General features: G+C 38.0%; 12 protein-coding genes across 17 annotated transcripts; 7 read left to right on the forward strand and 5 right to left on the reverse strand.

The window, feature by feature from the left end:
• Positions 1-386: 386 nt before the first annotated feature.
• On the forward strand, positions 387-49,091 carry itga1 (integrin, alpha 1). The gene is made up of 30 exons (XM_079861422.1): positions 387-661; positions 15,090-15,210; positions 17,673-17,785; positions 20,076-20,167; positions 20,669-20,783; positions 23,115-23,236; positions 24,757-24,905; positions 25,283-25,433; positions 25,579-25,753; positions 26,324-26,397; positions 27,510-27,654; positions 28,348-28,490; positions 34,430-34,573; positions 35,198-35,458; positions 36,427-36,557; positions 37,201-37,364; positions 37,446-37,582; positions 39,395-39,505; positions 41,983-42,059; positions 42,428-42,554; positions 42,701-42,781; positions 42,862-42,938; positions 43,067-43,156; positions 43,332-43,440; positions 44,011-44,127; positions 44,209-44,313; positions 44,396-44,506; positions 44,611-44,706; positions 47,214-47,327; positions 47,448-49,091. Exons 1-30 carry the CDS (start codon positions 619-621, stop codon positions 47,508-47,510), a joined length of 3,558 nt encoding a protein of 1,185 aa, XP_079717548.1. The 5' UTR covers positions 387-618; the 3' UTR covers positions 47,511-49,091.
• A 2,061-nt stretch (positions 49,092-51,152) lies between these two features.
• Positions 51,153-95,801, forward strand: LOC307152662 (uncharacterized protein). Its single transcript, XM_079861486.1, has 59 exons — positions 51,153-51,317; positions 52,255-52,381; positions 52,717-52,823; positions 53,928-54,019; positions 54,131-54,245; positions 54,348-54,475; positions 54,561-54,709; positions 54,842-54,992; positions 56,608-56,761; positions 56,877-56,950; positions 57,048-57,186; positions 57,808-57,953; positions 58,036-58,179; positions 58,279-58,482; positions 59,521-59,651; positions 59,734-59,897; positions 59,985-60,133; positions 60,261-60,371; positions 60,477-60,559; positions 61,486-61,627; positions 61,721-61,807; positions 62,139-62,215; positions 62,307-62,390; positions 62,505-62,607; positions 62,719-62,829; positions 62,949-63,059; positions 63,422-63,535; positions 63,625-63,714; positions 64,047-64,163; positions 65,576-65,646; positions 69,089-69,177; positions 76,885-77,008; positions 81,214-81,323; positions 81,504-81,598; positions 82,572-82,686; positions 82,802-82,947; positions 83,017-83,165; positions 84,217-84,367; positions 84,461-84,626; positions 84,764-84,843; positions 84,928-85,066; positions 85,209-85,354; positions 85,437-85,580; positions 86,685-86,882; positions 86,966-87,096; positions 87,427-87,590; positions 87,689-87,948; positions 88,294-88,376; positions 88,744-88,885; positions 89,129-89,221; positions 89,298-89,374; positions 89,493-89,576; positions 90,602-90,704; positions 90,839-90,949; positions 91,063-91,173; positions 91,438-91,551; positions 93,935-94,024; positions 94,131-94,247; positions 94,338-95,801. The coding sequence occupies exons 1-59, from the start codon at positions 51,221-51,223 to the stop codon at positions 94,431-94,433; spliced, it is 7,200 nt and encodes a 2,399-aa protein (XP_079717612.1). The 5' UTR covers positions 51,153-51,220; the 3' UTR covers positions 94,434-95,801.
• Positions 95,601-100,142, reverse strand: LOC307152621 (molybdopterin synthase catalytic subunit). Its single transcript, XM_079861423.1, has 5 exons — positions 100,004-100,142; positions 99,757-99,873; positions 98,088-98,241; positions 97,870-97,993; positions 95,601-96,792 (listed from the first exon to the last, which is right to left on the reverse strand). Exons 2-5 carry the CDS (start codon positions 99,869-99,871, stop codon positions 96,706-96,708), a joined length of 480 nt encoding a protein of 159 aa, XP_079717549.1. The 5' UTR covers positions 99,872-99,873; positions 100,004-100,142; the 3' UTR covers positions 95,601-96,705.
• A 4,974-nt stretch (positions 100,143-105,116) lies between these two features.
• Positions 105,117-111,702, forward strand: fstb (follistatin b). The gene is given in 7 exon segments (XM_079861856.1): positions 105,117-105,338; positions 105,340-105,428; positions 106,204-106,395; positions 106,623-106,841; positions 107,769-107,993; positions 108,267-108,500; positions 110,829-111,702. Coding segments are annotated over 7 exon segments (1,212 nt in total). The 5' UTR covers positions 105,117-105,168; the 3' UTR covers positions 110,912-111,702.
• A 9,018-nt stretch (positions 111,703-120,720) lies between these two features.
• arl15b (ADP-ribosylation factor-like 15b) lies at positions 120,721-166,038 on the reverse strand. The gene is made up of 5 exons (XM_079861449.1): positions 165,425-166,038; positions 147,682-147,826; positions 147,388-147,447; positions 141,602-141,810; positions 120,721-122,009 (listed from the first exon to the last, which is right to left on the reverse strand). The coding sequence occupies exons 1-5, from the start codon at positions 165,434-165,436 to the stop codon at positions 121,857-121,859; spliced, it is 579 nt and encodes a 192-aa protein (XP_079717575.1). The 5' UTR covers positions 165,437-166,038; the 3' UTR covers positions 120,721-121,856.
• Positions 166,039-167,096: 1,058 nt separating this feature from the next.
• Positions 167,097-171,766, forward strand: snx18b (sorting nexin 18b). The gene is made up of 2 exons (XM_079861113.1): positions 167,097-168,871; positions 170,562-171,766. Exons 1-2 carry the CDS (start codon positions 167,428-167,430, stop codon positions 170,807-170,809), a joined length of 1,692 nt encoding a protein of 563 aa, XP_079717239.1. The 5' UTR covers positions 167,097-167,427; the 3' UTR covers positions 170,810-171,766.
• A 4,651-nt stretch (positions 171,767-176,417) lies between these two features.
• Positions 176,418-188,386, reverse strand: LOC307153013 (chondroitin sulfate proteoglycan 4-like). The gene is made up of 10 exons (XM_079862077.1): positions 188,193-188,386; positions 186,518-186,681; positions 182,123-185,641; positions 181,511-181,984; positions 181,143-181,319; positions 180,399-180,597; positions 180,166-180,297; positions 179,706-179,881; positions 178,693-178,870; positions 176,418-178,594 (listed from the first exon to the last, which is right to left on the reverse strand). Exons 1-10 carry the CDS (start codon positions 188,275-188,277, stop codon positions 176,502-176,504), a joined length of 7,197 nt encoding a protein of 2,398 aa, XP_079718203.1. The 5' UTR covers positions 188,278-188,386; the 3' UTR covers positions 176,418-176,501.
• A 22,270-nt stretch (positions 188,387-210,656) lies between these two features.
• On the forward strand, positions 210,657-222,953 carry rasgef1bb (RasGEF domain family, member 1Bb). 2 transcript variants are annotated; one of them, XM_079861114.1, is made up of 14 exons: positions 210,657-210,967; positions 214,620-214,800; positions 214,905-215,027; positions 217,627-217,764; positions 218,118-218,339; positions 218,467-218,541; positions 219,151-219,243; positions 219,514-219,616; positions 219,711-219,790; positions 220,788-220,883; positions 220,969-221,064; positions 221,148-221,271; positions 222,343-222,415; positions 222,540-222,953. In XM_079861114.1, the coding sequence occupies exons 2-14, from the start codon at positions 214,627-214,629 to the stop codon at positions 222,559-222,561; spliced, it is 1,419 nt and encodes a 472-aa protein (XP_079717240.1). In that variant the 5' UTR covers positions 210,657-210,967; positions 214,620-214,626; the 3' UTR covers positions 222,562-222,953. The 2 variants fall into 2 exon arrangements, with proteins under 2 accessions (XP_079717240.1, XP_079717241.1); XM_079861115.1 differs by lacking the exon at positions 210,657-210,967 and adding an exon at positions 211,793-211,819.
• A 185-nt stretch (positions 222,954-223,138) lies between these two features.
• On the reverse strand, positions 223,139-227,795 carry prdm8a (PR/SET domain 8a). Its single transcript, XM_079862279.1, has 4 exons — positions 227,726-227,795; positions 227,454-227,648; positions 225,495-225,702; positions 223,139-225,171 (listed from the first exon to the last, which is right to left on the reverse strand). The coding sequence occupies exons 1-4, from the start codon at positions 227,726-227,728 to the stop codon at positions 224,183-224,185; spliced, it is 1,395 nt and encodes a 464-aa protein (XP_079718405.1). The 5' UTR covers positions 227,729-227,795; the 3' UTR covers positions 223,139-224,182.
• Positions 227,796-230,485: 2,690 nt separating this feature from the next.
• antxr2b (ANTXR cell adhesion molecule 2b) lies at positions 230,486-239,728 on the forward strand. 2 transcript variants are annotated; one of them, XM_079861425.1, is made up of 18 exons: positions 230,488-230,948; positions 231,221-231,292; positions 231,883-231,954; positions 232,053-232,134; positions 232,209-232,313; positions 232,523-232,591; positions 233,969-234,049; positions 234,138-234,198; positions 234,287-234,385; positions 234,666-234,735; positions 235,171-235,249; positions 235,975-236,070; positions 236,161-236,211; positions 236,290-236,385; positions 236,468-236,641; positions 237,545-237,625; positions 239,086-239,145; positions 239,224-239,634. In XM_079861425.1, exons 1-17 carry the CDS (start codon positions 230,686-230,688, stop codon positions 239,122-239,124), a joined length of 1,590 nt encoding a protein of 529 aa, XP_079717551.1. In that variant the 5' UTR covers positions 230,488-230,685; the 3' UTR covers positions 239,125-239,145; positions 239,224-239,634. The 2 variants fall into 2 exon arrangements, with proteins under 2 accessions (XP_079717550.1, XP_079717551.1); XM_079861424.1 differs by having other exon boundaries at positions 230,486-230,948; positions 239,086-239,728.
• Positions 239,729-240,290: 562 nt separating this feature from the next.
• Positions 240,291-245,096, forward strand: paqr3b (progestin and adipoQ receptor family member IIIb). Its single transcript, XM_079861426.1, has 7 exons — positions 240,291-240,487; positions 240,978-241,176; positions 241,250-241,412; positions 241,809-241,964; positions 243,173-243,370; positions 244,067-244,157; positions 244,280-245,096. Exons 2-7 carry the CDS (start codon positions 240,992-240,994, stop codon positions 244,408-244,410), a joined length of 924 nt encoding a protein of 307 aa, XP_079717552.1. The 5' UTR covers positions 240,291-240,487; positions 240,978-240,991; the 3' UTR covers positions 244,411-245,096.
• Positions 245,097-246,437: 1,341 nt separating this feature from the next.
• anxa3b (annexin A3b) lies at positions 246,438-254,741 on the reverse strand. 4 transcript variants are annotated; one of them, XR_013820095.1, is made up of 15 exons: positions 254,611-254,741; positions 254,115-254,159; positions 253,958-254,005; positions 253,775-253,862; positions 253,520-253,614; positions 253,317-253,430; positions 252,606-252,696; positions 252,434-252,513; positions 252,274-252,330; positions 252,020-252,113; positions 251,714-251,809; positions 251,237-251,295; positions 250,989-251,111; positions 246,665-246,963; positions 246,438-246,611 (listed from the first exon to the last, which is right to left on the reverse strand). XR_013820095.1 is itself a non-coding variant. In XM_079861992.1 (14 exons), the coding sequence occupies exons 2-14, from the start codon at positions 254,127-254,129 to the stop codon at positions 246,901-246,903; spliced, it is 1,023 nt and encodes a 340-aa protein (XP_079718118.1). In that variant the 5' UTR covers positions 254,130-254,159; positions 254,611-254,741; the 3' UTR covers positions 246,561-246,900. The 4 variants fall into 4 exon arrangements, 2 of the variants coding, with proteins under 2 accessions (XP_079718118.1, XP_079718119.1); XR_013820096.1 differs by having other exon boundaries at positions 246,561-246,611; positions 254,603-254,681; XM_079861992.1 differs by having other exon boundaries at positions 246,561-246,963.
• Between the last annotated feature and the right edge of the window lie 6,404 nt (positions 254,742-261,145).

Consider the following 261,145-nt stretch of genomic DNA (forward strand, 5'->3'; position numbering starts at 1 on the left):
ACTGGCTAATGACCAGCGAATTATCAGGTTGGATCAGCTAATGACCAGACCAGCTAATGGCTAGTTCAGACTAATGACTAGTTTAGACCATCTTAAATCAGCTAATAATAGTTTAGACCAGTTAATGTCCACCTCAGACCAGCTAAAGACCAGTTTAGACCAGTCAGATATACACAGTTGTAACTATAATAATAAATATAAATCATTGTTTTTATTATTATTTATTGATATTTTTGAATTGTGTATACGTTTGAAAAATGCACATAGGCTAGCTAATGCCTAAGACTTTGTTTCTTCTATACTAATTCAGCTACTTGAATCTGAGTAAGGAAGAATCCTCCCCTCTAATGCCCAGCTAAACCCTCCCTCACCGTCCGTCACCCATCATGCTCTCAAATACGCATTGCAAACTCAAACAAGAAGTTAAGACATAAGGTGTGACATCTGTAGACTTGCACTGAGACATTGGCTTTGCAGCAGAGGAAATGCCCTCTAGCTCAGTCTGAGAGTAATTGAATCGAGTCTTTGCCTCCAGAGAGTCGGTCTGCTGCTCAGTTGAGTGTTTGCTCTTCCAAGGGAAGGAGCCTCGTATCCAGGCTCTGACAGGGAACCGGGAAGATGCTTTCTGGAGTCTATCATTTCACGCTTGCGGCGCTTCTGGGTAAGTTTTTATTTTATTGTGTCTTATTTTATGTGGTGACTGTTACATGAGTGGTATTGTGTAAAAAACCCGTGAGCGAAACTGTGCGCGTTATTTATTCGGTGTATCATTCCATATGAGGACCATAGGCATATCATCTATTATTGACGATCTGGTTTAAGGCTATATCGACTTTTCCCTAATGCGGTCTGTTAAGATATTCTGAACATAATTCATTGTTATGTATTTTGTAGACATAGATAGCATTACTTAAGCGCTTATTTACGCGGCGTTTTTGCGCTTCACACCACGTCCATGCTTGTACAGTGTGTATATAAAATGTTTCCCTCACAATGCACTTATACTAGTCTCACGTTTAGAGCAAGTGGACATATCTCTTGGTTACTTACATTTTGAAATTGCTTTTCTATATCATTATCATCATTACACTGCATACTGCATTCTGAGTTACAGTGAACTTTAAAAGTGCACTCTGTAAAAAATTGTAAACACTAAGAAATGAATATAATTTTTGAAAAAAACAAAAAACAAACAAAAAAAAAAACCTGAATTATAAAGACTCCAGTTACATCAGTCTTCTAGAAAAAGCTGTTTTATTCTATAAAGCAGGTTTATGCCAGCTGCCCTGTTGGGATCACACCTGCTGTCTTGTGCAATTAAAGAAGTTATTAGTTATTATATTATAACATTATTATGTTTAATTTATATGGCACTTTCAGCCAGAGTGTAAACAAACTTCATACATCCAAGTCAATAGGTGTCAGTATAAAGTCCATTCAACTATTGGAATGAATTAAAGCAATCTAAACAAAAACAAACAAAAAAACTTACAGAGGGAACCTTTAAATATAAATCAACATTTTGGCTGTTGTTCATGAAGCTGCATATTGACAACTTCTTAATCACCTTTCCTGTAAAATGTAATTAATGTTATTAAATGGCAACTTTTTATGAGGAATAGTAATCAGTGTTCCCTCACTGTTTAACCAAATGAAGAGAGCTCCTCAGATGTGTCCTTGGGTTCAGAGTCTTAGGAATGCATGTGATGCAGGCGCGTGACGTGCGTTAAGGAATTAAGTTGTGGATGCAGCTGCAGATAGCGGTTCACATTGACTCACATTAGGTGCATGCTCATCACACACTGTTGCTTCATTAATACACTTAACTCTAGTCAAGTCCCTATATTGGTTAGCACACTTGGTGGTCCTGTATAAATAACATTGAATATGCTTAGATGGTACTGAGAAGCATTCAATTCACCATGATACCTTTTGGTGGTCTTATGTTAGTATACTGTAGGTCTTGTCCTTCACCTGTGCTTAGATCCTGCTAGTTTAGAGATCAGCACCCTTGTGGACAACAGGGAAAATCCATGTTCGGCTATGAGAGCGTCTCTTCCAGATCCCCAAAGACCCTGATGTGGTTATTGCTGTGGCGACATTTAAGCCGTGTGAATTCCTAATGGAGATGAACGTGCAAGTGTTTTTGGTTTGAGACCAGAAAATGCATCTGTTTTCAGTCAGCAGTGTATATGGATGTGTGGGACATCAAAGACATATCACATACATGTCTAAAGGGTGTGGAACATGGTATAAAAAGCTGTATTGTGTATATAGATTGGGTAATTTCTTTATAAATCATTTTTTCAGAATATCTTTAGGTGTGGCTGTTAAGTCAGTGGAGATGTGAAATTTGTATTATATTTGTTATAATTAGCTTGCTTACAGTACTGTTTTCTAAATTGGATAAGAACGTAAAATTTAATAAACAAAAAACGTAAAATTTAAAAACAGTTTTTTATTTGTATTTTTAGATCATGACTTTTCTGATAAATGGTGCACACAATGACTTAAAACTCCCTTAAAATTCTAAAATATTTTTTTTCTAATATTTATTACAATAGCCTACTGTGGATATATATACCGCCTATATTTTACAACTAATGTTTGTATATTTTACTTATATTACTAATATTTACTATATTGTAGACTAATGCATACATTAAAGTTCATTTTGTGAATGTTAAGATTTTTTTCCATGGATTAGCGGTGTGTCCGGTTTATCTCCAGGCTTTGATAGGAATGCATTCCTTCTGCGTGTGCTTTATGTACAAAATGCCTGCACTGTCTCAGATAAATAATGAATTCATCGAATGCTTAACAGATTCATAACAACGGAACGGTTTGTTTATGAATTTAAAGACATAGTTCAACCCAATATGAAAATGTCATCGTTTACTCACCCTCATTTATTTCTTCCGTGTAACACAAAATAAGATATTTTGAAAAATGTGAAACTTTGTTTTGGACCCCATTGACTTTTACTGTAAGGACAAAACCATTTATAAAAATATATTATTTTATGTTTCGCAGAATAAAGAAATGAGGGTGAGTAAATGATGGCAGAATTTTATTATTTTTGGATCAACTATCCCTTAACACATCTTCAGCGCAGACTCATTAACCTCGTTTCACTTCATTGAGTGATTTGTTTTTTGGCCTGCGCATCTAAAATGACTAACTGTAGATTCATTTCAGCCCTTTTCGTCTAATTTAATAATGTGCACCAAAAATAGAGTCATTAGGAGATGAATGGTCAAGTGTAGAGTGAGGCGGGCTGAAGTTAGCCATCTACCACTCCCCTCTCGCTGGCATTAAGAAGATCTCCACAGTTATAAATCTAGAGGACTTCCTGGCAAGGGCTTCAAATCTCCCAGAAGACCTTGCTTTGAACTGTCTTCTTCCATACTTGGAAACATCGAAATGGCATTCCATTACATGCAGACAAGCCCCAGTCCTCTCAAAGGAAACACTCTTGACTCATAATTATAGCAGAAGATGGTTGTCGACAGTGGACATGGTTCATACTGCACTGCTCCTGAGAGAAATAATATCCAGACCTGGCAAATTTGGAGTTGATGGTACCCAAAGAAGAGTTCATGAGCAGGTTGTTCATGGAAAATATCATAGTGGCATCAATAAAAACGTTTTTCTGAGAACTGGCACAGATTGGGCAGTTCAGTTTAAATGATTATAATAGATATAATTACTTTGCTTTGGTGAGCCTCCAACTTAAACAACTATTCAAACAGCTACTGTGAAAACATTCACATTGAATATGATAGATGATATGCGATCTGGAACGTTTCTTATTAATTGTTGAGATAAGGCTCGTTTTCTTGCTATTATGACATGATCACAGGAAGTATTCCGTGTTCCAGGGTATTTTAAACATTCTTGCTTGCTGGGAAAACTGCTCCTGTCATATGCTTTGTGCCAGTAGGCTGTCAAGAGCTGGAAAAGTACTGCTGGTTGTTTGGGCGAGTGAACCGGAGGCTGGCACATCTCTCTCTCTGCTGCTCCATTCCTCTGATCCATCAGATATGCCAGTGACTGAAGTTTATAATCCCATCTGCACATACTTAGCTTCCAGAGCTTCAAAAACATCTCCAAATTTGACCTACAAGTGACTTTGAAAGGAAAATCATGTCTTTCGTTTCTAGTTGGTCAAAAAACAAATGCGCTTATAGAATGACATAAGGTTTATAGTTATCTTCTACAATTAGGGGTAGTTCACCAAAAAATACAAAGTCATGAAACTCTAGATGGCACAGTGGGCTGATTGGTCCTTAACTCAATCTGTTTGCAATCACAACATTCTCTATAGGGCACAGCTGATTGGTTCCTGCTGTATCAGTAGCCAATGAGCTGTTCAACCTTTAAATCAGGGTTTCTCAAACTCGGTCCTGGAGGGCCACTGTCTTGCACAGTTTAGCTCCAACCCTGATCAAACACACCTGAGAAAGCTAATCAGTGTCTTCAGGATCACTAGAAACTCACAGCTAGGTGTGTTTGATCAGGGTTGGAGCTAAACTGTGCAGGACAGTGGCCCTCCAGGACCGAGTTTGAGAAACCCTGCTTTAAATGGTCATCATTTGCTGTAGCAGTTTGCAGCGTGCTTTCAGAAACCCTCCACCTTCCCCAGCTCCACCTGTATAGATCTGCCATGGGTAATTCATGTATACTATTGTTAAACAGCAGCAGCATGTCTTATTTGCTCACAACAGCGTGCCATGTGTGTATTAGCAGTAGCAATAACCAACAGCAGCAGCAGCGTAGCATATCTATTCCGCCAAGACCAAACACATCAATACTGTCATATCCATTACCATGCCACACACTCCAAGAGTTGTAAAGACAGAAATAAAAATTCTGTCATAACTTACTCACCCTTATGTCGTTTCAAACCTATATGACTTTCTTTCTAACAAACGTATTTTGAAGAATGTTGTGATTTTGTCCATACAATGAAAGTCAATGGGGTCCAAAAAAACATTGGACTCCATTGATGTTAATTTTATGGACAGTTTTTTTTTTTTTTTTTTTTTTTTTTTCAATAGAAGAAAGTCATAATGGTTTGGAACAACATGAACTGAACTTTTGTTATGAATAGTGCATCTGGCTTCAGAGCTTATTTTTTTTTAGTTTCTTATCTAACAGTTTCTTACATGTTTGAAACACACAACTGTGATCTCGTATTACTTCAAAAAGGATACATAGGAAGTAACACTTCTTAGACCGGAAAACTATCATTGTTAGCGTTTAAATCTGCTGAGGTCTTTGCACTTCTTTGTAAGAACTGCAAGGGAAACTCTGCAGTAGATCTCATTTTCCTGTTCTGATTTCTGCTAGTGCAAAATTAATGTATTCACAGTTTTTTTCTCAATTGCTTAGACACATTTTACTGAAATTTATATAGTTTCTCAAAACTGTAACATAATACGTCAGTAATCTACTTAAATTATATTTATGCTAGTAAATAGAAGACTATCACATTTTTAAAACAATTCTTTAAAATAGTTTTTTTTTTTTTTTTTTAGCTTACATTACTGGGTAAATTAAGCATCATTTAAGGAAAAATAGCTTTGCAACTATCAGTTTGTAGTGCATGAACGTCACAACTTCCTGAATACATTAATGTGATGAAAACTGTAAAAAAGCATATTGTTGAAACAAAATACTGTAAATTATATTTCTTAAATATTCATCCGTAGTTTGAGACACAGTTTATATGACAAATATGCAATTACGTTTATTCCGAATCAGCATATTGTCTCTTGCCAGGAGACAAGTTACTATACTGTATCTCTCTTGTTTCTGTCATATACCTTCTAGCTTTCCATAGAAAAGGTCAACTACAGTAGCACAGATCACATCAGACACAAATGTTTGGGTGTTACATACCAGGAAGGAGCCAGGGTCGGGGGTGAGAAGTGAGAGGTATTTGTGATGTCAGATTTGTGATGCCGTTTCAGAAGCGCTTGTTCTTTTTAAAGCAGCATTCCTCAAAATGAGTTCTGTAGTAATAAAACATTACAGGGTAAACCCCTGTTCTCCCATTAAATGTTCAACATAACCAGCCAGACATTTTGAAGCATCTTTAAAACATAACCCGAGGGACACAACCTGGTGACCTCTCTCTCAAAGGCCATAAGCACAGCATAAAAATAATAAGAGGGAACTGATTCTATACATGTGCTATTTCACCCTTGTGTCGCTGTTTATGAGCTGGCTGGGAAACTGTGAACATCGTAGTATAGGAGTATCAGATTCAGGACAGTTGACAGAACTGTCAAATTCCATGTTGCGTGTTTTTGCTGTCACTACGACTTGCATTTTTTGATCATGTTTTTATGCAAATTGTAAACTTTTGTTTTTCTGTTATGTTTTGAACACCACTATTTATTGATTGATTTTTGTTTTTTCAATGTAAATGTAAGCAGTGAAACATTATTTAGCTGATATAGTGTGGGGGATTTTTCGGCGTCTCTGTGAGTCATTGAATCATTCATTCAACCGATTCGTTAAAAACTGCTGATTCATGGTAGGCTGCATCCGAATGCTCATACATTTCGTACTATAAAAAACAGTAATTAATAGAATTCATAAAACAGTTTGTGAAAAGTAAATGACCTATTACTTCCGGAGAAATTCTGAAGTGCGTGATAGACACTTTACTATCTTATGAGGCCACGGGAGAAGAGTTGTGAAGTAGCAGTGAAGTAACGCAACTAATGTAGGTAGGTCAGATGACAGTGACAACATTCATACTACACACCTTTATCCTATATAGAATGTACTTTTTTAATGTTCATGAAGGAATTACTTTTATTAATTATTCAAAAGAAGTACATATTTGAAAGCAATGCGGTTTCGGACGCAGTTTTTAAGAATAAGTCATTGAATCATTCATTCAACCAGTTTGTTCAAAACCACTGATTCATTCTGTATTCATTCACTGCTGTGTCACTCTTTCACTACAGCTGCTGTTTGGAATTGCTTTTGTTGGCAGACAAAGTAACTCTCAATATTGTGTCTAAAATCAAAATGTAAGTAACTCAATGTTGTTAACTTCTTGTTTATTGAACTGATGAAAAAAGAGAAAAAGAGAATCCAGATACTTATTCCCTAATTCCCTAATAATTCACGTGTATTTCCCCTTTAAATAATGTAACAACATTTTTGCTTATACCTTTATATATATATATATATATATATATATATATTTATATATAAAATCTTTTTATATAAAGACACGTTACTAAAATAAAATATAGTGGGCTGTATTTAGGAGTACAGGGCAAGAGAAAGCTAAACAATGTTCATCTTTATGAGCCTTTTTTATCTGTCATGTGACTGAACTTCACAGGGTGTTTGCGAAGAAAAGGCAAGAATGCCCCTATTATGATCGCATTATCTCCACTTAAGCGCTACAACAAATAGCATATCTCTTCTAGACGCAGAAAAGTAAATATTTTAGCCTATTAATAATGTTGACGTGCTGCACGACAACACAGAGCTCTTATTTTATCAAGCCGCTAAGGCGCACTAAATAGAAACATCATAATTCTCTTGCCATATCAATGGTTTTTGCTACTGTGTCTGTATAATGATATCTGAAATGTGTGCTTATACCATATATTTGCATTTGCTGCCAGTCTATAAAATACTGCAGTTTTTTTTCCCCATCTCACCATAATATTTAGCTTGAACTTTGCCCTCTACAGAGACTTCATCCCCAAACTCACATGAATCAAGTACCATCCGGGACAACTAGGCAAGCTTTGAGTTCAACGGCCACTCCAGCTGTGAGACATAAGTCAGTCCATGTACATGATGTAGGACTGTTAATTTCAGCAGCATGTAAAACGGCAGTCTCAGGGAATGTTGGCATTCAGCACAGCTCCAGGAAGTGAACTGGATAATGTCTGCTGTAGTGAATCGAACTCCCCTCCAGCGGGACAGCAGAACAAGCTAACTGTTTCCAGAGCCGTGCTATAGCACATGTGACATTCTGTGATTAGCCACTTAGCCACGGGGGATGTTTCAATTTAATCTGATGCTGCAGATAGACAGACTAACCTTTTCCTTTTGGAAGGAGGGCAGCACTATTTATTTGACCTAATTTGCAATAATTGCTAAAACATCTATTTTGTCGCTTATTTTGCTTTCTGATTGGAGGGGATCTCAGAATCTGAATATGTCAATGTCCTGGATAATAAAACACAGATTTTTTTTTGTCTGGTCAGAAAATATATTTATATAGTTGTTCAGTCTAGAAAAGAGGGCGCAGGGCAGGCTAATAGGTCCTTTACATGCCATCTGCGCGAAATTACATCATTACCGCATGACACAAGCTGATTGGCCTCTGGTGATCCTGCAGCCAATGAGATTGCTTCCTCAACATTTAAATTGTCTGGTTCAGTGTTTGCTGTAAGCTAGTGCTGCAGCACTCAGAAGTCCTCTGACACCTTCCACCTCCCCCAGCTCCACCTGTCTAGATCTGCTATGGGATTTACAGTATGGATGTCTATTTATGCAGCAGCAGCATATCTTACATGCTCACAGAAGTGTGTCTGTGTATCTATTAGCAGAAGCAAGTCCATATTTGTTTTGCAGCAGATATAATCCACCAAGAGCAAATACATTAACGTTGCCGTATACAATAACATGCTAAAACTATTCCGAAAGTTGTCATGATTGAATAAACAAATGTAAATATATGTATTTATGCAAATATATTTAAAACTTAGCAATACATTTTATATTTGATACATTTTATATTAGCAATATATTTGGCCCATTATTTGTATATTATATATATATATATATATTGTCAAATGGGATGTCATAACATCAATAGGTTACCTTAAATTGTTTCCTGACTGTATGTGATAGTGATTCTCTGGCCATTCTTTTTTGGTTGAGATGCAGGAAGTGACCCGCTTCGCCCCGCGATATGTATTTTTAGTCTCATAACATTTCTGTGTGATGTTTGAGCAAGCCTGGGTTCCTGGCCCATCTGTGCTCCGTGTGGCTGGACTGTGTGTGGGAACCACAGTTTTCGGGGAGTGTATGGGTGTGTTTGTGCGTGAGTGTTTGCACAGGGTGGGCGCTTGACAGAACATGATCAGGGGTCTCTCTCTCCCTGCTAGTGCGGAGGAGACTGGAATAAAAGCTTCTGTAATCAGCAGGGAGCATTATGTCATTCTGTGGGCGTACTTTTTCATGGCCAGTAAAACGCTGGTCCTCCAGAGGACACATCTGAAGGCAGAGTATTCAGGAACAGTATATTGGGCCTGTGTGGTGAATTCACTAAAGAGTTCTGCCACTTTCACATGCATTTCAGGCATTTTTACTAATCCCCCGCAATACAACTTAGCAAGGTGCTACATGTGCTCAAATGAAATTATTTTATTTAAAATGGATAAAATGTTGTTATTTTCGAAGCGAACGCAAATTCTATGTGCAAATTGCGTTTACCACTACATTTGTGGGAATGGTTGCGTTTGAATAAAACAAGTGAATTTGTTGTAGAGCCTAATGTTTACTAATGTTTATTTAATAACCAGTTAATCTGCTGTTTTCTTTTTATTAATTAATTGGGTAAAAAAGACATTTAATTTTCTGTATTTTATGTTATTCCACATTTCACCCAATGTTGTCCTTCAAACAATGCGCAAATAACAAAGATAGTAAATGTATCCATGTTGGCTATGCTTTACATTATGTGCAAAAAAAACCAACCGTTTTTTTCCCGATCAAAGTAACACATTAATGGTGCATTGTGTAATATTTAGAAGGATCTTTTTGGCAGAAATGCAATATCATATACATAACTATGTTTTCAGTGCATATAAAGACCTTACTTAATGAACCGTAATGTTTTTATTACCTTAGAATGAGCCATTTCTATCTACATACACCACGGGTCCCCTTACATTGAAATGCGCCGATACAGTAGCCCTAAACGGACAAATGCGTTTCGTCACTATGTTGTTCTTAGGGCAAAGAAGCTAGCTAAAGTCAGCGAATAAAACACTGACACAATGATGAACAAGTAACAATAATATTTGCAATAACAACGTTTTACTGAATAATAATTTATTTCTTAATTTATCTTTGTAAAGAAACCTCTTGCTTAACTGGCTACTCTTTGCTCTCTCAGACGACGTCATCTTTCCTGTCGGCCACCGTAACTTCTGTTGGTTGCAATTCGCAACCTCACCACTAAATGACACTAAAAATTACACAGTGCACCTTTAATGTCATATGTTTATCTATTGAATGTACTTTTTTCGACTGTGCTTTAGTTGTTGATCTATCATCTAGCATGAACACCCTCAAACCATCCAGAATACCCTCGAAACCACATAGCAACACCCTAGCAACTCGCCCAAGTACCCCAGAAACCATATAGCAACACCCTATACCACATGAAATACCCTAGCAACCGCATATGACAATTTGTCTGAGAGACTTAAAACCTTAAAACTTAAAGCTTTTAAAACTGCTTCAACCTTAAAACCTTTAAGCTTTTTAAACTCTCTCTCTCTAAACTATTTCACACAAGCTTTTACAATTACTTCAAACTTTCAGGCTTTCTCAAGCCAACATCAAAGTTTGTTCACAAACTTTACTCGTCTAGTTACTATTATATTATTATTGTAACTCTATAAAAACGAAGAAATACAAATTACTGTTGTAAATTACAATTGTCTATTTAAAAAAAGAATATTCGATAATTATATGTCTAATAACTATGTTATTTTACACTGAAAGTTACAATACTAATATTTATGTCTTAAATTCTTCACCAAGGGTTTGCAAACACACGTTTGGGAAACCCTAATTTAACAAAATAAACAAAATATACAATTAATTAATTAGCACATTTGTAATGGCCAGATTTTGTTAGGACATACTATAATACATACTGGTTATAATATAAATAGTTGTTAATGTCTTTTTATTCTATATTGTTGTTTTAGTGAACTTAATAAACCAAGTGTATCCTACATTGTGTACATGTCAGTACTCCGATTCATACAGATATATCAGCCCTTTTGTCCAGGAAAGAAAGCGACAAGGAGTGTGTGCATGAGGACACATTTACTTGATTATCTTGAGATCTGCTTTGTCATGAAAGAGCATGTGTGAGCCAGACAAGGCCTCGACCCAGGCCTCGTTTCTCAATCACACGGCTCTCCTGCTGCCAAATGGGCTGATTTAAAAGTCTTGACACAGAGAAATCCAACACATTGCCATTGGATGACTACATTTTACAGCGTTATACAATTAATCACATTTTGGCACTAAACATATGACACATGATCAAGCCTGAAGGGGTAAGACAGCGTCATTTAACGTGCTTTGACCTTGTCTGCAATCTAAGCTTGGAGCTTTACCACTTTAAAGAGCTTGTAGCGATCCAAAATGTGTTCCCAGTTTTCTTGTCACATGTCCACCATAAACATTTGGGTGTGATGATAATATTGTGATGATGTCACTATGATGTCATTGTGAAGTGTCATCCAGCTATGTTAGTAATAAAAGTTTGGCAAAGTTTTCAGAAATGAAAGCATAAAAGGTCATGCATGCTTTCTGAAAACTTTGGAAGAAAGATCAAAACATGCCTACGATTCTTTAGTATTGTCTGCATATTGTTTTTGTCCATTTGTGGATGTGTGTAGGCTACCTTTTTTTTCACACTTTAAAACTGCATGTAAAGGATGTCCTGTTAAATAGAAATGCAAATGAAACATTTAGCAGATGCTCAGTTGTGACTTGCAGGAAGTGCTTTTGATCCATGTGTGAGACTTTTGATACTTTTGATATTTGATAAATATCAAGACAAAAAAAGAGGCATAGACAGAAGAGTTGCTTTCTGTATTGAATATGAATAATAAAAAGACTGTGTACTAAAAAGAATGGCAGGAAATGTGTTTCTGTTGAGTTGTCCTTACAAGCTGCACGCACAAACATACAATGCAGCCAATGTAATCAAACGCAAATTTAAATATATACCCAAATTAATTGGAATTGATATTGTGACAGTTTTTCACATATTTGACATTGTTGCAGCACCTCTCTTCCCAGTCTGGCAGTAATGCTCTGTTTAGTTCCCTTCTCTATGAAGCCCCTCCTATTGAAAAGCTCAATGTGCTCTGATTGGTCGGCTGGACCAGTGTGTTGTGATTGGTCAAACACTTTGCGTACACTTTGCGTAAATATCCCGCCCCTTAACCATAACTGCGAGTTTTTTTTATTTTGCTGATGCCTTGGGCGGGAATTGTTTAAATGAGGAATATTGTGATGTTCATTCCTGGAAGAAAACTCAAGGCTACAATGGAGGCGTTTCAGGGAGTTCAGAAACAAACATTGCACACTTATATTTGTGCTTTGTAACTTTGCAGACCTTTTTCATTCTCAAAGTGCAACATTACACACTAAAGAAAGTTGAAAATGTATAAAAATGCATAAGTCCTCTTTAAGAGTGAGATGGCTGAATCTTGACTGTAAATATTGATGTTGTAGAGCCGTGATCCATGCGTCTGGGCATCTCTTCTCCATTTGTGATCAATGCAAAGGGCCTCTTTGGCTGGTGGCCATCTTGAATCACCTAATTGACTTAGTATTTTCTCTATACTGTAGCGGGTTGAAATCAATCAAGTCTATTGAGAGAATGGATGAAACTTTTCCATTGACCATTATCATGAATCCAGCAGAAATGACTGAAATCTAATGCAAGAGTGTTTTTAAGGGTGTATTCCCAAGGTTTCAGAGATTTGTGTGTGTCGTTGTGTTTGCATAAGCGCTGTGTGTGTATGATTTGTAGCGTGTTTGCAAAGCACTAGCTCACTGTGTGCTGCGAGCGCGTCCTGCATTAAACCTCAGCAGGAAGTCTTGTCTTTCCTTTCGTTACACTTTACAAACACCCACTTCATTAAGAGAGAAGTCTATATTCTCCTGGTTTAGAGGATGGTGTGTTCGTCTGTGAGGAGATAGACGTAGTCGAGGAGGAAACCAGCTGTCCGGTTGCCTTTGGCTCTCTATGTCTTTGTTTACAGAGTCAGTGGATTGCAGAGGAAATTCATTCTGTTTATCTAACTTGCAAATCCGACCCAAAACAAAACAGCTGCCCCTCAGGATAAGAAAGGCCCATGTGCTGGCACATATCTTCTTCTTCTTCTTCTTCTTCTTCTTCCTGTTCTGCTGCTTCTTCTTAAGTGTCGTCTCTGTCTATCTTCTTCTTCTGTCTCTTTGTCATACTTTTGTTGCTCTTCTTGCTTCTCCAAAAACATCAAAAACATGCTTGAGAACATTTGTTGTTTATCTAACTTGCGAATGTTCTTCTTCAGGTTCTTCATTGTGTTTTTCTTTAGATTTTCCATTGAGGCTTTTTTCATCATCATCAACATCTTCTTCCAAATTCTTTTTCTTCTTCATTCAACTTCTTCCTCGTATTATTCTTTGTAGGTTATTCATCATCTTTTTCATGTTTCATTGTCTTCATCTACTTCAGCTTCCTCTTTGCCTTCTTCACCGTCATCTTTCTGTTCTTCTTTTACCAAACACATTGATTAGTGTGCAAAAGAAATTTGTTCTGTTGCACATTTTCTTCAGATTCTTCAGTGTTTTTTATGTTCTCCTTCTGTATCTTATTTGTCATAGTCTTCTTGGCCTACTTGAGCTTCAACAGCTTCTTTTAAGAGTTCCTTTTCAAACTCTTCTTCTTTCTTTTCGTTTTACATCATTTTTATCGGCTTTTATCAGCTTTGTCTTCATATTCAGATTGTTCTTCAGCTTCATCATGTTCATCAGCTCTGTGTTAGTCTTCTACACCTTCATATTCTTTAGCATCTTCATGTTTATCTTCAGCTTTAACAAAACACATTAGGTCTAGATTGCGGAGGAAATTCATTCTGCTTATCTAACTTGCAAATCTCACTAAAAACAAAGTGGCAGTTCCTCAGGCCAAGAAAGAATCAGCGCGTCTCAAATGAACATGTTTCTTCTTCTACAGCTTATTTTTATTCTGCTTGCTTCTCCAAAACACTTTGGTTTTGTCTTGCTCGTCATATGTATAAATGGTCTTTGGTCTGGTTTTTCAGATGTTCACCCATCATGCACATCCTCCTCAGAAGTAAGACTCAATGGAAACCGGGTTTGGAGGCATAGCTGGAAATCTTAATTCCTGTTGAGTGGGCATTCACATGAGGCGTGCCCACGGACATACACTGCCTCTCTGTTCCCTCACTGAGTCATGACATTAGCAGTGAGCCCAAAGTACCAAAGCCCTACATATTATTCAACATTCATTAGCTCAGAACATGACTGTTATCAACAACAGACATTAGGGAATACGTACAACTGGCTTTCTGTCTCTTCGTGTTCTCACCCAGATCCAGGAACCTACTCAACACCACAGTGATTTGTTAATCTTCACAATTCCTTTCCAAATCCAGGAATTGAATAAATCATGACAGGAATTTCATGTCACACAACATGTGAAAAGGCTCTCTGTGGCCTCTGCACAATGAAGCATTTAAACACTATATTTAGCTCTCCTTTTATATACAGTACTAAAAGACAGATTTTGGTTGTCTTCATGAAGAGGACATTGTCCAAGAGGTCAGGACGGCCGCTCCACATTGCTCTGTGAAATTCCTCTGCCTACTGTGCGTGTATTGCTCCCTGTAGGATTCGCATGTTTCATTCCCACACAACTGGGCATGCACAACTGGGACCATTTTCTCTCTCTAAACAAAAAAAGGGAAATGGAAAGTTTTTGGGTTTATTTATTGATGTAAATTATTATGCATAATAAATATTTAGCAATTAATAAACAGCTGAATAATTGCATTCACTTGCTGTGTTCCTTTCGTCTTGTTTTGGCAATGGAACAAATTTGGAATTGGAGAGATTACGTTAGTTATCAAATAAATACTATCATTATTAGGGCCTTTATCTGCTCATTGGAAATACTTCTTTAAATGGACAAACTCGTCTTATGTAGAAGATAAAGTGAGATACATTACTGTATGTTATATGTTGTCTTGTATGTTTATTGTGTCTTTTCTTGATAGTTCTCCTGCCGTGGTTGTCATGTTTCAATGTGGACGAGAAGAACAGGATGTCATTCAGTGGACCAGTGGAGGACTTGTTCGGATACACCATCCAACAATTCGAGAACAGTGAGGGAAAGTGGTAAGCTACATATTATTTCTAGAAATGCTTACACCGTGACTGTTGATGTGTCGCATTGTGCCGCGCTGCAACAGCTATAAGCTGTCTATATTTATCCTTCCTATGAGAAGTATCGCGAGTGCTTGAAATGCATCAATAATAGTACAAGGCATCAGTGTCAGGGATTTGTCGTGTTGCATTGACCCGCATCCAATGTAAACACTATCACTGATTATAATGGGGTATATTGTCTTTTGTCGCACCGTTCACCGTTCAAGACGCCTTCACCGTTCACAAATTTATATAAATTTACACAGGGGTGTCCAAACTCAGTCCTGGAGGGCCACTGTCCAGCAGAGTTTAGCTCTAGCCTGCCTCAACACACCTTCCTGGAAGTTTCTAGAATGCCTAGTAAGACCTTGATTATCTGGTTCAGGTGTGTTTAATTGGGGTTGGAGCTAAACTCTGCAGGACAGTGGCCCTCCAGGAGCAGGATTGGACATCCCTGAGTTAGAATATTCACCATTCAAAATCGAACTGACAGCAATGTCATTGTTTGTATTTTATTTACATACTGAATTATGATTGGTCTTTGATTTCTTGCCTCTGTTTACCATTGTGCACACTCAACTAAAACCAAGCACATGTGTAAGCGTCATGACGCTGGCAGATGGTTTTGATGCAGAATTTCATTTACATCACATTCAAAATATACTCTGAACAATTCCATAATAATGCTAGAATTGTCATGGTAAACCTATGAGCACCACTGATGTAGTCTGCTTTTGTAATGGCTCTTGTTTTTTTCTAATAAAGACATCAAGCTAATGCACTCAGGCCTGCTAACTCCATTAAGCATATAAATAAATGGAAAGGATTCCCTATTGTAGGAAATAGTTCCACTCAGGAAAACCTTAGTGAATTCAGACATCTGTAGCCCCTTAAAAATTGGTCCAGGTTTTAGCTTTGCTTGTAAAGGTTAACTTTCTACCTCCAGAGAAACACCTCAGCTGGTGTGAAAAGCCCAGGACAGCTTTACGTAAACCTCTCACAGGTGGCCTTGACTGAGGTGGAAAGCTTGCCAATAATCTGTTCAGGGTCGTTAGATTATTTGACAGGATTGATTTGGATAGACTTTTACAGAATACAAGAGGTTTTTTGATGATCAAAATAACAGCAAAGTTGAAACAGCAAAATTTGATTAATGGAACGCTTGAAAAACATCCATCCATCCATCCATCCTCTTGCTGCTCATTTTCATACATTGACCAAGAATGACGAAGCTCAGTTGTTGAACTCTGAAAGTGGTCAAAAAACATTGAATTATCCTAGAAGTGATCAACGACATCATGTAAAATCACTGGTTCTTGAATGTCTTGTGGCCACGTGGATTCATGCATCACATTTTAGAGTTTTTTTCTGCGAATGTGACTTAAATTCCAGTTTGTTTCCCACACAAAGCTGTCATATGACATCAGAAGACTTGGAATAGTTGTGTGGATAAACTCCATGGTGATTTTTTGGTGCCATTTTGTCTTTTTTTTTTTTCTTCTTCTTTTACTTTACAGCCTCTGTCCCCATTCACCTTCATTGTATGGAAAAGAGCAGCCAGGACATTATGCTAAATTTCTCCCTGTGTGTTCTACGGACGCAAACCACCACATAACTTTTTTTTTTCTCTCTTGTAATTGCGAGCTTATATCTCACAATTCGGACTTTATAACTTGAAATAGCAAATTTCTCTCTCAGAATTCAGAAAAAAAGTCAAAATTGTGAGATAAAATGTCGAATTACCTTTTTAATTTTTTATTCCATGGCGGCAACAAGCTTCCAATGATTTGGAATAACATAAAGGATATTAAAAAATAAATATTCCTAAAATATATTGTTGTAGACTATAAGGTGACTGGTGCCTGTTGTAACCAGTGAAGATTGTGTTTACCACTGCTGTGTCAAGGCCCATTTGTGCACAGGAATGTTAATGACTTGACTTGTTTACATGCTTACACAAGGATGTCTACTTTTAGCACTGTTGTCAAAAACCACCATTAGAAATCTGAGGAACACGGCGAATGTTCTTAATTCAGCTAAGTGCACTCAGATGTACCACAGAACGTAATGAAACGTAAACAGCCTTACGTTATCTCACGGTAAAGCACATAAATCACAGTGGGGCTCAAGGGTAAACCATCACATATCCGTCAATATCGTAGTCAAACTCTCTCTAACTCTTATTGTGACGAAAAAAGAAACTCTTTGCTCCCCGTCGTACTGACATTTCACATATGTTCCATTTGAAAGTAATATTTAAAAATAAGCATGCGCATATTTATGTTATGCTTTTCTTTCCCACTGGAAAACTGGCGAATCAATCAACTGCACTTTGGCTCTGTGGGCTTCCACTTTCTCACAAATCCCAAATGTTTTTTTGTGGTCAGGGATTAATGACCCCATTCTGTACTTCCTGCTCTTCTTTTCTGAAGGGTTCTGATTGGTTCTCCTCTTAACGGACAGCCGGTTAACCGGTCCGGAGACGTCTACAGGTGCCCCGTGGGACAAAACAAAAGCACTGGATGTGAAAAATTCAGTTTGTCAGGTGAGAGGTGTCCTTCCTGTAAGCGGTAATGCCATCGTGTTTTTCCATGGACTATTTTTGTTCATTACTGTGTACTCTCTGTCTGTATTCCCTGTGTTTATACAAGAAAAACATGTTACAGGGTAACAGACATTACCTCAGTTGCCCTGAAATTGTCATAGTTTCTAAACTGGCACTTTGACTGTCTCAGACATTACTGCATGACTCAAGGGTACTAGTGGATTTCAGAAGAGATGTATGCCATGCACCAACATGGCACTTTGGTTCATGAGTTTATTTCAGGATGTACAAAATCCTCCAGATTTGAAAAACAGGTTGTGAAATCATCTTCCCTTTTCTTCAATTTCCAAAATAACACACCCAGGGAGGGAAAATGGTGCCCACTTCCTCAGTGCATTTCCTACAGTCAACATGAAACACGGTTTATTTTTCGAAATGCACGTACTTGGTTCATTAATCATTAGATCTTTTTGATCAATCCTTTAAATTTAGTCTATTTATTTGTCATATTGATTCGTTTTAGTCAGTGTTACTTTTTATTAACAGTACGAACGCCCACAATCCTGAATTTCTTTTTTTATTGCAGTTTCCACAAGATTAATAAGCATCACAAAATAAGAAATGTTTCTTGTGCATCAAATCATCATATTAGACTGATTTCTGAAGGATCATGTGACACTGAAGACTCGGGTAATGATGCTGAAAATTTAGCTTTGAGCACAGGAATAAATTACAGTTATTTTAAATTATAATAATATTTCACAATATTAATGTTGTTAGTGTATTTGTAATATCCGTTAATGCAGCCGTGGTGAGCATAAGAGACTTCTTACAAAAACTTTTCAAAATCTTACCGACCCCAAACTATTGAACAGTACGTCACATGACAGAAGTACACTGGGTTGCAAATGAAATCTTATGTTGACAGTTTAGATACAAGTTGCTTTGTCCTTATTACCAGTCACCAAAGTGCATTCCACATATTTAGTTGCTTTGAGGAAAGCAAAGGAATTAAGATGAACTGGTATGATCATGAAACCTTCACACACAGTTGAATGAGTTTTGACTTGGCAGTGACTACCGTGAATACCATTTCATTGTATCCTTTAACAGATGCACTGAGAAAACCGCACAGTTTCCCCTTTCTAGAGGTGTTACTCTGAGAATAGAAGAGGAAAAGAAGAGTGCATACTGATGGCCAGAGAGACTTTGACCTTGACTCATGCGCCATTTACATTACATTTACATTTATTTAGCAGATGCTTTTATCTGAAGCTTCTTACAAATGAGGAATGATACAATCCAAGCGATTCACTACAAGTGAAAATAACAAGCTAGTACAGAGGACCTGAACACATTTTCATTATTGAGTTAGTAAATAATAAAAAATAGTAAACGAGACTCAGTGTGCTCAACCCATTTTACTTCAGTAATGTGACATATTTCTGAGTAAAACAAATGTCTGACTGGAATTCATTTTAGCTGAAATATTTATAATAAAAAAAAACATGCACCAATGAATCGAAAGATAGGTTAAAAGTGGTTGTTTACACCGTCAGCTTTTGGGATTGACAACCGTATGTGCATACACAGGTGTGAGTCTCGAAATGTCCCGTTCGCACAGCATCTTACAGTAGCGTCTTGAATACTGAATGTGCAATGGGAGTCAAGCATGTATTCTCTTAAGAGATGCTAATTTTAAGTGAGCATTTTTGCATCACTGCACATTTTGATCGATGATATAATGTGTGTGTTGTTTGTAAGACTCATTAGCCTGTAGTGTTGCTCTGTTTGTGTGTTTGAATGCTAACCTCTGCTTGAATGTCTGACTCTCAGAGGAGGCCTAGACAGGAAGTGATCCAAAAAACATTTTAATATCTAAACTGAACATAATTACACAATCTTTCACCAGATTTCTCAATGTTGCATGTCGCCTTTCTTCGGGGATCTACCTTAATATGAGACACTTCCAAGAGGAACTGATGTCAGAACAGATAGCACTTGAATCCCTCAGTCATTTCACTTTTTTCTTTTCATGACAGACCCTGTGGCTTACATTGTTTTCACATGATTTGTTTAAGCAGGAAAGGACAAAAACACTGCAAAAATGTGCTTTCCCCCCCCATTAAGCCCCACATAAAGGACACCAGCAATGAATTTAGTTTTTTAAAAGGCAAATAGAAGGAAAAAAGCGTACGATCTGACTATGGGAAAATGCAGTGTTTTTGTCTAGATATTCTTTTCACAGGACTTAACACTGAGAGTGCATATTTGTCTATTTTTCTTACAGAAAACACAACAATTCCGAACATAAATGAAGTCAAGGAAAACATGACTATGGGGACGACGCTGGTGGTTAACCCAGACGGCAGTGGGTTTCTGGTAGGGAACATCTGCAGATGTGTCTTACACTGTTACTTTAGCCACTGCTTATTAATAGTGCCTGATCACAGACGTTTTAAATCATTACATAAGAAAAAACTTTATGGAAACACTCTTTTTTTACTTCCAGTTAATGTTTATAATTATAGAACAGCCAATGACATGCTGGCCGTATGTCTGCGTTTGGTTTTTTTTATGACTGGACAAATTGTCTGCAATCTGTGATTGCAGTTCACAAAAAATACTGATTTTCGGAATCCTCTATGAATCAAATGTAATCTGATTGGGTAAACTGACATTCTGAACAAAAACAATGGAAAAGTAGGAATTTCATTTTATCCTGTAGGATCTTTTTTTTTAACCCATTAGGATTGGGTCCCAATTATGATAAACATTCCAGGAGTCTTCTTTTAGGATTTTTGAATGAAGTATATAACGGAACTCTGTATAGACCTCTCTCTCTCTCTCTCTCTCTCTCTCTCTCTCGTTCCCTCTGGACAGGCCTGTGGTCCCCAGTATGGCTACATGTGTGGAAAGCAGCAGTACATCACTGGGATCTGCACGAACGTCAGTTCCTCCTTCAAAGTCCTCAACTCCATCGCTCCAACTGTACAAGGTACGACACACACGTGTTGTGAGTGTACATTAGCGCATTCCAGCCATGTAAACCACAGCCGGTCCCCCTTGCCTCGCATGTCCATGTTAGGACAGAGTTTAGGAAAGCTGACATCTACCAACGCAACATGGAGCCAGTGACTCATTATAAACACACACATACATACTGTATGAAGTATCATAGCAACTTCTAGCTCATCTCCAAGCACAGGAAAGACAGTTGCATCATTTCATGTTTAAATTCAAATTCTCAATTTGATTCTGAGGCAAATAGCTCTGTTGAGCATTCAGACTTGCAGGCTAAGCCTTTATTTGCATGGTATAGATATATGGGCCATTCTACTGAATTGGTTCAAAGTCAGAGTTGGAAACGTTTTGAAAATGTTTTGTCTTTTTCCACAAATTTTGTATGTATGCAAACTGTATAATATCCAAGGTACACATTTCTAGTAACTGTGCAGTTAATTATCATATTGTATTTTCAGAAAGTTTTGGAATATTTTTCCTCGCCCCAAATTTGTCACTACCGAAACACAATAATACATAATTTTATAAGAAGGCTTATATTGACCTATTAATATTTTGTTTACATCTACCTTCTAAATATATTTTTTGCTATTTAAAAAAAAAAAAGTTTTTACAGGTAAATCAATAACAATTACAATTTTAACAATATTTCAAGTGTAATTTATAAGATTTGTTGTATTGTGAATCCAATCTTTCTTTGTAAAAGGCATCAAATTAATCATACTGATTCAAAGTTAAGGATTCATTAGTTTGAATTTACATAGAACCAAACTCTATAATATCATCTTAGTTGATAATTCAATATACTTTATTTTAGACAAAACATGGATGTTTCAGTCGTGACGGCACATTTTCGGTAATGACAGTAATGCTTTGATAGCGACCACATCACATTACAGAATTACAGAACACTACTAAAACATACTAAGATACTAATGATTTGCATAACTGTACTAACATTTTGTTTATTTCCTCCAAATAAATGATTATGTGTTCCCTCTTGTCACTACCAAAAAAATTATGACATGTTTCGGTCATGAATTTTTCGGTAGTGACAATTTAAGATACTTTTGAGCCTTACTCAAAAATGCTAATCAGCACATGATTAACTAGCACAGTTCTGAACAGTTGTACACACACAAAAACTCAATTTTGTCTATAACACTCAAAAAAACATGATGTCACAAGAAATTGTTACTACCGAAACAGTCACTACCAAAACTTGGTGAAGTTTCGGTAGTGACTGTTTCGGTAGTGACAATTTCAGATACTTTTGAGCCTAGATCAAAGATGATAACCAGCCTATGGTTACCTAGCACAGTTCTGAACAGTTGTACATACATAAAACAAAATTTTATGGAATAACACCCAAAAAAGTTTGCTTAATTGCAAAAAAAAAAAAAAAGGTGTTTGGTAGTGACGTTCCTTAAAGTTACACACAGATTTTCAGACTTTTGAACACATGTCCCTCAAAATGATGATACCTATCTATAATGAAAAAGAGGCTTTGAGAGAGAGGCACACAGGAATATTTCCTGATCAAAAATGTAGGGGTGTGGTTCAAATCAGTCTCAGCCAATGGACTAAAACACACACTGTTTCGGTAGTGACATGAAAATGCGGGACACATTTTTTTTACATAGTTTCATGATTTAAAAATAAATGTTTTTTTTTTTTTTTACTTCACTTTTTAAAAGAAATCAAAAAGATAATATAATAAAATATTTTTAAAAACAACAATGGAAAACATTTCAATATAATTTTCACAAGCTGAAATTTAGGGGTTAGGGTTCGGGACAGCCACATCCCAATTGAAAGTACCCAATAAATGATGATTTTATATATATTAAGCTTAATGATATTTTAAATATTATTGTAAACATCTAAGATTTGAATACTTAAATTCTTTTTAAATGTGTTTTTTGGTTGTTGGACAGCAGTTTGCACCAATTCTGTAGAATGGTCCATACACAGACTATATTGAGTTTCTGATGAAAGGTCACATCTAAGCTGTGGTTAATCATCACATTCACAACGAGGTCACTGTCAAATCCAATTTCATTGCTCAATATGTTTTATACTTTTTTTTTATGTACTATAAGTGTGCTAGTGTGCTATGTAATGTAAACCCACCAGTGGCTGATGACCTTCAGCTGCCTCTCTGTAATTTAAACGAAAGCAATGTGATATTTATTTCTCTTTCTCACTGGTGTAATTGTAATGAAGAGCACCTTCATTACAATTACACCAGTAAACCAGTACATTACGTTTGTTTGCGTACATTACGTTTGTTTGCTTGTTTCAGAGTGCAAGCAGGATATGGACATTGTCATAGTGTTGGATGGTTCCAACAGCATCTACCCCTGGCAACCCATCACTGACTTCCTGAAAAAATTCCTCCAGAGCATTGAAATCGGACCAGCCCGGGTGAGATTTTTTGGATTATAGTGCTGTCGAACAACCTTGTAGTCTTGCTTTGAAATACCTTTGAAATCACACCAGTTTAAAATAAAATATCCACTTACTGCGTCAATGGATGTTTAACATAGTAACAAAGTATTTTACTTTCCAATTACCTCATCAGAGTATTTCTATTTTGGGAAACTTTCACTTTATTTCTTTCCAAAGCATAATATCATACTTTTTTTTTTCTCTACTACATTTCATAAAAACAAATTGTTCCACATTATTTCGAGCTGAAGAAATTGCAACGCAAGAGAGATGACCGATTCGTGAACGAGTCATCAAGTTATGCATTATCATGGTTAGACATGGCTCTCAAAAGTGTGGGAGAAAAAAATATTTTACAAAAGAAAACTTGTAAATTGAAATTTTTTCAACATTAATCTGTCCATTTTTAATTTTTGTTTATAAAGATGCAAAAACTTAGTTTTTTTATATTTCTGTTTAGTTTTATTTTTTATAAATTTTAGTACTTCCAATTAAAGGGTTAGTTCACCCAAAAATGAAATTTCTGTCATTAATTACTCACCCTCATGTCATTGAAAGGTGTCGGCCAATAATGAGCCGGCGTTCTGATGTAGAACCAGGAAGCGCTGCACTGTGTTTACTATGCGAACAGCATCAGAGACTGACATGGAAGAGAACAAATTATTGAATAAAGTCGTTATTTTTGGGGGGTTTTGCACACAAAAAGTATTCTCGTCACTTTATAACATTTAAGGTTAAACCACTGGAGTCACATGGACTATTTTAACGATGTCTTTACTACCTTTTTGGGCCTTGAAAGTGGTAATAACGTAGCTGTCTATGGCTGATTCAGAAACCTCTCAGATTTCATCAAAAATATCTTCATTTGTGTTCCTAAGATGAACAATGGTCTTACAGGTTTGAGTCAACACAAGGGTGAGAAATTAATGACAGAAATTTCATTTATATATATATATATATATCTTTTTTTTTAACAACACTGTTTTGGAAAGACATCTATACATAATGTCATCATTCTTGGGTGAACTCTGCCTTTAAATGAGATTTTAAATGATTGGATTTGTTTTCCAAAGAGTGTACTTGTTGAAAACCAAAGCCATTTATTTTTGTCAAAGTTGTGTTCCTCTACGGTCATCATCTTATACTAACATCATTACAAGGGGTATTACATAAAGACTTTCCATGGAGAAGCTACTGGGTGGTTTGATTCTAGGGAAATAAAGGCTTTCTTGAGCACGCCGCTGGAAAATACGGCCCCGGAACGCTGAGCTGGGGGAAGACCACATATTCCATGGCTAAATAAATGGCCAGAGTTTTTTTTTGAGAGGATTACATCACATTTGAGTCAGCACAGACAGACATTTAGACATGAGACAGACAGAGAGTGTCTGGGGACCACCCAAACTGTCCATGTTTGGTAGCACCACCTGAACTTTGTGTGTGTGTGTGTGTGTGTGTGTGCGTGTGTGTTTTTGTCCGGGCTTTTGCTTCTCCAGGTGGGCATCGTGTCGTATGGGGATGATGTCGGCCATGTCTTCAATCTCAGCCAGTTCAGTAACACTGCAGACCTTGTTGCTGAAGCCGGCAATATACCTCAAAGAACCGGCCACAAAACCATGACCGCTCTCGGCATTGATATAGCAAGGTGCTGCGCTTACCGTTCAGTCCCAAAGTCTGAGGCCACAGTGAAAATATGATTCAAAATCTACTTTTATAGTTGGAAGTTAGCTAAAAATGTAAAGTTTTATAATAAACTGTGTGCTGAATAACAAAAGGGGAACTAAGAAATACAAATTCATGTTTAATACAAGTTACGCTGATAATATAATTTGTAATGAAAACAGTTGTATTAAATCATGTTAAATAAAAACAATTTTCACTGGTTAGTCTCAGACTTTTGGACCCTGATGTATTTCAGAAAAATCATCTAATAATAATAATCATTTTTAAAGTGTCTATTCGGACAAATGAAGTCATAAACATTGTGCAGAATCTTGACCTGATGTTGTTTGTTTTCTAAAGGAAAGAGGCCTTTACAGCGGAGAGAGGAGCAAGACCAGGGGTCAAAAAAGTCATGGTGATCGTCACAGATGGGGAGTCACATGACCACTACAACTTGAAAAATGTCATTAATGAGTGTGAAACAGATGGTATTGAGAGGTTTGCCATTGCTGTAAGTACATTCATCCATGTATAATAATAAAAAACAAATAACAAATACTGTGCTGCATGAATTCAGTGGTTTCAGTAGGAAAAAATAGAACCAATAGACTGTTAGTAGACTTTTTAATGTGGCACATGTCATTTTTCTTTCATAGGTCCTTGGCGACTATAATCGGCAGAATAAAACCACTGAAGAGGTGATGAAGTTTATTGACGAAATTGAATCCCTTGCTAGCGAGCTCAAAAGCGATCATTTCTTCAATGTGTCTGATGAACTTGCTTTAGTGACCATCGTCGATGCCTTAGGAAGCAAGATCTTTGCCTTGGAGGGTAACGTACCTAATGCATCACGATAAAACATTTTTTAGATCCCTAACCTTAAGTAAGTGGACATACGATTTTCACATGGTAGATGATGAATCTGGTAAAAAAAAAAAAAAAAAAAAATCCCCTAGACTGGACCTGAGTCATATTTAACAGTGGCAGGTTGCATAAACTGCTAAGACTAGTCTTATAGTTTAGTCATCTAATTTTTTTCTTCAAGACTGGTTAATCTTTTTAAAGTCAGTTTCCTAAAAATGATTCTGTTTTGAATCTGAAAAGTAAGAATGATTAGCCCTAACTAACTGCTAGTTCCCTTTCGTTCGGGAACTCCTACGTCTCGTTGGAGGAGTTTCCAACGAATTGGGATCCCAATTCGTTGGAAACTCCTCCGACGAGACGTAGGAGTTCCCTACTCAGGGAACGAGGGTTACCATACGTAACCGAGACGTTTTTTTCCCAAAAATAGTCTAGTTATGAATATGAAAATGTTTTTTGTAATGTTAAATGTTGTAGTAACCACAACTTTCTTCATTAAATCTGTGTAAAAAATGTAAAAATGGCCTTTATATCTAACAGCCACATCTGGGAAGCACACCTCCTCCTTTGAGATGGAAATGTCTCAGTCTGGATTCAGCGCTCACACGTCTAAAGTAAGTGTTCAAACAGTCTGCTCTCGTGAACCTGGTGATGTAGATCAGATTACATCAGACGCAGTTGTCTTATTTACCTCGTTCAGACATCCTGCTGCTGGACTCTCACGCGTAGCGACAGAGGAAACACGCACACGGCTCAGTGCTTGGCTATGAATCAGAAAGGGAAGAGCTCTCTGAGTGTGTCAGTGTGTCACATCCTTTCTCAATTTTACTGAGACGACAGTGTTACTTTAGTAAGACATTTTCAAATGCATTGCTGAGAAATCTCTAAACACATTGGGCCTCAGTCATAAAATGCGAACTGAACAAATTTTGTGTAAATTGTTTGTAGAAACATTTTTATATACTGTAAATGATCTCATTCAGGTTTGCATATTGAATGGTGAAGGTTATTTCTTTGAAAATGCAAAAATGGAGGTTGGGGTAAGGCAATTACAATGTGAATGGGGCAAAATGTTTGAGGTTTTAAAAGCAGAAATGTGAAGCTGATCATTTTATAAAAACACTGAATTAATTCTTCAGTTTAAACGTCTGTATTATTTGAGCTGTTTAAATCATAATTTTTACAGTCGTTTTAGGCAATGCATTGTCATGGATTTTAATATTTATGAATTGGCTTCATTCACTTCCATTGCAAGTGTCTCATTGTAACCCAGATTTTTCTTTTTTCTTTTAAATAAAAGGAGGGACAAGTGGAAATGCTGTGGATTTAGTGATGTTCTGTGACGTTCTGTCATTTACTCACCCTCATGTCGTTCCAAACCCATAAGACTTTCATAATTCTCAAATCAAGATATTTTTAATAAAATCTGAGAGATTTCTATCTCTCCATTGAAAGTCTATTCCAACAAAACTTTGACGCTTCAAAAAGTTAATAAAGACATTGTAAAAGATATCCATATGATTGGAGTGGTTTAATCCAAGTCTTTTGAAGAGGCATGATTGATTTATATGATGAACACATTTCATTTAGGCTTTTATTCACTTATAAATTTTGATCAACACGCATATGTAGAGCTGATCAAATATCGTAAGCTGAAGCTCAAACGTGCTTGCTTGACTTACATATTGATCTTGTCATATTCCTGTAATATATGTCTTTCTGACAGGCAGGAGTCATGCTGGGAGCCGTGGGTGCTTTCGACTGGAATGGGACTGTAGTGATGCAAGTTGGGAACGAGTTTGTCGTTCCAAAAAAAAACACCTTCCACGACCCTGAGGTGCAGAGGTACGAAGGCATGGCGGGATACGTAGGTAAGAAATCAACATTTAACCAGTTCTTTTGGGTATTTTGCCACTTTTATTGATAGTAAGAGTAGAGAGTGGAGAGAAAATGATTGTTTGAGATTGGCTTTGTCACAGCATTGGTAACTAGCTACACTTCTGAACTTCATACCTAGTTAAGGCATGTTAAGTGTTAGGCCAAGGCCATGAATGATTATACTTTTTGGGTACCAATAGTCAACAATAAAAATGCTTTATGTGCATATCAGGGATGTTAAATGCTTCATAATATTCATCTCAGAGAGGCAGGGAAGCTTATTATAGAAGACAGTATTGTGGTAGTCTAAACACATTGTCACAATCTTCTGCCATCCCATAAACACTCACACGGTAAGTGCAAATGCTCACACTCTCTGCACATCCCCTTTTAAGGATGTCGCTCCAGAGTGAAACAATGAAATGACTCTGCCTGATAAACGTGTTTGGAGAACGAGCTGCGTGGAAGCGCCGTTTCGCAAATGCTGATTTGAGGAAAAAGATTTACAATCAGTCACGTTGGTTTATTCTAACATTACTCCCAACGATGTCTGTGTCTTCGGTTATTAAACCGTTTATGATTTCAGCCCCAGCTGTTTCATATTAAGCATGCAGACTGCTGTAAATTGTTTTAGAGATTGGGTTGGTTGTGTGGTAGTAAAGGTTGCAGTGTGGTTTTGCTTGCAGGTTATGATGTGCAGTCAGCGTACACACCCAATGGAGTGCTGTACATCACAGGAGCACCACGGTTTAACCACAGCGGGCGTGTCATGGTGTACCGCTTCGACGGAGAGAATTTCACCATAACACAGACGTTGAATGGAGAGCAGGTAAATATTCATTATCAAATCTCAAGCAATTTTGGGTGGATCTCAACATTTCACCCCTAAATCAAAAGGAAATAAAGAAATTAAATGTTATAAATAAATAAATGCTAAATTAATTTTAAAACCCCAACATCAAAATAAAATAGACATTTAAAAAATAAACATAAGTAAATATTTTAAAACACATTCTTATAACATTTCTACAGAGCCTCTGAGGGGACCTTTGCAAAAATAAAAAATATACAGACTTTCGCGTGCGCACGAGAAAACTATTGCGTGCTCATGCGTTACAATTTCCAGTTTGCGTTATAGTGTCATTACTACAAATGTGGGAAAAGGGATGAGATGAGAGTGTATGGATACAGTTGAATGCATAAAAGCCACTAGAAGACAAACCTGCAACCTTCAGCCAAAAAAAGGAAAGTAAAAGTTCGCCCCAGGCGAACTGGAGCCTTTCGCGAACCGGCTGCATGTTTCCACAGACTTGAAGAACATTGACTTGACGTAATGCTACTATGTGTTGTTAACCTGTCTATAACCAGTCTAAAAAAAAACATTGCAAATATGGTGTTTGTGCAGGAAGTGTGGCACTTCTGTTTTGCTGTACACAGTTCCAGGAGTGATTCTGGTGGTACTCTCATCTGTCCTTTTCGTAGAAAAACTGAAACATTGATTCACTCGCTCTCACGCACACTGGGTTCGAGACCAGTACGTTTTTAGGGCTGGAGTTGAACCGATCCTTCTGGCCCGGGATTCGAGAATGGACAAAGGCTGGGAAACCGCACCGGAACTGTGTCGCTGGAAAAGGGGTATCAGAGAAGCTTGTGAAAAGTTGGGGGAGATCTCTGACTGTAGCCTTAAGGATACAGCATCCTTTAAGAACACCAGTGAGGAGCTGGAGGGATGGCTGAAAGAAGGTGATCAGTCAGGTCTTCCCAGAAGACTTAAAGGAGAACTCCGGTCAATTTTAACATTGAGCTCATTTTTTTGTAAATTTGGAGTGCTGTCAATACAGAGAACAACGACAAAAATTGGTGTTGCCTGCACCCTGTTGACTTCAATGGGGCAAGTTTTAAACCTGCTTTTAGCCTCTTAACATCCTTGATGTGTCATTACAAGTGCTCAGCCATGTGAGTGATTCCTTTAGAGTGAACACGGTGAATCTGACTGCAGTAGATGTGAAAGATATAAATAAAAGTGATCAGCCAGCATTCATACCTGTATTTACTTCCTGTTTTCGGCTGAAGTCCACAGTAGTCGATTTTCGAGTTCGGGCGCATGATCGTAAGTACTAAACCTATGTGCGTGAACTCGACAATCGACTACTGTGGACTTCAGCCGAAAACAGGATGTAAATACAGGTATGAATGCTGGCTGATCACTTTTATTTATATCTTTCACATCTACTGCAGTCAGATTCACTGTGTTCACTCTAAAGGAATCACTCACATGGCTGAGCACTTGTAATGACACATCAAGGATGTTAAGAGGCTAAAAGCAGGTTTAAAACTTGCCCCATTGAAGTCAACAGGGTGCAAATTTTAAAAAGAGGATAACACGGTGTAGGCAACACCGATTTTTGTCGTTGTTCTCTGTACTGACAGCACTCCAAATTTACAAAAAAATGAGCTCAATGTTAAAGGGATACTCCACCGTTTTTTCATATTAAACTATGTTATTCCCTTAACTAAGACGAGTTGATACATACCTCTCTCGTCTCAGTGCGTGCACTAAATCGTTCTAGCGCGCGGCGACACTTTGATAGCACTTAGCTTAGCCCAGTTAATTCAATATGGGCCAAGCAGAGAAGCTACCAAACACCTCCACGTTTTCCCTATTTAAATACAGTTACTCGCGTAGTGTAACTCGACCTAGGACGGTGACACAAAACAAAACGTTGCGCTTTTCTAAGCGTGTAAAATGGATAACTATATTGTATGGCGGAATACCATAGCAAGTGCTTGGAAGCACTTCGACTTGGCGCAGTAATATCTTCACTCGTGAAAAATCCTCTCACCGGCCCCCGCTCCCTCCAGTGAAGATATTACTGCGCCAAGTCGAAGTGCTTCCAAGCACTTGCTATGGTATTCCGCCATACAATATAGTTATCCATTTTACACGCTTAGAAAAGCGCAACGTTTTGTTTTGTGTCACCGTCCTAGGTCGAGTTACACTACGCGAGTAACTGTATTTAAATAGGGAAAACGTGGAGGTGTTTGGTAGCTTCTCTGCTTGGCCCATATTGAATGAACTGGGCTAAGCTAAGTGCTATCAAAGTGTCGCCGCGCGCCAGAGCGATTTAGTGCACGCACTGAGACGAGAGAGGTATGTATCAACTCGTCTTAGTTAAGGGAATAACATAGTTTAATATGAAAAAACTGTGGAGTATCCCTTTAAAATTGACCGGAGTTCTCCTTTAAGACGTGGATTTACCAACATAGGATTCTACCAAGGATCCCATGTTGGCCAACACCCCATTATGGCCACTGCCTCTCTTTGGGCCCAATTTTAATGATCTGAAACCCAAGTATCAAGCGCGAAACGCAAGTAACTGTGTGGGCGGGTCTTGCGCCCAACGCAAATCTAAAATGGGTTGGTCTGAAGTAGCTTCATTATTCATAGGTGTGGTTTGGGCGTAACGTGAAATTAACCAATCAGAGCGTCATCTCACATTCCCTTTAAGAGCAGACGCGCTTGTTCTATAGCGGATTCCTATCATAACGGCGGATTTGCCAGGCGCACGCCAGGAGCGGTTCACAGCCGAGGAGACCGACGTTCTCGTCAGGGACGTAAAACACAGAGAAGTTACATTGGGGATGGAGAAACACACCCAAATTAACTTCGGTTAAACAGGCGTATCATAATTTGGGTAAATGTGTAAGCTAGATGTATGCTTTTATAATAAACTGTCTATCTATCTATCTACTATTGCAATAATGTATGATTTGCAAAAATGAAAACTGCTGCTTCTGTGTAGATGAGAGAATCAAAGTGTATGTGCGTTGTGCACACGCTACATTGATTATGGCCAAGCATGCACCCTTAAAATAGCATATGAATAACATGCGCAACGCGCCACTGACTTTAAACTAGATTTTTTCGGTCAGTGGCGGAATTGTTTTCTAAACCTGCAAAATAGCATGAGGGAACGTTTGCGCCGGAACACGCCTCCTCTTTGTGCTGAACCGCCCCCCGGGAGCGCAAGTGTATTTCTTAGTTAACCGACGTGCGTCTGTGGAGGGAAAAGTCTGCTGTGCGCGGGTGCAAAATAGGAATGATACATGCATCGCTGTACAAACTCAATTGCGCTGGGTGCAAGATAGGGCCCTTTGAGTTCCTGATCTCCACCATTTCAGATCTGGAGAGGAGAATTAGTTGTGACTTGATGGGATGGATAGGTCTGCTGAGGAGCTTAAGGTGCATTGCTCTCTTTGAAATAGGCTCAGGTTTTCAAAAAAAAAATTCAATTAAATAAATTAAAATACATTTCAAAACAAGCTTAGATCACATTTCACCCCTAAATTAAAAAAAAAATTGACATAAAGAAATTATATTGTATTTTATTTTACAAGAAAATCAATAGAAAAAAAATCTGAATTTATAATTATAATTACTCTTTTGAGTGTTTTGTCATTACCATTGTAGATGGACATTGTACCTGTGTTACAGTAAAAAATACATTTGATTTTTGTTTAAATGATTTTATATATACGAAGTTCTGTCATGAAACTTTAGATGGGGCAGGCTAATTGGTCCTGTTCTCTGTACAGGTCTCTGTACAGATCTCATTGTTATCTATAGGGCACAGCTGATTGGTTCGTGCTGTATCAGTAGCCAATGAGCTCGCTGCTCAACTTTCAAATAATTGGGTAGCATTTGCCTTAGCAGTGCAGCGCGCTTTCAGAAACCCTCCACCTTTCCCAGCTCCACCTGTACAGATCTGCTACGGGTAATTAATGTACGCTATATTGTACAGCAACAGCATGTCTTACTTGCTCACATCAGCGTGTTGTGTATGTATTGGCGGTAGCAAGTCCTGTATTTGCTCTGCAGCAACAGCAATAACCAACAGCACAGCAGCAATAAAAGCAGCAGCAGCGAAGCAGATCTATTCCGCCAAGACCAAATATATCAACATTGTCATACGCACAGAGGTGGAAGTAACGAATTACAACTACTCACGTTACTGTAATTAAGTCGTTTTTTTGGGTACTTGTACTTTTTTGAGTATATTTTTAAATCTGTAATTTTACTTGTACTCAAGTACATATTAAACTAAGTAATCTACTTCGCTACTTGTAAAATCACATTTCGTTACTGAGTACAATTTGAATTGATATTCAAATCTTTGACCGGCATTTCGGTAGCCAATAAAAATATTCGATCGTAAATGGACCAATAAAACCCCTGATATTTGGACTGAATTAAAGCCGCCGCAGTCGCAGCAGGTTTTGAAGAGCTTATCATAAGTGAAGGAGGCGAGGAGCTCAGAGTGATTAATGGCTGGACTGAAAGTTTGGAGAAACTACAATCTACATAGTAGTATTGTCAAAATATCTATATTTTGATACATATCAATACTGAAATATCTGTCAATACTCATTTTGGCTTATACACCGATACGAAACCAGCTACGCGTTCTCATTCTCTCATCTCAACGACAGCGAGAGCGAGTTTGACACACCCGCCTCCTCTCAGCGCGGGATTGCAGGTAGGCCTATTACGCATAATTTTATTAATACCTGCAAGTTTCTATGGCATATTTTAATGGCAAATGTCACGAGTGCAATATTATAACGCGAGGGCACATTCATGTAATCGCAAAAAAACTGGACGCGAGCTCTCAAATATACGAATGAACTGGACTCGGATATTGAGTGTGCGCTCTCGGACTGTGTCATATCCATAGACTGTAAAAAAATGTCATATCATGTGCAATCGCGATTGGCGAATCTCTCCAAGTGGTTCTCACTGCAGACTCAAATGACGTCCAGCTCCAATCTCTCCATGCTCTTGAATTAAACGTTGTCAAAAGTTATGAAAAATCTAGTCTTTTTTGCTAATTAAATTCAGTTTGAAATCAAGCTTCCTTGTGCTGTGTGTGAGCTATTGCAACAGTTAACATTACCCTATTGTAAAGACAAATACACTGAGTGAGTAAATATTTAAGTTAGATTATTGTAATGGTTATTGATCAATGTTTAAATATGTAAACAAAAGCCTAAATTAAAATCTCACTGTATAAAGTGGACGTGTCTCTTCAGAATACTTGAATTAAACTTTTCCATTCAAATAGATTACTGTTACAATGAGTGTTGTGCTTTCGATGCTTGAAAATAATGATTGCCTTGACAAAATGGATGGACAAAAATGTCGATATTAAAATATTTAGTATGTGGTAGTTTTCCCGATGGTATTAAAAATTATAGGCTAGGCCTACTGAATACTGACATATTTCAAGGTGTCATATATTGAAGTTAGAAATTCCAGTATCATGACCACTAATTAATGTCCTTCAACAATAAGGTAAAAGCGTGTTAAAAGTAGCTATTTTCTACATAAATCTATGATTTGGTTGAATATTTATTGGTAATACATTAACTATCGCCAGCTAAAAAGTAACGAGTAACTAGTACTCAGAGTAGTTTTTGAGAAGAGTAATTTGTACTTCTACTTAAGTACTTTTTTGACACCAGTACTTTTACTTGTACTTGAGTATTATTTCAGCAATGTAACAGTACTTGTACTTGAGTACAAATTTTCAGTACTCTTTCCACCTCTGCATACGCATTACCATGCCAATACACTCCGAGAGTTGTCATGAAATATATATGCTATGAAGTATATTTCTGTTTCATATTGTGATTCATCTTTTTGAATTTTTTTTAAATTGCAGTTTCATTCTCAATGGTATTTGTTTTTTTCTGTCATGCTTTTCTTAGATCGGCTCGTATTTCGGCAGCGTCCTCCAGACGCATGACATTGACCGTGACAATTACACTGACATCCTTCTGGTCGGAGCTCCCATGTATATGGGTCCAGAGAGAGACGAACAAGGTCAAGTCTACGTCTACAAACTCAATGAGGTGTGTGTCTTTAATCTGTGTGTGATGTGCCTCATTCCACATACTGAAAACATGTGTAGGGGAGTGTAGTACCTTCATTCCAGCCCGGGAGCATGTGGTAGCTGTAAATTTGGATCTGTCTTCAGGGAGTGTGTGTTGCGTTGGTGTTCAGCCTGAGATAAGTGGTCCCAGAGCAGGGGAAGGGTTGGAATGAGAGCTTGGCATCATGGGAATGGAAATCGAATGAAACTGTAATATCTCCAGCAAAATACCAGCCTCTGTGGAGCACCTGCTCTCAAGAGCTTCCAAATAATGATGTAAATGGAGCAATTTCTATCGGTTTTGCCCGTTGGTCAGTGTTTCTTTGTGAAGCATTTTAGTGTTACATGGCAGCACTGTATAGAGGCCACATATTATTTGTTTTGCTTAGTTTTTTTCTCCAAATCACTGAATTTACAGACTTTTATTTGCATATTGAATTTAACTCCATCTGTTTAATCATCTTTATAACAATTTTATATTTTCTTGAAATTTCCATTGGAACCTACATTTCTTTTTACCTATATCTTCAACCACGAGACTGTAGGCCACACTGAGAGCTGCAGTATCTCAGGCATTCACTCTGTGTCTGATTGTTACCCTCAGGATGGGCTGTTTGAGCATGAGATGACGCTGAAGCCGGTCAATCAGACCTGTTGTACTGCTAACTCTCGGAGCAACTGTAAAATCTTCAGCAAGAACGAGCCCTGCGGCTCACGCTTCGGCACTGCAATCGCTGCCGTTCCTGACCTCAACCTGGACGGCTTTAATGACATAGTGATCGGATCGCCTTTGGAGAACGACCACAGAGGGGCGGTGTATATTTACCACGGTTCTCAGAAATCAATAAAAGAGAAGTATGTTCAGGTAAGGAATCTTGACAGCATATCATCAAGTGCTCTTTAACGTTTTGGTGGTAAGAAAGACAGACCCCCTGTATAAACATGTTGCTTTTTAACATGTGAACAGTAACATTAATATTTAATGTTTACATTGTATTTGTGATAAACTGCAGAGCTATTCAAATATGAATTATTGATGTACAGAGTCACTTGTATATCCTTTCACCCATTCTTCAAACTACTTGTGTCATGTGGGGTCGCAGGGATACTGGAGCCTATATACTTGTACATTATATTTTAACTTTACTTGATACATTTAAATAAGGTTGGGCAATGAAACATGTAGCTAAACTGAGCTTTTTTTTTACTTTAGGTGGGCTAGAAGTGTAATTATAATATTATAATATATTAATATATATTAATATAATAAATATTGTATTCTTGGTTAATTCATATAATGCAATATTTATTGTATTAATATAAAATGTATTAATAAAATATTGTATTTATGTTTAATTCATATAATGAAGTAATTATTATATACATTTATATAAACTTTAATAATAAAATAAATATTGTGTTTGTTAGTAAGGTGCAGACAGACAGATGATGATCAGGAATAAAGTTCAAATGCAGAGTTTAATAACAATTCAACTGGTAATACATACAGTACATAGAAGCAAATGCGAAAGTAGACTGGACAAATGAGAACTGAAACAGAGTAACTTGTTTACAGATGGTAATGGCGTGAACAGAGCTGAAACAAATGACAAATATTTGGTAACCATGACTACAAACAAGGAGCAGGAACTATACAAAGGAAGACAGGAACTAATGAATACTAACTAAAAATCCTAGAAAGTCAAACTAAGAACAAACATAACATAACCCTGACTGTGTTATTGTTAAATGCCATCTTTATAAAATGAATGTTAGTAATATAATGACTATAATAATAAAATAAAGATGGTATTTGTGTTTGTTTGTGTTTAGCGAATTGCTGCTGGAGGAGATGGAGAGAGCATGAAGTTCTTTGGCCAATCAATTCACGGCATCATGGATTTGAATGGCGATGGCATCATTGACGTCACTATCGGAGGAATAGGAGGGGCCGCACTTTATTGGTGAGTGTGTTTGACTTAAAGTGTCATTTTTATGTGAGTGAATCTATTCTGTAGTGCAACATTTTAAATTCCCACTAATGTCTGGATCTAAAAAAGCCATGGGTATGAAACATGAACTCGCTACCCTCTGTCTTCCTGGTTCCCACCCACAGCAGCTGTCTCAAATCTGGACCTGAGCCTAAACATCCCACATTGTAGAGGCTTGTCCGTCAGGGGTTATGTCCCTCCACTACGACCCATTTCTGTTGGGCTCCGAATCTGTGTGAGAGTGCCTCCAAGCACGAAATAAACTCTTGGCAGCGTTTCCTTTCTTAGATCCCCCTGTAGAGATCACAGATTCCAGAGTGGCCACAAAATGACCCCAAATGCTGAGACTCTACGACTGTAGAGCAAAGCCATGGAGTCTAGTGACCTCTGCCATCTTCACTCCCCAAGCTGCACCTCCCAGCCTTTTAGGAGCTCTCCGTTCGCCTGTAATTGACCACATATGATATTTTTGGAGACCATCTGAAGTGTTTAGTTGGACTGAAATCAGTCTATGATCTGCGAACCAGCTGTTGTACGGAATGAAAATGACACACCTAGTAATCCTCCAAATGCTGCTCCATTCACACAAACATCGTGTTGAATTTGTTTAATCCAGGTCTCGGGATGTTGCAGAGCTTCATGCCGATATGACCTTCGACCCAAGCAAGATCAATCTGCAGCAGACCTGTCAGATCCACGGGAGGACCACAGTATGTGTGAAGACCAATGTGTGTTTCAGATATCGAATGAAGTCTGACAAAGACACAATCACAGGAACTCGTGAGTCACTGATGCTCTTTCTTTATGTTTTGTCAATCAAGTCTTTAATGTTCTGTGTTTTTAAATGCCGTTTCCCTCCAGTCATCAGGTACAATTTAACGCTGGACTCGCTGAGAGCGATTGCCAGAGGACGGTTTAACGAAACGGAGGACAGGAGATTGCAGAAGAATGAGTTGATTGATAACAAGCTTTGCAGAGAGCACATCTTCTACACGTCGGCAAGTAAATCAGTTTTTCATAACAAGTATAGACCTTAGTTATGTTAGACGCCATATTGAATTGAACTCTTACAGTCTTTACAATGCAATGCTCTGTATAAAGGTTCTGGATCACATCATTTTAAAACTGTTTCATGGAGTTTCACGCACTGTATTCTGTCCCTCACAGCTTTGTTTTCATTCCTGTCAAAACTTAAATATGGCGCTACCCTGACTGAGGTCTCTTAGGGCTGCACAAACTTCTGTCTTGTGATTTTTAGTTTATCTTTGTGTACATTATGGTGTTTGTGTGCATGTATTTTTGGCAAAAACCATAAGGGTAAAATCGAAATCAAAAATCAATTACGATTAATCGCACTGCTCTACATGACAGTAACTTAATAGTGTAGCTTTTCCAGTAACAAGTTACTTTTTCAAACAAGTAACAATGTAGCGCTTAAAAAAGTCAAGCAAATAAGGCGATAATCAAAATAGATGTTTATAGATGTAGATGTAAAGATGTAAAAGATGTTTATAGTTATATTCGACGCATTATCATCCTAGGGCGTCATATACTGACGCTTTTGACATTTCGTCTACTTCCAATGCACATGGCACCCTTTAGCGTCAATATGACACGCACAGAGCTTTGTTCGGTTATGGGTAGGTTTAGGTCTGGGGTAGGGTTAGGGTTAGACCGCTAGGAGGCGCCTTCTGGCCCATATCTATCTGCATCTCATATTGACGCTAAAGGGTGCCATGTGCGTTGGATGTAGACGAAATGTCAAAAGCGTCAGTATATGACGCCCTAGGATGAGAACGGGCTGTTGTTTATTTATTTCAAATGATATTCATGCATACAATTACTTGAATAGACATCTTCTGTGATGAATTTTTGAATTTGAATTTTGATATTTTTCAGGGGTGTGAAGTGAAAAATGTCAGGTTGGTGCAACCGTCCTGATGTCATAATGAAGAAAAAATACCTCATTATCACAATCTTTAATTATTATTATTATTATTATTTCATTTTGGCATAATCTTTAATTATTATTTCTTTGAAAAGAAAAAGCATTGAATAATTGTTGTTAAAATATTATAAACTTTTTAAAAACGTTGTCCGTCATGCGGTGCTACCAATGGAAAAAAACACAAAACAGGAAATGATATCATTGGTCAATAAGCCTCTTACAGTACCAGATAATTCGACATTTTCAGAGTATAAGATGTATTAAATATGTTCAAATGTCGTCTTGAATGTAATGTGTTTTGCTTTGAATAAACGTATCTGCCAAATCTATAAATGTAAAGCAGTGGTAGCTTGCGACGCAGACTGTACACTCCCTCCTTGTGTGTGCAGACTGGCTTCTTATAAAACCAGCCCCCGTTCTTCTCTGAAACCATTAACTGTGTATCTGTTTGCCTCTGATCTAGCTTATGTTACGTTTAACGTCTCTCAGTAGATAAAGAGCTTAAAACTAAGCGTTTGAAAGTAGAGGACTTGAGTTTAATAAAAGCCAGAGGTTCTCTGATCAAAGGCCTGAGTCACTCCCAGCCTCCGTTGAGAGACTACAGCACGTCCGCTTCAGTGCATACTTGTCCTCTGAGCTCTAGAGGAAGTATGCTATACGAAAAGAACGTGCTGTAAGAGGCGACGCCCCCTTGTGTTAATGATGGACGACTGCAATACTGCATGATCAATATCAGAATATGACCTACAAACCAATAATACAGCGTTGATAATAGACTGCTAGCGAATTTGAAACCATTTCTGAGTTGTCTGACTGACGTTAAGCTGAAAAAATTTGCAACATCCTTTATTATCCCCCACAGGATAAACTGGATTTCAGAGACCCCATTATGGTCACGCTGGAATTCGGTTTAGTGGATGAAGACAAGGGTCCAGTCCTAGATGGGGAATTACCGACGTCACTCAACAAGACTGTAAGTTCTCATTCTCATTCCTGTTGCCGAATCTGATCTGAGGTTTATATGTGTAGGTCATAGAGTGTAACATTCACTGCTCCAGTAACCGCTCCACTTATAACGCCCATTAAAAGAAGGAGTAAATGTGGGTGGCAGCTGTAAGTTAGTCTAATGAAGTCTCTCTAATTTTACAAGCGCTGAGAGATTTTCTCCATGTTTGCTCTCTCACACGCAGTTATAATGAGATTTTGATTAACAGAAACAGGGATGGGCTGGCATAGGGAATGCCAAGACTTTTCCCAATGGCCAAATTTATTTGATGACTTGATTATAAAAACATACTGTACATTTTTTGTTTTTGTCATCATTCATATTTGTATGAATCTGCACAATTGTACTTTTCAACTACTTGTACATTAGATTCTGTTGATGGTTTTTGTTGTAATTTAGTTGCTCTAGCTTTTTTTATAAGAAAAATGTCCAGTGTGATATTTTAAAGACAATGTTGTTTACACATTAAATATATTTTTATTTATTTGTATATAATATATATAAGATTCATTTAGAAATCACAAATGAAAACCCAGCACACTGCTTTATTTGCTCCCATGAAACTTTAATAAAGTGAAATGTTTCGACCAAATAAGGACCATGTTTGGCTTTAAACAAGTCTCTCGGGAGCACATACAGCAGTGTGCCTGTTGTTTTAAATTTCTTTGATTTTTGACTTTTTGACCAATTTTGGATGTGCATATAATAGTGATGGGAGATACTAAGCTTTTCAAAGCTTTGAATCAATTGAACCAATTGCTTTGCGAAATGATTCACTGTTTCAAAGAGCTTAAAATGCCACACGCTGGTGAACCCTGCTGAACTCAGCCCAAACATGCATAAAAACACCTTCTACAAACCAATAGCAAATGTTTGATTCAAGGTGTAATCTATTAAATGCAATTAACAAATCATCCAATACCAATAAATATGAAATGTCTTTGTAATACAGGTATGTCTTATTTTATTAAATTTCTAGGACTTGTTTTGTTTGTTTCATAGAGAGCATGGTTAATCTGACCAATAACTAACTCTACCTTTTTATTATACAAATGTGTCATTAAATGTCTAAAAATGTATCAAATTGATCAGAGATCAGGAAAAGGTCATATAGACACTGGCTCATGTGTTCACAGAGATTGCCATTGAAATTCGAACCAATGAAATTTAGAAACTTTTCGAAGCAGTTATGACGTAAAGAAGCCTTGTTTAATGAAATCACATGACTTTTGTGGTGTGTTTGACTTGAAGTGGCGCTACGCAGACCGATCGGTGTATGACATCAAAGTACAGCGAGACCAGGCGGCTCCGTTTCCACCGCGGGAACTTTCCCCAGGATCTAGGGACTTTGGGAATTTCCGGGTAAAAATTTGCCCCCCAGAAAGTCCCTTTTTCAAAGTCCAGGAACTTTCGGGGGTGGGACTTGGGCACTGAACATGCTGATTGGTTGAGTTCATGCAGCATTTTCAACCACCATTTTTAAAAGTCTGTTGCGGTCCGTGCAGTAAAGGTTGCTTGCTATTCAAGTTTGATGGGCACTCTGAATCAATGGTTCGAAACAAATGATTCGCAAAGGTTTCAAAGCTTCACAAAGCGTGTTTCGAAAGCACCCATCACTAGTGTAGGCTATACTGCTTTGAATTGATGCATTTAGAAATAGTCCGAAAACATTTTTTTTATGCTAAATAAGATAATCATGATTAATCTCATAAATTCTGAGCAGTCTTTAGAAAGCAGAATGTATTATCAAATTTGGTGAACAAGTGAAAAACTAAAATATTTATATTAAGTGTTAAATATTTAAATAGACATGATAACTTTGACAGCTTTAAATGTATTATAAATATATTTTGTGAATTTTTTCTCCAATTTGGAATGGAATCTCCTTGCGGTTCACTAGTTTAACCAGTTTAAAAAACATTCAGTAGACAATAGTGGGGGATTAAACGTGTTGGGTTGTGATAAGTCCTCTTTTTACTCCCAGTCCATCAGGAATGGGGTTTCTTATATAACTCAATGTTTTATATTATTCTTAACTTTCGTTATCTCTCTGCACACACTCTAATTCCCAAGCAGACAGCTTTGCCAGCTCACGAGATAAGATTATCAGGAGGAAGAGCCGCTTTTTCTGGAGACATCACTAGTGTTTGCCAGTGCTACTCCCTGAAGTTCTGTTGTTCTTGTCCTCCCTTCAGAAAAAGCACTCAAACAAGAAAACAATTCCTGGCACAAATATTTGCGGGAAACTGCTTGTAATTAAATTACATCGTTGGAAAAGAGTGTAAAACGAAATCTGGCAGGAAAACTATTTAGAAATGTTTTGGCAAACATTGTTTAGCAAACTTAAAGGGATGAAGATGTTTTGAAGTGTGTTTTAGGACCATTCAAGCATGTCAGAATAAATCTTCCTTTATTACTTTACTTTGTATTTTCTTTCGCTCTAGATCGCGTTAGTAGACTGCGGGAATGATGACAAGTGTGTTGCTAATCTACACCTTACAGCCACTGCAAACATCTCAAGGTATTAATAGGAACATTTCAAATGTGATCAGTCTTCATGTTATTTTCCTAAAATGTCTTTCTGATTCTTCTGTCTTCAATATAATAATTGTTGTAGATTGACAATGCAGATATGACAGGACTATGTCATTGTGGCTGTTTTATTCATATTGTAAAAATGTTTTCTGGTGTATTCCAATGTATTTAGTCAATTCCTGTCGTCTGCTGCCCCCTTCTGTTGACTTTTGAAAGAATAAACATTCCCTGTCGGGTTGTCCTGTCATTTTCATCAGCCTCAGATTTGTCCACTAGACATGAAACAGGATAACAGAAGCAAGAGCACTGGATGCAAACTGACTTTGTCTATCTCTTATTTCTGTATATTTATAGTCTCCTCATAAAAAGCAACCAAGAGAAGTTTGATGTCAACATCAACGTCCACAACAGTGGAGACAATGCTTATAATACCAGGGTTACGCTGAGCCACACGGAAAATATCAACTATGTGAAAGTCGAGGTAAGTCAACTGTAATGGCATCATGCAAATAACACTTGGTTTTAGAGACTGAAGATCAGCTGGTCTAACAAATCAGTGAATGTTCAAGTCATTTATTACATTTTTTTTTGTGTGTGAAAAAAAGTTTTTGTGTGTGTTTTTTGCAGCCTAAAGAGAAGGACTGTGAAACGAATAATACCAGAATAGTATGTGCAGTTGGATATCCTTTCCTTAAAACTGATAAAACGGTGAGATTTGCCTCTGCAATCAAATTGCAATAGCATATTTATATTTCATTCTCTTTACACTGTTTATTTCAATCCAACAGGAAAACTTCAAAATCCAATTTGAGCCCAATCCCTCTCATATTCGTAAGGACATTGTGATTAATGTTACTGCAACAACGTAAGAATTACGTTCATGACTGCTCCTTTGAAAGTTACCAATGATATATTATTTTTACTGTGTTTGACTCACTTGATCAAATAGAGAATAAGGATATATTGATGTATATAATTAATTTTTCACCACAGTGATAGTGAGGGGTCAGACTCAGCGCTGAAAGACTACTTTGTGAGTATTGTCATCCCTGTGAAGCATGAAGCCAACCTGCGATTCATTTCGTAAGTGCCTTATTTAAACCAACCAATCAGCTTTGCCAAAACCAAAAGAATTGAACTCAACTGATGTTAACTCTAGATTTAACAAAAGCAGTTTGCACTATTTGTATGGGTTTTTTTATATTAAAAATCATATTTTGTGTACTGGTCAGATTGTCATTTCATGTTTTTATTGTAGTAACAAGTACATGAAGGAGGACCACATCATACTGAAAGAGAAGGAGACAATCCCCAATTTTTTCAACCACACTAGTGTGATCGGAGACGAGGTGAAAATCAGCTACACGGTAAGACTCAACACCTCGACCTGGAGTTTGAATCACTTCCTTCAGGCCCTCGAGAGACTATCATGTGGTCAAGAGAAAAAAAAACAAATGAGGAACTGTGAAGGAGAACTATGTCTATGTCATAGTAGTTCATATAAAACATTGACGTAAACTTATGTCATCAAGGAGTCATCTTGGAGTCAAATGGAGTCTGATGCCAATGTGAAATTGTCTTGTTTTGGGTGGGGACATGATCCAGATTCATTTAAACTGGTTTGAGTGTGAATGCTTCGTTGATCCAGAAATTTAGTTTTGACAAACCGATTTGGCTTAGTGCAATTATGAAATCACAAAGCCTGTGATTATTATTTTTTTATGCACGGCTTGTCAGTAAAGCACGGATGAATAGTAAACGCTGCTCCTTCTGAAAGCACTGCGAGTTTGAGTCGCTTATTGAGTCACACACTGCATTTGAAATGGAGCATTTACTGCTGATCACAGATCTGTGCTGCACTGACAAGCTGCGCATGAAATTTAATTTCGATTAATCGTGCCGCCCGATTCTGACTGATTTCTGATTGTGTTGAACAGATTGAGAGAGAACCTGAAATGCCGAGTCCTCCACTGCTGCTCACGATAATGTTCCCCCATCAAACATCTGCCAAAAAAAACTTTCTGCTGTACCTCACAGATCTCACGCACACAACAGTAGGTGCTCAGATTCCTCAAGTGGCCCTATCTACATGACTGGCTCAGAAATATCTCAACTGCCTCATTTTGTTCTTATAGAATATCAGCTGTGATGCCAAAAAATTGATTAACCCTTTACACATCAAGCCTGACAACCCTCATGCAGTGAATCCTAAAAAAGAGTCCTTGAGCATCTATCTTTTGGTGAGTAAGCATCGCTTTTCTTATGAATATGTGAATTTGAAAAGGGTATCTGATCGCATCTCAATTTTCCTCTGTCTCCCAGAGTTGTAAAGAAGAAAGAAATCCCTGTGTGTCCTTTAGCTGCTCCATCCCTCCTGGAGACTTCAACCAGATCAACACCACTTTCAGAGTGTGGCGACCCACCTTCATCAAAGTACGCTCTTCCGCTTGATTGTTAACTTTCACGTTCTGCTATGTATGATCTGTCAGAATGCTGTAGTAATATACCTTGCCGTCTGAAAAATGTATCATTTATAGGGAGAATTTTCCAGCATTTATATGGGTGTCCATGCCATGCTGGAGAACAAGAACACGGACCTGTTTGTGTTAAATGATAACGTCAAGGCCAGAGAGGTATGAAAACAAGCCAGCCCTGGATTCTGCACTTATATCAATATAAGCAGCATTTTACATTAAATTCATGACCATTAAGATGAAAAATTGCATCAGGCTCAGTCTATATTTAAAAGTGCTGTAAGGGATTTTTTTTGATACCGCACATAAACTGTTCCTGGTACCAGCCAATTACCTGATCCTTAAATGTCATGTGAATAATCCACCTGGAATCACCCTAAAATTTTGTCACGGCAATGCTGCCAAACCCGTCACTAGTCACTTTTCTGAGCTGTAGGCAGCAGGGAGGGAAAACCATAAAAAAACAAAAAAAGCTTATTTCGACCCCTCATTCTAGTGAACTGCTCTGTTTACACATGTCCATATCAGTTGTTCAGACATGTCCAAGTCTGAACTGTTTCAGTGTACTGGTGACTCAAGAACTCGAGAGGGAACTGCTATCATTTTACTGCTGTTGCCTCGAGAACTACTGCCATCGATTAGATCACTGTTATATTTCCAATAGTTTTTATTTGTTATACTTTATGCTTTTTTTTTTTTTAGCAAAAGACATCAAAAACACATTTTGCCCCGTTTATGAAACCCTTGGCACTCACTTCTCAGCAAATCGGGCTGCGGGCATGTCCTGTTCTCAGTTCAGTGTGTAAAAACCGGCATCATAGGATCATATACTCATGGTGATTGTCAGGCATGTCAGAAAGTGAGTTTGATTGAGTAACTTGTAGATCTGGGGCCGTATTCACCAAGAATTTTAAGGCTAAAAGTAGCTCCTAACTGGCGAATTTACGAGCAACTCCTAAAAATAATGGGCGTGTCACTCGTAACTTTAGGACTCCTAATTTTTTTGACTAAGAGTAATTCACGAAGCATTTTAGCCCTAAAAGTAGCACCTAAGCCTGGGACAACTTAAAAGAAGTCGAGAGGACTCCTAACTCACTAAGACCTTCACAAACCGCTTTTTGTGGCATTTCACGTTGTGATGTTTTGAAATGCGTATGCGGCTTCAGGAGCTTCCAATCGCGAGGGAACAATTGTGCATTGTAGGCATAACTAGGGATGCAATAACGCCACCAACAACAACCAAAACTAGGCTACTCATTGCATGTAAACTAATTGTAACGTTTCATTGTGAATCAAATTAAAATGTTCTTCTCTTTGCAAACGTAGGCAGAGGCATATAGTGACAGATTAATTCAATAATGTTGCAAAGATATTGCATCAATCCATATGTTTCATTAGGCTACTAGGCTATTTGTTTTGCCTTACTCTTTATTCATTTAGGCTATTTATTCAGTTATTCATCATCTTCCGTCCTTCGCACTGCTTGTGTAGTGCACGCATTCTCAGACCTGTCACCTGTCACTCATCATCGTAGGGGAGGTGCTTGGAATCATTCCCGCGTTACAATCATCAGCCAATCAATGTGGTCACTTCAGTCAAGCTCGTGCATGAGTAATGACGTCATCCATAGCAACGAAGACTCACTCTTAGTTTAGGAGTTGTCATTTTTCTTTACTAAGAGTAGGTCTGAAAGGCGTTGTGAATAACTTTTAAGAGAAAACTCCTAGCTAAAATCTTTTAGTGCGATTTAGGAGTACTCCTAGTGATAAGATAAAATGCTTTGTGAATACGGCCCCAGAGCTGACTCGAGCCTAAGACTGTTTCGGAGAGTTCAGTATAATTTAGTGAAGTGGTTTAACCAGGTCACTAAAAAGAACCGGTTCAAAGAACGATTCGTTGGACATAACTACATTACAACCGATGGATTGAACCAAGTCCAGCCCTACGTCGTTTTCTTTTTTGATAATCCATTTCACTCAGATCTACTTCAAAATTTGGAAGATCTATCACTACTTTTGTTTCATTGCTACTTTAAAGGTGTGTTCACGCTTGGCATGTCTGGTGCAACCAAACAAGCAGACCGAGACGCTGAAGGGATGAGTCTCGCTCCGCTTCCAAACGAACTCTGGTGCGGTTCGACTGAAATATGATATTACAAGATGCGACCCTAAAAAAGGACAGAATGCTCAAGCATACCTGTTTTTTTCTCGTCATGTTGCACATCACTGTTCGGTACAGGCATCAGAACCGCGTCTCCTCACTGTAGATTGTTTGCCTCACTGCTGTTTTGACTCTTCACAAGTTCTTAGCCGGTCAAAATACCATCATATGTAGGCTATGCACATATAACGAGAGCATTAGCCCAGACCAAACGAACCAAGCTAACCAAACTACAAGTGTGAACACACCCTAGTCTCTAAAACAAATCAGACACTAATAAAAAAAATATATATATATTTACAATTTATATGTATTTTGTCAGGTTGTACGGTTACTTTTAAAGGAGAAAGATTCATTTTGCCCTCAGAATGTAGTCACATCTACCATCACTACCATAACTAGCTAATTTATCAAAATGGCTGAAATCTCTTACAGCACCTTTAAATTAGAAATTAGTATTCCATGTTAGCTTTTAAAATGTGACTAATGTTACATCTTTACTGCAGGTGAAGATTCAAGTCACCAAAGACATACAAAGCGGAATCCCACTATGGATTATTATCCTCAGTATTCTTATAGGACTTTTAATACTGGCACTTGTTATCTTCGCTTTATGGAAGGTAAGCATCACTATTTTGCTTATGTTAGCTCACCTCTGCACATCCTATGCTGAACATCTTCAGTGCAAGCATGCTATGGCTCAGTGATGTTGAATGTTGACTCTGTTTGTTCTCCTCCAGGCTGGATTCTTCAAGAGAAAATCAGTTAAAGAAATGGAGGAAGATATGAAGGAGTCTGATTGAAGCCTGCGGTTCTGTAGCCTCCATCCCTCAGGTCAACACATACGACACCTCTAGCCAAGGTCACTGAGATCACACAGCAGGACCATCTCTAGGAACATTCAGAAATATGAAGATCGGAGTCTGGGTTCACCAAAGAGAACCCAGCGCTTTGCTTGACACTTTGATTCATCTTCATGTGTTCACTGTAAAATTCGACTGAATGTGAACTCTAGTGAACCTCTGAGACGTCACAAGATTGGTGGACATTTTGCCAAACCATTAGAGTCAAGCTTTGAACAGCAAAGCATCAAAGGTTCATCTATAGCCTGAACTCAACATCCCACCAGCCACGGACCCTCATCTGTAACCCCCCTACGGCATTCATCATCAGCATAGCAAGGCTCAGGAACCTGTCCTGGAAACGTCTAGAGTTATCTACAGTCCTGTAATCAGAACCATACACTCTTATTGGCAGCAGGTTTATATATGGAGGTCTATTCCAATAACTCACTTTTAGAGCTTGTTTTCGATGAAGCGGTGTACAGTTTTCAGTTCAAAGCATTTGTTTTGATAGGCTATGAATATTGGCACATTCCTTTTTGTTCACGAAGCAACTTTTTGGCACTGATGTTTTTCACGCTTTTTGTCTTCAGGAATGAAGAGGAAAAGGCCTGTACTGTAAATGTAAAGCTTAAAGTGTATATAAAGTTACGTTTGCAATATCGCTTTAATAATGCAATAATGGCTTTATCAAAATAATTGCATTATCCATGTTCAGTCTGATACCTGCCATGTTTTCTGAGGTAGAAAGTGTCTTGATGCCCTCAGTGTTTCTCAGGTATTCCAGATGGTTTGCAGACTCAGTGAATGTCTGGAATCATAAAATTGGACCGCCATCAACTTTTTTTTTGTTTTTCATTTTGTTTTTGCCATATGTAAATATTAGAAAAACAATTACTTGACTAAATGTTAAAGCTAAAGTGTGTAATTTATGCACCACTAGCACCACCAAACTGAACAATGACTGTTTTCAAACAGGTTTTCCAAACGCTCTCCTATTGGACGACAGCCCCGCCTTAAACTCACACCATTGGTTGAGTACATTTTGCTGTTGTCGGGCTGGCTGGGAAGGTCCAGGAAACAGAGCAATGTTTTGAGATTGCCACTGAAACTGTGTTCATAACTTCTAAGGAAATTCACTGACTTACAGATGCCTGTTCATATTAAGCCAGAGTAGGAGAAATATTTTAACAGAAAATTACACATATATACGTGTGTGTGTGTGTGTGTGTGTGTGTGTGTGTATACCGATCACTAAAAGGAAATAGTCATAATAGAAACATCAGAAATAGTCAAACCCACAGTGCGCACCACTTGACATATATAGTGCAGTTAAATTATGCAAAATGCAAAACATGAGACTGAATTACATATTGCAAAGGATGAAATCAAACATAGTGTACATATGCATTTCACTGACTCTCTGAATGGAAAGAAGACATCTTTCTTTGCTTTTTACATTTGTTAATTTTGCATTAAGCCAATGACTGTTAAAAAAAAAAAATTGAGTCTGCCACAACCTCAAAGTAGTATAGAAACCTCAAAACCAGTTATTTCATTCCCATTTTCATTTTTCTTTGTAAAAACCATGTGCAACATGTGAAACTTACATTGCAAGCTTTTCCTACTGTACGCATGTTGCCATTGTTTGGCATCACTGAAAAGATATTTTGTTTTCAATATATTTTGTTTTTAATGCTCCCGTTTTTGCCACAAACATGAAAGTGCCGGATGCTAGATGTGGCAGAGATGCTGGAAATTTTGCTCGACCCTCAAGTGTGAATATTTATCACATTCAGCGAGAATGAGCAGTTTTCTCAACTCTGTTTTAGAATATGAGTACTAAATATAATTAAATTATTTTTATTTAATTTAGTTAAATTAGTGGTTTGATTGAACACTCGTTCATTGGTAAAGATGGTTTTAGGAAGTTTCAGAACAAGGGCTTCTTTTCGTATTCATGTGGTACTGGCTTATGATCTAGCCTATACAGCTTATCATACAATTGTCATTTCAACACACAATTTTTGTTATTTTAGGTTGGCATGAAAAGAGTTATTGCTGTGTGGTTCAAAATGTTGTTAACATCCTCCATTTTATATTTGCCACTGTAACTTTAACATTAACTGTCATATATTTGTATCATCTAGTCACATCTGTTTTTTTCTTGCACATTGAATGAGATGCCAACCATGATTCTATTGTATATAATATCACAATCTATTCATGTATTCATGTTTCAAACACATAAAAAGTGTTTAAATATAAGTTGTTTAAAACATGCAGGATAATCGAGCCTCACTCTCAGATGGAGACCAAGCGGTCTTGGGCACATGTGAGACACTCTGCTGTGAAGTTTCTATGTAATGCACTGGTTTGTCATATTGTACATACTTTTCAGCACGGATTTTAAAAAGCCTTGCACATGCTGTCAAGAAAATGTGCGGGGGGGGGGGGGGGGGGGGGGGGAATAAATGCTTATTTTGTAATTTAGACACTTCAAGAGACATATTTGTGTGTTTTTATTTACTGAAATGCATTGCAGAAAATGAGCATATAATTACATATGCATCCTTCAAGTTAAATAGGCTCGTTCCAAGTGAAGAAAAGGCAGAATTAGGCTACCTTTCGCCTCTGTGCAGATAAAGTTGTGTTGTGTTCCGTTAGTGAATGAATCATCACTCATAAAAATTGTCAACTGTCGCCGCCAACTGGCGCAAGGATGTAACGATCAATTAAACAAATTTAACGACTGGAAGTCTGGAACCAATTGTTGTGTAAGTATAGCTTAAGTTAATTATTGGTAAGTGTTCCTTGATCACATCAATGTCTAGTCAAAAAAAAAAAAACATTTATCATGTTTATAGTTTTTATAGATGCATTGATAAGTTTGTAAAAACTTGCCTTTTAAATAACATATGAAACCAAGTTTTGGAAACATATTTTATTAGCCATATGTCAAGGTTGTGGCTTACATGAGTCTTTCTTCAGCGGAATTGCAACAGAATTCAACAGAAATGTCAGTGGGTAACATTTCCTGTTTGCTTTGAAACTATGCCAGTGAGGTAAACTCCTCAATTACATCCCAGTCTGTCTGAGAGATAAAATCCCGTCAGGAGACTTGGGTTAATCATTGTTTGTGTGTGTGAGTGTGTGAGTGTGTGTCTGTGTGTCATGGTCCGCGGTGGGATCACTCATGTTGAGCATGACCGTCACAGTGCTGTGCCTCACCTTCCTCAGCTGCTTGACTCCGCCCCTCCGCCCACCTGTCCGCGCACAGCCTAGTCCAGTTCAGCCAATAGGAACGCAGGAAAAGACCGTATGGAGGAGGCGCACCTCTGCCCAATGTCTCAACTTGTTGTAAATCTCTTTTTTATAACATAATTTTGTAAATTGTGTTTTTGTGATCCTTTATTAGTTTCCACAAAGTCTATCCCTGTTGTTATTTTTGTGTCTTTTCTTCACTTTTCCATTTGGATTCTTATAAAGTGTGAAAAAGGTGTGTTTTTCATATGAAATGTTCTTAAGACAGCTATGAATTTCCTTATTTGGTCAGTTGTTAGCATTTTGTCGGCTAATGTCAACATCAAAAAGATCCAAATCTGGCCAGAGCTGACATCATATCCTGTCATAGTAATTTTTACCCTGAGCTGAGTTCAGGTTGTTTCATTATGCTTGGAGGCAACACTGTCTGCACCTTCTCCTTAACAATTTCTCCAGCAATGGACAAAATGGAAAAAGTTGTGATACTACTGATATTACTGCAGAGTAAGTACTTTATGTTTATCATATTATGTTTACTTGTTATTAATCTCCATAGTTTGTACTTTTTTTATACATTTGAGGAGACTGACATTTGGATTTTCTGATTTTGTGTTGATGATTTTTTTTTAAATACCTACTGAATATCTAAAAAAAAAAGAAGAAGAAAAAAAAGAAATTAATTTAAATTGTACAAGATAAACTGACAATAAAATGTATCTAATTAAGTTTATTTTCCTACCCCATGACAAAACGTTTTCTTAATGATGCATGGAGGAGATCCAGTCAGATGATTAAGTAAAATTGTATTTTTTAACAACAGACAATCAAATAATAAATGAAGAGTAAAATTAATTCATCCATAATCTGGATTAAAAGTTTTATAAAGATACTGATATTTCTAAGTAAAATAGTTCCTCTGTTCATTGCATAGAAGCAGACACACAAGACTCAAACATATCGAGGTGTTAGCTTGTACACTACAAGATTAACATTCGTTTACCACTTTATTTTAAGACATTTGAGCATTTGTGGTCTGTCTACCGGAAAGTCATTTCCCTAAGTCATTCAGCTACATATGAGGCCTAAAGATAAAAAAAATAAAAGTATTAAACATACATTTCAAATGATAATAATGGTAAACACATCAAAATGATAGTAATGAGAAACATAATTTCTTTTTTTTTATGTCCATCCATACTCCTATACTTTTGTGCATGATAAATCAGTGTAAGTCCCATAGTTTGTTGTGAGGGCGTGTTTGTTGCAAAGTCTAAAAGGGTTGGGTTCTCACTTCGACTTGTATTGTTTGAAATATACCGACACACTGCTGGTCAGTAGAAAGTTTTACCATTGTCAGATGTCCCATATTGATGTGTTTGTAGAACAAGCAAACATGCTCAAATTAGTCTAAATTCACTGAGAATGTGAACTTTTCCTGCAGGTTTCTGTGTTACTCGCACTCAGGGTTTTAATGTAGGAACTGCAGGTGCCAAAATCTTCTCATCGGGTCCTGCGGTAGAAGAGTTTGGCTACACTGTACGACAGTTGAGCAATAATCAAGGGAAATGGTAAGATCTGTCACACACACTGGGTATTTTCTCCACAACATATTCGAAATGTATTAAATACACTGAAGTCTATTTGTGGAAGTGTCACACTGATGCATTGAGACACAGTCACATATTACAGTGGGGAAAATGAGACAACTTTTTTAATGACTAATTCCTGTCAGGAAATTCCTGCTTGTTTGTCTTATTCTTGGAAGGGGAATTTTGTGTCATTGTTTTAGTAGAGGAAAATCTCTGCCAGGTTTAATATCATAATCACTGGCCAAATTCTGCATGCAAAGTTTGTTTGCATGATCTGTTTGATTGCATAGAGAAAGTGTGTTACTTGTCCTCAGGCTGCTGGTAGGTTCTCCCTGGAGCGGATACCCTCGGGATAGAAAAGGAGACCTCTATAAGTGTGACACTGGTGGTCCAACCAACTGCCAAAAACTAAACCTTCAAGGTAAATTTCTCTTTATTTTAAAATAATAATGCACTTACAAATAAGTATTGTGGTATTACCATGGGCCTTGGGCATGGTCGATGACAATACCATGGAGTACCATGCAAATGCATAATGAATATGATAGCCTATCATTCAGCACCATTGTATTGCTATCTGAAACAACAGGACATTTTTGTAAGGAACTGGAAAAGTCGGAATGAAACGGAAGTTGCGATAGTCTTTTCTTCTCTACTGTGAAGTATATCAGAGTGAAACTGTCACGGTTTAGAGAGAGAGAACCCAGGCGCAGAATGAACAGTGAGAAAACAGTTTATTATGGACAATTCGTACAGATGAGGATACTCAGAACACCACATTTAGCAGGCGGGCGACCAGGACATCAAACAACGGAGAGGATGAGTGGTGTGAATAATGTTGAGTGGAAGCCAAACGGGAACCAGAATGAAGATAACTCCAAACGATCTCAGAGGTTGTCAATTTCTGTGGAAACTTAATGCACACATGGAACACAGACAACACACCAAAACGAACCAGCAAAGACAAGAGGAAAAGAAGCACAATATAAAGGGACTAGAACACATAAGGATCAGGTGAGCACAATTAATGAAAGGGACCAAAGCACATGAGGATCAGGTGAGCACAATTAGTGAAATGAGGGCAAGACGAGAACTAAACAATGGGGCGTGGTAACAGAAAACAAGGAGGCAGGACAAGAGGAGCACATGGCAAACACAAACAAAGACAGAGCCATGTGCTCAGACACAAAACCAACAAGGAAACATTAAACAATGACAAAGCAGACAAGACAGTAAGAGCAGGATCCTGACAGAAACGGCTTTTCAAACAAGAACAAATGTAGGGCTGGACTTGATTTTGTCCATGGGGAACTGATTGGATGGTTGTGGTTTGCTATTGGTTAATCTCATGTGAGTGACAGGTTGCCCCGCCCTCACGCCAGTAAACATCAGAGAAGAGATGACGCTGCAGGAGGAAGTTATATAACATTCCATGAAAACATGAATTGTCTATTTTGATTTCCTGCCGACTTTAAAATATAACTAATAGGATTTCGATTTGTCCCACTTATGTGTGTCTTCGCAGACTCTGTCAGCATAGATGGTGTGCAGAGCATCAACATCAACATGAGTCTGGGTCTGACTCTCACTCCAACAGCTAAACCTAACAGGTTTATGGTATGACGTTATAGCATTGTGTCACCAGAATCTTCTTCAAAAACATTCATTCAATCCTTGTCATATTGAAGACACTCTGTGATGGATTAAGAATAAATGCTTGTGTTTCAGACCTGTGGTCCTCTGTGGGCTCAGCGCTGTGGCAGTCAGTACTTCTACCCAGGAGTCTGTGCTGAAGTGAGCCCACAGTTTAAACTCCAGCCGGCCTTCGCTCCTGCCCTTCAAAGTAGCCTACATCTTATTTTATACTGTCAGAAAGTTACCAAATACATGTTTTCTTGGGTAAATTAGTCGTTCTTAATCTTCTAAATCTGAATTTCTCATTCAGCTTGTGGAGGACCAATGGATGTTGCCATTGTTTTGGATGGATCAAACAGTATATATCCGTGGGGTGACGTTATACGCTTTCTCTCCAAGCTTTTGGAAAATCTTGATATCGGACCAGATAAAACTCGAGTAAGTTATGCAGCTTATCCTGATTCAATTTTGTCTTTGATTTATATCGTATGACTTAATTTGGATTTTGTTTTTGCTTTTTTAGGTCAGTATTATGCAGTATTCAGAGGACTTGTCCTTTGTTCATCAGTTTAGTTCTGACCAGAATAAAGAAAAAGTTATTTCAGAGGCTTCGGCAATTCCCCAAAAAACTGGAATAGAAACCAACACTTTTGCGGCACTTGACAATGCCAGGTACCATTTATTAATTTGATTTGATTTGATTTTTTATTTTATTTTATTTTATTATTTTTAAACATTTTAATTTGGTTATTTTTTTAATTTATTGTATGAAAAAAACAACGTTTGTGATGGTTTGTGTTTCAGACAAACAGCTTTCCTACCAGAAAACGGTGGGCGTCCAGGTGCCACTAAGGTGTTGGTAGTGGTGACGGATGGAGAATCTGCTGATGGTTATAAAGGTCAAGAGGTCATTGAGAGATTTGACCGAGATGGCATCATTCGCTTTGGCATTGCTGTAAGTGAGAGATCAGCATGAAAAAAAGCTTTACATTCATAAAACAGAAACTTTATTTGGTAAAACTTTATTTTACTGTGTCCTTGTTACATATGTTACATGTACTTACCATAGTAAAGGCCCTTTCACACTGGACGCGATTTTGACGCACGAATAATTCGCGCGATGGGTTTATTTTTTGATCAGCTGTTTGTGTAATGAGCGCTTCCACACCGAACGCGAATGTGCTGAGGCGAAAAAACGACTTTTATTTTTTTCGCTTCGATGTCGATTTTTTTTTACTTTTGCGGCGACAGAATAGGCTTCAGCCAATCACATACTACAAGAACAATGATTTGAAAGACAATGTGTGGCGTAGCATTGCCAACCAACCGGTTATCACGACTGTGAGTGTGTTGTGTGATAGTTTTAGTCGTTGTATAGTCCTGTGCTGTGTAGGCTAGCAGACCAAACTACATTTGGGATAGAAAGCTAACACTATTATCGTCAAAGATAGAGACAGAGACCGTGTTTACTTTGAACACGTAACAAAATGCAGTGAGACTATTTAGGGCTGCTTTTAGTAGGCTATACTATACATTCTTTGTGTGATATCTACAGTTTCTAGTCGAATGATTTTTAACTTACTTACTTCGTGTGTTACATGTAATGTGTAGTTACATTACAAAACGCACTGTTGAAGACGCAAAAAACAAAACAAAACTGTGCACATAAGCATACTCCCCTTCAGACTCTCTGTTCTGTAAGATTGGGTGCACCCAAAACCTTCTTTTCTGTCTTTTAAATAAAATGAAAAGCTCGTCTTCACTGGATGCTATGACTATGACTGGATGATGATGATGATGATGAAGAAGTGTCCATGTTTTCTCAGCTGTCGGCGCGATTCGCGCGAAAGTTTTGGAATGTTGAAGCTCTCTGAACGTCACAGACGTCGCAAATTCGCGTCGCGGCTGATGTGAATGGTTTTGATGCGAACTATTCGCACACGAACTATTCGCTTTTTCGTTTCGCTTTTTCGTTACGCATCCGGTGTGAAAGGGCCTTAATAACAGTAAATTATGCATAATTACATGCAACTAACCCTCAACCAAATCCTAATCCTACCCTAACCCTATACATTGTTAATTAATATTAATATTAAAATTGTAACCCTTTATTTTAATATGATGTTGTTACAATGTAATTAATCAGTAATAAGTATATAACTATATGTACTGGGTTAAGGTTAGGGTTTAGTTAAGGGTTAGTCACTTATGCATAATTTGTTATTACTTTAGTAGTAATATAGTGTCAATGTTTTTAATGTTGACGATTATATTTTTATCTATGGTATTACATGAAATCTGTTCAAATGAAGAACATTAGGTAAAATGAGTAGTGAGATCCATTACCAAAAATGAAATCATATGGATGTAAATATAGGCTCCAGTATGGTTGCAAATTTCATAATAAAGTGTATCTGATTTTATACACTGCAGAAATAGTTTTTCATTTTTATAATATGTCTTTAATTAAATTTATTTCATATTGTTTTATGGTTGTTTATATATTTTTTACTGGACAACAAAATAATGAATGAATTTGGTGTAAAAGTCTCATTAATGAATTCACACAGATTCTCAAAGAAGGTGCCAATATTCAAAAGTTCATCGAGGAGATTGAATTGATCGCTAGCTCTCCAACAGAGAACTACATGTTCAATGTGTCATCAGAGGAAGCTCTAATCAATATCGCGGGAAATTTGGGGGAGAGAATCTTTAACATTGAAGGTAAACCTTGCATTCACGAACATGTGTTTTTTCATCCAGTGAAAACAGGTCGCACTTTTACCTAAAGTACAGCTTTAAATCAGGATAAGCATATGAATATCTTGTTTTATTTAAGGCACCGGTCAAGGTCAAGAATTTCAAATGGAGATGTCCCAAGTTGGATTCAGCGCACATCAGACCAAAAAAAAGGTGGCAATAATCTTTCAACACATCATGTATCTGATGGAGCAGTCTAACAAATCTCTAATGTATCGTACTGATTCACAGAAAATGTTTTATTCCACAGGATGAGATGATGCTGGGTGCTGTCGGAGCGTATGAATGGACCGGGACCATCGTCCATCAAACAGCTGGAAAATCAAACATTTTCCTCAAAAAAGCTTTTGAGAAAACCCTGGATGACAGAAACCACAGCTCATTACTCGGTGAGACAGCATTGTGTCGCAAATTCAATTGTAATGATTTTTCATTACCAAAAGCTAATATAGATGTCATGTATGTTTATAATCACATCTAAGCTATTGGATTATAAAAAAATATATGTAAAAAAATAAAAAGACATTTATACTTTTATTCAGCAAAAACACATTAAACTGATACAAATGGTAAAGACATGTATAATGCTAAAAAAGAGTAACTTTCTATTCATTAAAGAATCCTGAAAGAAATGTATCACAGTTTCCACTATTGCACAGCACAACTGTTTTCTACATGGATGATAATAAATGTTTCTTGAGCATCAAATCATCATATTAGTAGGATTTCTGAAGGAATTTGCTGAAAATTCAGCTTTGATCACAGGAATAAATTACATTTTAACATATATTACAATAGAAAACAGTTATTTTAAATTGTAATATTATTTCACAATATTACTGTAATTCTACTGTATTTTTGATCAAATAAATGCAGTCTTGTTGAGCAGAAGAGACTTCTTTCAAAAATATTTTAAACTACCCCACACGGTAGTGTACATGCCATGTAAAAATATCGAGTATTTTAGATTCTTCTCATTTTTTGTTTATTTTCCCCTGTCATATATCCAGGCTACTCTGTGAGCTCTGTGACTGACGGCTCGTCTGAGTTTTATGTGGCCGGTGCTCCCCGTGCCGTTCATAGAGGACAGGTTATAGTTTACATTATTGACAGCCAGAGACAACCTGTGGTCATAGATTCACAAAGAGGAGATCAGGTACATTTGACCCTCAGTGACCTTGAGTTTCACTAGACAGTAAAGTCCTGTTTTATGTAATTGTGGTGTCTGTGGTTTGCAGATCGGGTCTTATTTTGGCAGCGTTCTCTGTCCCGTTGATGTGAACGCTGATGGAGTGACTGATCTGCTGCTGGTTGGAGCTCCGATGTACATGAGCGAGGAGAAGTCTGAGACGGGACGAGTCTACCTGTTCACCATCACCAAGGTGACAAAGATTTGCTGTCCATGCTCAGATAATCACTCAATCTTCACTCAAAGCATGTCCTAAAAAGACTGTCCATTTCTTCACTCATGTTGTTCTTAGGGCATCTTAAGCAACCAGGGCAGTTTAGAGGGACCCTCCGCATTTGAGAATGCTCGGTTTGGGACGGCCATCACTGTCGTCCCAGATCTGAACCTGGACGGCTTCAGTGACGTGGTGGTTGGTGCCCCATTGGAAGACAATGGCCATGGTGCCATTTACATCTACTATGGAGACGGAAAGACCATCAGAAAGCAGAGCTCACAGGTAGAACGCACTCATTTTTATTTTAATATTCCTGCTGAAATTACCAGTATGAATTCAAGGAAGTGTGGCTGGTTAAGTTGTTGACCAGCCATGGAAACCTTATCCTTAAATGTATCATCAGCACAACAGTGGAAACTACTTCCATGTTTACTTATAATATTATCAAGACGCAGTATATTATATTGAAAATAGCAGGGGTCCTAACAGAGATCCTTGCAGCACTCCATAATTTACTGATGAAAACCTTAAGTAGTTAACATTCTTTTGTTATAATTCTTAGTAAAGTTATATTTTAACATTATAATATAATTGCAACAATATAATAATATTAATAAAATATAATAATGTCATTTATAATATATAATATTTTAAAATCCCACTTTAGTCAATCATTTTATCCCTTAAAACTCATCTTGGATCACCAAAATGACATATTTAAACCTTTTTTCCTTGAAAAAAAGTCTTTATGCCTTAAAATAGCTTGAATGTAACTCCACACCCATGCCTCATTTAGTATATGCAGTTCAATGAATATGCAAAGTCTGTTGTGATTGGTCTACTCTGCTCTGATTGGTCAGATGGCCCAGTCTGTTGTGATTGGTCTACTCTGCTCTGATTGGTCAGATGGCCCAGTCTGTTGTGATTGGTCTACTCTGCTCTGATTGGTCAGATGGCCCAGTCTGTTGTGATTGGTCTACTCTGCTCTGATTGGTCAGATGGCCCAGTCTGTTGTGATTGGTCTACTCTGCTCTGATTGGTCAGATGGCCCAGTCTGTTGTGATTGGTCTGCTCTGCTCTGATTGGTCAGATGACTCAGTCTGTTGTGATTGGTCTGCTCTGCTCTGATTGGTCAGTCACCCAGTCTATTGTGATTGGTCTACTCTGCTCTAATGCAAATACAAAGATCACACTTATAAGAACTATTTACTGTATATATAAATATTTAAAGATTGTCCTTTTTCCTTAATTTTTTTTATCATGAGCATTGTTATTTGTCATAGACATTTATACTAAAAAAAGTCTTCCTATTTTGTGCAGAAAATTCTTGGATCCAAACTGGACCTGGCGCTTCGGTTTTTCGGACGCTCTTTAGATGGCCGTGAAGATATGAACAGTGACTCAATCCCTGATATTTCGGTCGGAGGAGATGGGAATGTAGTGCAGCTCTGGTGAGGGTCTCAGTGTAGTTGTTAAAGATCTAGTAAATGATTTACTAAAATTGTGATGTTTATAGAGTATTTCTGATCTCAGGTCAAGGGAAGTTGCAGTTATCACAACAACGGTCTCCTTCAGCCCGGAGAAGATCAGCATTCTGAGTAAAACTTGCATGTTCGGTGGAAGGATGGTGCCGTGTGTTACTGCCAAAGTCTGTTTCTGGTCAACATTCAGACCCACTACATTAGTGGGTAAAGTAGGTAAGGTCGTCTCATGTATTTTGTATCTCATGTATGTTCATTTCTCTAAAAATGTCCAAGAAAGTGAATGAAATCACTGTTCTTTAGATATCAAGTACAACCTGACCCTTGACGCTGACCTGCAGTCATCAAGAGCCACTTCAAGAGCCCAGTTTGATAACTCAGAGCGTGTTCTCCAGAAACCTGTCAGCGTCTCTAAAACACAAACCTGTGTAGATCATAAAGTCTATGTCCAGGTGAGTTTTTGCCAGTTACCACAAGCCTCATGCTGTTCATAATAACAGTGCTCACTGTACTACAGCTTTGTTTCATTTATAAGTGCTTGAATGATAATTTTACATGGTTGTTTTCGTGGTGTAATAGGAGACCCCTGATTTGGCAAGTTCAGTTGCTTTGCGAGTCGACATCAGTCCACAGAATCCAGAAAACGGCCCTGCCATAGATGCATTTCAGCCCAAAGCATGGGATTTTTTTGTAAGATTCCCTCTGAATTTAATTAAGGGCGTCAGTAAAGTACGTCCAACGTCAATTGTTTCAAAGTTTTTAAACTTTGACAAAAATGCATTTCTTTTTGCTCAGGTCCCTTTTGAAAAGGATTGTGGCTCTGATGATATATGTACTTGTGACCTGAAGCTGACTGTGAAAGCTGTTGATGTACCAAGGTAACCTATTATTTATTTTAAAGGGCCAGTGTCTATAACCTGCTAAAAAAGGATAGTTCACCTAAAAATGTACATTCATTATACAATCACCTTGTCATATGTGATATAATCACGTCGTTTCAATCCCTGTTTACATATATATATATATATATATATATATATATATATATATATATATACTGTATATATATATATATATATATATGGTACAAATATACAAATTCTAATATGGGCCGGAGTTTTTATTATTATTATTAAACTAAAACTAATCAAAATTGTTTTTGTTAATTGAATTACAATAAAAAATTAAATAATAACTGAAAAACTTAAACTTAATAAACTTAAATGAAAATTAGAAATGGCAACTAACTGAAATAAACAAGTTTAAGTTGAAGTCCTAAAATTACCAATAACACTGAAAAAATATATATTTAAAAAAAAAAATTAAAACAGAAAATATTCAAATAAAAGCAAATTCAAAATATAGATATAATAAATACTCAAATAGTACATAAATAATCCTAAAATAACACTTAATCAGAAAAAAAAAATCAGTAAAGAAATCTGTAAATCTACAAAATAGCTTTTAATGAGGCCCAGACTGAAATTTTGTTCATATTCATATTTTTTATTTTTGTTTTGTAAGTTGATAAAAAGCGAATACTTAAGCAATAAAATAAATAATTTAAGAATAAAAACAATCAAAATAAAACTTTCACTAAAGATATGGGGTACTTCAAGTAAATATTTAAGCTCAAATGGGTTCGGCTGCAAAAATGTTTGGGAATCTCTACCTTAGAAGATGATAGTTAGAGTGAACTTTCCTTTAGGAGTTAACTAAAAAATAATCCATTTCTATCCCCATGGCTATGTGTAATGTGTTATCAAAGAACCAGAATCCTGACAGACTTTGTTGTGTTTTGCAGCTCATCTTCATTTCTTGTCAGCCCTGACAGAAGAAGACTCTCCTTCATTGTGACAGTAATGAACAGGAAGGAAAATGCATATAACACAAGAGTGTCCGCTAACTTCTCCAGCAACCTGTTCTACGCCTCTGTTACACCCCCTGTATGGGCACCATTTTATGTTTTGACATAATAAATCTTCTCTGCTTTGTGTACGAAAAATTGCATTTGTGAACTTTCCTGCTCATGTTTGCAGCGCGATAACACTGAGGTGAAATGCACTTCAAAAACAGGCTCACTCGACTGCAAAGTTGGATACCCATTCCTGGCGCCTGACCAGACGGTAAGAGAAAAGTCTGTGTGTGTGTGTGTGTCGGCCGGGTAAACCCTACATTATGGGGACAAAGTGTCTCCACAAAGATGGCAATATCTGAAATGCTTGACCTTGTGGGGACATTTTTTGGTCCCCATGATGAAAATAAATCAAGTGATGATTTTTGAAAATGTAAAAATGCAGAACGTTTTCTGAGATGGGTAGGTTTAGGGGTAGGGTTAGTGTAAGGGGACAGAATATACAGTTTGTACTGTATAAAAATCATTATGTCTATGGAAAGTGCCCATATAACATGAAAACACAACATTTTTGTTTTCTTTAATAATTCAATTTTGTCTAGGTAACATACGAGATCAACTTTGATTTCAACCTGAATCAACCAGAGAAAAATGCTGTTGTGAACTTTGAAGTGCAAAGGTAAAGACACTATTTTAAGATAGTTCTGTTTTAACTTTTGTGCATATGTTTGTTTAGCCTGTGAATTATAACCCTGCATAATATTTTCCAGTGACAGTAAGGAGGAAGTGACGTCTGATAACAAGGTCTCCCTATCCATCCCAGTTCAGTATGATGCCGAAATCATCCTCACCAGGTCAGGACTAAAGTTATGATGCTTTGACAGCCTTAATCAGATCATAATATTAAAGTGTATATATATATATATATGTGGTGTTTTAAAAATAAATCTTTTAAATAATATTTCAAGAGACATGAGCTTGGATTATTGCGTCATTGGTGGTGAGGATCAAGTCAAACACACAGTCTCAGATTTCAATGACATCGGCCCAGAATTCAACATAGCATTACGAGTGAGTCAAAACAATTAAAAATGTAATATTATACTAATATGTCCCGAGTTCCCTCTAGTGTTTGCATAATGTCAAATATGCGATAGCTATTTGAAGCATGTCTTTCTGCAGGTTTCAACTGGAACCTTCCCAATCAATCAGGCTCATCTGACCGTCTCGCTGCCCACCAGCACCAAGGCTGGAAACCATTTACTATATGTGACTTCAGTCAAAACAGCACCTGTAAGTTTACCGCTCGATTAAAAAGTATAGCTTCAATAGTTTCACTGCACATTATGCTGTAAATCCCAGACTGGGTTCAAAATGAAAATGATCATTTAAGCGGTGTTTCTGATCCGCAGGCTGTGAATGTGCGGTGTGACAGCAAAGCTCTCATTGACCCGTTAAACATCAGAGAGAAAACTTACACTGCCAGCTTCACTAAACAGAGCTTTAGAGGGACAACAGAACTGGTCAGTATGTGTGTGTGTGTGTGCGTTAATGTGAAATTTTACAGGGTGCAACATAGGCCTTCTTGCACAATCAGCACATACAATACAGTTTGGTTTGGTGTCAGCATATCAGACTGATTTCTGAAGGATCATGTGACACTGAAGACTGGAAATACAGCTTTGATCACAGGAATAAATTATGTTTTAATATATAGTCAAATACAAAACAGTTATTTTGAATTGTAATAAAATTTCACAATATCACTCTTTTTACTGTATTTTTGATCAAAAGCAACCTCGGTGTGTGTAAGAGACTTCTTTCAAAAACGTTGAAATGTCTTACTGAACCCAAACTTGTGTAACACACAGTTGTTCATTTCCAGAATTGTAAGGCGGCAAAATGTGAACCCATGACTTGTGTCCTCGAAGATCTGGAGATGAAAACCAGCTACTTTGTAAACATAACCGCAAGGATCTGGCAGGGCACTTTTGCCTTTGTAAGTGTCTCTTGAACTGTTTTATCATGTCTGATATCTGTCCTGAGCAGATACTTCAGTTCATACTCCATGCTTATCTTCTTTTATAGGCGGATTTTCAGACCGTTTTAGTGGCTGGAAGCGCTGAAATAGAAACATCTCAGCCTGATCTCATAGTCCTCACACACAAACAACAACAGGTCAGTTCATTACCCTTTCTTTCAGTTGTTCTTTCAGTTGAAACAGTGATACATTTTTTTCAGGATTCTCTTATGAATACAAAGTTAAATAAAAACAGCATTTATTTGAAGCAGAAACATTATAAATGTCTTAACTGTTATACAGCTATAATATTGTCCTTAAATAGTACTTTTCATATTTTTCTCACACTATATTTCTGGAAAAGGCATTATCATATTTTGGAGTCCTGTCAAAAAGTTGAAAAACAACCGTTGCTAGTCTGGACTGTACAGTGGTATTGCTTTATGTGTCATTGATATGCTTTATCTAATCTTTCCTGACTCTGCTGCAGATAAAAATTACAGTCAGTAAAGAAGGAGCGCTCGGAGATATTCCTATTGGTGTTATCATAGGAAGTGTCATTGGCGGACTCCTCCTGTTAGTTCTAGCTACAGTGATTCTATGGAAGGTATGTGCTCTTTGTTTTAGCATGAACTACAACTACTGTTCAACTGCACTGTAATTTTACAAAGTAAAATGCTTCACTCTAATAATATAATATTATAATAATATAATATAATTAGAGCTGTCAAAATTATTTCAGTTTAACTCGTTTATTATTTAATATTTAAAGCAGAATCCTTTGTCAAAATTCCAGTTTTGTCGAGTATTCTCATAAGCACAGTCTTGAATTAGTTAAAAAGTGTTAAAAGAACGTAAAGAGTTAAAGGCACACTGTGCAGTTTCTGTTTTTCTCAAACAGCGCCCCCTAGAGTCGCTGTGGAGTACTTGTATTTAACGTTACTGTCGTAAAACCACTCACGCGGAGCCGTCTCAGCACTCGTCCGACCGCGCTTTCTTCGTCTTCTTCGTCGACTCTGCCATGATTCACGTCAGAAATGCGTGCTAGTGTCTTCCATAGAGGCTGCTTCATATGTTGTGCCATAAAGCAAGTCGTGATTCTTGCGAGATTTGGCGGGGCGCCACCTCTCAAACTTGCATTGCTGGTTTTGCCACCCGCTTTGCTATCGGGATGATTCGCCCTACTACGAGTTCGTTTACCATCGAAATGATTTCGAAGCTGTTATAATAAGATACAAATCTTGCATAGTGTGCCTTTAAATAGGATCCATGTCAGATCCGGGTCATGTGTGTCAGCTCTTAAAGTGACGGCAGCCTAATAAACCTGCTGCTGTCTGTGATTAATGTTACCCAAAGAACAAAAGAAAAAGAGAAAATCCCTCACTGCTCGTGACTGAATAACTTTTGTAGCTTTAATAAGGATTAATCTGTATTAAATCTATAATTTATGCAGTGATGACTGTGCAGTGATTATTCAATTTCTGTATATTTACATGTTAGACCTACCAGAAAATCTTAAAGCACTGTTTACAAGGTTACATGGGTCAAAAACAATGGAAACAATAACTTTTTTTGTGCATCTTAGCAGGGCGGGTAAAACCTGAACGGGCCCGACTGGGCCAGTAGGAAAAACCTTAGTATTGAGCCCAGATATATTAAAGGAGTACATTTATTACAATGGGTTTATGTGAAGATTTTTTTAAAGCCTATTAAATGTTCAAATTGATAGCTGTTAATTATAATGTAATGTTGAATAGCTATAATTAATGGCTAAAATTGAGGGGGGAAATCCATGTAATAGAGACATCAGTGATTCATAGTGCTTAGTTAAAAAGATACCATTAAACAAATATTTAAAATATATATATTTTTTAAGTTGTTTCTACATTATTTTGAAGTATTACAATATAAAAATATATTAAAAACTTTAATGGTAGGTGCGATTAACCACGATTAATTGCAGAAAAATGTGTGATTAATTATATAATATAATATAATATTATACTGATTTCCCACCAGGTTGGCTTCTTCAAGAGAAAGCAGTTGCCACAGATGGGGAATGAACAGGACCAGGCAGAACAAGAGGGTCTGTGTGAGAATCCTGCATGAACGGGACACATGACAGCGATGGTACCTCGAAATGTACAGATAAATAACTGATATTCAGTTTGCTGCCTTCCGGGTCCTGCTGGAGGTCTCGGTTGTGATAATATTACTGTATTTTAAAGCATCTCACAACTGTTGGACTTAATCGCTCCTTGCTCAGTTGTGCTCCGTTCTCAAGTATGGACGAATGAGTTTGTACTTGCATGAGAGCTGTGATGTGTCTCCTTAAAGACAGAGGGGGTTGGGTGAGATGCCTCTGTCCGTTCCTGTCTCGTTCTAACTTGCTTCAGTATGTTCATGCTTAAGTTAAAGCATATCAGAAACAAGTCTTTACATCATTTTAAGTTTGTCTATTGTTGTCTATACGTCCTGCTGTTTTAGTTTCAGTGTTTCTGAGACGTTTAACTCGCTCATGGCACAAACTCACAGTACGATGACAAGTGTTATAACTCCTCTATGTGAAATACTTATTATGAATGACTCATGCTGTGAATGTTCAAGCCCCAGGGGCAAATTAAATTATGTTCTTGGTTTAATCCTTGTGTTTGTTGGCCAGATCTTCCCCTTTTCTCTTCCTTCTGGCTATTTCGGAATACTTAGCATATCTTAAAGAGATTGATGCTCATTGTTATGGTTTTATTAGACTCGTGTTGTTCAGTATGGCCTCAAAGAGTCTCTATGGTCTATAGCCTTCCTTCACTTGATAAAACCATAAAGTTGGGGGTTTATTAGTAAACTTTAATTTATGAATGTGAAATTGTATACCTAATTAAAAAAAGAAAATATATATTAAAAGAAGCATTGCTAGATTTACACTGGAAAAGCGTTGTCTATGAAACGGGTCGGTTATACAGCCTATAACCACAGCTGTACTACACTGTAAAAAATTTGTAACCCTCCCAAAATCAAAAATTTCAAGTGACCGATAACATCTACATTTTTCAATTGGCCCAAGTGAAATTCTGTAAATTTAATTTGATAATTTACAGAATTTCACTTGGGCCAAGTGAAAAAATTAGATGTTATCGGTCACTTGAAATTTTTGATTTGGGAGGGTTAGAAATTTTTTACAGTGTAGTTCCTAACATTAATTATATTAATTTTGCACATTTTACAACTTTTTAATTTAAAAACTCTATGCACCATTTTCACATGGAGCCTTAGGTCAGTTTAACTAATATAACTAAATGTTTTCTGTGTGCGCCAACAGCTTTCGGAAAAAGATTACTGATTTTCATCATATTCTTGATGAAATATTCCACACACCATGTCGCAATGGAAAGCTTAAAGGGGAACTGAAACGTGATATAACAGATGTGTTATCATTTGTAGTAGAACAATTAAAACTGCTGAAATAGTTACAAGGGGGGAAAACAGTGATGTTAGTTTGTTGTTACGTTACTAGGGCGCAGCCATCTTAAGCTTCAACGGTCCGTGACGTCACTGGCATGATAGGCTACCTTGACAGCTCCAGCAAAATGGCATCTCAAGAGCATAACAGATCGAGAGGGGGGTCTTATTGCATTGCAAAAATTCAAAAATGTTGATCTGTCCAACAAGCGAATAACACCGATGTCATCAAGGGCCGAATAACCTGTTTGCAAAATGACTGTGGCATAAAATGTGACCACGGCGGGTCCTGTAAACAAGTTCCACTCACCTCTTAGTTATCGTGATGTTCACCTTCACCGCAGATCACCTTGCTAAATGAATCCGACATCGAGGATGCTATGCTATCCAATATAAGCAAAAAAGATACTTGTTAGTGTGATTTCAGTCGCTTTCAAACTGTGTATGAGAGACGCCAGTTTAAATTTGACGAACGCAATGCATAGACAGCCAGCTGTCACAGCGCGTGCACTAAACTAAATTCTCTTTATCGTCTTATTGCATTTAAAGTGTCAAAAACACAAGGTTCTATGTGTATCAATATATTCTAGATCCCTGCATATCTATATATGCATATCTATATATCCCTGTATATATCATATGCCCTGCGTTTTACGTGATAATTTAAGTTGAGAAAGCTTAATTTTTTTAGGTGTTACCAATTGAAGTAATTTTTTTAAGTTGATCCAACTGTTCACTTTTTACAGTGTAGTTCTTAAAGTGACAGCAGTCTGTATAATAATCAGTATACATTTCATTCACACAGTGAAGAATATACAGTTTTATTATTTCATTTGATGATTCAATTTCTTACTTTTTAGTGTTAACTTGTACAGTTAAAACATTTTGTACAGTCAAAATCAGTCAGTTCAGTCAGAGTAGCAGTAGAGTGTATGCTCTGCGCTCTGATAACACATGTAAATTTCAGTATTGGGAAAAACTTAATATATGTTTTGTTTTTAATATTATTTTTGAATTAATTTGTTTACAATTTTAATAACCAACATGTTATCGAACTATATTTTGTTAGTTTCAGTTCCCCTTTAACCTATTCAGTGTACTTTTACCATACATGCTGTGTTTTAATGTGTCGACGTGGGTTTAGTTTGTGTGTGTGAGCACGGAGAACCTGATTTCACCAAGTGCAACATGTTCCTGGATCAACATTTTTGTTAATCCTGGAAAAACATTCCAATCAACCAATCAGATTTGAGTGACAAGTTTGCAGTTTATGTCAAGTTTAGGCTTACAACCAGGGTTAGGTGCTTCTACATCAGTGTTATTCACCATTATTTCCCTCTGGTTTTAGGGATAACTTATGGGTAGGGTTAGGTTTAGGGGTAAGGATAGGGTTATGATTACATTTTCGGACAGGAATGTTGTTCCAGGATCAACAAAATCTGTTGACTCAGGAACGCGTCTAACTTGGCAAAATCGAGCACTCTCAAAATGGGTGTGGTAGACTAATTAAAAACAACGATATTTTAACACATTGTGTGTACTTTTGTGTTGATTGGTAAAAATAAAGATTAAAAAAATGCAACGGTGTCTTCTTGGTTTTTCTTGACACTCTAGCTCATGTTATTCGGTATATTGAGTATACATAACAAATGAGTCTTTTTATGTGCACTCTTGCAGCTTTGAATAAAAGAAGCCTGCAAAACACTTGTTGTCGATGACAGGGAGATCATGCAAAAGAAGCTCACCCTCACTTGTATGCACTCAAAATAAAATGTAAAATAAAAATGAATAGTATAAAAGAACTAAAGAATTTAATGATTTAATAATGATAATGATGTCCAGCTCCAGCTCTCTGGACGTCATGGGTTGAGCTTGACCTAGTCCAGCTCCACCTCTGTGGATCTAATGGGAGGAGGGATAGAGTTATGGGTATAGGGTTAGGGTGTGGTTCAACCCATTATACCCAAATTACATCCAGAGAGGTGGAGCTAGTCTTCACACTCCACCCATAGCTCTGCATTAAGCAGCCTCTCATTCCTAGCACTGTTTCACACACACTGTTTCACACTGAACTAGATGCAGATACACTGGAGAGCTCATGTTGATGCTGGATATCACTGTGGACTTAAAAATGAACATGCTGCAGGTACTTCTCACTGTTCTGAGTAAGTAGCCAACTTATGCAAACATGCTAGTTTCTTTTTTTAATTATTATTATTAATTCTGCCTAATTGAATGTGTGAACAGTGCTAAATTGTGTTGTAGGTGAAATAAAACTCAATGTATTTGAGATAGAATTTTTCTTGGGTCTGTGAGGAACATATATTTGTCTATTTTTGATCTGCACTGTATAAAGTATGATGTGCATGTAAACTATATGCAGTTTGGCATTTCATCAAAGATGTTAGTATGGCCTTTGAAAAACAAAAAAGGGTAATTTAGGTGACTTGTCTTCTTCTTATTTTAAAGGTTTTTTTAAAGTGCATTTCTGTATGATTTTAAACATTATATTAGACAAAAAAAAAAAAAAAAAAATTCAACCCTAGGTAACAGGGTTGACAGTTTTATAATTATTTTAGCTATTAACCCTGTTTTCCAGGTCTGGAAAGTACTAAATGTTTATAAGCAAGAAAATGAATTCAGTATTGATTATTCCGTTTTTTACTGTACAAAATGAAAAATAACAGAGTTGACTACTTAAAGGGGTGGTTGATTATGATTTCACTTTTCTAACTTTAGTTAGTGTGTAATGTTGCTGTTTGAGCATAAACAACATCTGCAAAGTTACAATGCTCAAAGTTCAAAGCAAAGGGAGATATTTGCTTCTGGATTTATAGATTATCAAGACAGAATATGCTAATCAATGACTAGAAGATAACTACACATAAGCTACATAAATTCATCAACTAACCATTCATAAATGTCCTGTTGCTTCTACATGTTGTTACTTCTTCTTGAGTCTCTCCATCATTGTCTGACTCTGGTTTGAACATAAAAGGCTACAAGTTTCAGTGCATGTCTGTGTTGAAAGGAAGCTCTTGAAGCTCCGCCCTCTGTGCGCGGGCAGCAGCTCATTTGCATTTAAAGGAAAAGAAACAAAACAGTGCGTTTTTGCTCACCCTCAAAAAGTGACAATTTTAACATGCTATTTAAAAATATCTGTCTCATACATTCAAAAATGATTAAAAAAAATGAAAAATGAAATGTTACTTTTTGTTCAGTAAAAAACTGAATAATCAATACTGCATTCATTTTCTTTCTCATGAAACAGATGACACAGGCTGATGGGTTCTTTACATGCAATATGTAATATCCTCTGAAAGCCTTCACCTCCCCCAAATACCACAACTGCGGTCTTTGCACTTGTCCCCTTATCTACATGACCGATTTCTTGTAACCCAAGTGTTCAACTGGGCATGTGTCCAGAACTTTTGATTACCTGATAGGACACACTTACAGTGTTGCAAAAAATGCAAATACTTACAGAGCTTTATTTAGATTTTCAATACTTTGCTTTTTAAAATAAACTTCTAAATGTCTGTTCAGTATTCACTATGTAACAGACGACACCATATTTTAAAGGTGCACTTTGTAACTTTTTTGTTCAAAATGAACAAAATTTAAATAATGAGACAATACACCATCAATTCAATCCATCTTCCAAAACGTGTTTATATTTAAAACAGAGTGGGATGCTTTTCGCAGGAAATTGTACCTCACACAGAAAAATTAGATAGGTAGCTCTCCAACAGAGTTCGTTGTAAAGCATTATGTTTTGTGAAGGATAATTTGGTTATCATTATGGTTGTTGTAGCGCTGTGCTGGAATTTATTTTCAAGGAAGTACCGTGTCTAATGGGTAAAGCTACAATAACGTCTTCAGTTAGTCAGCTTGAGATCCTTTCCATCTAAACTGGTTTTATCTCTTAAAGGGATAGTTCACCCAAAAATGAAAACTCTGTCATCATTAACTCATCATCAAGTTGTTCCAAGTCTGTACACATTTTTTCTGCTGAACACAAAAGAAGATATTTTGAACAATGTTGGTATCATGAGAGTTGACGGTTGAAATTGACTTTCATAGTAGGAAAAAAATACTATGGAAGTCAATGGCTACCATCAACTGTCTGGTTACCAACATTCTTCTTTTGTGTTTAACAGAAGAAAAAAACTCGGTAACACTTTATTTCGATAGTCCACTTTAGACATTCTACTAACAAAGTGTTGCACAAAGTGTTGCACACTTTGCTGCTACATGTCTCCTAACTGGCATTAAAGGATTAGTAGACTGTTAGCTTAATATTTGCTTACACTTTATTTTGTTGGTCCCCCAACAGACATTCTACCGACTATAAGTAACTTAGCAACTACAAGTCAACTTATTCTCAGAACCCGAACTCTAACACCTAACCACAACCTAACAGTCTACTGACAGTCTACTACAGCCTACTAATACTCTAATGAGAGTTAGTTGGCATGTAGTTGAAAAGTTACTCATAGTTAGTAGAATGTCTAAAGTGGACTATCGAAATACCAACTCAGATTCGGAACAACTTGAGGGTGAGTAAATGATGATAGAATTCTCATTTGTGGATGAACTGTCCCTTTAAACTTGGAAGTGACTGCTTTATAAGCAGTAGGATGACCAAATTCATCCGCACAGTCACCAAAGCACAACCAAAACAATGTTCTTCTGCAAAATGCATGCAGTTTTGTTTTTTAACTGCTAAAGGGGAAAAAGTCACATAGTACTTTTAAGTGAAAAAAAGCAGTTGCAAATGTTGGCCTACCCATCTTTGCACCAGTAAAATGTGCAACACTTTGTTTTACTACCAAATTATATGTAATATCTAATTAATTTAGCTTACAGTGGAATGTTTTCCTCGACATCTTGTGATTTCAGGGCACTTGAGCTCTTGAACATGATGGGAGACTCTTAGTGTGGGTTTATTGTCACTTAAGGGCAATGAGCTTTGTTATTTTTAAGACCTGGGACAGTCTTGCGCACTTACTTCCTGTTGCATGCACACACTCTCCAGTGGCAGAGATGTGTGGGTTTTTGAACAGGCCCTATATGTCGATACCTTTGTTCCCACAGCTCTCAGCACCGCTCTGCTTGTAAAAATAGCCATATTCAAAACCAAAACCACAAAATGAGCTATAGCAACACAATTCTTGACTATTTTGATCGTCATTAGCATTCAATTTCATTTTCAAATGTTTAAAATTAAGTTAATCTTTTTTCTGAGAGTTGGGATTACACAAATAATTGTTGTTGCCATTAAGTTGATTTTTAGCTCCTATCATGCTTTGCTGAAACGTGTTATTTATGAGTTTTTGAGTAAAGAGAAAGAACTTTTAGTGTTAAGATGAGATGTTGTCAGGCCAAATGTCAGTAAAACTAACTAACTTTTCTGTCATACGGCTGACAGCCGTTGTGCTTGCGGTACGCACATCACGCGCAAATGCGGCGTAGTTGTCGTCAATTAACTCATGTAAGAATCAAAAAGGCGATTAAAGCTGTCAAAACTGCATGCATGTGTATTTGTTATATATGCGTCACATGTGTCTGGATTAAAAAATTCTGCTATGTGAGATCACAATATAAGGCACAAACTGATATGTTTAATATTTCATTCAATCAGCAATAGCTGTGCTAATGTAAATGCAAGTTAGTTTTAATATTTTTTTTTGCATTTGCATTTGCATGCTAAATAATGTCATATTTCATATGCAAACATGCCGTGCTAACTATTAACTTGAACTGAAGCAGGTAATTAATCGGTGCTTCCTATACAGGAGTGGACACTGCTTTAGTCTCGAACTTACACTAATTATGACATGGCATGAAGATACTTAGACTTAAAAAATAAAGGTCCTTTATTGGCATCAGTGGTTCCCCATAGAGACTTTAAAATCCATAGAACCTTTCCATTCATAACACCATTCCACATACCATAGTGGTACAGAGGGTTTTTAAAATTGGTTCTTTTTATGGGATCACTGTAATTAGTATGTTTTTTTATCCAGATTATTATTAGTAATCATTCCACATGAATCTACACAATGGTCAAAACATCATGGTTAAAATGGTGTAGGACCACAGCAGGATGCTTGTCGAAGTCATTGTCTGAATGGTGTCAAAGATCAGTGTCTAAACAGGCACTGGACTGGAAACACATTCTCTCTCTCTCTCTCTCTCTCTCTCTCTCTCTAACCCCACAGTCTGACCTCTCCTTTTTTGTCTCCATCCATGTTCATGCTTAATTCTTCCTCTGTCTCGTTTCATGTGTCCGCACACTGTTTAAAGGCTCTCTTTGTGTGATGACTGTCTCTATAAGTAATGAATGGAGAACTCTGTAAGAGGAGATACTATATGTTCCTTCCTTCATTCATGGTGTTATGGATTGTGTCGCTCAGACATATTTTTAGCACTTTATCTCTTTTCTACTGAATTTAAGATTAAAACGTTAATATAAATATAAACAGAGATAGCCAGGATTAAGATGCAGATGCGCAGGGATGTTTGAGAGCATAAGTTGAGTCATCAGAGATAAACCTTGCTCAGGCATGTTTCTACATCTCATGAAGCTCTAAATCAACTTGAGGTCAATTTCTAGCTTTTTCTTTATAGGTTTTTATTCATCACAGTCTCAATTAGGTGCAAAGGAATGAAAATGTCTACATTACCAATGACGTCTCACAATATTTCAATGATGGGACCTGCACTGTAAAAAAAAAAAGTTGGGTCAACTTAAAAAAATAAGGCAACTTATCGCAAGCTCTTTTTTGAGTAAACTCCACAAACAGGGACTGAAGTCCACGCAACTAAAAAGATTACATTAAAATCGTAAGTTGCTTCAACATAAATAGTCATGTTTAGCTAATGAATAACAGAACAAAGTATTTTTAGTTGGCTGAACACAAATGGGCCTATTATCTTATAGGCCTATATTGATTTATTATATATTATTTAAATAGTTTAATTAAATAAGAGACAGACCATAACACGAGTCAGATAACTTTTTTTATTTAAACAGTTTGTGTCTGATGCACAACAATGACATTATCGTAGCAAGTCTTGAATTTGTTAACTCAATGCATGGTACTTACCAATGCATGTTAAAGAACATTAGCCTGAAGGTTCAGTTCACCCAAAAATGAAAAGTCAGTCATCATCAATCCATATTCAGTGCATTCATGAGTCCGAACAAGCGTATACTGCTGGTAGATCTGTAATGTCCTCAAGAACAATGGCCTCTTCCAGTATTAGTTGGTCAGAGTTGGTAGCGATGTAACAGCGGCATCTTCGGCCACAGTAAGGATTCCGATCTCTACATCTTTGGTGCCGTGGTCTAAAGGATCAGTATCCTGGGAGAATAATTCATGAGATAGGGGTATTAATTGAAGTGTAAATTTAAAAATAATAACAACAACAACATTATTATTATTTATGTTGTTGTGTAAATAACCTGAATACATGTAAAACATAAATAGATTAAAAAAATGACCAAGAAATGAAAATGAAAATGGTAATTTACCAGAAATGAAAATGAAAATGGTAATTTTCCTGGGTAAACTTGTAGAGTTTTCATGCTGGAAAAGTGGCAATCCCTCAAGATCTGTTTTCTGACGTGTGGTAATGTCACCCACCTAAAAAGAAAGGAAAAAAAAAAAAAAAATTATTTTAATCTGCAGATGCACTATGACCTTAACTTTTAATAATTTAACATAGGGATCTGCTTTGGGAGTTAAATGTATACAGCACACCCAAAAATGATAATTCTGTCATCTTTTACTCTTCCTCATGTAATTCCAAATCCATATGACTCGGTCCATAACAAAGATTTTTTTTAAAGAATGTACAGATTGCTCTTTTACATACAGTGGAATCAAAAAAGTAAAATCATAAAATTTGTCAATAAATCATATACAGTTTCCCAATTGACAACTGCATGAAAAACAGACTGATGTCATAATTAAGTTTATGATATTGATAACTGATATTATAAAGTTATTTACTTACTATTTTCCTCTCTATATGTGTTCATTCAAAGTAGATTCTCATGGTCGACGTTACAGATACACGAAAACTCCATGGAGATCTGTAAAAAACGAGTCAGTTAGAATCAAAGTTTTACTACTATAAGTATTCCTAAAATGTTCTAAAGAAATAATAATTAATAATACTCTTTAGAAATAATAATAAAAATAAAAATAATAATATTAACAGTTGCTATTAAATGGTTTACCTCAACCTTTAGAAAAAGTGCAGGTGGCAGGCCATCTCTCTCTGAACTCCTCAACTAGTGTAAATACATAATGAGCAAACATCTCATTTGATATGACAAAACATACAGTTGATTATAAAAATGATAAATACCAGACATGTTCAAGTCCCTAAAGGTCAAGTCAAGTCTTAGTTTGTACCTTTTTTTTAACAATATTTCTTTCAGCTAACCTAGTAATTGTAATTAACAGTGTTTTAAACTTTCAAAACGGATTTCTACTTCAAAAATGTCTAACATAGCACATCAATTATTACTTAATCATTAATGAATTACTTTAAAATAAAAAAAATTATTCACAATAAAAAAATATTATTTTTAAAATACATAACATTATGCCATTTGGAATGCAGGGAGAGTCACCACGAGAAAAAAATAAAAAATAAAAAAAAACTCAACGTGCTGTGTATTTTGAGCTATTTGAGCTGCCGTAGTTTGCTGTAGTTCTAGGCAGTGATGGGTAATGTAGTCTTCCAGAGAGCGCCGGTGGTAACAGTAAACAACACAAAGAGCAATATTCCCGTCAGTGTGCGTTAATACATACCTGTGACTCTTTGGAAACGCTGGATTGAATAGGCAGGATAACATCAGCATTGGCCTCTTCCAGTATTAGTTGGTCAGAGTTGGTAGTGATGTAACAGCGGCCTGTAACAGTGATGGTGAATTACATCAGGCCATCAGTTTGGGAAGAGCACAAAACATCATATATGACAAATAACATACAGTCGATTATAAAAATGATTAATACATACCAGTGATTCTGCAGAAACGCTGAATTGAAGGCAGCACTTTGCTACCGACTTCTCATCCGTCTATGCTTCTCACCAGCTGCAGACAGAGACCTAACCGCCGAGTCTCACACTGCGCATGCGTTCAGGGTTCAAACTGCGCACGCGCTAACAAAAAACGCAGACTTCAATGAAAACTAAAACGATTTAGTTTGAACAACAAAACATTGTAAGTTTTCATCATTTAAGTAACGAATTTGTTGAATCAACTTAGTATGATGCATGAACACTTCCAATAAAAATATCTCAGTTCATTTTACTGTTTTATGTTTATTTGGAGAACTTTCAGTAAGTTGGCTTTTTTACAGTGTGCAAATAACACACAAAATGTCAATCAGAAAAGGTATAAGGGTCAATGACATGGTGCTCTTTTATTCTTATATATATAATATATAATTAATTTTCATATTTTCTTGGGGAATGTTTTCTTCATAAAGTAAAACATTAAGCAAATAAAGCCACATTAAAACAATTAAATTCTTGAAAAGAAAACTTTATTAAAAAGATTTGATACTCTTTATTATTATTTCCACACTCATGTCACTGACCCATAAAGCTCTTGCAGAGAGAAGTTTATCTCTATGTTTATGACTAAATATTGTTTACTATCTCCGAAAATCCCCACATCAAAGTTTTCCTGCACACAGTCACTCACAGGTTCACATTCATGCTGTGGCATGTCTGCATATCACATACCTATTAAAAAATACAACTCCGTTTCAGGGGATATTATGCAGCATATCAGACCAGATGTGTATTTGTTAAGACAAAAGACTGATTTGTGCATGTCTCAACAGGTTTCATCATCGATAACTCTCAGGGTTTTAATGTGGGGACTTCTGGAGCTAAGATCTTCTCAGGGTCGGCAGAGGAACAGTTTGGTTACTCTGTACAACAGTTCAGCAACGGTCAAGGAAAATGGTAAGATGTGTAAAATATAATGGGAATTGCGTGCTATTTGTTTTATTTCATTATTGTGAGAATTGTCTGTCCCTATGTTGGATTTAGTTTTACTGGAGAATTGAGGTACTCTTTATTTTCCAAAGACATACTCTACAAAAGGAACATTTAAATACTAACATAACTTGAAAAACTATATCCCATTTCTCAAGTTTTATTGGATTTCGAGGGGAGTCACATGACCAGAGCAACAGGCCTGCGACAAACTTAGTGCTCTGTTCGATTTTTTCCCAAATTCCCTTTTATTACATTTTTTTTTTTCTTCCAAATTCCATGTATTTTTTTTCTGGAATCATTATTATTTATTTATTTTTCCATTTAAAATGTTCTGTACTTAGATGGAATTTTAGACATCAAAAATTATAATTAATTTAAATTATAAAACTTTTTTTTTTTTTTGTTTTTTATTCCATTTTAATTTTTGACTTTAATTAAATTTTAGTAATCAAAAAACATGTGTAATTAATTTAAATTGTGAAACTTATACAATAAATTATCAACAATTTATTAGAATTTTAGGCCCTATGAAATCTGTTTTATTTTTTTCCCAAATTCCGTTTTATTTTTTCTTAGTTTATTTTTATTTTATTGGACTCCAATGAAATTTTTGTCATCAAAAAACATGTGTAATTAATTTAAATAGTGAAACTTTTTAATCAACCATTTATTACAAGTTTGACAAACATTACATTTTAGGGCCCTGTGAAATACAAATTCTTTTATTTTTTCTCAGATTCTGGGCTTTCCAGTAATATTTTTCTGGATTCAATTTGATTGGTTTAATTACATTTTAATAATCAAAATTGATGTCTAATCAATTCAATTCTTATATCAAATGTATCAAATGAAGGCATAACACATTAACAATTCAAATAATCTTTCAAAATGCAATCAAATGAAAATTAAACAATTCCTTTGGCAAATAAGAGGTTTATTTCAAAAGCCCTACTTTTGATTTATTCTTCCAAAATTTTCATCCAAATGGATTCTGCATTTTCCACATCGTGGAAATCATAGGGCCATTCCTGCTGGCCTGAGTATGTATGTCTACTTGCACACACACTCTGATAGCTGTTTCCCCCTCCAGTATATCACTCCACTCAATACACACACATACACACACTTCCTGTGCTCATTAAGTTTTCCTGTATCCGGGAGATCATAAAGTTTCTTTAGAATCTATCTGCAAGGAAATGAAGGGTTTCCCCTCATTCCCACATAATAGCTATATACTAACACATGATCTAAAACAACCGCAATAAGTCACACAATTGTTGGTATATTATACAACCATTCATCTAAAACACAAAGAAAACTTGCATCTAAACTGAGCACAACTTCCCTAAACATTTGATAACTTTGATGACTGCTGGGCCATTGTTCAGCCATTGTTATTGTTCGCCTCTGGTCACCTAGACAAGCTTCATGAGAGTATTTCTTAACATGCTCTTGTGCAACACATCAGATGAGGCATTTCCTGCTCTAGCGTGGGCCTTTTGGTGACATCATGTTTGTTAGATGGTTCATGCTTTAGTGAATGCTGCTGATGTCATCATTCTCACTGTGAGTCCAGCATTAGCTCCGTCTGACTGATCTGGTCTGGCCTCCCACAAAACACATTAGAGAGAAGCCATCACAACAGACAATGAGGTATTATTATACCCAGAGTCTGTTTCACCCTATTTATTCTGATGTACTCACTTTGAATAATGATGTACGTCAGTTTCTAAAATCCCCTGAACTTTCCTTATTTAGTATCCTATTACTTTTCTCATTCAGTTTTTTGTTGTCGTGAGAACTATTAAATAGATAAACTATCTCATTAAGAATTATTCTAGTGCAAGTTGGTCAACTGCTTCATGTCTGTATCCTCCCTCTTAAAATGCTGATTTTTGTCCTGTCCAACATTGCCACCTAACTGCACACAACAATTACAATCTTACAACAATGTCAAACTTTTGATATGATCTCCTGAGTTGATATTCAAAATACTGTTAATAATTAACTGATTTGAATGACCAAAAACATGTTTTCCCATTACAAACATTTTTAAGATGTTGTTAAATTGCAACAGTTCTTATGGCTTGAACAAAAGTAAGTGTAATTCCATTTTCTTAATTTTTACACAATTGTATTGATGTTGTTTGTCAAACTAAACCATTCAGTGCTGTTTGTAACAATTTCATTTTCTTGACTAAAACATTGATCAATAACTAAAAAACAATTACTATTCTCAAATTAGCTAGCCCCTACTGAGTAATAGCTTCATTTAGTCTAAATTGTGACCCTGGATCACAAAACCAGTCGCACGAGTATATTTGTGGCAATAGCCAACAATACATTGTATGGGTCAAAATTATCGATTTCTCTTTTATGCCAAAAATTATTAGGATATTAAGTAAAGATCATGTTCCATGAAGATCGTTTGTAAATTTCCTACCGTAAATGTATAAAACATTTATTTTTGTGAGTGAATGCAGCACAATCGCGAACATAAATGGACAACTTTAAAGGCGATTTTCTCAGTGTTTCGATTTTTTTGCACCCTCAGATTCCAGATTTTCAATAGTTGTATCTCGGCCAAATATTGTCCTATCCTAACAAACCATACATCAATGGAAAGATTATTTATTCAGCTTTCAGATGGTGTATAAATCTCAATTTCAAAAAATTTACCCATGTGACTGGTTTTGTGGTCCAAGGTCACTGGTATCCCTGTTACCATATAGTTCCCTTTCAAGGGAACTCGAGCTGCGCCGCGTTTTCAGGCCACCAAAACGCCATTGGTGTGTAAATCAACGGCCAAAACACATAAAAAGTTTTAGTTGAAAACGGTCTTACTTTAAGTTTAAGTGTATTTATATTATGTTTTTAAATACACTAAACTTATGGTACATTTACACAACAATGATTGTACGCCTCTGTGAGATTGCGTCACGCAAAGGCGTTCCCACAGTGTTTCGACACAGCGCCTCGTTCCCTCTTCAGAGGACTAGGGTTACATACAGTACGTACCCGAGACGTTTTCTATTTAAATTTATAAATGTTGTCTGTTTCATTTTAATGTTTAATTGAAATAATAACATATATATTGTGTTATTTTAGTATAATTTTTGTATTGTCCATTTTTTTTTCATTTTAAAGTTTAAAAATGTTGTGTTTTTTAATTAGTTTTAGTTATTTAGTATTGCAAGGCAACTAGCTGAAATAAAATAAGTTTAAGTGTATTTATATTATGTTTTTAAATACACTAAACTTATGGTACATTTACACAACAATGATTGTACTAAAAACAGAAACGGTTTTCTTCGCGTTTTTCACGTACAGACGGCAACATTGTCAAAACGGTTCACACTCGATCTGGTTCACACCAGGTTCACACAGATCCGTGAAAACGACTAAAACGCTGGATTATTGATGCCTGGCCATTAGGTAGCGATGTCATTTTGTGAAGAAACACGACATGCGCATGAGGTCACAATTTCACAAATTTGCTTTTTTTTGTGGTTTACTTACACAGAGGCAATAACGGTATTCTTTTCAAAAACTTGCACTTTGAAACCCGTTTCAAAAAACGTTGCGTTTTCAGGCCACCAAAACGCCATTGGTGTGTAAATCAACGGCCAAAACACATAAAAAGTTTTAGTTGAAAACGGTCTTACTTTATTTCAGCTGGTTGCCAGATCAACATTTCACATTCTCATTTAGGTTAACTTGATGTTTTTCTGTTTATTTTATTTAAAGTAGCGGAATTGTTTTTCAATGGTATATTTGTTGTATTGTTTATATATAAGCTGTTGTGCAATGTGTCTGTTTAACGAGGACTGATTTTGTTTTTTCTGTCTCAGGATGAGAAGTTCGTGTGTCACTGTTTGAGGAATGTTGTGTTTAGTCTGGGCAGAGCCATTTATCACATTATGGTGACCTTGCAGTAATATTCTGTGTAATTTAGTGGGTGTGTTTAGATTATATATTGGATGTTCGGTGCACCTACACACACGTTATCTTGGAATCGCTTTCAAAAACACACCCTACGGCTACTGTTCATTAAATATGTTTGTGCAATCCTGTCTTGTAGAATATCCTTAATAACATGCTATGTGCTCCGCAAACTCATCTGAAACTGTACTTCAGGATATACTAAACTAACACATACTGTTCCTCAGGCTCCTCGTGGGTTCTCCATGGAAGGGATACGATCAAAATCGGAGGGGAGAAATCTATAAGTGTGAGGTTAACAAGCCTGGAACCAGCTGTCAGGCACTTAACCTTCAGAGTAAGCAAACATTTCCCATCATTCCCAGTGAGATACAGTACATCAAAAAGTGTTATCTGTTCACAGAGCAATCTCATGCTGTGAAGTTCAAAAGCAAATTCTTGGATTTTTAATAAGAAATTATTAAATATTATGAAGTAAAGGTGAAGATGTCTAATGTCTAGTTTAATATGCCCTCAGATTCAGTCGATATGCCAAAAGTCACCAACAGCAACAACATCAACATGAGTCTAGGTCTTACTCTAACTCCAACAACCAAAAACAGCGGGTTTATGGTAAGACTGATGCATTGCAGGCTCATTGGAAAAGTGTGCCTCTACATACATTTATGCAAAAATTCAAAAACGTACCTATACATACAATTTAATGCATTTTCTAGCTGAATTGAACACTAGAGGCAGTAAAACACTACAACTTTTTACACAAATTATGATTACGGGGCAGATTATCAATTAATAAAGACTTATTTTTCTTCAATATTTATTTTACGGGCTTTTCCCAAATCACGGAAGTGACCTCGACGTCCGGGTTAGCGGTAGCATAAGCCATCAGGCAAGTGTTATTTAAATAAACTCCTGATGTCTGAATGTCTGAATGCCTCGTTTTATGAGTACAGAACCTATTTGTACTACTGTAGAAGTTTGGTACCATTCTGGGCATTATTAGTGGGGTCATTTATGAGATACAACCTTGGATCCATTAGCGCCTGCACTAAGCCATTCGGCTGATAGGTTTGGCTCGAGGTCATGGTGTAGAGATAAATAGAGATCACGAATGATTCTCCCACGATTTTGAATAGACAATTAAGCAAAATAACAAGCAATTTACTAGAGTTTCTGACAAAATGTTAATTGCTGCTGCACCAAAAAAACATTTTGAATGAATGATTCAATGACTCTCTCATAAAGACTTGTTTCATTACTGGATGAATCAGCCTTATTGAACTAATCTCTTGATTGAATGATTTAATTACAAATGTCACTTGTCGCCACCTGCTGGTGTAACTGTATAACTGATACAATTTTTTTTATGTATCAAGTTACTCAAGTTGCCAATTGCCATTTAGAAATAAGATCGTGTGGGTGTTTGAATCGAGATCGCATTCTTTTAACGATTAATCGTGTGGCTTTAATAATAAAAACTGCTTCTTTGAAAAATAGGTTCTTCTGCTTGTGTTTTCAGTTAGTTTATGTGGGATGTCATGTCCTCAGTTATTATTATATTAAGTTATTTGTGTTTGTGTTTCAGACATGTGGTCCTCTGTGGGCTCAGCTCTGTGGAAGTCTGTATTTCTACCCAGGAATCTGTGCTGAAGTGAGCCCACAGTTTGCACTCCAGTCGGTCTTTTCCCCTGCCATTCAAAGTACAAACACACATCCATGTCCTGTCTCTGAACGTTTACTGGTCAGGTTAATCTCCATTGTGAATCCCCAGCAGAATATTAACATGTTATGTTGTTTCGTTCCTCTTTCAAACAGCTTGTGGCAGTTTTATGGACATTGCCATTGTTTTGGATGGATCCAACAGTATATACCCATGGGAACCAATCGTCGCTTTTCTCAAGAAACTTTTGGAAAACTTAGACATTGGACCTCAGAGCACTCAGGCCAGTCAGACTGCTTGTGTACAATTAGTTTAACCTGTTTTTCTTGTCTCGATTGTTTACATATATTTCTGATTTCGTTTGTGACAGGTCAGTGTGATGCAGTACGCCGTTGACACCTCGTTCGAGTTCAACCTGAATACCTATCAGACAAAAGAGGCCATGATTAAAGCAGCTTCAAAAATTCAGCAGAAACAAGGATTAGAGACTAATACTTTCAAAGCCATTGATTTTGCCAGGTATGCATGATTCTTTCTGAACAACTTCACCTGAATTACTGTTACTAAAATATAGTAAAGGACTGAGCCTCATTCAACTGCATATGCAGTAATTTATGACTTTTATATAAAATCTTATGAAACACACTTTTTACATGTACGGTACATAGTCTTCTAACAAAGTCCAACAGTGGACATACGTACATCGCAGCAGATTGTTTTCATCTTATATCTCATTTTTCATTTTTTATGGCTCAAAGACGAACATTTCCTCCATATAGTTTTCTCCATATCACATAAACATATTGTGTTACTATTCTGTGATGGAAATGGCAGTGGTGCAATGGTGGGGTTGGGGGGTGGGGAGGGGTGATGTTTTGTCCAACTAAGGCTAATTTATTCGTAGTAGTAGCAGGAATAGTAGTAGTGTTACACTTTTTGCACAATAATTTGACAATTACAACTTGATTAGAAATGTAACACTGTAAAAAAAAAAGCCCAAGTTTCTGCCTTAAAATTTTCAGTACAATCAACTTGGATGTTTAAGTCATTTCAACTTAAATTACATTAACTTAAAAATTAGTTAATCTTGTATAACTTATTGCTTAACTTATTTTGATGTTAAAGCGATGTAAAAACATAAGTTGTGAGAACTTATTGATCATATCATTTTTTACAGTGTACATATTCTGCTCAGAAGTGATAGTTACAATACTTTGATTTTTCTTTGTTTCCTTCACAGATCACTTATATATCAAACATCTCAAGCAAAAAAAAAATATTTTACATAAAAGGCATTTGAGAAGCAGCAAAAATAATGAAGACATGATAAAAAAAGTTTACTTTCTTTTGTTTAATATAACATAATGGGGGAACAAGTGAAATAAATTGCTCCTGGAACAAAAAAAAGTGCCCAAAGTTGATATACTGTAGTATACAGTATATACAAAATCACTATAACTGTGATTATAAAGTAGTTCTTACACTTTAGCTTTACAGAGTTTTAGCACTAAATGCTTTCTTTTCCCTTGGTGGGTTTGTGTGGATTTCTGCGGGTGATTGGATCTCACAGAAAGGAGGCATTCCTGGCCAAAAACGGAGGTCGTCCTGGGGCGACTAAAGTGATGGTGGTGGTAACTGATGGAGAGTCACATGATGCAAATCTGAGGAAAACCGTTATTCCGGCATGCGAGAGCCAAAATATTACTCGCTTTGGCATTGCGGTTAGTGAAAATAAAAAGATGTACAGTCCTAGGCATGAATTCATATATGGGTTCTAATAATCAGTATTTATGAATGTTGTGAACTTTTTTTAGGTGCTTGGATATTATATAAGGAATGACATTGACACAAGCAAACTCATCGCTGAGATTAAGTCAATTGCCAGTAATCCAACGGAGAAATACTTTTTCAATGTGTCTGAAGAGGCAACACTTATAGAGATTGTCGGGTCTCTTGGAGATCGAATCTTCAACATTGAAGGTCCATGATTATGTTGATTTTACTGTGTGTTACATATAAATGAAAGTCTTTAAGAGTAATGTCTGTTACATGCGTTTCTTTACAAACATATATTGTCAATAAATATTTTCTTTGTTTTTGTTCATTGACGTCTTTAGGTGTTGGAAAAGGTAGTGGGGATAATTTCAAACTGGAAATGTCTCAAGTGGGGTTCAGTGCATACCAGACCAGAAATAAGGTTTGGCTTTATATGTCTGTGATTTCCATCAGTGTTTCTAGATGTATTTTTCTCCTGGTGGTTTACATTGAGTCTTGGTTGTAGGATGTGATCCTACTGGGAGCAGCTGGAGCATATAATTGGATCGGGACCATTGTTCACCAAACTGCTCAGAAATCAGACATTTTGCCCAAAGCTGCGTTCGAGAAAATTTTGGAAGATAGAAACCACAGTTCATTACTTGGTAAGCATTGTTCCAGCAGTATAGGTCGTTTTGTTGCATATCATAATTTTTACATTAACACTGGAATGTTTTTTCCAAAAGTTAGCATATTAGATGAATTCACATATTTTTGTGTATAAATGTTCCCCTGTCATATATCCAGGCTACTCTGTGAGCTCTGTGACTGACGGCTCGTCTGAGTTTTATGTGGCCGGTGCTCCTCGTGCCGTTCATAGAGGACAGGTTATAGTTTACATTATTGACAGCCAGAGACAACCTGTGGTCATAGATTCACAAAGAGGAGATCAGGTACATTTGACCCTCAGCGACCTTGAGTTTCATTAGACAGTAAAGTCCTGTTTTATGTAATTGTGGTGTCTGTGGTTTGCAGATCGGGTCTTATTTTGGCAGCGTTCTCTGTCCCGTTGATGTGAACGCTGATGGAGTGACTGATCTGCTGCTGGTTGGAGCTCCGATGTACATGAGCGAGGAGAAGTCTGAGACGGGACGAGTCTACCTGTTCACCATCACCAAGGTGATTTTGTATATTGTGCTTATTTCCTTCTCTTTTTTCTGTAGTTAGCTACAGTATACTATAACCTACTAATAAAGCGAAGGTTGTAAAAGAGATTTATATACACTAATGCTGCATTCACACCATGTTGTAAATTACCGTAATTATGAGATGTCAACATGTGACGTTCGACTCGCACTGCATCTGAAATCGAATACTTCCCTACTATATAGTAGGAGAAAAACAGTATGGCAACAGAGTAGTGTGTCCCTAATACACAGTATTCAAAAAACAGTATGCGAAAAGTGACCTACTTCTGTCCAAGTGCGCAGTCGATGGACACTTTACTATCCCATGAGGCCACAGGAAAGGATTTGTGAATGACGCTGAAGCAAGACAACTGACGCTACAGGTCACATGACAGTGACAACATGGCGGATGCAGTACGTCGGAATTTAGGTCAGGTGGTATAAGTCGGAGCTCTCAAAAAATGCAGTTTACAAGTTGTAATTATGAGTTCTATGGGGACGTGAACACTTTTTACATGTCAGCCGTAATTGACCGTTCACAAAGACCCGCCCAATTTAGTTACTGTTGCTATGTCCGACAAGCCACGGCGCTCTCACGCCACACCATGTTCTCACGCAGTGAAAAATACATCGCGGAGCAGAGAGGACACTGACAACATGCCGACTGACTGGACAGACCAGGTTACTTTTGATCTGAAACAAAGTCTGAACTTTCGAATTGCATTATTTTTTAAAGAAATGTAAACAATAAATATTGTTTTTTGGCTCTTTAATATGTTGTGACAGATCACTGTAAAGGCTCAGTTAAAGCTGCTTGTGGAAACCGATCATCTCTTCCTTCTAGTTAATTTATAGCATGATATATAGCATCATAGCATTATAGGAATGATGTCAGTATACACTGTTTTTCAAGTTCAAGTCCATCAAGGGATAATTTAGTCATATATCACTTATTACACAGCTTTTCACCACATGAATAATGACGGGGACATGATATTGATTTGAGATTAATACTGATTCCCCGACCTCGGAATGTTGCGACATTTCAGAGAGCCGCGTAATAAAACCCCTTTATTATTCACTTTATCTTTAATAGGGTATCTTAAGTAACCAGGGTTTTTTGGAGGGTTCTCAAAAGAATGCTCGGTTTGGGGCGGCCATCACTGTCGTCCCAGATCTGAACCTGGACGGCTTCAGTGACGTGGTGGTTGGTGCCCCATTGGAAGACAATGGCCATGGTGCCATTTACATCTACTATGGAGACAGAAAGACCATCAGAAAGCAGAGCTCACAGGTAGAACGAAACACTTCATTGAGTTCCCAGCACATAAAATGTAATTGCAAGTGCCAAAATTCTGAATATTCTCACAAATTTAGAAAATTATTGGAACGAAACTGGACCCAGCGTTGAAGTACTTTGGCCGTTCTCTAGACGCCAGCGGAGATATGAATGGAGACTCGATCCCAGATGTCACAGTGGGGGCTTTTGGGAAAGTCGTCCAACTCTGGTGAGAATTTGAACCAATTCACGATTAGATCGTCCCATGTAACAGGAGACCATGCTAATTTGTAATACTTAATTAACGGCCCACCTTCAACAACTGAGTGAAGTGTGTAACAGCTGCATCGACGGCCTCAGTCATGGTGGGATCTCTGGATATGTTTGTGGCCAGCGAAATGATCGCTCCAGCTGTCCTCTGGAATCCCATTTTTCACCTCAGCAATTCTCTAAGCATCAACTTTCTGTGGGACTCTCCTGTTTGTTCCAAAACCCATAAATCAATTGAACGGTTGAGTTTTAATTGATGCATTCTTGAACTCTTTCATTGTGGTTTTAGGAGTAGCGCAGTTGCAGTGGTCACAGCCAAGGTTTCCTTCACCCCTGATAAGATCAGTATCCTGAGTAAACCGTGTCGCAACAGTGGGAGGCAGGTGTCCTGCTTCAAGGCTAAAGTGTGTTTCAGCGCAACATTCAAACCAACGAATCCACAGGGCCCAGTGGGTAAGGATACTGATTCTGGTCTGGGTCATATATTTTTAGGAGATGGACACATTTGGTCAGAGGAAGTAATGCATTTAAACATCCTTTTATAAAAACAGATATCAAGTACAACCTGACCCTGGATGCTGACCTGCAGTCTTCTCGGGTCAGCCCTAGAGGTTATTTCAGCAACTTGGATCGGGTCCTCCAGAAAGACATCAGGGTCTCTGCGCAGGACACGTGTGAAGAGCATGATGTGTATGTGCAGGAGACCCCTGACCTCGTCAACTCAATTGCTTTGCGCGTGGACGTAGTTCTCAGCTATCCAGACGCAAACCCTGTTCTAGACGTCTTCAGTCCCAATGCGTGGGAGTTTTTTGTGAGTGCTGCGAGAACCAAAATTGAAGTGCCTGTGGTTTACTGTGATGGGCATGTGTTAAGAAAAAGGGCAATTAATTAACAAATGAATCAACTATGTCAGGGGATTTCTAACCTTTCGATCAGGGGCGTCAATTGGGGATGGAAGGGTATGGCAGTAGCTATACCTTGGCTACAGTAGTAGTAGTTTTATTTTTTTTAATCTATCCAATTTCCCATGGAACCCCCTGGACCCCAGTTTAAAATCCTCTGACTTAGGCTATTAAGAATAGAAGAATGCATCGTCTTTGTTCAGGAAACTCTCCCTAAATCCTTGTGTTTATCTCTGGGGTTTGGTTTGGTCCAGATCCCATTCTCAAAGGACTGTGGCCAAGATGAAGTTTGCTTCAGTGACTTGGTACTGAGTGTGGAGAGTGAAGAGAAACGTGGGTAAGATTCCTTCAACCATATGACTTAAACCAGACAGAAATGTTAATAAATGATCTCTTATAAGGAAATTTGAAATGATCTAATTAACTAGCACCCAATTTCTTTTGTGAAAAGTTTCGATAACACATCCATATAAATCTCTTACACTCTTAAAAATAAAGGTTCTTTATTAGCATTGAAGCTTCCATGAAGAACCTTTAATATTTCATGGAACATTTCCATACCATAAGAGGATCTTTAGATGAAAAAAGGTTCTTCACTGAAAGGTTCTTTGGAGAATCCAAAATAAGTTCTTCCATTGCATTGCTGTGAAATTGAATGAAAAAATACAAGTGTTTATTATTATTATTATTATTATTATTTCTAGCAAAACTCCACTGGTGGTCAGCCAGAACATGAGAAGACTCTCCTTCACTGTGACAGTGATGAACAGGAAAGAAAATGCATACAATGCACGGGTGACAGTCAGCCACTCCAGTAACCTGTTCTACGCTTCTTTTACAACACCGGTACTTTACAACTAATCCAAACAATTCATTAATTATATTCTACTTGACATCAGCAGTACAATATATGATTGTGAAAATAATTTTAATAAAACGGGGCAGGATTCAGGTGGTGCTGTGGCAGGCTCACCAGAAGATTCTACCCATAATTTAAAGGGATAGTTCGCCCAAAAATGTCAATTCTGTCAGTAATTACTCACCGTCATGTTGTTCCACACCCATAAGATAAAATTTCCTTTTTTTCAGACTGATGAAACAGATGTGAAGTGCACTCTGATGAAAGATTCAGACAAACTCACCTGCCAATTGAGTTATCCAGCCCTGAGGACAGACCAATCGGTGCGACCGACATCTGCGAGCATTCGTCTTCAGATCTGACTGATGTGATTTTAACGATTTTGTTACTTTTCCTCAGGTTACGTTTGTGGTATACTTTGACTTTAACTTGAATCGGCTTGAAAAAGATGCCAAAGTTGTCTTTGAGGCTTTAAGGTAAATATAGAAATGATATGTGACAGTTCATGCTGTAGCTCAAGATCCATAGGTTTAGTAATGTGTAAGGAGATGGATTAATGTTAATCAATGTTTGATTGGTTTATTTGCACTGCAGTGACAGCACAGAGGAAACTCCCGCTGATAATATTTTCCATGAATCCATTCCTGTCCAATACAACTCTGAGATCATCCTCAGCAGGTCAGACAACACACCCTATTATTAAACACCTATCAGGAATGCCTGATTCTGATTGGTCAGCTGTTGCATTCTGCAGTCTACTAGCTGTGCTAGTTTCATTTTTCTTGTACAGGGTTTCCCACATTTCAGGAAAGCATTACATGATATTGGAGCATTTCAAATGTGTGATTTCCACTCTTGGAAAAGTCTTGGAAATTAATACAATATTAAAAGGTCATTGAAAAGTTTCAGAAATTAAAACTGTCAGTGTCAAATGTTCTACCTCTGTTTTAAATAATGTCTTCTGATAAAACGAGCTCTTTGTGACTGTGATCTCGATAAAGTGATTTTTAAAAATCCTCTAGTAATCATACGGTACCGTTCAAACTTTGGGCATTTAAAAAAAAAAAAATTATTCTGCAAAGTTGCTTTAAACTGATCGAAAGTGCCATGCAGTTAAAACATCTACATGTTATAAACGATTTATATTTCAAATAAATGCTGTTATTTTTAACTTTATATTTTTATCACACAAAAAAAGTATCACAGTTTATACAAAATTATTAAATGTTTCTTATTGTGAGTGATTTCTGAAGGATCATGTGACACTGAAGACTAAAAATTGCTGAAAATTCATCTTTGATCACAGGAATAAATTACATTTTAAAATATATTATAATAGAAAACAGTTACTGTATTTTAATATTGCTGTTTTTACTATATTTTCGATCAAATTAATGGTGAGTATAAGATACTTTTTTTAAAAAAACATTAAAATATCTTACTGATCCCAAACTTTGGAAAAGTCATGCAAAAAAATCATGAAAGTTATAAAGTGTGGGAACCCTTCTTGCGAAAAATCCTGAGTAACTTAATAATTGATATAAACATTATATTTCGGTTCTGTTTTAAAACCTCTTTTAAAATAATGTTGAGTGGCTCCACTATTTCTGCTTGATATCCAGTTAAATAAAACATTTTAACCCCATCATAACATTTATTTCTTAATGTTTAAATGTTTCTTTATTATTTTCTAATTTTTTCAGAGAATCAAACTTAGATGTTTATTTACTGGAAAAAGAGGAAAATTTTGCAACCACAGTAAGGGGTTACAAGGACATCGGGCCAGCTTTTAACTTTAATTTCAAGGTGAGTTCATGCTGTAGTGAAATGGATAAATCCTTCAGGCTGTTCACTACCACCATCTGTTGGTTTGCTCTGAAAAGGAAGTTCATGGTAGTGATTCAGCCTGCTAATGCGAGTGTATTTATTTATTTCTACAGGTTTCTACAGGAACTGTCCCAGTCAGCCTGGTTTACCTCAATGTGTCGCTGCCAAGCAGCACTAAAGCGGGAAATCCCCTCCTGTACATTACCAGCATTAAAACTTCACCTGTGAGGAGCAATAACAGTTTATTTTACTCCCAATGTATTTAATCATCCATATATGACTGAAAGCAGTGTCTGAGCATGTGGAAATGATTTGATGATGATATTTCCTGCAACAGGCTGAAAAATTCCATTGTACCGACAGCAATCTGATCGACCCGTTTAAGATCAGTCAGAAACCTTATCCAGCCCGATTCACTGAGGAGAGCTTTAGAGGAACAGAGGAACTGGTCAGTGCTTGATCTAATATTTTCCTGAAATCCAAGAAAGAGAAAAAGCATTCACTGCTGTTATTGATTGCGACACACAAAGGAAGTAATAATGAATGAAGAATGAAACCCAGTAATAATTATTTGTGTAATAATGTTTTTAATTAGATCTAGATGTTGATTTACAAGTCAAGATGACTAATTCTGTCTCATGATTACAAATAACAGGATGTCTTGAAATTTCCATCCGCAAAGCCATAACCGTATTGATCATCTGTTCACCAGAACTGCAAAACGGCCACATGCCAGTTTATGCGATGCGTCCTGAAGGACCTGGAGGAGAAGAATGATTATTACCTGAATGTAACTACAAACATATGGAAAGGCACCTTTGCAACGGTAAGTGAACTCATCTCATTACTTTTCTCAAGTGTTGGGGTTAAAGTCCCCCTGTAGTCAATCATTTTATCCCTTAAATCTCATCTTTGATCACCAAAATGACATATTTAAATGCTTTTTCCTTGAAATAAAATTCTTCATGCCTTAAAATACTTTGAATGTAACTCTACACACTTGTCTCATTTAGTATGCGCTGTTCTATGAATATGCAAATGAGCCCCGCCTCCACTCACTCACACCAGCTCAGAGATCCACTCATTGACGATCACACATTGATCTGGGGTGCGTTTCCCGAACAACGACGTAACTCGCTGCTTAACTACCATAGTACGATGCATCGTTGAAGAAATCAACTAGCTAAGCCACGACTGTTTCCCGAAACCGTATTGTCGTTCCACCACGTTGGTTTATGACGTCATGCACGTGTTGGAGTAATAACTTATTTTAATGAATCTGTTTGAGATCGAATTAATGCTAGATGTTTTGCTATAAATTACAGACATGGCATCTGAGGACTATTTCTCATTTTTCTCAGTTATTTTGCTTTATTTCCAGATTCAATCATAGGCTCGTTCTTACATAGTAGTGCACGTTCGCACATGCGCACTCTTCAAAAACGGTGCTTTAAATCTGTTGACAAACTAAAAGACGTAAATTACATTTATATGTATTCTAAATAAAAGACACATGAAATGGTATTGGAATGTCAGCTTATTTTGCTCAAGATACAGATTTATTAAGTCTACATGTCATGCAAACTAGAAACTATGCTTCTAACCACAGGTCGAGAGCTGTCGTTCCAACTACATAACTTTCCGATGCTGTTTGTGAATGTTCGTTAGAACGATGGTTTCGGGAAACACTGACTCGTTGAGCTATGCAGATAACGACGGAACTTGCGAACATAGTTGGCTAACGATGCTTTTGGGAAACGCACCCGATTGGTTACAAGGTAGTTTGTGACGTCAGAAAGACCAGCGATTTCAAACCGTGTTTTTGAGACTGTCTTTAGTTCACTGCAATTTTAAAGGTCCCATTGCATGAAAATTTCACTTTATGAGGTTTTTTAAGCTTAATATGAGTTTCCCAAGCCTGCCTATGGTCCCCCAGTGGCTAGATGTTTTGATGGGTGTAAACCAAGCCCTGGGTATTTTTGAGAAAATGAAAGCTCAGACGGGCGAATCTAGAAATCTTCCCCTTATGTCGTCATAAGGGGAAAGGTCACCTCCCCTTTCTCTTCTTTGCCAGCAAAAAGAATTTGGCCCGCCCATGAGAAAATGAGCTGCGCGAGCGTGATATTGTTTTTTCCTCGAGAGACATCATGGCTTGCAAACGAGCAAAGCATGTCAGTTGCTCAGTGTTTGGATGTACAAATGAACACAAAAGTATTTTTTTAGTTCCTTCATCCGAGCCTCTGAAGAACCAGTGGGTTATGTGAATTTCTGATGTGTAATTGTTCAAGTTCAGACAGATAATCTTTCTCTCAAAGTCGTTCAATACTGTTTATGCATCAGTAAATCAAGCCAGTGACTAAAATATCAACTTCACATCGTTTCTCTTAGTAGGATGAAAATAATCGTATTTAAACTGTGATTAATATACAGAAAGCGATCAAAGAACAATCCCTTTCCAATCGCCCAAGCTGTCAATCACACAGCGCGAGTTTATCTGGACACTTGCCAAAACTCGTTATGAAATCAATGACGCTGTTATGCTGCACAACGAAGCTCTTACTGTACTTACCTCATGTTTGCATTGGTGAAAGCATTAGTGAGAGTACAGAAATTGTGTTGCAATGAAGATCTTCATTCACGCGATCAACAGGCTGTCATCTGCTCAATGCTCATCACTGCAACTTTTTATGTGATGGGAATAGATCTAAATACTTAAAAAACTTCTCACGATTCGTTAATCCCGATAGCTGTAATAGTAAAAACGTATAATAGCTGTAATAGTAAAAGTTTTCGAGAGAGTTCCACATGTAATGCTAAATATTTCATATGCAAGCATGTCAGCCAATCACACCAGTGGGCGTTTACTCTGAAGTCTCACAGCAGACACGCCCCTTCAAACAGAGCGTTCAAATCAGAGGCTAAAATCAGGCTAGGAAATATGCCTTTTATTTCTAAATTATAACAACTTTTGATCTAAAAAAAACATACTAACATTATAAGGGCAGCCCAGGAAACATTCTAAAATAATAAAATAATCCATGCAATGGGACCTTTAAGGAGAAAAGACTCAGCAATGGTGTTGACTTATGAATTTGCACATGGTTTGACTTAAAACATAATAAAAACACCACATGGACATATAAACAACATTAAAAGCTTGATTTTCACCACAGGGGGACTTTAACAATGTGTTTGTTTGCCCATTCAAGGCTGATTTCCTGTACGTCGTGCTCTCTGTGAGAGCTGATATAGAGACGTCTCAACCGGACCTACTGTTCATCGAGCAGAAACAGCTGAAGGTATGGTCAAAATACAGCAGGATCATTTGAACACTTTGCCTCAAACGTCTTCAACACGTCGACAGTCATTACCCAAGTCGAGACAATTGACATGAGTTCATTGCAGGTTGAAGTCAAAGTGAGCCAACCTGGAGCTAAAGGGGACGTTCCAGTGGGCGTCATTGCAGGGAGTGTTATTGGTGGTCTGTTATTATTGGCTCTTGCCGTCGCAGTGCTTTGGAAGGTGCTTAATTTAGCTTTATCCTCACAATGTCTTTTCAGCGTACATCTTGTGCCACTGTCTTCCTTTAAAAACCAATGTGTTTATGTTCAGGTTGGATTCTTCAAGAGGAAATATCAAAAGCTGATGAAGAACGAGGAGAATGAAGGGGAAGATCAGGAACTGAAGGAAAACAGTGAGGCGCCCTGAGAGATCGGCCGAGGCTCATTTGGAGATGTCAAAGGTTTCTTCCCAGACACAAATGTCCAGAACAGGGTTAGAAAGAGTGAACTGAATGAACTGGAAATTGCCGGTTTGATTACAATGCATTAACTTACAACTGGTATTCCAATCCCATTCATTTCTCAAATGCTTTTTCTCTGCTAGCGGGTGTATCTTTTGGCACAGTCTTACCACTTCCTCTGAGTAGTTAGTTTTTAACTAGATCTTTTTGACTATTGTCTTTTGATTATTGGTGTCATATGCTGGCATATGAGAAAACATGGACCTTTGAGTTCTTATTTGAACACATTTGATCATTTGTTTTATAGTTGATTACGAAAATTACCTAACACATAAGGCTCCGATATATTTCAAGCAAAATCGGGAGTTTGAAACAGCTTGCTATAGCGAACTTTCTGGAAAAGTTTGTTCTGACTGGTATACACCTTCCATTGGTTCGTGGCGATTATGTAATAGCTGTGGCTCTGCCGTCTTTGACGTGGAAATCCTTCTTGTTAATTTCTTCTGTTGTTCAGTCCTTGGAGGTTAGATGCGAGTAAAAACATGAGCACACTGGAGAGTTGTAATTCTAATTAAAAGAGACACATAGTATTTTCATGTTTAATACTGTAAATCCTGTAACGCTGCTTTCTTTAAAGCAATCTATTGTATAAAGTGCTATATAAATAACATGACTGGAGTGCTGGAGTGAATTGCAGAGCTTGTGCAAAAATCCACATCACTGTGATCAGATGCTTGTCTTGTTTTCTCACCGCTGTCATTTTTGTTGTTTATTTTGTTGTCGAAAGGAAAGCTTGCAGCACATATTTACATATTCATCCAAATGTGGGCGGCGTCTGGATGTTCGCTGTTTTTTCCCCCTAAGCCAAGAACGAAAATGAACTTCGCCTTGAGTATATCGGGGCCTTTACGTTATGTGCTTTATTATATCAGTGAAGCGTTTACAAAATCAAAGTGAAACCATTTCAGCAATAACATAAATACAATTGAATGTAAATGTGTTATGGCCAAAGCAACACACTGTAAAACTCTTTCTGTAAATTCTACAGCTGCCACTTTTGTACGTACTATGCAAGAATCATGAGCAAATAACTAAAGTAATAAGCAGTGCTACTCTGCATAAAACATCAGGGAAATGTACTGATTCTAAACGAGTAAAAGATAGTGAATACTTGCACAAATTAAGTTAGTAATAAGAAACAATGCAGGCAACCCTTTTTAAAAACGTAACATTATATTTTACATAATATACTACCCTGCAAGTACCCTACTACTATACTAAAAGTCACTGTTTGGATTTAAATAAGCAAGATATTACAAGATCTTGACCAGAAATTGATGCACCTCTCAATGGAAATAAATGTTATTTCCATCAAGAGGTGCATCAATTTTTGGTCCAGATCTTGTATTGACAATGCAAGAGTCCAGCACTCTGTAAAGTCTCCTCCAGCACATCCCAAAGACTCTCAATGAAGTTAACGTCTGGACTCAGAGGTGCCAATTCATGTGTGAAAATGATTCTTCACTCTCCTCACAACCATTCTTTCACAATCTGTGAAATCTGACAGATTATTTGTCTGTTATTTCCTGTTCCAATCTGTTATTTCCTGATGAATCTTGACATTGTCATCCTGGAATATGGCCATGATGCGTCTTCCTACATGGCTGTTAAAGAAATGAAAATCTACACACTCCATCAATTAGGGTTAGAAGAACTGTTACCAAATATATAACATGTTTGAAACATTGCAATTATGATTCAATCATAAACTCTTAAGCATTTGCCTATTTCAATTGAAACAGCGACTTTTTTTTTGGGCCGGGCAGTGTATAATGCTTTTGTTAATAAACACTCGAATACTTCAAAATGTCTAGGAATTACTGACAATGTTAACTTTTATTTAATGTTTTGAAATGACAGTTAATATAAATAAGTAGGTATGATTATGTCTTAATTCAGGGTTTAACGTCTACTGATGGCAGGAAAAGAGGCCTGTCTAATCAAAGGCAACATAAGCAACAAAGATTTTCCTTAATGTTTACATGATGTTTTTGCACTGGTACCTTTGTAAAACTTTCTATTCTTTACAAAAAAAGAGAGAAGAATATACTCGTTTGATGAAAATCTGTATTTGTGTTTCATCAGGTGTTAAAGGAGAACTTGAGCTTTGTATTTTTTCAATAAAAAAGTCTAGATGCTTCACGAGATTTACTGTAGCCCATTTGCTCATTTAACAGTTCAGCTTTCCTTGGAATCTTTTCCATCATCCGCCCACAAACACTCCTTGTTCTCTTTCCAGCAAGGCTGCCCAGACTCATATATTTCCTGAAAAGAACAAAATAATTACAAACATGTTGTAAACAATTGCACAAGAGAAATTATTACACTTTGATGGCAATAATTAACAAGTTACAAGTTATTATATAACTATAATTTCGGTAACACTTTATTTTGGTATCACTTCATTTTAAGGTGACAGTTTCACATTACTACATGTTCTTCATTACAAGTAACCATTAACGTAGCTCTAAAGTTAATTAATAGCACTTATCTGAGTAAGTACAAAGTAACTGTCACCTTAAAATAAAGTGTAACCATTATTTCTTATAAAGAAACAAAAAGCCAGTGTTCCACAAATAGGGTAGACTTTCATGTCATGTTTTTTTTTTTTTTTACTATTTGATTATATACTATTAACCTAGCATGGAAACTAGCAGGACAAATGGCTGTTTTTTGAGTAGTTGACCTTCTCAACTGTATCCAATAATTATAACCACAAGTCATGATGCACAATTTATATTCAAGTTATTGCATCAAAAATGTTTAATGAAATAATTATAATGATTAAAATGTAATCTATGCACTGTTAAAAGTAACATTTCATGTTGTAGTATCACTTAAAACTACAACATGGCAGGAAGACAAAACTCATTATTTACACAAATCATGTTAACTGCATTTATCAAACTTATTACTACGTTTGCAAGGAAAAGTGATTCATTAAATATTGTCCAAAACTTAATGTAAACTTAAGTTTATTAATAACTACCAAAAAGCATTTGGTGCAAAGCTAGCTAGTCTCTACTTAGAAACATCTGCAGCCCGGTTACCTACTCAGGCTTACTTTATTTACATTTTACTTTATTTAAGTCGCATCAATTGTGTCTATTTAGTGTTTAAGCTTGTTAATACAAGAAATTAACAGAATCAAACAAATTGGTTTTATGTGACGCATTATGGTTTTCAAACCTCCAATCAAATGTAAGAAGGAAATAAACATTTCTTTTGACCTCCTGAGGCTGACAAATATCATTTACTGAAGATTAATCACCTCCTTTTTTTTGTACCTTATTCATTCTCTAGGGTTACACAGAAGTCATGCACTACTAGGTATATTCATACCTTTTTCCAGATTGGTACAGTGGCTTTGAGTGTGTCGATGCCGTACTTCACCGCCTCCAGGGACTCACTTCTGTGCGGCGATGAGATCCCTATTATAACGCTTGCTTCTGTTATAGGAACCACACTGTGGACAGAGCAGGCATAGAACACAGATATTCTTTAGATGTGCAAATATCAAGCAATGAACTCTCATCATCTAAACAAACTGCGAGACTCACCCAAGTCTATGTTGTATGCTGATATGCCTGACGCTGGGCCACTTTGTCCTGATGCCACTGCAGATCTTCCTCAATTCTGACTCTGCCATTGGAATGTACGCCTCATATTCAAGCCGTATTACTTTCTTCCCCTCTAAATTATCTCTGGTAGTCCCTGAAAAAGGAGATTATCATTTCATTTCACCCTTCTGCTCTGGACGGTGCATGTGCTTGTTGGAGGGATCAGGGTCTCCTCGACATGGATGGTACCTTTGCATCATGTGACCAACTAACCGTTTTAACCTTAATACTGAAATAGACCAAGAAACATGAGAGGCCGTTCTGGAAAGGGTTCACTCCTCGTCTCTCTGTGCACGTCATGCTCTAATACAATGCAAGGCGGTTCATAGATCCCACTGGTCTAAATGCAGACTTGCTCAGATGAATCCAACCGTTGATCCAGAATGTGATAGGCATCACTTGGGACCAGCCACACTAACTCGTATGTTTTGGACCTGTCCAGCTCCGGTCCTTCACTGTCCACTCACTTTACAAATTTTGTAAAGCAATGTCTAAGATGTCTAATTTCACTGAACTGGAAGAGCCCTCACCCACCATCTCACGCATGTTGGATAAAGAATATTTTTCAAGAAATTACAGAAAATTTGAAAAAAACATTTAGCAGCCTAAAGGCCCTTGCACACTGAGTCCGAAAATTTTGCATGCATTTTTTCGTATTCGTGATTCGGTGGCTCTGAATTGTCAAAACACCATTCAAAATGCTTGCTACGGATGCGAAAAACGCAGAAAATCGAACCTGATCCGAATTTTTTTATGACAGACGTAAGTTTCGGAGGCAGTGTGCAAGCGTGATTGACATAACGTGAGGTCGTATTTATTTTTTAACGCCGGCCATGAGGGTGAGTAAATATTGACAGAATTTTCATTTTTGAGTGAACTATATGAGTTTTTTATAAATATGGAAAAATGAAATCTTTTTTTAATGAAATAATACTATAAATAAGAAACTAAAACTGCCAGTAGGTGGCAGAAAATGTCCAAATGAGTTAGTCATTGAGTCATTCATTTGATATGTTCAAACGGATGATTCATTCAGAAATTAAGTAAATGGCTCTCTTTATGAATGGGCCATTGAATAATTGGTTCACCACACTGATCCACTCAATACACGGATTCATTCAGAAACTAAACACTGCTGTGTGTTGCTCGAAGATATTTTCATATTTTTCTAAAACAAGCAATTTTGTATCTAAAATATGACAGAAAATTAACTTCTCATTTATTGAATTGTTGTATAAAATCAATATCACATTTGCACTCGTCCAATTCGGGACACAAACAGCACTCGTGTGATATTCTTAACTATATCGTATCATATAAATGTGAGAGAAAAACTCATACAGGGCATTTTTGCCCTGATATCTTGAATTTTAGGGTCATTCTAACTGCATTCTATAGGCTCCATCACACAGTGAGTTGTCGTTGGTGCGATAAAGGCTTAATAATCGTAATGGGTGAGGTGGGGTGGGGGGGGTTGCTCTCTAAAGCCTTTTTTGTAATGATTTTGTGTTTCTAAAATGTTTCAATTAATCATAAACAAAAAAATGATATGTATCTGTAAGAAAGCCAACTCTAAACAGAAGCAATTATTCAACTACAAAAGACTGACCAATAAACAGAGATATAGCGCCACAGGAGGGACACGTCACAGATTCAGAGACGCCATCAGCAGAAAGCTTGTCCGTCGTGAGTGTAATTAGATCTTGACCCTGATCTGCAGCCATACCTTTCAAAAAACAGAAAACATTATAAAACAATTAAACATTTTTTTTTAAATGTCTATATATATAAAAAAACATGTTAATATATATACATATATACAGACAGATAGGTAGGCTATCAGATGTGATGCTCACCTTGGTAGTTCGTTACCCTCCACTAAGGGGAGGTATGACGGCCACCTCGTCTCCCTCTCTGAGGGTCAAGGGCTGCGCACCCAGAGGCACGTACTCCTGCCGCACTGCCAGGACCACCTGATCCCGTAACACAGACAGTCTGGCAAACAAGATAAAATCTCATCAGATTCAGAACATAATGAATAGAAAATAGAAAATCAGAAAATAATAGTTTACAACAGATCATTTGTTATTCTAAGCATTATGTATATGATTTAGAGCATGTATAGTACAATACAATTTAAACAAGTCTTTAGATGGCAAAGAAAGACACTTGTGCATATGCATGAAATATTTGACACTGCAAATACCCAATATTATTAAATGAAACACACACACACACATTTTTTATATATATATATATATATATATATATATATATATATATATATATATATATATGTATATAAATGACATGATAAAGTTAGTTAACATAATATGCCAGAAAGTAACATTATAAATATGTATTACTTTATTATTAATAATAATACACACATAATAACAATTATTACGTAAAATAATTAATATTAGAAGTAAAAATATATATTAAATAACAATAATAATTACCATATGTAATACTAATTTGTTAATAACAATATAACAATGTGAAGATGTACACTGCAAAGGAGCGCAAGGCATAAACAAAGTCTCTGGTTGTTGGACTGATCGCATCTGTTTGATTATAATGCGTCGATCACTTGCAGTGTAAATATCACTGATTTAAAAATCCTACAAAAGTATTAATATAGTAGTTGTGATAATAATTCACCTCGGATGTCTGGTCTCCAAATCCTGCCACAGCTGTAGAGATGTTATGTTTGACGGAACAGTGATGTTCTCCGCTTTAAGTCCTGTTAATTCGGCACTTTTTGCAAAGTACAGAACCGACACCTGCTTAACGTGTAGACATATGGGCTGTTATGACAATACAATTTCGTAACTGTTGGCAAAACATTCAAGTTTATGTAAATGTGATTAGTTTTTTATTTTTTGCTTGCAGGTTATTGATCAGCAAATGTAATAATGTAATATTTCAAACGCAGACTTACCTCGGTATTCATGTATACACTGGCCGGACACACATGTAAAGTTCAAACACTCGCAGCGCGTGCTGCTGCTGTCAGCTAGAGGCTCGAGCTCGTCTTCCTCATAGCCCGAATCCCATTGGTTCTGCTTCAGGTCAGCTGACTCATGGCCAGGAAACAGACAGATCATGCTTTGTTTATTCAGGAATTCAATAAATTTAAAGGCTTAAAATTCAAATGTATAAATTCGCACTTTTCCTCCTCTATTATATATTCTATAAGATTTTATCATTTTATCCTATCCTTTATCCTATTTAACCCGTTCCTGAAATTAGCTCCGCATTTCCATCATTCACCGGCAGATGTCTCCAAATCCAAATTCACTTGTCTAACTGGGCCATTCACCAACCTCAGAGTTCAATGTCCTTAAATATAATGTATAAACCACTTTCTTAATGATTACTATATTTAGAGACTCGTGTAAAACACTACATACATATATGACATTTGTAAGCTTCAAGTATACAAGAAACATAAAATAAAAACAACGGATCAAACGCACGTCTCGCCATTATTAAACAGCCGATGGCTGTTGTTGTTCAGTAAGACGATTCTGTGTGGCATTCGATCAATCCAGTGACATCTCTAACCACAGACCACAGCTGTGCAACGTATGTCCCCGTTTCACAGTGATAGTTATTAACAACGTGTGGTAGGAGACACTTGCAGAGTCTTGCATTTCTCCCAATTTTCCGACAGAGGGACAGCAAGGCAGCGGCTACCTCAGACAAATCTGGCAAGCCGATTCAACATTTATTTCTTAAAACTAGTATATATTTTATGTTACCAGTGGGCCTACTAAGTCACCATGAAATCAAAATTGACAATTCTTATTTTTTTTAATGGAATATTGCCGTATTTAGTCTATTAGGCTATAAATGATTTATTTGTGCATATCATTTTTTTTTTTTTAAATCCATGTACCCTTGTCATCTTTAATCAAAATAACTTCCCCTCCCTCTTGCAGCTCATCTCTTCTCTGATGACGTGTTTACTGGCAGGAGGGCGGGGTAACCTGTCACTCACATGAGATCCACCAATAGCAAACCACAATCCAATCAATTCTGGACAAAATCAAGTCATGCCCTAGCCTGGGAAAACCCAGACAACTTCCGGCAAATTCAGATTTGCTCGAGAAGTAGTCTGGCAAAGAGCTCATTCAAGCCCATTTCCATGGCCTAGAAATCGCGGCACCAATCAGAAACGTTGAGGCGGGCTTTACACAATGACGATCGCTCTGATTGGTTTTAGGTCTATCCAATTGCGCCCAGAGGCATTTGAGCGATGTCCGTTCAACTTTTAAATGCATTATTATATTCAAATTGCAAACACATGAGGACAGTCTCCATGAAAGACCCACTGGCAGATGAACGTGCTACTACATTTCTCTCCGAAACGGCAGGAAATTAAATTAGATTTAATAGAGGATTTTAACTGTGACACGATGATTGACAGGGCAGTTTACGTGACAGGATGCACGCGACAGATCCGTCCGATAAAGATGACGAAGTAGTATGTCCCAAAGCTTGCCTACACATTCAAAAGTAAATACCTTTTCTTCACAAAAAGAGTACATACTTTTATGGCGTAGTGTAACTTAGGCGAATTGGGACACACCTTTACACGATGCCGATCGCTTTTGACGAGGCATTTGAGCGACATCCGTTGGTGACGCCCCTTTGGAAATGATTTGTCTATGAAGCTTTGCCAGACCATAACTCAGTTACTACTGAGAATGGTCTGGTTTTAACCAGGCTAGTCATGCCCTACATTTGTTCTTGTTCGAGAAGTGGTTTAAATCGGCTTAACATTCCTGAGCCACAATTTTCAATTCAATGCCAAAAATGTCTTACTAATTGAAGTCACTTGTCAGTATTGTAATAGTTAGCCTACTGGAAGCAAATAAGGAATAAGTACTACACTTTAAAATAAAGGTTCCAAAACCTTTTACAGGTTATACCTGTTTTCGTATAATAATGGCGGGACGTGCGTTTGATCCGTTGTTTTTATTTTATTTTTCTTGTATACTTGAAGCTTATAAATGTTATATATGTATGTAGTGTTTTACACAAGTCTCTAAATATAGTAACCATTAAGAAAGTGCAAATACATTATATGTAAGGACATTGAACTCTGAGGTTGGTGAATGGCCCAGTTCAAAATGAGTTCACTCTTTGTCAGTGAATTTGTCTTGAGCTGTTAGTAGCGATGCAACAGAAGAACTATTTTCAGTTCCTCAAAGAACCTTTCAGTGAACAGTTTTTAAAAAATGAGTTATGAACATTTTAATAAGATCCCGTAGATGTTAACGATTCTTCATGGAACCACAGAAGCCAATAAAGAACTTTTATTTTTAAGAGTGAAGTTCTGATAAGAACTTATTTGCATGGATGAAACACCTCATCTAAACACCTGGCCTACACTGCAAGTTCACGACGTCAGCAGCGTCACAGGAGTTTGTCGTGTCGCGTCACTAGTTGTGTAGACGGGGTGTAACTCAACACCCTGATTGCTTCCTTTTGAAGAAGGATTTGTTGTGCTATATTTACAGGTTTGACCCTGGGGAGGACCAAACAACTGTCTCAACTATTATTAGAATGACCGTATCCTTGAGTCTATTATTACCCGTCATGAATTCACAGTAATAGACCACTTTAAAAGATTAACGCTTATCGTCCAAACTGAAATGGATGGAAAACTGTCTGGATCTATTCAAAGCAGAGGTCTCAAATAGTTCATATGAATCCCACGGCACAGAGATGCTGTTGCATTGATGGACATATTGTCTATTCATATTGTCTGGTTTGCTGTACAAACAGCTATATTCACTGATAAAGATAACTGATAACTTTTTTTTTTTTTTTTTTTAAAGTGACAGTTGATAGTAATATTATAGTATATTACTGTTAGATAGGCCATCATTTTGTGTCCAGCATTGACATGTAAAAACTGACTTTAACTTCTACTATATTCTAGGCATTTTAACACATCAGCAAAAATCCAGTAACTTTTGAAACATTTGTATGTATTCTATTATGTAGAATAAAAAAATGCATAAAATACAAAGTTAGGTATCAGCCCTGTTAACTATAACTTACCTTATCTGTATAATACTGTACAATTTCATATCTAAAAAATATCTCACAATACCAGTCTCATCCCCTTGTGAACTCTCTTTCATCATCTTATATATTATTATGTTTGTCGGCTGGTGCGATTTTAAATAGTCAACCCTGTTACCAAGTTGCCATGATTTTGTACAGAAAATATTTGCAGGAATATCACATGAATTTAAACCTAATTTCCCTTTCTTATAGACACCTTTCAAGACCTCGAGCACAGGGCTAGTCATAGCAATAGAAAGTATAAAACTGGCAGCCCTGTTACTTTGGGCACAGCTCTATTCCAACATATATACATTTGGTTACACTTTATTTTAAGGTGTCCGTGTTACAGTGTAATTATACATTTAAGTTCTGTGTAATAATAATTTCCCACGTGTACTTACTTAATTAACGTGTTAGTGTTAGGATTTGGGTGTGGTTCAGGCTTAGTTACATGTAATTATGCATGATTTGTAACAACATGTAACTTGTGTAACAAGGACACTGTAAAATAAAGTGTTACCTTACATTTTATTTAGCCTCAGATGGCAGCTCCCAATGCATTAACACTGAGCATTTGAATTTTCTGAGAATATTTACAATCCTACAACAATCAAAGTTTTTAAAATCTTTTTTAATCACATCAAAAATAAACTATTTATTCTGTAATTTACCAGAACCGGGTTCTGTTTGATACAGTTCAAACTCAAAGTTTGGCATATGTTGAGAGAAAAACTATTTCTATCAAATAACTGTTGTAATAATCAGCCTGTTATCCACAATAAATGCAAACAGAGTCCCAAATCACTTTGCTGCTGTTGTCCAACTCTTTGAACCCTATTAAAAACATAGCCCCAAATCATAATGTTGCTCTTGAGAGGAGAAAGTTTCTAGACTTAAATGTCACCTGATAAATTTCGGTGAGCAAACTATTACAATGCTCTCCCCACCCCCTATGAAGTATGAAGACCGCCCACCACAGGCATCCAACTCGAGACCCCATATAGATTTAAAAAGCGAGACGGATTCCGTGTGTATGACAGTCACTGAGTGCGAAGCATCGGGAGAACATCTGTCTGTCTGTAGTCCGTCTGTCTCCACTTTTTCTGAGGATGCTACAGTTACCGCGGCTCCGCCAGGGCGTGATCGCGCTCCTCATATGGTTCGCGCACTTGATGGAACAGCAGAAAGTACAAGGTAAAGTGACATTTATGCTTTGCGAGCTGTTTTAAAGTCTGAATGAGCAATATTATGCAGTGTTAAAACCATGAATGCATTGACTTGGACTTGAGAAGGTTGAATGGTGCGTTTGCGCGCTGGCGCCTCTCATGCGTAAAAACTAAAAAAAATATTAGTGAACTTGTTTTCAAGACACCTAGCTATTAGAATTTATAGTCGAAACTCATTAGAAAAGGAACCATATCTTTGCAGGCACCTTCCTGATCTTTAAGTGATTAGTATGTTTAGATGATGTTAAACTTTGTGCAGTAAGTGGGGTATTTTTTTCTCTCCGTTTATTATGTTTATAATGGCATTATGTCTAAACGGTTGAGCATGTTTCCGTGCAAGGCACAAAACGCTTGCACAACCTCAATATAGTGTTTCTGAAGAGTTTGAGTGGATTCAGATGGCAGAAGGACTCTTTGAACATTTGGAATTTCATCCCAAGTTTCTTTAAAAAATACCTCTTAAATCATTTTCAAATGTTTGTTTGATCTTTTACCTGGATCCAGCAAAAATCTATGGACATTTTATAGTCATAAAGCAACTTGGCACTAAAGATGCAACCAGATATTCAATATTGAGGTGACCCAAGGTAAAAAATTAAGAATCGGTCATTGTCTGGTTTGATTGTCCGAAGTGGTTATGGGCACTAATTGCCTCCAATTAGCTTCATTCTATTATATTGAGTGATGAATGAGCAGAATAGTATTCGGCATGTATGAGGGGGTAATAAAGTGACTCTTTCCAGCTGGCAACTGCTGGCTTCAGCAGGGCAAGAACGGGAGATGCCAGGTTCTGTACATGTCTGGGATGAGCCGGGAAGACTGTTGTAGAAGTGGTCGCCTGGGCACGGCGTGGACCGAGGAGGATGTACCCAATAACACACTCTTCCGGTGGCTGATCTTCAATGGCGGCGCACCAAACTGCATACCTTGCAAAGGTACCGCATAAGAGTGTTTTCATCATTTGGATGACTGGAAGTAATCTGGAAAATTTGATTTCGATTTCAGACAGGAAATGTTAGGAAGACTTGAGTATGGTATATAGCATATAAATAGTGCAACCCTTTGTCAGTCAGAAATGACATGACCACGTTTAAACCACAAATATTTATACATACAGAACTGATATGTCAGTTATTCATAACCTTCTTTATTGATTCTACAGAGACTTGTGAAAATGTGGACTGTGGTCCTGGAAAGAGGTGCAAAATGAACAAGCGGAATAAGCCGCGCTGCGTGTGCGCTCCAGACTGCTCCAATGTCACCTTTAAAGGGCGCGTGTGTGGCTCCGATGGGAAAACGTACCAGAACGAGTGTGTACTCCTTAGGGCCAAGTGCAAGAGACACCCTGACCTGACTGCGCAGTACCAGGGAAAATGCAAAAGTACGGTCACTCAAGAGAAAAAGAAAACAAAATCGACTTGATTGATTAGTTTTGTTGCGCACAAATCATAGGTGTACATTCTTCCAAAGAAAAAACAATGTCTTTATAATCTTCAATCCAAAAAATAATAACCTGCTCTGCCTCTGAAACAACTTTTTTTACCGTTGGCATCACCTATTGGATAATATAGGATCTTTGGTAACACTTTACAATAAGGTTCATTAGTTAGTTAACATGAACAATGAACAATACTACTTCAGCATTTATTAATCTTAGCTAATATTTCAACATTTACTAATACATTATTAAAATCAAAGGTTGTATTTGTTAACATTAGTTAATGCACAGTGAATTAACATGAACAAACAATGAACAGCTGTATTTTTATTAACTAACATTAACAAAGATTAATAAAAACAGTTACATTGTTCATTGTTAGTTCATACATTAACTAATGTTAACTATTTAACCTTACTGTAAAGTGTTACCGGATTTTTTTTTATAGCAAACTCGCATTTTCAGTTACGTTCTTTTAATTAGCACCCACTTTTAATCCAATGAATATGGAAAATTTAAGTCCCAAACTAAATTTTTCACAGAATATCCCTTTTCTCTCTGAAATACGTCACATTACAGAAGTTAAATGGTGGCGAGTGTCATTTCACGTTGACTTTTTGCGATCAAAACTAAGCAAGGCTTAATTCTTAATCTCTAACTAAAATGTGCATTCAAATGAACAGAATGATACCTTGCTAGACATGCATAACTTCATGTTTTTCTAATAAAAATATTATGCCCACCAAAATATCTATAGAGAGAGAATAAATACAAGATGTGCTTTTATGCATAAGCTAGTTTTAATTCAGTGTGTAAAAGCTTGTTAGCTACAGAAGCTGCCAATTTTGACAGGATATTATTTTTCGCCAGAGTCATGCTATGACGTGCGTTGTCCTGGAAGCTCGACATGTGTACTGGACCAGACCAACAACGCCTACTGCGTGACCTGCAACCGGCTCTGCCCTGAGGTGACCTCGCCGGAGCAGTACCTGTGCGGGAACGACGGGATCGTGTATGCCAACACCTGCCATCTCCGAAGGGCCACGTGCATCATGGGACGCTCCATTGGAGTAGCCTACGAGGGGAAATGCATAGGTGAGAATAAGACACAAATCTTGCGCTTGCACAATCCTCCTTAAACATGTGGTTCTCATTACTCTGTTTTCTGTTGCAATAACACATTCATGTTTCACATGGGTAGCAGTGACTGTTGCTGCTTTTCTGCGTTATTTAATACCTCCTCAAACCACACTGAGTGAAACAAGGCTAAAATTAACATTCAGTGTGGCCCAAAGAAGTGGTTTTACACAAAGTGAAATCATATTTTTTGGGATAACTTTCTCATTTGGTCCGTCTGCTGTGCTTCAGACGCCAGGTCCTGTGAAGACATCAAATGCCGGGAGGGACGGAAGTGTCTTTGGGATAAGCGTACGGGACGGGGGCGCTGTGCGGTGTGCGAGGAGGACTCCTGTCCCGAGAGTCGACCGGGCGACAGCGTCTGCGCCAGCGACAACGTCACCCACCCGAGCGAGTGCTCCATGAGGCAGGCCGCCTGCTCTTTGGGCCTCGTCCTGGAAGTCAAACACTCGGGCTCCTGCAACTGTAAGTAGAGGATGCTAAGCCTGGCCGCACCCTTGTCCCGCATTCCCACCCCCTGCCAGATAAACACCCCTCTTTCTCACCCCTCCCATTGCCCCCAGAAAGAAACACAAGGACTGTCCGAGAGCATGTATTCGGCTTCCTCTCGCAAAGACATTCTGTGTTTTAACTCAGAGGCAATGAGACGTTCTGATGCATTAGAAGTGTCCAGGACGGTGCAGATGTTCTCTTGCTCATCTATTGATGTCTTAAATGAGGTTAAGCCGAAATCCTTGAGGTCAAGTCTGGAAGGATTTCCGTTTGGGATGCGAGACAGTTCTGAACATGCTGCTCCTCCGCAATGGTTACACTATCTGTGCGTCAGAGACAGAAACGTGACGAGTCATGTGGAAATTACATAGGGACGTAAACTCACTTAGCGTGCTCTGTTTTGTGTTGTCTCTGCCTGTGGCTGACCGGCTCCGCGATGATGATCGCGTGATACAGATGGGCATGTGTGTTATGGACAAGGAAAAGCAAACCTGGTGCCCGCTCAGAAATATACCAGTGTTTGGGGCAAAAATACCACTGAAAGTGACAAAAATGCCCTAGAAATGTAAAACACGGGGGCAAAAAAAAGTTTTTTTAACATGTATTTTAATACATAGATATATTTCTGACATATATTTTAATTGAAGTTTTTGAAATGGTTGGTATGCTGTGTGTGTGTGTGTGTGTGTGTGTGTGTGTGTGTTTTATATGGTTTAGAAATATATGCCCTGAAAATCAATTCCAAGAGGCAAATATTGTCCGCGGAATTTAATTTCTGACCCCAGCTAACATCTTTGTTTATCATCTTTATGTAATAAAGGGAAACTCAACCATTTTTTTCACTGTCGATTTGTTATGTCCATTTTGCGCAATGTGAAAATGTTATTTTTTAATGAAAAAAGTCACTTGAGGGCCGTTCACACCAACAAGGACGATAACTATAAAGATAACGATAAGGATTTTTATAGGCACAGAGAAACGATTACGGCGCAGAGAAAAGATATTCCCTCACGCAAAGGAAATATATTTCCATATATGTATGATCTATAATAAATGAATAAATTGGAAAATATATGGAATAAAAAAAAAAACATGAATAAATGTTGATTAATGTGCATGTTGAAAACATGTAAAGTCTAATTGGTCAAACACAAATTAGTTGAGTTCAAAATACTAATTTTTTTTGAGTTACACCAAGGCAATATTTTTACAGTGTGTAGAAACTGATTGCCTTAAATTCTCATTCTCATTCGCATTCTCAAGCAAAATATTGCTTTGGTTTAACATAAAAATAATTGAGGCAACTATTTGCATGAGAATTGAGTATTTTGAACTCAACTAATTAGACTTTACATGTTTTCAACATGCACCTTTATGTAATACCAACACAACTTTGCTCGTAAATTCAACATAACTCAATTGAGTGAGAGCAACTCACGTAAAGAGTAAATATATTGTCACATATTTTTCAATATATAAAAAGCAGCATTTCCTTATGTATTATTCAATGTAATGTAATATATTGTTCTGTATATTTAAATGATTTGCGTAAGGGACGTTGAAATCGCTTTCAGAACGATTTTATCCAGCTGAACGATAAAAAACATTGACAGCCAATCAGAATCCATCCGGTAACGAGCTCAAGCATTTAAAGTGACAGACAAGCGAGCGCTTAGAATAAACAGAACGATATCGTCCGCTGGTGTGGACGCTAATATAGTTATCTTTATCGTTATCGTTCTTGGTGTGAACATACCTTTATTCTTCATGTAAAATGTTTCTAGACAATGCCACTTCTTTTGTTCTAACCTTATAATGGTTCAAATGTGGGACATAACAAATCTCATGTGGAAAAAATGTGATTTTATGTTTAGTATGAACATGTTTAGATGGTTCAGTGATAAGTTAGAACATTTGTTAATGCCTTAAAGCAGAACCATCTTTAACCAGCCCGAGTCTGTGTGTGGTATTCGTCATCTTCCACAAAAGCAATATTTTTGTTTATAAGAAGGGATTACGTAATGTCTCTTTGCTTGATTTGATTCGATTCTGTACAATGACTTGACAAATACAAGAAATTGTCTCCGCTAATACAAGACAGAGGTAAGGCCCCATTCCACAGAGAAATTCAATCCCAGGCTCTCCTTCAACCCTCAGCTGTGATCCCACCACTTTGTGTGAATCGCAAAGCATTGTTAGAGATGCTTTGGGAGAAAGATGCAAGAAGTCATGCAGTAAGACTCTGTGCCTGAATGCTGTTGTGTTTTATACTAATGCAACAGCTGCTATATTCCTCCGCAGCGCTCTCAGAAGAGACGGATGAAGAGGAGGAGGATGAAGATTACGCGGATTATAGCCATCTATCTCTGTTACTGACTGGATAAATCACATTCAACAGCAGGACTCCATTTAAGCACAGAGTCATGTTCATACTGTACATACATGTACTCTTATTTATTTTCCGCAGACATGTGGAAGATGCTTATTGTTCTAGATGTTTATTTATACATTTTTGTCTCCTTATTTATACATTTATAGTCTGAATAAATGAACTGTCTACCGTCTTTTCTTTGTCGTCTTTGGAAGAATATTATTTATTATAATGTGCAATGTAACTCTGTGTGTGTTTTGAAAAGTGTATGTTACGATTTGTGAAGAAAAAAAGCTTAAACGGTTTTTGTCATCCTCCCAAATGGAATTTCTGCAGCAAAACTTGCATGTGTTTTATTTATTTGCAATCTAATGTTCACTAATAAATGTATTTAGCGTAGATCTGCTTCGGTTTACAATCAAAGCTGACAAAAGCAGCTTTTTTTTTCAGTAAAGTCTATGTATGATTTTGACACATACACCAAAAACAGTGGTTTTATTTGACAGAAATAATGTTGGAATCAATGCATTGTGTTTTATAAAATCAAAATATACCCTTGATGCTATTTTCTGCCAATATGTTTCCTGTTTTTATGTGGGTGCTGAGACGAGAGGAATCGTTTATCATATATTGTATAGAATTAATCAAGTATTGTTTTCTTGCCATATATTGTTTGTCTTTTTTATTTTAGAGATCCAGCTATAAATTTATAGTTTTGTATTTGTTTGTAAATGTTTAATGTATATAAAGTTAATGATGCCATTTGCAAAGATGCAGTATAAAGAGTAAAATCTGAAAAATCTACTTCAGTTACTGAGAGTATTATTCCTAAATGTGTAAATCTTGTCATTTTAAATCTATAATCCAATGTTGGGATTTTGCTAATTCTTTCAGAACGTAATTGGCCCTGACCTTGAATCCTTAAAGTGGGAATTTGTTATTCCATGCTAGTCTCAAGCAGATTGATCTGAACACACACACACACACACACACACACACACACCAATCTAAGTTCTGCAGAAGCCACCGGAACTGTCTGAGCTGCAGTGGAGAAACTAATTTGCCAGGAAGTTTCACAGACGGCTAATTGTAAAGGAGAGCGTCACCACCTCTTTGCTTTGCAAGGCTTCATTAGACGCTTATCGTTAATTCAAACCCACAGAGATGTTTTTCAGACAGTGTGGGAAAACTCTTCTTTTTTTCTTCATCAGATATTGTGCTCAGGCGCCTTTGTATATCAACATTTCTTTCTAGACTCTGAAGAACAGTTCATACCCAGGACAATATCTAGTTCTAAAATCTTTCTACATATAAAAGAATAGCAGACCACAATTATAAGGAACGGTATTGTCGATTTTTCCAGCCAATTAGAATAGAGCTCCTTTAAGAGCGCGAGCATTTAGGATACTGTTGACGCTAATAGTATCATTATAATTAGTCTTTTTGGTGTGAATGGGCCTTAAAGGTTTAGTTCCCCCCAAAATGAAATTTATCCACCCTCAAGCCATCCTAGGTGTATATGACTTTCTTCTTTCAACCGAACACATTCTGAGTTATATTAAAATATATCCTGGCTCTACCCAGCTTTGTAATGGCACTGAATAGAGTTTTTTAAGCTCCAAAAAGCAAATCCATCCATCATAAAAAGTAATCCATACGGCTCCAGGGGGTTATTAAAGGCCTTCTGAAATGAAGTGATGCATTTTTTTAAAGAAAAATATCCACATTTAAAACTTTATAAACTATAATCACTGGCTTTCAGAAACGGGCGTACGCGCGATTTTACAAGAGAGTCGAGTTCTGGTGGAGGGGTGACCTCTGACCCGAAGTATGACGTGGGATGTAGTGTAAGTTTAGGTGAGAATTGACAAACGAGGAAGCGCAGAGGACACAGCAAAACAGAATGGCGGGCAGGAATTAGAAGTCTAAAACAAGAAGTCAAAAAAAAAATATATCAGAGGATTTCGATACTTTATAAGTTGGGTCAGAGGTCATTCTTCCGCCGGAACTCGACTCGGACGTTTCCGGAATTGCTTCGTTTCAGAAAACATTTATTAACCCCATGGAGCAGTATGGATTGCGTTTTATGATGGATGGATGTGCGTTTTGGAGCTTAAACAACTCGGACACTATTCACTCCCGTTATAAAGCTTGGAAGAGCCAGGATATTAATAATATAATATAACTCTGATTGTGTTCGGCTGAAATAATGAAGTCATATACACACTGTCAGAAATAGGGGTACAGTAGGAGTCCATTTCTGTTCCCCAAGGTACAATCTACACTAACGTACCCCATAGGGCTTATTTATTGGACCTCAAGGTACATATATGTAGCTTTCTGAGTGTCAAAAAGCATTAAAAGGTACATAAATGTACCGTTTCTTTTAAAGGTTAAGGTACAATATTGTACCCTTGAGGGTACAGCCCCAGTGACAAGCCATTGTACCCCTAAAGGTACAATTATGTACTTTATTTTCTGAGAGTGCACCTAGGATGGCTTGAGGGCGAGTAAATTATGGGATAATATTCATTTTGGGGTGAACTATTCCTAAATTAAGCTATTTACAAATAGCCCCAGTGATAATTTACTTTGGCTTCACTGAAACTGAAGTAAGTGTTCAGTAAGGTGAGGTCTGTCTGTGCTGGCAGGGAAGATCTCTCTTCTCTCGCAGGACAGCTGAATCAGCAGTGGGCAGGGGGAATATGGGCGCCCGGTCCCGCTGATACCTGCTGAGCAGCATCTGTGATAGTGCAGAGACAGCGAAGAGTAATCATATCTGAAATGCCTGCGACGAGGAAGATGGTAATCAGGAGTGAACACGGTGTCACTGTCTCAAGCTTGTTTTGGAAAAATAGCAGGCAGCCACTATAACGATGTTAAGAAACAGCTGACATTACATGAGAGAGGAGAGACTTTTTCCCATTGTTATGCTGATAGAGTTAAAATCCCTTGCCATTACTATTATATAGTATGGATTTATATTTTAATTATTTTGTGGAATATTATATCATATGGAAAGAAATCCCTTCCTATGTAGTATTTTTGCTGTGTTGTCCAGTTAAAAAAAAAAAACTCTTAAAAAACGTGTAAGATCTATCCTAATGTGTTCCAAAGTGAATTGTTATGCAACTCTTCAACAGAATTGAATCCTGACTGTCAAGCTCCAAAAAGAAAAAATATGTTTCTTTTTGAAAAGAAAAGGGTTTCATGCAAGGCGCAGCACATAATCAAGCTTTCGCTGATGAATTAACAGCAAAAGAAAACATTTTACCCAAGTTGAGAATGTTTTTGTATACTGAAATGAATATGAAGACAAAAAGATTGTTTACCGCAAAATGATCACCTTCATGCTGAGCTGTCTTCATGTCTCTTATTAGCAGCACTTTTAATGAACTTACAAGCAGGCTATACTGGTTTAAATGATTGGATGAACTCACTGAATCAGTCAGAGTAAATTAACTGACATCTGACACACATATTTTCAGTGATGTTCGACTCTAAATGAAGCATTGGCAAGCTTTTAAAATTAAAGGTAGGGCTGGTAATTTCAGAGGGGCTAGCAATAGCAAGCTAGCTTTGAAAGCATGAGATCCCTCCCTCCCTTCAGAGCGTCTCCAAAGCCACGCTTCCTTCAAAACAATGAACGCAGATTCAGCAAAGCTTCACAAGAGATGTCTATAAGGTACACTGTGTGGGAATTTCTCCAATCCAGCGGTGAAATTGTATTTTGCATTCAAACGAATAGTGCTTTCTAGCGCCTCGCTTTTTCAAATGCGTGTTGCAACTATGGTAGCCGTTATGTACCAAGAAGCTATGACAACATGTCTTCCAATAGCACTTCATTGGGAAAAAATTGCCTACCCTACCTTTAATGAATAGCCTATCAGTACCGATTTCCATATCACAATGTGTAGCAATTTTTTTATGTGTGTGTGTGTGTGTGTGTGTGTAATAAACAATATTTATATTTATTAGTGCAGAACAAACATTAATTTGAAAGGTCTACGATTTTCTGCCAAGTTCATGCAAGGACATCCTTGTTCCCTCTAGGTATAAATTAGTACAAAAAAAAAGGACAGTGCTAAAAAAGCATAAAGTGTTGTGTGGCACAAACAACATGTTCGGAGAGAACCAGTCTGGAGAGAACAGACCTCTGTGGGTCATTTCCTGACGGTTCATTGGGGTCTCTCTAGCAACCAGTCCACCGGATCCCCGCTGGGTCTCTCATAGAAGTTCAATACAAACGTGCGAGTCAGTCAATGTCTGCGAGACAGCCACTGGTCATCTGAGGTTTAGCTCAATCTGTGTATGACTGATGCCTGGAAATAGCATGAGAAATGTACTTGAGGGTGTAATCGAATAGTTCTGCTGCTATGGACAGCAGTCAAAACAGTCTCTTCTGCCTGTCTCTGTCCACTCTGGATGAAGGCAAACCAGAGTGTTTCTGTTGCAGCTCATGCACGCAGTATACAGACCTTAATCTTGGGTTATACACTCAGTCTGTTGTCTTAAGTGTTTATAGAGCGTTATTAAAACCAGAGAGGCCTGTAGAGTCAGTGACTGATGGATCTGTATGGAAAATCCACGCTTATTAATGTGCTGTTGACTGTTTTTGCCATTGCAGAAATGTTCTCCATTAGCAGTCGTATAAATTTGGTTTTAATTTTAACAAGGAAATGGAATTCCCGTACGCTTCCTCAAAGCTCAACTTCAATGAGCCGACAGCGAATCGCACTCGAATCTGAGGGAACCGAATCTGCCGTTAAAAACAATCAGCAATTAAAGCCTGGAATGAGGCTTTGAAACAAGATCACAGACCGCCGCTATAAGAGACTATCATTGTGTTCTTACATTACTAAGAGTTTTTCTCACTCGCTAATGGAGAAAGATTCCTAAATGAGCATGCATGCCTCGTTACCCCAGACGGGCCGGTTTTGATGTTCCAGTATTGAAAAGAGGGGAATGTACATTTTGTCCTTACATTTGAACTTTGTGTCACAATACAATGCAAAATGGCATGTGCGCTACATTCACTAATGGAGGCAACTCCAGTCACAGCCCTAACTCATTATAATCATTCATGGGAACATGCTTGTGGAGGTACGGCGGCAGGAACAGCACATTTCTCATCTGCATGAAGGAAAAAAGCACTACAAAAGGGTCGTTTGCTTTTCAGACGCACGGTCCTTTTGCTTTGAGTAAATAGAGCCTAGTTAAATACATTTTCATTGGCAATTCTGGGATTCTTGAGTTTCATTGTGGCTGATAAGGCAAAAACATAGTTTTTTCATGCATTGGTCAATTTTGAGATTTTGGGCTGTGTGGCGTTTCACAACTTATACACTTTGTGTTTATTTTATTGCACTTTATTTTCACCTGTAGATTTACAATACATATATTTAAAGTTGGTTTCTCAAAATGTTTTTATTCATGCACTTCACATGGTATCGGAAATTTCCTACTTCCTACTTCTGAAGTCGTGATTACGAGCTCGTCGCATTCAAGCGCTTTGTTGTCGGAAAGAGAAGGCATCATGGAAGACACCAGGTTTATTCTTGCCTATTTATTGGGAAAATCTATGCCAAAATATTTAGCATCCCATTCAATGACAACCATATAAACATTGACCACGTTATCTACAGATTGCTGACAATTGTGGAATTTCGGTCAATATACGGGCTATTACTTGGATGGATGAGCTTTTTTGGGCTTCAATATCTCAGGTACCATTCACTCCCATTATAAAGCTTGGAAGAGCCAGGATATTTTTTAAGTCATATAGACCTAGGATGGCTTGAGAGTGAGTAAATTATGGGATCATTTTCATTTTTGGGAGAACTAACCCTTTAACGACTGGACTAGGCGATATACGAGTTGTGGAAAAAACGAATAAAGCATACCTGTCAGAGCAGCAGTCATTCTGCCCTCCGCCATGTTTAAAGTTTATGGCCCGCAAAACTTGGGAACTTGGGTATCAGAATTATCCCTGAGCTTGCCAGAGGTAAATATATACGACTTGAGAGGGCGATCATGTCCAATTTTTAACTAGGAAACTCATATTTACGATCATTCCGATAGCATGTGAAGGCAGCATTAAATACACCTGACTATAATCTGAAGGATTTTACAGAGGGGTTTGTTCATAATCATATGTAGTAGGAATTTTATTCCAGCTGTTGACAGTATTTTCTGATTTATGGAGTGATAAAAAAGAAATATCCCAGTAAAAATCTTTTGACTCTAATAAGTCAACAGTATGTTTGGAATTCTTCATGTAATCAATCAAAGTATGATCATATCTATTAGTTAAATGTTTTATCCTTTCTATGGGGTGTCTTGCCTCAAAGGGATAGTTCAACCAAAAATGTAAATTCTGTCATCATTTACTCGCCCTCATGTCAAAGTGCGGGTGGGGTCCAGTGCGGTTGTTTTGGACCCCATTGACTTTCATTGACATGAGGGTGAGTAATTGGACAAAAACTGTTGAAATATTCCTCAGAATATCTTTTTTTTGTGTTCCGCAGAAGACCGAAAAGTCTTACAGGTTTAAACTATCATTTTAAGAGCTGCAAAAGAAACTCAAAATAACTATAAAAAATAAGACACTTTCTGAAACTCTCCCATTGCACAAGATAGAGAGCATTTTAAGAAGATTACTTTAAGGCTGTCAGACAAGACTGACACTGGGGGAAAGGAAGACGATATTGAAAGTCTGTCTTGCAGACAGCTTTGCGAAGTTCTTCAGACGTGGTTAAAGTTAAAGTGTTCATCTGTCTGCATGCTAATATTCGTCTGGGATATAGCGTGAGTGAGCAATTTCAAATGGTCTCAGGTTATTTTAGATAATGTCTCTTCTCCAGACACAATACCATTACCAAAAGATGAATCTTTCAGAAGTTCTTTCTCTTACAACGTCATTTACATTTCATTCTGTCAAAACAGGTTGTGTAAGTCAGATCTCAAAATCAGAGGAATAATTTTCTGTCTGCCCCCAGAAAGCAAAGTCACAGACAGTTTTAATGTTGTACTGAGAGATTATTAACTGAATTACAGTCAGAAGAACTGAGTGTCAAGGGGAAATGAGACAGAGGTTATATTTCAGGATGTCTGCTGTCAGCTGAAACTAGAAGAAAGTTTCTTTAACATTCAGTCATACACTGTAAAATCCCTGTTAAACTGGTTATTTCCCGTTAAACTGGCAGAAATTCACAGTAAAAAATAGTGACAACGTTTACATTTAACAACTTATAACTGTATATTTCATTAAGTGATATAATGTTATATTAATATACTAATATAATCTGACTTTTTACCTTAATATGTACCGATAACCACCACAATAGTACAGGTGCAGTAGAGAACCACATGATGAATCAGAGCTCATCGTAAGCAGCCTGTTCATTAAACATTAATAAGTTACATTAACTAAATAACATAACACTAATGTGCATTACCGATAACAAAAATAAGAAGAAACAAAATTATTGTACATTTTTTTATCATTTGTGATGTGTAATGCAGGGACTTCTGGGAATGTCCTTTTACTGTTTTTTTTACAACATCATATAATTTGGTAAAGTATATGATATTCATAGTTTTACTTGCAAAAATCATAAATTTGACAGTATTTTACAGTAAAATTACATATAATGTGTTAAACCATCACCATATATATAAGGTTACTTACAGTTAACAGGTTTCTACTGTATTTTACTCAATAAATACAAATATAATTAAAAAAAAAGACAAAAAAATATGTTTTAGTGTAGAATAAACACTGGTCTAGTGATTGTGGTCCTGCTTAACCTAAGGAAGGTAAGCGAAGAATATTTGAACGATTAGCATTTGAAATAAAAATATGAACTTAATAAATACTGCACATAATTCATATTTACATAAACCAGCCAATATTTGAAAATAGCAAGCGAAACCATTTTAAACATTTTGTAAATAATGTAGTATTCATATAAATAATGGTTCCATTAGCACTTCCTGCATTTGGAGGCAAAGTTGAGCCACAGGTACGGCATAACATTCATAAAATTCATTTTGCTTTTCAGTTTTGGCATACGATTTAGAATGAAAAAAAACCCAACAACACTAACTTTCCTCATTTACATCTGTCAAATACAGTCAGGTGTACATGATGATCCCTTTATATACTGTATGTATATAATTTATATAATGTAAACATAATTTGATAGATGAAGGGGCTGACACATCTTACCCCCACTCTTACCTAAAAAAAACTTTCACTTAAATCGTAAGTTCGCCGATTTTGTATTGCTTCAATTTCAGTAGTTTTTGTAAAGGAATGTCTACTCTTTCTCTGTTACCTGGACCGAGAAATTCACATTTATTCGTCAGCAAAAGTGTTTGCATCATCTGACTTTTGGCCAAGCTCCAGGGCTTTCATGAAAACGACAGATGGCACTTCCACGTTTTTGTATCCCAGAGTCTGATCGACAAAGGGTTATTAACAAAACAGTGTTGTTAGAGTAGGGTTATCACTGAAAACTGCATCATACTTTGTCTACTCTTTAAACAGCGCTGTGGTAAACACACTATGGCAGGAGCTTTCTGACCTGTACACGATGGCGTTTTGCTTTGGGAATTTGGGCAGAACTGACAGATCAGTGGTTTACTTACAATTGTTTCGCCTCCTTTTGGGCTCAAACTGTGCTCGTTGTTTGAAATGTTGACTAAAAACACAGAGTTTTTTTCAACCGTGGTGTTCTCTCAATATTCTTTGCAGCCTTACGTTCCCACTCCCGTTTTGTTTTTACATTCCCAGCATCTATAAATGTGTCGTCTGTCAATTTAGCTCTAGATCTTGTTTTGAGTCTGGTTTATTGGAAATCCCTACAAGCCAATGAAAAGAAACGGCCTCCATCTAGTAGTTTTGTGGGTTATGAGGACAGCTGGAAATCACTGTAGATGACTAATCCATAGACAGGGAAACACTATGACTAATCACTATTGAGATGATGAGCCATAGAGATGCCGGCGTTCCTTACGCTTTAGTCAGAAGAGAGCTCAAAGCCTTCCAGATGACTAAAACAAGGGAAAATATCAAAAGGAGGACAGCTTTACTTCCTGTTAAATGGGTCAATGACAAAATAATTGGAAATGTTTTTAAAATTAATTTGAATAATTTTTGGGGGCAAAAATATCAGGATGGTACCTTGATATCACAAAGCAAAAAGCCCCTATGAAAGAAACCCTTATTACCTATTTTGCCATAATCACTATTATTATTATTTCTTAGAAAAGCATTTATAAATATTTGCAATTTTTTGTCTGCCAAAAAACACCATAAGACAGGAAATGATCTCATATAGAGAGAGCCCCTGAAGACCCCAATTACAGTGTCAAGGTCAGGAAGCCTAGATAATGTTCTCGTCCATTATTCACGAGACGAAAAAGTGAAACACGATACCATCCTACAAGCAAATGACGAAAGACAACACATTTGTCCTTCTTCTGCCTTTATTTTCCATGTTGCTCAGTGGAAATGATGCATAAATACACATAAACACTGTCAAACATGCGAATGACTTGATGCCACCTTGGTAAACTGCTAAAAGTCTTTTTTCTTTCTTTCCAGTACAAAGATGTCCTTTCCAGAGACTAATCTGTAACAAATGTACAAATATTTGAATTACAAAAAGGCAGCTGAACTGGTTCGGAGGGTATAAAATTGTAGTAGATATAAATAAAACACAAGGTGATGGCCGAGTTTGACGATGACTAAGCATTCGAGCTGTTTTTCAAAGGATACCTGCTTTTGGAAGTGTGGCTGATGTGGCACATGACTGGTTTGGTGGCTCTTGCATTAGCTTCCTCTGTTCACGTGTCTGGGAACTCATCTGAACGGGAGAACTTTGAGACTAGAGGAGGCGTGCTTATGCAAAGAGAGTGTTTTACATTCAGGGCCAACAGAAATACAAAAAGATTCACAAACAAATAATGCGATATCCAAAACAAGCACATGGTCAATACATCATGCATACAAAATCGAAGGCTCTGTCAGTGTTCACCTACAGGGGCTGATTGTGGTTTTAGTGTCCGTGGTGAAAAGACAAAGTCAAACCGGTGTTATATTTTTCAGTAGGGCTTTGTCAACCATTACCATCCAAGATAAAGAGATAGATGAGGAAAACCCTGGATATGTTCAGCTTTGAAATAATACTAGACCAAGTTATAAAAACACCTTCGTGTCCTCAATGATCTTAAAATCAAAAATGTGCGTTTATCTAAATCTCCAATCGAGTGCGGCTCCATGCTGTTTAGAGATATTACATGACAGGAGAAGATTTTATTATGTTTTTTTAAGACTCAGGAATCACTCATAACTCCACTTTTCACTTCACAGCCACAAATATTTAAGACGGCAAATTTGAATTACATCTAAAGACTGTCATTTGTGAGAACACACACTGAAACGTTTGTTTTAAAAATACATTATCACTCACATTAAGGCTTTTAAGTACAAACTGGCAACTCTCACTCACTCAAACACGCATTCACGCATTTTATTGAGTGTAATCACTCAATAAAACAAACTACGGACTTCATGACTTCCAGTTGCCCTACGTGACCAAGCATATGATTAAATCATCTATTTAGGAGCAATGTGCAACTAGGTCTGTATTAAAAAGAACTGATATAACCATTTTACTGACAATGGTAATCGTGTGTTCTGGGTTAATACGTGTGGTTTGAGAGAAGGTATCAAACTTCAGGGCTGAAGTACCTTCTTTTTCTGCAGATATGCATCCTTACGTGAGGATTTACCAAAGTCCATTTTTCCATGGCTCAATTAGTTTCACCACAGTAACAAAGTTAAAGTAACTACGTAGTTTACACAACGGCCATGGTGACTGGAGATGTGCTGGCCTGTGGTGAGTTGGCGATGGGTAGTGTCTGAGGGATGCTGGGATGTCGTCCCTGGGTCATATCCTGCCTGCGTCCTGGTCCTTCTCCTCCAGCAGATGAATGAGCTGACCAAAGCTCTCCTTTACCACGTCCATGTTGTCCACCGTGCTTCCCTCCAGAATCCAGCTCTTGCCTCGTGCCAGAGGTTCCAGCTCAAAATATTTCTTTATCTGTGTGAGAAATTAAGAGATGGAGAAAGAAATGAGGCTCAATTAGGTGGAGACTTCTTACACTATCAATCAATCTTATTTTTAACGGCCATTTGTAACTTGTATAATTTGCTTCCACTTATTTTAGCTGTACAAAAACAGTCTGTTGCGCTGCGTGATATTCGAAACTGGTATTTGCTATCATACTATTTTAATGAATTATCATAATCATAAACAGACTGTTTTGTAGAGCAAATAGCGTCATCGTTTACTGCACTTTGTTAATCTTCAAGTTATTTCCCTATCGCAGCTAATGAATCGAAAGTCTGGCACATTCACAGAAAAAAAGCTTACTTCCGCATTGCAAAAAAGGTGGATAAACTTGGAGTTAAAAAAAAAAAGTGTTCTGATGGACCGAGAACAACATGAACAAAATAGTGCTAAACGCAAAAAAGTGCAAAAGAAGCTTATGCACTTTTAATGGTAGATAAAAAATTACTTCCCAAATATATTGTTGTTGACATCAAAAATGGTGTATCTGATCAAACTTGTCGCATATTCATTGGTCATTTAGTAGAAGCAATAGTCAAAAGCTGTTTCCATCCAAATTTGCTAATTTAACTTATGCGCAAAATTGGAACATTAAACATATGAGAATAAAGTAGGGTTTCCACTTCCTGGGTAATTGGTGCAAAATATTTGTAATAAAAATGCAATCGGGGAAAGCCACTGTGACTCTTTTATCCTACATCATAAATGACTTGCGTCTCAGAGACGAAACGCAAAAAACGCTGTCATGTTATCTTGCGTTCGGATGCCTGGTGTTTGGGAACGCAATCGTGTGAGATGCTTCTGGGAGTTCATTATACCAAAACATTTTAATGATAGACTTTAGCTCAGGCATTGCAGATTGACCAAATCAACATTTGAGATGCTGTGCAATGAAATTGGTCCACTGGTTAGTCCAGTTATCCAATCGCATCCACTGTTGAGGCAAAGTGTTTTTGTTGCGCATCAAGGCATATGCATATTTTTAAAATGTATGCACATATTTGTGTTTCCATCCAATGTTTTTTTTTTTTTTTTGCGATAATCCAAAACTTGCTTAAAAATAGGTGGATGGAAACATAGCTGTAGAGAGATGGCAACATGGACAAGTTGCATAAACTGCTTAGACTTGTTTTGCAGGTTAGTCATCTAATTGTTTCTTTAAGAGTGGTCATAATGGGTTTTTTTTTTTAGTTGAGTTACTTAAACAGTTAGCATGACTTTTAACAAAAAAATTTCTGGGTATACTATTTATATCTATCTATACTACATCTAACTGATAAAATAGCACTGTAACAAATCAATCCTGAGATCAGACTGTTAGTCTGCAGATTAAAACAAGATTTTTCAACAAACTTTTGGCTGTGTTTGTTATTTTGGAACAAGTTTCCCCTACTGACCAATAAGAACGCAGGCTGAATTGTATCTGTAAATATTCATCTGTAAATGAGTTCCAAAATAAAACAACAAGATCTTTATTCTACTGAAGTTAGAAAGTATGTGGTATCGGCCAAGAAATTCCAACGTATTAGCCAGGGGAATATGAGGACAAACTTGTAGTACTAGCGCCAGTCCTTTTCAACGGGGCAGAAATGGGAGGGGAGACAGGAATGCGATCAGTGTTCGCTATGGTAGATGATTTGGAGGAAAACTTTAGATAACAGGAGAGAAAAATTATATTTTAATGAGCAAACATGATGAGCACTTGACTTGACAGTGCTTGACTGAACACAGCATTTATGAGATAGAGGATGTTTCTTCTGATTATAAGCAGCTCTGTGTTTTCAGAATTTCCAAGGCAACAATAGAAAGCAACAAACATAAAAATTAAACAAGAGTTATTTCCAAGCCCTTCAGGAAAGATCCTCTCATTGTGAATTAAAAAAGCCATGTGCCATGTACAATGGTCTCAAAAGGTATTTCTGAATGCAAAATGATACTTCAAAAAATTACAAAAAAGTAGCATCTGCAAAAACATTTTTTTTTTGTCCAATCAGAGTAACCACAGGTGTAGTTCTACACTTTATGAATATCTAAATACTCATAATTTGTATACATAACATTTTTGTTAGGCTATATCTTCAAATAAATCCATGAATGTGGCTTACATTTGGACTCACTGTAGGTTTTGCTAAATATTCATCAGTAAGAACTTAAAGGGTTAGTTCACCCAATAATGAAAATTATCCCATAATTTACTCACCCTCAAGCCATCCTAGGTGTATATGACTTTCTTCTTTCAGCCGAAGACATTCAGAGTTATAATACAAAATATCCTGGCTTTTCCAAGCTTTATAATGGGATTGAATGGTACCCTAGCCCAAAAAAGGTTGGGTCAGAGGTCACTCTTCCGACGGAACTTGTGTTAGGCTGTTGCCGGAAGCCAGAGGTTGTAGTTTATAAAGTTATAAATATGGATTTTTTCCTTACAAACTCATGACTATTCTTCAGAAGGCCTTTATTGACCCCTTGGAACTGTATGGATTACTTTTATGATGGATGGATGGATGCGCTTTTTTGGGCTTAAAAATCTAAGGTACCATTCATTCCCATTATAAAGCTTGGAAGAGCCAGAATATTTTGAATAAAACTCAGATTGTGTTTGGCTGAAAGAACAAAGTCATAAACACCTAGCATGGCTTGAGGGTGAGTAAATTATTGGGTCATTGGATCACTTGATGAATGAACCCTTTAAGGAATAACAATATTGAACCCCACTTATGGACATAACACTGAGACAAATTTCCAAAATGTCTTATTTTGTGTCCACAGAAGTAAGTCGCAAAGGTTACAAAAGTCATGAGGTTGAAAAAATGCTGACAGAAAATATAATTTTAGGTTGAACCTTCTAAAGATCTGAAAGAATAGCATGATGCCAGAAAAACCTTGACCTCAACTTGAACAACAGCACTTAAACATCCAAAAATGTCCCTGTCAAAGTGATTCCTCCCCTCCAGCTCCTAATTTATGATTCCACCCAAATCGTTGACCTCTAACCTTAGGGGACTTAAAGAAGCCCAGAATAAATACAGAGTAAGCCTCTAGCACAGGTGTGAAAAGTGAAGGCTGAGAGGCTAAATCATTTCAAATGCTGCACTCGCATTATTTATTCCTGACACAAAATAATCACACTGTATTTTCCTCTTGTTTTGGCGGTGTTTCTGGAAGCCGGCCCGTCTCGTCACCTGATTGGCTCAGTCCCAAACCTCCCTGCTGTGGAGAGAGACTACCCCACTGGGAGCACTTCTTCAAGCCTGGCCTCTGATTCCACATTTAAACTCACTCACAGCACTGAAATACATGGCATCAGTGTCACATCTAGGCAAACACTGAGCTTAACTGACAGCCAGCGGGAACGTGCCAAAAAAGCCATAGGAATTTCTTACTTCCCTTTGAGAGTGCAATGAAAGGAAAAAAAATAATGAAAAATCAAACAAAACATCCTTTGAGCCAACTCTTTCCTATTATGCCAAGAATGTTGATTAAGATTTCCCTGTCTGGGACTTCATTGCTACAAAATTACCCAATCCTGCTGCTTCGAAGAGCAAGAACAAACTTGGAACGCGAAGCCATATTTGTCTATTGTTTCACAGTGAAACATATCCAGGCCTAAAAAAGCAAGTGTAACATTTAAAAAAGACAGGAGGTTTAGGACGGACTCTACCAGTGACGTTCATGAAAAATACTTAAAAAAGATGATACTGGCTGATACAGAGTGCTGGTATGTCTGACGGCAGCTGATACAGCAGAAAATGTATCATCTCTACCCTGAACAATTGCTAAAAATACAAGACAGAAGAGATGGGTCAGAATGGTCAACTTTCAGCAGTGCTTTATACTTTGTTTACATGTATATAGAAATTTCTGAAAAAAAAAAAAAAAAAAAAAAAAATCACAAAAACACTTTAAATGTTGCCACACAGCCATGCCAGGCCAGTAGTTGGCGATATTGTGCTATAAAGATTTTATGTAAAAAAAAACACTGAAGAATGTGTACTACTTAACTGATGCAGTATATGCATACTCGTCCATATAGTTGTATGATCATTTTAACGATTGTAAGCTGACTTGTAAACGTTATCTATGACAACCGACCCCAAAAAACAAATCAGTGTTCCACTATTGCAGTCAAAATTCCTTCCTGTCGAATTCCAGCACATTTTTATAAACTGTTGCCATGTGCAAATGGTTCTCATGAAGTATATTACAAAATCTGTTTCACCAGTTCACGCACAGCATTTGTTTTCAGTAAACTAAAACACTGATAGGAGACCAAAATGCAGTGAAAACTTATGTCCTGTCAATCAAAATTTGGTGACAGATAACTCACGCGGTGAAGAAAATATCTCTTGTGTGGCTTAGGTGAAAAAGAAATTGTGATTTTCAGGAGGAAAAACAAAACAGTCAAATTATAAATAAAGAAAGAGAACAAAAGCAATAAAATCATTTATTTTTGAAGTTGCCGATTTAATTATACTAGGTGTAAAACAAGGTGTAAGTAAAAAATAAAAAGCAGAATCACCAAGGGGTATTGGCGGATGTTGTTCTAAGAAATCAGATATTGGTATCAGCACACAAATATGATTACACAAATTTTAGAGTGTTTCCCAACTGAGAAACCTTGAGTAAGCCCAAGATGTCTAACCTCAGGCCATGTGCAAGGCTCACATGGCGCCAACTAAATCAGCAAGTTCTCCAAGCCCGATTGGCTTTAACACCTGGTTTACTGCAGATCTTTTTCTTTATGACATGTTTGGATATGAAGTCTTTCCGGTGTCAGTGGGATAAACCCTTACTGGAGACAAGCCGTGACTAAATCACTTTGTAAGAGACCTGACTACCGATGCCCCTGCACAAAGTCAGAAGCTCATGGGTTCCAGGTCAGGGGCCGTGAACAAGCCTCTTGGCCTATGTGCTTTCATAGTGTGTTCGCCAGGCCATAGAGCAGATTTACAGTAACTCAATTTGCGTAAAGCTTGACGGTTCACATCTGGAATTGCAACAGGATAAAAAGGAGCTTGGATTGAGCTAATTAACTGCAGCATTGCAGGACTGCAAGGTCTCTTATTGGTGCAACTACCAGCCTCCAATCAGTTGTCCTCTTGCCCTGTACGTTTGTGTGGACTGACCTCCACTTGAGGAACTCACCCACAAAGAAAGGATATACACCCACAGACGCACCCCCTCAGGCACTGACAGGTGACCTGCTGGCAAGCCCACATCAACAAAGCTGCTCAAACTATAATCAACAAATCCATCTGATATCCATCAGACTCTGAACTTTGTACACTTAACCACACACACACACAGACCCACCTGCAGATCTGCTCCCCAAAAAGGGAGAAATTCCCCAATTACAGTGCTCATTTCTTCAGCATACTGCAAACATTTTCGATTGGGAGATTCATTTCAAGGATCATATCACAACGAGTTTCTAAAGATAGGAATGTGTAAGCATTGTGATATTCATCAATTTCGAAGAGAAAAACATAAAAAGGTTTTCAGTCCAAAGATGGAGCTGAAGCAAACGATGGAGAGCACACCTCCTCCCCCAATAGCTGAGACTCTGTCCAGTTGTTTTGCAGAGCTCTAGTTTCTGTTATTCATGTGTTAAATCAGGCTCATTCCACAGCAAACCACAGCAGTTCCATGGGCCCCCTCTATTCACATGCTGGAGGCTGCACTCCCTTTCTGAAGAGATTTCCTCATATTAATAAATGGAACAGTATTTCATGCAGGGCAACGAAGGCCCTGTCGCTGGGGATTCCTCAGTGAAGAAACATTCCTGACAAAGTAGCTCAGAAGAAGAGCTTTAGCCAAAATCGTGTTCAAGTTTCAAAACAAAAAGTGCTGGCCAAGCAATACGGGTATACATGTGCATGTATTAGAGGTGTATACATGTGCGTTATATATTGCTCAATCTCTCTTGACAGGAACTTCTTTGCAAATTAAGAACATGAACAAAGAAACAAAGTTGCAACAGACAGATAGTTTATGCTGTCAAATGTGGACAGAACTAAATTAATCGAGATCACTGGATGTCTCTATACACCTGAGATGAAAAAGGCCATCTGCTCCGATGCCATGACCCCCCCCAAACAAGCATAACTTCCCGCTGTCATGACTAGTGTTGGTCGGCTCTTATGTAAGCATGTGTTTGAGTTACAGTGATGACTGAAGTGGAGTTCAGAGTTCTCATAACTCACCGAGTCTGGCTCCAGAACATTGGGAACACATTAAAAGGAGCTGAACCTGCCCCCCTGGATATCTTCAACAACACTTTACCTAAACTTAATCCCAACCGGGAGCCCCACGCCATATCAGCAGTGATTCATAGACAAAAATTTTAACTTTGATACTATCCCAGAAGACAGTCATACATTTGCTATTTCACTTTGCTTTACACTTGTTCACACCCGTGTAGCGTAACACGCTCAAAAGCAAATGTTAGGCAAGGCTTGCCGCTCAGACTCACAGGACTGCAAATCAAATTGGTTAAAAATACCTTATTGTAACAGTTGCTCATGGGAGAAGTAATTCAATTAGAGCCCATGGTCTGCAAAGGTATAAATAGTCTATTACAAGATGAGCAATCTGGTGCCCCTTTCTCCACATAATGCTGGTTCCTGGACAGGTGCCTATTCTTAAATCAGTAAAGATCTCTCTTGACAGGAACGTCTTTGCAAATCTGGAACCATGGCCAGGATTGAAAACCAATGTTCTACAGAGTTTAAAGAGAAATTAGACTCCCAGTTTGCACCGACACCTTCTTGGAGAAAAAGCAGTATGGGTTAACCCAAGGACACTGATTAAGTTCTGCTTAAAAGATGGTCTCCAGTACTACTGTAGCTAGAATTTAAAACGTGTCACAGATCCCCTGAAGCTCTTCTGTCAATGCTTGTATCTGACCTATTGCAGAATTGTCCTGCTTGCACAGTCTGTTCTATACAGACGGTGGGCATCAACTCCCAGACTGTAAGTGATGCGTCTGCTCAGAGTGCAGAGGAAACAACACTAATTGCCATCACAGAACCATAAAGGATGTTCTAGTACACAATGTCTCCCTGTAATATGCTTTGTACAGCACGATAAATAATATACCATGATTTCGATGAAAAAATGTTCTTTGGTTTGCGTGCATCTCGATACATCACATTGTCAAAAACGCACATTTGGACTGCAAGAATTCGGATATTTCAACTGCATCGTCTATCCAGGATCCATGGCCATATGGTACACAAGCAGACGGCTGCTGGTTGTTCAGAAACTGGGCACTGCCACCAGACAGAAGTACTGCATGTGGCAGCACCATTGACCTCTCTCAGCAGAATGCCCTGAGTCAGGCTGCCAGCCGAGCCAAACAATAAAGTCTGGCCAGCATGTTTTTTTTTTTCCGAGCCCAGACAGAATACAGAGTCCAACCAGCCAGACAGATCTTCCACAGTTCAACCTCCTTCAGGCACACAAGATGGCCTTTGTCTTCGTGTCTCAAACACATCTTTCAGGACAAGGAAAAATTCCTCCCCCCAAAAAACATTCAATTGATGGCGCCTGATGTCAATGAGGACTTCTCTAAGATATTCCTCGCCCCTTTTCTACCATGTATTTTAGGGATGCACAACAAACTACTCAGGACCACTTACATAAAGTGCCGTAAGGTATGTTGTACATCTTATTGCTCGATGTTGGTCAACACGTTGAGATTCAATTCTATTGTATAGCTAAATTAATTTAGCGAGAAAGCAATGTCCAGGAATGAGAGTACTCTTAAGCAAGCATGAGTATTGAAAAGGGTCAGTGAGGACATGAAGAGGGCAGATAAGCCAAAGACCAAATACATTTGCTTGCCAGCTCTCTCTGTATGGAAAGCGATGTAAAAACGGTACCTGCATGGATTAGTCGAGAGGGTTCAAAGACATCTGTCATCTGAAACAGGTTCAGTTCTGGAGCTTGAGGGTCTGTGTGTCTCCCACTCATGTTGGTTCTGTGTGCATCCATCTCTATCAGTCATAACTTTATTAAAACCAGATGTTACGGGTGCCCTGTCTACTTCCAGAGCCGTGGTAATTTTATTATCACTCTAAATCACAACCCAGTGAAATCAGCCACAGGAGAAGGGGAGGGGGTGTGGGTCATGCAGGGGAAAACCGGGCAATTCTTTTAAAGGTAAGACATTGACCCCTTCCATTACCGCATGGGGGGAGCTGCTTCCAAAGAGCAGATGGGTAGATGGGGGCAGTAAATTACACCAGTGACTGTGACTCTGCTGGGTAGAGTTTCAACTGCAGAGCCCTTAGAATTGAGGACCATAGAGCTCCAGGGGTACCATATATCAAAGATACAAGAGTCTTTCTCGTAAGCATGAGGAAGGGATTTAAAAATTACACACACACCTGTAATGGTCAACACTAGTATGGTGGTTTGAAACAAAGTCAAACACATTACCTAAGAATTGTAGGACTGGTTTAGAAAAGCATCTTCATTCTATCTAAGTCATTTAGATTTTGGTGGTAGAGGACAGTCAAATTAGACAGATGGCAATATGGACAGGTTATGCGACATTCCCTGATTCTCCAAAACCATGAGCAAAACTGAAGAAGTAAGAAACCAGACAATATTAAATATAGTTTGCCTTGCAACACGGATAAAATATTTATAGTTGCATTAGAATATAAAATATTAAAAGTTGGCATGAAAGAGAAATTCACCATATGTATTTTTCTAATATTAAAGATCTTATTGTAAAAGATTCATCCATCCATATGTTTAATATTTTTACCTTGTAATTTCCACCATTACATCGTGACATTTACATTTGTTTCTCATGAAACAAAGTCAAACACATTACCTAAGAATTGTAGGACTGGTTTAGAAAAGCATCTTCATTCTATCTAAGTATTGAACAAACTACAGCTGGTTCAAAACGCAGCAGCTCGAGTTCTTACCAGAACCAGGAAGTATGTGACCATATTAGCCCAGTTCTGTCAAAACTGCACTGGCTCCCTATTAAACATCGCATCAATTTTAAAATATTGCTGATGACTTACAAAGCACTAAATGGTTTAGCTCCGCAGTACTTGAGCGAGCTCTTAACGCATTATAGTCCTTCACGTCTATTGCGTTCTCAAAATTCCGGCCAGTCGATAATACCTAGAATATCAAAATTGACTGCTGGCGGTAGATCCTTTTCCTATTTAGCACCAAAACTTTGGAACAATCTTCCTAACATTGTCCGGGAAGCAGACACACTCTGTCAGTTCAAAGCTAGATTAAAGACACATCTCTTTGACATAGCATTCACATAATACATTATAGACTTCTATAATTCAGTGTTAAGCCTCTGTTATACTCCAGTTTGGACGCGTACACGACAGCTGCGCACAGCTCGGACGCGGACTACTTGTATTTATACTTTCTGCTGAGGTCCGCTCGGTGAACGCGTTCAACGCATGCGCAGTAGATCGGTCTGGCCAGTATAATCGATAATATTTTTTTATATTTATAGTTTATATTTGCATTTATGTCAAAACCTAGACACTTTCAAACATCAAAATGACATTTATTAATATGTATTCGTGTCAAAATGACATATAAACATCTTTTCCTATTCTATTTTGCCTGGAAACGCTTCCAACAGGCTTGCGTGAAAAATAGGCATTGGTTCTATTTCTAGCATGCACGCGTTTTCCGTTTTTTCAAATTCGGCGTCCATGTTATTTCCATCTCTTTCGCGGTTTTAAACTAATGAACGCGCGCCCTTTTGTCCGCGCGGTCACAAAAAATGGGAGGCACGCGCCTGTCCGCAACGAGCCTCCGCGCGCACCCCCGATGACGATTTTTACGTCACGCGGACCCTCGGCCATCGCGGTCGCGGAAAGTATAACAGAGGCTTTAGGCTGCATAGATTAGGTCAGCTGGAACCGGGAACACTTCCCATAAATCCTGATGTACTTGTTACATCATGAGAAGAATGGCATCTACGCTAATTTTAGTGTCTTTGTTTATCACGAGGTCTTCCCGCAGCCTGCCGGATCCAGGCCGTATCCAGATCTGATGAAGGACCGTCGCCTGGACCCGATGACAACGCAGTGCTGAAGTGCCAACTAGTCTCTCCCTATGGAGGATCCCTTTACCACTCTACAGATAAAGCGTCGTCGGGAAAACTCAATTTGCGTATCTACCCCGAATTGATAAAATAAAATAAAATTCTGAATCAAAACTATAAGGAAACACCAGTAATTTGTTTAGGCTTGATCTGTAGGGAATAACAAACCTGCACACATATATTCAAACGCACATAACTATACAACCAATTCTTAATGCGCATGTGAACGCCATCAGCGTTTCTCACAGGTTCGCGTTTAAAGTTTGTGTAAAGAGAATGGTGTCGTCTTGGCGGCCCCTAATTTAATAACAAATGATCGTTGCGACAGAAGCGAATCAATCAAAACTAACTTTAGCTGTAAAATAACTTTATTAAAGAACCGCTATAAAGCCAAAACATTCTCTGTTACCTTAAATTATACGTTTATTTCTGTAAAGCTGCTTTGAAACAATCTACATTGTTAAAAGCGCTATATAAATGAAGATGACTTGACTTGACTTGACTAAGTCATTTAGATTTTGGTGGTAGAGGACAGTCAAATTAGACAGATGGCAATATGGACAGGTTATGCGACATTCCCTGATTCTCCAAAACCATGAGCAAAACTGAAGAAGTAAGAAACCAGACAATATTAAATATAGTTTGCCTTGCAACAAGGATAAAATATTTATGTTGCATTAGAATATAAAATATTAAAAGTTGGCATGAAAGAGAAATTCACCATATGTATTTTTCTAATATTAAAGATCTTATTGTAAAAGATTCATCCATCCATATGTTTAATATTTTTACCCTGTAATTTCCACCATTACATCGTGACATTTACATTTGTTTCTCATGAATATTAATTACATGACATGCTGTTTAGCTTGGGTAGTCACTAGTTACAGTAGGATTTCTATTTACTGCTTCTGCATTTGCTCAGTCCACGGCCAACGTAAAAAAAATGCGAGGTTCACAGACGTCATTTTACACTGTTGGCTACATTTTGTTTTTCTTCGCGCTGTGGCCAAGAAAAACAGAACTCTTAAAATATAATGATAATCTCCCTAAATGTGGAGTGAATGGATTCTTTTCCTGCTCAAAGTATAAAGAGAAGCTTGTTGAGTTTTTCTTGGTAATATGAATCAATTTTCATTAATAAATATAGTAACACATTGAAATGTTTGATTTTATGGACATCTTAGTTTACTTTTACATAATAAACTATTTTGGTAGTGTGCTGGATTGCCACTTCATGTCCAATATCAAACTGTGTCCTGAAGCAAAACCAGTGAAGAGCCTCTGGTCTGAATCATGGGGTTCATTAGGCACAGGCATCTTTGCATGATGAAAATGAGAGAGAGAGAGAGGGGGGGGGGGGGGGGGAGCAAAAATGGACAGCACTGATCTTTCCCACAGCAAGTAACATGAGAGACGGACGAAGGGGTATAAAGCCAGACAGACACCCAGACAGTGGAGTGAGTGTGTGCGTGTGGTATGAGGGAGAATGGTGTTTCTCCTGCTGATCTGACACTGGCCTTGGCATCCAGCACTGAAAACCATGCCAATGTCGGCTGAGCAAATTCCGAGCCCCCGAGGAAAACAACAAACGGGTCTGTTGTTCGGACCCAGATTGCTGTGTGACCACGAAGGACACAGATTCCAGTTTTGCACTGCCTGAACTGAGCTGGTCCCTCACATCACTTCTTGGATCTACTGTAGTCTTGTGTTAACGTACTAACTGAATGGTACTAACTGGTTCTCTCTTCTAGATCTTCATCAATTTTGTCTTGTCACAACCTTTCCCCGTCCATTTGGCTCTGGACTGTCAACAGTCCAATGATATGATGACAGATTTCCATATCTGCAAGTAAAGAAATTCGCCGTTCCCTATTCAGATCTCAATCATCAAAATATGCTTTGCATGGCTACATTTGTACCCTTATGCAACCTTAATTGTAGCCCCTTGTCAACTTAGCACAAGTTTGCACACAAGGAGGAGAGAATTATATGTTATTTTTCATGTGGTTGTTAAGATAGTTCCGCATTGGTTTATTAAATTTCAATACAATATGTCCCCACTGCCACATTTTCAATCACTTGTATTATTCTCACACTCAAACATCTCAACAGTTCCTAAATTCACTTATTCGTCTCATCTTCACAAAGCACAAAGGAAAACATAATCATAAATCTGGTAGTCAACGCAAATGGGTTCTCTTGAAATACAATTTTTTCTGACATACAAATCACAACCCTTCCTGCATCATATTTCATTTGCAAGACTGCATTTTTACACTTGAAAAATTCCAATCCAAACACAGTTGGGCAAAACTGAGTAAGTGCTCTCAACCAGTAGCAGCCTTTGCCATGTTTCACCCATTTCACTAGAAACGGGTCTCGCAGGAGAAGGGGCCTCCTAGGGCCACCAAGGTCGGAAAATAATGGGGGCTTGAAGCAAAAATGTCTATAATTAATAAAAAAATGTATGGTGCAAAACATATCTCTGTATATGTTCTTGTTTTTAATATTTATAAGCAATAGCACAAGAGCAAGAGTGCTGTTTTCCCAAACATAAGAATGTTTACAAATGTGATTTTGATTTTATACAACAGTTCAATAAACAAAAAGTGAATATTACATTTTAGACACAGTATTGTACATTTTTCCTCAATTTTGCCAACGAAAAAAGTTGCACACAGTTGAGCCATTGCACGTCTCCGAGCAAGACAGATTCAGTTTCGTTACTAAATGAATCCATGTTTTTGAATGAATCTGTCTAGAATGACTCGACAACTCGCTCTCGCTTGCTTTGGCCTTGAATGAATCAGCCGTTTTAAACAAATTGTTTGACTGAATGAATCAATGGCTCTCTCGTTAAGACAATAGCTGTGACCGAAATACTAACTGTGACTAAAGTGAAAACTGACATGTGAAGGCCAAGTGTTGTAACCCATACTAGGAATTTGGCCTCTGCATTTAACCAATTCAAGTTAGTGCACTCACATTAAAGGAGAACTCCGGTCAATTTTAACATTGAGCTCATTTTTTTGTAAATTTGGAGTGCTGTCAGTACAGAGAACAACGACAGAAATCGGTGTTGCCTACACCGTGTTATCCTCTTTTTAAAATTTGCACCCTGTTGACTTCAATGGGGCAAGTTTTAAACCTGCTTTTAGCCTCTTAACATCCTTGATGTGTCATTACAAGTGCACAGCCAATGTGAGTGATTCCTTCAGAGTAAACACGGGTGAATCTGACTGCAGTAGATGTGAAAGATATGAATAAAAATGATGTTATTTCAGCCAGCGCACATACCTGTATTTACATCCTGTGTTTGGTTGAAGTCCACAGTAGTCGATTGTCGAGTTCGGGCGCATGATCGTACGTACTAAACCTATGCGCGTGAACTCGACAATCGATTACTGTGGACTTACAGGATGTAAATACAGGTATGTGCGCTGGCTGAAATAACATCATTTTTATTCATATCTTTCACATCTACTGCAGTCAGATTCACCCGCGTGTTGACTCTGAAGGAATCACTCACATGGCTGGGCACTTGTAATGACACATCAAGGATGTTAAGAGGCTAAAAGCAGCAGGTTTAAAACTTGCCCCATTGAAGTTAACAGGGTGCAAATTTTAAAAAGAGGATAACACGATGTAGGCAACACCGATTTTTGTCGTTGTTCTCTGTACTGACAGCACTCCAAATGTACAAAAAAATTAGCTCAATGTTAAAATTGACCGGAGTTCTCCTTTAAGAGTAGTGAGTAGTGAAAACACATAGACCCTGTCCAAAATGGAACTCTAAGCACTCTGGGTCTTCCTACGAGTCTGCACTTTTGTGATGTAACGCCGCTTTGACTGTCGGGAAGAAGTCTGCTGCGGAGTTCGCTTCAGTGCGGGCTCGGCAAAAGTGCGCATCGAGGGTGCATATCGACCGCAAAGGGGGCGCTCGAAAGCACTCTTCTGACACCTAAAATGACAAATGGGACACCCTAAGGTCTCATGGACTTAACAGACATGCGCACGTGGCAGCCATTGAAAGTCCACAAGACCGAAAGTGCATATGAAGTGTGCCATTTGGGACAGGGCCATCCACTGCAAACCAATGACACACACTGAGCATTGGGCAGCCATTTTGCTGTGACGACCAGGGAGTAATTGGGGGTTAGGTGCCTCACCTCACCTATTTCCTGCCGGTATTGAGAATCAAACCTGCAATCTTCCGGTTACCAGTCTGACTCTCTAACCATTAGGCCATGCCTAATGTGGGTAGTATAATGTGGGTAGTATACTGTTATGCGTCCTACCAGCGTCAGTTGCATCGTTTTACTTCATATCCATCGAATGCACACTTCAGAAACTCTGCTAAAGTAGTAGGTCATCCGAGGTCTTTTCGCCTACTGTTTTTCGAATACTATGTACTCGGACATACTACTCTTTTGGCATTTTAACATTTTACTTGTAAATGTTGGAGGTATTGTTGTTGTTGTATCTTTCTAGAGCTGTCAGCTTTGAAATGAGATTAATCATTAATATTGCTGAGCAAGTATTATGCTTCCATTTAAATATTTTCCATATAACATTTCAATAATTTATTTAGGCTTTAGTAAAAAGAGAAATAAAACCTAATCATTCATTTTTGCAAACAATGCACTGTCTTTATAAATAGCAAGACACTTGCTATTTTTCAACACAGTTTAAATGAGTCTGCATACATGAAAATATACAGCTGCCTGCATATTTTATGAAGAGGGTCCCTCGCAAGGGGATCCTAAAATTTGGGAGTCCCTGGCAATTAATTATATGTGAAAACTCTTGACATAGGTGGATTTCTTGGTTTACTGGAATGAAATGGTCATCCAGGGGCAAGACAGATGATCCATCACAGTTCACACCCTGAAATATAAAACAAAACAGGTTGATGCTGGCGTACAGGCCACTTTCATGCAAACCAGAATGCGAAGCAGACCACCATTTGATACGTTTAGCAATTTATATCTGGCAAAAATGAAAAACGACCTGAAATATCTCCACAGACTATAGTGAGCAGATGAAGTAGTATAGAGGGAGGATTGTATTTCAAGACAACTTTTAACAGCAAGACTGCTTTGCAGTTTCTTATTGGCTATGTAGACTTATAGACCATATGGCAAATGCTGCGTTGTCCCAAGTACACAATACACTGCTTGTTAGCACGAATATCTAATCAGCCAATCTCATGGCAGCAACTCAATGCATTAAGGCATGTAGACATGGTCAAGACGATCTGCTAAAGTTCAAACTGAGCATCAGAATGGGAAAGAAAGGAGATTTAAGTGACTTTGAACGTGGCTGATCTGCTGGGATTTTCATGCAAAACCATCTCTAGGGATTAAATAGAATGGTCCGAAAAAGAGAAAATATACAGTGAACGGCAGTACAGAAGGCGAAAATGCCTTATTATTGCCGGAGTTCAGAGGAGAATGGCCAGACTGGTTCAAGCTTAAAGAAAGACAAATAACCACTCGTTACAACCAAGGTCTGCAGAAGAGCATCTCTGAACGCTCAACCTTGAAGCAGATGAGCTACAGAAGCAGAAGACACACCGGTGACACTCCTGTCAGCTGAGAACAGCAAACTGAGGCTACAATTCACACTGGCTCACCACAATTGGACAATTAAAGATTGGAAAAACATTTCCTGATCCTTCCATTTCTGCTGCGACATTCAGATCAGAATTTGACGTAAACAGCATGAAAGCATGGATCCATCCCCCCTTGTATCAATGGTTCAGGCTGCTGGTGGTGTAATGGTGTGGAGGATATTTTCTTCACACACTTTGGGCCCTTTAGTACCAATTGAGCATTTTTTAAATGCCACAGCCTACTTGTGTATTGTTGCTGACCATGTCCATACTTTTATGACCACAGTGTCTCATCTTCTGATGGCTACTTCCAGCAGGATAACATGCCATGTCACAAAGTTCAAATCATCTCAAACTGTTTTCTTGAACATGATGATGAGTTCACTGAACTCCAATGACCTCCACAGTCACCAGACCTCAATCCAATAGAGAAGCTTTGGGATGTGCTGGAACTGGAGATTCGCATCATGGATGTGCAGCCGACAAATCTGCAGCAACTGCGTGATGCTATCATGTCAATATGGAACAAAATCTCTGAGGAATTTTTCCAGCACCATGTTGAATCTATGCCACAAAGAATAGCAGTGACATTGATCAATTAACATTAAAAAAGGGATTGAAAAATGAGATTGATATAATGTCACATATAAAAAAATGGAAATGTAATCTAATTTAACAGCAGATTTGTTTTTTAAAAAGCTGGCAGACACTTATATTGACCAAAAATATTTGACCAGTTCCTTTTCTGTTTTCTGCACTCAGGATCTTTTCTTCTTTGAAACAATGCCCATAGGAGGTCCAAGAGATCTGATCCAGTTTGAAATCAATTGAGAGCAATTAAATGGAAAACAAGCTGGTCAGGTCCGATCTTGTGTAACCCAAGTTGCATCTCCAGCAAGGAAAGCGAGTGTCGCTGCCAACTGAAAAGCCCCGTTTTGACACACATCAGTGAACAGGGATGTGTTATTCTCCAAAGGCAGATATTTACTGCTCACTCAGGACCATTTCTCAGCCAGTTAATTAGTGCTCTGTGCATTGGGTGATACCCTGCAGCCCGCGGACCGATTTCTACACTCGGAGCAGATGTGCACGCATGCACACTCACACACGAACACACAAACCAACGCGCATGGTATCAGCCAAATAACACACAGACACCAAATCATTCAGGAAAAGACGTAACACAATCCTCCAAACATAAAAGTGACAAGGGGACCATTAAAATAGAAATGTGACAGCAGAGACATGCCATGCATTCCAACTGTTTGCTATTACTAACAGCGGTCAGCAATTCATCTTAATTTTGATGCCACTTGCTTTTGAAACAATGTTTGACAGAATCTTAAATAGAGCAATTGGTAAAATGAATACACTCTTATGAGATGGGACAACAGCTGTAGTGTTTCCCCACACCACCAGTATTTTGGGCTCCCAACAATACAAAGACTTATTGTCAGGAAAGCCTGAGAAAGTGGGTAAGCTGGGTGCTGCAGATCTGTGGGAGAATGTCTTGTGGCCTGTCAATGTTTGCAAACAACAAGCGAATCCTGCGAAAATAAAACTGCAGCAGCGCAACACCACCTCCCTAAGCGGAGCAATGCCTAATGCCATAATCGTTTAAAATTTACTACAAATGTCTTAAATGTCATATAAAGTTTTTGTATCTCACCAGAGGTATAAAGGTAAGGTCACATTTACCGTTGTAGTGGGGTCATTTTAATAAAAACCTGTGTGATCGGGAGTTTCGCATGAGGGTGAAAAGTTCCTCGCGCAGATTTCGCAAATTGGCCATGTGAAATTGCTGTGTTGACCAGCACAAAGCTGCTTGGTTTGAAAGTGATGTGCTTTATGCATCGCTACTAGAGATGCACCGATTGCAATTTTCTTGGCCGATTCAGATTTCCGAAGTGTGACCTGCCAATGCCAATTTTTGCACATTCCGATTTTCTTTCAAAGAGCTATAATTGACAGCATATACAAACAAAAATATTTTTTCCTTCAATGCAAAATTTTATTTTCATAAAAAAAACACAAGTAAAATATCATTAATAAAATAAGACCAAATAAACTAATTGCAAATAACAGCACAAATAAATGCAATAGGATAAAGAGAGATGAAATAAACACGGCTTTAAGATTTTTCTGTGGGTCTAACAGTATTCATGTAAGAAAAACTACAGATATAAAAGTAATCAAATGTAAAATAACACTGGACAGTCTTCATACAGAATAATGCATACAATTAAAGTTATAAAAGTTAGTTAAGAGCAGAGAGTGATTTTCTTTGTTTTTTTGGTTCTTTGATTAACATGACAGAAAGCAGCGGGAATATTAGACTGCTTTTTACTTTAAGAGTTTATGCACGGATCCAATATACTGTTACACAACATGCGTTATCTTTCTCAACTATTTATTTACATTCCAAAACTGACTGTGTTTAGCTGAATACTTGCCAAGATGGGCATTTTCACATAATTTTGTGAGTAGTTGACTCTTTAAACACTGTAAGCCACTCATTTTGGTACTTGCGACGCACAAGCTGCTGAGAGGCGCATTTATGTGCGCGCCAGTTATATAGACCGGAGCGAATGAGATGATTGAGTGAGAGGAGGCGGGTGTGTGTCACTTCGCAGTAGGAGAGAAGAGAGGCAACAAAACGGACCAGATCGGAATCGGAAAAATGGAGATTGACCGGCCTGTTACTGGTCAGGCCTAGCCTGGCTAACGTCAGACCTAATCCATGGTCTGGGAACCATGGTTCATTTTCTCGTATTTGAGGCGTGGTTTACGAATGCCCAGAGCCGTTTATTGGACGCTACGAATGTCTATCAAATGCGCCTGTACGTAGCTAGCCAATCGTTTCAATTATACCAGATGACGTATGTAGAGCGACAGAAATTCGACGAGGAAGAATAAACTTGCGTTCTAAACTACTCAGAACACTATCTAAGGCTGCATCGAAAGGTAACTTCGTGTCTGCTGCCATGTTGGATCCATAGATATAAACAAACTGCTTCGGTGTGTCGCATTGACGTCGTCATCGTCTTACTGCTCCCTCCCCGTTCTGTGATTGGTTCCCTTTTTGAGGGGAAAATCTGGTCCATGGTGTCCAGGCTGCCTAGCAGCGTGAATAAAATCGCGCTGCGCTCAAGGCAGCATGGGGAAACCCAGGCTAGGTCAGGCCGAGCATGAGAAAAACATTGACAAACAATTTCTGGAAATTTCGCTCTATCCCCATTAAAGTAAACAGAAGCTGTACTTCCATGACTGGAAATAGCTGCCTATGGCGCTGAGTGACATCTTGCCCTAAAAGGAACTGTGGTATTTGGAAACCTCTTAAATTCTGTCGCCATTTTCTTACCTATAATGTTGTTCCAAACCTATATGAATTTCTATCGTCAGTGGAACATAAAATAAGTTGTTGTTTTTTTTAAATGTATTTTTACCCATGCAATGAATGTTTGGGACCCCACCGACTGTCCTTGTATAACTGAAAAAACATCTTCTTACTTGTTCCACCGAAAGTCCAACAGATTTGGAGTGACATGAGGGTGAATAAATGATGACTCAGTGTTCATTTTAGGAGAAATATCCCTTTAGATAACCTCTTGTATGGAGTTTATGATCATGATTATGACAGGAGGTATAAAGAGAGTATTAGGTTAGCTCTTGTACAAAGCGGGCGGCAGGCTTGTCCCATTGGTAATGGCCAGTATGATGATGGGAAGTATTAGACGAGTATTAAACGAGTGTAAAGTTACGGCTTGTACAGAGCGGACGGTAGGTTTGTTCTGGCGGTTAGCCAGGGTGAGGAAGGGAAGTGTTAAGCATGTATCGTGTTACCTCTTGTACAGAGCGGGCAGCAGGTTTGTCCTGGTGGTTGGCCAGAATGAGGAAGGGAAGCGTGCAGAGCTGCGGATGCTGCAGGGCCGAGTGAAGCTCCGTACGCGCCACCTCCAGATCCTCCTCCGACGAAGCGCTGTCCAAAACAAACACCACCCCCTGAGAGCCCTGGTAGTACCGGCTCCAGTACTTTTTAATTGAGTCCGCTCCTGCAACACAAAACATAAATTCACACCGTCAGGAACGCAGCAAGGAAGTCATAACATTTAATGCACACATTAACCCCTTCACAGAAAAAAAGGTGGTTTTCCTGTAAGACATCAATCAGATGGTGCCCAAGGCGAAAACGACGTAAAGCTTTAAAAAAACAAACAAAAAAAGCACAATGAGAAGCTCTGGAAAGCGTATTGGCGACCGAGCGGGAAAAGGTCTACAGCGTGTTTCGACACAGCATCAGTTCGAACAGTGCTGAAATGCATTTTGGTGAGGAACCCGACCTCCTTTCAAAAATCATTGCGGATATTGCATTATGTATTTTTATGACTTTAAGAACGCATGCCAACTCGCACTCCCGCTCGGGGAGGCCTGTGGGAAAAGCCGTGTCCAAATGAAGAGCGCTCAACGCAACAGTGTTTCTTTAAAGTCGACCCTGAGAGCATATTAAAATGGTTTCTTCTGATGGCCAGTCTACAGCACAGTTCAAATGGGCCCACTTTTACAGTGAACATATGGTTTCTCTTGTGCACAGCAATTTGGGGGTACAAAAATGTGGCCACCAAGACACACAAGCGCAGCATGGCTTTAGTTAAAGTGAGTCATGGCGGGGCCTGTACCCTAACCATGAAAAAACAGAGACCAGTTTGTCTATACCTCTTGTTCTTGTGAGTTTTCTGATTGGAATGCGGCATATTAATTACTAGCATGCCTCGTGTGCATCTTCTCCTGCGATAATGGACCCGAAAAAGAAGCTTTATTCCTCCGTTTTCATCTTAAAGTATGAAATAATAAACAGAATGCTATTTGAAAAGGTGGAGTCTTAAATCAATGCCAGACAGTAATCGACAGCTTTATTCAAAGCTCTTGAAGTTTGGCCAAGACGTATAAGCTGTTTGCTTGACACTAAGCAGCTGCGCAATCCTTTTTTTTCCCCCTCGCTAAACACACTGGATGCGAGTTTAATGGTTCCACTTCCAAACTTCTGAGCCTTTGTCACACCACAAATTGAGCTCTTAGTCATGCCTCGCCAAATTATCAGCTCTAAAACTGTTCTTAGAGGTCTTGGTTCATGTTTGGAAACAGATTCCACCTATCAGATTGAGTTTCAGAGCTCGACTTCCCGATATCATTGTTGTGTATGATGTACAATGTAATACTTCCAGTTCTCATTAGGTATTATCCACTGTGGTATTCAGCAACAGCTTTCCAACCGCTGAAATGCAAGCCTGACAGCAATAGCAAACACACTTTGCGATAGCTGGCCAAAGAAGAAATAATGTTTTCTGCAGATGTTTAGACAATTTGTGACTCGCAATAAATATTTGGGATCCTCACAGACAGGCCATGTCCGAGGCTGACTCATCTAATTAAGAAGCGTTTGATCTGCTGTTGCAATTTTAGCAAGCACTATTAAATATTAATGCACAATTACTTAACATATACAGCCTGATATTTCTTTCCTATAAGGCATGTTTTTCCAAAACACAATGTCCCATCAGTCACAAATGTGCATCAACAGTCTCTATGTGGTTTAATTTTACTCAAAGTCTCCATCTACTGGCTGTGAAAGTAAAATCAAAACACTGGGAGGTCTTGTGGAGTCTTGGGCTTTGAAAAGCAGAGGTTTACTTTCATTTCAAATGCATAAACATGTGCATTAAGAAGAGAACGATGTGACGGAACAAAACAGCATTTATCAGTAACGGGCCGGTGCATTACAATCTCATGTGATAATGCAACTAAAGCACATTTTCGCAGAAATCATTACATCATGGCTGGGGTCCAGAGAAACAAAGAGAGAGAGAGCCTGCTAAGTGCTTTCAGATGGCCGCTGCGAGATGGTAAATGTGAGCATGTGGGTCTCCCTTCTCTGGTGCGCCTGTCAGCCCAGCAGATCGCACAGGGTGTCATCGTGACACTGATGGGAAATGCACACAGACAGCGCGGCACTTTGAACGTCTCCTGGCTTCCTGACATCACTCACGCAAACCCAAAACACGGGCCAGACCAACCAATAACACGAGAATCCGGTAAACCGTCTCGATGGCAGTGGAGGAAACGACGGGAGAGCCAGCGTGTCAAGCCGGCACACAACCTCCATCAATAAAGTGTGACATGAGCCTTCCGCGTCAGGTTCAAGGTTAATGTCCCAGCCGTAACCCTACACTGATGTTTTTTGGGGAAAAGAGGTCGCGCTCCGCAGGCCCCTGACACTGAGCTGAACTCGTTGGAGGTCTGGAGGAAAGGTTTCCAAAGTGCTTAAAAGGAAAATAGGACATAATTATACCGCTTTTCAAGGAGAATTCAGAGGTTCGTCAATTTAAAGATGACTTCCCAATGTGGGCTGTTTCTCACCAAAAAATTCTCCTATAATAATAATAATTCACTTTTAAAGGATTATTTCACTCAAAAATCATTTACTTTCTTCTGATGAACGCAAAAGGAAGAATGTGCCGTTCGCTCACTTCCATGCAGTTAAAACAAATGTGGACTTAAACGGATGGTTCACCCAAACATTTTTATTCTTTGTTCACTTACTCACCCTCAAGTTGTTACAAACCTATACGAGTTTGTTTGTTCTGGTGAACACAAAATAATATATTTTGAAGAATGCTGGTAATCAAACCGTTGACGGTAGCCACTCACTTTCATAGTAGGAAAAAAATACTAAGGAAGTCAATGGCTACTATCACCTGTCTGCTTACCAACATTCTTCAAAATATCTTCTTTTGTGTTCACCAGAACAAAGACACTCGTACAGGTTTGTAACAACTTGAGGGTGAGTAAGTGATGACAGAATTAAAATATTTGGGTGAACCATCCCTTGAAGCCTTTAAACTCCAAAACAGACACAAAAGCACTATAAAAGAATCATGAATGTGGTAAATGTAATATGTATGCTCTTAAGTTTTTGTTAGGTACAGGCTAAAATGTAAAGCTGGCGTCAGATCTTTTATGTTATATTGTGACGTACATCTGAGTGCAACAGATTATCGAAAAAGAAAAAAAAATTAGGATGGGGTTCATCCATTGGTTGGTTATTGGATTTTGAAATTTGGGCATTGCGCTGAATAATTAATGTGAAGTTGATTGGGAAGAGGCGGTTTTAAGTGGACTAAATGATTGGAAAGTCCTGTATACGTCATCAGAGAGAAGTCTTTCATTTTCACCAAAGATCGAGTCTTGACATTTTGATAAATGAAACATTCATGGACCAATCATTCACAATAAGATCTTCAACATACATTTACAAGAAAGATAGGTTGAATTTACTTTTAATGTCGACTTTATTCATTATATCCACCCTGGCTTTCAACTACAAAAAAAAAAAGTCGAAAAAAGTTTGACGAAAAAAGTCGAAAAAAGTTTGGAATGACATGAAAGTGAATAAATTATGTTAGCATTTAAATTTTTTGGGTGAAACTTTTCCTTTGAACTAGTGACATTTCCTTTTCTCTAACTCTACAGGCTTCATGACCCAGGTGGAAAACCCCCCTTTAGGATTCTCAGCTCCAGCAGTTATGCATCCAGCCTTTTTTCTCCTCACCTATCTGTCCCTCCTTTCCCCCAGGGTTCCCTGCATCCACAACACCCTCTTATTCTTATCATCACTCACTCGTTTTAAAGACAGATTCAAAGCTGCAGCCCATCACTCTTACGAAAAAAGGAAATGCGGGCCAAGATGGCTCTGGGTTCAGTGAGCGAGTGACATCTGAAACATTTCCATTGCGTGCCGCATCCAAGCACTGGCATTTCCTGGGGTTCAATTTACCTTGAAGAGAAAACTATTAGTCATCAAAGAAATGAGTTTGTATCCTTACTGGTCGGGTCCTCATGTTACATCTGTGTCAAATAACATTCATATTCCTCATGCTGTGTCAGATGATGTGTTGCCAAAGATTACTTTTCAAAAGAGCATATGTGAAATAATGGTTTCAAATATTGTTACAGATGTTTCTGTAGATATTCACAAATGGGTCAATCCCTTAATGCTCAAATTGTTTGTATGGATCTATTAATTTATTAACACTTACAATGACCTGAATATACTTCATACACTACCAATTAAAGGTTTAGGGCAACTTTTCAGCAAGGACACATTAAGGTGACAGTAATAATAATAATAATAATAAGTGCTGTTCTTTTGAATTTTTTATTCATCAAATAATCTTGTTTTCAACGCTGATAATAATAAGAAATGTTTCATAAGTATCAAATCATCATATTAGAGTGATTTCTGAAGGATCATGTGACACTGAAGACTGGAGTAATGATGCTGAAGATTCAGCTTTGATCACAGGAATAAATTACATTTTAATATATATTAAAATAGAAAATAGATCCTTTAAATTGCAATAATATTTCACAGTATTACTGCTTTTACTGTATTTTTGATCAAATAAATGCAGCCTTGGTGAGCATAACACAGTGTCTACATTGGATGCGAGCAGAGTGACGCGGTGCAACAAAAGACAATACCCATTATAAACACTGATACTGTCTACACTGATGCGGCACGACACGGCACGGCAAATCCCCAGCAGTAAACTGATGTCCTGTGCTATTTCTGATGTAATGCCTGTGCCATTTCTGACATGAAGGACAAACAGATTTGCAATGGTCGCAACAGCTTGCGATGCTTCTGGTGTAGACATGGTGTGAGAGACCTCTTAAATAATCTTACTGACAGGAAAATTTTCAACGGTAGTGATCATGATGACGGCTTCACTGTTCATTAACTTATTAAACTTCCACCAACTTATTCCAAACATGTATGATATGATAATCATAGAGAGACAACATGATATCATAGAGAGGAGCCCTGCAGACCCTCGTGACTGTGTGTTAAATCAACAAGTCCTGATATACTCTTTGATTCGAGGTAAAAAGAAGTTCGAAATACGTGAGCAGCCGTTAAGTGAACAGTTGAGAAAGAAACCGGATGTGTGTCAGTATATTTGGTCCGTGCATTCGGTCTTAAAGTGACAGCAGCCTAATATTCCTGCTGTTGTCGGTGTCATTAATGTTAATAAAAAAAAATAAATACAGCTTTAACCAAGATGAACCTATATTTTATTTCTACAGAGAACAAATAGTGTTATAGTGAAGAGAGCAGTCAGGAGGAAAGTGATGACGACAGCTTGCAGGATAAGTGTGTCGCGTAAAGTGTGAGTACCAAGCTTTTTCTACTATAAAGCGGCTCTCCAGTGTGTTCATGTTTTCACTCGCGGTTGTCCAACTTCGAGGGACTGAACAGAAGAAGTGAGCCGGAGAAGATTTCCATGTTAAAGGCGGAGTCTCAGAGCCACACCCTCCTATTACATAATCACCACATACCAATGATAGTTCAGAGGTATTAACCAGCCAGAGTGAACTTTTTCTGAAAGTTCGTTATTCAAAACCATATGGAACAGAATAATTAAAAAAATATACATTTTCTGTATCTGTATTTTAAACATTTTAAAAAGATTTGTTCCTTCTCTATATATCGTGGACACTCTTATTTGTCATTGGCCCATATATTAATTGTGATTAAGTAGTAATCTCATGAAAAAACAGAGAACATTTACCTCCGAGTTCCTTGACATTTAAAATGGCATTCTGGAACGGGACAGCTTTAATGCTAAAACCTGCAAATAAAAGTTGAACAAGATTAACAACTGCGGCCATGAGGATTTCACAAAAACACCTCCATTGCTACACTGACCGAGATTTAATCAAGTACTCTTTAAAAGACAATCACAAGGTCAAATCTGAATACAAAGGGGGGGGGGGGTTTAAAGCGTTTGGCAAAGAGGAAGTGCAAAGATCTGTGTTTGTGTTTGCAGGACGTGTCTGGTATAGCTCTATGATGGTGGGCTGACCTGTGGTGGGGACGATGTTGTCTGTTGCCTCACTGCAAAGTCTGGAGAGCAGGCTGGTCTTCCCAGAACCCGTCAGACCGATGCAAACCACGTCATATTCTGGTCTGGGAGGAGGAGGTCCTTTACAGCAGAACGTCCTGAAACACTGAAGACGGGACAAAGACGGCAAGACAGGGGAAAGGGGGGAGGAAGGAACGTTAGAAAGGTTACAACAATTTAGATAAAAAACTTCCCACTCATCTTTGTGTTTATGCGATTCTGGCGACTTGTGATTCTCCGAGAGAAATGCTGTGGGTGTATGCGTGTGTCACTCTAGAAACAGAAACACATCTCAAAGCCATCTGACATCTGTTGACACCATCTGGTTGAGAAAAAGTTACAGCGAAAGAAAAAAACAAATCTACCACACAGTGCCTCCATTGAAAACATAAGGGCCGAAAGTCATCACAACGTTCTGGGACAAGCAAGCACCCCAATATATTTCCACCGAAAAAACAGCCCTGTTTTCTGTAAGCTGCTGTCAGAGCCCTGCGGTTGACGTCATGACACTGAGTGATAAAGCAAATAAAAATTGGCCAATAAATTTCAACAGAGCCAAAACACACACACACACGTAAAGAAGAAAGCCAGTAATACTGCTTAAACCGATCACATAATTTCTACTACAGTCTACACAAGGAAGATCAAAGCATGTTTGACATTTACATTGCACAAGGAGGAGGCGTTGTGTTATGTTGCGATGGTATGGGACGGGTAATATGGCCCCTTTTGAGTAAAAACAAAGCTATTTACAGTCAGTGCAATATATTGTATTACATTTGTCTCTTTCTGTCTGCCATATTTTGAGTTACAAAGTACATTTCACATCTGAAGGTCTTTATCTGGTTGGCTCAGTGTAGCTCTATCTCTTAAAAGAGACTCAAAGCCTCTGTTGCAAAACCCTTCCACTGCCTACACAGCATGCGGACCCAGATGGACCCTCAAAAGTGACTGATTTAGAGAGCTCTACATAGGCCGCAACATAGCAAGACTTGATTTCAAGGGAGTTTGATGTTAGCATGTTGCTAAGCTAACAGAGTGATAGTCTAATAAGCATAAATTAGACAGAACAGGAAAAATAATCAATTAAATTAGATTTTTTTGGCAGTGCTTTTTCACGTTTAATATTTACAATCAACATTTCTCTCAAAAAAATGTTCCACTGAGCTTGTTACAGTGCATTCTGGGATTGCCTGAAGGAAAAATGCCTACCTTTTCGAAACAGCTTTTTCATCACGAGTGCATCTATGATGCCTAAAATTACTGTCCAGGTAGGTAAACAACTAGGTTTTTTTAAAAGGGTGCCTTTGACTATTGCTTTTTAGAAAATGCGTTTCATGCATCCGACACTCAAGGGGGCGATACTTATATTCAAATGTCTTTATCAGGAAGCTGGCTATTGAGTGCAACAAGTGCCCACCCACTTTTTAAGCAGACTTAGGCTGCGTCCGAAATCACATACTCTCTTGAGAAGGTACTTATTTTGAATTTGAGTAATTACTTCAGGGGGCTGCTAAAAAAGTATGTTCTATATAGTTTCATATTCGCACCAGAATCTCGCTGGAAGCAGAAGGTCATCCAGGTACTTTTTTGCCTACTCTTTTATCAATACTGTGAATTTGGACATACTGCTTTTGTCACATACTGTTTTTCGTCTACTATATAGTAGGGAAGAATGCGATTTTGGACGCAGCTTCTGTTCCAGAATTCTTTTTCCCATAGGGAATTTAAAAAGTGTTACAAGGCATCAACCAAGCCAACCAGCTACGAGGTGAATCAGCATTACAAACTTAGATTTGAAGCATAAAAGTGTTTGAAAATCGGACAAATAGCAAAAGTACAAAAATGTGTACATACACACATACACACACACACACACAGTTTGAGAGTGTAGGGAGCTGTTACGTCATTCATTGTGCTTCATGGGAGTGGGAAGGTACTTTCCTTGTTTCGATTCTCTGATTGGTGGAAATTTCTCGGCAGAATCATGGTTAATGTACTTTTATACCAGGAATTCATGCTGTTAAACAATTATTTAAAAAAAAAAATAAGATAAAATGATGCAGGCTGACGGGATCAATAAAAGCACATACCATCGATTAATAACCTTGTAGCTCATAGTAGGTCTGTCTCTAAAAGTTCATAGGTTGTTCAAAATCTATTTCCCTATGGAGAAAATAAATGGAACTTTCACTTCGGGAACCCGACTGTTGCTTAATGTTGACAGCTCATCTAACTTCAGCTAACTTGCTGAGAATGAAATCTGCATTATGAATTGAACTCTGACAGATAATAGGACTCAATGTGTGAAATTAAGCCTGCAAGACGTTTCTTAGATGCTACAAACAACAAAAAATCCGGCTTAGCGATAAATGAGCGTGAGAAATCTCTTAATGAGAGAGTGAGGAGTGCCATTGGAATAGTGGTTTCCTTTATCACACACAGGCTGTGAATATCTGTGCTAAATGCATTAAGTTGCCATGTGACACTCAGTCAGGCTGATCACAGATAACTTGAAAGAGGGTAAACTGTGACAAATACAGTGAGAAATCAAAACAGCGCATGCATTAGTTCTTTCATTCATACATCATACAGCCTAAACATGTGACTTTGAGGAAAATGGAGGGGTGTGGTGGGGGTTCACTCTAAATTGAATACAGACTGATTTGGGTGTATGGTTAGCAAATGCTGCCCTCTAGTGAACACAGTGGGCTTTACATCGATCAAAGCCAGTGACTTTCCAAACATAGTAGCCTAGTCGAGGTTTTGCTTGCTTCTTACATTATGGGGTGAAAAAGCATTTGTCTCCACTGATGGTAACTGAAAAGTAGCCATGTATCATAATTAAACGTTTTTGCAAGCTTATCTAAGTATTATGAATGTGGTTTCATTGGGCTTCATCGGTGCACATTATTCCAAAGAACAAAAATGTTTTTCAGTTAAATGAATGTACAGATGATGACTGGTGTCACCCATCCTGTTTTTCACAACTTTTCCCAACCACCTGATGTACAGAGACCAGTATTCACAATCCAATCAATTCCTAGAGGATAAAATCCAGTCTCGCCCTACATTGTTTTTCCCAATGAATATCCTGCTGCATTCGGAAATACTTCTCTGTTGACAAAACCAAAGCCAAGCAAGCAGGGAAATTAATATTACTAGATTTTTACATGTTCTGAAGGAAAAGTGAGTCTCAAAGTAAGATTCAGAGCTCATCACCATGATCCAAGTATGTTTTGGGCATTGCTTTCTTTCAATGGATTACAAATGATAATGTAAATGTAAAAAAAAAAAAAAAATGCTAGAAAAGTTTACTTTTTACTTCAAGTAATAGTTCATTAAAACTGCAGCTCTCTTCGAGCAAAATGAACTCGGCGCTGTCAAGCTCCAAAAAAGACAACACCATAAAAAGCACAATAAACATTTAAATGTAGTCAATGACCTATATGCTCTTTTATGAGTGTTCTGAAGCCATTGTTTTAGGTGAGCTATTTATGTAATACTACCCATTATTTTTCACCTTGAGTACAACTACTGGCCCACTTTCTCTCAGAGAGAGACAAAAACAAAATATATCCTGCAGGGTTCCATGAAAACATATCTTCAAAACTGATATGCTTTTTGTAATAGGAAGCTCCTTAGTAAGTAAATGCTAGAAGCACTTCAACATCCACAAGATGGCAGCACAAACAGTGTTCAAATGAGTGTTCTTCTATCTTCTGATGATGTATCAAAATATAACAAATATGAAAATGACTTGGTCGATGCTACAGCAGGAAGAACCTTTGTATGAATACACATGCAGAAATGCTCTATCACCAGACCATCATAGGAAGGAGAGAGAGTAATGAACTTTTATGTAAAACAGGTTGGACCTGTAATTGATGATATAGCCTAAGTTTCTAAGCAAAGCCAGTAGGTCATACAGTGGCGTATTTTGAAGTCTTCATGTTCCACAATAGTGGAAAGCTTCTCTGATTCATGGACAAGTTTGTCAGCATGCATGAATATGACAGCACAGGTGCTTTAAATAAACTGTACACTGCATGTATGAACTGCATTTTTTAAGTGTTGTTTACTTATTAATAAATCTGCTCAAAAACTTCAATGTTCAATGGCATGTTATAGTCTCAAGTATCTCAAGCATATAAACACACTCCCTTTACCCAGTTAATCATGCATAGAGCAAATTACACAACTACAGCAATGGCCTAATCTTTACACTCTGGTGACTGGCTGATACATATGGCATGATACGGCATGATAATCACCATCACATAGGCTTCAACAACAGTACGAAGTCGGGATGTCAATTTTCAGATCTTCCCATAATCAATCGTTGTTTCAATTAACAATCAATTAATCGATTAATCGTTAACCTTAACCTCTTAAATATGAAGGGGGAGGGGCTACTAAGTTATATATCAGGTTACTTAACCACTTGCTTAACCCACAAAATAGGTGTCGTTTTAAAGCTTAGGAGCCTGGCTTTACAGTGAATATAGGGAATATGACCATCACTTAACAAGTGCTTTAAATTTGCTGCCATATTAGAAGTGCTCTATTTTCATAGAGTAAAAAATAACTGTAAAATCATTGTACATAACAGATAGACATGTCATATATCGCTGAAAATGTCTCAACTAGCAGAAAACAAGCAGCATATTTGTCTCAGTTAAAGACCAAACTAGGCCTATACCAAGTATTTGCATGAAAAAGTGTCGCCAACACACGTGGAAACAGTAAACACATGATGCTTTTGGAGTAGGTGGTCTTGAACGAGCCCAAACACAACATAAGATAATACGTAGATCACACATGACATGCTGCTTGGCTAAAGCTATAGGACTTCTGGGATCTGATCGCGTCGCGATCCTGACGCAGTGTTTGCCAATGTCATTTGAAAGTTCAACCACTGGAAACTGGATCTCAGGTGTGGTGAGTGGGTACAGTGGGGACGATTTGTGTAGAGGCCAATCGGACACAGTTTTACAGCTGGAGCGCGCTTGGATTGGATCAATCGCTCAGATTGACAGGTCTTGATTTACTGTGCACCACAGAATAGGATCTAAAGCTGAAACAGCTCTGGAAGATCATCACTCATCCACCAGGATCTTATTACTTGTTCTTTATTCTATGTACTTTTATTGTGGCGTTTACACAAGTAGTTCTTATGTTCAGTTAAATCACTAGTTTGGAGTGTTTTTTGGACCCTTGGTTGATTATGTTTCGAAATAAACAGCTAGCCTACCATGGCTTGAACACATCAATACACTTAGAATACTTTACGGCACGCTCGCTTTATTCTCCTCGTGTGTCTGTTGCACATGAGCCGCACGCGCCTCAAAACTATGCACTCATATAATTTGTAAAGTTTTATCGATTAAATTATAATCAACAATTAATCGTTCGTCGATTAATCATTAGCACCGAGAGTACAAAGGGCTAAATCCGGAAGGCAAAATGTGGACTAATTCTGGAGTTCTTATCACAATGGGCTGGGTGTTTTCACAAGTTCCACAAGGCCCTCGAGGCATTTTCATCCACTGATGCCCATCATACTCCACATTGCTGTTATGATGGTCCTTCCAGGTAAATACAGGCTGGGCACACTGCCAGCTGGAAAGGGCCAACAACAGGAAATAGGAAGGGCTCAAACCATGATTGATGCCACAATCGGACGACTGGGAGGAAGAGGTAGTCCCATGCCTGAAATGCACTGAAGACATGCTGGCACACAATAAAAGCAAACGGAACCTGTTTGTTCTAGGATAAAGGTAAGGGAAAGTGGAAAATGATATCATAGATGTAAGGTCTTAAAGATACAAGCAACTTCAAGAAGTTGACTTGCTTGGCTTTTTTTTTTTTTTTACATTTACATTTAATAATTTAGCATATTCTTTTATCCACAGCGACTTACAAATGTGAAGCAATCAAACGAACAATATGTAAGTGCTGTGAGTAGTCCCAGTTAGTCTAGCACAGTACAAATAACAAGTTATTGTTTTTTATGAATAGAAAAAAAAAATAGAAATAGAATAGTAAGTGTTAGTATTAATAGATCAAGTGTTTCTTGAATATGGCTAAAGACTCGGGTTGAGTTGGGCAGGTCATTCCACCAGCAGGGAACAGTCCAGGAAAAGTCAGTGAAAGTGATTTTGTGCCTTTTTTGAGATGGCACCACAAGGCGCCGTTCACTTGCAGAACTCAAGCTTCTGGAGGCACTGAAGTCTGAAGTAGTGGCAACTGGCAACCCATGCAATTTTATTAGGAGAGGTGTGACGTGCTCTCTCTTCGGCTAGTTAAAGACCAGTCTCGCTGCTGCATTCTGGATGCTGGATGGCCTGCAAAGAGAGCATTACAATAGTCCGGTCTGGATAGATCCAGAGCTTGGACAAGGAGTTTTGCAGCATGATCCGATAAGAAGGGCCTAATCTTCCTAATGTTGTACAAGGCATATCTGCAGGACCAGCAAATATAGCAATATGGTCTGTGAAGTTTAACTGATAATTGATCACAATTCCAAGGTTCCTGGCTGTCCTGGAAGAAGTTATGTTTGACGAACCTATTTGCAAGAAGTTGTGATGAAGTGTTGGGCTGACCAAAACCACAAGCAGCTCTATCATTGCAAGATTGAAGGTGGCCAAACATTTTTAATATCTAGAACTCAAAAAACACTTAAGGGTCTATAAAAGTTGGAGATTCGCTGTGGAAATGCAGATTCCCTGTAACCTAACGACATTTTCAGCCATTATATATTTAAAGTTGACATGAAACTGAAGTTGTAATGGTTTTTTCTTCCCTATTGTGACATCAGAAACGGCTTCTGGGAGAAGAAAAAATGTAGGGTAGAACTTGACTTTGTGCATGGGGAATTGATTGGATGTTTGTGGTTTGCTATTGCTGGGATATCATGTGAGTGACAGTTTGTCGTTTTTTTTATTTTATTCCTTTAAGTAAGAATTAAAAGCTGTTGCTCAACAGTAAACTGAGAACTTTCAGAACTATCTCTAACATCACTGCAGTGGAGTTCTGAGTCAACAGAGCACATGGGGATTTTCACAGTATTAAAACTGCTCCAGGATTAAACGAAGGGGCTGAACAATGCCCAGCAAAGCTGTAGCTCCTCTCGCTGCTCCTCTCGCTGCTCCTCCACTGATGGTATTGGGATATAAATCTCCACCGTTACCCATCCTTCAACATTTAAACATGTTGAATAACAAGCTCTAATCTCCAAACATCAGACAGAACACTTCAGGTAGTAATGCTATTATCAATCCTTAGGAACAATCAAACAATCACATCATCTACAAGGTCAAGCTTTGCCCTAAATAACCGATGAATGTGGATTTTATTTAGTCTTTCTCAGCAGTGAGTGACTGGCCATTGAGCGATGGCTTGAGTTATGGTGCCAGAATCTGAAGTGGCCGGGGGTAGCCTTCAAACCCAGTGCACTGGGATCTCATTCAGGAAGTTTATTTTTGTGTTCCTATTCCGTGCTGATTTACACCCAGTTCCCACCTTTGATGGGCTGTATTTTGAGTGGCATCCTGTTTGGTCTGACAAGGATTCCAATTCCCAGCAGCTCCTGGGTCACAATAGTCAAACTGGACTGTGGGATATTCCCCCGCTCGAGAGGAACTCTGCGACCTAACTGCCACATCCTGACTTATCAAAGCACGGAAGTGAAGCATGCAGAATACATGGTTAGCGTATCCATTCCAACACCAGCCAGTCTCCAATGTGGGCCGCCAACTGCCAGAGATGTCGTCCACCCTCCTACTGTAACACTCATGCACCTAATGGCTCGTTTCCACCAAGCGGTACGATACAGTACGATGTGGGACGGTAAACCCTGATCCGGCTTACACTTCCACCACCAACCGTACCCTAACTTGATAGGTGTCATCCAACATCTGACTAGTTGATTGACTAGTTGATGTTTTAGCATGCTGTTTAATTAACATGATGTTAAGACCTTCTGTTTTTGAATGCAAGAAGACATCTGTTTTAAACTGAGGTCTCCTACCATAGCCTACAAGTGTTTAAATGCAATGTAAATACATGCATTCAAGGTAAAAAAAATTATAGCCATTATACATTGCAGCATCACCTCTTTTCTCACAGTGCCTAAAACAGTTCAATAAAGGATTCTGTCTCCCTAAACCCCTCCTTTCAGAGAGCTTGCTCTGCTCTGGTTGGTCAGATGGTCCAGATCAGGGATGGGCAACTTCGGTCCTGGAGGGCCACTGTCCTACAGAGTTTAGCTCCAACCCTGAAAAAATCACCTGCCTGTAATTTTCTAGTAATCCTGAGGACCTTGATTAGCTTGTTCAGGTGTGTTTGATTAGGGTTGAAGCTAAACTCTGTAGGACAGTGGCCCTCCAGGACCGAAGTTGCCCATCCCTGGTCCAGATTGTTGTGATTGGTCTACCGCTTATAGTTTTGGAAACTAAACGTCTATTACCATATCTGAATTTCAGCTCCAGAGGCTTCCTCAGAACTCACTGAGTGAAACAAAACAGTAACGCGATAATACACAAAACAGAACGCAGTGCCGTACTGGTGCATGTCTGTGAATCTCCTGTCTGTAGCCGCGTTTCCATTACCCTTCAAATTGCGCAAATTGAAATTGCGAATTGAAAATACGCCCAATTGAAACCCGTCAATTTCGCAAAAACTCCCATGTATTGCAAAAAAGTTTTTGCGCTTTTCAGGCAATTCAAAAAATAAATATTTCGCAAAACTGCAATGGAAACATTTTTTCGCATTTACAGGTCACCTGATGTAGATGACGCAGTGTTTTTGGACAGAATACGAAACAGAGTTCTTTATTAAATTCATATAAGACAAAAGAATTACAGGAATAATGGATTCTAAACCTCAAATAATGCCACAATCAAGACCTCGAAGCAGATATGTGCCGCTCACAAGTATAATAAGGGTCGTTCCTTACCATTAATGCTTGGTAAACACACATACATCTCCTTTGATTAATAATAATGGCTAGTGCAGATTTTACTTTTAAGTTTTAGTCGCATAACATCGGTTAATGGAAACGGAGTAATTTCGCATTAGTTTTTTGTCGACATTTAGAAGAAAAAAAAAAAGAAAAAAAAAAAATCCCAAAAGTTATGCGCAAATCTGTAATGGAAACGCGCCTTGTGTGACACACACACACGACTCGTGCGCACAGAAGCCACTTCAGACAGCACTCGAACGGACATAAACACATATAATTATGCCAAAAAAGCTTTTGTCAAGTATCCTCATAAGCATAGTCTTAAATTAGTTAAATTAAGTCAAAGAAAATGGGATGCATGTCAGATCTGCGTCATGTGCGTCGGTCTTAGGGGTCATCAGATGCAAAATTCACTTTTATATGGTGTTTGCGTATAAATGTGTCTTTGCAGAGTGTGGACACAACCACCCTACAATGAAAAAAATCCATTCACCCCTTTTTTTTTATCCTCAAAAAGCCTAATCACTCTCAATAATCAAGCCGTTTGGATTTACTGAGCAATATGATGTCATATTGCTCATGCTCCGCCCACGACCAATGACGGACTGTCCCATATTAGCATATTTCCACCCTCAGCCATTTGTATACTGTCTACCAAGGCAGCACTTTACGCGTCTTGTGTCGGCATGCCCCACGGAAGAGAGGGGTGGGGTGAGCAGTTGCTCATTATCATTTAAAGAGACATGCACTGAAACGGGTCGCTGTGAACAGAGCTGTTTTTGAGGAGGTATAAAGGGTGTTGTTTTACACAAACATTGAGGATATTTAACCTAAGTATGTTACAAACTTGACATGAAGACCCTAAAGAATCAAACCAACTTGTGGAAAATGGGCATCCAATTACCCCTTTAAAGTGACAGCAAGCTAATAAACCTGCTGCTGTGATGTCAGTCATTAATGTTAATCAAAGGGCAAAAGAAAAAGAGAAAATCACTCACTGTTCTTGAATGAATCACTTTTGTAGCTTTAATAAGGATTGATGTTTATTTAATTTATAATTTATGCAGTGAAGACTGAAGTGTTTGATAACTTTGTTCAATTTATGTATATTTCCTACCTGTAAAATCTTAAAGCACTATTTACAAGGTTACATGGGTCAAAAACAACGAAAACAGTAACTTTTTGTGCATTTTGACAGGCCAAGTAAAAATCTGAACTGGTCTGACTGGGCCAATATAAATTGAGCCCTGATATATTGATATAATATTTATATAAGGGGTTTATGTGAAGATTGTTTTAATTTCACTTAAATTAAATGTTGTTATATTTTTTAAAGCCTAAAAAATAGCTTTCAATTATACTGTAATGTTGAATGGCTATAATTACTGGCTAAATTGAGAAAAAAAAAATGTTCATAGGCACATCAGTAGCAGTATTGGTATCAGTGATACTGGCCTTCATTCATAAAAAAAGATGCCATTAAACAAATATTTAAAATATACTGCCTTTATGTTGTGTCTACATTTATTCACTCAATGTGAAATTATTTCAATATAAAAATATATAAAAAAAGTTAGGTGTGATTAATTGTGATTAATTACATACAAATGTGCAATTTATTAGTTCATTTTTAATATATGCAAACACTAATTTGAATATATGTAGTTTACATATTCATAATTCTGTAAACCTGCACTTAAAAAGGGAAGAACATTCAAGAGGGTCGAGTCAGAGTCAAGACTGAGTTGCAATGCTCTTAAGTCCCAGACCATAGAAATAGACCATGATTCGAATTTCAGACTCGAGAATATCCATGTTCTCGATCTAGTCAGAATTAAGGACCAAGACCATAACCATATTTTCATGGTCTTAGACTTGATATAATATGGACTCGGTTTGACACTGACTTGAATGAGCTGGTCTCGACTACAACACTGTGTATATTAGTCTACATTTATATTAGTCTATTTTCACATCAGCAGTTTCTGATACATTCAAATAACCCTGGGTGCATCCAGACACTCAAAGTCACTTTTGATCACATTTCAAAAGGGAAAATCACATTTCTGGTCCGTTTGATGTTTGAATGTTTGATGTTTGAACAACTGACCTGCTTATCTGCTTATTTCTGGTTTGCATGCATGCTTTCGGAAATATAAACCACTTTAACCTATAGCCAATAAACTAAGGTCATTTAGTGTGCAAAAGTGACACTGAAAACACCACCTAACTGGTTTCACAAAGTAAACCACAGATAAACAAAGAGAGATCTAACCTAAGGGTGGGTTCTCTACAAGACTGCTTACATTCACTATCTTAGCAACATAAACTCAAACTTCCTAATTACAAGTAATTTGTCAATTTTCTGACCATTTTTCTCCCTGGAGCAACCTGGGGCGAGAGACTTGCTCAAGGGCACAATGACTATCATGTCGTTTGAACCTACAAAATCTTATCTTTTCTGGCCCAGATCATAAAGAACTAGACAACACAAAATGGTTTACGAATGGTTAAAAAATGAGTATCATTTGAGTATCATCTTAATGCAACTAACCTGGGGTGCAATTCCCAAAGCCAACTACGGTCGCAAGTTCTGTCATTACCAAAAGAGCTCAGAGGAACTTGGTTATCTCCCTCAAAGGAAGTCCCTGTATTAATCCGGGATCTTGTAAGCAAAACTTTAATTAAAAAAAACATCCCCTTACTCCTGGATGTTGCAATGCCAGCCAATCAAACTGAAAGTGTTTTGATTTTTGCCAGCGCTGACCATTTTTATGTGTAATGATCAGTGAGCGGACTGTGGGTGGTCTGTTGCCTTCTGTGGGTGAGACAGAAGAACAGGTGCAAAGCCTTTGGGCTTCTCGGGTCTGACTGAATGCTCCACTTTTCAAGCAGTGAGGCTTGTCATGGCCTTTAAATCAAACTGAGCCTTTTGAATAAACATGAGAGTCACTGTGACTAGTGACCTCAGAGAATCCATTAAAAGATCATTCTGATAAACCGACAATTTAACACACCATTAGCACTAGATCATTCAGGGCACAAATAACCCACTTTACAAAGGCTTAAAGACCTCTTTTAGGAGTTTTGTGGCTTTTAGTCCATGTCTCTGTGCTTTGAGGCCAACTCTACTCCAGCGCTTGTGTACACGTAAAAATGGACAAAATAGAATTCAATTAGCAGATATTTACTTTCTCTTGTGGGAAAAAAGACAGAAAATACTGATGACACATCATGGACGCGTGGGTGTATCCATATTTTTGTCCAAACAAAAATTTATTTAGCAAAGAAGATTAGCTTTCCAAGCGTTTCCATCAAAATATATTAACACACACAAGAAAACTGCACTCACCAATCATTTCATGTGGTGTTTAATAGATCTGGGTGTAGACCACCCAACCAGAATCTAAAACTTCATTTTTTCTTCACATTACCATAGCTAACCATATAATCATTTCAAATTGAGAATATAAAATACAATTACAATTAGAAAATTAAAAGAGAGAACATAAATAATTGTTGACTAAGGAGAGAGATGTTCTTCATGTTGATTTTAACAGTGGGAGATATGGGGTCAGATCTTTGCAGGTCACCTCCTGACAAAACATAAAAGACAAAAGCTGTCACTATTAACACATTTATTTATTTAAAAAAAAAGATCTGTTGGAGACACAATGCACTGATGCTTTCTCCAGACTATAGGTTTCTGTAAACTACCTAATTTGTAGAGGAGTTCCAGACTCCTGTCAGCTACAAATGCACCAATGAGGGGGAACGGAGAACCTCCTACTGTAGGAAGTCCAGAGGAACTGAACACTAAGGAAAGGACCTATATGTAACATGATAGAGCATGCCATGAAGTTTCTAAGTCCTACTAGGAAATCCAAAGACACATAGTGAAGAGGAGACTTGTGCTGAACTGCCCCAATGACATACTGTGTGCAAAAGCCACAAGGCAGAACCACTAGGCAGATAATCGATCAGGGCGAGTCCGGGCTTTGCCGTCCGAGAGCATAAACAGAGCTCAAGAGCTTCTGTGTCAAACCTCTCAATTTTACCCAAGCTGTGATAGTTTGAAAACACACCAGGGAAAAGGCTGCTCTAATTTTGGAGTGCCTGAGAGTTTTGGAAACCTAATACACTGAAGCTAATTATAAAGCAATTAGGAAGAGCAGAAATTGGTCTCTGGTGTTAAACATTTGGAGTTAAATTGTCACGGAAGCACTGAAATGAGTGAGATGCATGTGCTCAGATGGTCTCCAATGGTTTAGCAATCAAGATACGGATGCAGAGATGATTGTTTAATGGCATCAGAGCATAAGTACAAAAGCACAGGGCAACAAGTTCAGGTGTAAGGTTAAGGCTACAAAAAAAGGAAACATACTTCCAATCTTTTTTTCTTTTCAATAGAAATTTGAGCATTTAATCTCTGCTAAAAAGACCAGGTAAGAACCATTTTTGGGGACATTAACACACAGGATCCCATTGAAAACCCAATAGTGACTAGCTTTGCCAAATGCTTCCATTACATTTAAAGGATTCAATCACGGGAAATCAAATACATTTGAGTAATTGCAACAGCCAATAAATGTCTTTATAATAGTAAATCATTGTATCTTTACCTCTAGTCTTTGACTTCCTCATTGCATTGCCTGACTTGCTCTCTCGCTTGAACGGACAGCCGAGCTCACAACTACTGCTGTTGCTTTTGGCAGTTAAACGCAAACCAAAGCTTTAATGCTCACCAGGGTGAAAGTTAAACAAACAATTTAAACACAATGTTCCAGGACACATATTTTTCCATGAGCTAATATGATTTTTCACATAACAATACAGCCGTCAACAATGAAACGTAAAAAAAAAAATCATTCTAAGTTTTTAGCTTAATAGCTTTAACAAGAAGAGCGAATGGTCATTGCCTTCTGTCATAAAATGCAATAGCACAGCACTAACCATTAAAATAAAATCCATTTGCCATTGATCCAGTATCACTCACAATATCTATGTCCACAGATACAATAATAAAAGTCCATTAGTAAAACCAGAAGCTGCTTTACTCTTTAGGATACTAAAGATACTGTATGTCAAATACTCTTTGAGAGGTGGGCGGTACGATGGGTGGTAGAAACGTGCCTGGTAGAGATTACAGCTGCAACTATTGAATATTTTAAATAAAATATACATGACTGTTCAAAAGTTTGGGGTCAGCGATAGTTTTTTAAAGTCTCTTATGCTCACCAAGGCTGCATTTATTAGTAAAAAACAGTAATATTGTGAAATATTACTGCAATTTAAAAATAAGTTTTCTACTTAATATGTTTTAAAATGTAATTTATTCATTATCGTATATGCTGATTTGATGCTTAAAATAAGAAAATTTCTTATTATTATCAATGTTGAAATGGTTGTGCTGCTTTATTTTTGTGGAGACCCCGATATATTTTTTCAGAAGCCTTTGACAAATAGAAAGTTTTAATACTTCAGCATTTATTTTTAATGTTTTGCAACAATGTGAAAGTCTTTACTACTGTCAATACAGATCAATTGATTGATCAATTTTCAATCAATTTCTCTTTTTAAAATCTTACTTTTGAATGGTAGTGTTTATAAAAAATATAAAGCATCAGATGATGGTAAAGGTAATCTAAATGTAAATAAAACATAGGGCAAATGAGCATGTAATAAATGACAAAAAATAAACCTCAATAAGGCCTATTTTCAGGACTGTGTTGCATTATTTTACAAATGAAAAACATGTCAATTAAAATAAAATAAAATTGAAATTTGAGCTTAACTGCTAAGAAATTAGTAACATATTCCTCCTCATGCCTTACCTTAGTTCCTCAGTTAACCATTACATAAAGCTTCCGATTTGGCTGTAAATTAGCTTGGTTGTCTGTAAAATGAATAACATTTGAAGGGATGAAATTAATATATGCGATCGGATCCGGCTTTATTTAATCAAAGACCCACCAAAATGGCTGTTGGACAAACGCTAAAATGCATTGAGATTCCACGCACAAATTAACCATACAGAGTGAGGAAACAAAATAAAATACAACACAATAGGATCATTGTTGTTCCCATTCATTTCAAAATAAGCAGACCACGGCCCAAATGAGGCCAGATCCATAATTAAACCGAGCTAAGATTCTGCACTGAATGCACTGTGTCCTTTAATAATGGAAAACCATGGGGACACCAAAAAGAATGAACTGAAACCTGAACAGTTAGCGCTCAGAACAAACACTAAAACCATTGGCCCCGGACGGCCAGGCCAGCACATAAAAAGCGTGACGGAAACACGCAGCACTGGAAAAAACATACCAGAAACGTAGATACAATGATGTGGTTTCCATGCCAACTACAAAGGCAAAAGGTTTAAGCTCCACCCATTTCAGGGAGAGGGAAGCCAACTATGCATGCCATGAGTCCCAGGAGCTGACATTGATAAAGCTTTCACTGAGCTCGCTAAAACCTTTTTCTAAGCCCACTGTTGATGAAAAGGGCATCAAATCTGTTTACAGTTGTGCACAACCTGTTAACTATGATGATATGCTTGTATTGGAGTGCACATGTTTTAGTTCAACCTACTTTTCACATTCTAGTGAAATATAAATGGGTATTACCCTCAAGAAGGACAAATTCGGGAGCGCTTCTATTTTATGCTCTATCAAACCTAATGAGAAAAGGGGTCTGACAACATCCTCTCGTCCTTACTGACCCAAAGTCAAGAGTGTCAGGACAAAAATACATAATCAAGCATGTTCCTAATCCGCACACTGCCAGCCTTTTCAGCTCTGTTTCTTGAGGAAATGGTTCTATTCTGAGAATCCTGACCGGAACATCCCAAAGGAAGCGCCCCCTTGACCTCGCTGCATATGTCCAAGTCAAGTATCAAAGCACCGAATGTGCGAGAAGTTTACAGGCACTGGATGCTGTGGAGCAGCACCAACATGTCCAGTACAGCCTACTCATTAAACCGTTATTATCAGACATTGATTATTGTAGGCAAATTATATGACACGAATGGTGCAAAAAAAAAAGGACTTTGAAAGAGGTCACGCCGAGGCCAAATAAGCTGATAATAAACAATGTTATCGAAAAAGATTAGATGTGATCTGTAACCACATATCAGCCCATGTAAATTCATTAATGGAGTTGTGATAATCACGAGACATGTGACTGTTGGTGTCACTATGAGATGACAATAAATCTGTCATCAATAAAACTGAATGGCCCACTCTTTCAGCGGTGTTGGTTCCGGAAGTATCATTTCCATTCGTTTTTTCCATAGGGATTTTTTAAAAAGTCTTTGTTAAAACGTTATAAGACATGAACCAAGCCAACCAGCTACGAGGTGAATCAAAAAAGAAAAAAGTTTTGAAAATCGGACAAAAAGACAGAGGTGCAAGACTGTGTACTAATGGCTTAAGTGAGGGAAAGAACTACAATCCCATGAAGCATCGCGAACAGCATAATCGATTTAAAAACGATGGAGAAATATAAAACTACTAATTTAAAAATGTTGAAAAAACCAATCATTCACAGTGTTTCATGGGAGTGGGTGTAGCTAAAGATCTATTTTGCGCATTTTGCTCTTTTCGACTCTGATTGGTGGAATTTTCTGCACAGCATCATGGGTAATGTAGTTTTTCACCACGAATTGTGCTGTTAAACATGATTATTTTAAAAGTAAGCTCTAAAATAATGCAGGCTGACGGCTTCAACAGAAGCAATTAGCATCGATTATGAACTTCGTAGCTCATAGTAGGGCTGTCTTTAAAGATTTTTATGTTATCGTTAAAGATCAATTTCCCTATGGAGAAAATTAATGGAAAAAATACTTCCGGAACCAGACTGTCGTACTCTATAGTCTTTTCTTCTCTATTGTGATGTATATCAGAGTGAAACGGCTTCTCGGCTTAAGATAAAATGTAGGGCGGGACTTGATTTTGTCCATGAAGAATTGATTGGATGGTTGTGGTTTGCTATTGGTGGATCTCATGTGAGTGACAGGTTGTCCCGCCCTCACGCCAGTAAACACATCATCAGAGAGGAGATGCAAGGAGGGGAGGTTATTTTGATTAAAGATTACGAGGGCACATGAATTAAAAAAAATTATGCGCAAGGAAAAATTTGTTATAATAAATACTGAAATATTCCATTAAAAAACAAAAATTGTTCATTTTGATTTTAAGGCGGCTTAGTTCACCCAAAAATGATGTTTATGTCAACATTTGCCCACCCTAATGTGAGTTTTCTTTAATACATGCATAGGTTTTGTTACCTTCAGAGCAGCAAATGAAATTAGATTTGTAGACTAAATAAATGATCATACCTTGCAGCAAACTACTTCACAACTAAAGTGAAAACTGTATGCTACTACATACACACTTTTTTATTTATTTTTCAAAAAGCAGGACAAAATGAGATATAAAGCGTATCAGAGTTGGACAAAAATTGTTGATATTACAGGAAAGCTCTTCATTTAACAGTGCTCAGAACTGCTGCCCTTTCTGGATACCCTTTTCTATTGGCTAAGATTTGTTTGTAAGCAAAACAAACAAGAAACTGTAAGTGAATTTACCAATATACTGAGAAAGAATATTTGTTATAGTTATAAACATAATAACTGTTCAGAAAGGTATTTGAATTCGTGGGAGCAGCGATGAAAACAAAACACCTGATCCTACAGGCTCTGGCCATCTTCAAAAAGAAATAAAAAGAATACTCTACCAGGTAGTCCATGTATTTCCCCGATAGCTTCTTGCTGTTGTCTACGGAAAATACTTAGAAGTCCTGAGTTAGGGCGACTATGAAATGAAACGCTGGTGTTAATTGAATGCATCCAAAAGTCGATGTTTTGACGGCTTTGGAATCCCCGCCTCTCAGATATGAAATATAATATATTAATAAAGCGGCTAGCAGCGTTAGCTGTGCACTCCTCTTCCTCTGTAAGTCCCACGCACGGTTATGTGAATAAAACAAGTCCTGGTGAAAAAAAAAAAAAAGGATTCAGGCTTTTAATACATTCAAAAACATCACTATATGTATTTTTAAGTCGAAATAATTCCGACTCAGACGTGATACGGCGAGTGCAATACAGCTTAATGGTGTGGGCGGAGAAAGGCGCTGTTTGTTGTGTGTTCGCGAGCCACAGAGGCAAAGGCATCACGACTTCGACGTGACGTCACCGTCACGCTGAGTATTACGTTCATTCATCCAACAGCGATTGAAATTCCTTCTGTTTCTGACTTCTTTCGAGTGTTTAAACCGATATGATATTATAGTGTTGACTGCCCTTACGACGCTCTTTCGCGTAACGAAGGAGTTTGTTTAATTTTAAGAATGCAAGTTTTGCGAACGTCTAAGCGATCACGTGATAGGAGATCGTAGGCTACAGGTTCTTTTACATCACGTGACAAGGAAATAACGGTGCCAGATATTTGGTTTGCTAGTGACCTCTACTGGTTAAAGTTACACACTGTTCTTCGAGGAGGATAGCCGTGTTGTGTAATCTGATCATTATGTACATAGAAACGCGTCGTGCTCGGGAATGCTAGTTTCTTTCAAAATGTCTAACTGTTTGTGTTTTTCTGTTTATAATGTTATAACATAGGCCTATTGCGTCATGTTTATGTATAAAAAGTTTTGAAGAAATTGAAACAATAATAGCCTACTCATTTGGATAAACAGGCTGTAAACAATAAAAACGACTGTCTGTGTGGAACAATGCATTATGCAGCTCACATGATAATTTGCTTCCTGTTATAAACACTTTGCCTTCTCAGTAAATGTGAATAACAATATCTGTTTAAACTGCATACGTTTATATGACATGCATGTTAAGTAAGTTTGAGAAGTATTTTTCATGTTTCACTTTTCATCTGTTCAAGATTATTTTGCATTTGGCTTATAATTGGACACAATTGGCTTGTATTCTATTCTAATTTATGACAATTTATAAATGTTCAGCAAGTAAAGTCTGTTGAGAATCTTTCTAATAAACACATTATCTTGTTAACACCCTAACCTGCCCAAATGAACTTCACTTTTTACAAACAACAAAAGAAAAAGATATAGTCACATTACATTTGTATGTACAATATATACATTTGTGACTATTGGAATGTTCTAACTATGTTCTAACTATTGGAATGTTCTAACTATTGGAATGTTCTAACTATTGGAATGTGTAACTATTGGAATGTTCTAACTAGTTTTTTTTTTAAATCATTCATTAAATATAATGATTCTTCCTGATTCTGATCATGTAAGTACTGATACTGATCTGTTCTACGTGCTGAGCCAAAAAATTAAAATTAATGACTAATTACAAAGGTATTATAAGATCTTTTTGAAACGATGAGGTAATTGGGAGACAACATGTTTTGAAAAAGACAATGATGGTGACAGTCAGTCACAGTGCTGCACGCAGGGGCATTTGGGTTTATTCTCTGCCCCAGGCTGATTATTCTGATTGGCTCCACCCTCGATTATTCTGCCCTGGACCGCATTCAGCGAAGAGAGGCAGCAGGCGGACACAAACCCCACTTTTTCAATACCCTTCTGAGAGGAATTTTAAACTGTTTTCAACAGGATAATGTCTTCAAAAGTTTTCGACGTGTTTTGGTAGAAAGCAGAGACCGTAAATTCCTGAAGAGGTTAATTTAACGGGACGGCGCGGAGAGTGTATTGTAACTTTGGAAACTGAGTTTACAAAGCGTTCCCACACAACTATGGCGCTCAGAGCGAGAGCTTTATACGACTTTATCTCTGAAAATCCCGGCGAGATCTCTGTGACAGAGAATGAACTCCTAACTTTGAGTAGTGAAGAGGTTGTCGATGGTTGGTTGGAGGGCACGAACACCAGAGGTGAGACGGGACTCTTCCCTGCATCATACGTGGAGATTATTAGGACTGACACATCACTACACGATAACGGCACATCCGCTAGTCAGGACTATTACTACCAAACTAGTCCTCAGAGGAGGGACACCTCAAACGAGTCGACCCCCACGCATTCCTCTGTCTACCAGGGACATCTTAAGCAACAGCGACTCAGTATTCAGACGAGCCAAGGAAGTGATGAGGATTGGGACGATGACTGGGATGACAGCGTGACGTCGGAGGAACGCGGAGGAACACCTGAAAAACGCGGGAATACTCAAGCGACCAGCTCAAACACCTCAGTGTCTCGACGTGGTAGTAGTGCGCAACAGTCCAAAAGCACAGGAACAGTTGGAAAAAATCTCAATAGGTTTTCAACCTTCGTAAAGTCAGGCGGCGAGGCTTTTGTTTTGGGTGAAGCTTCAGGTTTGGTCAGAGATGGAGAAAAAATATTCGTGGATATGGGTCAATATGGTCCGGAATGGCAAGATAACCCATATCCATTCACTTGCACTATCGATGACCCCACAAAACAGACCAAATTCAAAGGCATGAAGAGCTATATGTCCTATGGACTCACACCTAGTCATACTCAAAGCCAGGTGAATAGAAGATACAAGCACTTTGACTGGCTTTATGCGCGACTTGTAGAAAAGTTCCCTGTCATTTCGGTCCCTCACTTGCCAGAAAAACAAGCCACTGGTCGATTTGAAGAGGATTTCATTTCTAAGAGGAGGAAAGGTTTAATATGGTGGATGAATCACATGACGAGTCATCCTATTTTATCCAAGTGTGATGTTTTCCAGCATTTCCTCACCTGCAGCAGCAATGACGAAAAAGCCTGGAAGCAAGGCAAGCGAAAAGCCGAGAAGGACCACTTAGTCGGCGCTAACTTCTTCCTCACTATCTGTCCTCCAGCTTTACCGCTTGACTTACAAGTGGTGGAAAGCAACATAGATGGTTTCAAAACGTTCACCAAAAAAATGGACGAAAACCTCATACAGGTCAATGTCACAATTAACGAATTTGCCAGAAAGCAGATCACTGGTTTTAAAAAGGAATATCAGAGAGTTGGACAAGCGTTCAGACTTTTAAGTCAGGCCTTTGAATTTGACCAGCAAGTATACTCAGTTCCATTGAACAAGGCCATTGTACACACTGGAGAAGTCTATGAGACCATTGGGGATTACTTTGCAGAGCAGCCCCGTCAGGATTTGGATCCAATTTCCGATCTTTTAGCGATTTACCAGGGACACCTTGCAAACTTTCCAGACATTATCCATGTTCAGAAAGGTTTGGGATTTTTCTCATGTGTTTGCTCAAATACCACTTGTTAGAATGGCATGCAATAAACATGTGGATATAGGTCAGTAGGTCAGTAGTTGATGTGCTTGCCATCAGCTTAAAGAAATGACACACTATCACAGTGTCAGCTTAATATTTGAGTGGAAACCTCAATCAGTATGGTAAATTGCCATTTCATAAAACTAAAAAAGCATTTTATTCATACTGAAATGGATGTATGCTGTTTTAGTGAAGGAAAGCTGCTGATGTAAAATGGATTCATTAACTTTTTATAGCTAATAGAAAATGGCACATAGCAACAGGCTCTCGGCTGTATGTCAAATGGCACGTCCTGATTTTTCCCTGGTGCAAGAGAGAGAGCATATGGGTTCTGCTAGTTCTTGCAGCTTGAGATGTGTGTTGGTATGGTGAAATGAAGCCAACCCTGTTGTAATCCTGACTTCCCTTTAGTGGGGGAAGTGTATACCTCTGACTAATCTATTTTTCCTTTACTGTGAAATTTAATTGACGAATGTCATTCTTTTGAATCATATCTCTGGGTTTTTATGACGCAAATTGTTAATGCGGTTTTGTATGAGAAATTGCTTGTCTCTTCAAAACAACTGATAGGCTACAGGGAAAGCTTTTGTGTTGAAGGCTCTAATCCTAAGCTTAGGGCTCCAGCACAGGGAAGCATTGAATGCTTACACCACAGTTTAACTCACAGATAGTTTTTCCGAATCCTTGGATGCAGAAACTATGAAAGCCTGTTTCCGCCACAAAAAAAAAAAAAAAAACCTGCGACTTTTTATCTCAGAATTGTGTGATATAAACCCGCAATTGCGAGTTATAAAGTCCAATTCTGAGGGGGGAAAAGACTGACGTTTTATATCTCACAATTCTGATTATAACTCACAATTGCGGGTTTATATCTAGCAATATTCACTTTAGAACTTGCAATTGCGAGTTTAGGCCTATATCTCTCAATTCTGAAGTCAGAATTGAGAGTTATAAAGTCAGAATTGTGAGATAAAAAGTACAATTAACTTTTTTTTTTTTTTCTGTGGTGGAAACAAGCTTCCGTAAGAAACACATCCCATAACTAAACTTTTTGATGTAATATATGTGATTGTATATGTAAAGTCAATGTGAAACGACATTCGCAACTTATTCTACTTTCGTATTCGCCTCAGAGTGAATCAGGATACTCAGCGCGAAAAAAATAAAAAACCTAGGTCAGGATTTTATCCATCTGGAATTGATTGGATTGTGAAAAGTATGCGTTACATTCCAAAATGGAGCCAAGTTAGATGGGAGGGGGTTAAAAAGAAAATGAAGTCAGCTGAAAAAGGAAAATTGTTTTGGAGAAAGAGCAAGTTACATTTTGATACAAGATTCCGATTATTTATTTGGAATACTAATGCACTGATGAACCATGTGCAATAAGACCAGGAAAGTGAATTTAGAAAGTAAAGTAAGTTAATTTTAGAATGCACAGGGAATATTGATTTCTCCTTGAGAAATTCCAAAGAGAGCTGTTAGCCATAAATCAGAAGCCATGACTGGTCTAAGCTTGCATTTTAATGTGTTCAAAAGGGAAGACTCTCGAAGAGTGCATGTGTGTGATTTTGCAGATGTGATTGTGTGTTATAGACTTTTAACCCTTTTCTGTTCACTTCCGTCCTCTGTCTTTCTCCAGGAGCCCTCACTAAAGCCAAGGAGAGCCAGAAACACGGGGAGGAAAAAGATGGCACTGCAGGTGGAGGCATCAATGACCGCTGCAACATCATCTCCTGCGCTACGCTAGCTGAGATCCAACACTTTCATCGCATACGTGTGCGTGATTTCAAGGCACAGATGCAATATTTCTTACAGCAGCAGATCAGCTTCTTTCAGAAAATCACAGGCAAGTTGGAGGAAGCCCTGGACATGTATGATCAGGCTTAGGAGGTCAAATGGCCAGAACTGAAATGAAACGCAAATAAGCAGCCTTTTTATTATAGATTCATGAAAATACAGTTACTGTCTTGTAGGAGTGTTTGGGGTGGCTTTGAGTTACAAACAAAAAATAAGGATAAAAAAAACTTAACAGAAACGTACAATGGTCCTTAGAATGTTGACTACGTTATTATTAAGTAAAATCGTATAATCTGATTATACACAACGGTCCTAATTGGTTTCAGTTGTCCTGAAACCCTTGAAACATAACCACAATTTGAAGTTTACATTTTAATTGGCTTAGTAACTACAGTCGATATAAACAACATAGATCACTCACTTGTAGTTGTGTGCCTGTACTGAAATGCTCTCTGTACTGGTATGGACTCATTCCTTGGACTATGAACTGTGGTGATGCTAAATAAGAGTAGATTTGAAGGCATTTGTGTCATTTGAACAGTCTTCTGATTCTGCTGAATTCTATTACAGATATAAAGAAACATTATGCATTTGAATGACTTATTGTGTTGGTCTGTCAGTTACGGTTGCTTATGATCCTTCTCAGTCTGTGCAAGTTTTACTCTCACTTCGTTATTAACCTTTATCTAATATGCTCTGAGGGAGAGGCCTGTGTCTGTTTTACATTAAGAGCTTGCGAGAGAAAGACGAGACACAGTTTCACAGCCCTGGAGGAGAAGTGCAAAGGAACAATGACCTAGAAAACATGGGCCGAAACCCTCTTTATCTAGAAGACATTCCAGACGAGGCTGAGAGGATCACTCACGGTACTAGTTTACCAGCACTTCCATTATTCAGTTTAGACTTTTTCTCCCATGGTTCAACGTGAGTATTTTTAGCTAGTTTAATTACAGTAAATGAGAGCTTAGTGGATGTATTTTAGGAGCTCTAATTGTTATCAAGACCGTTTAACCAGCTGGATGAGCAAGAAAAATTGAAGTGAAACTTAGATGTGTTTCTCAAACTCTGGACCACTGGTGGTCTGTGAAAAGTTTATTTATAAGAACAAAAAGCAAACTGGCTCATGAAAATCTCACCTGGAATCTCACATGAAATTTGGGTTATTAGGTGTTCCACAATTTTTGTTTTACATTTTAAGTGGTCCATCCCCTAAAAAGGTTTAAAGTCACTCTGTGGTGAAAATCAAGGTTTTAATATTGTTAATATGTCTATGTCACAGGTGTCAAACTCAGTTCCTGGAGGGCCACAGCCCTACAGAGTTTTGTTCCAACCCTGCTTCAACGCACACACACCTGCAGTTTTCAAATAAGCCTGAAGGACTTGATTAGCTGATCAGGTGTGTTTAATTATGGTTGAAGCTAAACTCTGCAGGGCTGTGGCCCTCCAGGAGTTTGACACCCCTGGTCTATGTGGTGTTTTTAATATGCTTTAAGACAACACCATTGCAGAGTATTTTCTCCTTAAAACTGCAGTGTTTCGTTGGTGTTTCTGACAGCACAAACTACCTTGTAACCAATCAGGTCAACATGTGAGCTCTGAGCTGGTGTGAGTGAGTGGAGGCGGGGCTAATTTGCATATTCATAGAACCGCAAATACTAAATGAGACAAGGGTGTAGAGTTACATTCAAGCTATTTTAAGGCATTGCAGATTTTTAAATATGTAATTTTGGTTATAAAAAGGTGAGTTTTAAGGGATAAAAGGAGTGACTACAGGGAGACTTTTAAGAATCACTGAAAAAGAATGAAAGAAAAGTGGAAAAATAAACAACCATTAAAGAAGATTAGCATTCTCAGGCCTCAGAGCGCCAATCAGTAGACCTATTGAAAGAGATCGTACCATTATTAGTTTCTGTGCTTACTATGGTAAAAACCGAGCTGTCCCTGAGCAGTCAATCTCTCACTGCATTTGAATTATTTATAAGAGCTAAAGTTAGGCTTCTCTTTCCACTCACTGCCTGCGTCTGTTTTCACATACTCGGGTCCTTAATCATGAAGAATTTATTTCCACACCCCGATCACTAACAAGCCCACATATACTGCCCTTAAAACAACACTAAGGAGAAAATTAAGGACTACACTCATCTGTGTTTTTATGAAGCATTTGTTTTCTAAATAATTGGAGCTATAAATAAATTAAGTAATCCACTAATATGTGATATATATATATATATATATATATATATATATATATATATGAATCATAAAAGTTCAAAACGTCCCAAAGTATTTTAAAAAAAGCAATGATTTTATTAGAATATACATTTATACAATAAGAACAATCATTTTTACATTAGTGTATCTAACTCAGTGATACAGTCACACAGACGTAATGCCATCTTGATTATTAGGAGTGTGAAATTTGTGGTACAATATTTCTGAGGGTGGATCTGTTTTTGTGGTCAGCATACTATTTCTTATTTTGACACTTCTCTAAAATGAACCTTTGAGTAGTTTCAGTTCTCTCCTTTCAAAGACTTTGTCTACAGCAAATATGAATAAACATAAGGCATTAAGGTACAGCATAATGCTATGGTTCTATAGTGTTTTTTAACAACCATTTAGAAAGGAAATGTAAAAAAAAAATGTTTTACATTTGGTTATTGTAGAGTATGCAGTAATAAAGTATTCCTTTATAGTTAATTCTTAGTTTATATATTTGAAGTCTCTGAATTGTTAATATATTTATAGTCTATATACAAGTAGTGAGTTCTTCATGCATTGTCACTGTAATTAACAAATTATTATTGTTTAATTAGCTTATATGTAAAGAGTTGTGCTTTGGATCTGCATGACTGTGCGTATGAATATGTTTATCCTGCTGCTCAAAAACATTCACTACTAGGCTTAAGAGATATAACCACTTTGAATGGAAAGGATCTCAAGCTGACTAGCTGAAGATGCTACTGTGCTTATGCCCATTAATAGACACTTCCTTGAAAATAAATTCCAGCACAGCACTATGACAACCATAATGAAATGACCCTTCACAATAGATAATGCTTTACATGGTGCCTACATATGGCAATTTATCTGTTGAGTAATAACAACTCTCCTGTTGAGTAATAAAAACGTCATCTCCGCAGCGCTTTAAAATCCCTCAGTTCTCACCATCTCTGAAAACCTATGCCACTCCCACACTATACATGCATCAAAGTAGCCGGAGCAACTTTTCTCTATTTACAGATATGACAAGAGATACACGGGCGAGTGACATATGTATGCAATTTCCTGCGAAAACTATTTATTTAAAATCATTTAAATTTTGTTCATTTTGAGAAAAAATAAAAAACCTACTCACTATTTGTATATAGGCTATTAATATATTAACAATGTAGAGACTATAATATATAAACTATAAATTAACAATAATAGTTTGTAAATGATTTGTTAAGCACTTTATTACTGTTTACTAATTATAAAATGTTACCGAAAATTTACATTCCCTCTTCTACTTACCGGTAGGCCTAACAAATAATACAATACTGTATTAGGTGATCCTACAATGACATAAGAAATAAACTATTAGGGGCTTTCGCACCAGAGGAACGTTTTCATAGTTCCTATAACTATTGACGGAAGTACCTGCTTTTTGGAGTGTTTGCACCGCAGAAATTGGGAACAATTTTACAACAATAGGAACTAGACAGTGCGTAAGTGTACGCAAGTTAATGGGCCGAACACAATGCCATACGAAACACCGGCACCAGCCATTTTTAAAAGTTGTGTAAACACAGTCAACAAATACTTACTCCACGATCTAGCATTCATAATGGAACATAAACATACAGAAAGTTAATGTCAACGGCATTTACCTGTCGCCTTTGTCTGCGGCATTGTGTTCTATTCTCAGCCTCGATGATATCTAGCACTGCAAGTTGTCATAGATTTAGTCTTTTAGTCCTCCTTTTTGCTCTTTTATTCGCATAACTTATACATCTACATACGTCTCTTCACAGTTTTTACTAGCAGTGCGAATGCAACCAGGAAAATGGCCCTAGGGGAACATTTAGTTCTCAGGGTCAGCCATGATGGCTAGTTCCTATAACTTAGTTCCTATAACTACCTCTTGTGAAAGCTCTAATTAGCCGCTTTCCGACCAAGTAGTTACAGGAACTTAGTTATAGGAACTGTCCACTTCTAAACAGTTCTATGAACTACTCTCCCCCAAACTCGGTTTTGCTGTTTGCGCTCGCACTGGCCAAGTGGCCATAGGAACAGGTAGGAGGGGTAAGGGAGTGACGCAAGCACGGCGACTTTTATTTTGACGGCGCGACAGACCTTTATTTTGACGGCGCTAAGAACGCCAGAGCAAACAATGCTCGCATTCTCTGTGTTCATTAGTTAGCGATCTGTCTAACAGTACTGTTTAATATGTTATTAGATAGAACTGTTATAGAAAGTACACAGTATATGAAAAAAAAAAGTTATTAGCCTATGCCGTGTGGTTGATGTCCAGTGTTGCTAGCTGAGCAGAAATACTTAATCATGTTTGGCTTGGTCCCCTCAAAGTTGCGTTGGATTTTCTCTTCAGCATAAAGGTTTAGAGGCCCATCTATCACTGTTTTCCATGTTTGTATCTAGTTTCTGGAGTAAATATATAGGCTATAATCTGTGTGTTTACATAGAGCTGTTTTAAAAATGGCAGGTGCTGGTGTTTTGCTTTCGTTCGGTCATCAGCGTACACTAACGTCACGGGTAGTTCATATAGTGCTGGTTTAGACCCTACTCTGAAGTAGGAGCTAAATTAGTTCCTCCAAATGGAGTTCCTAGAACTAAAGTCGTTCCTAGTCGGCGTGTTCGCTTCGCAGGAACATACGGGTACTTTAGCCAATAGTTCTAGGAACTGTGAAAAGGTTCCTCCGGTCGGAAAGCGGCTAATGTTACTACATGAAGGCCTAAGTAGAATAGTTACATGTCCGTATTTAATAAAACCAAGAACACTGGATGTAAAAACTTGTGTTATTTGTCCTCTAAAATGTGGCAAAGGATCTAAATTTATAACATTCAATTCATACTGGAGTCTGTGAACTGAATTAACCATGTTCATTCTATCTGTAGCACAAAAATGATTCTTTGTTATTACAAGGTCAGAATGTTTTGCAGTTATATTTACCATTATCCAAAGTCAGAAACTTTTTTGCAAAAATTGTACCTTTAGCTCGTCACTGGGGTAGCATCCTCAAAGGTGCATGATTGTATCTTATGTACCCCTAAAGGATGCATATAGTACCTAAATGTGCAAATAGTGTTAGAGGAGGTACAAAAGTGTACCTTTGAGGGTACTGTCCCAGTGACGAGCTAAAGGTACAATTTTTGCATAAAAGTTTCTGACTTTGCATAATGGTAAATATAACCACAAAACATTCTGACCTTGTAATAACAAAGAATTGGTGACTATCTGTGTTTTGTAAGTAACAAAACATCAAAACTTCAAAAAGATCTAAGCTGTGGCAGGACAGAAATTGGACTAACATCAAAAATGAAATTTGGCGATCTTTCCCTTGACACTAAGCCAAGAGACCTTCAGTCTATAAGGTTAAAATCCAAATGTCAACAATAGTATAAGTAGACATTTTCTCAGTTTCTCAGTGTATGGTATGAAACTTAAAAGCATACTTTCTTCTGCCAGTAACGCTAAGAGTTGGCTCTGATGATGGTCATGCACAATGATAGTTTACAAAATTGGTTCAAGCAACATCTGGATGTGATAAAATGAGTTGAATCAAACCCAGTACTGGTTTTGTTTAAGGGGTGGTGTTGCTGGTGTACACTGCTGGGCGGAATCAGGGTCAAGTGGACTCCATGTGCAGAGGAGAAATGGAGACACAGTTCTTTCAATCGCTGGCACCAAGGCTGCATCATGTACTTCCTCTATAACGGGGCTGTCAGGGCAGCTTGGAGTGAGTGGGGTTACAATAACCGAAGGAACTGTGAGACTTCTCTCAGGCTGACCCAGATATGGGCCTCTGGCTAAAATATCTTCATCAGGGTTCCCAGTCAAAGCCTGTATCATTGCGGGGTGGGCCCGCTTTTCCCTCCGGTGCCGGAAGACAAGAATAAGAACCACAAGAATGACAATCAGGAGGAGGCAGGCCAGAAGTGGCAGGATGATGAGCAGGGGATCAGATGCAGGTCTTGGTAAAGACTCCATCCTCACTAATGTATTTTTTGGGGAGGGGTCCAACTTGCCCATCGTGGTATGGGGCACATGAGGGACCGTTGATCTGCTTCGTGTGTGGTTCCCCCAGCGGTTTCGGGGTTTCAGCTTTGAAGCAGTCCTGTGTGGTCTTGTTGTTGGATCTAAGTGAGATGGAGGGTACATGGGTGACATAGCATTTGTTGTTCTGTTGAAAGTCGGCAATTTGGTCGGCTCTAAAAGTAAATGCTTCCCTGTAATGGGGTCATAAGGTATTACTAAATACACAAATTCGCCCATGGCAGGCTGAACATTGGCTGCCTTCAAAAGGAAAACAAATGAGTCATTAAGTGGATGGACTGCTGTGACATTGTACCTGGCTGCTGTTGTGTTGCCATAAATGGTTTGGAAATTGATGTTTTCCTCTATGGCAACTCTGCCCTGTTCCACATCCCTGAATGTGAAGGACTCCAGCGAGCGAGAGGCTCCTCCAAGGTCAAATGTCACTTTGACTAGCTTGCCATGTTTCGGCGGCTCAAGGATTTCAAAGATGGGATCGCTAGCACTAAGGGAGGCCAATTCTGTTGCATCAAGGACGTCCTTTCTTAGCTTCACTGGGATACCATCTGGGATCCTAACATGCTCTCCAAGGTGGATCAGTGGCCTGACTGTGATGTTTACCACCTGGTTGGTCAGGTTACTCTCAGATGTGAAGACTGTGAACTCAAAGCTGTCTTGAAAGGACGACAGGTCAGTCATGTTATAAAATAATCTGCCAGTGTGAAGGTCCTCTTGGTCAAAGTGTGTGACCGGCTCTTCCATAACCATGACACACCCATGACTTGGTGGGCCTGTAACTAAATACTTAATGGATGCATCTTTCTCATTGGTCACTGCAGCCAGATGTTCGAATGTCAGAGTCACTGTGGTCTGACCTTGCAACAGAGTCAGTCCGGTGTTGTTGGCCACACTGATGGTGATATTCTCTACCTCTACACTAAAGAGCTTGTAGAGTGGTCTGTGGAATCCATCAGTTATACTTAAGTAGATGACCCCTGATGAGGGTTCCCCATTTTGAACAAAGTGCACCCTTCCTTGATTTACATCAGCCTGGGTAAAAGTGATAGCAGACTTATTGAGTTGACCCTCCAAAGCAAGGAAGCCATTTTTAGGCTTGCTGATTACCGTATAATAAAGCTCCTCAGGTGGAGTGTCTTGGTCCTCCACATAAAGGTTCTCAGTGTCCAAGGTCACCGTGTCCCCTTTGACCACTTTGAGTCTAGGGGATCCCGTCTTGAGCACAGGAGGCCGGTCATTAACAGGGGTCACAGTAATATTAAATATTCCTGATACTATATAGTCTGCATTCTGGGGTCGTTGAGCAAGCTTTCCTTTGGGGTTTAGCCACACATCAAAAGTGAAGTTATCATGAGTGGTCTCAGAGTCATCATGTACATAAATAACTCCATGCTTGTGGAGGTTGAATTGGGAGAACTTTGGTCTTTCATGTGTCAGGTTCTTTTCGCCTACAACAATTGTACCGTGGAGGGGTGGAGAGGTGATTTCATACCAGACCTCATAGAAATTACGTTCCTCTTCTCCTAACTTTCCAAAAAGGTTGGAGGCATCCAATTTTGATTTATCTACGAGAACACTACTACCCTCAGCGACAACAGCCCCTGTATAATGAATATGAAGTTGTTAGTGTAGAGATACTATATTAATTGTGTTCAATTTGTTTATCAAATAAACATCACGAGAAGTCAGAAAGCATTACCAGTATTTGTCAAGAGTGCACTTCTATGCTCCGGGCCAATATTTTCATAAGAGATGTGGATATTAAAGGTGTGAGCATGGAGGGATGCTGGGGGGCATGATGCAGTGAAGGTGAAGGAATCTGTAGCGGTCCAGGCAACGGGTTTAGTCTGTGCATACAGCACAGCACGTTCTTTCACCTAAAATAATAGAGGTAATTAAGCTTATTTATAAGTTAAAGATCTGTAACACTTTAGTTTAGGGTCCAATTCTCACTATTAACGAGTTGCTAATTATCCTTCATATTACTAGGATATTGGCCGTTTATTACTACTTATAACGCGCATATTAATGCATTATTCTGCATGACCATATTCTACATCCTTTAACCCTGCCCAATACCTAAACTTAACAACTACCTTACAAACTATTAATAAGCAGTAATTATGGGTTTATTGAGGCAAAAGTCATAGTTTATAGTTAGTTAATAGTGAGAATTGGACCCTAATCTAAAGTGTGACCGAATGATCACATAAATGCTATTAAATCACATATCACATATTTGTTATCATATTTTTGCATTATTTTCTTCTTAAGTATGTTAATATTTACATTTTAAATATGTAGATATGCTAATTATGTTGAAGAGCCATATTTTAAATAAATGTTTTGAATTTCACTCGAACGGTTGGCTCGGGTGAAATTAACTTCTAAATTTCTTACAGCCCATTCAAACATTGTGATGACAAAAAAAAATGCCCATGTTGCAATACCACAATACAATTTTTGTCTGAATCTTATATTATGCTCAAATAGTGTTACATGAAATTTTATTTTGACAAAAGCATGCATAATTCAACCATACATATCTTCAAAATATATATGCAGGATGACATCTGTAGTAGAGCATTTGCTGATCCCTGAAATGTCAAAACTTAGCAGAATACACTTGCTCAAATCTTAGCGATGCGCCCATCATATTTTTTAAAAGACGTACACATTTAAACAAAACTCAGAAGCAGATTTAATAAATACCATGTTTTGGGTGAAGGAGGAGATTTCTTGTGTGGAATTTTCTGCTCGTTTCCACATTAGGCTTCCAAATTTTGGAGGTGAGGTCACGGTGTAGGTGATGGTGCGATTCCCATAAATATCATCATAGTCATTTGTGATTATCAGCAGCTCATCTTCAGAAATTAACTTTGAAGAACCTGTGGAAAGGATACATGAATAAATCCTTTAGCCTACATCATACAGAAAATGGCACCATTACTGTTTCAATGAATAGGCTAGTCTGAGCTTCACGCAACCCAGTCCAGCTGCTGCATGTCCTTTGGCTATCTCTTCATGTGAAAGACACCCTCACTAACCACTTCCTACTAAAAAGTGTAACAATTTTCACTGGTATAAAATGGCACTTGAGTTTAAGTTGAAGAAAGCGACAAGAAAGAAGAAATATGGATATTGGTTTCTTTAAAGCACTACAAAAATGAACCTGGGAAAACTTTAAGTTCTTGATTTTTCTCTAAGCTGATGACCAGAGATTGGGCTGTGACACTGAAGATTTTCCTTGGAGCAAAGTTCACTCCATCATTGACTTGAAAGTGAAATCCTCCAGACAAGGCACCTGTTGAAACATAAATACCACAAACCTACTGAGAGATCAAGCAAAATGGCTTATCAAATCGTATGGGCAGTTCTGAAAGGCACTTTAAAATGTAAACTAACCACTATGTACAAAGACCAGCTGGCCATGATTGATATGCTCTTGGGTGAAGTTCAGAACAGGCCTTGAGGGGGCACTCTTCAGGGCTAGATGCCCATTACTAGGTGGAGTGATGATGAATTCTAGGCTCTCGGGAGGAGAATCTGGATCCTCAGCACTGAGGTCCTCAGTGGTTATCTCTGTCACAGAACCTTCCCACACCTAGTAACATAAAGATGATGCTGTCAGTTTTGGTCATGTTTTGTCAAGTGAGGTTTAACATTTTTCACTAGAAACAGTATTTATTTATTTATTTTACAGCAGAAGCCATTTTAGAATGTGTTTACTGAGCCTCCTGCTGGTGACAGTGGGCGTCTGCAGATTAGTCCTCCTCACAGTTCATGCTGTTTTAACCAATGTTCTTTAAATAATTCTCTAAATATTTCCATGATGGAAATAGAAAAATATGCCAGATTTCAGTCAGATATCAGATATTAGTAAAATGTTTGTGAAAATGCACAAATTTGTCAGGTCTGTGGGAAGGAGATCACCCAGGTTAAAGTCATGTTTTACTTTGTGTGTGTGTGTGTGTGTGTGTGTGTGTGTGTGTGTTTTATTTTTGTTTAATATAATTTAATTAAACCATTTAAGTAAACAATTGAAGTTCACAAATACTGTATAAATAGATGAGAAATGGTTAGTAAGTGCAATACAGTTATCTTTGTAGTGTAGAATTAGTACAAATTAGTTTCAGGGGGAAAAGTCACCTTGAGGATCCTGTTGACAGTTACAACTGGAGGTTCATCATTTATGGGAGTTACATTGACATAAATCACAAAAGGCAAGCTTTGCTTCCGGATATCTGTATCATTGGCCACGACTGTAAAATTATCAGCCATGGTCTCACTTCCGTCATGGACATAGAATATGAACCCCTGTTCAGCCTGTGGCAAAGGAAAAAAAAGTATACAATGCAGTTTTGTAACAATATTTATAATAAAGATTAGTACAAAATCTTTACATTTGAAAGATATATTTTCTTAAACAGTGCTGTTTACAACATATTTTTAAACAATTGCCTTATGGGAGTGAAGAGAAGCAAAGTAAACAAGTGGAGAGAGTGAAAAGAACTCACTTGAGCCCTTGTGAAAGAAGGAATGGGAACACCAGGGATCCTTGAGTGTTCAATCCGGCCATGATAAGGCCCCTCGGTTACAAGATAGAAGATTTGGAGTCCATGAAAGTGTTTGTTAACAACTTTGATGATGTCCTGACTGAGAGCTTTAGAAGAGCCCTCTATCAGGGTCATATTGGACACCTCTAGAGGGATGTGCAAGGGGATAATATCCACAACGACTACAAGATCATGGATTGTTAGAACGCCAATGGTTACGTCAAGTGAGAAAGAGTCATTAATATATCCATGGTCTGTTTGAACATACTGAACATGCCCTTTATTGATATCATCCTGTGAAAAGCTTTGGATGGGATTCTCCTTGCTGCCGTGGTAATGATCTTCTTCTACCATAGATATCCGCAGAAAACCATGAGCGGGTGCCAACTTCACTGTATACACAATCTCATAAGGTTTGTTATCCTCATGAATAACCTGAAACAGACCAAATGAGAATATCAAATAGATAGTCATTCATATCAAATAGATAGTCATTCGTATCAAATAGATAGTCAATAGATAGATATTCATAACCAAGTTGTCTGAAAATGACTTTAATAAAGTAAAACTAACCTGGAGAACGTCTTTGTTGATTTTGACAGGTTTTACTTCCTCCACCAAGATTGGGTTATTGTGAATGACCTTTGGGGGCTGCTGATGACTCTCAAGGTACACCCTAACTGCCACACTCACATCCAGATGCAAGCTTTTCACCTTACAGGTGAAGTTAAAAAAGTCCTCCTGTGTTTCGCTGTCATCATGATGATACATTACATAACCCATCTTCAAGTCATGTTGTGTGAAAGTATCTGCCTTAATACCATTGCATTGAAGAGTCCCGTGTCTTGGTGGTAGAAAAACCTCAAAGACCACTTCTTCATCATGCCTGACATCCATATTAGTGGAAATACTGAAATTAGCAACTTTTAAAATGGCCACCTGGCCTTTCTGGACCAAAATACCTGTGTTGTTGGCCACCTTAACGTATGGATCCTGGGCCGACACTTCAAGTAGTGTTGATGTATAGTGCTTGCCATCTGATATGAAGAGGACACAGCGGCCTAAACTCACCCCTTTGTGAATGAACAGCACTCTCTTCTCTTTTAAGTCCTTCTGATGGAATTGATAAAGCTTGTGTGTGGTGTCATTTACCAGGACTAACTCCCCCATGGGGATCTTTCGTCTGGTATAAAGCAAATCTTCATCATCAAAGTCTGTGTCAGCATCATGGTAGCACAAGTCTTCCAGTGTAAGTAACCGCTGGCTGTCACGCACCACATGGAAAACTTTATCCACAACACGGACGGGTTTCTCGTCATTAACCAACTGGATGGAAATATTAAATGTGCCCTCCGTGCCTGGGGTTTTACTTTTCAGAGAGCCAAAAGAGGCCAGGAATGTAAATGCATCATGCGCACTTTCACTATCATCATGGACGTACAAGATGCGTTCCTCCAAAATGTCCTGATTGGTGAACTCTATTATGCTGTCGTTGCTGGAAGAGGAATTAGAGAGGTTTATTTTCTTCAATATCCCATGTTTAGGGCTGCTGGTGACAGTGTAGTGTACTGCTCTGGAGCTGGGTGTCTCTGAGAAAAGCATTGTCTTAGTAATGACCTTGCTCTCCCCTTCCAAGAGAGAAAGTCCATGATTTCTTAAAACGATGTAATGAATATCTGCTTTGATGCTGATTCTGAACTCATGAATCCCTGACATAGCAAATTTCGAGAATACCTGAAAGTGAAACATGTCCCTTGTATCATCTTTTGGCCTTTCTAAGAGCTCATATTGCAACTTGCGATTAGTAATGTCGTCTTGGCTAAAGGTAGAGTTCTTTTTTAAAATCTTATTAACGAGAAGAAGATGTCCTCTCCTTGGTAATGTCAACAAACGAATGTGAAGGTCGTTTTCCGAAAGTCTCGCACCTTTGGTGACAACATGGAATTCTTGAGGTGTCAATGTGACTTTGAGTTCACCATCTATCGCTACCTTATTTCTGGTTATTCTGTAACGTATCCAGCGTACTCTAATCAAAAACAACAACTCATCCGTAATGACTGAACCAACTGTGACTTTGCATTTTAAACTGTCAGTGACATTACTTTGCTGCGTACCATGGAAAGTGCTGAGATATCGAAGACGCTCCTTCTCCAGAAGTTTCTGCGTGAATGTGCCTGTTTGCTTCCACTGCCCACTTGAATGCAGCCTTTGCAGCTCACCATAGATTGGTGGCACTGTGACGTCATAGCGAATATCCACTGCTTGTTTAGGGACATTCACTTGTACAGCAAGATGTTTGTTACTAATAAGGGTTGCTTCACCTTGCGTTACCTCTACTCCGGTGTTATTGGCAATCTTGTGTTCTAAGGGAACAGCGATTATCCTGAATACCACAGTGTTGCTAACCTTGTCCCCATCACTCACCCTAATAGCCATTCTGGAGTTCTTGACACCTTTGTGGACATAATTCACTTTACCTTGCTCTAGATCGCTTAGGGAAAATGAGGTCACTGCCCGGCCTGGGTGTTCTTCTATTTCTAGAAAACCTGAGTCAGCATTCAGGTTTCCAAGCACTGTGAACATCAGGTCTGTGGAGTTAGTGTCAGGGTCGATGGCCCTGAGAACATCTGTGCTCAAACGACGTCTTGAGTGCTCCAGCAGAATGAAGAGACTACCCTCAGGAAGGCTAAGTTCAGGAGCATCATTGACAGGTGTGATACTGATGTTAAATCTGTGCAGACGGTTCCCTCTGAGATAGCTAGGCACTTCCTTTTTGCTGTTGGTGAAGATGGAAAACATGAAAAAATCATGTAGGTCCTCAGATCCTCCATGGACATACATTACCCTTCGATGCAAGAGGTCCAGCATATTGAAGGTGTTCTCACCCAGATTAGGGTCAACATCCAGTCGGAGTTGCCCATGTACCGGCTGCTCTTCAATGCGAAACATAACCTGCGAATGTCGGATCCCAAGCTTACGGAACTCAAGGTTAATCTTTATGTGTTTAGACTCAAGTGGTGCTCGTCCGCCTTCAAGAACCTCCAAATCCTTGAGTAAAAGAAAATTTTTCTTCTCATGCTCAGGTACGACATCTGTCAAATTTTCATAATCCATAGTAATAATTGATGGACTTGTGGTACTGGGTCCAAGCCGTTTGTCTGGTTCACAACCAACAGAAATATCCTTGGTGACCAACGCTTTTGGAAGGCCCATTCTTTGGTAATTAACTCTGATATTTCGAAGACAGCCTTTAAACGACCCTCCTCCAATTCGCTTGCCTACCGTAGAGAGCAAACCATTCTTGTGGATTTCTGTGTGAGTGCTGATATCAACCCCACCTAAGTACAGAGGCCCAGTAAACTGTAGCGCACTGGCATTTATCCCAAAGCTAGAATTGTGCATCTCCAAACCCAGAGTAAACTGAAGATTCAGAGGAGACAAATAGAGCCGCAAAATGTGCCATGTCCCATCATTGACGACCATAAAGGAACGCAATACTGTCTTAGTTGCACCTATTTTAAGGATAGCAACAAGGTGACCCTTTTGGATCTCCAGGGCAATATAATCACTTTGGCCTGCAGAGCTGTATAAAAGGATCCCCTCTGAATTTACTGTATGCAATTCACATTCAAATACACCCTCTTGGGGTACGTCCCATGCTGGCAGCGACATGTATGCTTTGGAGCTGAAAAAACTTATGGAATTGTTGACAGTGGCTGAAAACTCTGGGCTGCAACCAAGTGACACTTCATGAATCATTTTGTATCCAGAGTAAGGCCTAAGGGAGGATAGAAGGTTATGCTCATTGAACAAAACCTCATCGACACACCCCCGAAAGCCAGAAGATGTTTTATCTGCTGAGAGGTAGGGTTTTTCCAGATCCCCAACACCACCTACAAAAAGCCCATCTTGGACTTCCAGTTCAAGATCAGGTCCTGGCATCTTAACAGTGGTTATAGAGTTTTTGTCCACGGTCAGCGTGATGTTGGCAAGGTCATGTTGAAGTTCTACTGTATGCCAGGTCAGATCATTCAAGGGTATACCCTTTTCAGAACGAACCGTCCGTTCCCCAGATCCAAGATCAATCCGCACCTGACAGAGATGGACAGAAGATCTTAACAGTAATGTAGGAAATCATCTTTAAAAAGCTAATTATTTCACTCTAAAATTTGCTGGGTTAATTTATTACCCAGACTGCTGGGTTCTGCCTGTTGGGTTATTTTCACAGTGTTGGGTAATTTTGTGTCTCCCATCGATGTGTTAAGTTTCACTGACTGAAATAATGCACCTCCTCACAAGGTTTGACAAACTGGATTAAACTGGAACAGTAACAGTCAATTTCTCTCCTGTCCCGAGAGATCTCCCTAAATAACTTTAAGGTTTATATACACTTGTGTATCAAATAATAATGCAAAGAAACTCATATTACATTAACTACAGGTAACAGAGTCACCATGTCAGTATTCCTCAGCATGAAAAGACTTGTCAGCACAGTGATGCAAGTGGAGGTGAATACTTTTTCTGTCTTGAATCAACAAGAAATCACTTGCCTTTTGTATTTGCCTGTGGGCATAAAATATCTGTTTTAAGCAGTGCTTTACAACTCGGATAAATGTAACTGCCAAGGATGGGTTTAAGATCATTTAGAAGGATACTAATTTGTAAGATTCCAACATAGTTAAACTGATTCATTTAATCTGATCGCAATATTTCACTATGTAGCTAATCTCAGTCTCTTACAGCAATTAAAAACAGCAATAATCTGCAATGATTGTACAGCATAAAACTTGCACATTAATCTATATTAGTTAAACTCCATTCTAGCAAATGCATGAGTAACATAAGGGTATTAATATGCAATTAAGAGTTAGAAAACATCAAATTACAGGATGCAATAAAGTGGATATACAGTGTTGTATATGAAGACCTCTTTTCAGTGACATGAATTTGATGCATTTAATTAATCACCTGTACTCTGCCAGAATGCAGTCCCATCCAGAGGAAGTCCGTCTCTCCAGCTGCCAAAAAGAGCAGGCCACTGGGTGCAGAGGTTCGGAACCGCACATGGAAAGACGTCTGACTGGACAACTCAACTGTTTTCAAATGCACAAAACCATCTCCGTAGAAAGAAGCTGCAAAGTATTTTGAAATCGCATCAATAGGGATTAAATAAAAAAGTTATTTGTGTGTGCTTAATACGGCATATACTGTACATAAACATTACACGTTTTTCACATTCTGCACTTTACAACAGAAAGGGCACAGGTCACATTCCTTAAACAAAATGCCAGATGGTAAGATCCAAATAGCTTATGTCTTAAACATATCTTGCTTTTTGAGAGATATAACACATTAATTATTATCACACAATTGCTTCACCCTAACTCCATCCACTTTTGAATGTCCTTATGTGTGTGAATTATTCCTACATACTGTATGTAGGCCTATCTGAGTTAGACGCTGCTTTTGTTCAGAGTAAATGAAGAGTTTTATCAGCCTGAACAGCTCTGTGACAGCTGTGCCTAAAGCAGTTTAGACTAAGTGCTGTTGTGTCTGCTGCCCTCTAATGCGTTATCAGAATTCAATTAATGCATTTAATGTGCTGAATGCCTTTTAAGAGCTTAATTTCTAGAGCACTGTGTCAAAGGGGTCAATAGGAGTCAATAAGCACAGTGACTGGAGATGAATATGCTTTTCAAAATGCTAACCATAGTAAGTTAGTAGGGGCAGGGAATTAAACGTAATTATTTGATTTTTCCACACGTGAGGGATAGATTGCAAAAGTATGTCCAAGTTACTGCATAAACTAGTCGAGAAACACAGCTGCAGCAAACAATTTTGCTTAAAAACACTGGGTCAAAGTAACATCACAGAAAATGTGTGCTTGTTACATAACTATGAAATGTTCTGTTACACTTTATTTTAAGGTGTCAGTGTTACAGTGTAATTATACATTTGATGACTGAGTAATAGCAATTAACTACTACTTTAGGTTTACTTGCATGTAATTATGCATAATTTATATTAACTACTACAGTTATTAATTACATGTAACGTAACAAGGACACTGTAAAATAGTGTTACCAAATATTTAATAGAGAAGAAATACACCCATGAAGTCATGATGAGTATCTAATATTTGTAAATGCTTAAAAAACATTATCTTATCCTTCTATTAATTTTGTTAAGATGTTTAAAAATGCATTACTATCTCTATTTGGCTTTGGACTGGGAGAGTTCGCTTCCATTCATGCTGCAGGCAAACAAAATGAACTTGGACAGATCGGATTATATCTAATCCCATTGCAGACATGTGTAGAAGTCACTTTGTACAGTGAGGTATTAATTACTGCTTATGTGTCACTACCTCCAAATGTGCCGTTTATAACTGATTGTTTACATTTTCTGTAGTTTGCATGAATAAAAATCGTTCCATCTGAACAAAATTAAGAGTACTTAAATAAATTACATTAAATTCTACTGAGATAAAACTACAAATGTATGAACCACAACAAAATTATATTCGACAAAAGTGTTGTTTTAAATATGAATGGCCCATATTATATTATATTATATTATATTATATTATATTATATTATATTATATTATATTATATTATAAATTTGGGTTTGCTGACACTCACCTCCGAAAGCTTGTCCACCAGTCAAAGTGAGCAGCACAAAAACGCGCCACAAAAACCTCTGCTCAAAGGCAATGTGAATCCACATGTTTCATAGCACTTCGGTTCAAATGTGATGTCTTATTGATTTAATATTCCCCAAAATACGTCCATTGTGCGACATTAAATCATGGTTAACTTTAAATCACTGTACCTGCAAGTCTGTCCACTAAACAACGTCACGGGCGTGTGACCGGTTACTCCTCCCTTTATGCATATTCATATAGTAGCTACTCGTGCCACAGGGGAAACTCAGAAATTGCCCAGACTCCTCAAACAAATTATTCAACATGTAATGAAACGAAGTGAAATCTTAAAACTGCCAGATCTGTTTTGGTTAGTTTTTGGCATAGGCTATTGATCTGTTCATTTAGGATAGCTCGAGTGATATACGGTGAACAATCATAATCATGATCATAATCATAACCATTTTTCGAGTCACGTTTTGTCATTCTGTTTTTATTATGTTTTACTTATTATGTTTATTTTAATGTTTTATAATCAATGCATTTATAAACATCAGCATTTATAATTATAAATACCTACATGAATATATAGGAATCTTATTAACCTATAGGCTATACATTTATAAGTTTAGTACACAGAATAGAGATCAATTCAACACATGCGTTTATTGGCGTGTTTGTTTTTAGTTTGGTCATAGCACTATGCAGAAGTCAAAATAGTCTAATAATTTTGACAATGACCACTAGAGGGAGCAATCACATAACATAACCAGAGCCGTTAAACATAACTACAGTAACAAAACATCCATTTACACTGCTTTATTATGATGAGAGTTAAGACTATAATAACATCGCTTGCTAAGCATGTGTGTTTTGTGGAGTTAATAATGAACAAAGCATTAATTATTTTACTGTTTTCTTAATCCATTTGAAATCAGTGATTATCCCCTGTTGCTGTTTACCCTTTACATATCACATCTAAGGTAGATTATAATATCTCCCTCACAGGATTATGTTTTTTTTTTTTTTTCTTTAGGCCTGTTTTATGTTCAGATCAGTGTGGGAAAACAACGTTTTAATTTGTATTTTTGTATTTGCTCTGGATTTGACTTTTACCAATACATTTTTTTTAACCATACAAAAGCCTACACACAGTGTGTCCTTTTTATTTATACTTCAACTGAATCAGTTAATCTACACCCCGTTCCAAGTATTGATTTTACATTGGGAGGAAATTCTGATTAATCATCAGTCCACTAAATTGGACATTGTGCATCACTAGCTATATTTCAACTACAATTCATACTATTACTTTGACTGTTCTTGAAAATACTTCATCTGCAGTAACTTTTTTTTTTATTAGAATGTAATTTGCAGTTACATCAAAAAATGTACTTGTAACATCAAACAAGTAATCTGATTACATTATGCATGTTACTTGTGTCACAGAGCCAGTCACATCCTCAGCACCAGACCTCTTCAGTCCATGAGTCACTACTCACAGCTAAGTGTTTGCTACTGTTTGATGAACTCAGTTACTCACCTGTGTGCATCGCTTGTTTCCCTCTCTTACCTGACAATAAACCACCTCTGTGGAAGTTACCTTTAAGTAATCTGATTACGTAATGCATGTTACTTGCAATGCGTTGCTTTACTCGTTACATCAAAAAGTAATCTGATTACATTGTGCATGTTACTTGTAATGCATTGCTTTACTCGTTACATCAAAAAGTAATCTGATTACATTATGCATGTTACTTGTAATGTGGTGCTTTACTCGTTACATCAAAAAGTAATCTGATTACATTGTGCAAGTTACTTGTAATGCATTGCTTTACTCGTTACATCAAAAAGTAATCTGATTACATTGTGCATGTTACTTGTAATGCATTGCTTTACTCGTTACATCAAAAAGTAATCTGATTACATTATGCATGTTACTTGTAATGTGGTGCTTTACTCGTTACATCAAAAAGTAATCTGATTACATTGTGCAAGTTACTTGTAATGCATTGCTTTACTCGTTACATCAAAAAGTAATCTGATTACATTGTGCATGTTACTTGTAATGCATTGCTTTACTCGTTACATCAAAAAGTAATCTGATTACATTGTGCATGTTACTTGTAATACATTGCTTTACTCGTTACATCAAAAAGTAATCTGATTACATTGTGCATGTTACTTGTAATGCATTGCTTTACTCGTTACATCAAAAAGTAATCTGATTACATTGTGCATGTTACTTGTAATGCGTTGCTTTACTCGTTACATCAAAAACTAATCTGATTACGTAATGCATGTTACTTGTAATTTGTTACTTTACTCAACATCAAAAAAGTAATCTGATTACACAATGCATGTTACTTGTAATGCGTTACTCCCAACACTGCTGATTTCAGATGAGATTGAAAACATCTGATCGATAGTTTTTCCACAGTCTGAAAACCTCTATAGATCAATGTAGATTTCAGTCAGAGGTTTTCTCAGAGAGGAGAGCTACGGTAGAAATGTGTCCATTTTGAACTTAATCAGAATTGTCATCTAAATCGATGTAGCATGTGCATTTAGACTATATAGTCAAAATTGGGTTTCCATAGAGTTGTACCTCCACCACATTTTTGATGGAACCACATCCTCATGTTCTAATAAACTCATGCAACATTCAACTTGTATGAAGTTATTCTCCGTCTGCTGGTCGAACGGGAACAAACTCAATTGCGTTTGCAATAATTGAAGCTGAATTATATTTTCTGCATTTTATAGTTTTCACATGATTTATATCCTTTTATTCACTGGTTTGTTAAATACACACAGTATTACTGTGTTATTACGGTATCATGTTTAATACAGTATCTCTTCAGTAACATTTCCATGAGTAAAAAGTTGTAAAAGTACCATGATATTACCATCTGATGCCATCACAGTTTCATTTTTGTTAGGCAACATAGACAGAGAATACAGCTTGTGTAGCTGTAGTCGGGCAATAAACCCATAATAAACCCAGCCATATGCAGATACGCCAAGAAAAGCAAATGTTAGATAACACATTAAAAAAGGATGAATTTATTAAGGGAGCATTTTTCTCCCACATTTTAACTATCTGGGGCATATTTCCTCCTTTCCTGGTTGATTTCTGACTCACATCCAACTGTTGCCTTGCACTTCTAATAACCAATAATGGCTCTCTGTTCCCCACTGTCTTTTAATGTGACTGGGTTCTGCCTTGTTCTTTAACATGAAAAAAAAACATAAAAGTTCGGTTGTTTCTGTTGCACTACTGAATCATCTTAACACTCTTATAAATAGCGCACAGGGAAACATGTTTGTTATTGCCAAAGCTTTAAAAACCTGTTGTTTTTGTGTGCCAGTGACGTGGCCCGGATCCAAATGAAGGGGAAGAGAACGATAGGTCAGCACTGGAGCAGTTTGGAGAAACTGTTGACTGATTCACTTAATTTTGAATGTCCGTAATTGTTCGAAACGAACACAAGCCAGGTCTGTATCCTGTGATATAGAGCAGTGTGTTCTGGGCCATGTGTTTACTGCTATTAATATGGCTGTGTTGAGTGGAGAACAGCTGCTACGTCAGGGGAAACTGTGTGTGTTCAGTGAAACATATTCTCAACTACACAAGTTTTACAATTAACAAACTACACTCACCTAAAGGATTATTAGGAACACCATACTAATACTGTGTTTGATACCCCTTTCGCCTTCAGAACTGCCTTAATTCTACGTGGCATTGATTCAACAAGGTGCTGAAAGCATTCTTTAGAAATATTGGCCCATATTGATAGGATAGCATCTTGCAGTTGATGGAGATTTGTGGGATGCACATCCAGGGCACGAAGCTCCCATTCCACCACATCCCAAAGATGCTCTATTGGGTTGAGATCTGGTGACTGTGGGGGCCATTTTAGTACAGTGAACTCATTGTCATGTTCAAGAAACCAATCAGAAACAATGCTCAGGTAGGCCGTGGCATTTAAACGATGCCCGATTGGCACTAAGGGGCCTAAAGTGTGCCAAGAAAACATCCCCCACACCATTACACCACCACCACCAGCCTGCACAGTGGTAACAAGGCATGATGGATCCATGTTCTCATTCTGTTTACGCCAAATTCTGACTCTACCATCTGAATGTCTCAACAGAAATCGAGACTCATCAGACCAGGCAACATTTTTCCAGTCTTCAACTGTCCAATTTTGGTGAGCTCGTGCAAATTGTAGCCTCTTTTTCCTATTTGTAGTGGAGATGAGTGGTACCCGGTGGGGTCTTCTGCTGTTGTAGCCCATCCGCCTCAAGGTTGTGCGTGTTGTAGCTTCACAAATGCTTTGCTGCATACCTCGGTTGTAACGAGTGGTTATTTCAGTCAAAGTTGCTCTTCTATCAGCTTGAATCAGACGGCCCATTCTCCTCTGACCTCTAGCATCAACAAGGCATTTTCAATGCATTGAAGCAACTGCCATGTGATTGGTTGATTAGATAATTGCATTAATGAGAAATTGAACAGGTGTTCTTAATAATCCTTTAGGTGAGTGTATATATAACCAGAGCAAGACATCGACGAATAGTTCAGATACTGAATGCACATCTGTATGCTTAATTACAGCATATATCAAAAGCAATTAGAAACCATTATAATAACTGATGCAGAATACAGTATACAGATGCGTGTTCAGTTTCTGATGGACTTCACACACTTGAGTCTGCCGACAAAAGGACAAATGGAAGAATGAAAGAACAATCGCTGTAACACATCCAGTTTAAACAGATTGTTTGTGTCTCTGTACAGAATCGAGAAGGATCCCAGAGACGGAAACAAGTGTATTGTTTATTTTAATGGCCCGGATCGTGTCGAATGATTATATGTTTGTTCAGAGCATTTTCTTTTGTAAGCGAGGCACAGTGTAATAGAGAGTTCGCAAAGAAGCTTTAGTTGAAAGATGAAGCAGCAACTGTATTGAATCTGACAGCAGCTGATTTCATAATGCTTTGTCTGGTAAATTATGATTATACATGGATAATGTTTTCAAAACACTTACTCGCGTTCAATAGCGAGTGTGCGTTAATACTGTTTATGCAATGAAGTCAGCCAATCATAACAGTAGCCGTTTACTGACAAACCTTAAAGAAGCCGTCCCTTAAAAATAGATAATTTCAGACTGAGGTTCAGAATGAAGGTTGAAAATAATATTTTTTCCGCATATATATATAAAATATAAAATGATTTAAAACAAACTCATGACACCTTTGATGTATGAGAGATCTAAATATTTACTGTACACTAAGTAACACTAAGACTTAAGAGCAAATATGGTTGTTTCAAACACATTATTGAGCCTGAAATGGTTGCATAACGAGAAGGAAACAGAAGTTCAATGCACATTTTTCTTCCCAAGAAGCTTTTTCAGCGATTATCAAAAATGCAGTATCCCTGAGACTGCTCCAAAACCCACAAGTTTTGATTTGACAGATCAGTGTCGGCCCTCCAAACACTCCTAATTATTCCAATATGTAGCGGATGGAAAAAGCCAGCGTTGGACCGAGTAACTGGGCTACATGCATACTTCATTCGTGGATCATGGTGTAGGCTGACACCAGATTGCATAACAATCCACTTTTTGCTAGCTCTGACTGCCATGAGACAGGCCGTATCCGGAGTGTACGTAGACAGCAGGACTCTGGAAAAAGTCTGGGACTGTGCAATGGCAAAACAATTGAAACCAGACAGAAAATGCTCTTGCTAATACTGATATGTTTTCTTTGATGTACATTTAAAGAGGAAATTTAAACATTGGAGTTGTCACTTAAGGGTTTCCCTAAAGCTGCGGTGTCCTTAAAATTCCTTAATTAAACACCTTGCAAAAATATTTTTGTAACATCGACTGAATACAACAGCAGAAGTGTGATTTACTGTTTTTTATGATTGTCTCTTCCATGCTCAGATCCCATTTAATTATTTTGGAAAAACTAAACAGGCTTGGTGATTTGAGTATTTCTTGAATTTCAATGCTTTTGTGCTCTTGGCATCCAATAATTTACAGAATAAAATGCTTTGTGGTTGGCACAAACTATCCTTGTTGTAAGGGAAGATATTTAATATAAAAAATATATATATATATTTTAAATTGATATATATTGTACTTATATGTTCTGTTTTTACTGTATTTTTGATCAAATAAATGCCGCCTTGGTGAGCATAAGAGACGAAAACATTAAACAAATCGTAATGACTCCAATAATATTAATTTGAAGTATTATAATGTTCAGTATTCTGGGTTTATGGTTAGAAAATGGCTTCATAAATGCGCCTGAAATGTATATTGCAGACTTGCTGTCTGCAACCCAATCAGAACAGACCTGCAATCCATTTATGAGAACCACTGCCCTAAAGCATCAAGCAATGGTATGTGCATAAACACAAACAAACATGTACACAATCTGACTGATATTATAGATTGCATTCAAATTCAATCATTGTGGATCTGCATGCCTGCAAGACACCGCAGATGAAGGCTCTACTACACTATTAGACAGAGGCCTCAGAGCTCAGGGGAATTCCTCTGACATCTGATCTTCTGAATCTAGATGCTTGATGGAGGGGAGGGACAGCTGGTGGCCCTTGAACACTGCTGAGGATGAAGAACTGCATTGTGCATCCGTCACACAGTGGTTGGAAAACACACTTATACACATACTGAAGAGAGAGAGGCACTTGTGAAAGATCACAATTCTCAAAAGTTGATATATATGTTATAAGCACAACTTACATCAACTTCTATTAACAACATTAGCTGAGAGATTGGACATTTAGTGGTGTGGAATATCAAATAAATCCCCCATGAATAGGGCTGTTTTTGTGTTTTTTCTTTTGTCGTCTGAGTAGAATGGATATGTCTGTGACTGAGAAGGGAAAAGCTGATCTCTGTGCAGATACTAAAGGGATCTGATGTAAAGAAGATTAATGAAAGCCCCCATACCCGCCCACAAGGTGAGTCTCCCCCAACAGAAGCTAGTGGAGGATTACGAGTTTTAATCCCAGGGGCAGAGGCAATTACACTGTTTAGACTGAAAGAAACGCACAAGATGGAGGAAATAACAGGTTTTAGATCCTGAGGCATATTCATGGTGCAGAGGCGGTATTACTATTGCTATTATTATTACTACAAGTATTAAACTTCAGCTCATAATTTGCCCCAGCATGTAAAGAAGTGGGCTACTACTTTTCTAAGATATCTGATTTACAATTTTCACATTAAAAAATATAATGTAAACTTACCTACATTAAAGAAGATCAAGATTCTGGATAAACTGAGAATTGTTGTTTCAAACTGAGATCACGATTCTGAACAGACAACTAAACAAAATAACATGCAATAAAATGCTGCAGTCTATTTAAAATGTTTAATTAATCTGAATGAAATTTTTTTTTTTAAATCAATTTGAATTAATTATTCAATGACTCACTCATAAATACTTCATTTGCTTCATTAATGGATGATTCAGCCCTTTTGAACGAATCTCAAATGAACGATTCAATGACAAATACATTTGTTAACAGTCACTTGTAATCGATGTAATTGAGACAATTTCGTTTTTTTTGATTTGCTCTATTTTGATCGGAAACATCAGTGTTTACTTCCAAAATAATGTTTAACTTATAAATAATGATACTGTGTGGTTGAAAAGACTGTTTGTGAAGCTGTTTCATATACATGATAACTGTTCGCTCTGGCTCAGCGGCAGCGCCAACGCAGATCTCAATGTTCCGGTGTGATTTTGTCAAAGGTTTAATAGACACAGGAGAATCGCTGTCATTTAGGAATAAGATCATGTGGGTGTTTGAAGCGAGATCGTGATCTTTTAACGATTAATCGTGTAGCTCTACTAGGGACCAGAATGTTATGCATATTTGGGGGGTAGGATCTTTTGTCCTGTACCCAACCACTTAGTAATGCCCAAATCACCCTACTAACTGCCTATCTACAGACTAACAACCACTAAGAACTCCCTAACAAATAACCAGAACATCCTTTCAACAAAAAGCAACACCCTAGCAACAACTTATGAACCACCCATAACTCGAGCAACCCCTTATTGACGACCAAAAATATAATACCGGTAGCTTAACCACTCAAAACAGCACTCTAGCAACCTCCCAGAACACCTTAGCAAAACCGACTAGCAACATCCTAACTGCTAAGCTCTAGCAACCATCTTAAACACCATACCAACACAAGTTGGCAAAAGTTTCGCAGAGACAAGCAAAATCATCAGAAGATGTGAAAATGTAGCTTCTTAATTTCTTTAGAGAACCATCTACTGCTGTTTTAAGGAGCCCAAGAGGAAGATTCACCTTAAAGGCTCTCTGAAGAAAGCCCATTCATCCCAATGGAAAGCATATTTACAATGTCTGAAACCTATTTGATTGGACAGAAAATCTGAAGAGAAGCTAAAGTGCAGAGTGATGTCATCAAAATCCTTGATCCATATTGGCGGAAGTGAGAGACTGTAATATTTGAACACTTATATATCTTCTAAATGCAAATGTTGTCATTGTTTTGGAGCACACTAACTTAAAGATAAGAGTAAGGCTAACATATTCAATACTAAAAGATTTTTAGTGATAAAAGTTCATACTATTTAGTTCATACTATTATGCCCCTTTTTACAAGATGTAAAATAAGTCCTTTATGTCCCAGAGTGTGTGTATGAAGTTCTAGCTCATAATACCCCATATATACTTTTTTATAGCATGTTAAAATTACACTTTTGCCACAATTGTTGTGTGTGTCCCTTTAAATGCAAATGAGCTGCTGCTTTCAAGAAGAGGGCGGAGCTTCAAGAGCTCACACTGGCAACAAAACAGGAAAATCTCAAGCACTGAAAATGTCAGAAAATATAAGTAGCTGTGTTCAGTTCGAACCGGACCATGATGCCTACAGAGCCAGAGAATATATGCTGCACTGGGGTAAGAACAGGTATTGTTTAGTTTAATTACAGTTATAACTTGTATTGTCATCTTGCTTTTATCAACAATTTCACGCCAGAGCATGCCACGGGAGGCGCGGAGAGTGGTAAAAAATGATAGCCTAGTAATTAGTTTAAATTAATAAATTAAAAAAGTTAAATTGTTATTTTTCTGAAAATAAGGCCTTGTTTACACTGCAGGTCTTGATGCCCAATTCTGATGCTACCTTTATCCAAATCATATCCGATTCATGTTTACACTTGCCATAGGCCTAATATCTGAAACATCGCGCATGCTTAAAGGGTTAAATTCTCTTCCACAGATGGCCAAACGCGAAATATGCTTGATGCTAGCTCTGCGATATATGCGAAGTTCGCCAAACATAAGTTATTGTGTGCGAGAGAGATCTCAGGACTGGTGGGAGCATATTGTGTTTAAATATTGGTTTTAACGAGGAGCAGTGGGTCCGAAATTTTAGGATGAGCAAGCCAACCTTTGATATGTTGTGTCAACGTTTGTCCACATTCCTCTCTTACGATGACACAACGTTTCGTCGGGCCATCCGTCCCAGATGCGTGTCGGGGTTTCTTTCATCATTAAACCGCGGAGACGTAGCCTAATGCCTCAGACCAAGCTGCCTGTTTACATGAAAGTCGCATTGGAATATATCTGATTTATATATATTTATATATTTCCACATATGAACGAGGCCTGAAACCGAAACAGGCGCCATTGGGTAAGTTATGTCAAAAGGGAGGCCCACTGTCCTAGACTTTGAAAATCCCTGCCCTATAGTGAGTGTGTCTATGCTAATACACCAGAGTCCGTCAACAGTCGTGGGGGCGGGGCCTGTACAAAGTGACGTCGCTTTGCCCAGAATCTGTAAAGTGCTTGTTCTGAGACACTGCTTATGATTTATGGAGATTAAAAAAAGGAGTGGATGGATTTTTATTATTATAGGGTGGTTGTGTAGACACACTGCCAACACACATTTATGTTCAAACACCATGTAAAAGTAAATTTTGCATAATAGGTCCCCTTTAAATTTTGATTTCATGGGGACTTTAACAAACTAACCATATAATTCAACTCTTGAACCCTAAATAGGACACATTTTTGAACCAATGTGGCAGCAAACTGTGTAGACAGCGCAATATGTTAATGCCAAAACACCATATATTATAGAATACTAACAATTATAAATGATTTGCTGATATTATAAGCAGTTTAGCCATGCTGCGAGGATGTGGAGGGATATTTAGTGAGCATAATCTCTGCTGTGTTGATTTTGGTCTTGGACATAGACACACAGCAAAACAGTCTGTCTGGAACACTGAGATGATCCAAGCTCTTTATCTCATCAAATGTGTGTGTGTGTGTGTGTGTGTGTGTGTGTGTGTGTGTGTGTGTGTGTGTGTGTGTGTGTGTGTGTGTGTGTGTGTGTGTGTGAGTCTTTTATCATCCAAAATCAGGTCATACACTGATTGATGCCCGGGGTCTTCCTAGATCGAGAACCAGGCAGACTTTAGTGAAGCAGAAAACAGAAAGGGAAGACAGGAAGGGAGTGTTTGACAACCGTACGAGCATATTGTGATAACCACCACCTGGAAACTGCACTTCCTAAAACAAGTTCAACATCCTTTTTTTCTAGAAACTTTGCAATCAAATCTTTTTAACCGTAACTAGTATTATCTTGTATTACGATGACACTCCAGTTAGTGTTTGTGTTTTCTTTTTTCTGTGCGTCTTGTGAAGCCCTGTATGAGTAGCTGAGACAATAGAGGTCTGTCACAGCTGTGTTTACCACTTTGGCCCCATTTCCACCTCTCAAGGCGGGCTGCTTTTAACAAGCCTTTTCAAAAACATTCAGAGCTTCTAACGCACACAGAGGACACCAGAATAAGCTAACGTACCTTTATCAGCACAACCTTCTATTAATGAAGTCGCACATTGCCATAACAAAGCCATTAGCATTGCTTTATGTTACAGCGGACATCAAGTGCTGCGGCTGAATAAGCGAAAAGGGAAAAGCCATTCTCTGCCATGTGAGGTCATCTGCTGTTTTTCTTCTGTGTAAGGTTGAGGCCATCTCAGGAGATTGTTTGTTTTTCTGGTGACTTGGCTGGCAGGAGCGCTCTACGGTAGACGCTCTCACAGCTTCTGTGATTGTACTGCTGAGGCCCACATAAGGCAACCAGACTGTTTGTCTTGATGAGAGGACGAGATTTCAAAGTCTACACGAAAAGCTAAGAGCTCACTGTAGAAATCTTGATTAACATATACAATTATGTAATTATGTTTTATCTTTTTTTCACATGATACAATTTCATAAAAATATGTTAAGCTCAATCTTCACACTAAAATAAAATGATATATATAGATATATAGATAGATATAGGTGTGTTTCATAAAGAAAATTACTATTTTAAGAAAAACATTCTCATAACAGCAGTTTGAGAAGATGCTTTTACAGGCGCTTTATAAAATTAAGTTTATTATTAACTTATTATTAACTTAACATAAGTTTTTTGTCATTTAAGTTTTTCACAATGGTGACTCATTGCTGTAGTAAAGTATTTTTACTGTAAAAGTACCGTAAAAGTATTTTAATTTTATTTTAATTAATATTAATCAAAAGCCGCATAGAGAAACTACAACGATTTACAAATGATTAACAATTTAAAGCTGAAGTGTGTAATTTCAGTACCTCACCAAATTGAATTGCAAATTCTCACAAACACTGCCTCTGTTTGCCACAGGTCAACAAACAGATTGTCCCGCCCCAAACTCACGCTATTGGTTGAGCAAGTGTCGTCATGTCAGGCTGGTTCAGGATGCTTGAACAAAATAATATTATTATAATGCCACAGGCACAGTGTTACACTTTTATTGAGAATCAATGAATGGTTTACTTATCATATGAATATTAAATTAAATCTTTTTGGCACATTAAGAAGTAATAATTACACATTTCAATGATTCAATATTTACATATTTAAAACAATAATAATTACTAATTTGCATTAAAGTAAAAAGTATTGGATTTTGTATTGGGGGGGGGGGGGGGGGGTAATTGTCATGAGTTCCATTAAATTCAGTTTATGAGAGAATGTTTGTTTATGCTTTTTGGGCCACAATACAGAGGCGACCACAATACACAAGGGAGCAGTTGTATCACTATTTTGGAAGGTAAAATTAGCAATGATAATTTACACAGATTACACTACTGTAAACAAACATCTCGAGAACAGCGATAATGTCTTCTGTGACTGTTCACTGTGACGTGGTGTGACTTTTTTACATGCTGTGATGCAGGGACGCTGTAGTGTTTTTTTACTTTTATCACTTTGGATAGGAAAAAGAGAGAAAGAGACACACACACAGAGAGAGAGAGAGAGAGAGAGAGAGAGAGAGAGAGAGAGAGAGAGAGAGAGAGAGAGAGAGAGAGAGAGAGAGAGAGAGAGAGAGAGAGAGAGAGAGAGAGAGAGAGAGAGAGAGAGCAAACTGTGGGAATGAGATCCTGTCTGGTTGAGGTTGTTCTCCTTCAGTTTCCCTCTCTTCCTGAAAGTCCCTCCCTCTCCCCTGTTGTTTTTCCTGGCCAGCTGTACTTGCTGTTCCCAATTTGTGTGCGCGTGCATGTATGTGAGTTTGAAGAGTTGCACCCTTATCCACTCCCTATCCCTTGAGTTTGAACACACACACATATAATGAACAGATCTGTCCACATGGCTGAACAACGAGGCACTGTTGGAATGTTACTACACTCGAACTATGCTCTCTTCAAAGTGGTAAACAAATTTGTATCATGAAGGAGATGGAGGAGATTCTCAACGGCCATGAGATGTAAAGGGCACAGCCATGTTGCAGCACATCCTGTTTGTAACATTTTTTAGCTTCCCCTCAAAGGACTCTTCCAAGCACCTGCAGCTCTGAATATAAATAATAAACAAACACCACATTCATAATAATATCTATTAATCTTAATCTAATAACATTACAATTTAATACATTCAAAAATGTATAAACTAGCCTATATATTTTCTCATCATATCCATACAACATTCTTGTTTCTATGAAACACAAATGGAGATATTAGGGATTGGCATAATCGTCCAACCTGGCAAAACATGTGAATGAGATTTCAAAGGAAAAGATTTTCAGTCAATAATACTCAATAAATAATGTCAAAAGTATGTTTTTTTGTTTACCTTGAGAGTACCTGGTCACTCATTACAGAAAAAAGCAGCATGAACATTCTTCAAAACATCTCTTTTTATGTTTCATGGAAAAAAATACAAACTTTATTAAAGCATTAAGCCCTGTGAAGCCGTGGTTTACTAGCCTGGGTTTCCCCATGCTGCCTTGCACGCAGCGCGATTTTATTCACGCTGCTAGGCAGCCTGGACACCATGGACCAGATTTTCCCCTCAAAAAGGGAACCAATCACAGAACGGGGAGGGAGCAGTAAGACGATGACGACGTCAATGCGACACACCGAAGCAGTTTGTTTATATCTATGGATCCAACATGGCAGCAGACACGAAGTTACCTTTCAATGCAGCCTTAGATAGTGTTCTAAGTAGTTTAGAACACAAGTTTATTTCGTCTTCTTCCTCGTCGAATTTCTGTCGCTCTACATACGTCATCTGGTATAATTGAAAAGATTGGCTATGAGCTACGTACAGGCGCATTTGATAGACATTCGTAGCGCCCAATAAACGGCTCTGGGCATTCGTAAACCACGCCTCAAATACGAGAAAATGAACATATGGTTCCCAGACCACGTCTCAATGAGAAAGAGGTCTGACGTTAGCCAGGCTAGTGGTTTACAGTGAATTTAGTCAAAATCAAGTCACCTCTGTATTTTTATACAATACAGATTTTTACAAAACAGCTTTACAGTGATAACAGGACAATGCAACAGAAAATGCAAACTGTTCATTTTGGCTGAACAGCAGCTCTAAAAGAAAACAATGTCATTGTTCAGCTAAAGTCAGTTCAGTGTTGATATAGTTCCGTTTTAAAGATCATCAATTATGAAATTAGTTAATTTCATCTATAAAGCAGCTCTGCAGAAAACAGTGATGTCATCATCCAGCTATGTTGAGTTCTCATCTAATAGTGTCAGTGAAGTCAAATCAGTAATATTGCTGAATATTAAGTGTCCACAACTAAGCAAGCCAGAGACAACAGTGACAAGGAACCCAAACATCAGGTGACTGAAATGGAGAAAAAAAACCTTGGGAGAATCCAGGCTCAGTCGGCAAACTACAACAAATGAACACGGTGTGATTGTGATTCAGGCGGCATCACAAGTCTTTGAGATTTTGGATCGATAGCATTCAAATATTTCATCTAGTTCCTTTTGCTTGAAGATCAGATTCATAACGCCAGTATGGAGACAAAGCTGGTCATAGATCTGTGCAGTGGACCTGTCTGGTTCTTGTGGTCTTTGCTGAAGATATGTGCCGATGGCTGAGGATTTAGAAAAACTAAGGATGTGTTCACACTTGTAGTTCGGTTCGCCTTGGTTCAAACCCCTTAAAAATTAAGTCCTGGTCCGCTTAGTGTTTACATTGGCATTTTGACACCGAACCTAAAGGCATAGGGATATGTTCACAACCTGATTGGTCAGCTTTTATTATGTATATTTCATGCCGGAACTTACTGAACATCAAAAACAATGCTGTTCTGGGCTAAATGTACAGCTATACATGTATAGCTACATACACTGAACAAAATTAAAAACGCAACACTTTTGTTTTTGCCCCCATTTTTAAACATTTTGCCTCCATTTAACCAGTCAGTATCTGGTGTGACCACCATTTACCTCACGCAGTGCAACACATCTCCTTCGCATAGAGTTGATCAGGTTGTTGATTGTGGCTTGTGGAATGTTGGTCCACTCCTCTTCAATGCCTGTGCGAAGTTGCTGGATATTGGCAGGACCTGGAACACGCTGTCATATATGCCGATCCAGAGCATCCCAAACATGCTCAATGGGTGACATGTCGGGTGAGTATGCTGGCCATGCAAGAACTGGGATGTTTTCAGCTTCCAGGAATTGTGTACAGATCCTTGCAACATGGGGCCGTGCATTATCATGCTGCAACATGAGGTGATGGTCGTGGATGAATGGCAATGGGCCTCAGGATCTCGTCACGGTATCTCTGTGCATTCAAAATGCCATCAAATAAAATGCACCTGTGTTCGTTGTCCATAACATACACCTGCCCATACCATAACCCCACCGCCACCATGGGCCACTCGATCCACAACGCTGACATCAGCAAACCGCTCACCCACACGACGCCATACACGCTGTCTGCCATCTGCCCTGTACAGTGAAAACCGGGATTCATCCGTGAAGAGAACACCTCTACAAAGTGCCAGACGCCATCGAATGTGAGCATTTGCCCACTCAAGTCGGTTACGATGACAAACTGCAGTCAGGTCGAGACCCCAGTGAGAATGACGAGCATGCGGATGAGCTTCCCTGAGACAGTTTCTGACAGTTTGTGCAGAAATTCTTTGGTTATGCAAACCGATTGTTGCAGCAGCTGTCTGGGTGGCTGGTCTCAGACGATCTTGGAGGTGAAGACTTGCGACATCTGTGGCATTGTACTGTGTGATAAAACTGCACATTTTAGAGTGGCCTTTTATTGTGGCCAGCCTAAGGCACACCTGTGCAATAATCATGCTGTCTAATCAGCATCTTGATATGCCACACCTGTGAGGTTGATGGATTATCTCGGCAAAGGAGAAGTGCTCACTAACACAGATTTAGACAGATTTGTAAACAATATTTGAGAGAAATAGTCCTTTTGTGTACATATAAAAAGTCTTAGATCTTTAAGTTCAGCTCATGAAAAATGGGGGAAAAAGCAAAAGTGTTGCGTTTATAATTTTGTTCAGTGTACACTCACCTAAAGGATTATTAGGAACACCATACTAATACTGTGTTTGACCCCCTTTCGCCTTCAGAACTGCCTTAAAGGGGCATTATGCAAGTCTGAGTGTTTTTTCTCTACGAGCTCCCCCTAGTGTCTGGTAGTATAATGCTTTCAAACACTCTGTCGTAAAAACGAACTGTTGTCCCTCCCCCCTCGCCACGAGCAACCCAGCTGATCAGCTGTCAACCCAGCTGAGCAGAGGAACCGGCTATTTCAAAACCAGTTATGTCTACCGAGGCAAGTAAAGCAATACTTTCTTTCCAACTGATGGCGATTTTTTTTTTTATTGTGTTGTCATGCATACTAGTATTTTTACCGGGAACGAACGATATGAACGAGGCGAACTACTGCTTTCGTGTTTGTTTGTTTTGGGGAGAATGGGCATGAGCAGAAAAATATATATATATATCGTTGGCTAATATTTGTCTAAAGTTATATTAGCAAGGTCTATAAGTTCATCTGGTAGAATGATGGTTTACCTTTGCTTGTCTAAGAAAACATCAGAACGTTTTTTCTAGCTCGATCATGATATGTGCAACATTTTGCGCATCTGATATTGCCTATTATCAGACGCGTTGACTTAGTGACATAAAATAAAAGTGTAAGTTACACAAATAAAACCGACAGAGGAACGGCCAAACAACTAGCTACAGAAATCAAACGTGTTTGCTATGACAATTTTAACATCAAAGTTATAGTATCTAGCGTACTAGTAAGCCCGTAACAGACAGAGATCATAATAAAAACCTTTACAGACAATAGCAAACATCCTGAGGTCGCAATTACTTGAAATTTAAATATTAAACACAGTTTATTCCAAAGACACTTACAAGTGCAACAGCAGGATCAGCATCCGTTTTGCAGGCTTCTGTTTCTCTCAGTTCTCACCATTCTGAAAAAGCCGGTCCGATATATTTACTCGAGTCTGACTTCTTGCTCGGTCAGTCTCCCGTTTCCTCTTTCGTTGGTCCTCCGACAAAGATTTCCTAGCTTTCTGCTTCTTTTTTTACAGGCTCAGCCATAACTCAATCTATCGTTGCCCTTTGCTTATACAGCCGGTGCTTGAATGGGGGCGTGTACGTGTGCAGTGCCGTCAAGCAATTCATTACATCGCGAGACCTGATATCACGCGATACTTCCTGACGCCGACCCGCCGGCCCAAAGTTGCAAGTGAGTTTTTTCCGCTCTCGGGCACCAGGGGGGTGCGAAACCACCACCATTCAACCCGAAATAAGTAATATAACCATTCCACTGACTCCGAAGCTGTTCAGTTAAGGTTAAAAAGTTACCTAGTGTCCCTTTAATTCTACGTGGCATTGATTCAACAAGGTGCTGAAAGCATTCTTTAGAAATGTTGGCCCATATTGATAGGATAGCATCTTGCAGTTGATGGAGATTTTGCAGTTGATGGAGAAAATTTGTGGGATGCACATCCAGGGCACAAAGCTCCCGTTCCACCACATCCCAAAGATGCTCTATTGGGTTGAGATCTGGTGACTGTGGGGGCCATTTTAGTACAGTGAACTCATTGTCATGTTCAAGAAACCAATTTGAAATGATTCGAGCTTTGTGACATGGTGCATTATCCTGCTGGAAGTAGCCATCAGAGGATGGGTACATGGTGGTCATAAAGGGATGGACATGGTCAGAAACAATGCTCAGGTAGGCCGTGGCATTTAAACGATGCCCAATTGGCACTAAGGGGCCTAAAGTGTGCCAAGAAAACATCCCCCACACCATTACACCACCACCACCAGCCTGCACAGTGGTAACAAGGCATGATAGATCCATGTTCTCATTCTGTTTACGCCAAATTCTGACTCTACCATCTGAATGTCTCAACAGAAATCGAGACTCATCAGACCAGGCAACATTTTTCCAGTCTTCAACTGTCCAATATTGGTGAGCTCGTGCAAATTGTAGCCTCTTTTTCCTATTTGTAGTGGAAATGAGTGGTACCCGGTGGGGTCTTCTGCTGTTGTAGCCCATCCGCCTCAAGGTTGTGCGTGTTGTATACCTCGGTTGTAACGAGTGGTTATTTCAGTCAAAGTTGCTCTTCTATCAGCTTGAATCAGTCGGCCGATTCTCCTCTGACCTCTAGCATCAACAAGGCATTTTCGCCCACAGGACTGCCGCATACTGGATGTTTTTCCCTTTTCACACCATTCTTTGTAAACCCTAGAAATGGTTGTGTGTGAAAATCCCAGTAACTGAGCAGATTGTGAAATACTCAGACCGGCCCGTCTGGCACCAACAACCATGCCATGCTCAAAATTGCTTAAATCACCTTTCTTTCCCATTCTGACATTCAGTTTGGAGTTCAGGAGATTGTCTTGACCAGGACCACACCCCTAAATGCATTGAAGCAACTGCCATGTGATTAGATAATTGCATTAATGAGAAATTTAACAGGTGTTCCTAATAATCCTTTAGGTGAGTGTATGATGGTATTTTGAGCAGCTGAGAACTCGTGAAGAGCTTATAAAGTGTGTAAAGGAGTCAAAACAACATCAGGAATCTCTCCGTCACACAAAAATGAAGATCTGCTGTGAGGAGGCGCGGTTCTGATGCCTGTACCGAACTGTGATGAGCAACATCACGACTATGACGAGAAAAAAAACTTTCGTTTCCATTTTTTTGGTCAGTGTTGCGCTCATATTTCAGTTGAACCACATCAGAGTTTGTTTGTAAAGCGGAGCGAGACTCATCTTTTGTTTGGTGCACCAGGATTCAGATGGCAGAGTTCACACTTAAAATGAACCGCACTAACAGAGCAATCGCACAAGGTTTCGTTTTAATCGTACCAAACGTTAAGTGTGAGCACACCCAAAGGGGTGCTTTTAGGCACGATGTGGAGCAGAAACCCCATTAGCTGTTCTAAATTCAGTGCATAGAAATATTTATTTTAATATTTATGTAATGAGTTCACAGGTGTATGTTTGTAGAATAATTTACAACAGCTTTGAACGCTGCTCATCCAATCAAGGGCCGGAACTATCTGTTTTATAATTTCGTTTTTTAAGTGATTAACAGGAATTGGTATTATTAAAATATTTGTTCTTTCTAAACCTTTAGTTCTGGGAATGTAAATAATCAACATCAGGAATTTAGTTGCGGAGTAGAAGGGGTAGCTAGAAATGTTAAAATCATAAACAACTATCAGTTAGTAGACAAAGCAAGCAGATATAAAAAGGGGTCAGTTGTTCCAACAGAGTGGCACTTGTTGTGAATAAAAGGTTTGGACTGATCACACACATTGTGATTAGTCATCATCAAAATTACCACAGGCCTCAAATCATGTTTACTGTAACTGACAAAAATGGATCATTTAGTATTTTTCTCAATAATTCACACATATGTACATTTACAGGAAAACAGGGGGACCATTTTAGATTGTGTTCCACGGAAAACTATTTCAGCGTTGGACCCAGACATGAATAGTTTACTTTTATAAGCGAGTGCATGTGAAACACGGGTCATTAACACTTGCGGTGATGATGTCATCATGGACATGCATGGGGACAGCTGAGGGAAGAACTAAACTATTCTGTCGCACACAGAGGGCATCATGTTTGAAGGTCAGTGAACCAGGGAGCTGAATCACTTTCTTACTGGAAAGCAGTGAGTCACACTCCCACCCCCATTATTCAAGCTTATCCATTGTCGACCCAACAGATGTTATTGCACTCATCCTCAATGGCTTGCAGGTTTCATTTTCATTGTCAGATGGAATTTCCCCCTAAGTGAATGTTTAGTAATTTTTCTTGCTTTTGTTTTGGTATAGAAGTACAAGCAGATGACAACAAGGTACCATATTCCTAAGCCTTATTTTATTTTACTCTATAAATTACTCATACTACATTAAAAAGTTAAAGAATATCGCCAAAGATAGTCCAGCCAAAATGCTTATTTAACAGGAAACTTAATATGCAGTTAAAAGGTCTCAACATTGCTGTTGCATGTTTTGTAGAAAAAAATAGCAAAGGAAACTTTCTTGCAAAGCGTGTGCTGACGTAGATCTGGTTATGTAACCCCAGTCTATAAAGAACAACATCATCATCACAGCTAGCTTGGAGACATAAAAGACCGGAGTTCCCAAAGGGTTCTGCTCTGCTGGTTGAGTCTTTGTGGGTGTAAGCTGAAGATGTGTGTTTACCATATGTGATAACACCGTCCTTCTGTAGCTGAAGCCCTGCAGGGGCCAGGAGGTTTCAGGGCTTCAGCGCCGTGGGTGGAATTCAACACAGGCTTCAGCTTGAAGCACTATTACTGAGCTCAAGTCAAACTCTCACCATTAGGTGCCTCTTAACGGTGTGGGCGAAGCACATCATTCACTGAAGGCCTCGCAGGGGTGAATTATTCTTACAGACACTTTGTTGAGTGGAGCTGGAGAGGCATGGGCTCAAAATGAAATCCACCTACTTATAAAATGAGACTTGCCTACCTCTGCATTGATGTAATTCAAGGTTTATATAACACAAAACTCCCACTTAGAGACGACCACACCCACAGAAATAAAAAATATGCTGTTCTGGAAAATGTGGGATGGAGGTGTTTACCATGGGAATATTGCACACAGCAACATTTGCCTAACCAATTATGTACATTTTAGGGCGGGAGAATCTTTTTGACTGACCAATAGCAGACCGGGAGAATTCCAAACGGCGTTTTTGCACATCTGTTAGCGAAGGGAACATGCAATGGTCATTTAATCATTTATGGTCATGTTCTGCCCTTCGGAGTGAGTAGGGCATAGGGATGCTCACTTCCAATTGGAATTTGCCCCAAACCTGAAACTAATACCTGCATTGAAATAGAGGGCCCTATATGCGTGGTTTAGACCATGCGCTTAGATCGTTAAAATAGGGGCCAGAGTGTTTAGCATTTTAGCACTGCCGGTTCCCTCGTCCTGAAGCGCTTTTTGGTGAAATGCCTGAAATAGGGACTGCTCTTTAAATAACAAAAAAAGATTGCACCATTGACTAAAGACCAGGTTTCAGTTGGTCAATGGCGCAATCTTTTTTTGTTATTTAAAGAGCGCATAAATAATATGAGCCTATAGGCGAGTCCACAAGGCGCATACACTTTGTCCCGTAGATGGTCTGCTTGTCCGCTTTAACCTCGCGCACGAGCATTTCAGTTTTTCAGCTTGCAAATTCCATCATGTAAATAGTGAATACGCCATGGTGCGAGCACAAGTGGTTTTTAAAGGGAATGGGAAATAAGACTCTGATTGGTTTATTGCACGTTACGCCCAAAACACACCCATTACTCATTAAGAGAATAGGGACGACCCTTTTAAACCATGCGCCGTTAAACTAGCAAAAGTTGTTTAGACCATGTGCTTAGATCATTAAAATAGGGCCCAGACTGTTTAGCATTTTAGCACTGCCGGTTCCCTCGTCCTGAAGCGGTTTTTGGTGAAATGCCTGAAATAGGGACTGTGGAAAATGCTAACAAGCGGCTAAATTGGCCCACAGAGGTTGTCGAGGACATTAAACATAAGGAAAAATCCCATCTACACATTAGTTTGCTCGTTGTGTTTATGCTCTTGCAAACTATTCTTACTTTCAGGGAAAATGTTTTCAATAAAGACTGAATGAGTTGTCAGAAGCTTAGTGATGGTGATGTTTAAGTCATGTGATCGTAGTTCGTTTATAGCCTACGTTTAGCTTTTTATTTCTGGCAATTGAATTTAGGCTTTAAAAGTTAATTTGTGAACATTATCATGATGAACAAAACGTGTAAGAATCGTAAACTTTTGTTGGCCACATAGCTTTTTTTATGTATTTAAAGCCTGTGGAAAAATTATATGGGTTTTTCAAGGGAAGCAGGGTGAGGGTAATGCTAACTTCTGGGTTGGCCTACAAAAATACTTCTGCCCTGCAGCACTCTATTCTCATCATTTCAATATGCACTAATTTCAAATAAGGACTTAATATAATGTAACATATTATAAATACATTCACAGCCAGGCAAAGTACATCCACCATGTTGCCTAACAATTTACTGAGGTGTTAAAAAAAAACGTACATTCTTGGTTGCAAACTTACCTTTATGTTTTTGAACTTCTGGTGGCTCTTCAACTCTCTTCAGGAGAGTGATTTGCACACTTCAAAATCTCACTAAATGCAATAAGCATTCCAGGTACTGTTTTCACACTGTTTCATGAATTCTGCGTATTTACATCCTCATTTGATGACACTTGGCGCAGGCATTACTTCAGCCATACGTTTGAATATCATTTGGCTTAGTTTATGCTCTAAATGATATAAATATACCCTGCACGTAGTTTATAGCCATTCACAGAGCCAAAATGAACGAATATGCATTTTTGAAAATAAAAACAAGAGAAGGGTGTGTAGACAGTCGTTGCAAACTTGAACCTTCAAAACAACCAACTAGTGGTTTGAGCGCGTCTATGAAGTTGACGGACATCGTCCTGGCCAATAAGATCACTCGGAAATTTCAATTTGCTGCTTCCTGCTTCTGATTGGCTAGTCTTTCCTTGTGGGCGAGACCGCATTTTCCGGTTTTCCTTCTTAATGCTCTCGGTGTAACAGGAATTCGATATTAGTTTCGCATGTTCGCAATCTGGATTATTAGTAAAACAATGGAGACCATCGCTCATCACGAAGCATTGGTTTGCGCTACGTTAACAACGAAGTGATTATCTGTATCGCTCGCAAAAGAAAGATAAGAAGACCTTAATCTGCGACCTTTCATTGGAAGAAAGCAAACTTGATCTGGGGTGTGCACGCGTTTTAGAGGCTTTTTGTTGGACTTCCCTGGATATCTCTATCGCCAACATTCTTTTATATTTACCTTTTTAATTGTGTGGTAAGTTTACAGCGTTCTGCAAATCACTGTATTTCAAAAACTTTTAAAACGACTGTGTCAGGCTGCCATTGTTTGGTTAATAACTCTTGCTTTATTTACTTACTGAATGTGTGCAATCAAACAATACACGTATCGTTCTAAACACGAGTCTTCAGTTCGCTGAGTTTAACTTACTTGTTCATATTTAATTAAACTGTTCCCTAATAACACTTTTCAGATGTCAGGAGTTTTTTCTCTTCTAATCGCTCTGTTTGAACTTGTTTTCGTTTCACTTGTGTTGCTCATACATGTGTAAGAGTGACTACACACACACAGTCCATCTGTGGTTTTCAGTCTGGTCTGATGAGTCAGTCATTGCTAAGGTAGTTAGTGAAGGGCAGATTCGTGTAATTACACTGACTACTGCCCGTCTGTTGTTTACCATCTCCTTTCTCCTGTTTTCATGAACTATGTGTAGCCTATTTTGTGTATTTCTGATGTCCCGTTTATTCAGTTCTATCAATGAATGTGACCTGTTTCAGAGAAGCTGTTGCAATAACGTTGTTTATATGCTTCTCTTGGGAAGTGTCTCATTTAATGAAGTATTTCATTCAAAAATCGAATTACTTCTTCCTCATGTTGTTCCAAACCTGTATGAGTTTCTTCTGTTGAACACAAAAGAAGATATTTTGAAGAATGTTAGTAACCAGACAGTTGACAGCACCCATTCACTTCCACAGTAGGGATTAGGGAAGAAAAATACTATTTAAGGCAAAAGCTACCATCAAACTGTCTGGTGGTTACCAACATTCTTCAAAATATCATCTTTTGTATTCAACAGAAGAAACTCACATGGTTTGGAACAACTTCGGGGTGAGTAAGTTTTCATTTTTGGGTGAACTATCCCTTTTATCTTTTTAAATACAATGAAAGTCAATGGTGACCTGAGACTATCATTCTGCCTAACATCTCGTTCACTCTTCCATTTGAGACACAAAAGTCACACAGGTTTGGAACAGCATGAGGATGAGTAGGCCTAAATGATGACAGAATTGTAATTTTGGGGTGAACTAACCTTTTAATGATTGATGAATAAGCAACAAGGGAAAGCACAAGACTCGTTCAACAGGGAAGATTCACACGCAATGTGGTTGGTCAGTGAGTCACTGTTGTCATAGAGATATCAGTCAAATGAGAGCTTTTTGGGTACGTTTAGAATTTAGCCTGATTTATTTTATTCACAAGCATGTCTGTATTGTTTTATCTTATAAATTAACAAACCATTCTTCCTTCTGTAGTGTTTTCTAACCTGTCAGACTGCCATATAGGATGCGTTGCAAATGTTGACCTCAGTAAAGGAGATCAGTGGTTCAAGAAAAGACTCCTGCCATTAAACCTGCTTGACCACAGGTCTCTTCCTTAATCCAATAACAGTGTTTAGAGTTAAGAGTACACCTGGAGCTTTACAGATTGCAGAGTATGTTGAGAAATTAAGTTTTTTAAACCACCATCCCTTGTGGCTGGTAAATGGCTTTTTGTGTTTTGTTAGTTAGTTTGTTTTCTCCAAATTCAAATATATAAAATAAATTGAAATATCACAAATTAACTTTTGCAATGTGCTAGTTATAATACTATAATAATATTATTGGCCGATAACTGATATCATAACTTAAACACTGTTAGAATATATAATAAGTAATTATATTAATATCTTAAGCCAGTCTGTATGTTGGATTATACAGGTTTTTTTTTATTTTTATTTTTTTATTTTTTTGTAGGCCTACAATAGATTTGTGAAACATATATGGAATGCCATAGAGGGGCATTTTTTTTAATTTTCACTTTGTAAATATCTGGGGCACTTTTATAACTTTCAGTGACTTTTTGTTAGGGGTGTGTAACTGTTCCCGGTAAAATATCAAACTGTACCGTTCGGCACGCACTTGCACCGCGGCTCATCTCAAATCTGATGATGCATGCGCATCTATATGGTTTGCTGAAAATAAATAAAACAGACAGACAGAGTTAGGTTAATGTATGTTTCTGTTGATGGATATGCATTCTGGCTTCCCCTAAACTTTGCTCAATGCGAGTGCCGTTGTTATTTATAAAGTATAAAGTGTTTATAGAGCGTGAGTGCAGGTGAGACCTGAACAGCACACGTTGCTTACTTTAAACTACTCATTTTAAACCATGCCAATTTAAACATTCGAGCGCAAGACATAAAGGAGAAGCACACGCTGTGAGAAAATTTGTGTGCGCTCATTCGAAGCGCGTTTCAGGGTACGTTTACACGACAACAATATGCTTAAAACGGAGACGTTTTTTCCTTTGAGTTTTCCACGTACAGACGACAACATTGTCAAAACGATCCCCATTCCCAGGGATCCACGGAAATGACTAAAAACGCTGTATTCTGCTGCCAGGCCATTAGATGGCGATGAAACACTATAGACTGAACACGTAATGCGCATGTGCATGACTTCATGTTGTTTACACGGAGACTGTTTTCAAAAACTTGTACTTTGATACCGTTTTCAAAAGTTTGCGTTTTCAGGCACTCAAAACTCTGTTGTCATCTAAACGAACGGCCAAAACTAATAAAAAGTTTTTAGTTGAAAACAGAGCGCAGACAGCGCGCCAATACTGAGTGTTTCCCCCACCCAACAGGATTTCTGATCGTTAATATTCAACGTGTTGGATAGGCTATTTACAATTTTAGATCAGTGCTGCCCGGTACAATGATTCAATCACTCTTAAAACACATCACACCACAGAAAACTTCAAGATAGGAACATCAAGATAATCTGGACTTTACCTAGGATTGTCGGAAGGGGAGAATTGGGCCCAAAATCGGCTTTGACTTATGTTGACCAAGCACATGTTAGCTCGCTTTCGCTACAGAATTAAAAAAAAGTTAATTCCAACTTTTTCTCACAATTCTGACTTTTTTCTTGCAATTCTGAGTTTATATTCTGCAATTCTTATCTATTTTTATCTAACCTCTGGGTTGCGAGGAAAAAGTCAAAATTGCGAGATATGAGAACTTCATTGCAAGTTTATAAGTTCAGTGTCATAATGGGAACATTAGATTGATTTGTTTCAACAGTGACATTTTTACAGTTTCCATCCGAGATTTAATCCTTCAGTAACAAAGGTGTTGTATACATCACAGCACCTGCGATACCCTTTTTTCTGTTTTTGGGAGCGAGCTGTGTTTATACATTAACAATGTAATGTAAGGTGGGAAGATTAGCAATGAGTTACGTTCCACTCTTCAAAAAGCAAAAAAAAGAATTGCAACTTTATCTCACAATCCTGACTTTTCCTGATTAGATAGTCTCCCAATTCTGAGAAGAAAAGTTAGAACTTTTTTTTTTTTTATTCTGTGGTGGAAACAAGTTTCCAGACCAACCAACAGCAACTTTGTACCCTCACAATATTGTAACTATGTGTAATACATCACCTTTTATCTGAAGCTGAGTAGATTTCCCATTACAGGTGGTCATGTTGTTTTTAATTGCTGCCCTAAACAAAGAATGTATGATTCATTGTGTTGGTGTATATAAGCTAATATATAAACTGCTTGCATGTTCCAGCATTCATCTGGTGGTGGGTGTTCATTTCACACCTTTCAGATTGCAACTTTCTAACTGACTGTTTTCATCCACAGGTCCAACATGCCACAGACAACTCCATATTCAAGCAAATTCAACCCTAGCACTGCTTACAGTCACAGGCAGCCTGTGGAGGAGAACTATGGGGGTTTGCACTATCGTGATAATAAGCTTGTGTCTGGCTCTCTGGAAGCCCTGATACAGCTCTTGGTCCCTACTGTGGACTATTACCCTGACGTAAGTACACACAGCCTACGATACTTTCCTACGATAATTATTATAATCTCTCCTTGCACAGTAAATGTCAAATTTGATTGACGCTTGAGATCTTTTTGTTTCAGAGATCATACATTTTTACCTTCCTACTAAGCTCCCGTCTCTTCCTGCATCCGTTTGAGCTCATGTCTCGTGTTTGTTACCTCTGTGTGGACCATCACAGGGTGGGCGACCCACAGACGGATAAGGTACGTGCTGTAATTTTAGGAGTGGACAGTATGACTAAGATGTTATATCACCACATGAGTATTTTTACATCACAATATTCTTATCTTGGCTGAAAATGCAACTCTGATGTGTTGCATAACCATGTGGTAATGTCTGGTTTTGGATAATCCAGTGAATTAAACAAACTTCACAAGTGAAAGGTACTTGATGGACGTGAAGCAAAAGATAAGACTATTCATAACAAATGAATGAATAAGTCTGGCATCAGTGCAAAAACAGCTGCACATTATGTAACACAATTAAACAAAAGATTCAAAAGAGTCATACATAATAAAATGATTACAGCCACGTTTAAACCGTGTTTAATATAAACACACCTGTGACAGTGTGACAATTCATGAATCAGTTCTATATTAATATGCCAAATTGAAAGCAAACACCACGTCTACAGACACGAGGAGCGACACAACGCTTCATAACTAAATCAGTCCCATTAGGGGTGTGCATCTTTGGGTTCATAGTAGGGTTATTATAGTTAACTGAATCTAAAACTAAAACAAAAGAAGTTTTTGTTGGTTGAAATTAAATGTATTTTTAAAATAACTGTTTTCAGGTAGGTGCAAAGGCAACATTTCTCGTTTTCATTTAGTTTAAATTGATGTACTAAAATAACTACCTAAAACAAAAATGTTTGAAAACTATATAGTAGAGCTGCACTATCGTTAAAAGGTCGTGATCTCATATCAAACACCCACACGATCTTATTCCTTAATGACAACGATTTGCCTGCGTCTATTAAACCTTTGACAAGTAAAATCACAGAAAACATTCAGATCTGTGTTTGTGCTGCCGCTGATCCAGAGAGAGCAGTTATCATGTATGAAACCACTAAACAAAGTCTTTTCAACAGTTTCTGTGTTACAATAATTCATATTATCTCAGAAGTGCTGGGATAAAAGTTTATAGTTCTAAGATATAAACACTGATATATATGGTAGTGATAAAAAAAAAGAAGAAATCACCTTTTGAAAGAAGTCACTGTAAAAAATGTATTAGTCATTGAATCATTGATCCAGTAATGAAACAAGTGAAGTCTTTGAGTGATTGAATCGTTCATTCAAACCGATTTGAAAAAAAAATTCTTAAAATTCAATATTTTTAAATAGTGCAGGAAGTAAATTTGGTTAAAAAAACAGTAAATTGCTTATTTTGTTTAGTTTGTCTGTTCAGAATCTTGGAAAAATCGTGATTATCAATTAATCCAGAATCATGCAGCTCTACTATATTGATCTTTCTTTTTTTTTTTTTTTTTTTTTTCAAACACACTCAAAATTACTGAAACTGTAACTAAAGTTAAAAGAAAATATAAAAATAAAGTCTCATTTAAAATATTAATAAAAAAAACTATAATCATATCTCCATCACTGGTTCGTAGCAAATTCCTTCAGTTCTCTGAATTTCAATTCAACATATAGCATAACCTTGAATTATTACTTAAATTAATCGTTGCATGAAGAAAACAGGCTCTCCTCATGTAGTCCTCAAACTTATGTATATGTGTGTGTACATTAGGGGTGGAACGGTACACAGAAGTCACGGTTCGGTTCATACCTCAGTTCAGACATCATGGTTCGGTACGAGTTCGGTACAATGGAGGGAAAAGCAGAACAAAAATGTAGAAGGCTTGTGCATGTCTCAGGCTGTACCACCAAATGAAAATAAATTACTTTTTTTTTTTTTATTAATAAAGTAAAGGCATAGAACCAGTTTATTTGTAGTGCACTGACAATAGTTTTATATAATTAGTTTATTAATTAAATTAATAAAAAGACAAAAAGACTTTGAGATATGTTTGGTAATTGTACCTGAATGAATTGAAAATTAATTTGCTACATTTCAGATTAATATATTTGTTTTCCTTAAAAATTGTAATTAACAGTAACTTAAACACTTTGCATTTTGAATGATGTCCTGTATAAACAAAATGACGGAGTATGTTTTTATGTTTCCACTGTTCGATCGCGCCCGCGCCTCACACACACGCACGCACACAAATATAAGTAAACACTTTGCGACTTTTTCGATCGCGCCCGTGTCTCTCTCTCTCTCTCACACACACACACACAACATATTCCAGCATTGCAATCTTAACATCGCGCTTCAGAGCTAAGGCGGGGCTACAGATTAGGTGTCCCTAAAGAACCCGTGTATCTAACAGTAGTTCCGCATTACATTAATTAATTTGCACGCGAGTTTTATTTTTATACCATGTATTCTCCGTGTAAATTTATGCACCGAACCGTGACGCCTGTACCGTTTCGGTTCAATACGAATACATGTACCGTTCCACCCCTAGTGTACATGTATACACAAATCGAATTACTCCATGGATACACCATAGTATAAATTGTAAGCAGAATCTCTACTAATTAACTTGTTTCTTTCTACTGTTGCACGCTATATATACACCATCACGCCACCCAACCCTACTGTGACATACACACCTGTGCATGTGCACTTTACTAAAATAAACCACGCTTTATCATTATTGATGAGTGTTTAGCTATTACCTGCAGACTGTAGATGATTCAGTGCTAATTGTCCTGCTTTACTCAACAGAAAAGAATACGGGAAATAGCACCGAAAATCGTGCAGCTTCTCACAGAATGGACCGAGACCTTTCCGTACGACTTCAGGGATGAGCGCATGATGCGCAGCCTCAAAGAGATAACCCACCGCCTTGCCTTCGGAGACGAGGTCAGTCGAGATGATGGCACACTGATGATCTAGCAGAAATCATGATTGCATCATGTTATTGTTTCTGTCAACTGAATTGAATTATGTATTCATGAAGTCTGACTAAATTCTAAATGGCTTTTGTATGAATATATAAATATATTGGATAACAGCATGACCTGAGTTTGGAGCCAAATGCAAATGCGCTTGCGTATTATTGGATTTGCATGTACGTCGTTTGGCTCGTATTTCCTTTTTGCACAAGCTGTGATATCAACAGCACGGCTTACAGTTCCCAAATGTTATTTTTGGCTACAGATATGAATGGGTATTATAGTGCTGACGTTGGAAATGATTCTGTTGTTTTTGAATAGCTCTCACGGAGGGCCATGCAGAGACTCATCCAGCGCCTCTTACGCAAGCTGACCACCCTCGGACAGTACGAAGAGTCACTGGCGACATCCAGCGCCTCCGCCGCCATGGACCGACCGGTCGCCCTGAAGTCCAAGCAGCAGTTAGTACGCAGAGACGAGTGCGTTTTGAACCTGTGCGATGACCCTTTCATTTTCGCCCAACAGCTGACACACATCGAGATGGTGAGTGGCAGTAAGCTTCAAGCTGATTGGCTGTCAGCATTGATGTTTTATGATATCCACATGTAATATCAGTTTCTGTACTTTATGGATTCAGTCTTCAAGCTGCTCTCATGTTTTTCACATGTAGGAGAGACTCAGCTTTATTGGCCCTGAAGAATTCGTTCGAGCGTTTGCTCAGAAAAGGCCCTCAGACAACCATAAGGTAAGCCCGTCACACATCTGTAGTTTAAGGGTTAGTTCATGCAAAAATGAAAATTCTGTCATTTACTCGCACTTATGTTGTTCAAGCCCGTAAGACCTTCGTTCATCTTAGGAACACAAATGAAGATATTTTTTATGAAATCTGAGAGATTTCCCTCTATTGACAGCCTACACTACTATCACTTTGACACTTCAAAAAGTTAATAAAGAGATCATTAAATGAATCCATATGAGGTTCATTCTCATATTACGCAGCAAATTTGAGCTTCCGCAAGAACCAATGAGGTTCATTCTCGTGTTAATTAATCTGGATTAAACCCCTCAATTCATATGGATTCGTTTTACGATCTCTTTATGAACTTTTTGAAGCGTTGAAGTGGTAGTTGCTGTCAATGGAGGGACAGAAAAATATCTTCATTTGTGTTCTGAAGATGAACGAAAGTCTTGCGGGTTTGGAACGACATGAGGGGGAGTAATTAATGACAGAATTTTCTTTTTTGGGTAAACTAACCTTTTAAAGATTACTTAAAATGTAAAGATGCAAACAGAATGGCCACAGACAAGGACACTTGATTACTTTAAATGACACTTTTGAACTTTTATTCTTCAGAGTTTCTTCAGCAAAAGAAAAACAGGTAACCTGGAGGCTTATGTTGAATGGTTCAACAGACTGACCTACCTGATAGCCACAGAAATTTGCATGGTGAGCACACCAACAGGCGAAAATCTTATCTTTTGATGTTGACGTCAAAGGTTGTGCAACAACTGTCACATTTATAATTCTGCATATCTTGAGCCTGTGCAGTTCATCTAGTTTCTTTTGAATGATCCAATTGTATTGGATTGCTACTTTAATTCCAATGCAAAATCTGCATTCTCAAGCAAAACCAGTTGAGAAGCACTGCAGTATGTAGTTGATTTATGTGGTTGACAGTCTTTGACAATATGCTGCCCTCTGCTGGTTCGTTTTCAGCCGGTGAAGAAGAAACACAGAGCAAGAGTGCTGGAGTTCTTCATAGATGTGGCACAGGAATGCTTCAACATCGGCAACTTCAACTCATTAATGGCCATCATTAGTAAGTACATACATTGAGTTATTGTTATTCATTTATTTATTTCACTATTTACATTGAAGTGATTTTACATTATTAACAATGTTTTACTGTGTAGCTGGGATGAACATGAACCCTGTATCCAGACTGAAGAAAACCTGGAATAAAGTCAACACAGACAAGTTTGACATCCTGGTGGTAAGGAAGCTGCTATGAGGAAGAGAGAAAAATCCCAATAGTCTGAGACCATCTAATTTAACCTAGAAATATACAACATTTGAGATGTTGGCATTTTTTTTATTTAAAAGAATAAGATGTATTTAAAGAGGACCTGTTATGCTTTTTTACATGTTCATCTTTCTTTAGTGTGTAATGTTGCTGTTTGAGCAATTACAAAGGTCTGCAAAGTTACAAAGTAATAAGTTATTGGCGTATGCCGTGTGGTTGATGTCAAGTGTTGCTAGCTGAGGAGAAATGCACAAGTTAATCATGTTTCGCTTGGTCCCCTCAAAGTTGCGTTGGATTTTCTCCTCAGCGTAAAGGTTGAGAGGCCCATCTATCACTGTTTTCCATGTTTGTAGAATTAGTTTGTGGAGTAAATATATATATATATATATATATATATATGTGTGTTTACACAGCCTTTTAAAAAAAAATGGCGGGTGCTGGTGTTTCGCGTGCGTTCGGCCAAGCACCGAACACTAACGTCACGGAAAGTTCCTGTAGTGCTGGTTTAGACCCTACTCTGAAGTAGGAGCTCAATTAGTTCCTCCAAATAGTTACTGGAACTAAAATCGTTCCTAGTTCCTGCGGTGCCAACACACCAAAATCCGGGTACTTCCGCCAATAGTTCTAGGAACTATGAAAAGGTTCCTCCGATGCGAAAGCCCCTATAGAGACAGGTACTAAGCAGAGCGTTACTGCAACAATGTGAAATCATGTGGGGGTTTTTTTGTTTGTTTTTTTTACATTCAAGCATGAAATTCATTTTATAGTAGACCCCAGATAAAGGCATAAACTGCACTCTTTCTTGGTCACTAATCAAATAAGCAAGTTTGTCACAATGACTGTGTAATTTAAGTTACATTAGAAAAATATAAGCCTTTTCATAAGTGGTCTCAGATGTTTGGGCTTTTAACTATACAGATTTTTGTTATGTACACAGCTCATTTTACTGTTTGTTTTGTTGTTTTAGCACCAAATGGACCCATCTAGCAACTTCTACAGCTACCGGACTGCCCTGCGTGGAGCAACTCAGAGGTGTAGTACAGCACACACAAGCCAAGAAATGGTAATTTTGTGTTTTAAATTCACATTTTCATGCAGACCTTACATTTGATTACATTTTAATTAAATAAGAATTTCTTGTCTTTTAGATTGTTATTCCATTCTTCAGCTTGTTCATAAAGGATATCCACTTCCTCAATGAAGGCTGTGTCAATAGATTACCTAATGGCCAGATCAATTTTGAGGCAAGTTGGCATGTAATGCTAATACTATATCAGTTGTTACCTTGTTGCTTTAATAATAAAAAATCCCTTTACTCGTTTTACAGAAATTTTGGGAGTTGGCCAAGCAAGTGAGCGAGTTTCTGTCCTGGAGGCAGGTGGTCTGTCCTTTTGAGCGGGACAGGAAAACCCTGCAGTATCTCATCAGTGCACAAGTGTTCAATGAAGATGGTGAGCAGTCACTCTTTCCTACTTGCACTTAAAGGTGCAGTAAGTGATTTCTGAGAAACACTGTTGAAAGTGGATCGGGCTGAGCAGCACAACACCCTTGTAGTCAATCAGCAGTAGGGGGTGTGTCCACTTGTGATGGGGGAGGAGAGACTGAGCCAATCAACAGTAGGGGGCGTGTCCACTCATAATGGGGGAGGGGAGAGAGCCAATCAGCAGTAGGGGGCGTGTCCACTCATGATGGGGGAGGAGAGAGCCAATCAGCAGTAGGGGGTGTGTCCACTCATGATGGGGGAGGAGAGAGCCAATCAGCAGTAGGGGGGCGTGTCCACTCATGATGGGGGAGGAGAGAGCCAATCAGCAGTAGGGGGTGTGTCCACTCATAATGGGGGAGGAGATAGCCAATCAGCAGTAGGGGGGCGTGTCCACTCATGATGGGGAGGAGAGAGTGAGCCAATCAGCAGTAGGGGGCATGTCCACTCATGATGGGGGAGGAGAGAGAGCCAATCAGCAGTAGGGGGGCGTGTCCACTCATGATGGGGGAGGAGAGAGAGAGCAAGAGGGAGATTTGAAAAAAGTTGTTGTTTCTGCTTCATACCGGAGTAACATTGGTTTTTGCTTTTCTACAGAACCAAGATATGCTGTTGTTGTAATGTTAGCTATAGTAACACGTGTCTTTTTTTTGTGTGTGTGTTTGTCAGGAGCCGCTGTGCTGCTGGCAACTAACAACAAACTCTTGTTTGTATATACACTTGTGTTGTGTCGTCATCTTTGCTTTATTTTTTGCGAAGCATTATCTTGCTTGGCTTTAGCTATGATAAAGAGACATCCATTTTGTTCGTTTTAGGGTAGGGGTGTGTTTGTTTGGGATTATTTTAAATATCAACAGTTTCTCAGGAATCACGTACTGCACCTTTAAGAGAACTAGATAGTGAAATGGCTGTAGGTGGTTTGCCAATCACACACCAGTTTGCAAATAAATACAAAAAAAAGGACCAATCACTATTCAGTATGCAAATATTACAATAATGTTATTTGGGTTTGCGTAATGATTGTATTTTTGTTGTGTTACAGAGCTCCAGCTAGCTTCGTATGAGAGTGAAGGTCCTGAAAACAACCTGGAGAGGGACACCCGCCGTTCGCTCAGGTCTGAACTCTTTTCCAAAAACCCTTGTTCCAGACATTCAGTTGTCATTTTTAAACAACAATGACCTGCCACTAGTGTGTGTGAAGGCTCAATTTCATTTGGCTTTTGTTTCTCATTCCTCTAGGTCGTCCCTTAGTAGAATGTGAACGGTGAATTTGGGATCGTGTCCTTACACACAGACTGATGGCACTGAAGACTTTGAAGGACTTTTATATTCATTACACTTTTCTGTGGTTTCGTCGCTGAAATTGAGGCTGGATTCTCATTGTAACAGTAACACTATGCTAAAGGAAACATATTCATCTCATTTACCTCAAGTACCTTAATGAAATGTGTTGCTATACGCTATAGATCTCCTGGGTGAATTAAGAGCATGTCGCTGGCTGACCTGTTCTATTACATTGTTTTTGTTTGTTTGTGGTAAGTGGTATTAATAGTTTGTGAACATACTTGTTACAATATTAAAATCTATTTTTGTGTGTATTACAGTTTAATGTGATCAGTGTACATGTTTCCCTATAAATGATCAATGAATTAAGCTGATTCTTGTGTGGTCTCTTTTTTTTTTTTTTTTAACTTCATTCATACAGCTTTGATTATTATTATAATTTGTATCTAACACTGTAGAGATGGATAGCAAGTAAACAAGTACTCGTGCACCACCTAGTGTCCAACACTATTGCTGCACCATTTAAATAGACAAATTCAACGAAATAATCTGTTAGTGCCTTTTAGTGATTCTTTCACAAAGAATTTCAAGTTTAATGCTGTTATATGAAACAAATATTTGCAAAAACCAGAACATTTTATTTACAAGTACAATAAAACAGTGATGACATTGGAATGTTTCTGGACAGCATGAATTTGTACCATTGATGCTTTCAAATGACATTTATTTAGCTTCTTCCACTAAATCAGTTTACAACACAAAGGGGCACGAAATGTAAAATAAAGTGTGATATTATAAATAGGATTTTATTATTTACCAGATAGTCACTCAATTTTGCCAGATTTACCTGAATAAGGATTTTATAAAAGTGTATCATACAATTAAAAAAACTATCAAATCTAATATGACCTTATGTAGCCCCGCCCCTTTTGAGCGCTACACTCGCTGTGTTCTGTCTTCCAGTTTGTATCTCCACAGCTTGAAGGTAAGGTCTTACGGATTTATGAATGAACCGCTCGTTCAATCTTCCCGGTCTACAACTATAATGCTCATGAACTACAAACTTTCATGAACTCTACAATAAATAAATCCACTTCACCTGCTAATTACTCTTCGACAGCGAATATACAGAGCTACTGCAAATACCAAATTCTAAAGATACTGCGCGCTTGTTCCTCTGCAGCCGAAGGTCTGCCCAGACAGAAACAGTGTCAGCCCGGATCCGGCCCACATCTGGTACACGTTGAATCCAGATGTGTCCTGGATCTGGGCCGACACTATGTTGCTGTCTGGGTGTAAATATCTATATAAGTCGTAATGTTTAGTGAGTGATGCCCCTGCGTAAGTACCGAAGTTTTCACTGAATTTCATTAGGCCTAGAACAAAATGAGTAGACTACACTCAGAGGACCTCATTCACATTCCCTAATCCCTGATGATGGCATTGACCAATGCTAAAATATATAACAATGCTTCACACTTAATGAGAATTACATTTCAATTTGAGGTTGACATTTAATATATATTTTTGAAAAATATTTAAAAAGCAATGCTTATTTTGTTAGGAGGAACAGAACTTCTTTTTTTTTTTGCACAAACTTATGCATGAGCGGTCATGTGACGTGACAGGTGATGACGCTCTCTGAACGCTTCCTTACATATCGGACACTTCAGCTTCTCGGCCTTGTGCCTCGGCTGCTCCTCATCCGTCATCGCCCTCTTGTGGTGGGACCTCATGTGTTGCACCAGGTCTGATGTCATATGGAAAGAAATGTTACATTTAGCACACCAGTTTTGCAGAGGTAGACCAAGAGAAGATAGAGAGGGAGGCACTAGCGTCTGCAAAGGTTGCTGCAGCCGGGAGGTCTTGGGCCAAAGGTTTGCGCTGGGAGGAAGGGACAACTGTTTGGGAAGGTCCTTATATAGCAAAGCAGAACCCTGGAGGTTGAGTGGTATAAATCTGGGGAGGATAGCTGTCCGGTTAGGGGTGGTGTAGATGGGAAGACTGGCTGGCATCAGTGGGATAAGTGGTGTGATGCGTGGAGGTCGCGTGAACGCGCTCTTCCTGTTCTTGTCACCTGGAACATCACACGGCCCTCTAGTGGAGAATGCAGGCTTGGTCGCTATTGTAATAGGTTTTAAATCCTGCCTGTCTGGGTCTGTCGAGCTGTTGTCATGGCTTTGTGGAGGGCCGCACTGAGAATTTCGGCCCTCGCTGAACGACTTTTTACTGGCAGACGACCAGGAATGTCTATTCACTCCATTAACACAAAACCTTTTCACGGATACCTTTTCATCTCCATGGCTGTCAAAAGATGACGGTTCACCATCACTCTCATCCGTGTCTGACTCAAGAGAACGTCTTCTTTTACTGCTCTTTGCATCTGTAGGTCGATTTTTTTTGCAGTTCTCCAGCTCTCGGGCTAAGTTGTGAAAGTCTGTGGTTGGTTTGCCACTCAGTGGATGAATTTCTGGGATGGTGAGTTTCTGCGGAAAGCATGTAGGTTTCTCCGTGCAGAAAAATCTCTGGTGTGCCGATAAAGGGAACTCAAAGAGAAAGCTCTGTTTGCATTCAGAGCAAATGAAACCTTAAAAAGAGAAAGACGGATAAAAAGTCAATTTACATTCATTTAAATGAAACATTTAGGAATTAATAGTAGGTTGTGACAAGTCATTGAATCGTTCATTTAACCATTTCTTTCAATAACTCTGATTTACTCGGAAATGAAACAAGTAGCTTCTGATCGAGTCATTGAATCATTCGTTCAACTGATTCATTAAAAGCACTGATGCATTCAGGAATTAGTCATTGAATCATTCACTTAATCGATTTGTTCAAAAACACTTATTCATTCTGAAACCAAACACGGCATTCAATAAAATGCAGTTCTATAAATACATAATGCATTACCTTTTGCTTTCTTTTGCTCTGTGCTGAGACCAAGCAGTTTGGCTAGATCTCTCCCATACCAAGCTAAAAGCTCAGTGTTTTCAGGAATATCCTTTATGGCTCTGAAACATAGAAGTCCGTTCTTCATAAATGCCTCTAGATTTTGTTCCTCTGCGTTCCTAGCCGACTGAATCATCTGCAGACATTCGTTGGCTGCTGATGGGTCGATCTGAACAATGCAAAAGAACATGTCCTTAAAGGGGGGGTACAATGGTGTTTCATGTATTCAGAGTTGTTTACAGTGTTAAAGAGATGGATTCTCATGCTTAACATGGCCAAAGTTTTTTAAAAATATTTTGGACGAATAACGGAGAATTTCTGTGCCGAAAATCTTACTTCCGGGTTGGTACAAGTTTCGGCTGTTTTTTTTTCGACCGTGGATCTAATGACGTAGACCAGAGTGGAACTCCTTATATGAGCATTTCTCCCGGAAAAGCGCGGCCGCGCACACGTCGACTAGAGGAGAGCGAGACCGCGCACCTCAACGCGCTTCAACAGGAAATCATCGGCAGCGCTGCATAGTGTCTCCAAAGTGTGTTTTTGGATGTGAGGGAAAGCTTACCAAAGAACCCAGCGTTAGGAACAGTGGATGCTGTTTGTTCCCTGCATTTCGACGATGAATGTTTTATAAACAAAGCCCAGATCGACGGATTCTCTCTATGGCTCTGGCTTCGCCCACACGACCCGCCTCCAGACGCTCGTTTTTTTCCGGAAAGACTCGGTACAGCCTATCTTTTCTGTTATAAATATAATAAAACTAAAGACTTTTTGGAGATATGAAGGATGCAATACTACTCTATAGGTACTCAAGATTAACAGGAGATTGAGTGAAAATGAGCATTTCACCCCCCCTTTAAGATCTGAAAATTCACGCATTTACATCAAATTAAATCCAATTTATTTGCATAATTTATAATAGCATATGTGGTAGATCGTTGTCACATGGTGAAATGGCCACAAGGGCTATATCTTAGTAACTTTAAGGTTTTCTTTCCAAATTACAATCACAAAAATCAGATTTTCTCTAGCAGTGGTTACATTGCAGGTTCAAAACTTAAAGGTACACTATGAAACTTTTTTTTTGTTCAAAATGAACAACTTTTTAAATAATGAGTAAATACATCAATCCTTCTTCCTTGCCTTACTCTGATTTACTTATGGTATTATAAGTGTTTATATTTTAGATCTGACATGATGGTTTTCACTTGCCCGTGCGCATCTCGTCATATTCGTATCTGAAATGTTGTAAAACCATTTTTATTACTCAACAGGTAAGTTGCCATATGTATCTCTCTAACAGATTTTGTTGTAAAGCATTGTATATTGTGAAGGGTTATTTCATTATGGTTGTTGTAGTGCTGTGCTGAAATTCATTTTCAAGGAAGGACTATTTTTTGTCTATTAATGGCTTTATTACACACAGCCGAAGCACATCCAAAACAATCATATTTTTTATAATAGCTATAAACACTGCACTGACATACATTCAGACAAGAGCCAATTATATAACAAAGGAAGATTTTAATAGATTTTAATATTTTAATCTTTTTTTTTTAATCTTTTTTTATATGTTTTTTTTATGTTTATATATATACATATATATATATATATATATATATATATATATATATATATATATATATATATATATATATAGGCCTGTTGGTTACAACAGCTTTTAATATTTGAAAAAGACCTGTTATTTTAGATAAAATAGTTTAAAGGTAAAGTTTTCAAATGCAAAACAAGAGGTTCCCATGTGCTGAATGAACGGTATATTTTACCTATAGGCAATAATAATGGAAATTCCATTAGCCAAGGGTATATGTCCTATACTGTATATAGCCTAGTACAGAAATCTTCACTGTGTAAAAGAGTAACAAAGACTGATGTCAAGTCATATTAAAGCGCGCAAATTACCTGGAGCACGCAGGCAGTGGCGCGTCTGTCGGCGCACTTGCAGGCGATGAACGCGACGCTGTCCCACAGGGAGGTGTGTGTTACAGCACAGGGACCGAGCACAGCTCCCTCAGGCACGGCGCGAGAGGTCACGACGCTGCTCAGCGCGTTTCTGAGCGCTGCGTCCAGCAGAGAACGCGCGCTTTCCTCGGGACCCTGAGACAACACTTTCAAAATCAAATTCCTTTTCTGTATGTTTTTATAGAGTGGATTTTATCATAAACGCATCTTACCATTTTAATCCACAGCACAGATAAAATCCTCTCCGCGGAGTCCTGACTCCTGATCCCACTGGATGCTCTGAGCGATGATTCTTAAATTATTATAAGCGCAATCATTTATCTGCGGGAAACAGTGACAAGACTCCGCCCCGATCCTTCTGACCTCTGGTCCCTCTGTGCTCTTATCCCTAACACGAGTCGTTCTGGGTCAGTGTCGTTTATCATGGATGTGTGTGCCTGATCTTGGGCTCAAACGTCTAACCTGACATTGCTGAGATGAGCTCATTACTGTCACATTAACAGCAGTGCGCTCAGGCGTTAATGATCACTCAGTGCTGCAGGCTATTCACATTCAAATACAGGCCGAGGTGCTCTATCTATCTATCTATCTATCTATCTATCTATCTATCTATCTGTCTATCTGTCTGTCTGTCTGTCTGTCTGTCTATCTATCTATCTATCTATCTATCTATCTATCTATCTATCTATCTATCTATCTATCTATCTATCTATCTATCTATCTATCTGTCTATCTATGCATGTGTTCATTCATAAACAAACACATAAATAAAGAGATAAATATAAGGTACAACTATAAAGCAAGCTTTTATTTAATACCCCTCACAAAAAAATACTGTGGGATCATGATGCTTGGATTCATTTAGGCTTACATGTACTCTGGTTCAAGTACAAAACACCATGGTACATGTTACTCTCTAGTGTTTCACGTGTTCAGATTTACTCAGAGAGAGAGTAAAAGAAGTAGGCTATGCGTATTTGGCGTGCTGTCCGAGGAGAGGGCTCCGATCGAGCTCGGTATTTTGGTTATGTTCTAGGGCGCCCCCTACTTTCAGTTTCACTGGGACCCCTGGGGGTCCCTAACACTAAACCGCCCCAATTCTAATCTAAAATAGGCTATGGACCCCCTAAAACCGCAGGGTGTAAACCATGTACCAGTGCTTATGAAGATATCCTTTTATTTAAATTAAGAAAACCATATAACAATGGCATTCATCGGAGCCCCTAAAGGGACATGGTGAAGAAGAAGAAAAAATTAGACGGAGAAAAAAAGAATTGTCAATGCTTTTGGGTTCTCTCGCAAATATTTTGCGTTCCCCCGAGAAACTTTGTGTTCCCTCGCAGAAAATTAGACATTCTGCAGAGAAACTCTGTGTTCCTTCGCAAAAACGTTTGCGTTCCACCAAGAAACTCTGTATTCCCTTGCATTGCAAAAACGTTTGCATTCCCCGAGAAACTTTGCGTTCGATCGCAAACAGCTCAGATAGTTTTGCAAGCGAACGCAAAGTTGAGGGAACGCAAAACATTTACGAGAGAACGCAAAAGCATTGACTTATTATTTTTCCTCCCATCTCATATTTTTCTCTACCACCACTTCCCTTCAGGAGCTCAGTAAATATATAATGAACTTCAACAATACAACAAGGGCTTAAAAGAAATCTAAAAAGAAAAGTACAAATAAATAACAACAAAAGAAACAAGAAAATATCTGCACGCTCATAGCTTCTAAACATAAAAACAGCAATGATCACATGATTATCACTGGGGTATTAACAAAATATTATAATAAAATATATTTATCAACTGAGTCTAGCAAAATCACAGCATTTTTTTTTTCAAATTTGTAGGCAGCATTTGACAAGTTTTTTTGTACCAAATAGCTCCACCATGAAGAGATGAAGCTTGAGCGATGAGATTAAGCATAGTTAATTAGTGACGTATCACTGACACACGTTCTAAATATTCGTGAACCGACCACCGAGGTGTGACGTGTGACGTGGGTGGGCTTGGTGGTCTGACAGTGATCGACAAAAGCTAATCTATGGAAGCTTGTTTCCGCCACGTATAAAACATTTTTAAAGATAATTGCGACTTTTTATCTCACAATTGCGAGTTTACATCTCGCAATTCTGACTTTATTTCTCAGAATTGCGAGATAGAAAGTCAGAATTGCGTGAAATAAAGTCGCAATTGCGTGTTATAAAGTCAGAATTCTGAATTTTTTCTCTCATTTTATCTCTCAATTGCGACTTTATATCACGCAATTCTGACTTTATAACACATAATTGCGAGTTTATATCTCGCAATCTTTTCTCAGAATTGTGAGATATAAACTCAATTGTGAGATATAAAGTCCAATTCTAAGGAAAATAGACGGACTTTTTTTTTTTACCTCAGAAAAGTTTATATCTCACAATTCTGACTTTATAACATGCAATTGCGAATTAATATCTTACAATTCTGACTTTATATCTCCCAATTGCGACTTTATTTCTCAGAATTGCGACTTTATATCTCGCAATTGCGACTTTATTTCTCAGAACTGCGATATCTCGCAATTGCGACTTTATTTCTCAGAATTGCGACTTTATATCTCGCAATTCTGAGAAAAAAAGTCACAATTCTGACTTGATATATCGCAATTGTGAAAAATAATTCAGAATTGTGAGATAAAAAGTCGCAATTATTATTATTTATTTATTATTCAGTGGCGGAAACAATAGCTTCCATACTAATCAAATGACCTAGCTACTTTTTTTTAGTTGTTGATCACTGTTAACACATTCTATAAACCTATAAACATATGATAGTCTGTGTCAACAATCACACTATACAAATTTATAAATCGAGCACATTTCCTCTACATTAGCCTTGTTGTTGCCAGAGGCCTTTCATTTTGCATGGTGCTCTCAAATCTGTCCATGCATGATCTTACCCTTTTAAGATCACACGCTCTTGTACGAGCGCAACAGCACATTCAGCGCATGCGCACTAATCATGTGTTCCTCTATCTGCAATGTAAACCGGACCCGCTTTGAATAAGATAGAAAAAACTTTACGGAGTGAAATTAATCTCGAGTGGAGGAGATGGCTATTTGAAAACGGGAGAAAACGAATAAAAATTCCCCAAGGCCGCAGCAGGAGTGTCTTTTTAAAGAGTGTTTTATTGTTCGATGGTGCGCGCGCGCTGTCATGCAGGAGTGAAATATCTGCGTGCGGTCCGTCCTCGCGCGTCAACTGCATTTCTACTACTAGATTTGATGTGTTCCCTTAACAACGACGTGCAGTCCATGACAGGAATGAGAGGAGACAGCGATCATGCCATTAAAGCCACTTGGGTCCTCCAACTTTTCTGCATCTCTCTCCTGACTTCATTTGGGAAAGGAGAAGATGGCTCTTGCCATGGAGCCTTTGATTTATATTTTGTGTTGGATCGGTAAGTTTGACAGCATTTAGTCGACTGTATATATGTCTATATTTTATAGGCTGTATGTTTATAAAACGTGCAAACACACTCTCTTTCTCTTGGTGTGTGCTCGCCTTACTGAAATATTATCAATGAAATGAATAACTCCAGTGAGCTCATTATTAGTCCTGGTATTTTAGGTTGCCTACAGTTTATTTTTTTTCTACAAAGCTTCACAGGAGCCCTTATATGGCCCTGTTTCTCCTCTAAACTAAAGCACTCACTGTTCTCCATCATTCTAGGTCGGGCAGTGTGTCTGACAACTGGCTGGAGATCTATACATTTGTGGAACAACTTACTAATCGTTTTGTGAGGTAAGAGACAACGTTAAAATCTTTTTTAAGTTGCTCTTTTTAAAATAATCAATTAACCGATAACTAAAGCTATTGGTTGGGTTATAGAGTTTCAGCACTACAATGTAAAAAATATGATCAATAAGTTGACAACATATGTTTTTACATTGCTTTAACTCATCACAAATAAGTTATTTTAATCAGTTTAATGTAATTTAAGTTGGAATGACTTAAACATCCAAGTTGATTGTACTTAAAAATGTATAGGCAGCGACTTTGCCTGGTTTCAAACCACTTGTATGAGTCTCAACCTCTTGCACATGTGTGGAACTAAATATAAACTTAATTTTAGATTACTATGTTTAACTTTAGTATGTTTGGATTAGTGTGTGGTATGGTGACCTAGTTAATCCGAATTTGGGCATGAGAGCACAATGGTCAACCTCAAATAGTGTCACAGTAGTAATTTACACCAATTACTGCACTACTAAATAGTTACAGTGTATATCAGACTGTTTCAGAAAACAGTCATTTTTCTTACCCACCCATAAGAGTCAATTTGATTTTACATTTCATTTCATAACATTTCATACATTTCATACTTCTTTTAGCCCGAAAATGAGGGTGTCCTTCATAGTGTTTTCCTCTAGCGCAGAAGTCGTGTTACCTCTGACTGGAGACAGGTGCGATTTCATTCAGTCATTGTTGTGAGTCATACTGTAGTATTGTTGATAGAAATCCTACTGTAAGCATAAAGCTGATGTTTTTCCTGGGCATTTAGGGCAGATATTGATAATGGTCTGCAGAAGTTGAGCGAGATTAGACCTGCTGGTGAAACCTACATGCATGAGGGCTTAAAAAAGGTGAATAGCTTATTCTCAAAAGCATATTGTTTCTAAATGTATGTCAAAGGTCATAACAAAAAATAACATTTTAGGTATTAGAACAAATGACTACCCAGGGAGGAAGAGCATCTAGCATCATCATTGCACTGACTGATGGGAAGCTGGAGGTCTTTCCGCATGACCTCGCTGTGAAAGAGGTAAAGCAGCACAACACGAACAGTGTATGGAATATTTATGTTGCATAACCTATGGAAGCACTTACATGAAAATGATGCACTGAGATCAAATTAGTCCACCTTCTTTTTGCAATACAATTAATAATTATTATCTAAATTTGATTGTTTTTTTTAAATAAAATGTAATAATTGAATGAAGTAATGAATGAATTGGTCGTGTGCTTCCTCAGGCGGATCAGGCGAGGCAGTTTGGCGCTCGGGTTTATTGTGTTGGCGTGATGGACTTTGATGCAAACCAAGTAAGACTTTTCAACAAAGACATTAAAACTGCAATGGAATATACTATTAAAAAAACACTTCATATTAAATGCTAACAAATGTTTAAAACTAACACTAAATATCAGAGCTGTCAAATCAATTCATCGCAAATAACCATATCTAACATAAAAGTTTGTAAATATAAAATATATGTGTGTGTGTGTTGTGTGTGTGTATATTTTTACAGACTTTCATGTTAGATGAGATTAATCGCGATTAATCGATTTGACAGCACTACTAAATATTTAAGACATACGTTTTTTACGGATGAAAAATCCCAAAAAAGTACAATGAAGGAAGGACCTAAAGGTGGTTAGCAACCACATTACAGCCTGTCAATCACCTAGAACACCCTATCTACTCCCTAGCAACGTGCCAAAAACCACTCAGAACACCTTAGCAACCACATAACAGCCTAGCAACCACCTAGAACACCATATCTACTCTATAGCGACATACAAAACAACACTCAGAACACCTTAGCAACCACATAACAGCCTGTCAATCACCTAGAACACCCTATCTACTCCCTAGCAACGTGCCAAAAACCACTCAGAACACCTTAGCAACCACATAACAGCCTAGCAACCACCTAGAACACCATATCTACTCTATAGCGACATACAAAAAAACACTCAGAACACCTTAGCAACCACATAACAGCCTGTCAATCACCTAGAACACCCTATCTACTCCCTAGCAACGTGCCAAAAACCACTCAGAACACCTTAGCAACCACATAACAGCCTAGCAACCACCTAGAACACCATATCTACTCTATAGCGACATACAAAAAAACACTCAGAACACCTTAGCAACCACATAACAGCCTGTCAATCACCTAGAACACCCTATCTACTCCCTAGCAACTTGCTAAATTCCACTCAGAACACCTTAGCAACCTCATAGCAACACCTTGACAACCACCCACACCACACATTTCACACAGCCCAACACAATTTTCTACAGAAAAAATCTAGTTTCTGACATTCTCTTTTGTCTGAATCTATTGTAGTCCATCATTTGTTGGTGAATCGCTTATAATTGCTGTCATGGGAAGGTTGTTGTCATGATGATATTATTGTTTTTCTGTGTGCATTAGTAGCAGCATTAGTGTAACAGAGGGATCTTTATATTGGCTGTGCTGGATGTGTTTGTCTGGGCAGGATGATGCTGAGTGTAATTGGATTCTGCAGAGCACATATCCGGCTCATTGTACATTAGCTAGAGATTGATTCTGGCCTGGGAAATGGTATTAAGATTGCTTCAAGAATGGACACACACACAGAGATGTGTGATCCTGAAAAAGCTCATTTCTGACATGATATGCCAGTTTTTAACGTATGTTCAATAATAAGCTTGTAGATATTGCAGACAGCAAAGATCAAGTGTTTCCTGTTGTGGATGGATTTCATGCCCTCAAAAACATCGTAAACTCGGTGAGGTTTAGTGTAAGTCGGCAAAAATGACATTTATTACATGCGGTTTTTATGCTGCCTTCTAATTAAGTTGTATTTGCGTTTACAGATTTTAAAGAAATCCTGTGTAGAAATTTTTAACCTGGAGCCCTCCAGCATTTGCGTGAATGGTACGTCTAAAAAGGTCCATGTAAACCAGATTGTATCCCTTCTGGACTCATGATCATGGCTTATTTCAGTGTAAACATTGTGTTTTAGAATCGTTCAACATTGTTTTGAGAGGAAGGGGCTTCACGCAGGGAAGAACCTCTGAGGGTGTGGTCTGCACATTATCTGTCAATCAACAGGATCCTTACAGTAAGCCATTCAATGCATTCCATCTATATAAGACGCCCTGTCAACAAAAACACAAGGCATATAATTCAGCTCCACATTCATCAACTGAATAAGTGTCATGGTAAGCCGCAATGCTATTATTATTTTTTTTGTTAGCAAGTGTGATCCCAAAATCCGCATGGCCTCGAGAGGCTCCTCGATGGGGAAGTTGCACGCAGCTACATCCTTAAATAAAGCCTCTGTGTTTCACCCTGTATTTGGCATTTTACGGCAATCTCATGCTGCTCTCTCTTCCTTCTAGATGAGAGGCCGGGTATTGTGAAGGATAATTACGTGCTGTGTCCAGCTCCAGTGTTGACCGAGGTTGGACAGTAAGTGGCATTCGACCAGCTTCAGTTGGAGAACAGTGGCTCTCCATTCAGAGCTACAGCTGTTAGAAGCCGACATGCAAAGGGAACGAGTTCATCATCTTTTCCCGGCGGTTTCTATCTCAGTTTCTGTTTATAGCTTAGCTAATAGACAACTGATAAGAGACAGGCCCAGGGCAGGGCTGAAACAAAGCAGCGTGTGTGACGACAGCACATTTTTGTTCGCCAGCTAAAGAGAAATGCAAATTGACCCACCGTTTGCTTTTCGCCTTTGCCAAGTTTGTTTAGAACAGATGAAAGGGATTTTTCCCAACTTCATTTGACTTGTTGTTTTAAAAAGAATACTTTAGCACAGCGCTGTTGGCCTCACTTTATGATAAACTATGCTCCGCCTTTGTCACTAAATCATGTAATAACGGACTTTCCCTCTCTCAACAGCTCAATCGATGTGCTCATTAGTCTGAATAATGGCCAGTCTTACATTTCAAGTCCAATCACAATATACGCCACCACATGTGTAAGTACATAATACATTTTTTAGCAAACCAACTAAATTTGCTAAAAAGGCCAGTAAATATCACAATGAACAGTCTAGTTATAGGACACAAATTAAACCAAAGTTGAATGTTCTCCTGAAACATTAGGCTGTGGATACAGGAGGTTCAAGTCAGTGTTCATTTAGTAATTTATACTATTATAGTAATTTTTAATTTATATATATATATATATATATATATATATATATATATATATATATATATATATATATATATATATATATATATGTATTTCATTTTAGTTTAAGTTTTAGTAATTGTTACATTTCTAATTTTCATTTTCATTTTTCAACTAATATAAATACTAATATACTAATACTAATATAAATTAAAAAACATATATATATATATATATATATATATATATATATAAATTAAAAACAAATATTAGTTTAATATATATATATATATATATATATATATAAAGTGGTATCAAATCAATGAATCGCATTGAACAAAAGTTTGTAAATATGTAATATATGTGTGTGTTTATATATATGTGTGTGTGTATATATATATATATATATATATTTATATATATTTATGGTGTCAAATCGATTAATTGCGATAGTATAAAAGTATACTCTAGTATAAAAGTTTGTAAATATATATGTCTGTGTCTATGTGTGTGTATATATATTTTTGGTTTGCTTTATTGTTACATTCATCTTTTCACTTCCCATAGTCTGATGGGATAGTGATTTTGATTGTGATCCTCGTGCTGCTGGTTCTGCTGGGTTTAACCGTGTTCTGGTGGTTCTGGCCTCTCTGCTGCACTGTGGTGAGCACGAGTTCTCTTCTTTTCCACACACTTGTGTATATTAATGAGATATTAATAATCATGAGGGCTGTTTTCCTCCTCCTGTGGCAGGTAATCAGGGATCCACCCCCATCTCGCCCTCCGCCTCCACGTCCAATACCTGTAGGTACATTGGGACTTGAAATATATTTGAATTAGCTGAATTGGCAATGTCTTGAAATGCTTGGTGTGATGTTATAGGAGCCTGAGGTGGACCCTCTGCCGAAGAAGAAATGGCCCATGGTGGATGCGTCTTATTATGGTGGCAGAGGGCCTGGTGGTATTACACGCATGGAGGTAACGCAACCATCCAATGCAATCCACTGACGGCCAAAACAAAAGTTCTATGGATAGACGGTAAAGCTTTCAACATCCACAGGTTCGCTGGGGTGAAAAGGGCTCTACAGAGGAAGGGGCTCGGTTAGCCAAAGCCAAAAATGCTGTGGTCAAAATGCCAGAGGAGGAGTTTGAAGAGCCTGTAATAAGACCCCCACCCAGACCACCACCGATATATCAGGCCCCAGTCCCAGACAAATGGTACACTCCCATTAAAGTAAGTGTTCTGTCAACACATTGGCTTTTGTTACTGGATGATGTACACAGTATGCAGGGCTTGACGTTAACATCCACCAAATGCGGGTGGATTTCAGCAGTGGTGTGTAACGAAGCCACTTTGGCGGGTTGAATTTTAGGCTATATTATAATATATACATTTTTCAATTGTAGTATTGTAAAAAAGCACCTTAAATAATAGATAATAATAAAAAGTGCAATGTAGTGTTCTTAAAAAATTTACATTTTTTAATACTGAAATATCTGAAATGCTTAATACTCATTTTCCACTGAATATACGATACCAGCTGCTCTTTCTCGCCCTCTCATGTCACTTAGTTGATACACAAACCCGCCTCTCCTCACTCACTCGCTTCATTTGCTCTGGATGAATAGTGTTGGTGTAAAAGGGCTTGAATTTTGCTGTGGGATTGTGCGTATTGTGCATAATTTTACTCATTCCCGCATATTTTGTGCTCACACCCAAAGTGAGCGCACATAAAGCCGCCTCTCAGTACTAAATTGAGCTCTTTTTCGCTGCTTATTTTGTTAAACAGTCAAGTACACACAAAATAATGTCTAAATGCCGGTCTTGGCGAGTATTTACGTAAACACAGTCATGTTTTAAGTGAATGTAAACAGTTGAGAAAGAAAACGCACGTGTAACAGACGTATAATGGATCTGTCCGTCAGGTCTTAAAGTGACAGCAGCCAAATTATAAGATAATATTAAAAATATCTATATGGCAGTGTTTCCCTATGGTATCAATGTCAAAATTGAGTGGCTAGTAACTTTGGAAAACCACTAGCCACAGTGGCTGGTGATCAAAAAAGTGAATGTCAAGCCCTGATAGTATGTATTGAACAATGTCATAATGTGCTTTGGTGTAATTTGCATTTGTAGAGTCGTTTTGATGCTGTGTTAGCATTGCTGCGTAGACAATACGACAGAGTTGCCATCATGAGACCTACAGCAAATGACAAGGTACAGTTGCCATCTTAAGTCAATGAGATTTTCTTTGCAAATCTGTATGTGATCAACAGAAGAACAATTGCTTTTGTTAATTAAATGAGTTGCTTAGCAAAGAAGGAACTTATTTTGGTAACACTTTTTTAAGGTGATGTAGTTACATGTTATTACACTTACTATAGTAATAACAGTAAATTATGCATAATTACAAGTAACTAACCCTAACTGTAAAACGCTGCTTACTGTACTGTATGTAGAAAGCTCACTAGGCTTTGGAACAGTCATTGTGTTGCTTATGCAACCGCTTAATAGTCGACTCCCTCATTTAGCCTGCTGAAAAGGCTCATTAGCACTAATAAGCTGCAGAAACGAGGCTGACAGTCCTGTCACAGACAGACCAGATCGAAACACACACTCTCGTCGTCATATATCTCGTTGCGGTGCTCCGACTGGTCATTAACTGACCCTCAAACACACACTCATCACAGACGAGTCCTCAGGATTACAATCATTAGGTTGACCCGACTGTCAGAGTTCAGGTTGTCATTGATGCGGCCCTCGCCTGACACTTCACTGCCGAGAGTGACCTCTGACCTCTCGCTGATTTCACTGTCACACTTAGTTTGAGTTTAACTGAATGTCCTTCTAGGGCACAATGAGAATATTGTTGAACTGATTGACTGTGGGCAACAGAATATCTTTGCACAAATAGACTCTTGTAAAACATTTTCATTTGATTTAATTCTCTCACTTTCTTAAAAGACAAGAAAAAATAAGATAAAAACAAGATAATAATAATACGGAAATATTAATAATAGTTTTTTCATATTTTTCTCATACATGCTTGTCTTTGGCAGTTAGGGTTAGTAGTGTTTAAGGCCTGTTCATACCAAGTCTGATGCGAATAAATCTTTTTGTATATACAGTAATTGTGTTGTACATGTTTTTTTCATGTCAAAGATTCAGACTTGCTATAAATAGGCCTTAATTTCCGATACTGGTACCTGTTCTGCACTCATGGTACCAGATCTGTCTAAACAGGGTTTGTCAAGCATTAGTGTTGCTTGATCAACCTGCCTGACCTCCATCATTGCTGCTTCCTTACCACCAATTAAAATCAAATCTCTCTCAATTACCTCAAATTATCGTAGATGTCAGTGCGACAAAAATATTGTCAAAACAATTATTTTTTACCATATGAGGTGCATTTAAAACATCCAGTGTGGATGATTTAGCATCGGTAGAGTTAATGTGAAATATGATCAGCGAATGAGGGCATAGCTTGTAACATGAGGCAGAGACATTAGGAGATATGATTTGTCATATTTCACATTTATAAGAGATAATGGGGTAAAGAGATGGTGGAGATGATGAGTGTGATTGTAAGAGGGGGTGCATGGTGGGATAGCCGGTCCTCCATTCTGCATATCTGTATGTCTAACAACCTGCTTTTTTGGGGGGGGTTTGTCTTTCAGGGGCGCTGCATCAAATTCACCCGGGTTCAGAGTCATTGACCAAACACAAAGTGTCCTTAAGTGAGTTTTGATCAAGTTTAAGAGATTACTTGGAAAGCTTAGACATTTTGAATATAGGGTTCAAATGTCACTTTTCAGGCACGTTCAGACAAGAAGGATTGGGAAATTCACACCCGTATGGATACATTGTGCACCGCAAAGCTGTACTCAATTGTAATTCTTACATGTATAAGTCTATCCTGCTGATTTTTCTGCATGTGCTTTTATAACAATTCATTTTTTAAAGTTTTCCAGGTACAAATCAATACGGTGCCTTCTTGTGAGTGTATTATGAAGGGCTTTGTAAAGGAGAGAAAATGTAAATGATTATTTTTCAATATTAGTGGTAAAGTTGTTCATTTTCCAGTTAATCGGTAAACATTTTTATTTAATTATTTGTTCTTATTTTTATTTATAATTCGATTCAATCAATAGATTACATGTGTGATATTATTTGATAATGATGTAAATGGCATTTGAAATGCATTAAAATAAATAATAATACAGTTCACTTGTGAGAGTGCGATTTGTGATGTAATAAATGAAGAAAAAAAAAGCCTGTAATACCTTTCAAATAAAATATAAAATGGTTAATTTATGAGTTGATATAGTGAACAATGAATTCTTGATGTTATTAGTCAAATGTCCTGATTATGAATGTGATTATATAGTGAAAGCACACAGCTCAGAGCAGTTATTTAGGTAATCAGGGATTAATCTCAAGCACAATCAACAGACTGTTAATAGCATGTTAGAATGTCTGGATATTCCAAATGATAATCCTAATCTTTTATATTATGAGAGATTATTTTGGCAAAAAGTACAATTGTGATTGAGAACCATACATGTTATTTAAATATGATGTTATTTACTTTAAATGAGCTGCATAACGAAATAAGTGATTTAAATCACAGTCATGAACACAATTAATATACATAAACATGTATTTTTTCTATGTATCTATGTTATTATTTGATTTTACATTTATAATTGTAAGCGATCAAACGAGAAACTAAATTTGTACTGGTTTGGGCGAAACCAATTTTTTTTTAAATCTACATTTAAACTTAATCCGAAATTTTATAAGATACTTTTATGTAAAACCTTTTTTAATTGTTTCATTTCTTTGCATATGCTTTCCAGTTAAATAATACCACTCATGAAGCGAGAGTGACTTGCTGTCGCATTGTGTGTCAGTCTGTCGTCGCAGGATTTTAATGTCACACTCGCACTCGTTTCTTCTTTAGCCTTTAGCTGGACGGCTAGCTGCCGGTTATCAACATGACGCTCATATTCTGTTATTAAACAGAAATTAAGGAATATATAGGGCTGAATGGGATAGACGGCAGGTCTTTACGTGGAGGTGAGAGGTTTGCTGTAATTACACTGAGATCTAATGGGTTTAAAAGCATAATCTAATCCTCTTTGAAGCGCAGTTGTTAGCCTGCAGCAGCTTCATATCAGCGGCACAAACAACACATTTATGCATGTGCGACATTTGAGTAATAAACGGGAATGTATTGCTTGTTAGGTTGTGTTTATGATATAATAGCTTTCAAGAAAAAAACTAAGACTTTTACATTTGAATGCTATTTTAGTAGCAAAAAGACAAAGTTATTTAAACTCAAATAGTAGCATATTTTTTTCTTGGTTTAAATGCTAAACAGTTGTCTTGCTGAGCTGCTTTATGTATTTTTGTTTGAGCTGATTTTTGGGCTTCAAAGATGCTGCAGCGTTTTCAGTCTGTGTTTGTGTGTTATTGAATCTAATGAGACTTGTATTAACCTGTATTAACTCTCCAAGTTGCAAGCAGGGTCTTCTCTTTCTGTAACTGATCTGCCTTGTTCCTCAAGCCACTTGAGCCAAGATGCCTCAGAACCCCCTCAAGAGCACCCATTACATCGAGCTGGGCAGCTATCAGTACTGGCCTGTGCTCGTGCCCAGAGGGATCCGCCTGTACACCTATGAGCAGATCCCAGTGTTTCTGAAGGAGAATCCGTACATCACAGACGGATACAGAGCACACCTGCCATCAAAACTCTGCCTCAAAAGGTGCGTTTCTTTCTCGTTTTGAAACTGTGGATGTGTTGCCTCCTGTTTACTCTTTATTTCTCGTGTCCCACAGTATATTCATTCTGTCCAATGAGACGGTGAACATCTGGAGTCATCTGCTAGGGTTCCTGCTGTTCTTCTCGCTGGGGGTATATGACATGGCCACGGTCCTGCCGTCTGCAGGGGCGTCACGAGAGGACTATGTGATTTATTCAATAGGACTGTTTTGTTTTCAGGTAACAGAAAATGTGGGGAAATTGTAACTATATTTTATAAAGTACATAGAAAGGGCACAAGGACAAATAAGCATTTTTTAATTTATTCAATTCAGTCAAATTCACATGTATTGGTATAGCGCTTTTCACAATACACATCCTTGCAAAGCAGCTTTGCAGAAAATGCATGTGTCTACATGACAATCTAGAGTGATCTCTTATCTGATATTGTATTTCAGAAATGTACATCTACAAATCACGCAGTTAGCTAACATCATGTATTCATTTAAAGCAGAAACAATGAGCTCATTGAAGTAATTATTACAAGTTGTGAATATAATGATTATAATATATAGGAAATTTAGCATTGGTGCATGTTGATTCAGTGTGGATTTATGAGTTTTATTCTATGGTTAGGTTTGCATGCTGTGTTCTGTGGGCTACCACTCGTTCAGTTGTCATCGCTCGGAGAAGACGTGTCGCCGCTGGCTTGCTCTGGACTACGCTGGAATATCCGTGGGGATTTTGGGATGTTATGTGCCTGGAGTCTTCTATGCCTTCTACTGCAACAGTGTATGACAGATGTTTTTTTAAATGAGTGGCCTTCAAGTCCCAGGATGCATGGTTTCTTTTTTCCAGTTTTGATTTATTTTATTTTATTTTTTATAATAAATATTTTATTGATTTCATTATTTATGTATTCAATTAAATGTAGTTATTTTAATTTATTATTATTTATATTAAATTTTATATATATATATATATATATATATATATATATATTACATAAAGTCACAATGAAATGGAAGTGGCAACAACTTTTTTTCGTCCATATTGGCATATATTTGAGTGAAACTGATTATCGAAAAAGAAAAAGTGTAGGGCGATGCAGAAGAACGTGAGCATCACCTGAAGTTCAGTAATGACATTTTGACTAAACATTACAAGAAAAAAAACATGCACGGACGAGTTGTTATAAAATCTATAACATGCATTTAGAAAATAGATTTGAATTTTCATTTCATGCTGACTTTAAGTAAAGACCTTAAAGAATTCAAACTTTTTTTTTTATGCTTTGAAATCACGTGTTACTTGCACATGGCTTTAAAAGCTAGGTTTATGTAGAGTTTATCTACGTAGCCCCTAAAGGGACATGGTGATGGAAAACATATAAGATGGGAGGAATAAGCGTTCGTTTACACGAAAACGATGTACTAAAAACATACAAGTTTTTCCTTTGTATTTTTTGAAAAGTTTTGTGTACGGATGGCAACGTTGTCAAAACAACCCAGTTCATGGATCTGCGAAAACAACTAAAAACGCTGTATTATTCATGCCAGGCCAGTAGATGGCGATGTCACTTTATAAAGGAACACTACGAACACGCATGCGCATGACATCAGTTTTCACAAATTTGCGTTTTTGTTGTTTACAGAGACGACAGTATTGTGTTAAAAAAAACTTGTACTTTGAATCCCGTTTTCAAAAGTTTTCAGCCCCTCAAATACAGTTGTCATGTAAATGCCACCTAAATTATATGTCATTGCTTTTCCATTCTCTCGCAAAACTTTTGCGTTCTTTGTGAGGAAATGCAAGTTTCTTGCCGGAATGCAGATGTTTGGCAAGCGAACGCAAAAAAATGTAATTTTTCCTTCCATCTCATTTTTTTCCACCACGTCCTTTTAGGGGCTCCAGTTATCTGATTCATTTAAGTACAAATGAGGAATGCTCGACTTTTTAATATCCACTACGGTTATAACAACACCTGATGTTTGTTTCAGTTTTGGAGGCAGGTGTACCTGCTGACGGTGCTGGCTCTCATCCTGGCTGTGTTTGCGGCTCAGATTCATCCGCTCTACCTCACACATCACTGGAAGAAGCTGCGCTCTGTCATGTTCTGCTCCGTGGCCGGATACGGCATTATCCCAGCCTGCCACTGGGTCTGGATCAACGGAGGATTTGACTCTGAAATCGTAAAGGTGATATACTTTCTTGTCATTTATTGGAGACACTATTAGGAGGAAACAGATTGCTCTATAATTTACTCTTTCCCCGCCATTGAAAGAATTTACAGTTATACGATAGGGGGCGCTATTACGCATCTTCTGAAAGAGTACTGAATCTCCAGATCAAAACACAGGTGAAGATGCAGAATCAAGTGATATCATATGTAATCATATGCATATGTTAAATAGCGCGATCACCAACATTAAACGGCATATAAATCAAAACTGCCTAATGTTACTGAATGAAATGTTGACCCAGGACGAGCTATAGGACTGTGAAGCTTTGGGGGTGTTTTGATCATCGTTCTGGATGTAGTCTTTGACAAAAATGAGATTTTTCTCAGCTTTTTGCTCAAAATGTTGCTTTTTTAAATGAAACTTACCTATATTCAAGTGTTGATAAAAAAATAATGCATGAAGCTAGAATAAAACAAGGCAGAGGGTCTGTTATTTCTTTTGATATTTTGCATGTTAAGATATTCATATAACAAAATATTCTGAGGGCCATGAACATTTTGTGAAAATGATAAAAAATGCTGGTGCTGGCCGGCAACTTAAAAAAATAAAAAAATAATAAAAATGCTGGTGGGGAAAGAGTTTATTTAAATGTTCATGACCAACATAAATGTTCATGACTTGATTCTTGACAAGCACTTCCTCTCTTTACAGATGTTTTTCCCTCGAGTCATGATCATGTACGTGATCGCTGCCTCAGCGTTCCTTTTCTACGTCAGTAAAATCCCAGAACGATACTTCCCAGGTTATTTTTTTCTGTTCAGTTCCTGTAAATAATTATAATAATCTAACCAAACCAAATTAGTCAAGAAACAAATTGAGAATAGAGCAAATACTTACACCGCTGTTTGTTCTCTGTTCTTACAGGCCAGCTGAACTATCTTGGTGCCAGTCACCAGCTCTGGCACGTGCTGGTGGTCGTGATGTTCTACTGGTGGCACCAGACCGCTGTCTACATCATGAACTACAGACACAATCAGCCCTGTAGCAGTGGTTAAACATGCTTATAAAATCATCTGAGACTTTTTCTTTGGCATTAGTTTAAGTTGTGCTAATAAAATCGAACAATGAAACTTTACCTCTCATCTGCCTTTGAACAACGTACCTTAGGGTTACGTGCAATCAGTATTGTGTTGAGTTTATCTGCCTGAAGAAATGTTTCATACACATTCTCTGCTGGATATACATTGTCTGTTACTTTATATATTTTGATTTCTATTGAGCCTTTTTCCTATGGTATCATAGGGGTTGTGAAACTAAACAAACTGTTATGTTGCCTCACTTTTCTGGAATGTCCATCATTTAAATGACCTTAACTCTCACTGTTTTGTGACTGATGTTAGAAGTTAGTTTACTGTAATTTTGGGACTTTTTTTTTAAATACTTGTTTGGTAAAGGGAGTTGTTTTGATGTATTAAACGCACTGAGTTCAGCAGCACCAATAAATGACCAAGCAAGCATCTTCAGTACTTAATGTAAACAATGGGTCAAAAAATACTTGCACTGAGTTGATAATGAATATGTATCGAGGCAGCCTCTACAGAACTTTTTGTGTGACTGTTTCTCCTCATCCTTTTTTTACATTTTCTGTTAGCTGTTTGATTTTCTTTATTTGATATTTTAATCTTTTGGAAATTATATGAACTGCCTGAATGATAAAACTGAATAAAAAGCCTTGTTCGTTCCTGTTGTTTGTCTTTTAGTTGACAAAAAAAGTAAATACTCCCAGGTTAACTGCCAGCAATTATTTCCGGTGTACTAATTTGATTTGGCGGGTTTTCTACGATTACGTTACCTTCATTTGACGCTTTTTTGTTGGCAAGTAAGAAAAGTTAACAAAACCTTAGTCGTTTTGCCTCTGAACTGACAGTTACTCCATATTACCTATTGAACTGTAAAATAAAACTGCGGCAGCCTGCGTTTTGCTTGGTCGGTGTCGTTGCGGGTTTTCATTATATTTTGCTGTTGTAGTCTGTACGCACCTTTAAAATCAATGACTGAAATCATTTGGCGAAGTGATATAATGGAACTGTAATGCGGTCAAAACCTGCCTGGAACTACTTTAGCCGTGCGTTTCCCTGAAAATAATTGCACACCTTAGATTAGAACGCTCATCAACAATCAGAATCAAGCACTCATCAGCCCCTTAGTATAAAATTGCTTATATTGTAATCCTTCAGAACAATGAATGTTATTCTGTTGGCAACATCAAAGTTGACCTTATGGCATGGTCTCTTTAATCTCTTGTTGATACCATAAAATGTCTTACATTATGGAGTTTGACATCATAAAACAGGGCTGAATTGTCTTAATCGTATTCTGAAATCTGTTGTAATCCGAGTGTTTTGTCCTACTCTAGTGGCATTAGGGATTTTCCAGGGCATTGTTCTTTTGCTGTCTGAAGACTAATTGAAAAAAGAGAACGTGGTTTAGGTCAATTTTTACTTAAGTATAAGCTGCAGATTATGAACACTAATGAAGATAATCTCTGAGTTTCCACTTCTGACTGCAGACTGTACACATATTCGTGTTAATTTGGACTATCGGATGGATTGCAATAAAAGACTGAATTACGGTAGACCTATGTAAAGTTTCCATTGCATTAACATTTCTTTACTGCTCACAAATTGTGTCTTTATCTCCAAGTGCAACATTACCACTGATGAAAATCTTATGAGAATGATTTTTTTATTTTACAAAATCATTCTTCTGGGCCTCCAATCATTTCACAATCTGCCTTTCTGACCTCACAGATGCTCTAGAGCAAATTAAAACATGTTACAAATCTTATCAGTGGCATCCTTATTGGAAAAAGAGGCTAAGAATCTTTTGTGTGTTTTACCAGCATCTGCATACACCACTTTCTCATGACAATCTGCATTGTTTTGGGGATTAGATAGTAATAATCCAAAAATGAGGATGAAAGTCTAATTCCAGTATCAGAATTGAGACCAAATGTCATTCTAATTGTAGTTTTATGTACTTATGAGTGAGTGACGAGACAAAATGAGCAGTCGCTTCACTTAAATGCTCATCCCATTCATGAAATCCCAAGAGATTTTAATTGTTGACCACTAGGCTACCATAAACATGTACTTCTTGCCACCTGCTGGACCAAGGACAAAACTACACATTGAAGACAATATTTCAAATAGCAAAATGGCATTGAACTTTATTGACTTTATTCATTCTTCAGTCACTGTCAGCTATTACTTCACAATGCAGGAAGAAAATGTAATCAAGTCCTGACACATCAAAATGTAGATTCTGGAACTAAATTTGCCATTCGCGTTAGATTAAGGTTATTATATTACCAAGTATACAAGTTATCTATGATTATAAAAAAGTTAGTACAAGAAATACATTTCATAAAGCTCTTCTGATTTATTATTAATATTTTAATAAATGAAATATATTTGGACATTCTTTCACATTATGGCAATTCTGCGGTGATGTCTTCTGTTCCGAAGGGTTTGTGCTGAATACATTCATTTGCCATCTTCACCACAGATCTTCAGGAGGGTTTGGCAAAAATCCCCAGATACTTCAGACTACAATGAAAAATAAGATGAGATCATTTACAATGAGGAAAATAAGTATTTGAACACCCTGCTATTTTGCAAGTTCTCCCACTTGGAGATCATGGAGGGGTCTGAAATTGTCATCGTAGGTGCATGTCCACTGTGAGAGACATAATCTAAAATAAAAAAAATCCAGAAATCACAATGTATGATTTTTTAACTATTTATTTGTATGATACAGCTGCAAATAAGTATTTGAACACCTGTCTATCAGCTAGAATTCTGACCCTCAAAGACCTGTTAGTCTGCCTTTAAAATGTCCACCTCCACTCCATTTATTATCCTAAATTAGATGCACCTGTTTGAGGTCGTTAGCTGCATAAAGACACCTGTCCACCCCATACAATCAGTAAGAATCCAACTACTAACATGGCCAAGACCAAAGAGCTGTCCAAAGACACTAGAGACAAAATTGTACACCTCCACAAGGCTGGAAAGGGCTACGGGGAAATTGCCAAGCAGCTTGGTGAAAAAAGGTCCACTGTTGGAGCAATCATTAGAAAATGGAAGAAGCTAAACATGACTGTCAATCTCCCTCGGACTGGGGCTCCATGCAAGATCTCACCTCGTGGGGTCTCAATGATCCTAAGAAAGGTGAGAAATCAGCCCAGAACTACACGGGAGGAGCTGGTCAATGACCTGAAAAGAGCTGGGACCACCGTTTCCAAGGTTACTGTTGGTAATACACTAAGACGTCATGGTTTGAAATCATGCATGGCACGGAAGGTTCCCCTGCTTAAACCAGCACATGTCAAGGCCCGTCTTAAGTTTGCCAATGACCATTTGGATGATCCAGAGGAGTCATGGGAGAAAGTCATGTGGTCAGATGAGACCAAAATAGAACTTTTTGGTCATAATTCCACTAAACGTGTTTGGAGGAAGAAGAATGATGAGTACCAACCCAAGAACACCATCCCTGTGAAGCATGGGGGTGGTAGCATCATGCTTTGGGGCTGTTTTTCTGCACATGGGACAGGGCGACTGCACTGTATTAAGGAGAGGATGACCGGGGCCATGTATTGCGAGATTATGGGGAACAACCTCCTTCCCTCAGTTAGAGCATTGAAGATGGGTCGAGGCTGGGTCTTCCAACATGACAATGACCCGAAGCACACAGCCAGGATAACCAAGGAGTGGCTCTGTAAGAAGCATATCAAGGTTCTGGCGTGGCCTAGCCAGTCTCCAGACCTAAACCCAATAGAGAATCTTTGGAGGGAGCTCAAACTCTGTGTTTCTCAGCGACAGCCCAGAAACCTGACTGATCTAGAGAAGATCTGTGTGGAGGAGTGGGCCAAAATCCCTCCTGCAGTGTGTGCAAACCTGGTGAAAAACTACAGGAAACGTTTGACCTCTGTAATTGCAAACAAAGGCTACTGTACCAAATATTAACACTGATTTTCTCAGGTGTTCAAATACTTATTTGCAGCTGTATCATACAAATAAATAGTTAAAAAAAATCATACATTGTGATTTCTGGATTTTTTTTTTTTTTTGATTATGTCTCTCACAGTGGACATGCACCTACGATGACAATTTCAGACCCCTCCATGATTTCTAAGTGGGAGAACTTGCAAAATAGCAGGGTGTTCAAATACTTATTTTCCTCACTGTATGTGACTACTGACATTAAACATCATACTGCACTTGTCAAACATTTGGAACTTTTATTATTTAGAAATACGTTTAGTATCTTTGTTAAAAAGCACTGGTTTTAGAGTGGAAGAGGCAAGCTGGAGGGAAATAGCAACTAAGGTAAAATAAACAACGGAAAGGGGACAAACAAAGAAACGCAGTGCAAAGCATGTTTGATGGTCTAACAAAGGATGTGTAGAGGCACACATGCGGATCAAATCTGCTGAAAGAACGCTGCTGTACGATGTTACAAAGAACCTCAGTGAAATCAACATGGCTTAGGTTGTTTTCATGCAGTCAATTGAATTAGCAAATTCAATTTATGAACCTCTTCAAGACACTCAGTCACATGCTGCCTTCAAGTCCTCTGGGAAGGTCTTACTTTACATGTTTGTTCAGTTGTAGTTTTGACTAAGGGTTTTTTACACAACTAAGTACTGAAAACGGAAAAGTTTTTCCTTTGCGCTTTTTGCGTACAGACGACGCCGTTGTCAAAACAATCCCGTTCACAGGGATCCGTGAAAACGATTAAAAACGCTGCATTATTCATGTCAGGCCAGTAGATAGCGATGTCACTTTGTTAAGAAACACTAAGCCTATTGATTGAGCGCGTAATACACATGCGCGTGACGTCACTATTTTTACAATTTCGCATTTTTGTAGTTTACACGGAGACGATAACAGTATCGTTTTCAATAACTAGCACTTTAAAATCCGTTTAAAAAAAAAGTGCATTTTCAGGCCACCAAACGCTGTTGTCGTGTAAATGGCCAAAACGCAGAACAAGTTTTCAGTTTTTAGTTGAAACGTTGTGCCCCTTAACGAGCAATGTTTTTTTTTACCTGCGTGCCGAAAGGTACAGGGTTGCACAATGAAACTGAAACACCTGGTTTAAGACACCTGGTGTAGTAGGGCCTCCTTTTGCAGCCAATACAGCATCAATTCATTTTGGGAATGACAGTGGTAACAAGCCCTTCACACACAGTGTCCAGTGGGATTTTTTAGCCATTCCTCTTCATGAACAGTGGCCAGGTCACTAAATACCCCAAAGTGGCTGAAGAATCTATAGATCTGGTGACTGTGCAGGCCATGGGAGATGTTCAACTTCACTTTCATGTTCATCAAACCACTCTGTCTCAAGTCTTGCTGTGTCTGATACACAGCACCTCCTTCTGGGTACAATGTTTGAACCATCAGGTGTACATGGTCCTGCAGAATGGTTCGGTAGTCCTTGGCAGTGTCGTGTCCATCAACATCACAGTAGGGCTTGATATTGCAGTCCAAACCATCACTGGGCGCAACAGTCCGGATTTTAAGCCTCTCCACGTCGTAAATCCCACGGATGTGGGAAAGGCAGTGAAGGTGTACTCAAATACAAGAAAATACATGTTTCTCATTGTCCACAGCCCAAGATTAGAACTGTTAGCACCAATGAAATTGACATTTGGCATTGGCACGAGTAAACAAAGGTTTGGCTATAGCAGCCCGACCCTGAATATTGACTCTTCTGACGAACAGGTTTGGTTGAACAGGAGAGTTGAGGAGCACATTTAATTCTGCAGTGAGTTGGACAGCTGTGGTTTTGTTTTTTGGATACAATCCGGGTTCATACTTGGATATCCCTTTCAGACAGCTTCCTCTTGCGTCGACAGTTACTCCTGTTGGATGCGATTCGTCCTTCGTGGAGGTATGCCAACATTACCCTGGATACCACAGCTCTTTACACTCCACAGGGACTTGCTGTCCTTGGTCACAGATGAGCCAGCAAAACACACACCAACAATGTGTTCTCTTTTGAACTCTGATATGTCTCCCGTTATGTTGTGTGGATAGCAATATTTTATGTGCAGCTGTGCAATTGCTCTGATAATTTAACCTTCACACTCTTACTGATGGAATGTAAAATCAGTGAAGATTGGCCACGCATATATAGGCATGAAACCTCCAACACTATATTGGCCAGTGTTTCAGTTTCATTGTCCAATCCCTGTACACACAGCTACAACAGAAGCTAACCCCTAACCCTACCCCACACCCTAAAGGCAGCCTTGCAACCAATTGTAAAGACCTTTCAGCACACCCTCTACCTTTAGGCAAGACGAGCAGATACCCACACTTGAGAAAACACACACCCTTAGTTAAACACACACAGGGCCCTTAGTTTAGAGTGGGGCTGATCACCAGTTCCTTCTACTGAGGATTTCAATCATTTTCTCTGTAAATCATCTTCAGACACTGGTCAAGCGAGGCATTCACATGTTACTAAAGGTGTAAATCAATTCTCAGCATTTAAGTGAAGGAACAAAATAGGATTTGGGACAAAGACATTCTAGACTCATAAGTTCTCATTTAATGCTTCTTACCTCAATGGAAGAGTATAAGGAACAGCCAAACAGCTTCTTATATTCTGTCTTGATGTCCTGCAGGTCGACCTCTGAACGGCTCACTATGATTCTAGTTAGGGTGGATTCAGTGGTTCCAGCACCCTGAAAACAAGAACAAGTTTCTGTTCAAAAAATATGATTACTTGCTTTGTTGTAGTCATTATGGAATCATGTTTCACTGTAATGTGGTAAAAAATGGAAAGCAAATACAGAATTACAGTTCTAACCTTCATGCTTTTATAAAGACGCTCAGCAAGGTATGCTGGGACGCTCTTCACACATTTCACTAAAGCAGAGACATTTTCAATTCGATTTTTCAAGTGTAAATATACAGCATGTAACAATAAATTATAATAAATAAATACAAATTTCAAAAACGCATGCATTGCATGTGAAGAGTACGGGGCCGTTCACTCAAGTTTCAGGTCAGTGAAGCGAAACAAAAATGCAAGGTATAGAAACGCGTTTTTTAAAAGTTGAACTTATTTGAACTTGAGCGCCGCATTTTTAGATCACCGTGTCGTGTGCGAGACTCTGCAAAAGACACGAGTTCAGCGATCAAACACATCCGTCTGGAGCATTTACATTGAAAAACAATGAAAAAAGTAGCGAAGTGAAATGGAAAAAAAGTGTTCCGTGTGAACGACCCCTAATAGTGCCTTAAACACCACTAAAAAAAACTAAAAAAACATTTATAATGTCACCTATAGCCACCAGAATATCCTCAAGTCTTCCAGACATCTCCCCTTCAATGCTTTCCTGAAGGGTCTTTCCGCTCAGACTCTTATACTCAACCAGAGCTGAGAGAAAAAGATTGAAACAAAGGTCACACAGCTGAGAGTAAACCGCAACAGTGGGTGATTCTGAAACCACATTATTCCTTTCAGTTCTATTTATATCACTTTCACATTTAGTTTACAATTCCTTCAAAATTACTACATATGCTTTAAATTAATTTCTGCATCATATAAAATGAGGGATATGATCCTGTCTAAGCCAGCAGGAGGTACTTTGTCTGAGCTGAGGAACGCTTCTGTGGCAGAGGATGTCGATAAACTTGCTCTCGTCGGTTCCCCACTTTTTCTCTCCCGCCTCGTACAAGATCTGCACAAAAATAACAAGTGTAGATATAACAGAAAATCGCCACATGGTTACCGCCATTTTGATGGGCAGAACACAGTCTTTCTTGGGACATTTTGGTTTTTCATTTGATGCATTTAGTTAAACAACTGACAAAAGATCAGCAAAAGTGTCTTCACCTCACCTTAGCTTCCTCTTTAGCTTTTGCCACGTCCACATTGGTACTTTCATCCCTCTTGCCCTTTTAGTTAGAAAGACAAACAAATTGAAGGCATGACAGCTGCATAACTCATTTGAATGAATTTAAATATGATGCAGGACTGAAAAAAATGATTTGACTGAACCTCAGCGAGGATCAACAATGTTTTTTCAAAGTCCCCTGACACCTCAGATTTCAGGTCTTTAATCAGAGGTTTTCCGGTTTCTGGAAAATAGACATTTTAATGAGATCCAAGGGACAAAGTACCCCAAAAAAAATAAAAATAAAGGAAATAAGTAACATAAAAAGATACAAACCAGCCAAATATGCATCACACAGAGCCTTGATCTGATGGTTGGAACGTGATGCAAATAGTTCGATCAAAACGCTTTCGTTTGTACCAGCACCCTGTGATGAAACTCATTCGGTTAGCATTGAACTTCAATAGCTATGTTTCCATCCAAAGATGCAAATTAAACTTATGTGCCAAATTGAAATTTCGCATTACACATTTGCGAATAAAGCATCGTTTCATCCCATGTGCAACAAAATCATCATTCCCTGGCAAATTATTACAAAAAACTACAATAAATTAAATCCTTTTTTTGGAAAGAGTAGGTTTAGGGTAAGGTTTGGATTTGGGCGGTAAGTTTTTAGCTTTAATTACCATGAGTCTGTATTCATTTGATTGTATAATTTATGTTTTACTAGCTGTTATTTAATACTTATGAGAATCGAAAGCAATATAAGATAGTCTTACAAACATTTCATACATGAAACATAACATAATTTACTTCAAAAGATTGTTTTAGTCAATGACATCCACGTTAGTTTCTTCACGAGAGGCGTGTATTTTGCAGGGTCGTGGTTTGTAGTACTGCGGGACGCAGACAGACCCCTCTCCAAAATTTGCATAAAAATAGGTGGATGGAAACATAGCTAATGACTTTATCTTGGTTCAATTCAAAATAAAGTCCAAATAAAGACATTTAAACTATTAGCAGTCAAAAAGAAACAAGATTGTGTACTTTTACAGCACGCATGAACTCTTGGCAGTCAAACTTAGCAGGAGGAGTGACCAGGGCCACCAAAACATCTTCGAAATCTCCATGTGTATCACCTTCCAAGTCATCGCAAAGAGTCTGAGATGAAAAACATATGCGTTTAAACATCAGACAACAGTTATTTGCAACATTTGCACAGGGAATGTGTGTCAGCGATGGTGTTTTACCTTTCCAGTGGCGTCCTGATACGCTTTACAGATCAGCTGGCGCTGGGCATTGCTTCTTTGAGTCAGAATGTCAATTAGAGTCTTTTCAGTAGTGCCTGAAGAATTGAAAATGCAAACATGCACATTTACACACACAGTTCCTCATTGTGACATTAGGTCAATGACAGCGGGAAAATAAATAGGAACAGGATTTCAACATCTCAGTTGAACATGTGCAATGTAAGTTGAAAGTTCACACTCAGGTTAGTTCCTTACCAATGCCTTCAATGGCTTTCCTTAAAGCAGCAGCATCCTCCCCTGGAGTAAAGCCAGGCTTCTCCTTAATCGTGCCGCGTGCTGTTGACTTAATAAAACAGATCACGGTGATGATAACTAAATAAATATGCTCAAATACAATATTGACAGTATAAAACTACTAAAATACAATGACAATCTTACAGTAACAGTCAGAGAGGAGGGGGATTCCAGGAGAAGATCCAAGTCATCCTGAAAGTAAAATAGAAAGTATTAAATGTTCTGAATAAACTATTATCTTCCTTTAAAAAAAAGCTCTTTCAGAAGAAGTGTCAAAAGTAAAACAAACAACTGTACTGACCCATACAGAAGACATTGCTGCAGTTTTGTGGCTGGGTTTTTAGCTCTGTAACAACAAGATAATAATTATATTTGTTATATTGTACAGAAATATAAATTAATTAACTTCTTTTTTTAGTCACAATCAAAAGCTTTGGTAATGTTTTCAAAAGCGTAAAGGTGCATTAATTCTAACGCTGCGCATCTTTACGCATTAATGATGAATTTGGTCAAAATGGAGGATTACGTCCCGATCACGATAGTATCATAGCAAAGTTTATATTTTATGCAATTTTTATAAGCGATTCACTACAGAATGACAAAATCCGTTAACATCACTGAGCTCGCTGAGAGCAAACCCAACAAAACATGATGATTCTCGCGTCTTTTACACACGAATACTTGGCAACACGCACCACTGCAACACACAAACACATCAAAATCGACTAGGTAAAGAACTACACGTTTGACATAAACACTGATTTCAGTAGATTTCGGAACAAAACTTACAACTTTACCTTGCTGAAGCGTCTCTCTCTGTCTGTGTGTGTACTGTAAGCCACACCTTTCACTACTGTGACCACAGGCTACACCCAACGCAAACACTAAAGGATATGAGATCAAAATGAGATCACTCCACGAGCTCGGCTGGAATGCTTGTCTCACGCCAGTTTACGTGGCCACAACTGAGAGCCAAACATCACATAGTAGCCTATATGATGAATGTGTTAATAAACTAGTTAAAATGTAGCCTACAGTTTCAGCTCATAGTATGACTTTGCATTTGCTCCCCAATGCAAAAAAACAAACAAACAAAAAAAAACATATAAAATAGCTGTTCCCAGCAGGACAACACTTTCATAGACATAGATGATTAATCTATGAGTTTGAGTCATGAGTCTATGAAAACGAGCAAGAAATATATCCGGTTAGTTTTATAACTCAAATTAAACCACATTTCATAATTTCCTGTGGAAATAAGGAAGTTGACTGATTGTTGGCCATTATCAACGCTGAATCTTTTGCCAGGATCAGCAGCTGTTCATAAGCACAAAGTCATAAAATCATAATCTGAAATATGAATGTTACTGTTTCATAAATACAATATTCAGTCATAACATAATCCATTTTGCTAGTCCTTTCCTGTCCAGTTTAGTTGTGGAAGTTATGTCATGTCCTGCACTGAAGATATCACATGTCCTCATATATTGTATAAAACCCTAATAAAGACAAATATCCATTTTAAAATACATTAAATAATCATTTATAATTATATGAAACAATCCCAACTCACCGTGATATACAAGCCCAACAAACAATACATACCTGAGACAGATGTAAGCAAATTACATTAAGCTATAAGATGTCTATCTATCTATCTATCTATCTATCTATCTATCTATCTATCTATCTATCTATCTATCTATCTATCTATCTATCTATCTATCTATCTATCTCTATCTATCTATCTATCTATCTATCTATCTATCTATCTATCTATCTATCTATCTTGTTTTGAATAAATGCTTCAGCCAAATGCATAAATGTAAATGTATAAAACAACTTAGCATAAGAGAACTTGTCTCAACTTGACATTAATTTAGCAAAAAAAAAAAAAAAATTGTCTAAAGAAAATAGTTTAGCCTTTCATTTATAATGTTCCTTCATTGCATAGTTGACTCTTGTCTGAATGCTGCCCGTTTGGTTTAATTGTTCATTTGGTCAGCTATTTCAAGATACTGTAATTTTAGTATAGAGGACAGAATTCACACAAAAAAATATGCTAATTTAAGTGGGATTCAACCAATAGATGTTTGAAACCAATATACAAAACCACTGCTAGATTTAAAAAAACAAACAAAAAAAAAAAAACAAAAAAAAAACCCTGTGTATATACACTGCTCAAAAAAATAAAGGGAACACTTTTTAATCAGAGAATAGCATCAAGTCAGTTAAACTCCTGGGATATTGATCTGGTCAGTTAAGTAACAGAGGGGGTTGGTAATCAGTTTCAGCTGCTTTAGTGTTAATGAAATTAACAGCAGGTGCACTAGATGGGCAACAGTGAGACAACCCCCAAAACAGGAATGGTTTTACAGGTGGAGGCCACTGACATTTTTTCCCTACTCATCTTTTCGGACTGTTTTTCACCAGTTTTGCATTTGGCTAGGGTCAGTGTCACTACTGGTAGCATGAGGCGATACCTGGACCCTACAGAGGTTGCGCAGGCAGTCCTGCTCCTTCAGGATGGCTCATCAATACGTGCCATTGCCAGAAGGTTTGCTGTGTCTCCCAGCACAGTCTCAAGAGCATGGAGGAGATTCCAGGAAGACAGACAGCTACTCTAGGAGAGCTGGACAGGGCCGTAGAAGGTCCTTAACCCATCAGCAGGACCGGTATCTGCTCCTTTGTGCGAGGAGGAACATGATGAGCACTGCCAGAGCCCTACAAAATGACCTCCAGCAGGCCACTGGTGTGAATGTCTCTGACCAAACAATCAGAAACAGACTTCACGAGGGTGGCCTGAGCGTCCTCTAGTGGGCCCTGTGCTCACTGCCCAGCACCAGGGAGCTCGATTGGCATTTCCCATTGAACACCAGAATTGGCAGGTCCGCCACTGGTGCCCTGTGGTTTTCACAAATGAGAGCAGGTTCACCCTGAGCACGTGACAGACAGGAAAGGGTCTGGAGAAGCTGTGAAGAATGTTATGCTGCCTGTAACATCGTTCAGCATGACTGGTTTGGTGGTGGGTCAGTGATGGTCTGGGGAGGCATATCCATGGAGGGACGCACAGACCTCTGCAGGCTAGACAATGGCTCCCTGACTGCCATTAGGTATCGGGATGAAATCCTTGGATCCATTGTCAGACCCTATGCTGGTGCAGTGTGTCCTGGGTTCCTCCTGGTGCACAACAATGCCCGGCCTCATGTGGTGAGAGCATGCAGGCAGTTCCTGGAGGATGAAGGAATGATACCATTGAAGGGCCACCACGCTCACCTGACCTACATCCAATAGAACACCTCTGGGACATTGTGTTTCGGTCCATCTGACATCACCTGGTTGAACCTCAGACTGTCCAGGAGCTCAGTGATGCGCTGGTCCAGATCTGGGAGGAAATACCGCAGGACACCATCTGTTGTCTCATTAGGAGCATGCCCCGACGTTATCAGGCATGCATACAAGCACGTGGGGCCATACAAACTAATGAGTACCATTTTGAGTTGCTGCAATGAAATTTCAGCAAAATTGACAAGCCTGCTGCATCATTTTTTCACTTAGATTTCCGGGGTGTTTTTGAATTCAATCCTCTGTAGGTTGATCATTTTCATTTCCATCAAACGATGTGGCATCCTTTCGTTCATAACACATTACCCAGTCCATATTAGTATAGATATCCAGCATGATATTTTTCCCCATTGAGATCTGATGTGTTTTCAAAGTGTTCCTTTAATTTTTTTGAGCAGTGTATATAAAATAGACTTTTACTCTGACTGAGATACAGCCCCAACTAACCCCATATCTTGCTGATTTAGCAAAGACATCATAGCTGCTTCTAGCACTGTCTGATGTCTCCCTCTGCTGGTTGTCACTGGGGAAAATACAAATTTAGCTTTATTTTCCGAAAGCCTTGACCTCGTGGAATTTCCAGAGATTTAGAAACTGAGAAAGTGTGGAAACCAAAGAGCTTGATGAAAGTCTAGTTTTTTGATTCAGCTCTCATTTGTCAAGAGCTGTTGAGGTTTACAACCTCGGTAAATCACCTGTTCTCCACACCACTGCTGAAAAGATACATTAATATTTCAATTTCACAAGAGGCCAGCTGAGTGTATGTAAAACACCAGCCCTCTTTTATCTAGTCGAATCTCCACTGCGGCACACTTGAGCAAATTGTGGGTTGAAGGAAGCAGCGGATGATCCAAGCCAGAGTAACGTCTTAAGTGCAGATTGCTCCAGAACACTGAGGGAAACCAAGTCTTTCCCAGAGAGACCAGGAGAGCTTTGTGCTCTGAGAAGATCACTGAGCACTAGCTGAAGCATAAATACAGAATCTACAGTCAAATACTTCCATATAGGCTATATATACTTTTATTTTTGACTTTTTATTTACCTTTTTTAAAAACTGGATAAAGTGAGCACAATGGAATATGTGGATACAAAATACAGGGAACCAAGAAAAAAAAAATATTTTGAAATTTAACTTCAAATTTCATACATTTTTGTCATTTTCTGTGTTCAGAACGTACAAAATGAGACTAATCTTATATATAGGCTATATAAATATATATATAAGAGTATGGAGGACAAATAAGAGCTGAATAAAAAAACTAGACTTTCATCAAGCTCTTTGGTTTCCACTTTCTCAGTATATACTGTATATATATATATATATATATATATATATATATATATATATATATATATATACACTACTGGTCAAAAGTTTTAGATCGGTAAAATTTTTTTTATGTTTTTAAAAGAAGTCTCTTCTGCTCACCAAGGCTGTATTTATTTGATAAAAAACAATAATAATAATAAAAAAAACAGTATTATTGTGAAATATTATGACATTTAAAATGACTGTTTTCTATTTTAATATATTTTAAAATGTAATTTATTCCTCAGATGAAAGCTGAATTTTCAGCATCATTACTCCAGTCTTCAGTGTCACATGATCCTTCAGAAATCATTCTAATATGATGATTTGATGCTCAAAAAACAAACAGTTGTGTACAATTTTTTTTTTCAAAATTCTTAGATGAATAGAAAGTTCAAAAGAACAGCATTTATTTAAAATAGAATATTTTCTAACATTGTAAATGTCTTTACTGTAACTTTTGATCAGTTTAACTCATCCTTGATGAATAAAATTGATTTATTATAGATATATTTTTATTTATAGAAAAATGACTGTTTCTCTGTATTTTTGAACAAAAATCACAACTTCCTCTAAACAGAATCAAACTTTGCCCATATAGTTTCACACATACAGAACAAATTGACTGATTATTGCACAATTTGTGTAGGCTAAATATGAGCAAAAATGTGAAAATATTCTGCTTTGAATGCTCATATTTTTGCTAAAGCTAAGTGATGAAAAACAATAAAACTAGCATACATTCAAACAATAGTCAACTATAATGACAATAGATTTTAACTGAAGGTTTAACTGTATTAGAGTATTTTTTTCATAAATATCATGTCAGGGTCAAGTTGTCATCACATACGTTTTTCTTTTTTTTCATTTAAAATATATAATTCTAAAAGTATTGTTTTAAATATATTTCTTACAACATTTTTTATAACTAAACATTGGTAGCCTATTTTATGTAGGCTACTTTTATGCTTTTATTGTTTTAGCTAAAAAGCCAATTAGACAATGCGCTTCTTGACACAACATTATAATGTGTATTAAATGTGTGTTTGTTTGTTTTTCCTGGTCAATGACAGTGAAGATGTTCATTAGCGATTTTGTATGCAAAAATTTAAGGTGTGTGTCTAGAGAAATTGACGTTCAAAAATTAACTCCCCCAAAATATTACCTGCTACAAGTGACAACTAGCCCCAAAACTTCCTGTTAATCATTCTAGTTAAAAGTTGGACATTAACGCCCTCTCAATTCGTATTTAGCACTGGGAATCTCAGGGATAATTTTGATACCCAAGTTCACAAGTTGGGTGGGCCATAAACTTTAAACATGGCGGAGGGGAGAACGATTGAGTGACTGCTATTCTTTAGTAGTTTTTTTCCACAACAGCTTCATCGTCTTGTTTTGTCGTTAAAGTTGTGCATATTTACATATAGTCCTATGAATGATCATTTGAAAAGTAGCCTAGCCTAGCTATAGCTAGTGCATGTTTAATAGTCTACACAGTGAATAAATAGCCTGTATATTTGACTGAAATTCCAGAATCGTCAGCAAGCTGTGTATAGCCTAGATGTGGTGAATGTTGGTTGACAATGAATGAGACGCTAAATATCACTTTGGATTTAAAAAGATTTTCCCAATAAATAAACAAGAATAAACCATGGTGTCCTCCGTGATTCCTGTTCTTTCCGACAACAAAGCTCTACAATGCGACGCGACTTAGTAGGACATGTACGATACCACGTGAAGGCAACATTAATCATGTCATAAGCAGGGGCGTAAATTTCATCTAAATGTTGGGGGGGACAATAAACATAACATTCCTCACGAGCAATTTTTTGAAGGGGACACCAATAATATAGGCAAAATTGTACTTTCTATGGATATGTGTGTACACAGAGGAAAGCCTTACTGCTATTATTAGTGTACTGTAGCTAGACCGTTCCATTCTCCTTCTTCTCAAAGTTTCTCTCTGGTTCATTGAAAAAGCTGACTAAATTGACCAAAATATTCTTCATTGGTGTGCAAAATTGACAAAAAAAATGAAGGTTGATGATTAATCGATAACGATAATTAGACAATATTTTGCTGAGTGTGTTATTGTGCTGGTAACTTGGCATGTTTAGGACTGCCGAGGACAGCCGACTCCTAAAGTTTTTGAAATTCTTCATATTCTGTGTGGCGGTTCAGTTCACAGCAGTGACAGAAATCATTTTTCCAATAAGTTTCAATAGATTTTTACCTTCATTGGCATTTTTACCTTTATAAATGTATTTTTAAACCTAAATATATGCATGCATCATCTTTTGTGTCAATTTCATACATTAAATTAAATTATAATAATAAGTCACAATAGGGCTGTTACCAATCAAATTAAATAATATCAACAAAATCTTTGCAATGGAGAGGAAACACAAAAGTTGCATTTGAAATGGCATTTAGATTTTACACAGACATAAATAATGTTTTGTTTAAAACATAAAACGTTGAATATTGATATGTAAAATTATTTAAAACATGAAAAGATACTTTAAATGTGAAATTAAAACCGCCAGTAGGTGGCAGCAATTCATTGTTAATGAGTGAGTCATTGTGATTCAACTGATTCGTTCAAAAAGCTGATTCAAAATTCAGTAAGGAAATACCTCAGTGTTTCTCAGAGACGCAAATACAGTGCTTTGGCTTAG

This window comes from Squalius cephalus, assembly GCF_949319135.1.
Source record: "Squalius cephalus genome assembly, chromosome: 24".
Lineage (NCBI taxonomy): Eukaryota > Metazoa > Chordata > Actinopteri > Cypriniformes > Leuciscidae > Squalius > Squalius cephalus.

Excerpts from the sequence above, each read along its gene's own strand:
- anxa3b (XM_079861992.1), bottom strand. Across the intron at positions 253,863-253,957 it reads CCTCCTCTCTGACTGTTACT|TCAACAGCACGCGGCACGAT; the intron begins GTAAGATTGTCA and ends TGTTTTATTAAG. Across the intron at positions 251,296-251,713 it reads GGATATTCTGGTGGCTATAG|TGAAATGTGTGAAGAGCGTC; the intron begins GTGACATTATAA and ends TCTCTGCTTTAG.
- rasgef1bb (XM_079861114.1), top strand. The coding sequence starts at position 214,627 with ATGCCACAGACAACTCCATATTCAAGCAAATTCAACCCTAGCACTGCT. Across the intron at positions 217,765-218,117 it reads GCCTTGCCTTCGGAGACGAG|CTCTCACGGAGGGCCATGCA; the intron begins GTCAGTCGAGAT and ends GTTTTTGAATAG. Across the intron at positions 218,340-218,466 it reads AGCTGACACACATCGAGATG|GAGAGACTCAGCTTTATTGG; the intron begins GTGAGTGGCAGT and ends TTTCACATGTAG.
- LOC307152662 (XM_079861486.1), top strand. The coding sequence starts at position 51,221 with ATGCTTGGAGGCAACACTGTCTGCACCTTCTCCTTAACAATTTCTCCA. Across the intron at positions 54,246-54,347 it reads CTTCGCTCCTGCCCTTCAAA|CTTGTGGAGGACCAATGGAT; the intron begins GTAGCCTACATC and ends TTTCTCATTCAG. Across the intron at positions 86,883-86,965 it reads TCAGAAAGCAGAGCTCACAG|AAAATTATTGGAACGAAACT; the intron begins GTAGAACGAAAC and ends TCACAAATTTAG.
- LOC307153013 (XM_079862077.1), bottom strand. The coding sequence starts at position 188,277 with ATGTGGATTCACATTGCCTTTGAGCAGAGGTTTTTGTGGCGCGTTTTT. Across the intron at positions 186,682-188,192 it reads TGGTGGACAAGCTTTCGGAG|CTTCTTTCTACGGAGATGGT; the intron begins GTGAGTGTCAGC and ends AATACTTTGCAG. Across the intron at positions 179,882-180,165 it reads AGAACTTAAAGTTTTCCCAG|GTTCTTCAAAGTTAATTTCT; the intron begins GTTCATTTTTGT and ends TCCTTTCCACAG.
- LOC307152621 (XM_079861423.1), bottom strand. The coding sequence starts at position 99,871 with ATGGCTGCAGATCAGGGTCAAGATCTAATTACACTCACGACGGACAAG. Across the intron at positions 98,242-99,756 it reads CGCTATATCTCTGTTTATTG|GGACTACCAGAGATAATTTA; the intron begins GTCAGTCTTTTG and ends CTCCTTTTTCAG. Across the intron at positions 97,994-98,087 it reads AGCATACAACATAGACTTGG|TGTGGTTCCTATAACAGAAG; the intron begins GTGAGTCTCGCA and ends CTCTGTCCACAG.
- snx18b (XM_079861113.1), top strand. The coding sequence starts at position 167,428 with ATGGCGCTCAGAGCGAGAGCTTTATACGACTTTATCTCTGAAAATCCC. Across the intron at positions 168,872-170,561 it reads CATTATCCATGTTCAGAAAG|GAGCCCTCACTAAAGCCAAG; the intron begins GTTTGGGATTTT and ends GTCTTTCTCCAG.
- antxr2b (XM_079861424.1), top strand. The coding sequence starts at position 230,686 with ATGGTGCGCGCGCGCTGTCATGCAGGAGTGAAATATCTGCGTGCGGTC. Across the intron at positions 232,592-233,968 it reads TGGACTTTGATGCAAACCAA|CTTGTAGATATTGCAGACAG; the intron begins GTAAGACTTTTC and ends TTCAATAATAAG. Across the intron at positions 236,071-236,160 it reads GGCCTCTCTGCTGCACTGTG|GTAATCAGGGATCCACCCCC; the intron begins GTGAGCACGAGT and ends CTCCTGTGGCAG.
- arl15b (XM_079861449.1), bottom strand. Across the intron at positions 147,448-147,681 it reads CAACATCGTCCCCACCACAG|GTTTTAGCATTAAAGCTGTC; the intron begins GTCAGCCCACCA and ends TTTTATTTGCAG. Across the intron at positions 122,010-141,601 it reads CTGCCCGCTCTGTACAAGAG|ATAAAGAAATATTTTGAGCT; the intron begins GTAACACGATAC and ends TTTCTCACACAG.
- prdm8a (XM_079862279.1), bottom strand. Across the intron at positions 225,703-227,453 it reads CCACTGCCTGCGTGCTCCAG|ATCGACCCATCAGCAGCCAA; the intron begins GTAATTTGCGCG and ends TGCATTGTTCAG. Across the intron at positions 225,172-225,494 it reads AGAGCAAAAGAAAGCAAAAG|GTTTCATTTGCTCTGAATGC; the intron begins GTAATGCATTAT and ends TCTCTTTTTAAG.
- paqr3b (XM_079861426.1), top strand. The coding sequence starts at position 240,992 with ATGCCTCAGAACCCCCTCAAGAGCACCCATTACATCGAGCTGGGCAGC. Across the intron at positions 241,177-241,249 it reads TCAAAACTCTGCCTCAAAAG|TATATTCATTCTGTCCAATG; the intron begins GTGCGTTTCTTT and ends CGTGTCCCACAG. Across the intron at positions 244,158-244,279 it reads CCCAGAACGATACTTCCCAG|GCCAGCTGAACTATCTTGGT; the intron begins GTTATTTTTTTC and ends CTGTTCTTACAG.
- itga1 (XM_079861422.1), top strand. The coding sequence starts at position 619 with ATGCTTTCTGGAGTCTATCATTTCACGCTTGCGGCGCTTCTGG. Across the intron at positions 20,784-23,114 it reads CATCGCTCCAACTGTACAAG|AGTGCAAGCAGGATATGGAC; the intron begins GTACGACACACA and ends TGCTTGTTTCAG. Across the intron at positions 44,507-44,610 it reads GGCGACCCACCTTCATCAAA|GGAGAATTTTCCAGCATTTA; the intron begins GTACGCTCTTCC and ends TATCATTTATAG.